This window comes from Bicyclus anynana, chromosome 27, assembly GCF_947172395.1.
Source record: "Bicyclus anynana chromosome 27, ilBicAnyn1.1, whole genome shotgun sequence".
Lineage (NCBI taxonomy): Eukaryota > Metazoa > Arthropoda > Insecta > Lepidoptera > Nymphalidae > Bicyclus > Bicyclus anynana.
In genome coordinates this window covers 58,025-346,382 of record NC_069109.1, presented here as the reverse complement: position 1 = coordinate 346,382, position 288,358 = coordinate 58,025, and the positions used below count along the sequence as shown (strand labels likewise).

Here is a 288,358-nt window from a genome sequence, read left to right as displayed (position 1 = left end):
TTTCAAATGAAACGTTACTCCATCTTTTACTAAATTACAAGTTTTTGGCCGTTTTTTATGCCATTCAACTACACAAACCGGCATTTTTAGGGAGCTCTTTACACGACGAAAACGATTACAACAATGAAACATCGATTCTATAGCAACAGTTTTTATAAACGCGTTAGATCATAGATTTTTGATCTCTGCCAAAGGGGTAACGGTTAGCGAGGCAGGCCCTGTTATTTAAATGGTCTAAGGGTTGTGGTCAAGGCCTGACTTAAACAGAATAAATTAAATTAGAAATTAGTTATGGAATTAGAAATTAGTTATTAGAAGATTAGCTATGGAAGAGCGGAGCCTTCTAATACAGAAGTAGTTTTACTACTCCTAAAAGAAGGTTCCAAACTCGCACTAATTTATGTAAATTTAGAAAGTGAAATAAACGATTTTATTTATTTATTTATTTAAAATTAAAAAAAAACCACCTCCCCCAGTCTCAGACCAGTTATAGAAGGACCTGTATCGCACTCATAGTCACGAACAAAATTGTCTGTCATTTTCTGAAGAAAATGAGCTTAGATTTGGTATATATCTTATACTGAATTAGAAGTTTTTGTCCATTTTTATGCCATTGAACTACACAAACCGGCATTTTTCGGGAGCTCTTTACACGACGAAAACGATTACAACAATGAAACATCGATTCTATAGCAATAGTTTTTATAAACGCGTTACATCATTGATTCTTGATCTTTGACAGATGGGTACTTACGTTTTGGGGCAGCTAGGGGGTTGAGAATGCAAACGCGAATGATTTTATACTTATTTATTAAGAAATTTTGCAATATTATAATTATTACAAAATGAAATTATAACTAACTATAACTAAATAATGAATCGCGATCGGAGATCGATCTGAATTCATAAATTATAACTAAGATCGGCAATCGATCTGTTACATTCTATAAGTAAAACCTACACCTAACCTATACCTAAATGACTACCGATCGACGATCGACCCAGTAACGATGATCCTCCTTATCAACCCATATTCGGCTCACTGCTGAGCTCGAGTCTCCTCTCAGAATGAGAGGGGTTAGGCCAATAGTCCACCACGCTGGCCCAATGCGGATTGGCAGACTTCACTCACGCAGAGAATTAAGAAATTCTCTGGTATGCAGGTTTCCTTACGATGTTTTCCTTCACCGTTTGAGACACGTGATATTTAATTTCTTAAAATGCACACAACTGAAAAGTTGGAGGTGCATGCCCCGGACCGGATTCGAACCCACACCCTCCGAAATCGGAGGCAGAGGTCATCCACTGGGCTGTCACGGATCTCGGTAATGATGATCGCTAGCTCTTAACTTTAGAGCAAATCACGGTTGACGTCAGTCAATGTAGGCCGATGCTGATCTTGCGCCTCGTGCAGATGGTACCATGTGCGAGGTTTATAGGCCAACTCTTACATGGCAGCTTCTGGGTTATAGCTGGACGTAACACGGTTAGCGAGGCAGGTCCTGTTATTTAAATGGTCTAAGGGTTGTGGTCTGACTTAAACATAATAAATTAAAAAAAAACGACCTCCCCCAGTGCAAGAGGAGTTTCTCTAGCGCGCGTTCGTACGCGACGCACTACCAGCGCGTGCACCTCGGCGTCAAGCTGCGGCAGAACAAGCCGCGCACTCTGAAGCGGGCCGGCGAGAGCGTCGTGTGCGAGATATGCGGCAAGAAGTGCATCGTGAGTAGATGATTTTCAAAAAACGGTGTCAGTACGGACCCCAAGAGATTCAAAATCTTCTTTGTGTTGACAGTTACAACCCATATAGATAAAAAGTTATCATCAATACAAATTAATCATGCCCAATCACATGGTAGCTGTTAAGGAGTAACCTTAACTGTTAGTCTCATCATCAGACCCCTAATTACAGTCAGAACACATCTAGATGTAAAGTTCTCATCAATACAAATTAATCAAGCCCAAACACAAGGTAGCTACTGAAAACCGTTGAGGAGTTCCCTTTGCTGTCCTTCGTCTCCATCACCAGACCCGAATGACAGTCCCAACATATCTAAATGTAAAGTTCTCATCAATACAAATTAATTAAGCCCAATCACAAGATAGCCACTGAAAACCGTTGAGGGGTTCCCTTTGCTGTCCTTCGTCTCCATCACCAGACCCCTAATGACAGTCACAACATATCTAGATGTAAAGTTCTCATCAATACAATCTGGTTATGCCTCAATGCAATATCGGCCGAATTAGGATGCTGGAACGGCCAAATTAGGTTGCTGGAAAAGCCGAGTTAGAATGCTGGAATGGCGACCTTGTACCGGAAAGCGCATAGTTGTTTGATGGTCCCCTGAGAGATCCACTTAATGCACAGTGTTGACCACCCTCTAGGAGTGTCGGCGGTCTACCTAGAGGGCAGGGGAAGCGAGATATGCGACCAGAAGTGAATCGTGACTAGGTTCCTTAGTTTATTCAGGGCCTAAATCGACTTACGACTTACGTCTTGGTAGACCCCCCACCAGGTGGACTGCCGACACAAAGCGAGTCGCAGACATTCGCTGGCTGCAGGTGGCTCAGTATCGTGATGTTTGGAAGTCCCTAAAAAAGGCCTATGTCCTGCAGTGGACTCCATCGGCTGATGTGATGATGATGATGATGAAATCGACTTAAATCGAGTGACGCTATAAAGAGATTGTTGATATAAACTCGTATACATCACAATGACCTAGCGATTGTGAACCTTAAGTATCTAGTAATAAGGTCCTTACAATGATCAATGCACTGTTTCAGACAAAGGCCACGCTGACGTATCACCAGCGCATACACACCGGAGAGAGACCGTTCCAGTGCACCGAGTGTCCCAAGAAGTTCAGCGTCTTCCAGAGGCTGCAGGTAAGTCTCACCTGATGGTAAGTGATGATGCAATCTAAGATGCGAATTTGATCAGGGGCCCATCAGCTGACAAAAGTGGGGGTCCGGGTACTCGAAATACGGCACCGCGAATCGAGAGCCTTCAAGTATTGGTCGGATCGGTAGCCAATGATAGACTTACGGTCAAAAGGTCGAGAGTTGGTCTCGGTTGGTTGACCCTAGCTGGCGGGCTATATGTAGTGTAATGTGTCGAGTGTAAGTAGAAAATTTGTGAGTATCTGTGTTTCACCCGCCCAGGGTCCGCTGCAGATTTTAACTCGACACGTGCAATCACCACTAATGTCAATTGTCCCAACTAATTATCACAACGGCTCATAGCTCTCCGACAAGGTTCACGAATCACACTACAAATTAGACTTCTTCGAGCGACCCTTGTTAGGAGTTAAAAAGTTACCAAAACGTTAAATCGATTTAGCGTTCCTGTACGATGTCGTGTAGAAATCACAAGGGGTGTAGATTTCATGGTCCTCCTAACAAGTATGTAAATAGTCAGCGGTTTAAATAAACGATTTACGAAAATAATGTTTATCCTACTCCATTTATTTTAGTTTTTTTTCTTAAATTTATCAAAATGTTTACCGTTGTATTACTTTTGAAATAGATCCACCTGCGCACGCACACTGGCGAGAGCCCGTACCAGTGTAAGCACTGCCCCAAGGCCTTCAAACACAAGGCGGCACTCAACAGGCACGACCGGGTAAGAGCATCAATCACCACCACCACCACCACCACCACCACCATCTAGTATCAAAGTACTCGTCAAGACGAATCAAATGAGCTAAAACTAGACGGGTTTGCGTTGTTTAATTACGGAGTTCCTATGGCTACCTTCCAATTCCATCATCAGACCCTCGTTACTATCTAATATCAAAGTACTCGTCAAGACGAATCAAATGAGCTCAAACTCGATGGAGTTGCGCCGTTTAATGACGGAGTTCCTATGGCTACCTTCCAGCTCCATCATCAGACCCTGGTTATTATCTAATATCAAAGTACTCGTCAAGACGAATCAAATGAGCTAAAACTCGATAGAGTTGCGTCGTTTAATTACGGAGTTCTTATGGCCACCTTCCAGCTCCATCATCAGACCCTGGTTCCATCTTCTATCAAAGTACTCGTCAAGACGAATCAAATGAGCTTTAACTAGATGGGTTTTCGTTGTTTAATTACGGAGTTCCTATGGCTACCTTCCAGCTCCATCATCAGATTCTGATTACCACTTAATATCAAAGTACTCGTCAAGACGAATCAAATGAGCTAAAACTAGATGGGTTTGAGTCGTTTAATTACGGAGTTCTTATGACCACCTTCCAGACCCATTATCAGACCCTGGTTACCTCTTAATATCAAAGTAGATGGGTCAGTATCGTTTAAATACGGAGTTCCTATGGTCTATATTTCACAGGACATGTATGGATTTTTTCCGAGTGTCAACTAAGCACAACAAATTATTTTTATTTTAAATTTTTTTTAGTCAATCAGAAGAACGATAATGAACAACTTAGGACCATTTAAAAAAGTGTCAACTAGCCTATTCATTCAGTGTTGTGTGTCGGCAGGTACACACGGGGGCGAAGCCCTACAGCTGCGCGCACTGCGGCAAGGCGTTCTCGCAGTCCAACAGCATGAAGCTGCACGTCAGCACGGTGCACCTCAAGCTGCCGGCGCCCTACCGCGCGCGCCGCGCCAAGCTCGTGTGAACTTACTGTACAGGGTACTCGGGCCAAGCTTGTGTGAACTGTACTATACAGGGTGCTCGGGCCGAGCTTGTGTGAACTGTGTTATACAGGGTGCTCGGGCCGAGCTTGTGTGAACTGTACTGTACAGGGTGCTCGGGCCGAGCTTGTGTGAACTGTGTTATACAGGGTGCTCGGGCCGAGCTTGTGTGAACTGCGTTATACAGGGTGCTCGGGCCAAGCTTGTGTGAACTGCGTTATACAGGGTGCTCGGCCCAAGCTTGTGTGAACTGTGTTATACATATATTATGACCTAGCCAAACTTATTCATTGATAAATATCATGAAGTAGCTTACTAGTGAAGTGCAGAGCCAGTTGCAATATCTCGTCTTACCACTACGATTACGTATTATAAAATGCAAGGATAGATAAAGGCGTGTGTTACATGGATAGTCGGAATTATTTGAATTACTTTGTATGAAAACATTAAAAGTTTTATTTATTAGTTAAAAATATATTATTTATGCAGTTTGGCTCTTATAAGTGGACTCGTCAACACCTTGAAGTTATGGAAAATGCTCCCGAGCACCCTGTATATGCTGTACTGTACTATATACTATATTATGATGAATACAAGTATTATGTATGTACATTGTGTATTATTTACCTTATAGATTTACCAAAAATTCAAAGGACATATCCCAATTTTGTACGGAGGCTGGGCCTTTATTCCGAGTGTCAACTAAGCGGAACAAATTATTTTTATCTTAAAAGAACAAAATATAAGGCTTAAAACATAAAATAAAAAAATATTGGAACCCGCATTTTTTTTAATTAAGAGAAGAAAAGAAGAAAGATTTTTATTTGGCAAACACAAACAAAGGTATAAAAAAAGTATAAATACAATAAAAAATATTATAATTACGGTAAATTTTGTGAGTGCACCTATCCGAACTAGTTAAAATGCACACAACTGAAAAGTTAGTGGTGCATGTCCCGGACCGGATTCGAACCCACGCCTTCCGGAATCGGAGGCAGAGGTCATATCCACTGGGCTAGTTACATAGCAGTCAGCCTTTGATACACCTCTATATGTATATCGGTAAGAAATCGTATCTTAGAATTTGGAGTATTTGTTCTGTTTGCTCGTATGAGTTTTTTTAGTTAAAGGACAGTTAATGACTGTCAGAGGTTCTTCAAAATTGGATATATCATCATACACAGCGTAGCGGTGCTGTGGCGGCATCGTACACGAGCGCTAAGGCTTTGCACCAGTGTGGGTTCTTATGTGCTTTGTTAATGAATTTTTTTGTATACATTTATAATTACATATCTCGCAAGAATAAGGCTTTTCTCCAGTATGGGTTCTAATGTGACTTAATAATGCACTTTTTTGTGCACATTTATAATTGCATATCTCAAGAATAAGGCTTTTCTCCAGTGTGAGTTCTTAAGTGATCTACTAAATGAGATTTCGTTGTAGCTTTATAATTGCATACCTCGCAAGAATAAGGCTTTTCTCCAGTGTGGGTTCTAATGTGACATAATAATGAACTTTTTTGAGTACATTTATAAAAGCATATTTCTTAAGAATAAGGCTTTTCACCAGTATGTCTTCTATTATGTATTTTCAAGCCACTTTTACGTGCACATTTATAATTGCAAATCTCACAAGAATAAGGCTTTTCTCCAGTGTGAGTTCTTAAGTGATCTACTAAATGAGATTTCGTTGTAGCTTTATAATTGCATACCTCGCAAGAATAAGGTTTTTCTCCAGTGTGGGTTCTAATGTGACATAATAATGAACTTTTTTGAGTACATTTATAAAAGCATATTTCACAAGAATAAGGCTTTTCACCAGTATGTCTTCTATTATGTATTTTCAAGCCACTTTTACGTGCACATTTATAATTGCATATCTCACAAGAATAAGGCTTTTCACCAGTGTGGGTTCTTTTATGTGATAGTAACCAACTTTTACGTGCACATTTAAAATTGCATATTTCACAACAATAAGGCTTTTTATCAGTGTGGGTTCTTAATTTATGTTGATGTTTACTTTGTTTGTGTTTTAATAAAGCACTTTTTTGTGCACATTTATAAGAGCATATGTCACAAGAATAAGGCTTTTCATCAGTGTGGATTCGTTTGTGCATTAATAATGAACTTTTTTGTGCACATTTATACAAGCATATTTCACAAGAATAAGGCTTTTCACCAGTATGTATTCTTTTATGTATTTTCAAGTCACTTTTTTGTGCACATTTATAATTGCACAGCTCACAGGGATAAGGTTTTTCACCAGTGTGGGTTCTTAAGTGACGAACTAAATTATGTTTCGCTACAGCTTTATAATTGCATATCTCGCAAGAATAAGGCTTTTCTCCAGTGTGAGTTCTTAAGTGATCTACTAAATGAGATTTCATTGTAGCTTTATAATTGCATACCTCGCAAGAATAAGGCTTTTCTCCAGTGTGGGTTCTAGTGTGAATTAATAATGAACTTTTATGTGTACATTTATAATTACATATCTCACAAGAATAAGGCTTTTCACCAGTGTGGATTTGTTTGTGCATTAATAATGAACTTTTTTGTGCACATTTATAAAAGCATATTTCACAAGAATAAGGCTTTTCACCAGTGTGGATTCGTTTATGTATTTTCAAGTCACTTTTTTGTGCACATTTATAATTGCACACCTCACAGGAATAAGGCTTTTCACCTGTGTGGGTTCTTAAGTGACGAACTAAATGATGTTTCACTACACCTTTATAATGGCATATCTTACACGAATAAGGCTTTTCACCAGTATGGGTTCTTATATGTATTACTAATTTACTTTTTGCTGCACATTTATAGTTGCATGTTTCACAACAATAAAGTTTCGCGCCAGTGTGAGTTTTCACACGTGGATTGTCATGTAGTACAGGTTTCTTAGGTATCTTGAAAATATCATATAACTGTACTACACAATTTGTATATCTATTTATATCTGTGTATATTTTGGTGCCGCTCTGAGATGGTTTGTTGTCCAGTCCGCCAATGTTAGTCTCGAGGATTTGTTCGCTTTTCTGGGTCACACCTGCTTCTTCAGTGGCCTGCACTTTGGTATCGTTGTTTGCCGCAAGTCTCGCGGACAGTGGAGCGACTGAAACAATACATTCTCCTTATAATTGACTCCGACAGACTTTGCGACAGCTCTACTCCTACTATCTGTGCGCCTGAACGTCGCTCCCGCAATATTTACCAATAATACTGAATAATCGTGCAAACATTATACAGTTACACAACACGTAACAGTACATTACTGTCGAGGCCGGAAATAAAGCTAATTATTGTAAATGTAATAGGACGACGCGCTAGCTGATATTTTGTACTCTTAAAATATATATTTCACCTGATGTTTGTATGATGTACAGTACTTGTAAGTAAGTAACTTTATACTGAATAATTCAAGATTAGGGTCATTTGAAAAATGTATAACTCAGAAATATCTATACTAATAATACAAAGAGGTAATATTGGCAGACTTCACACACGCAGAGAATGGGGATGATGACTAGGTTTGAATATATTGATTTTTATGATACATTCGGGTAAATAGGGTCAATGTTAACTAATTTATACCTAAAAGCAAAGATTGTCTGGATATTTGCAAAATAAATAAGATTATAAAATTTCAAAATCTATTAAATTGAAAATTCATACAATTTTAGCTTCTTGAAAGCCCATATAAAGCTAATGATCAGCGAGCCAATGGCGTCACTAAATTGTGCCATTTTGTATGGGGCGTTTTTCAAGGATTCCCGGCAGCTCCGCAAATCTGACCCTTTAAATCCCTGTAGCTCCGAAAGTAATGATCGCAGATACCCTGTTACTTTTACAAAATTGCTTTACTATTAGTATACTCTTAATTTATATACAATTTAAAAAACCGTCATCATCCCTATTATGAAAATTCTTAGGTATGCAGGTTTCCTCACGATGTTTTTCCTTCACCGTTTTGAGACACGTGATATTTAATTTCTTAAAATGCACACAACTGAAAAAGTTAGAGTACAGCTTTGTCGGTAGGGTGGTAACTAGCCACGGCCAAAACCTCCCACCAGATAACATTTATTTAATTTATAGATTTTTTATGCATTTTTTAAAGTCCAATCAGCAACCGCATGAAATCATTTTATTACTTTATGCAAAATGCTTGAAAAAGCAAACAAACCAACTTGTGCATTGAATGTACAAAAGTGAAGTCAATACCTGCTGTTACCGTTGTAGCTTCATCTAGTAGCTCAGACTTCAACTGTATGATCATGTCAGAGTACTCATCATCAGATGCACAGTCACTGTTGGAATTGTCTCTCTGATTGTCATCTTCATGTACCAACTCCAAGTTATCAGCACTGGACATGGAGTCAGGACTGTTTTGATTCTTCACCACAACTGCAACATCTCCCACTACAGATTCCTCTGCTGCTGTCTGTTCCTCTCCATCAGTGTGATCTATGTACAAGTCACAGTGATCAGCTGCTAATGTGGTTTGTGTCAAATTAAACTTCAATTGTTTTGTAGCATGGCTCATCAATTGTTTATGTAGTAAAGTAATCTGAAACAAGGTCAATGTTTACTCTCCAACAGAAGGCTCATATAGGGAAGGTAACGAGATGTATGTCAGGATTAAAAGTGAAAGAAATCAGTAAGTTGTCAGTACTAAGTACTCACAAACTCATGTTGTTCAACTAAGTCAGTCATCAGTGTATGGGATCTCAAGCACAAGTCTCTAAATGTACTGAAGTTAATCAATCTCTGAGCACACAGCACACAGAGTGTTTGCTTCAGGTTCCCTCCGCCACACAACTGAAACAAATGTTTACAATTTGTTATTTATTGACACTCTATTGAGATCTGGGAAACTGTTCTCTTCTCTTCTCAGAAAATGTGAAATATAAAAGAAAAAAGCAGCGTTTTGTAAAAACATTAAATACATTTACTGGGTACTTGTAAGTTTAAAGTTAACATATTAAAAAAATTACTTTACTGGTAATTAAAGTTACATTTGAACTCAACACAATATCTCATATCACTTTACAGTTTTACAATAGTACAATGAAGTTGTCAACTCACAGACAGTCCAGTTAGCTGTTCATATGCCTCCTCCAACTTGTGTTTACTCATTAGAGACAGCTTGCTGTCAGTGTCCAGGCATATCATGCACACCTGTGAATATACCAACAGTTACTTCTACATTACTGCTGTAAGAATGTCTTAGTCCTTCCTTGATCTAAACACAAATAAAAACATACTAAACTGACCTGCACTGTTGAAGGAATAGCATGAGAGTGAATCTGCCTCACACTACTCATTGTTTCATAAAAGTCGTCCTCTATAAAGTGCTGGGAGCAGACCACAGCAGGGTCGGGCAGGTGGTGGTCTTGTGTGCCGAGGGCTCTGAGCCAAGCAGTACGGAGATTTCCTTCACTGGGTAATCTGGAAATGAGCATTCATGATATACACAACTATGTATAACTATAGCATGCCTTCTTTATTATTTATGTTTATGCAAAAAACTGAGACAAAAATTCAACGCCAGGCACCCAGTACACAGTGCGTGAGAAAAGTAATTTGAGGTTAGCTTGTGGATTTTCGTTTTTCGTGGATCGTCAGGAAAAGTCGAAAGGAAAAGTCACAAAGAGTTGTGAAGTTGGCTGTTACTCTGCCTGTGGCCGAAATTCATTCGATAAATAATTCTACTCACCCATGAAAAGTAATTCCATTGTCATTGTCTGAAGTATTTTCACAGAAAGGCACGCAGCAATGCATTTTTGGTGTAGTTTTTCGTCTTGAATACAATAGTCCTCAACTGACACGGGTCTTTGGTCACACTATATTTATAAACTATAAGTTTATGTAAGATACAAGACTTTCTAAATTGATTTCAATTTTCACAAAGTTTATTATTCTATGAAAATCCTCACTGCAAGTTAACTTTTTTACAAAGTTTTATTTCTGTATTTCTGAAAATCCTCACTGCCACAGATTAATCATTATGATCATTATCAATATCATATAGCGATCAAAGATTACAAATAGCGATCTACGACAGCCCGCACATCTACAGCAAGTAAATCGTCGCAACTAATAAAAAATAAATTAGACGCCGATCGTATCAGAGTAGGGATTCACATTCGATTAGGGTAGTGGCACCAAAAGTAAACGTTTAAGCGTTTTAGTCAATTTTGAATGCATAAAAAAAAATATTTCATGACAATGACGTTTATTGAGTTTACTAATTATTTCCATATATAAAATAATTTTATCTTTTATATACTAGCCTATAATCCCTATGATTATTAACCGAAAAAGCTAATAAAAAGTACAAATTTAGTTTTTATCTGCTTACAAGTTAAAAAATAATACCATGAAAAATTTTTGATGGCCTTCGTGGCGCAGACGTATGTGCGACGGATTCACAAGACGAAGATCCTGGCCTACAAGGCCTGGTCCTGGTTTACAAGGCCAAATCGTAATTGGTCCCGGTCTGGTGTGGGGTAGTGGGTCTGGTTGGGTTTCGGTCGTAGCTAGTTACCACCCTACCGGCAAAGACATACCGCCAAGCGATTAGCAGCGAAGCGGTTTAGCAGTTTAGCCGTGAAATGGTAATAAACAAAATTCACGCGATTGAAGTCGCGGTCTTCCGCTAGTTTATTCTAATATACTTCTGATCTCAGATTTGGGTATTTAATTCAAAAGTTGAACAGCGTAAGTTTTTTATACTAAAATGAAACCTAAAAAAACAAAGAATAACACTATAGTCATCTATACAACTTTTGGTAATTAAATAATTTTATAAATGTATTTTAATTAATTTTAGCGGTTTTGTTGTGGTTTCTCAAAACAAAATTATAAATATAAAAACCATTAGTTGAACGCCATTTAGTAGCCATTAGATCTAACTTGCAATATTGAATCCATTACTTGATCCATTACTTGAACAATAAAAATATACAAAAGAAAAAAAAAAGTACCTACAGGTTATGAAAATAATCAAAACCACATATATCAAGATTGTATTTGACGGCCGCGTGGCGCAGTGGGTAGTGACCCTGGTTTCTACATCCACGGCCGTGGGTTCGATTCCCACAACTGGAAAATATTCGTGTGACGAACATGGGTTTTTTCCAGTGTCTGTCTATTTATACATTGTATAAGTATTTATATGTAGTATATAAATGTATATGAATATTATAATATCAACTATCTTAGTACCCATAACACAAGCTGCTCTGTATGCTTACTTTGGGGCTAGATAGTGATGTGTATTGTTTAAGTATATTTATATTTATTGTATTGAAGTAATATTACCTACGTTTATCTATTGGGGTCCGGTCAACTTTTGATACCACTACCTATATACAAATTAAAAAGTTGCGCAACTTAGTTGTAAGCGTTGGAAACTTGGGCCTAATTGTCTAACGCAAACGATTGAATTTGACAGTTGAAATCGTACGTTTTTACTTGTCAAACGGCTATTTCGGATTGTGTAAGCCAATGGAAAGCCATCGGTTGGGCATAGTTAGTTCATTACGATTAGATCGTTATTTTTATACGAAGAGTGAATGATTTGTTAAGATTTGACAGTTATTTGCGATTGTCTTCGAATTGTGTAAAGTTTTATGTTCATGGCTTATGTCAAAAACTTACGATGGGTCTTGAGTCACCTTTGATCGTAAAACGGACAAATTGTGGATGTCCAAAATTCCAAAATAATAATTTATATTTTGTTAAATATCTAAAATTAATATTTTTTTCCATTCTAAATCTCTCAATTCAGTCTCCCCGTCCACAGTTAGCATTTTTAGGACGAAACTTTGCGAAGTGTTTTGTTTGTAAACAATGAACTCTGTTAAAAAGAGTAATAAATAATATATTCTTTGCAATGAACCTATAAAGTCAAAACAATGAAGTTAATTGAGTGCTATTAATCGATTTATATAGGATGCTGAGACTTGGACTCTGAGAGAAAGTGAGAAAAAGAATATACACGCTCTAGAAATATGTTGAAGAAGAATGCTTGAATATCCTGGACACAGTCTCACTCCTCCAAGAACTGGGGATCAAACAGCATCTTTCTTCCAGCATCCAATGTCTTCTTACACACACTTTCTTTGGACGTACCAGAGAAAGAGACGATAAGTCCATAGAGCGACATAAACTCAATACCTACGATATTTAATACCATACCATGTTTTAGATTTCTGCGACATCTTGCATGTTGTTGTATCCAGTGTGTTGGGATATGTGTTCCAGGGCTTATGTGTGTGGTTTAGTTAAGTTTGCTGGTTATTAAGCAAAAAGGAATCGAATTTCATTTTTAAAATTATGATTATGGCGAACGAACTCTTTCGTCATCGCTCATAGGTACATTTACATTTTCCATTGGTGCATGCCCACCCTAGCTATCCTAGGATTCTGAGCTACCGAATAGGAATAGGAAATAATAGTAGATAAGCCAATGGGTGGGAGTAGAATAGGATAGGAATAGGGAATGAGTCAAAGCGAAGCTTGTCTGTCTGCTATATTATCTTAGTACACAAACTACACTTACATTGAGACTAAATGTTGATGTGTGTATTTTATAATATGCTCAATATTAACAATTTTGCTTTACAGGATATTTGGAATATGCCCTATAACTGCAGACTCCAATATTGCAAAAAGCACCTGCAATACAGTGGAATAACATATTGGTGTGCTGAAGAAAAGATGGCAAAGGCTTTTAGCTGATAGGACATTGTACTGATGACCCTGTTATCTGGTCAAATCATAAATGTGTGTTTATTATCAAAATATTTGCATAGATTGTGAAATGCTGATGATATTTGATTTGGTCTTTGATATTTGAAAATAAAAGAATACTTACTTCGCTGAGTTTGTTTTTTGTAGTCTTTTCCAAAACTAAAGCTTCTAGTTTAACATTTTACTATTAATATTTTTTTTTACCATTACAATAATTAAATAAATTATTCAAAAAAGTGTAGTTGTAAAAAATACATTTATAATACCTGTGTATGTTCACCCCCTGCAGTTTCACCCACATAATTCCTGTTCCCGTGGGAAGGAATACATGGCCTATAATACTCAAATGTGGATTTTTATTGGTAAAATAATCTTCAACATTGGTTCAGTAGGTCCAGTGTTTACCCCTACAATCTCACAAACTGTATCTTTTTATTACAGTATCTTGACTACTAGTATTCTAAGAATTATGAAAATGACACCTCTGAGGGTGAAATAGGGGTTGGAAGTTTATAAAAAAAAGATTTTTTAAGTTTATTTATTATAATAATAATAAATACAGTAAACATAGACTTTCAGTTAGACATTTTTTAAACCCTGAAACCACAAAGATTAAAAATAATCAACTATATACTTCTCATCCAAACAGTCAGCCTGTACAGTACTTGCAGACACTGTTTTGATGATTAGTATATTTTCTTAAATCAGAAAAACGAGTCATCATCATGGATCAGTCATCAATCATGGATTCAGCCCTGCCCACTGTACTTGACAACATATTGGCCATACTTAAATGTTAAAGCATGTTTATTTTTAAATATGTTTTACCGTAAATAAATTATTACAGATGCTATCTTTCTAACAGCTAGCAGGATAGGTACAATGAAGTTACACACTAAATAATCAAATTTATTTTATAATTAACAAAAATGAGTAAGAATATAGATGGATGGCTGACATAGACAGCTCCTGGGATTACACACACACACACACCACATAATTCTTAAGCTGGCTCAGCTAGTCAGTCTTGTTGTCAAAGCACTCATCTTCATGTCTCTGAGTCAATATCAGTGGTTCATCATAATGGTCTGTTCATAATAATCAATTTAGTCTGAAATTAAAAAAAAAAATTAATCTTACATACCAAAAGTTAGATAGAATCTTTGCGAGGAAAACATTAGCAGTGGTGTCCTGGGTTTGATCCCTGGCTGGGCCGATTGAGGTTTTCTCAATTGGTCTAGGTCTGGCTGGTGGGAGGCTTCGGCCAGTTACCACCTTACTGGCAAAGACCTACCACTAAACGATTTAGCATTCCGGTACAATGCCATGTAGAAACCAAAAGGGGTGTGGATTGTCTTACTACTCCTAACAAGTTAGCCCGTTACCATCATAGATTACATCATCACTTACCATCAGGTGAGATTGTAGTCAAGGGCTAACTTGTAAAGAATAAAAAAAAAACCTGCTCCAATGTGGATTGGTAGTTATGATGTTAATATACCACTATCAGATGTTAATGATAATTAATGTTCCGAAGGTCCTGTGTTTGATCCCCGGCTGGACCAATTGAGACTTACGGCCAAGCAATTTAGCATTCCGGTGTGATGACGTGTAGCAACTGAAAGGGTTGTGGATTTTCAGTTTAAATTGTAAAGAATAAAAAATAAAATATAACAGTAACATTTTGCTTTGCAGGATTTTGAATGGTATATCTAAATGCCTAGATAAACTAACTCTGCGAACCCATTGTAATTATGACACTGTTGTTGGCTGGTGAAGGAATAAAACACCCTAAAGAGCTAGAGAACTGTTCAAATCCTTTAATAATAAGTCTGTTTGTGAAGTCACTAATCACACACTTAGGTAAACCTATGTATATTAGTGCCGATTCATACGAGACTTAGAGATTAACACTGGGATAAAAATAACATGCGGACTTTTCTAAGAGACAGAGGAAATGCCCACTCTCTCCTTTTGCGCAGCCCGGATGTGCTAAATACTTCCAAACAAAGAAATTACTGCTATAACTAGTGCAGGGACATGTAGTAGACAAGCAGCGCGATCACTTATTAATCGGGCATTGTTGATTGTTCTTCAGTTGGCTAACTGTAAGTTAACCACTTGTAGTTACGCTAACCACCTTAGCCCTGCCTTGCCTGAGTTAAGGGTTGTTTTAATGAGAAACTTCTTAAGAAATGGACATCGACAAAATTAGATAGAGGTAGTTTTTCTTTTTTGTTTACTTTTATATTTTTGATTAACAATAACACAAACGAAGTAAACTTTGCTCCTAAGATCACTATAATTTAGTAAAACTTTGCTCAATTTCTAAATTCTCTTTAAAACCTGAAAAATAAAAATTTTGTTTTGTTTATAAAATTTAAATTTCTAATCCACAGGTTATTAATATGCTATGTTTCACCACAGACTAATAGGATACCCCGTTATTTTGACACTAGCCTACACAGACAACAGAGAGATTACCAAATAGTCCAAATAGCCCTTGGTTAAATTCGTTAATTGCGTTTTGTTACTTGAGTTGCATGTACCATTTTCTCACGCTATTGTCTTCAATAGTAGATATTTGTCGTGAAATTTAATGCTTCTTTAATGTTTTAAACAAAAGACATAAAACTTTGTTAAAATATATGCATTATTATGGAGTTTGACTTAAATTTGATAATATTATTAACGATAGTTTCACTATCGTTTTGCATAAACAATACGCAATCTTCATGAATGATTTCAGTTCATCGTTCACCATCCGGTCTTCATATAATGAACTAAATTAGACAATACCAATGTAAAGTTACGATTGATCGTTGATCGTAGCCGATCGTATGAACTTTACGATCAATGAAGTCCGTTAGACAATTAGGCCCCTTAGTTGTTCGATAGTCGGCTAACTAAAAATTGCCAGTGAGTGGCCCACCCTAGCCACTCACTGGCAATTTTTAGTAATACTGTGCCCAAAGAGCGGTGTCACTGTCAACACAAACGGCTAAAGTGATCTGTGGGCTAAACTATTTGCTTTGCTGTCATGTCAACCAACTGTCTGTCTTGTCAGTTGAGGATTATTTTAAATTTTAAGTTATCAAAGAGGATTATCCATCTTGCTTGTTTGGATCCCAAGTCACTCCGGAATCCCTGGAAATGAGACTGTTGATTCATGTGCAAAAGCTGCTGTGCTAACTGGCTCCCTTGAACATTTTGAAAATTCTTCACAAGACTTGACTGCCCTGGCAAAAACTTATCTGGATAGATCCTGGGAGTCCTTCTGGAATGAATCAAAATTGGTGAAAGGCAAACATTATTCATCTATCCAGCCAAATATACCAAGACGTCCCTGGTTTTTCTTTCAAAAAATGACTGAGCGTTGGGTTCTAACAACTATTTCCCGTTTGCGTCTTGGTCACTCATGTACACCTGTGCATCTAAACAAGCTCCGGATTAGGGATAACTCTATCTGCGAGTGTGGTTTGGATGAAGGCACTGTCACTCATCTCCTTTTTAACTGTCCCAGACTTCTTCATCCTCTCTATGACGTTCTTCCCCCAAAAGTCCCTCGTCCTTTAAGTGTTAAATGTTTGTTAATGTTTGTGTTTAGTCCATATTGTAGATTTTTATGTAAATATGTAGAATGTAATAAGATCAAATTGTAATATTGTTTATATATTTTGTTTATTAATATATGTTATTTGTGTTGTTTTAGGTTAAGAACTAACAAAATAATATCATTTAATATTAAATATTTAGTAGATTCTCAAAATTAAATTTGTCAGCCTTCACCGAACAATCTCCATCGTGCCTCCTCCATCTACTCGACACTGGCGAGATAAACAGTGCCCAGTTGGCACAAATGAAAGCCATAAAGAAGAATTGAATTGAATTTTAAATTTTAAAACGTGTTCCTTTCCTGTATAGTATAAACTATAAATTGGGATTTGGGAAGATAGTGTTCTGTGAATTGTGATTAATAGATACTTTACAATTACAACTTCGTTTTATCAATTTATCAATTCGTGACGAAAAAACGAATTCGTTTAAACTATATCAATTCGTGACGAAAAACCGAAAAACCATCAAAAATGCATTGCTGTGTGCCTTTCTGTGAAAATTCTTCAGACAATGACAATGGAATTACTTTTCATGGGTGAGTAGAATTATTTATCGAATGAATTTCCGCCACAGGCAGAGTAACAGCCAACTTCACAACTCTTTGTCAGCCAGACTTTTCCTGACGCAAAATCCACAAGCTAACCTCAAATTACTCTAACTATGACATTGTCTCACGCACTATGTACTGGGTGCCTGGTGTTGAATTTTTGTGCCAGTGTTTTGCATAAACATAAATAATGATTAATAAAGAAGGCATGCTATAGTTATACATAGTTGTGTATATCATGAATGCTCATTTCCAGATTACCCAGTGAAGGAAATCTCCGTACTGCTTGGCTCAGAGCCCTCGGCACACAAGACCACCACCTGCCCGACCCTGCTGTGGTCTGCTCCCAGCACTTTCTAGAGGACGACTTTTATGAAACAAAGAGTAGTGTGAGGCAGATTCACTCTCATGCTATTCCTTCAACAGTGCAGGTCAGTTTAGTATGTTTTTATTTGTGTTTAGATTGAGGAAGGGCTAAGACATTCTTACAGCAGCATTACTCACATGCAATCAGTAATGTAGAAGTAACTGTTGGTAAATTCACAGGTGTGCATGATATGCCTGGACACTGGCAGCAAGCTGTCTCTAATGAGTAAACACAAGTTGGAGGAGGCATATGAACAGCTAACTGGACTGTCTGTGAGTTGACAACTTCATTGTACTATTGTAAAACTGTAAAGTGATATGAGATATTGTGTTGAGTTCAAATGTAACTTTAATTACCAGTAAAGTAATTTTTTTTAATATGTTAACTTTAAACTTACAAGTACCCAGTAAATGTATTTAATGTTTTTACAGAACGCTGCTTTTTTTCTTTTATATTTCACATTTTCTGAGAAGAGAAGAGAACAGTTCCCCAGATCTCAATAGAGTGTCAATAAATAACAAATTGTATACATTTGTTTCAGTTGTGTGGCGGAGGGAACCTGAAGCAAACACTCTGTGTGCTGTGTGCTCAGAGATTGATTAACTTCAGTACATTTAGAGACTTGTGCTTGAGATCCCATACACTGATGACTGACTTAGTTGAACAACATGAGTTTGTGAGTACTTAGTACTGACAACTTACTGATTTCTTTCACTTTTAATCCTGACATACATCTCGTTACCTTCCCTATGTGAACCTTCTGTTGGAGAGTAAACATTGACCTTGTTTCAGATTACTTTACTACATAAACAATTGATGAGCCATGCTACAAAACAATTGAAGTGTAATTTGACACAAACCACATTAGCAGCTGATCACTGTGACTTGTACATAGATCACACTGATGGAGAGGAACAGACAGCAGCAGAGAAATCTGTAGTGGGAGATGTTGCAGTTGTGGTGAAGAATGAAAACAGTCCTGACTCCATGTCCAGTGCTGATAACTTGGAGTTGGTACATGAAGATGACAATCAGAGAGACAATTCCAACAGTGACTGTGCATCTGATGATGAGTACTCTGACATGATCATACAGTTGAAGTCTGAGCTACTAGATGAAGCTACAACAGGAACAGCAGGTATTGACTTCACTTTTGTATATTCAATGCACAAGTTGGTTTGTTTGCTTTTTCAAGCATTTTGCATAAAGTAATTAAATGATTTTATGCTGTCTTAGTTAGTTGAAATATCAGCTAGTTACAATAATTAGCTTTATTTCTGTAGGATACTGTTAGTTGCCGTGTAACTGTATAATGTTTGCACGATTATTCAGTATTATTGGTAAACACTGCGGGAGCGACGTTCAGGCGCACAGATAGTAGGAGTAGAGCTGTCGCAAAGTTGATCGGAGTCAATTATAAGGAGAATGTATTGTTTCAGTAGCTCCACTGTCCACGAGACTTGCGGCAAACAACAATACCAAAGTGCAGGCAACTGAAGAAGCAGGTGTGACCCAGAAAAGTGAACAAATCCTCGAGACTAACATTGGCGGACTGGACAACAAATCATCTCAGAGCGGCACCAAAACATACACAGATATAAATAAATACACAAATTGTGTAGTACAGTTATATGATATTTTTAAGACTCTGAAGAAACCTGTACTAAATGAGAATCCAGGAGGGAAAACACAAAATGGTGTGAAGCCTTATTGTTGTGAGATATGCAATTGTAAATTTGCATATAAACAATCATTTTTAAAACATAAAATAATTCACACTGTGGAAAAACCTTATTCTTGTGAGACTTGCAACTATAAATGTGCAGTTAAAAGATACTTAGTTATACACAAAAGAACCCACACTGGTGAAAAGCCTTATTCTTGTGAGACATGCAACTTTAAATGTGCAAATAAAAACTACTTAGTTAAACACATAAGAATCCACACTGGTGAAAAGCCTTATTGCTGTGAGATATGCGGTTGCAGGTTTTCACAAATAAATCATTTATCAAGTCACATAAGTACCCACACTGGTGTGAAGCCTTATTCTTGTGAGATGTGCACTTATAAATGTGCACGAAAAAGTTCGTTATTAATACACAAAAGAACCCACAGTACAGTGTACACTGGTACAAAGCCTTATTCATGTGATTTATGCAATTATAAATGTGCAATAAAAAGTTATTTGTTAATACATAAAAGAATCCACACTGGTGAAAAGCCTTATTGTTGTCAGATATGCAATTATAAATGTGCACAAAAAACTGATTTAATAATACATAAAAGAACACACACTGGAAAAAAGCCCTATTCTTGTGAGATATGCAATTATAAATGTGCACATAAAAGTAACTTAACTAGACACAGAAGAACCCACACTGGTGAAAAGCCTTATTCTTGTGGTTTATGCAATTATAAATGTGCTACAAAAAGCTATTTGTTAATACATAAAAAAACCCACACTGGTGAAAAACCTTATTCTTGTGATTTATGCAATTATAAATGTGCAAAAAAAAGTTATTTATTAATACATAAAAGAACCCACACTGGTGACAAGCCTTATTGTTGTGAGATATGCGGTTATAAATTTGCTCACAAGAGTTCGTTTACACAACACATAAAAACCCACATTGGTGAAAAGCTTTACTCTTGTGAGATATGCAATTATAATACTGCTCGAAAATCGAATTTATTACGTCACATAAAAACCCACACTGGCAGAAAGCCAATAACATCGATGAAAAAAAAAAATTATTTACAGAAAACAATAATTTCAGGCTGATAAATTATCCAATAGGATAGTTGACTCATATCTAATTTAATATAAACAATATTAATTTGGTGTAGTACATGGAATAAGGGTTCGAGATATATCGATATGAATTAATAAAAGTTACGGTTTTAAAAATCATCATGTTTTTTTTTTAATTTTTCCAAACATTTTTAATTTTAAAACGCTGTCGTCTGTTTTGTGACGTCACAATTCTTAAACGTCAAACAAACTGCTGACTAATACGAGTATTTTTGTCAAACGCTCCGTTTGGTAAAATTTGTTAACATGACGTCACGACACAGTCAAAATACAGACCATCATGACCGACAGCGTTTTTTTTTTTTTTTATTCTTTACAAGTTAGCCCTTGACTACAATCTCACCTGATGGTAAGTGATGATGCAGTCTAAGATGGAAGCGGGCTAACTTGTTAGGAGGAGGATGAAAATCCACACCTTTTTCGGTTTCTGCACAACGTCGTACCTGAACGCTAAACCGCTTGGCGGTACGTCTTTGCCGGTAGGGTGGTAACTAGCCACGGCCGAAGCCTCCCACCAGCCAAACCTGTCAACCTCCACTGAGTTCTCCAAGCTACGCGATATTAGCAAAGTATATTGTGCTGTCTTGGCATAACCAAAAGCCATTAAAATTAAAAAATATATAAAAAAATGAAAAAATTGTAACGTTATTTGATAAAAAAATATATATTTTATTAGATTCCTTGCATTAAATGTGACATTCACTACAAGTTTAGATATAAACTCACATATAAGCAAAATATTTGTAATAAAATTCAACTATTTTACATATTTGTGACGTCATACCTACATACAAACATACTAACAGGGCGAGTTATATAAAAGTTTGTATTAAAAAAAAACAAAATAGTTTTAAATAGTTTAATTTTGTAAATGTACTAAAATTACAACATTTTATATACTAAAAACTTAAACATGTATGTTCGTATGAATCAGATCCTTGAAGTCCTAGTGCTGGAAGACATTTTGTATTTAGTACAGACAACACTATATAAATCGTCAGCACAAAATAAAAAAGCCTAAATTAGTAATACAGAGAGAGACGTGTGGCATTGAAACCCGTTTATTAAAAAACCGTTTCTTAGCAACAGGCAGATAATAACATCATTATCAACTAAACTTCTGCTCATTTTTGAGCACGGGTCTCCTCTCAGAATGAGAGGGGTCTGTTTGGATCTTCCATCTTAGATTGCATTAACACTTACCATAAGATGAGATTGTGGTCAAGGGCTAACTTGTAAATAAAGAAAAAAAAATAGACAATTAGACCTGTGGACTGGTGGACAATGGGGATGATGAATAGATTTCAATATATTGATTTTTAAGAGACATTCGGGTAAATAGGGTCAATATTAACTAATGAATATATATAAAAAAATATAATAAAAACAAAAAACCTGAAGTACAGACAAAGTCATTTTGGACTTGAATACATTTTAGTTAGTAAATTTTACTTCGATGGTTCTAATATAATTGGTATGCTTTTTGATAATTTGTGTTAAAACTATAATATATAATATATATATTTTTGAAATGCTCTTTTTACGACCTGTCATTTGATACCCATATTGTTAGGATAAGGTAAAAAACCCACCCTTTTTAAAATTTATATATTTTGAAAATTCATATAACCTATGTCACTACCACAGTTCTGACGAGCTCAATGACACCTTATATGTCAAAATCCTTGCCAAAGAAATGGACATACATACATACACTCGTAAAACATTACCCTCCTTCTGACGCAGTCGGGTTAATTAATTAATATTGACCTTATTTACATGACAATAAATGAATATATTCCCTGTTCTGTCCATAGTCCAAACTTTATAATTGTCTACCGTATCTATGGTTGAAGCATTAGTCTTTCTAAAATCTTTTTAACAAAAAAATTCAACCGACTTCAAAATCACAAAAATGAACTAAAAAGTGGAAAACTACCTACCTACCTACTACTAGTAGTGCTACCTTCTGATCAATTTGAAGGCGGTTACAAGTACGGCCAATTTAGTTATTTTAATTTTAACACAAAATGACAGAATCGATTTTCGTGAAAATTAAATGGGATCAATCAGGAAGTACTCTTTCAAACATAAGAGAAATTTTCAAATTTGGTAACAAACATTAAAAAAAACGCGTGGAATTGAGATCCTCCTCCATTTTTGAAATCGGTTAATTAATTATTTAGTTCTAAAATAGCACATTATAAGTATATAACAATTATATCATATCTTTACATAAAATTATTGCTCTGTAGGCAGTTGTACGCGTCGCCTCGATTAGCGGTAGAAGCACCCTATAGGTTATAAGCCGTTTCGTAACGTAACGCGTTACGGCGCCACTCTGTCTGGCTTCCCTTTCTCTCACGTATACGACAGCAGGTTTCAGTTATAACTTGTGTTAAGCTTCCTGAGACGCACACGTGTTTTTTTATTTTTACAAATATCGAAAACAGTTTGACATACAAATATGAAAGGTAGGGAGGTAGACATACGCTAAGAACGACGACGGCCTGACTAAAAATCGTTGTGCGAGGAACACAAACATAACGTCAACCACAAATGTATAAGTTCGTAGTTTTTAACCAAAATTTTCGTTTTTTTTTTGTTTTCAAGACTTATTATTTTAAATATTTTACGTTGGTTACTTTTTATATTGTGTACGAACTTTTAAAATGTTACTTGTGTTCATTTTGTATGAAACAACGATCGTTTTCAAAGGCTGATTGATAGATAATAATTACACATTAGTTGCTTTAAACATAAGAAATATGATAAATAAATACTCTACTTTAAAATATATACACGTTTTATTTAAATAACACCCCCCAGTCCCCATTATTACATACCGTAGTCGAAGCGACGAAGGTTGGTGTTAACGTAGTCGATGCGACGAAGGTTGGTGTTAACGTAGTCGATGCGACGAAGGTTGGTGTTAACGTAGTCGAAGCGACGAAGGTTGGTGTTAACGTAGTCGAAGCGACGAAGGTTGGTGTTAACGTAGTCGAAGCGACGAAGGTTGGTGTTAACGTAGTCGATGCGACGAAGGTTGGTGTTAACGTAGTCGATGCGACGAAGGTTGGTGTTAACGTAGTCGAAGCGACGAAGGTTGGTGTTAACGTAGTCGAAGCGACGAAGGTTGGTGTTAACGTAGTCGAAGCGACGAAGGTTGGTGTTAACGTAGTCGAAGCGACGAAGGTTGGTGTTAACGTAGTCGAAGCGACGAAGGTTGGTGTTAACGTAGTCGAAGCGACGAAGGTTGGTGTTAACGTAGTCGAAGCGACGAAGGTTGGTGTTAATGTAGTCGAAGCGACGAAGGTTAATGTTAAGCTCGAAAAATAAGGTAAGTAATCTAGGTTTTTCTTCAGCTAATCGAGGCAACGAGTGTTTTATTATAAACTATATACATCTAGTTTAAAGGCACCATGTAGACTTATAGATACATACAACGATCAGTTCGTGACGTCACTGATATGCGTGAGTCACATATGACTCATTGTCAATGTCAATATATGTAAATTATTTTATTTTATAGAGAAATATGAAGGACTTATACAGGGTGCTCGGGAGTATTTTCCATAACTCTAGGATTATATTCTTTAAGGAAAATTAATTAAAAGTGTTTAAGAAACATGTGTTCTGAAATCAATTTTTTTCGGATAAATAATATTTCTTTTGTAAATAGATCTTAAAATATATCCCATTTATGCATCCTTATAATTATGACGTAGCCAAGTTTTACGTATTTTAAAATGCAAGGATAGATAAAGGCGAGTGTTACATGGATAGTCGGAATTATTTGAATTACTTTGTATGAAAACATATATTTTTTTATTTTTTTAGTTAAAATAATTACCCCCGCCAGATTGACTGACGACATCAAACGAGTCGCAGGTATTCGCTGGCTGCAGGCGGCTCAGTATCGTGACGTTTGAAAGTCCTTACAAAAGGCCTATGTCCTGCAGTGGACTCCATCGGCTGATGTGATGATGATGATGAGTTAAAAAAATATGAGTTATGCAGTTCGGCTCTTATAAGTGGACTCGACAACACCTTGAAGTTATGGAAAACACTTCCGAGCATATACAAGAGATTCCATTTTCGAGGTTTATTTAATCATTTAAGACTATACAACTTTAGTTTTAAGTAAACGAATTTTCTTATCACCATCATTTAAAAAAAAAATCAAAAAAATAAACTAGTAAATTTCAATACAAATAAGTTTATGTATAAATTCGAAATTCGATTAATATAAATCAAACAATCGAGATTCTAGGTATCTTTTTGAAATTCAATACAGCCATTGACTGATTGTCCTTGTGAATCACATATGATACATGAATCATATGTAAATGAATGTCAAAACTCGTGTATCATATGCGATTCACTGTCATAGTCTAGTTGTAATATATGACATGATATAATGCTCCAATATCTTAATGTCAAAGTTTACAAAAATATTTTTGAAAAGGAGACATTTTGAGATTCGCAGTTATGCCTTGTGGACTAGCTTGCAATAACCACATTTTATAAAAGCTGATAGTTTGTCAGCTCTGCGTCTACCATTGATAAGCACAGTACAGTTCGTTTCATGTAGCATGGTGCGGTGACAGTTCGTTTCACTCTTGAAAGTGTGCCGCGATTTAAGATAACAGTTAGTATTATGAGCGTCATACAGGCGACTGTCACCGTACCCATGCTACACTTTAACTATAATAGTCTAAGAGCTTGTGAACTCCAGACATTCGTCATTTTATAAAAGTTGCAAGTTTGTCAGCTCATGCTCCTACCATAAGTAAGGTAGCCAATTATGGAACTTAGACCGTGGTGACTTTGGGAGGTAGCAGGTTTTAAGGATCCAGACCTTCAACGGTCTAAGTATAAAGTGAATTTTTTTCATGATTTCCTCGGCATAATATGAGTAATTGTATTTCCAGTCGCCAGTCACTTAGCTTCGCGGCAACCCTTCGAAAAACACTATTTAATTTAAAACTTAAATGGTCTCTAGCGAAGGTTATAATTTCTTATATTATGCCGATAAAAAGTGTGTGTCGGCTCCGACGCACGAATGGAGTTTACTCTTTCAGATCGACTGTCTAAATAATGTATGTTGTCCCGCAGCATACACTGTGTACGTCTCAATACCTACGCCTGAAAAGTGAAAGGTGCGCAACCGAGGAGCAGCAGGCCAGCGTAAACAGCGTGATTAGGTTGCGCACAAAACGTAAAGCTGTCATTCGTTCATCGAATTTTACTGCCCATATATTTTTCATACCGGGGCTATATATGAAATATCGATTCTTAAGGACTAAACTCCAATATAAACAAAATATACTTCAGTGGTTGAGGGTCTGGATCCTCGAAACCTGCTATCTCCTAAAGCCACCACAGTTCAAACTCGTTGGTTACAGTATTCATTTATAGTAAGCGCATGAGCCGACAAACTTTTAACTTTTATAAAATGACGAAGGTCTAGTTGTCGCTGGCTCTCCGTCTATAAAGTTTGGATGTTGAAAAAAAAAACACTTTATTACTTAAAGCCAAATAAACTCCATAGTTACTCCATCGCATTGGCTGAAAACTCTCAGCTTTGACAAATCGAGGAAGTGTAAATCAAGACGGCAACGCATTATTGACCAATTGACCGTTGACCAAGGTCACGTCAAGTCTAGTCGGTTTGTCAACAATTTTGGGAGAATTATCAACAATTTTTGTGACATTATCAACGATTTTGAGGGTATTGTCAACAATTTTGGGGGAATTGTCCACATTTTTGGGAGGTTTGACAAGATTCCTCGTTTTTGTTAAAACTGCATCCTTCAACCTGTCAAATACCAACGGATCGTCAGCTTTGACATATGTGTTGACAGAGATGTAGGCGCGCAAGTCAGGGTCCAAGTCCTTGCACTTCGAGAGGTCCTCTAGCATCAATATCAAGAGTCTCTCTCTGCCGTGCGCCGCTCTGAACTCCATCTGAGCCCAAACTGACTTCAAAAAGTGTTCAGACAACACTATTATTGTCCTCCTGGAGGTCTCCACTGACTTCGAAATTTGGGAGGGGATGAAATCTCCTATCACCCAATCCCGGTAATGCAGGCAGAGTTTCAGAGGTCTCACACCACTCTCTAGTTTGGGCACCAATGTATCGATGACGTAGGCTTCGTCTTGGTGCGAGAAAGAGATGAACGCATCGTACAATTTGTCGTCTATCTCTTCCTCTACACGCCAGAGACCGATTTTCCGTAAAACTATCCTTATTAAAGTCTTGTATCGATACGCGATCGCAGTCGCCACAGCGATAAAGACGCCTATGAAAGCTATCGTGCATCCAATGATGGTCGAGTCTCGCGCTGTACACAAGCTGTCCGTGTCTAATCCGGATAGCAAAAGATCATTATCGCACGTTAAATTGTAATAATCTCTGACCAAATGGTTGTTTTGTTTCAAAAACTCCAAATTCAATTTATTATTGCACGTACAACCTATTGGGTTATTTGAAAAATGAATGATACAGTTCAGTTTTAATAAATCAATGGGAATCGCGTTCAGGTGATTGTCGGTCAAATCTATTTCTATGGGTTGTGTTATTTTGGGGATTTCGGTCAAATTTAGCGCGGACAAGTCTAGATACTTTACGTGGGGGGGGAGTTTAGTTAAATCAGTGAGTCTCGTTAAACGGAGACGCGTGTTCGGGTTAAAGGTTAAGTTTGCGGGTAGTTCTACACAATTGACATCGGTTCTGTTTCTGGCCGGTCTGTGCTCACAGCTGCAGCCTTCGTTACAGGGGGAGGCTGCACAGGACAGCTGGTCAGGGTGCAAGTCCGCGAGGCGCGTGTGACGCAGTAAGGGTGGGTCCGCACATTCAGCGTTGTTGATTTCTATCCCCTTCGGGAGGGTGTGCCTCAGCTGCATGTCCGCGAAGGGGTAGAGCTCGCAGTCGCAGACGAAGGGGTTGTGGTCGAGCTGGAAGGTGGCGGAGGCGGTGGCGAAGGGCTCGAAGTGCGCGATGCGGTTGTGCGTCAGGTCCACTTTCAGCGTGGTGGACAGGAACTCCATATCAATTCCCTGGAATTGAAATGTTCATCAGAGTGCTTAGTGGCAATGGGGATGACTAGGTCTGAATATGTTGATTTTTGTGATACATTCGTGTAAATAAGGTCAATGTTAACTAATTTATACATAAAAAGCAAAGATTGTCTGGATATTTGCAAAATAAATAAGATTATAATATTGCGGCTGCGGGAGTTCGCGCACCGGTGGCACAAGAGGCAACGTAACTCGGAGCGCAGTAGTGCCAGTGACGAGTCCACGGGGGACGGAGGGAATCTCCTGGATAGTGGAGTTGCTGCCCCAGAAAGGGGCCAAATAAGGGACAAGGACGAAGAATAAAGAATTTGTAGAGAGTCAAGACGCGAATAGCAAGTAGCGGGCGCGCCCTCCCACTGATTCGGTCCGAATGACTGCGAAGTCGGGTGGGTTGCTCACCTTCAGCTCGGTGAGGTGGTTGTGAGCCAGCTGCAGCTGCCGCAGCCGCAGCAAGCCGCGCCAGTCGTCGCACAGCAGCCGCACGCGGTTGTGCCGCAGGTCCAGCCGCACCAGCTCGCGCAGCTCGCGCAGCGGCGAGTGGTACTCGCCCTGCTCCACCGGCACACTGCAATTGGTCATGTCATGAATTTCATGGTGTCTCAATCCCCCCCCTTCCCCTTTTCTTCCACTACGTATTACGTCAAAAGAATTTCATGAACTTTTCAAACTCCTCCCTCGTGTCCTTTTTTGTTACAGCTATCACAAATTACATCACAATCGTTTCATGATTTTTTCATCCCCCCTACACCTTTTCTATGTCACGGCTAACACAACTAATGTCACAATCGTTTCATGATTTTTTCATCCCCCCTACACCTTTTCTATGTCACGGCTAACACAACTAATGTCACAATCGTTTCATGATTTTTTCATCCCCCCTACACCTTTTCTATGTCACGGCTAACACAACTAATGTCACAATCGTTTCATGATTTTTTCATCCCCCCTACACCTTTTCTATGTCACGGCTAACACAACTAATGTCACAATCGTTTCATGATTTTTTCATCCCCCCTACACCTTTTCTATGTCACGGCTAACACAACTAATGTCACAATCGTTTCATGATTTTTTCATCCCCCCTACACCTTTTCTATGTCACGGCTAACACAACTAATGTCACAATCGTTTCATGATTTCATTGCCCCCCCCCCGCTCCAATTTTCTGTTTTGTTTCACATAACAGCACTGACCTGGAGTTGTCGAGCATGTACTGCGCGTGGAGCTCGGTCGACATGAAGTGCTGCGTGTTCACTTGCCGCGAGATGGACAAGTTGTTGCTCGACAGGTCCAGCGTCTGACAACAGGCAGTTGACTCGTGTACTTCATATAAACAATATTAATATCGTGTAGTCCATGGAATAAGGGTTCGAAAAATATCGATATTAGAGATGCGTCGACTAGTCATAGCCGACAAGTCGGTTGCAAAGATGCCGACTAGTCGGCATCTCATGTTAGTTGTTAATTTATCACAAAAATAGAAACAATTTTTTATTAAAGTGCGTTTTTTTCACACACACACACACGTCTGTGTGTATGTGTGCGTGTCTGCTCTAATAATAAGCCGACTAGTCGGCGCATCTCTAATCGATATCAATTAATATAAGTTAACAATTATTATAACATGGTTTAAAAATCATGTATTTTTAAATTTTTCCCAACGCCAAAAATGCTGTCGACCATTTTGTAATATCATGATGTTACTTAATTTCATTAATTATTAACTAGACGCTCCGTTTAATTAAGGTTTCCATGACGTTTTTTAACAATAAAATATATAGTCCATTATGGCCGACAGCGAATTGGCTATTCAAATCGTATTGTCAAATAAATATTCAAAAATTAAACTTTTCATGACAAAAAAATATGATAATTCTTTGTAATCTAGTAGAACGATACTGAGCAATTTATGACCATTTTATAAATTAAATAATCATTTTTCTTGAACAACATTGAATGTTACCAATGCGACGCTTCGTGTCGTACTGACTCGAGAATGTATTCGTTTTTGAATTTTGTATTCGTGACGGGTACGACACCTTCGTGTTCCGTTAGCTCCATCTGCCTATTATTCTCTAATGTGTGTACTAAGTATGCGTTTTCCAGACGATCCCTGCAATTTGACTCCCGTGTACTGCGGCATACTAACCACTGATCCGCTGGGTACTCACCTCTAACCCTCTCACGGGTCGGAATGTCTCCTTGTGGAGGACCTGGATTCTATTCCCGGGCAGGTACAGCTGGCGCAGTGCAGACAAGCCATGGAACACCAACCTGGAGAAGATGTACAACAATTATAAATAAATAATTTCGGGTTCGATCCAGGTCTGGTTGGTGGGTGGCTTCGGCCGTGGCTAGTTACCACCCTACCGACTAAGACGTACCGCCGAGCGATTTAGCGTTCCGGTACGATGTCGTGTAGTACGAAAGGGGTGTGTATTTTCATCCTCCTCCTAACAAGATAGCCCGCTTCCATCTTAGATTGCATCATCACTTACCATCAGGTGAGATTGTAGTCAAGTAACTTATAAAGCATAAAAAATTCTTGGTTCACTACTCCAATACCACTAATTCAATACCTAATAATAAAATAAAAAAATACAGCTGTGGGAATCGAACCCAAAACCCCGGATGCACATTATCTACTGCACCACTCGGTCGCCATATTAAAAAAATACAGTAGGAAATAGTAGTCTGAGACGGATATGACGTCGCTCGATCTCGTGTTGGCTCGTGCCGACGATAGGTGGCGCGACTTGGTTCCGTAAAGAGTGGGGAGTTAGAGAGGGGAAGTAATCGGTGGGCGGGACTTGCAATATGAGGCGCTCATCGTACGGTCGGCTTCAGTATGCTCGTGGCGAGCCGTCCACATTTCTTGTTGTGTAATTCTTGATGGGTTACTTGGGATAGGCGGGGAGAGCGGAAAAGGGAAAGGGGAGTGTTTGTTAACTGACAAAGGAACCATTAACCCTAGACGTTTTAACCCTACACACAACGTTCACAAGTGCGTGACTTCACTCAAGGTCACTCTCTGCCAGTCTAGGGTCTTATTTTGGTTACAGTTTGATTTATTAATTAAGTTGTCCTGACAAATGTTGTGAATCATAACCTTTGTTCGACATTAGTTTTCTTTTTTTTATAATCCACTTCTGAGTCTGCTAAAAATACCTATTAAAATGAAAAAAAAAAACTCACGGATCGAGAGCCTCTAACAAATTGTCCCCCAAATGTAGAACCTTCAACCCTTCCAATCCAGCGAACACCTCCTCATGAAGCACCTTCAATTTGTTTCCCCTCAAATCCAAATTTTCAAGCACTTTGAGCTGGCTCAACACGCCCTTGTGAACAGCTTCCAGCTTGTTCCTGCTCAAATCCAAGGTCTTCAATCTGACGAAGCCCTGGAATATACCCTCGGGTATGGAAGTCAACTGGTTCCCTGACAGATACAGCTCCTGTATATTGGTGGTGTTGAGGAACAGGTCTGCTGGCAAGGTGTGGATGGAACTGGTCTTCAGCTCCAGGTGTTCCAGGGCTGGGAGGTTGGAGAAGAGTCTTGGAGACAGCTGCAGCGTTGCTTTATTCTCGAAGATTAGGACCTGGGGAGTTATTTATTTGTTATCAATCCATATTCGGCTCACTGCTGAGCACGAGTCTCCTCTCAGAACTAAAAAGGTTATGAATGAATGAATGATATGAATGAATGATATGAATGAATGATATTTTATTCATGAAAATGTAGGTTTAATGGTACATTTATAGATTTGAGCCTTTATACATTTTACCATAAGTGGTGTATGAATTATCTTAAATAATTAAATACATTTGAACGAAAAAATAAAACTAAATTAATACAATGTCACAATTACAAAATAATAAGTTACAAAATGTCCATGTCCATAAAATAATCTTGAATGTCATAATAACTTTTTTTTAATAATAAATTATAAATTTTACATTTAAATATTGACCAGGGCTTCTCTTTTAGACTGTTAGGTTAGGTTTTAGACTTCACACACGCAGAGAATTGAGGTAATTCTCAGGTATGCAGGTTTCCTCACGATGTTTTCCTTCACCGTTTGAGACACGTTATATTTAATTGCTTAAAAACTGAAAAGTTGGAGGTGCATGCCCCGGACCGGATTCGAACCCACACCCTCCGGAATCGAAGGCAGAGGTCATATCCACTGGGCTATTTATTCACTTAGTGTAAATTGTGTTAGACGAAAAAGAATAAATACTTTAATGCACAATATAAAACAAACTGAAAATTAAAAAAAGATAATATATATATATATAGATAATAACTAAAACTGAAAATTATGATGCAAAGACGGCCTTATTGCTAGAATTTTTATTTTAATACTTTTGTTTGTATGCTCATAGCTCATCTTTAAGTGTAGATAGAACTCTAGATGATAAAGTGCAGATTTGATGGTATACTCATAGTTAGATTTATATTCACATATTAAAGTGATAACTATAGATGGTTATATTCTGATAGAACTCTAGTAGGAGGATAGAACTCTAGAGTTATACTCACAGATTAAAGTGTAGATAGAATTCTAGATAGAACTCTAGTTTACTCTAGTGGGTTTTGAAGAAGTTTCTTTTGGTATACTCATAGTCTTATATTACTCACATGTGTCAAGTGCTGCAAACCCTGCAGCAGTCCGGCGGGCAGCGTCTGCAGCCGGTTGTCGTACAGGTCCAGGCGCTGCAGGCGCGGCGTGGGCCGGAACAGGCGCTCCGGCAGCGTCTCCAGCTGGTTGGAGTTGAGGCTCAGGTTCACCAGGGAACTGAGACCTGGGCCAGTCATAGACTATCATTAATGTTTCATGCGACTACACGCTAGTGGGAATGCCTACCCTAACCACCCGGCAATTTAATACAAATACAATACAAATACAAATAGCCTTTATTACTGATAATAAGATACATTTCATAATTATTATTAGTATTTTACATTTTTACATTTTTACATTTCATTATACTTATAATTTATAATTTAGCAAAGTAATACCCATAATGTAATTAATACTTATTTCATGCATTAATTTTGATGTTATTAATATTATTTTATATAGTTATTTTATAAATCAATTTATTCTACTCTTCGACATCGGTATCAGAATTATCAATTTGCCTTTTGGCATAGGCCTCCCCTAGGCTTTTCCATGTATCTCTGTTTGCAGCTTTTCTTTGCCATGTTGTTCCAGCTACCTTTCTGAAATCGTCCGTCCCATCTTATTTTTTGTCGTCCTTTCTTCCTTTTTCCATCTCGAGGGTACCAGTCAGTAACGTTTTTTGTCCATTTTTCCTTTTTATTTCTTATCATGTGGCCCACCCAATTCCATTTAAGCTTTTTCACTGTGTAAGTGACGTCTGGCAATTTACTTATATCTAAAAAAAATCCGAGAACCGTGATAGCCCAGTTTTCATTATTCGCGGATTAAAAAATTGCGTCCCAATTCGCGGATCTGACTGACGAAACTGACGTAAAATCTGCAAACTTTAACTTACAAATACCTATTGCCGAAATTGCGAATGGATGGTTTAAGTGTGCAGAAACTGCAGATGCTGTACAGAAGTGAAAGATGTAAAAAAGAAAGAAAGAAAATATGTTTAGTGTCACAAACAGTTCATCCTATCTTAGATATTTTAAGATAGTAAATAACAACATATACTAACTAATATAACATACCATACTTAAAATATGATGTGATGATGATGACGCTCTCATGGCACGACACGTGTCGTGTAACGTGTAAATAATAAAAAGAAATCCTAGGTTCACTGCCCAATTCAATACCTAAATAATAAAATAAAATAAAAAAAATAAAGCTGTGAAAATCGAACCCACAACCCTCAGACAGATATACCGTCACTTGATCTCGTGTTGGCCCGGTGGTGGTGCAGACGCTAGGTGGCGCGACTTGTTTCGTAGAGTGGGGAGTTAGAGAGGGGTAGCGATCGGTTGGCGGGAAAACTTTCGATATAAGGCGCTCGTCGGTCGGCTTCAGTATGCTCATGGCGAGCCTGTGTAATTCTTTATGGGTTATGTGGACGTCAGCTGATATTGATGATGATGCTCTCACTCACCTGCCAGCGCGTCCCCGTGGACGCTGTCGATGCTGTTGCTCCACAGCGCGAGCGACTGCAGCGCGGGCGTGTCGGCGAAGGCGCGCGCCGGCAGCGCCCGCAGCGCGCCCACGGCCAGCTCCAGCGCGCGCAGCCCGCCCAGCGGCGCGCCGGGCCCGCCCAGCACCAGCGCCCCGCGCCGCATGGTGAACCGCCGCAGCGCCGGCAGCAGCGCCAGCGCCGAGTACGGCACCGACGTGCAGTTCTCTCCTGGTGAACGATACATCTAACTCTTAGACCATTCAAAAGAATGGACCTGTTTCGCACCCAAATTCACCAACAAAAAAGTCTGTTGTTTTTTTAAGGGGGACGAGGTACACTCACACATCGAAAACATTTAACACCATTAAGTATATTCTGTGCATACACTACACACAACTATATAATTGACTTGCAATACACACACGCGTAATTTTTACACAGACTAACCAACACATCGCTTAGACTATCCACAGAATATATATATAGAATGTTCGATTACTTGATCGATTTTTTGCTGATCCGTCAAAAGATTCTTTTTAGAAATCGTTTTTATTACAAATTTGATTAAATTATGGTAGAAATACTTACTCCGTCTTTTACTAAACTACAAGTTTTTGGCCGTTTTTTGCCATTCAACTACACAAACCGGCATTTTTTCGGAGCTCTTTACACGACGAAAACGATTACAACAATGAAACATCGATTCTATAGCAACAGTTTTTATAAACGCGTTAGATCATTGATTCTTGATCTTTGACAGAGGGGTAACGGTTTACGAGGCAGGTCCTTTCTTTTTAATGGTCTAAGATCTAACTATATAACAGAAAGGTGAAAGGGATGGATAGTAAACGAAATGCGTATGTTGAGATGGATGTGTGGTGTGACAAGAATAGATAAAATAAGGAATGAGTATATAAGAGGAAGTCTGAAGGTGGCGCCAGTGACAGAAAAATTGAGGAGTAGAAGGTTAGCTTGGTATGGACATGTAATGCGTAGGGAGGCAAGTCATATTACTAGAAAAATATTGAATGTGCAAGTGGAAGGACATAAGAGGAGAGGAAGGCCAAAGAAGAGATGGTTGGATTGTGTGAAAGAGGACATGTGTGTAAAAGGAGTGGAGGATGAGTTGATGATTAATAGAGGCGAATGGGGGGAAAAATGAAAAATAAGGGTAAGTAGATCATCATCTCCTTACCCTTATCCCACTTGAGTGGGGTCGGCGCCACCTTCAGACTTCCTCTTATATACTCATTCCTTATTTTATCTATTCTTGTCACACCACACATCCATCTCAACATACGCATTTCGTTCACATGCATTCGTTTACTATCCGTCCCTTTCACCGCCCAACATTCTGATCCATACAGCACGACAGGTCTTACAACCGTTTTGTATATTTTACCCTTAAGTCTAAGAGGCATTCGCGGGTCACATAGTACACCTGAGACCTGTCGCCATTTCATCCATCCCGCATTCATTCTACGATATTCTACGATACGATAAGTGTAAGTAGATGATGATGATATAACAGCGATTGGTAACATATCACGAAATATCGAAATCATGAAGCTTCCTGCAGCACTGCAGCGGAGGCAGCACTCACCGTCGGTTTTGAAGCTTTCTGCAGCACTGCAGCACAGCAGCAGGCCTGTGCAGTGGAGGCAGCACTCACCGTCGGCGTAGTACAAGCTCAGCCTCTCCACCGCGCGCAGGCCCCGCACGTGCTGCGGGCGCAGCGAGCCGCGCACGTCCTGCAGCCACAGCAGCGCCGCGTCCTGCGCGCCCAGCAGCGCCGCCACGCAGCGCAGCGGCTCGGCCGGCAGCGCGCAGTTGCTGATCTTCAGCATCTTCAGCGTGCCGCCGCCCGGGCGCTGCGGGGCCAGCAGCGGCGCCGCCGCCGCCAGCTCGGCGCACGAGAACGAGCGCTCCTGCAATACATTGAAGTATTCAACACTCGAAGTTGTAGACGAATATCTAATATCCAATAGGGATGATGACAGTTTTTTAAACTGTATATAAATTAAGAGTATACTAATAGCAAAGCAATTTTGTAAAAGTAACAGTGTATCTGCGATCATTACTTTCGGAGCTACAGGGATTTAAAGGGTCAGATTTGCGGCGCTGCCGCGGATCCCTGAAAAATGCTCCATACAAAATGACACGATTGTGACGTCGTTAGCTCGCTGATCGTTAGGTTTGTATGGGCGTTCAAACAAAATTACCAATATCTTTGTTATTTGTGCGTTTATGTTTATAGTTCATTTATTGAAAAATGTCACATTTAATGTAAGAAAGCTAAAACTGTATGAATTTTCATCTAATTATGATAAAATATTTTTGGTAGATTTTGAAATTTTATAATCTTATTTATTTTGCAAATATCCAGTGAATCTTTGCTTTTTATGTATAAATTAGTTAACATTGACCTTATTTACACGAATGTATCATAAAAATAAATATATTCAAACCTAGTCATCATCCCCATTAGGTAGATCCAATTTCGAGAAAGAGGTTGAACTGCTGAAATCAGCTCGGTTGGGCGGCTTTCGGGAAACTCCGCGATATCTTTTCGTCCGAAACTCCTCAGTGACTGATGACAAAAGTCATCGAACAGCGCGTGTCGCCAGTGATGACTCGGAGTATCTCAGCGTGATCGAATCAGAAATGAGCAAACGAATCAGAAGACGAACCAAACTTAGTCTTTGTTTTTTTTATTTAGTCTCTCATTATTCCTGCAATCTGTCGTGAGACATTCAGCGGGATCTTAAATATTTGAATTAAGGCGTGTTTGGTGCGAAATCCAGTGATTTGCCCAAATATAATACTGTAGTATCTATTTCATGACATCTTGTGGTGCTCGGTCTCTTGAGCCTTTTGAAAGTTGTATCAGGTTTCTTCATCATTAGGTTCCTTGCAAGTTGATTTGGATGTTTACGAATACGCTTTTGGTATGTTTTCATTGAGTGTGCAACTTGTGTCTTTATAGTTTTAATTTTTAGTTCACGATGCAGGCGATCATTTTTGATGTACCAAGGAGCATTGGCAATCATGCGCAGCAATTTTGACTGGAACCGTTAGCGGAACCACCGTGAGCTGTGCCAACTGGGTGCATTGTAGGGTATAACTTGTAGTTCGGGATTTTAAAGTAGCTCTTTTGTGTGAAGTGGGTTAACGATACTACGCCATTTGTTTCTAAAAATAGTTTAATTTCTAAAGAGTGGTGTGACAGGCCATTTGGGTTCCATAAAACTATTTTGAGCTGCTCGAATTTTGACACATGACTGTCATTAAATTGGTGAGGAGATTTGTCACGGTGCATAATTGATTCATAATGTGATTGAACATATTTATTAGATTCTTCATATCATTTTGATTATCGGAAGATTCTTGGATATTAGAATAATTTTTCGGTTGAGATTTGTTTTTAAGGATATCTGCATAGCTCGTTTCAGGAATTTGCCGTTGTTGTCTCAGCGTTATAGGATAGATTGGTATTTTAGGCTGTCCTGATTCTGCAGCAGGTATTTTAGGGCGAAGAGGAGGATATTTCTGCTTCTGTAGTTCTTTGTAGACACTGCATCCCTCGTAATTTGCCGGGTGATTTCCACCACATAATACACATTTGACTGAGTCTGATCGTTCTTTGCGTATGCAGTCTTTTGAGGTGTGATTCCCAGCACATTTTATGCACTTGGGCTTGCGGTGACAACATGCTTTGGTATGTCCATAGTTTTGACAGTTGGCACACTGTGGAATGTGGCGCTTACAGTCTTAGCTCAACAAGTCGCGAAGCTGTAAGTGTCAATTTGTGGGGCACATAGTTCGAACAGCAGTACACAGCGAGTGTACTCACATCGTCACAGATGAGCTGCAGCGTAGTAGCGTCGGCGTCGGCGTGCAGCGTGACGCGGCCGGCGCGCAGTGTGCACTCGGCGCGTCGGCCGCCGCTCACGTCGGCCGCGGTGCACCCGTCGGCGGGGTGCGGGTACACCAGCGAGTAGCTGCAGACAGAAGCGACAATGCAGTGTACTCGATGATGAGCTCAGACTAATTAGATAAAGACCTGCCTCGCAAGACATTATTTTTCTGTCAAAGTATTTTCGTACCACCAAGCGATTTAGCGTTCCGGTACAAAAGGGGTGTGGATTTTCATCCTCCTCCTAACAAGTTAGCCCGCTTCCATCTTAGACTGCATCATCACTTACCATCAGGTGAAATTGTAGTCAATGGCTAACTTGTAAAGAATAAAAAAAAAAGTATATGATCAACGATCTTATGCGATTATAAACACTGTCTCTATAGAATCGATGTTTCATAGTTTACAATCGTGTCCGTCGGTTAAAAACCTCCGTAAAAATACCTTCTTGTGTAGTTAAATGGTGTAAAAAAACGAACAAAAACTGCTAGTTTAGTATAAGATATGTATGAAATCTAAGCTCGTTTTCCTTAGAAAATGGCAGAAAATTTTGTGAATTTGGGTGCGATACTAGTCCTTATGTATTTATGAGATGATGAGGCTCAGTTGACGGGGGGTCACAGCTGACGGGGTCACTCACGAGGGGTCGTCGGCGACGGCGGCGACGGCGGCGACGAGCAGCAGCAGTCGGGCGCACATCACGCTTCAGGCGCGCCGCACGCAAGCTGCAACCAATCGAAACATTTAGCTTATTACTAAAATGTAGATATTGTTAGGTTAGAGGGTAATCGAAGAAAAAAATTTCCGTGACTCGTTCGTCTCTTTGTTCTTGTTTTGGATATTCATTCATTACCTAGCCGTCGTAGTGTTCAGTGCTATTTCTTGTATCGTAAATTCAGTGTTCCGTATCTTTTGTGATTATTTTAAGGCTTGTTTATAGGCTAAACTTAGAATAATTACAATAATAGAATAGAAATAGAATAGAATAATTACAATATACAATACAACTACAAAATTAAAATAAATTAAAATTAAAACTAATACCTAAAAATATTTATCAAAATTTGTCGCCCTTGGTAGGGTGCCCATCACGCAGGCAGCATTCCCGCGTTGAATTCCGATTGAAATTCTTTGCGCGAGAAAGCTGCCCGCCCGAGGGTCGCCTGTTGCTTCTCTGAGGCGTTTGCCGATCTCCTTGTGGAGAGTCAGAGCGCTCCTGCCCCACGGGCCTAGTGTCTCGACGCCAAACGGGACGAATTCATATTGGGCGCCGAGACAACTGTATTTAAGAAACTTTAGACGCTCACGCATGTCTGCCGCCGCCCCGCCATGTCTGCCATGACATGGCGGGGCGGCGGTAAGGCAAGGGTAATTTAATTAGGCTTGTTTAATTTTGGTTTCATTTTGATGAATTTGTTAATAAATTGTCCTGATATTAGTTGTGAATTGTGATTTAGTCCTACATGGCTGTTGTTATTATCAAACCCATGACTGAATAATCTAAATATATAAATACTTTAATATTATAAATGTGATAGTCTGTCTGTTACCATTTCACGACACGCCGCTGAACCAATCAAGATGAATTTTGGTATAGCGATAAATTTATGCTACTTTTTGTCCCTAAAATAAAAAGCGAAAGGGGTGAAAAAGGGGCTGAAAGTTTGTATGGTAAACCTTTATTTTTAAAATCACAAATGTGCATAATTAATAAAATAAATATCTAGCAAAATGTGATTTAAGAATTTTTATAAATTCAACCCCTAAAGTGTGAAAAGGGATTAAACCTTGACTAAGATATAAAAATCATTTTCAAGTTATCTATATCTATTTCTATACTTATAATGAAACTGGTCGAATTCGCAATTTTAAATTTTACTTATACCATTTGTAACAACAAACGTTAGCGTGGCATAGAGTACTACTAGCGCCATCTAGAATCTATACTTATAATACGAATTATGTACATTTTGTACATTAAAGATATTTTAAAAAATTTTGTTTGGGGATATATAATCGATACTGAAGCTAAAAATATTTTTTTTCGCTTTTTTGTCTGTCTGTCTGTCCGTGTTTTTTTGTTATTCGAGCATAACGCTGAAACTACTCAACGAATTCAAATGAAACTTGGCACTGTTTAAGACCATAATACGGAGAAGGTTATAGGATACCTTTTATTGCGAAAATAAAATAAGAAGGGGGTGAAATAGGGGTCGAAAGTTTACATTTATTTCCATAGTATATATAGTATTAAGTATAGTGTAGTAGTACCTAGTAGTAGTAAGTATATAAACAAAGACGAGTGTAGCAACATGATCTCTAGATCTCTTTATATAGGTATGTATTGATGGATTATTTTTATAAATACCATACAAGTGACGCGGGGTTTTTTTTAATTACAGCAATTATTGAACTCTTTCACAGCTCGCACGTGGTCAAAGTTCCCGCTGATAATTACTGGCTGAATCACAATATTATTATCAATTTACTGCGTACAATATTAAATCTGTAACTAATATTATAAAGCTAAAGAGTTTCGTTTGTTTATTTCTATATACGCATTTATTTATTACTAGCTGACGCCGCGTGGTTTCATCCCCGTGGTTCCTGTTTCCGTAGGAATACGGGGATAATATATAGCCTATAGCCTTCCTCGATTAATGGGCTATCTAACACTGAAAGAATTTTTCAAATCGGACCAGTAGTTCCTGAGATTAGCGCGTTCAATCAAACAAACAAACAAACAAACTCTTCTGCTTTATAATATTAGTATAGATTTATTATTTAGTTATTAGTTTGTTTATTTCATTATTATTTTGTTTATTTCTATATTCGTATTTATTTATTAGTTCGTATTTAGTTATTATTTATTATTCCTTTATTCGTATTCGACAGCATAGCAGTTTGAAATAATATACAAAATTTTGTAAGTAACTAGCGGACGCCCGCGACTTCGTCCGCGTGAAAATCGATGTAAACTTTCAACTACCTACCCCTACCCCTACCCTACGTTGAAATTTATCCTGATTTTTGTGCTATAAACCTCACAGAGCCTGAGACCTTTCCAACGAATGCAAAACCGTGGAAATCGGTTCGTGCGTTCTGGAGTTATAGCGTCAGGAAGGAAAACCCGACTTATTTTTATATAGTAGATTAGTATAAGTTGTATATCAAAATTAGAATGTTATAAAATATGTTGCGAGTAGGTTGCCTCAAAAAATCCTGGTCAAACTATCATTAATGATAGTTAACGATATATACTCATATTAAAACTGTAACAAATTCTATACATTTTAGATATTCGGAAAATTTTCTTGGAGGGCATTATATAGCTAAATGCTATTTGGCTGCTGAGTGGTCGTATATGCATGATATCATGCATTTAGCGACAAACACACGATCAGTTTCGGATGTCCTGTCACTTGTTGGATAGTGTATGGTCAGCTTAAGCGCTCTACCCACTGGTACAACATTAATGTCAGTGATAACAGAGAGATAACACGCAAATAAAACATTTACACGCTGCAGTGCCTGACGTGGTTAGACCTGCGTCATACAAGCCGCGTGTAGCCGTCACACGCTGCATGAGAGGCGTGGGAATTGGGCGGAGACGTGTTACTATTACTCGTGCTGCCGTGTATCGTGCCACTCGTCCTGCCCACCGCTACATATTATGTCTCTGGATCTAATGAACAGATTTTAAAAATTCTTTTACCTACAGAAAGCGACGTTATTTGCGAGTGTCACATTCAGAGTGGCGTCCACTTCATACATGCACTGCCCACCCAAGAACTCATCTCGAACCTGGATTGGAGATGATTCTTTCCATTTTGTACGTACAGCGCCTACCCTAATTAAAGACGTAGTGCACGCCACTGATCCTACTAATATTATATTATTGTTTGGATGTTTGTTACTCTTTAACGCCGCTACTACTGAAGCGATTTGGCTGAAATTTGGAAAGAAAATAGATTTTACTCTGGATTAACACATAGGCTACTTTTCATCCCGAAAAAATCCATGGTTTTCGCGGGATTTATGAAAAACTTCCACGCGGACGAAGTCGCGGGCCTCCGCTAGTATCCCCATGGGAACGGGAACTACGCGAATGAAGCGTGCCGTCTGCTTGTTTATAAAATGGCGAAGGTGTGACCTACACAGTCCCTCGGTTTACAGCGGAAACTGAAATGATTTAACCGCGCAGTTAAACTTAACTATACAGTTAAATTTCCTGCGGGAAACACGACAAAGTTTATATATAGGATATCACGTATACCATTGCGAACGTTGAAACTGTTGCATAATCATATTCAGCTCACTGTTGAGCTCGAGTCTCCTCTCAGAAAGAGAGCGGTTAGGCCAATAGTCCACCAAGCTGGCCCAATGCGAATTGGCAGACTTCACACACGCAGAGAATTAAGAAAATTCTCTGGTATGCAGGTTTTCTCACGATGTTTTTCCTTCACAGTTTGAGACACGTGATATTTAATTTCTTAAAATGCACACAACTGTAACGTTGGCGGTGCATGCCCCGGACCGGATTCGAACCCACACCGTCAGGAATCGGAGGCAGAGGTCATATCCACTGGGCTATCACGGCTCACGATACGCTCAGCGGAGTTTGTAGGCACGTAACATGTCTATACTGTAGGATGTCGTTGGTCAAATGTGTTATCTCGTTTGGGCACAGTTTTAATTAATTAGAGTGCGATTGAAAGTCGAGTTTCCTGTTCAAATTTATTAGAATAGAAGGAAAATTTAATCGTAATATATTTAACAAATGAAAAAAAGTGTGTGTCAGCTCCGACGAATGGAGTTTACTCTGTCAGATCGACTGTCTAAATAGTGTATGTTGCCTTGCAGCATACACAATGTACGTTTCAATACCTACGCCTGAAAAGTGAAAGGTGCGCAACCGAGGTGCAGCAGGCAGCGCACGGTGAAAGGTGCGCAGAACAGGTTGCGCACAAAGCGTAACGCTGTCATTCGTTCATTGAACGAAAATTTTACTGCCCATAAGGATTAAACTAAAAAATATATAATTACACGTATAAATGATTTTTTTATAAATGTTTTTTGCTCCATAATTAAAAGTATTTAAGGTTGCAAAAAAAAGTATGAATAAACTCAAAACTACTTTGAAAAAATTTAACGATTTGAAAAATTCTTTAACTACAGAAAGGGAAGTCGATTGAGGTTTTACTTATTGGTCTGGCTGGTGGGAGGCTTCGGCCGTGGCTAGTTACCAACCTATCTGCCAAGTGATCTAGCGTTCCGGTACGATGCCGTGTAGAAACCGAAAGGGGTGTAGATTTTCATCCTCCTAACAAGTTAGCCCGCTTCCATATTAGATTGCATCATCACTTACCATCAGGTGAGATTGTAGTCAGGCTAACTTGTAAAGAATAAAAAATACTAATATTATAAAGTACTTGAAGTTTGTGGTATTGTAGGAGTAATATCTGAATCAACTAAAAAATCAAAAGTAGCGATATTTATGAGTGTATAAATAGGCCATTTTATTTCCACATTGTTACGGGAACGGGAACTACGCAGGTAAAACCAGAAGGTCCTGTTATAGTTTACAGTTTTCCTTCTATTTTTACACTAGTCTGAGGAGGTGTATAAACGACATTGGCCATTAAGATAAACTCAATTATCGCGCGACCCGCCGCAGGTCCAAACACTCAAAATTCCCAAATTGCCATGTTTTGACAATAATATAACAAATAAAAAAAAAATCTACGCCTCTACAAAGTAGGTATACACCCCGGCAAGTAATCATCATCTGCGTAGCTCTCAGACCAATTATTGTATAGGACCTGCCTCGCTAGACGTTACTTTTCTGTCAAAGTGATCAACGGTCTAATGCGATTTTAAAAACAGTGTCTATAGAATCGATGTTAAATAGTTGTAATCGTGTTCGTCGGTTAAAGAGCTCCGTAAAAACACCTTTTTGTGTAATTGAATTGTGAAAGAAAACGGACAAAAACTTCTAGTTTAGTATAAGATGTATACAAAATCTAAGCTCGTTTTCCTCAGAAAATGACAGACAATTTTGTTCGTGACTATGAGTGCGATACAGGTCCTTCTATAATTGGTCTGAGGCGATAGGTAAGTTTACATTTACACGAACAACAGCTGCTACCGACGACTGCAGTCGGCGTCTCGGCGGCAGTCGACGGCGACTCGGCGGCAGTTAGACTCTCGCCTCGTATATTTTCTACAGTAATATATAATATCAATTTAAGTAAGTGCGACCACTCTTACCGTTGAGCTATTGAGCCTTGTAATAGTAATTAATTTAAAAAAAAAATGCAAAAATTAACAAAAGTATGCCAGACCACCCTAAAACAGTAGGTGTTAAACAAATTACATTTTAGGCATGTTACACTTTTCCTCATAAAATGGTCTATGTTTGGACAAACTTATCAACACTAACATAAAAACAGGAAAATTTTCAAATTTTGACTTCCTCTACAATTTAAATTTTATTTCCTACAAATGAATAATGATAGTCACGAGTCAGCTAACAAGTTTTACTATTATATTTTACGTCACTGCGACTTCGTCCGCATGGAATATATTGTTTCACAAATCCCTCGGGAACCATGGATTTTTCCGGGATAAAAAGATAGCCTTGTAGTAATCCAGAGTGAAAAAAAAAAACTAGTATTTCTTTTCTTTTTTATTCTTTACAAGTTAGCCCTTGACTACAATTTCACCTGATGGTAAGTGACAATGCTATCTAAGATAATCAGAGTGCTAAATCGCTTGGTGGTAAGTCTTTGTCGGTAGGGTGGTAACTAGCCACGGCCAAAACATCCCACCAGCCAGACCTGGACCAATTAATTAAACCTCAATCGGTCCAGCCGGGGATCAAACTCAGGACCTCACTCTTGTAAGTCCACTGTGCACACCACTGTGCCATCCATCATTCCATACAAACTTTCGACTTTATAATATTAGTAGGATAGGATTTTTAATAATCATAGTCTAGGAGTCAGTGAATATTTACAATCATTTTGAAGTGATAACTTAACGCATTACAAGTGAAGTTGGCACGTATGACTCTTGCACTTTGATAGAGAGAACTTCAAAATGGTCGTTAATTTCATTAAATGTCATCAACCATTTCATTTCGATTACTTAGGTATTTATATGAATAGGGAGTGCCCATTCCCGGCCCAGGCTTACGCTAACCACCCAGCAATTAACTAATAGCTTCGTCCTGTTTGGCGTCGAGACACTAGGCCCGTGGGGCAGGAGCGCTCAGACTCTCCACAAGGAGATCAGCAAATGCCTCAGAGAGGCAACAGGCAACCCTCGGGCGGGCAGCTTTCTCGCGCAAAGAATTTCAATCGCAATTCAACGCGGGAATGCTGCCTGCGTGATGGGCACCCTACCAAGGGTGGCATATTTTGATAAGTATTTTTAGGTATTAGTTTTAATTTTAATTTATTATAATTTTATAGTTGTAGTTATAATGATATTTCCTTATATTTTTATAATAAGTTTAGCTATCTAGTCTATTTAAGTATTATCTTCATGAATATAACTAATAGCTAAAAAAATCTGGATAATACTACTTTAATAATTAAAGCATTACTTGATCAAAAAAGTTTGCTACAACATTTTACGACAGTCCTAAATCATCTTTAATTTGTCCACAACAGGGACAAGCTAAGATTGTTGACCACACAGCCTGAGTTTTACGATATTTTTTGAGACTTATGATTGGTTTATTTTAATTATAATACAGCTTCAATTGTTACTTCGCAGCCATGGTACACCAGCAAACCTTTTGCCCTAGAAGAGTAATATAAAAAATTTATTTTTCTTCAAGAAACATACTTTTATTAAGCCAATGATTCAACTAGATCCTTATTTATAAATCATTATCATCTTCCCTGGATAGATAGAAGTATACAAAAATCCATTTATATTTTATAACATGGTTAAATGCTCTGTATGAAATCAGGCACAGAGCAAGTTCTTGTCTTAGGCAACTTTTTAATCAGATGAACTACGCGATAGAAGTTACTTTATGTTTTTACTAATTTGCTTATGGGTAAGACAAAAACCATACAAGTTATTCAATTTTTAGAGGTATTGCTATAATAAATTAAACTACTAATTTACGTTTAGAAGTCGCAAGAGCAGAAGTCTAATGTAAACATACCTTTACAAGAAATCATAACATCTATAGCGATTTTGACATTCCAGGAATTAGTCGATACGACTCATCACTCAAAGTCGCACTTCAAAAAACACCCAAAAACAACTCCGAAACACTGCTATATCGCACTAAAGTCAACTTTAAATACAAAACTAAAGTTTAATTAATACGATTTTAACGAAAACAATATCGAATCCACTGACACGCACCCAACTCTTTCGAAGGCAGATTTAAAACTGGTTTTGACTTTTGACATTGACATACGAGTGTTGCTAGATGCAGTTGTGGTTTTCCCTAAAATAAAAATCTCTCTCAAGTATACCTATACATTTTAATGATTTAACAATTATCAATTTTAACGGATCGCATCGGTTATGTAGATATATAACCGGGATCAATACATTAATATTTAGATCAGACACTTCTAAATCACTTCTGCGATTTTAACACGTAAAGTAAGCTTTCCTTTGTTTTTAATTACAACTTAGAAAGTTATATTTTTAACAGATCATCTTTAAAATGGGAACAGGTAAAAATTAAAATATCCAGTATCAAGTTATTTGCAGCCACAATACTCGAATATTCATTAAAACAACACGAGCACCCTCATCCAAAAAAATATAAAAATATTCAAACCTATCAAGTTGTTTTCAAGTTGTAGCGTACAAGGAGTAGTGACATTATGAAAAACAACTGATTTTCATAATGTTTTTATTTATTATCATGTAAGAACACTAATAAAAATTAAACACGATTTGAAATTTGAAAAAATGTAATGTGTAATTTTGAAGTAAGTTCATCATTAATAATATCTAAAATAAAACATAATATTATTTATTTACATACCTGTGGTGTTGATATCTGGGAGATGCTGAGCAGTGAGATTTAGAGGGAGCCTGGATAGCTACACAATACAATAATTTGAGCTCTAAAATTTATATTTAAATATAATCATTGGTAGATACTGAATAGTTATTCTTTGCGAAAACAACTGTTTATTTAGTAGTAACTTATCACTGTTTATTACAAAGTTTCGTTAAGTAAAGTTGCTTATTTTCAACTTGCAATATAATATATATACAATATACAAAGTTTTCCATTCAAATGTCGTTAAATACAAATTACATTAGATATTTAAATATAAAATATGGGATGAAATTTTTCCCACAACATGGGGAGAATTTCACCACGTGACAGACAGCTGGGAATTCGCAAGGCGCAATGTTTCGTAGTAAACAATGAAGCCACGGTCAACAACGCGGATCTAGCGAGCGGTGCGGAGCATGTCGCCGTCCCGCTCGCACCCGCACGGGATGCGCGCGCGCCGTGACGTCACCGACCGCCATCTTTGATTTACTGGACATTTCGTAGTATGGCGTACGTATGGTATGGTAATGAATGGCTATTAATCTGTGGTTTTTCTACTCTAATACTATGAACGATTAAAGAGTAATAAAAGTTATTAGCGTATTGAAACCCAGGGGGCCTTTTACTGTATACTTTGTACAGATGAGAGCTTAAAACTTTGTACGTAGCGGTTTTTGAGATTTCTTGCTAAGTGACCAGTCGCTTAAAAGTGTAGGTATTGGTTATATTTAGTTATGAGATTACCCACCCTATTCTTTGGTGTAAACCTAACAGACAAGACAAACAGACAAACAGTGTTTGCACGTTAAAATTTCCAAGTGACAGCGAACCCCTACTAACTAATGGGAACCAACACTGCGCTTTCCGGTGCGGGATCACCATTCCAGCACCTTAGGACCCCAATGTCGATCAGCTGTTCGAATTATGTGGCCTCCCCAATGCCACTTCACTCGCTGAGCTATGTCAGTGACCAGCGCCGGCCCGAAGTAAATTTTAAAATGGAGCGGGATCCAATTAAGGCGCCTCTCTTGTTTGCTCCTAATAATATACAGATATCTATACCAAATTATGAGGGTAAAATAAGAATGGAACGCGAAGATCTTGATCATACTCTGGGGTGACCAATTGAAAATCAGGCGCAGTACCGTTTACCGTTAGGATTATCATTTAGGCGCTCTCGATTTGGCGCCTGGAGCGACTGCTCCGCTCGCCGTATGGACGGGCCGGCCCTGTCAGTGACTTTAGATCATCTCCGGATCTCCTCATTCCTGATTCGATCACGCAGAGAAACTCCGAGCTTAGCTCGCTCCATCCCGCTGAGTGACATTGAAGCTTCCTGTAAAATGGCTAGACCTACATGATGCAAAGTTTTATTAGAAGGATCTAAGACCTGGTGATCTAAAACCACATGACGTAATTCTGGACCAAGGAGGTTTTTTGGGTCAGTAATGTTATTTAGACTTAAAATAAATCTGTAGAGAGGTTAATTCTGTACATGAAATATAGAGGGTGGCCGAGGAGTTGATGTTCAAAGTTAATATTTGGATGCCTTGTAACGAGGAGTATCCGAATCACCCCCACAACCGCGCGCGTTTGCTAGTTATAGATAACTAGCAAACACCCGCGAGTTTGTCCGGCCTTAGACCTCTTCAATACGGCCCTATCACAAAATCCGTTTTAAGATGATACTTACTAACTACAAACTACCTAATGTTATCGCCGTTTAGTGTTGAAAATAGTAGTTTGTGACGGATATTACAACGCTCGATCTCGTGTTGGCTTCAGTGTGCTCGTGGCGTTCGAACCGTCCACATCTCTTGTTGTGTAATTCTTTATGTGTTACTTGGGATAGGCGGGGAGAGTGACTTGAGTGGAAAAGGGGAGTGTTTGTATACAGTCAAAGGATCCTTTAACCCTACACACATCGTTCGCAAGTACGTGACTTCACTCAAGGTCATTCTCTGCCATTCTAGGGTCTTATTTTGGTTACAGTTTGATTTGTTAATTAAGTTGTCCTGACAAGTGTTGTGAATCATAACCTTTGTTCTACATAAGTTTTCTTATATTTGTAATCACCTTTTGAGTCCTATAATACTCCCGACCAAATTTCAACTTTATACATCAAGCGATTTTCGAGATTTCGTGATGCGACCTTTCGCATTTATATATTAAGATTTCAAAGTGTACGGAACCGCCGGTGTGAGAGTACGACTCGCACTTGGCCGGTTGACATACCTATAATATATGTACATAATTATGTATGTCTGTGGTTTAGGTACTAAGAACATGTCTTGGGTCAGTAATTAAGAATTTGTTGGGTTTATTTTATCGTTTTTAGTAATAATTAATTAATGTAATGATTGCAAATAATGTTTTGTCAGACAGTAATAATAATTATTGTATATCCTTTGACCTCCGTGGCGCAGTGGTATGCGCAAGACTTACAAGACGGAGGTCCTGGGTACGATCCCCGGCTGGACCGTTTGAGGTTTTCTTAATTGGTCCAGGTCTGGCTGAGGCTTTGGCTAGTTACCACCCTACCGACAAAGACGTACCGCCAAGTGATTTAGCGTTCGTCGCGACGTCGTGTAGAAACTGAAAGGGGTGTGGATTTCATCCTCCTCCTAACAAGTTAGCCCGCTTCCATCTTAGATTGCATCATCACTTACCATCAAGTGAGATTGTGGTCAAGGGCTAACTTGTAAAGAATAAAAAGAGATCATATGGTCTGGGATTCAATTCCTTGGTCGGGCTTTACAGGGTTTAGTTTTCTTCCAATTCTAATTATTTCATAAATTCATCAGTTCACCTGGTTGATCAATACTGCGTTATCTAGTGCGGTGTCCTCATTCCATCACCTCGGGACCCCAACATCCATCGGCTCTTCGAACTGTGTGCCGACATCAAGCGAGTCGCAGACATTCGCTGGCTGCAGGTGGCTCAGTATCGTGATGTTTGAAAGTCACTACAAAAGGCCTATGTCCTGCAGTGGACTCCATCGGCTGATGTGATGACATTCAATTCATATTCAAACATATTTTGTCTCATCACTATCTATACTTATAATAAATCTGTAGAGAGGTCAATTCTGTACATGAAATATATTTCCAAAATAACTATCAGGGGGTGATTAGTGATCGATACTGATGCCAAAAATGCAATCAGTAAAATTTTTGTCTGTCTGTCTGTCTGTCTGTCTGTCTGTCTGTCTGTCTGTCTGTCTGTCTGTATGTTCTTTATAGAAACAAAAACTACTGGACGGATTTTAACGAAACTTGGTACAATTATTCTACATACTCCTGGGCAGGTTATAGTATACTTTTCATTACGCTACGATCAATAGGAGCAGAGCAGTGAAGAGAAATGTTGAGAAAACGGGAGAAGTTACTCAATTTTTTAAGCTTCCGTCGCGTGTAGAGCCTTAAAGGTTAAAGCTACATAGAAATCATGTATGACGGAAATGTTTTCCTTAAAATTATCTATAAAAACACTACAGCATATATAAGTCTATCTTTAATGGTTGACTCACAATAACACGTGTAACTCCCGATAGCTTAGCAGTTCGTAGCTTTCTAATTATATTTGTTTACTCTTATGTTTATAACACTCATCACACATCCCTAATAAGAAAGTTAACATTATTACCTATTTAATAAAAAAAGAATCATAAAAATCGGTAAAGAAACACCAAAGTTATACATGAAATACGCTAAGCCATCGTGCGTGAATACTAATTCATGCTTTAAGGACTTTAAGGATTATTTTTGTGTAATGGTTGCTGCGCTCGACGCGACTCGCGGTGGGAGGAATAAATAAAGAAGTGCAGCCTTAATGAGTAGGGTAGGGGTAGGGCAGGGGTAGGGTAGGGTAGGGGTAGGGGTAGGGTAGGGGTAGGGGTAGGGTAGGGGTAGGGTAGGGGTAGGGTAGGGGTAGGGTAGGGGTAGGGTAGTGGTAGGGTAGGGGTAGGGTTGGGATATGGTAGGGTAGGGGAAGGGTAGAGGTAGGTTAGGGTAGGGTAGCATAGGGGTAGTTGAAAGTTTACAACGACTTTCACGCGGACGAAGTCGCGGGCGTCCGCTAGTAAACAATATATTCATTGACTACAATGACAAACAACTGGCATAACCTTAAAACAGCACAGTTTAACAGCCTTGTACGCCAGTTCGAAGTTATATCGCCAAGTCGATCACGACCTGTTAGAAACACAATTTCTGAGCGGCCAGACTTTTGTCCATCTGTCTGTTGTCAATACAATTTTATTTCGGCACTCAAGTTGCTTAAACCCCAAACTCAGGTCTACCGTCCGAAATCCCATGAAGTTATCAAAAATCAAACTTCTAAGTTTACGTGAAAATAGATACAGCCGTTTATTTAGCAAAAAAATGTATAAATCACTTAATAAATTAAGTAAACAAATAAAAAACCCGACTGCATAAAGTATAAAAAAACTGAAAAGAAAAAAACAAGCTCAGTCCAGAAGTGTAGAAAGCAATTAGAAAATACTAATAAATAACGTTTTTCTAATTGTAGTTTTTTTTAAACATGGCCATGATATACCATTTTAGAATCCTCACAAAAAGTTCTTGAATTTGATACCCATATTGCAATATTAGAAAAAAAAAAATTTTCACCTCGAGTCTATAGCGTCTCACAGTCGTCTTGTTATTTTTTTTTAGTTTAATCTATCTAAGAACACTTGGGTTATTGAGATAGATCTAACGATATCCTAATTACGTAAATCCGTTCAGTGGTTTGGAAGATATGAGGTAATAAATAATATTACATACATACATACAAGATACGCGCGAAAAACATACATTCTTGCAGTCGGGTAAAAATATGGAAAATCGAATCCAAGACCTCGAGCCAACATCGCAAATGTCAAGGAACTCAATAAGTATTTAGGTATTAAAGTGGAAATACCTAATAGTGTTGCAATTCACCTTACGTAAGGACGGTGACCACTTCCCGTGAAAGGGAATGTTTTGATAATGTAACCGAATGACGACCTCTTGTACTAGCGGTCGCCCGCGACTTCGTCTGCATAGAATTCAGTTTTCCACAAATCCCGGATGAAAAGTAACCTAGATGTGTTGAAATATAATACAAAACACTTTTTAAAAATTTATAAAAAAATTCATTTGAGTGCCCAAGCAACCGGTCAGGGCTCCAGAGTGAGGAACCTCCTCACAATACGCGCCGTCTCAAGAATCACTGCCTTCTGTATCCGACTCTTGATCCAACAGTTAAGCGAAAGCTTCTTAAGGTGTTGGTCGAAGCTTTTCGCTGTAAGACCATTGACTGAAACAACTATCGGAACAATAATAGTTGATTCAACATATTATTAGACTAGAGAAACCCCTAGGTTTCATCCGCGATTCCCGAATGAATTATGTTACTGATTGATAATGTAGCTTCCCATTGGTAAAAGAATTTAAAAAATCGGTCCAGAAGTTCCGGAGTATTCAAGAAATAAAAATTAAAATCTTACTGCTTCATAACATTAATTTTAAGATACTAGGTAACAATGGTGTTTTACCCTCTAAATTCCCGTTCCCGAGGATATACGGGTATAAAATATAGACCATATTACTCGCTAACAATGTAGCTTTTCATTAGTGAAAGAATTTTTCAAATCGGTCCTGTAATTTTAGAGCCTATTCAATGCAAACAAACAAATTTTTCATCTTTATAATCGACTAACTGATGCCGCGCGGCTTCACCCGCGTGGTTTCCGTTCGCCTAAGAATACGGGGATAATATATAGCCTATAGCCTTCCTCGATAAATTGGCTATCTAACACTGAAAGAATTTTTCAAATCGGACCAAGATTAGCGCGTTCAACTAAACAAACAAACAAACTCTTCAGCTTTATAATATGAGTATAGATTTAAAATTCTAAAGACTTTGTATTGCTTTTGTATATATGCTTCTTTTATAAATAGTTAGGTAGGTACATATGTGAGTAAATACTAAATTTAAATGCTTCGAGAGATTAGCACGTTCAAACAAACAAACTCTTCAGCTTAATAATATTAAGTATAGATATAGATGGATAAAAGTTACAAACCCATTCACAACGGTTTAAATTAAAAACCAAATTCCTCTCGAAGCTGATCCTAAAGCACTCAGATTCTGTACATTATACAACCCACCCCCACATCAATATTTCAACCCCTAATGTCTGGGCGTGGTCTGAACACGCCTCACACAAGCCACACCCTCTGGAAACCCACCCCTACTTTAGTTGGTGGTTGTGTTCGACAAAGGGTAGATGTGCTAGTAATTTGTGAGAATTTTTGGTGTTTTGTGTAAAGGACCATTTTCATAATTCGGTAAGTTGAAAAAAAAAACTTTACAGTGCTTTTGTGAGCTTCTTTTATAAATCATTTACACACTCGTAAAGAGCCAATACAAAATTCAAAGACTTTAGTGCGTTTTCATAATTCTTCATTTGTTGTATTTGGTAAGTCAGTTGAATTTACTATTAAATCCTTTATGAGTGTTTTGTGCTAAGTGTTTTTCAAAATTAGGTAAGTCATTTAATCATATAATATTAACTAACTAGTTGATATCGCGGTTTCACCCGCGTGGTTCCCGTTCCCGTAAGAGTACAGGGATAATTTATAGCCTTCCTCGATAAATGGGCTATCTAACAGTGAAAGAATTTTTCAAATCGGACCAGTAGTTCCTGAGATTAGCGCGTTCAACCAAACAAACAAACTCTTCAGCTTTATAATATTAGTATAGATTTAAAATTCTAAAGACTTTGTATCGCTTTTGTTATGTATTTAGGCTTCTTTTATAAATAGGTAGGTACATATAGGAGTAAATACAAAATTCAAATACTTTCGTGTTTTTGTGTAAATGGGTTTTTATCTAAGGTATTAGGTATTAGTAATGTACTCGTAAGTCAGTAAACGAAAATCCAAAAATTCAACAATCATGAGTAGTAGTATGTAGTATTTTTTTCCTCGTGTCTTATATCGGAAGTGAAACACTCCGTTATCAGTTAGAGGAAAAATATATTTGTTTGGTGTCTGTACTTTTTGATAAGAACGTTGAAGTTGTTTCGTGGACTTCTTTCATTGAAATTCCTCAACAACTTGGATTTTACATTGTACCTACTCTCATCATTATATCATTAACAACCCATATTTGACTCACTGTTGAGCACGAGTCTCCTCTCACAACGAGAGGGGTTAGGCTAGTAGTTCACCACGCAGGCCCAATGCGGATTGGCAGACTTCACACACGTAGAGAATTAAGAAAAATTCTCTGGTGTGCAGGTTTCCTCACGATGTTTTCCTTCACCGTTTGAGACACGTGATATTTAATTTCTTAAATTGCACAAAACTGAAAAGTTGGATTTGCATGCCCCGGACAAGATTCCAAACCGACGTCCTCAGAATCGAAGGCAGAGGATATATCCACTGGGCTATGACGGCTTACTGTAATGAAATAACCTGACGTTTCAAAAGTGCTTGTAAACAAAGCTTACTTGAAGCTGACTGATACTAATAATATATTTATATATTAACTGACTGATACTAATAATATATTTATATATTAACTGACTGATACTAATAATATATTTATATATTAACTGACTGATACTAATAATATATTTATATATTAACTGACTGATACTAATAATATATTTATATGTTAACTGACTGATACTAATAATATATTTATATATTAACTGACTGATACTAATAATATATTTATATATTAACTGACTGATACTAATAATATATTTATATATTAACTGACTGATACTAATAATATATTTATATGTTAATAATACTCAGGAGATGTTATAGTGCATAACTTAGACCATATGGTCTAAGGTGCATAAGTGTGTGCGCTCAATGGAGAGGAATGATGACAGTTTTTTAAATTGTATATAAATTAAGAGTATGCTAATAGTAAAGCAATTTTGTAAAAGTAACAGGGTATCTGCGATCATTACTTTCGGAGCTACAGGGATTTAAAGGGTCAGATTTGCGGCGCTGTCGCGGATCCTTGATGAACGCCCCATACAAAATGGTACGAACTTATGACGTCGTAGGTACGTAATGATCGTTACATTTGTATGGGCGTTTAAACAAAATTACTAATATTTTTGTTATTGTGCGTTTATGTTTATAGTTCATTTATTGAAAAATGTAACATTTAATGTAAAGAAGCTAAAACTGTATGAACTTTCATCTAATTACGATAAAAGATTTTTAACAGATTTTGAAATTTTATAATCTTATTTATTTTGCAAATATCCAGTCAATCTTTGCTTTTTATGTATAAATTAGTTAACATTGACCTTATTTACCCGAATGTATCATAAAAATCAATATATTCAAACCTAGTCATCATCCCCATTCTTTACTTACTTTTCGCGGCGATTTTTTAGACACGTAACTTATCTATCTGATAGTAATAATTGTCGCTCCAAATAAAAGAATTTCCAGCCATACTTAGGCATTGATCTCGACATCGTTTAGGTAATTCCTTATCTGTGGGTTTTTTCCGCCATTCAAACATCTCGTTATGTAAATGAGGACCACTCACCAACTGGAGAACTACTAGACATTATGGAGCTAATCATACAATTGCCTACAGAAGTACCGCGGTTTCACCCGTGCAAATTACGTTCCCGTGGGAATCTATACTGATATTATAAAACTGAAGAGTTTGTTTGTTTGCTTGAACGCGTAATCACAGGAACTAGGTACTGGTCCGATTTGAAAAATTCTTTCAGTGTTAGATAGCCCATTTATCGAGGAAGGCTATAGGCTATTATCTATCGACGACTATCTATCTATCTATCTATTATCACGCTAAGACAAATAGGTGCGGGGCACCAATGAAGAATGTTTCAAAATCGGGGGATTTTTGTCTATTGAGAGCTTACGCTACGTGCGCTGTATCCAGAGTAAAATCTATTTCCTTTCTACATTTAGGTAGGAAGGAATACTTAATAGTTTCATTTTCAAACAAACAAAGCGAATAGTACTTGTAGAGCTTACTGTGCCGTGGGAGACTAACATTCCGAAGGACCACAGTTTTTGAAAGTGAATAAATATTATAACTTAACAAATGAACTAACTAAAAATGGCTATGTAGTTAGTCTGTACGCCGTAGAAGTAGGTGCGAGAGGATTACCAGCAAAATCTCTTTATAACTTGCTTAAAGACCTTGGCCTCTCTAGAAGTGCAGCTATATTAGAACGAGTATCCAAAGCTGCTCTAGTAGGATCTTACCAAATATGTCTAGGCAGGGAGAACAACACGAGCAGAGAAGGGGAGTGTTGATCGATCGTGAACGAATTCCTTAACCCTACATCCTGTAGTCACAAGTCCGGGACTCTGCTCGGAGTTTGTCTCTCTACCACGCGATGGACCCGGCACCTGCACGGTGAATCCATGGAATGCTAAGATATTCGTCTCTCCCATAGGTTAGCCGTTAGCTTTAGGCTATGTATATTCCGATCTGCAGGGTTATTATGTAAGTCGGTGTACAATTCAAATAGTAAGTCACTACATCGTTTTTCATCGTAGTTTGGTAATTGTGATCAACTGACATAGTTGTTTCAACGAAATTATCTTGACTATGTCATTCAACATCACATGGCAGTGGTTTTGTTGTTTTACGATCATCTACCATGATTATTTCAACGAAAATACGTTTTATTATAACAGGTTTTCGTCGAAATAATCTTAATAATCGCTACAGCTACTTCAATGTTACTGCCGCTTTACCTAATTTTTTTTTTATTCTTTTAGTTTTTTTTAGATAGAGTTATCCTGTAAGTGGGGTGTACAATGTAGCATATTATTTTTTAATGCATGTTATGGTTAATTAGTCATAAGTTTTTTGTATACAACGTTGGCTTACGAATAAATAAATTAAAAAATAAAAATTAAATTAAATTAATACACTTAAGTCATTTTCTTGAAAATACAATGTAAGATTAATATACGAAAATACAATGAAAAACGATGTAGTCGCTTATTATTTGAATGGTACACCGACTTACATAATAACCCTGCTGAGTCAATAAGGCAGCTATCACACTAATATTATAAAGGCGAAAGTTTGTGTGTGTATGTTTGTTCCTTCTTTACTCTGCGGCTACTTAAGCGAATAATAAAATAGATTTCACTCTGTATTAACACATAGACTATTTTTCATCCAGGAATAATCCATGGTTCCCGCGGGATTTGTGAAATACTGAATACCACAAGAATGAAGTCGCGGGCGTCCGCTAGTTACTAATATCATCATCACATCAGCCGATGGAGTCTACTGCAGGACATAGGCCTTTTGTAGGCACTTCCAAACATCACGATACTGAGTCACCTGCATCCAGCGAATGTCTGCGACTTGATGTCCACCTGGTGGGGGGTCGACAACACTGCGCTTACTAGTGCGGAGTCGCCATTCCAGCACTTTGGGACCCCAACGTCCATCGACTCTTCGAACTATGTGTCGCCCATTGCCACTTCAGCTTTGCAACTCGTTGAGCTATGTCGGTGACTTCGGTTCTTCTGCGTATCTCCTCATGTCTGATTTGATCACGCAGAGACACTCCTAACATACCTAGCTCGTTCCATCGCCCGCTGTGTGACTCTGAGCCTTCTTATGAGGCCCATAGTTAGCGACCAAGTTACTACTGTGTAGTAACTTGTGTCCCCTTGTATCAAGTCAGTTAACCGAAAGTAGTCACGAACATCAAAGTGTCGCAAAATCAATAAAAATCATCTCCGCTCTTGCCTTGCCATTGACAGGTGTGTACTGGCGCGAGCACACTGTAATCTATACCCTAAAGTGTAAAGAATACGGTTCATTTCAGTTTGGTAAGCCGCCCCGAGGAGAATTACTGACATTGTCAGTTAATATGACACGGTTAACTTGTAGTGTAGGAGACAGTGTAGTATTTTGTGCAGATTACAGGTTTTTCGATTGTATTGTATACTAGCCCCGCGGTTTCACCCGCTTAGTTCCCGTTCATGTGAGAATACGGAAATAAAATATAGCCTGTGATAGTCACAAATAACGTGGCTTTTTTGTGATAAAAGAATCTTCAAAATCGGTTCAGTAGATCCAGAGATTAGCCGATTAGAGAGTTCAGTAGATAAGAGAGCCGTGGTAGCTCAGAGGATATGACCTCTGACTCCGATTCTGGAGGGTGTGGGTTGATTCGAATCCGGGCATACACCTCCAACTTTCAATTGTGTGCATTTTAAGAAATTAAATATCACGTGTCTCAAACGGTGAAGGAAAAAAATCGTAAGGAAACCTGCACTCCTGAGAATTTTCTTAATTCTCTGCGTGTGTGAACTCTGCCAACCTGCATTGGACCAGCGTGGTGGACTATTGTTCTAACCCCTCTCATTCTGAGAGGAGACTCGAGCTCAGCAGTGAGTCGAATATGGGTTGGTAATGATTATGAGATCCAGAGATAAGCCCCAATAAGACCACAACACCACAAATCTTTACAATCTCTTTAAAATATCAGTATAGACACATATGTTTTCTATGGTATATTGGACAGTGGATGATGATGATTACATTAAGAGATACACGGACATCTTTGCGGCAAAAAACACTTATTACTTAGTTGAATTAATATTTTTGTAGAGTTTTAAGGAAAAAACAATTAGTGACAATTTAAATTAACAACTTATAATTTTTTCTACAATACAGTGCCATATCATGACATCAAATTTGACTTGTGACATAAATAGTAATCATAAAACACTGTATCTGACGCCAACAAACATAGACGATGTATATAAAACAATTTTAGGACTAAATATGACGAACTCAACGGGATATGACAACTTAAATACTAGACTTCTAAAACGCTGTGCTGCTTATTTGGCACCGCCACTTATGCATATTATAAATCTATCTTTTGTGGAAGGTGTGTTTCCAGAAAAACTCAAGTTGTCAATTGTAAAGCCAGTATACAAAAAAGACGATAAAAGTGATATAAAAAACTACCGTCCTATAACTCTAATACCTGTACTCTCAAAAGTTTTAGAAAAAATTATGCACAATAAACTATTTAGTTTTATATCACACTGCAACATACTAAAAGATGAGCAATATGGCTTTAGAAAGAATTGCAGTACTACACTAGCCTGCTATAATCTTAACAAAGTTATCACAGAGAACCTTAATGCGAAGGAGTCGGTTGTATGTATCTTTCTAGATATGACCAGAGCATTTGATCTAGTTTGTCATAAAACGCTTCTAGATAAATTGGAAAAGTATGGTATTAGAGGAAAATGTTTACAGTGGTTGGAAAGTTACCTTAGCAATAGAATGCAATGTGTTGAAATTTTAAATACAAATAATTTTCGATGTAATACATACCGATCAAATTTTAAAATTCAAAATCCATATGGTGTTCCTCAAGGCAGTATCCTAGGTCCTTTATTATTTATTTTGTATATAAATGACCTCCCGAATGTCATCAAACACAAATGCATTATGTATGCTGATGATACAACTATTGTCGTTACTGGCAAGGATAGATCAACTATTGAGTTTGAATGTAACGATGCTTTATCAAAAGTTATCCAATGGTTAGACAGAAATAATTTGTCAGTCAACATGCAGAAAACAAAATTTATTCAATATATGCCATATAACAACATATCCTCAAATTTCAAAATTAGTTATAAAGGGTCGTCTATAAATGAAGTAGAAACTACAACTTTCTTGGGGATAATAACTGATAAATATTGCAATTGGAAATCCCACATCGAACAATTATGCGCCAAGTTGGATAGATTTGTATTTGTTCTTAGAAGATTATATCAAACCAACAGTTACAAAACAGCTTTGTTGGCATATAATGGATATGTTTCTTCACTGTTAAGGTATGGAATCATCTTATGGGGAAACTCCGTACTTATAAACACTGTGTTCGTTAAGCAAAAGGCTTGTTTGAGGGCCTTATGTGGCTTGCACACGCTTGACTCATGTAGACCTTTGTTTAAAAGGTTCAATGTTCTCCCTCTGCCTTGTTTGTATATATTAGAAATATTATTACTAGTTAAAAGATATCCTAAATATTTTAAAAGTTACAATGAGTTAAGTGATGTCAGGCGAAGAAGAAAAGATAAGCTAATAATGCCACCAAAAAGGCTTGACATGTTCGCTAAGAGTGTACATTGTAGTGCAATTTCAATATATAACAAACTACCAGATATCTATAAGATTGACAATGTAAATAGTTTCAAGAGTAAGGTTTCTAAAATGCTTATGGATAAATGTTTCTATAACTTAAATGAGTATTTAAATTACAAATTTTAATGATATTCTTTTTTTTTTTTTTGACGTATGATAAATATTTTGACATAATTTTAATTGACATGTGTGTTTGACATAATTTTAATTGACATTTTAACATTTCACTGGTAATAATTACTTGACTTTGCACTCAATTTAACAAGGTTTAATAATTTTGACAGTATATATTATGACTATTATTTTATTTTATCTGTCACAGTAGTTTTGAGTTACATTTGTCATAATCATTGAATCTTAAAATGTTAAATTGTATAAGCTATTACATTTTTTTTATTTGTTTGCTTTTAAATTAGGATTATACATAGTCTATTTAAATTTTTCATACACCAAATTATTATGGTAGAGAGTATCAGGGTCTTATTATATTTAAGTAATCTTTGTAAACCTGCTTTCTGATGAATAAATAAATTATTATTATTATTATTATTATTATCAGCTCTTTGACTATAGTCGCAAAATTATTTGCTGTTTTAAAATGAATATCAATCAAATTCGACCTTTATTGCTTACACCACAAGATACACTTTATACAGATAAAGTGACATTTACAAAGATTATGACAAGTTGTTTAACCGCGAACAAACTTTTTTGCGTTTCAACAAGCATTTGTTAAACAAATTTGATCTTTATGCTGTGGATATAAGGAGTATGTGTTTACAGGGCGAACGCAGTTTAAATGTGTAAGTAGAGACAAGCAAATAACATATTTTTGATTCAACACCGCGGGAGATTAAGGATAACCATGATTTTTTATTTTATAGGACAGTCCTTGTTTAATTTAAATTCAAATGTAGCAGATGTCCCGAGGTTTTCCTGTAATTCTTATTCTCTTGGGTAGGTATATAGGGTTAAAATGTCCCGCGTTGCTCGATGTTGCTCACAGTTGTTTATATTTTTAAAATACATGTTTTTTTCGTTAAATTTATATAGTTTGCCCATATATTGATTATTATACCAGTCTTTACTTAATATTCTTATTTGATAAATATCAGTAATTTGAACATTGTGAACAACACGGTTCATTCATTAAATCTGAGTCCAAAATTTCATAGATTGAAAAAGGGTCAATCTCTTTTTGTACATCTATCTACTTGTGGGACCCCAAACGCAGTGAATAGATGAAATCTGAATATCGAAAAAAGATGAAAAATGAGTTTTTTAGAAAATTGCAGTGTGACAATATATCAAATGAAAATAGGGATGATGACAGTTTTTTAAATTGTACATAAATGAAGAGCATGCTAATAGTAAAGCAATGTTGTAAAAGTAACAGGCTATCTGCGATCATTACTTTCGGAGCTACAGGGATTTAAAGGGTCAGATTTGCGGCGCTGACGCGGATCTCTGAAAAACGCCCCATACAAAATGGTACGAACTAATGACGTCGTAGGTACGTAATGATCGTTAGATTTGTATGGGCAGTCAAACAAAATTATTAATATCTTTGTTATTTGTGCGTTTATGTTTATAGTTCACATATTAAAAATGTCTTGTATGAATTTTCACCTAATTACGATAAAATATTTTAATAAGTTTATAATTTTATAATCTTATTTATTTTGCAAATACCCAGACAATCTTTGCTTTTTATGTATAAATTAGTTGACATTGACCTTATTTACCCGAATGTATCATAAAAATCAATATATTCAAACCTAGTCATCATCCCCATTGTATTTTAACTCAACTTCAATTTTCATTGTAACAATGTATCTTGACAATTTTTATATGACTTTTTTAATATATTTTTTTATGATAATCAAACGCTCTGTTTGTAACTCACCTCAGCGGACACGTCCTGTGGCGCGGCGTCGCGTGGTGCGCCTACTCAGGTACACTGATTGAACATTGATGACGCCGACAATTCGATTACTACTTGCGGAGATTAGCCGCGACAGACTGACAGACATGTAGCTACCTACTTTTGATAATAGACAGATGCTTGCCGATTATTTAATAACTAGCTGACACTGCGCGGTTTCACCCGCGTGGTTCCCGTTCCTGTAGGAATATGGGGATAATTTAAAGCCTAAAGCCTTCCTCGATAAATGGGCTATCTAACACTGAAAGAATTTTTCAAATCGGACCAGTAGTCCCTGAGATTAGCGCGTTCAATCAAACAAACAAACAAACTCTTCAGCTTTATAATATTAATATAGATAGATCAGGCGAGACTTGTGCACTGTTCACTTCCATAGATTATAGTAAACCGAAAAATAACACGTTAAATTGTAATCATGTTCAGTTCACAATATATCGACAGATTACCATATCGCGAGTGAGATTATAACTAACGTATTTTACTATTTAACGGTGACATATACGTGACTTTAGAGTATCTAGACATATTTGGAGTGCTGGATTGTAGTCAGTTGGTAGTCATCATTCGTCGTTATCAACCCATATTCGGCTCACTGCTGAGCTCGATTCTCCTCTCAGAATGAGAGGGGTTAGGCCAATAGTCCACCACGCTGACCCAATGTGGATTGGTAGACTTCACACACGCAGAGAATTAGGTAAATTCATAATAATTCAATATGCAGGTTTCCTCACGATGTTTTCCTTCACCGTTTGAGACACATGATATTTAATTTCTTAAAATGCACACAACTGAAAAGTTGGAGGCGCATGCCCCGGACCGGATTCGAACCAACACCCTCCGGAATCGAAGGCAGAGGTCATATCCACTGGGCTATCAATAAAAAATATGTAGTGTATAATAAATGTGACAGTCACCTCGCTACCTGTGACATTGTGACGCCCGTCACGCGCGCGGCGGGCTGGCGGGCGCGGGCATGCAAATGGCGCCCCGCGGCGTCGGCTGATTGATCCCTTGTGCGGCAATCAATTCACAAATTGGATTGAGGTTTTGCGGCGCTCGGCGCACCTGCGTGTTTGTGTTTCATCTTCGCAGCATCCCGGCTCGTTGTCATCATATTGCTTGCGTGAATTTTGAGTTGACTGCTATCGCGATATTATAAACTTTTTAAAAAGATACTCTGGCTATCGGATCAAATGTCAAAAGTCAATATTCATTTATTTCAAATAGGCTTAGTTTACAAGCTCTTTCGAAACGTCAGGTAATAATGTCAGAGAATAAGGGGTTTCACATCAGAAGCGGTTGTCTGCAAAGCACAATTATCGAGTGAAAGTCTGTCAGGTCTAACAATTGCCACTAAGAATGTTACTAATAAACCCTGAGTGGCAGAGAATGACCTTGAGTGAAGTCACGCACTTGTGAACGATGTGTGTAGGGTTAAAGGATCCTTTGACTGTATCCAAACACTCCCCTTTTCCACTCAAGTCACTCCCCGCCTATCCCAAGTAACCCATAAAGAATTACACAACAAGAGATGTGGACGGCTCGAACGCCACGAGCACGCTGAAGCCGTCCGTACCGCAAGTCGTTGCAACGCGGCGATAACATTAGTATACTTTTTTAATTAACCAACGAGGGAAGTAGATTAAATAAATTTAATAAAAAACTTTGAACGGTGTTCGCCGATTCGGTCGCCGCGCTCAAAGCCCGCGATAAAAAGCTACGCAATAGCTTAATAAAGTAAAATGCATATTTTTCACTCCCTTTTCTTTTTATTTAAGGAACGAAAAGTATATGCAGCTCCAAGAATCCATTTATTGCTATACCAAAATTCATCTTTTTTTTTAAATAGATAATCTTATATTCCGTACAATAGAATGACGAATAAAATATTTAAATTAAAACTAAGAATTGTAGTATAGATTGTATATATAGTAAGAATTGTAACAGTATAAATACACACCATCTAAATAAAAATCTAAATTCATCTTGATTAGTTCAGGCGTTTACTAGTGTAAAAAGACTTGATTGTTTGTTTAATGTGAAACTACGCAACTGATTCGATTATTTTTATTGACATTACATAGGCTAGCGCTAGGCAAAAATCATGCTTGACAGTAAGCGATGATGAAGCCTATGGTGGCACGCGCCTAGAAGATGCCTATTCACTCATGACTTGATACCCATATTGTAGGGAAAACGGAAGCTGGAAGGGCATGCCATAATTTCGCAGTGCGGATCAGGAACGAAAAAGCGAAACGCTTCGTTCGTGTCCAGGGGACATCAACTACGTATGGATGCAGACTTCTATTTCTCACAAATTGAAAGCTATATTATCAAGAAGTAACGTAGACTATATTGTAACCCCGTATTTCCACAGGAATAGTTCCCACAGAGCAACCCTTCGCACGTGTATATGTGTTCTGCGCCTTGCGCGAGTGTTTGTCTAATGTATCCGATACGCAAACAGCTCTAATTGCATTACTCATGACTGCTGGTGGCACGGCTTGCGCCGACCAGTGGAAGGTCCCGGGTTCACCGCTCGCTATGATATTTTTAAATGATAAAATGATTAAATGATTTTTAACCGACTTCCAAAAAGGAGAAGGCTGTATGTATGTTTTTTCATGTATGTCCAGCGATAATTCCGTCATTTATGAACCGATTATCAAAATTCTTTTTTTGTTTTGAAGAGTTCGATTCCCATGGTCCCATTTTTTTCATGTCAGGATCTGATGATGGCATCCTGGAGAAATCGAGGGAAACTTTCGAAAATCGTAGAGACGACTAGTGCGTTTGTTAGTGTTTCCATAAGGTATTTTAAACCACTACAATTTTATGAAGGTCTGGAGTTGGTCTGATGATGGAGCCGAAACACAGACGATGGAACTCGTCAACGATTTACAGCAGTTACCTTTTGTTTGGGCTTGATTAGTTTGTATATTATAGACATGTTACGTGCAAAATTACTGCAAAAATTGATTCGAATCAGCTGAGCCAATCATGCACAATTCTGTGTCTACTTACATTATATATTTCATTTTTAGTGTGCTTAAAATTGAAATTTCTCTTGCTGTTCTGTTCTCGTTCATCGTCGTTATTTCTCTCTATACCTTTCCTTTAGGCTTCGCCGTAGTCGGGTGAAAATTATGTGCATCAGCGTGTGTATGTGTGTGTGTAACTTCAATTGAATGTGTATCCATTTTAATATTTCTGTTTATTAAGATAATAAACAGAAATATTAAAATAGATGGCCTGAACTAAATCAGAATTTATTTAATAACATTCAACAGATCTTCAGTTTCATCATAGATAAGCTTTTAAGCATGGAGAGAGCTTCCCCTACGTTAAATGTTGTAGGACAGGGTTCCTCAAAGTACGCGAACCCTAGGGGTTCGCCATTCGACGGCAGGGGGTTCGCGACAAGATTTACGTAACTGATACCGAGTCAGAATTAAGGTTAAAATTGTCCAAAATTACTCCTAACATTGAATCCATTTGCGACAAGAAACAAGCACACCCATCACATTAATATTACAAAGACATTTCTTTTGGTACTTTATGTGTTAACTTTTATTCAAATAATAACCTTATTTTCATCAACAGTCAAATTTTTTTTTCTTTGCCGCCCAAAAAAAAAAAAATTAGCCTGCAGGATTCATTCCATTAGTTCCAGGAGGTTCCATTAGTTAGTAAGGGGTCACTTTTTATAACACACACAAATTTTAACAGGGGTTCGTGGAGCCGAAAGTTTGAGAAACCCTAATCACACATCAAATCTATTTGCACAAGTTATAATAAACTGATATTAGTACTGAATGTTAGTCGATTGGTTCAGTTCAACACCAACAGTAAATCTGTAAGGTCAACAGTCAACAGTCAACACATCTCATACTATACGACCCCCCGGGGGTCTGCGCGGTGCGGGGTGCGGGGTGCATGGGCGGGGCCGGAAGCGGAAGTGCGCTGTTTGTTTTAAACTTTATATTGCGTTCTGAAATGCTTCGATGGTGCCGTGGTTAGTTTATGTTTGGTTCGCTGAGTCCTGGGGTCGAGCCTTGGTCGGGTTGTGGGGTATGGAGAGTTCTTTCTTTAGATAAATTATCATCATTAACCCTACTCCTACTAATATTATAAACCTGAAAGTTTGTATGGATGTTTCGATGTGACAACGTCATAAGAAGGTACTGATGGAATGGTTGCATTTTTCAAAAGAAAAAGTTAGTTTTTCTGAAATACTGTTTAATAATCTTCATAGACCAGAATATACTTTATTTCTTATAAAATAAGTTGGCAACCCGAGATCGAACGAGGGAACGACGCATGACGTCATCTTTTTTCGAGTGTGCAGCCGGCTCCATCGAATTATCACGTCAAAAAAAAGATTGCTTAGAGCGCTTGCCAAGTCTCATCCACAACGAATTTACAGGTTGTACAGTTAGTTGTACATGGCTAGAATTGCTTCGAAAAAAGTACGGGCGTGTTGCATATTTTTTGCTCAACTTGGCGGGATCACTGCCGTGCTCCCAGAGAGATAGACAACAGAGCAGTTCGCAAAGCATATTGTTTATTGAAAGCATTAGTAGGCTGGCTAATGCTCCGCGCCGGGCCTGCCCCCGGGGACTTGCTCGCATTCACTATTCATGCCGCTAACTGTTTGATTTCATTCACTGCTGCTTGTTAAGCTGTCAGAGGTCTCAAGTTCGATGCTTGGTATTACTGAGCCGGGCAGCGTAATGTCAGGAATGTGTATTCAGCAATGAAAATCTTCGTATAATTCCAACAAACTGTATTATCACCAAGAAAGATCGCGCTCGACTGACTACCAGACGACAAAATAATTACCGACTATGACTCAAACAGTTTTACAATTCAAAATGGTTTCTGTATCTTACAACTACTTTTTAATTATACAGTTTTACGTCTTAGTCTAACATTATGAAATTAATATCATTATAATATTTAAATTAGTTATAAAATGTAAATAGTTTAATCTGAGTTTAAATAATAAATGATAAAGCTAAAGATAGAATCTTTAGGTTTAGTCAAATCAGTATCTTATAAACGAAAAACTGTAATCAATGACAATGAAGAATTATTATCAGCAAATAACAGACAATGTTTATAATAACATATAGATAGTTTAGTATATTTATAGTTTGTTAGATGGAACTCGTAGGCCCTCGTAACGTTGGTTCAGTTGAAGGACTGGGATAATTACTCATTTTTGAAGTGAAACATATATTATAGCCGCATTAGACACATTTAAAAAAAAAAAAACTTCCTCAGTGCCTGAAGACAAAAGTCTTCGAACAGTGCGTGTTGCCAGTGATGACCTATGGTTCCGAGACTTGGTCGCTAGCTATGGGCCTCATAAGAAGGCTCAGAGTCACACAGCGGGCGATGGAACGAGCTATGTTAGGAGTATCTCTGCGTGATCGAATCAGAAATGAGGAGATCCGCAGAAGAACCAAAGTCACCGACATAGCTCAACGAGTTGCGAAGCTGAAGTGGCAATGGGCGGGGCACATAGTTCGACGAGCCGATGGACGTTGGGGTCCCAAAGTGCTGGAATGGCGACCCCGCACTAGTAAGCGCATTGTTGGCCGACCCCCCACCAAGTGGACTGACGACATCAAGTCGCAGACATTCGCTGGATGCAGGCGGCTCAGTATCGTGATGTTTGGAAGTGCCTACAAAAGGCCTATGTCCTGCAGTGGACTCCATCGGCTGATGATGATGATGATGATGATGAAGACACTTTTTAGCCGACTTAAAAAAAGACGATGCCAACACATAAAATACACGTATAAAATCATAAAGTTTTTGGGATTTTCAAACAGTTTTCAGTGATTCTTTCAGAAACGGCTTTAATTAATACGTCACTGTGTTGGCACCGCCTTCAAAGTAATCAGAAGGTAGCGCATACGATGTTATTTATCGCTTTTCAGTTTATTTTTGTGATTCTGAAGTCGGTTAAATAAATTTTGTTGTAAAGTTTTTAACCGACTTCAAAAAGGAGGAGGTTCTCAATTCGATTTTCCTCACAACGTTTTTCCTTCACCATTTAAGACACGTGTTTAATCTCTTAAAATGCCCATAACTGAAAAGTTGAAAGAAGCTGCAATGTGTCAATCTATACTATCTATACTAATGCTATAAAGCTGAAGAGTTTGTTTGTTTGTTTGAACGCGCTAATCTCAGGTAGGTACTACTGGTCCGATTTGAAAAATTCTTTCAGTGTTAGGTAGCCTGTTTACATTATCGCCGTATTCCTACGGGAACAGGAACCACGCGGCATAAAACCGCGCAGCGTCAGCTAGTTATAACTATACAAGCGGGAACAGAACCCGCGACCTCGTGGCCGTGCTATCAATCGATACGTAGCGCACCTACGGCCGGTCGCCGCGGGGCGCACATTAGCTAATGATGTTACTGACACACTGAGGCGCCGCGCGCAGGGGTCGCCAGTTCGATCCCGACATTGTCTTATAATGTAATACCAACATATAGATACATAACCAACACTAAGAAATTATTATAAACAAGAAAAAATTGTATTGTTGTATGTAACGAATCAATTAAAAATTACTGGACCGATTTATTTATTTATTTATTTATTTATTTATTTATTTATTTTTAAGAAAAATCAACAGCGTTACCAAGAATACAATTATACAATATTTCCTGTATGATACAGCCAATTACAGATTTTCCATAGTTATAACAATTTATAAAAAACACAATCTGAGAATACATTCAAGAAAAGGAAATAATAAAGAAAAAGAGAGAAAATAAAATCACATTAAAACGTATGTACGAGTGAACGTTGGTATAAGAAATTGTGTGTGTGTGTGTGATTGACTGTGGTGTGAGTGTTGTGTGTGTTTCGTGTGCGTGTGTGTGTGTGTGAAGACAGTGTGTGCTAAGTAATTAACTATTTAGTTTCCGCTAGATGTCGCTTAAAAGTCTTTTTTGAATACCGGAATATGTCAATTTGTGCGTATAGCTTATTGTAGCTATCTGTAACTCTGGTCATTACCGAGTTCTTAGTAAAGACTTTCCTTTTATGTGGCACTTGGAATAACGTCTTTCGGCGGAGTCGAGTAGGAGCTGCTATTAATTTAAGTTTTGATAACAGGTGAGGACTATCAATATGCCCATTTACTATATCATATAACAGTGACATATCAGCAATTTGCCTTCTCTGTCCTAAGGTTTGTAATTTATAATGGCCACAGTTGTCATCGTAATTTAGAGGAACAGTATGTGTACGAAAATTTAAGTGTTTAATAAATTTACGTTGAATTCTCTCTATATCTTCCCTTGGCTTTATATAATATGGTGACCATACACTACTACAGTATTCTAAATTGCTGCGGACATATGCAAAATAAATAGTTTTAAGTGTATTGATATTATGAAAAGGCTTGCAGGTTCTTAATACAAATCCCAGCATAGAGAAAGCTTTAGTGGTGATTACATCAATATGCTCATTGAAAGACATTTTGTCATCTAGTATAACTCCTAAGTCACGCGTTTTATCTACCTTAGAGATTGTCTTTCCATCGATACTGTAATTAAAATTCACTCTATTTTTATTTCTAGTGAAAGTTATATGCTGACATTTACCGATATTGATTTGTATTCTGTTATCTTTATAGTACTGGGAAAGTAGGTTTAGGTCTTGTTGCAACTTTAAACAATCGTTAACATTTTTAATCTCTAAATAAATTTTTGTGTCATCGGCGTACATTAAAAAATTTGAATTAAGAAAGCAACTATAAATGTCATATAAATATAAATTATAAAATAGTGGTCCCAAATGAGAACCCTGTGGAACACCAGACGGGATCTCACAGAAATCAGAACGACTGCCACCAACTACAACGGCCTGTGAGCGGTTAGACAAGTAAGATTTAATCCACCTCAGAAGGTCTCCGTGAATTCCCAAATATTCAAGTTTCTTGAGCAGGATTGTATGATCGACACGATCAAAAGCTTTCTCAAAATCTGTGTAGATCACGTCTACCTGCACGCCCTTATCCATAGAAACTAAAATGTCTTCTGTAAATGACGTTAAGTTTGTTAAAGTTGAACGACCTTTAATAAAACCATGTTGTTCTGTAGGGATCGTATTAATTAAAATAGGATATAATGTGTTATAGATAACTTTTTCTAGCAATTTACCAAATATATTCAAAATTGAAACTGGACGATAATTTTCAACCAGGCTTTTGGTACCCTTTTTATATATCGGCACAATATGAGCTTCTTTCCATTTAGTTGGAAAGTACCCTTCCTTTATTGATCTATTAAAAATTATTAACAAGGGTGAAATAAGAGACTTTCGCGCGGAGTTTATAAAATAAGGCGGTATTTTGTCACTCCCGGAGCTTTTAGAAGTGTCGAGCTTGATGATCAAACCGCTTATGTCATAAGCGTCAACGTGGAGGGACTGAGAGTGTGGAGTAGAAAGGTTAACTGGGGGAATGAGTTTTAAGAGAGGATACTCATTTAGTGGGTGAGAGAACACATTGTAGAAAAACTTATTAAACGCTTCGGCGTGGTCTTTACTGGTAATAGACTCAGCATTTTCATACTTTAATTTTCTAGGTAGATTTGTGGTATTACGCTTAGATTTAATGAAGGACCAGAATTGTTTTGCGTCCTTTTTTAAGCATTCTTCATTAAGTTTAATATATTTAGTGTAACATTCTGATTCTACCGTCTTTTCTCTCTTCCTTAGTCGGGAAAATTCTAGGTAATCTAAAGGATCTTGGTATTTTTTCCAGCGTCTATGAATTTTAGACTTTTCCCGAATAATTTTTATAAGAGACTTATTATACCATTTGGGATATGTGTCATTTTTCTTCGTTATAGTTAAAGGTACGAACATAGAAATACATTTATATAGGTGTTCATAAAACCGATTGACTGCTTCATCCAAAGATCCTTCAGATAGGCATTCTTGCCACGGAATTGCCATGAGATAATTATTTATACTATCATAATTGGCTTTATGAAATTTAAATTTCACCCGAGGTACGGATGGTAAAGTTCTAATAGTCAAAGAAGCTACGTTAATTAATAAAACCGGGTGAAAGTCGTCTTGCTTTAGTAAAGGATAACTTGAAACCGAGATCTCAACAGGAAAGTTCGCAAAAATAAGATCCAAAGTATTGCCGTTAAGATTTTTGAAAAACGAGTGTTGATTTAGACCTTTAAAGTTCAGATACTGTACCAATTCCATGCCTATTTCTCGGAGATTTTGTGGAGCATTACTTGCAATGGAGGAACCTTCATTGGACCACTTTATGAAGGGCATATTAAAATCACCTAAAATCAAAAAATGGTCCTTCTCTATTTTAGTATTTAATTTATGGATTATTAATGAAAAGTCCTCCAGCAAACACGGCTGAATATTTGTGTTGCCAGGAATGTAAGTTGCCAAAATATGAAGTTTACTATTAGTGTGTAAAGAATCAGAGGGGATTGTAATCGCTACTACCTCCAAAGCTCGATTAGGAGAAATTAGGTCAAGAGAAAATGCGTGTAAACTACGTTTGACACATATCATTACTCCACCCCCAGATTTTTTATTGGTAGCTGCGAGGTCCCTATCGTATCTAAATACTTCGTATCTTAAATCGCAGAACTCTCTGTCATGAATACTGGGAATTAACCAAGTCTCTGTAAAAACCAAAACGTCAAAATCGTGGAGTAATATATTCCTCTGTAAATCATTTGTTTTCGTTCGCAAACCACGAACATTCTGATAATAAATTTTTAGTCCCTGATTAGCCATTTTTAATAAGTGTAACAAATAATATTGATATAACTAAAAAAAGTATGATATAGTATAGATATTCCATTAATAACTCACTGTAGAACGAAACCAAATGAACGAAACTAATATGAAAGGACTGAAATTCACAGTAGTTATTATAATTGACTGAGTTATAAGTCAGGATTGGGAAACTTAATGTTTGCATTAACGGGTGGTTACGTATGAAAATGTATGTGTGTGATATGTGAGTGTGAGATGTGAATGTACGTATGAATATGTACGTGTGTGAGATGTGAATTGTGTGACATGTGTGTGAGATAAGTGTATTGTATTTTGATAAGATTAAACATAAAATCATATTAGCTAAATTCGAAGTATAAGCATATATGAAACAGTAGGTTTCTATCAAGAAATCTTCTTTATATCTTCCATTCCACTTATTTGAAAAAAAGGGCAATTGTCATTCTTCCTGACAAATATTTTGCAGTTCTTAATCCAGCAATATTTAAAACCCTTTTGATCGCAAGCTAGACGGGCTGCTTTGTATATTTCCTTATTTTTAAAAGTCAAGTGTTCGCGTATATAAATTTTGATAGCTGGTCCTTCAATTCCTATGTTGCCCGTGTTTAGGCCACGCGTTTTTTTAAATCCAGCTAAAATATTACTTTTGACAGTTGCTGATCGTAACTTGCAAACAATGACTCTAGGGCGTCCATCTAGTTTTTGTCTCGGCTGCACTCTGTGAATGTGATCTATATCAAAAGGTGTGAGTGGTATGTCAATATATTGTGACGTTTGGATAAGAAGGTCTCGGAGATTTTCATTTTTGCATTCAGGGACACCAACAATTTCAATATTGAGGAGTCGATCCATTTGCTGCCGGTCGTCTACTTCCTTTTGCAGTTCTTGTAATTTATTTTTTGTTGATGATAGCTCGTCTTTAATCAGTTCAATTGTTTTAGACGTACCACTTACTGAAGATAAACTGTTCTTGAAATCATCGACCTGGCTAGATGAAAACTGGACGGCGACTTTCAGATCTTCTAAGTCCTTTTCGATGAGTGCCTGTCTACTTTGTAACAAAGTGAGGTTCTGTGAGTTATCCAGTGATTTTACATCAATCAGTTCGTTAAACTCCGATCTCAACCCAGAAGTAACCGACTGTACACTGTTCAACTCCGTCTTTATATACGAGGACAAATTTCCAATTCTCTTTTCCAACTTTCCCAAATCGGCCCTTATATTGCTCTGTTCTTTATTTAAAGAGTTGGTAGTAACGGCAAAATCTTCTTTAATAGATGAGACAACAGTTCGGACTTCATTGCTGATTTGTGACCTAATGTCGCTCATTAAAGTTTCTCTCATTTTGGCGAAACAAGTTGCGAACGATGCATTCAACTTCTGATCCAGTAGTGTGCTAATATTATCAATAGTTACGTGCTGTGAAATATCCCGAGATGTTTGTGATGCATCCATACTTAAGTCTAAAGACATATTCAAAAATTCTGTTTTTGGTGCAGACGACTTGCTTTTTATTGGGGTATCATCTCGAATTTTTTTGCGACGTGTTACAGAAGTACAAGTCGGGCAAATCCAGGACAGAAAGTATTCCTTCGATAATGAATTTTGTTGATCATTCGTAATTCCCAAACAGATGAAATCAAATTTATCTTGGCAGCCCGTGCATTGTACATATGAGCCTTTTTTTAATGGGCCTTTACATAAGCTACACTGCATTGTTTTAAATTAAATTAAATTTTGTAGTAAAGTTGGAAAAAACGTATGGCTGGGTCGGGGCTCGATCTTGGGGTACCGTAAGATTGAACGGCATTCAGTTCGACTGCACGCACCACTAGGCTAGCGGACGATTAGCAATATACTCCAAAAAGCGATCCGTATTGATTTTTCTAATCCACGTTCATCGTCTCGCCGGAAGATGGCGTTAGACGTACTTTGACTTCAAAATTAATCACTTAATTTAAATAGTGACCTTTGAACCGTATGATTCAATGTTTATGATTTATGATTTACCACTCGATATTATTAATAATAGTAGTTTTACACAGTGTTTTTGATATCTGTAATAGTTTTTTTAAAACTTTGAAACACTGTAAAATAATTATCTCCTCGTAAGATGGCGTTATACGTGTATACTATTAATCACTTATTTTCAATTGTAATGTTTGAACTTTGTGTTTAGAATATTTATGATTTAACACTGGATATTATTGATAACAACAGAGAACAGTTTGTTTTTTGCTTTCTCAATTTTATATCACACTAAAATAATGAACTAATATGATTTAACATCTGTCACTTATAACGGTGTTCTTCAGTGCAAAAACCATTTCCAATATTTACGATTGAGCACTTGAAATGAAAACTTCTCACTGTGACTTTTGTTCGTTATCTAATTTTTTTCATGGATTTCACTTTGAATATAATGAACACTATGTTTATACGTTTTAATAAAATTATTTATAAGGAGCACTCGTAAACACGTCTGACTCTTCAGAATGTGGGTAGGGAAATTTAAAAAATTCTTTCAACGCTGGAAAGCTATATTATCAGGGAGTAACATGGGCTATTGTGAGTCCCTGTATTCCAACGGGAATGGCAAATACGCGGGTGAATATAACTATAAAAGTTGCGTGTCTTCATAAAATATAGATCCCGGCAGTTACAGAACTTTAAATTTAAAAATGAACTTATAAACTAACTCGTCCGGAGAAACCTCATAGCTCAGTGGATATGATCTACCTTCGATTCGGAGGTTATAGGTTCAAACCCGGTCGATGCATGTACTTCTAATTCCAATTTTTCAATTGTGTGCGTTTTAAGAAATTAAATATCACGTGTCTCAAACGGTGAAGGAAAACATCGTGAGGAAACCTGCATACCAGAGAATTATCTTAATTCTCTGCGTGTGTTAAGTCTGCCAATCCGCATTGGGCCAGCGTGAACGTTTGGCCTAATACCTCTCATTATGAGAGGAGACTCGAGCTCAGCAGTGAGCCCAATATGAGTTGGTAATGATGATGACTTAGTTAACATTAGTACTTACTAAACATCGTTTTCTGGGATATTTGAAATTGATATTTTATGTCTTAATTTGACAGACAGACAGGCAGACTGAAAGTCAACAATAAATAATTCTATAAAAGTTCTGTACTTTTTCTTTTGATGTGCGTTAGTTCATTTAAATAGTTTTAATATTTTTGTACTTACATACTTTTTTTGAAGTATACTTGAAGTAAAGACTGCCTACTCTATTTAAAAAGAAAAATCAGATGAATATATTAAACTAATTAAATTAATAAATTTAAGCCTCAATAGCTCAACGAGCGGTCGGACTCATCACCGAGGGGTGGTGGTTCGATCCCCGCGCCGTTGGTCTATTGTCGTACCCACTCCTAGCACAGTCTTTGTCGACTAGTTGGAGGGGAATGGGAATATTGGTCACATTTAAAAAAAATATGGCAAATATTCTTAAAAAAAAATATGGCTTTATCAATTTGATGCTTCCACACGTTTTCGAGATAAAGCGTCTTAACTTGACAGACAGACAGACAGTCGGACTTTAAAACATTAAGTGATTCTATAAAAGTTATTTCTTTTGAGGTGCAGACCCTAAAAAGGTGTGAATGTCCCCTGGTGTCCTATTTGTCTTTATGTTATTGTGTACATTCAACCGACCCCCCGCAGTCAGAGGAACAATGGGGTAGTTCGACACAGTGCCGCAGCAATGCTTCCTTGTTAGCGGAGTGAAGTGAAGTCGCATCAACTAATTAGTTTCACACCTCATTCCGATATTACTTCCTGATAGTGACGCAGTCGCGCGACTGTCTTGAGACAAAAAGTCGCCCAATTTTTTTGTCTTTTGACATAAAGCTAAGCGATACTAAAAAGGATTAATTTTAGAAATGAAAAAAGTCTGTGTCAGCTCCGACGCACGAATTGAGTTTACACTTTCAGATCGACTGTCTGAATAGTGTATGTTGCCCCGCAGCATACTCTGTGTACGTCTCAATACTCACGCCTAAAGCCAACCGAGGAGCAGGCCGCGGCGTGCTCGCTGTTGGCGGCAGCGCACGGTGAAAGGTGCGCAGAAAAAACGTAACGCTGTCATTCGTTCTCTTCTTTCTGCCCATATTTATTCCATACCGGGGGCTATGAAATAAATATGGGCAGTGTTTTCGAAAACTTGATTCTTAAGGAGTAAAATCCAAAAATACTTCATTACTTCATTATGCCACACGTTAAAATTATTTTTAGTTTCATCCTCAGATCAATTACCATAGGACCTGCCTCGCTAGATGTTACCTCTCTGTCATACTTAACTTACATAACCTAGTAAAAGGTGATAGTTGCTAGCTAATAGTAGCATATTTGTTATAATTATACCTACACCCCATCATCACTATAAACCCATATTCGGTTCACTGCTGAGCTCCGGTCTACACCCCATAAGATAAGGAATTGGTAGAATACTGACTATCATGCCAGAAATTCTTTCCACCATAACAGAAAATATGTTAAAGTAAAGTAAAGTTTAAATAGTGTTGCAATATGTGATCTAAGAGTTCATGAAAAATTAATTCCTTACTGACTGTCAAATGAAATGAAATCGCATCCAAATCGGTACACCCGTTTGAGTGCTACAATCCCACAAACAGACAGTCATCGACATCAACCTTATAACACTCGTCTTTTTGCGTTAAAGGTTAAAAAGGAACAAGCCGCCCGTTTGCGCCGCCCTCTGTCGATACCGGCGATACAATAGACCATAGACTATAGAGTATTGTGTATCAATACAGATAATTGTTGTGACGTCACCTGCTTGTTGTTGGACGCTTTGTTACACACACTAAGGGTAGGTAGGGGTAACTTACACACATTTAAGGTTCTAGACAACTGCCTCGATGGCGTATAGGTTAGAATAATATACCTAATATATATTATACCCCTCTTTTGCGTCAGGGGTTAAAAAGACTGGACCCCTGTCATTATAAAATTTTAAAATATATCATTAAAAAAATAATTTTTAAAATTGGTTAATAAAGACGAAGTTATGAGGTAATAAACATTAAAAAAAACATACGCGTCAAATTGAGAATTCCTCCTTTTTTTGAAGTCGATTAAAAATTGGTAACAAATATTCAAAAACTAGCGGACGGTCGCGACTTCGTCCGCTTGAAATTTAGTTTTTCACAAACCCCTCGGGAACCATGGATTTTTTTGGGATAAAAAGTAGTCTTTTAATTTACTCTGTAATATATCTCAATACCAAATTTCAGCTAATTCGGTTCAGTAGTCGAGGCGTGAAAGAGTAACAAACATTCATACCATCAATATCATCAGTTTTCGCAAATCTCGGGAAACCATGGATTTTTTTTGGGATAAAAAGTAGCCTATGTGTTAATCCAGAGTAAAATCTACTTCCATTCCAAATTTCAGCCAAATCGCTTCAGTAGTAGCGGCGTTAAAGAATAACAAACATACTTTTGTACCTACTATTTTAATACTTATTATATTGGGGTTTGAGTAAGGTATTTCGTATCCCGGGTAGCGGTTATGGGTGATAAATAATAGTAGGCTCCACTGATAAAACACTTATATTGACTATCAGTTACAACGGTTAGGTAACGACTGGCGACAAACCGCCCGTATCGACTTCGTCATAATTATGAAAATGCTTAAGTAGCATTTTCATTTACAATCTATGTGTGTGTGACCACCACAATACAAACTTTTGCGTTTATAATATTAGTATGAATTGAAAATCTCCCTTTTTAAAATCGTTAAAAATTATTTTTGTTTCAAAATAGTTACCCTCTAAAAGCTTATTTCCAAAACGCATTTAATTAATAATCTATTATTAATACGTAATCCACCCCTGTTGCGCATTCTATACATTTAACCCTTAACATTCCACCCTATCTGTAAACCGGCTAATCGTTCGTACCACTTAATATGCAGTGGTCATTTGCGGGGCGATGTTGACTGGCTCATTTCGCTGCCGATTATGTTCTTTGGTAATTGGTTTCTGTTACACTTGATGGGGAGTGACTGTCTACACTAATTTGATAAAGGGTTTGTTTGTTGTCTAGGGTTTCACCACGATTTGATAACGAATGTAAACACAGAAAGTAGAACACTAAACCTGACGCTTTAGCAATAGAATCAAGGCGGCGAATCCTCATATATGAAGACTAGCGGACGCCCGCGACTTCGTCCGCGTAAATTTCGATGTACCCTACCCCCATCCTACCCCTACCCTCCCCGTACCCTATCCCTTTCCTACCCCTATCCCACCCGTACCCCTATCTCACGCCTATCCTACCCCTACCCTACCACTTCCCTATCCTACCCGTACCTCTACCCTACCACTACCCTACCTCTACCCCTACCCTACCACTACCCCAAACCCGGCTCTAAACCTACCCCTACACTACCCCTACGCTTCCCTACCCGTACCCTACACTACCCCTACGCTTCCCTACCCGTACCCTACCCGTACCCTACCCTACCCTGTAACTTCTCAATCTTAATCCTGCCCTTAGCAAAATCGGTCCAGTCCTTCGAGAGTGGTGGTATGACCAAGAGAAATAAAGACTTCTATGCTAATAATATAAAGAGGTAAAGTTCGTGTGGTTGTAGGAGGTAATAGCTGGATCTACTGGACCGATTTGGAAAATTGTTTTACCAATAGAAAGCTACGTTATTTGCGAGTGTCATAGGCTATGTTTGATCCCCATATTCACACGGAAACGGGAACTACGTAAATGAAAGAGCCGGGCGTTATATAGCGGAATTTCTGCGTCTTTTAGAAATTTTGTATTATCTCCGAAACTATTTAAGTAATTAACATACTGTAAAGGGCAAATCTTATCTCCATAATATCCTTGTGATTATTAAATAATTTATTTTAATAAGGATTAAAGTTTAGTTGTATAAATAATGACGTAAACCTAAGTATATAAAATTAATAATTTTTAAAACACAAAAGGTACTATATCTGCTAATATATAGAAGATAGATATATGGTGTTGCGGACTTTTTTGTAGAACTTTTAAAGATACATAAAGTCTCTATACATTAATTTCAATTTTACACAATAGTTAAGGCAGCGCATGCGAATAAGTATGTTTAAGAGGATTTTCAGTCCGACCTGTATGACAAAAACTGTGATAACTCGGCTAATATATATGATACCAATATAAAATATAGCCTATAGCACTCCCCGATAATGTAGCATTCTACTGGTGAAAGAATTTTTAAGATCGGGCCAGTAGTTCCGAAGATTACCCCATTTAAAAAATGTGACAAACTTACAAACTTACAAACTTTACCTCTTTATAATATTAGTATAGATGTACGCTTATGTGTTTGTTAAGAAAGCCGTGATAGCCCAGTGGATATGACCTCTGTCTTCGATTCCAGAGGGCGTAAGATCGAATCCGGTCCGGGGCATGCACGTTCAACTTTTCAGTTGTGTGCATATTAAGAAATTAAATATCTATATATCGTGAGGAAACCTGCATGCCAGAAAATTTTCTTAATTCTCTGCGTGGTCGACTTCCGTTTCATTTTGAGAGGAGACTCGTGCTCAAAAAGAAGCCGAATATGGGTTGTAATGATGATGAATGATGGGACTTTAATAACGATTACAAAGAGTAAACTGTAGTTTGTACGAAGTACCTACTATAGCACTGTTGCCTTGCAATATGTACTAAAGTATACTCTATATGAGTTCCAATAAAGTTTATTTTCTTTTAATATAAATTAGTTTTTCTCGAAAAAAAACTAAAGATCACTTCTACGACAAATGGATTTTTTCGTCAGACTTTTGCTTTATATCTGTGTTAATAAAAAAATAAGTAGTTGTACTAAATAAACAATTACCTACTCTAAATTATGAAAATTAAATCAATTTAATAATTTAAAGGAGATTTTCACCAATAGATAGAGTGTTTAATTAATTTAAATTAAACTCTATCTATTGGTAAAAACCGAAAGAAAATCGTTTCAATAGTCTATCTCTCAGTTATAGAATCTCGATTTTCACACGAAATTGATGAAAATCAATTTATTATAGTAACACAATTGAGGTGCGTCGCGAGTGAAAGCGGAAATGATCCCGCCCCCGCGCCCGCCGCCGCCTGTCGCGCCGGATATTGCGTGTGCCTACCTACTTGCGGGTTCGACTCCCGGCGGAGGAAATTGGAGGGCACACAGACATTCCGACTTTATAATCTACTTATAAGTGTGATTTGAAGTTAGGCGACATTTCTAGCGCATTCAGAATTCTGTGGTTTTAAGAGATCTTGGGTTAATATTGACAATAACATAACATTGAAAATTTTGAAAACCTCCGAAGGTCATGAAATTATTAATTACACTCTCGATCAAGTCATCAATATTCTCTTTCAGTGCGCTTTCATTTGAGACCCCACTCGAGTATATATGCAGACATTCGGTATTTCTTCCCCACTTTCACCCCCCACGACTTTTAAACGGCTCAACCGATTTTCATCAAACATGTCTAAGAACACTCGCACATAAGTCACCTTTAATCTATTATCTATACTTATAATAAATCTGCGTAGAGAGGTCAATTCTGTACATGAAATATATTTCCAAAATACCTATCAGTTATTAGTGACCGATTCTGATGCCATGTCTGTCTGTATGTTTGTTATAGAAACAAAAACTACTGGACGGATTTTAACGAAACTTGGTACAATAATTCTTCATACTCCTGGGCAGGTTATAGTATACTTTTCATCACGCTACGATCAATAGGAGCAGAGCAGTGAAGGGAAATGTTGGGAAAACGGGAGAAGTTACTCCATTTTTGTGTTCCTTTAAGTTACACACAGACACACAAAGGTGTTAGTGTTGTCTCACTAGCACTACTACATGCAAAGCGCGTGACTGGATAGCCCAGTGGATATGACCTCGGAGGACGTAGGTTCGACGGTCTGGGGCATGCACCTCCAACTTTTCAGTTGTGTGCATTTTAAGAAATTAAATATCACGTGTCTCAAACGGTGAAGGAAATATATTGTGAGGAAACCTGTATACCTAAGAATTTTCTTAATTCTTGGTCCAGGTCTGGCTGGTGGGAAACTTCAGCCGTGGCTAGTTACCACCCCACAAAGACGTACTGTCAAGCGATTTAGCGTTCCGGTACGATGTTTTGTAGAAGCCGAAAGGGGTGTGAATTTTCATTCTCCTCCTAACAAGTTACATTGCATCATCACTTACCAGATAAGATTGTACTACAATTTAGTTATGTTGTAAAGATAAAAAAAAGTACCAGACGATTTTAGTCTCTACCTTCAGTAGTCAAAGTAACACAACAACAAGTCCATTTCTCTGACAGCGCCTGTCCCCCCGTCTCCCGCTGCGCGCTCCCTCCCCACGGCATCAAGTCATTACTTTACATAAAAGATTCCTTTTATCGGCAAATTGCAGGGTTATCAGTGTCGATCGCTTGCTTGTCATATTGACAGATATAATAATGTCTTTATTACAGGATAAATAATTTATGCAGAATTTCTTAAAATAGGTAGTTACTAGCGGACGCCCGCGACTTCATTCTGAAATTCAGTTTTTCACAAATCCCGCGGGAACTATGATTTTTTCGAGAATAAAAGTAGTCTGTATGTTATTCCAGAGTAAAATCTATTTATATTTCAAAAAGGGAATGCCCAGGCCTACCCCAACCATCCGGCAATTAATATTAATAAAATATTAATAAAATATTAATTTAAAAAAAATAAGAAAATATATATACGGTCGAATTGAGAAACCTCCTCCTTTTTTTGAAGTCGGTTAAAAATCAGAAGAAAATACAGAAATCAAGACAAAGTACTGTCAACAAAAAAGATTTTTAATGTTTACTAGGCATTTAACAACATTGGCAGTGTTCGCTATTAAGCTATTGACGATGACGCCTTATTATTGTTATTATTCTGATAATAATCGGTCTTGTAGCGTAAAGCTTCACCAACACCTTGAGACTATCCCTCAACAGTTAGATCAAGTGATTCTTGAGCCGACGCGTATTGTGAGGAGGATCCTCACTCTGGTTGCTAGGGCATTAAACTCCCACTGCGGAAGGGTTGATCTATATCTATACTAATATTATAAAGAGGTAAAGTTTGTAAGTTTGTAAGTTTGTCACATTTTTTAAATGGGGTAATCTTCGGAACTACTGGTCCGATTTTAAAAATTCTTTCACCAGTAGAATGCTACATTATCGGGGAGTGCTATAGGCTATATTTTATATTTGTATCATATATATTAGTCGAGTTATCACAGTTTTTGTCATACAGGTCGGACTGAAAATCCTCTTAAACAGACTTATTCGCATGCGCTGCCTTAACTATTGTGTAAAATTGAAATTAATGTATAGAGACTTTATGTATCTTTAAAAGTTCTACAAAAAAGTCCGCGACACCATATACCTATCTTCTATATATTAGCAGATATAGTACCTTTTGTGTTTTAAAAAATATTAATTTTATATACTTAGGTTTACGTCATTATTTATACAACTAAACTTTAATCCTTATTAAAATAAATTATTTAATAATCACAAGGATATTATGGAGATAAGATTTGCCTTTTACAGTATGTTAATTACTTAAATAGTTTCGGAGATAATACAAAATTTCTAAAAGACGCAGAAATTCCGCTATATGACGCCCGGCGCTTTCATTTACGTAGTTCCCGTTCTCGTGTGAATATGGGGATCAAATATAGCCTATGACACTCGCAAATAACATAGCTTTCTATTGGTAAAACAATTTTCCAAATCGGTCCAGTAGATCCAGAGATTACCTCCTACAACCACACGAACTTTACCTCTTTATATTATTAGCATAGAAGTCTCTATTTCTCTTGGTCATACCACCACTCTCGAAGGACTGGACCGATTTTACTAAGGGTAGGAGTAAGATAGAGAAGTTACAGGGTAGGGTAGGGTACGGTTAGGGAAGCGTAGGGGTAGTGTAGGGGTAGGGTAGGTTTAGGGCCGGGTTTAGGGTAGTGGTAGGGAAGGGGTAGAGGTAGGGTAGTGGTAGGGTAGAGGTACGGGTAGGATAGGGAAGTGGTAAGGTAGGGGTAGGATAGGCGTGAGATAGGGGTACGGGTGGGATAGGGGTAGGATTGGGGTAGGGTGTAGGTAAGGTAGGGGTAGGGTAGGGATAGGTTTGGGGTTTGGGGTAGGGTAGGGGTGGGGGTAGGAGTAGGGTAGGGGTAGGGTAGATGTAGGGATTGAGTAGGGTAGGGTTGGGTTGGGGTAGTGGTAGGGTAGGGGTAGGGTAGGGTAGGGGTAGGGTAGGTTAGGGGTAGGGTAGGGTAGGTTAGGGGTAGGGTAGGGTAGGGGTAGGGTAGGGGTAGGGTAGATGTAGGGATTGAGTAGGGCAGGGTTGGGTTGGGGTAGTGGTAGGGTAGGGGTAGGGTAGGGTAGGGGTAGGGTAGGTTAGGGGTAGGGTAGGGTAGGTTAGGGGTAGGGTAGGGTAGGTTAGGGGTAGGGTAGGGTAGGGGTAGGGTAGTGGTAGGGTAGGGCAGGGGTAGTAGTAAAGTTGACATTGAAATTTACGCGGACGAAGTCGCGGGCGTCCGCTAGTTTTTCTTATAATTTTATTTAGTGTTTTGTATTTTATAAATTTTGTTAAAAATTAAAAACAAGGGAATACAGATAAAATATGATGATGTCGCGTAAACATACAATTACATAACTTTACTGCACAAAACATTATCATCGAGATTTCAAGGAACGTCTGTTTGAGGGTAGCAGTCAAATTCGTTACGATCGCAAAGAAATCGAGTTTCGACGCAAACTACGATATCCGCCGGAAGCCGCGGGACACCGCCGCGCCGCCGGTCGAGGCTTTAGTTTTTGTTGTTTAGCTTTAGATATAGCATAGCTAGCATAGTTGTTAGTGCTGGCTTTCAATATAGAGGTCCTGGATTCCAGAATTTAACATTAGCAACCTTTTCCCCGGTTGGGCGGTTGAGATTTTCTTAATCGGTCCAGGTCTGGCTTGTGGGAGGCTTCGGCCGTGGCTAGTTACACTACCGGCAAAGACGTACCGCCAAGCGTTTTAGCGTTCTGGTACGATGCCGTGTAGAAACCGAAAGGGGTGTTGATTTTCATCCTCTGCCTAAAAAGTTATCCCGCTTCCATCTTAGATTGCATCATCACTTACCAACAGGTGAGATTGTAGTCAAGGGCTAAATTGTAAATAATAAAAAAAAAAACAAATAAGCCTGCAAACTTTTATTGGAATAGTGTGGTGGGTCAAAGCTCCGTATTCTCTGTCCTATATGGATGTTAATATAGGCTGATGATGATGATAATGCAGGTATTAAAAAGCATGAAAGTTTCCTCCCTTAAGCTTATTAACGAGGTCGAGTAAATCCCAAAATCCTCTCATCTGCTCCCCATCAAGGAATGGGGATGATGACTAGGTTTGAATATATTGATTTTTATAATACATTCGGGTAAATAAGGTCAATGTTAACTAATTTATATATAAAAAGCAAAGATTGTCTGGATATTTGCAAAATAAATGAGATTATAAAATTTCAAAATCTATTAAAAATCTTTTATCGTAATTAGATGAAAATTCATACATTTTTAGCTTCCTTACATTAAATGTGACATTTTTTATTAAATGAACTATAAACATAAACGCACAAATAACAAAGATATTAATAATTTTGTTTGTACGCACATACAAATCTAACGATTACATTGCCTACGACGTCATTAGTTCGTGCCATTTTGTATGGGGCGATTTTCAGGGATCCGCGGCGACGCCGCAAATCTGACCCTTTAAATCCCTGTAGCTCCGAAAGTAATGATCGCAGATACCCTGTTACTTTTACAAAATTGCTTTACTATTAGCATACTCTTAATTTATATACAATTTAAAAAACTGTCATCATCCCTATTGTCAAAATTTCAACTTGTTTTGACTCTACAGAGGATGCGGAGTCGACGGCGTGCAGGTGAGACGCGGCGGAGGCGACGCTGAGATGTCGCAGCCTCCCTTCCTGCCGTGGGGGCTGCCCCCGCCTTCCCCGCACGCCTTGCACCACAGGTGACGTACTGACTACACTACACTACACTACACTACACTACACCATCAGACACAGACGGCGTGCCGGTGAGACGCGGCGGAGGCGACGCTGAGATGTCGCAGCCTCCCTTCCTGCCGTGGGGGCTGCCCCCGCCTTCCCCGCACGCCTCGCACCACAGGTGACGTACTGACTACACTACACTACACTACACTACACCATCAGACACAGACGGCGTGCCGGTGAGACGCGGCGGAGGCGACGCTGAGATGTCGCAGCCTCCCTTCCTGCCGTGGGGGCTGCCCCCGCCTTCCCCGCACGCCTCGCACCACAGGTGACGTACTGACTACACTACACTACACTACACTACACCATCAGACACAGACGGCGTGCCGGTGAGACGCGGCGGAGGCGACGCTGAGATGTCGCAGCCTCCCTTCCTGCCGTGGGGGCTGCCCCCGCCTTCCCCGCACGCCTCGCACCACAGGTGACGTACTGACTACACTACACTACACTACACTACACTACACTACACTACACCATCAGACACAGACGGCGTGCCGGTGAGACGCGGCGGAGGCGACGCTGAAATGTCGCAGCCTCCCTTCCTGCCGTGGGGGCTGCCCCCGCCTTCCCCGCACGCCTCGCACCACAGGTGACGTACCAACTACACCATCAGACACATATACAGGTAACATACCTGTAAGGGCCAGGCTTAATAAAAACAGTTTTACTTGTTAAAACGGCTTAAGTTGGGAACGTATATGGTGACGGTTAGGCACTTGGTGTAAAAGTCGTTAATTTTATTTAAAAGACTGTCAAAGTATGACGTATACTGTCACCATATACGCTGCGTTTTTGCCTCTTTATTAACACAGATTAAATAATAAGAATGGTATTTGAGTCGCTAACAATACCATAAACGCAAATGGCATGCCATAGACACTGGCGATGCTTCTAAGATATCTGTCTTCCTCACTGGTCTAGGGCTACTCTCCTTACATCGCAGATGTCATACATACTACAACTATCACAAGACTAGATAAAAGTGCCTTGTTGACTATGGAATCCTAAGCAAACCCTTTAATGGCCCTTGCAAATAGGCTGAAAATGATAGTGAGTCACTAACTCAGACCAATTATTGTGTAGGACCTGCCTCGCGAGACGTTACTTTTCTGTCAAAGTATATGATCAACGATCTAATGCGATTATAAAAACTGTCTCTATAGAATCGATGTTAAATAGTTGTAATCGTGTTCGTCGGTTAAAGAGCTCCGTAAAAACACCTTTTTGTGTAATTGAATTGTGTAATAAACGGGCAAAAATTTCTAGTTTACTATCATATATATACCAAATCTAAGCTCGTTTTCCTCAGATAATGACAGACAATTTTGTTTGTGACTATGAGCGCGATACAGGTCCTTCTATAATTGGTCTGAGGTCACTAATGATGTTTGTGTGTGTCAGGGAGGCTGCACCGCGGCGCGACTCGTACGAGCACCTGCACCCGCAGCACCCGGCGCTGTACTCGCACGCGCGCACGCACGCACCCGACCACACACAGTGAGTACCACCCACCAGTTACAGGCAGGCAAGAAGGCTATGTCGGACTTCAACCGACTAAACCACGGTGTACCGATTCGTCGCCAGATGTCTCAGCCACAGGATCATTCCGAAAGCCATCGCGACCGAGCCAGCGGCTCCTATAATATATGTTTTTCCTTAATGGGACAACAGTGGTGTCAGAGGGGTTTGGGCGAGCTCAGAAGCATCACCTGATGGGGCGCAGCGACTCTCTATGTGTTTCTCCTCTGAGACTCGGACTTCGGTTTAGAGGGCCGTTCTGGCAGGGTGTTTTGGCCTGAGTGTATCAGTCCGGGTCTCTCATAAAGTGGACACTGAAATCGTCATCAAGTCGAGGACATATCTCTGGTAAGTGCCATGTTCTCTGTGTCCATCACCTGCATGGAGGTCATCGTCAATGAGGCAAATGGCGGTCGGTCAAAATACCCTGAAGTCAAGTGACAGTGACAGAAGGGCTGGCTCATTATTTGCGCAAAGGATCAGCCTGGCTGTCCAGCGCGGAAATGCAGCCAGTATTCTTGCCACCATTCCACGTGGACATGATTTGTATAGTTATTAGGATAAGTTAGCTTAAGTTCCTTATTGTATTCTTTCTAAATGACGGTATTAACGAGGTCTCTTGATATTCCGTTGAATTTTTCAAAATTTTACACTTGACCGACTAAATCGCTCAAGACAGAGTTTCTGGGATCCTCTCTGAAACCACTTCAAGTATCACTAAGTCTCTTGTAATGTTCGCAGATGTAAGGGCGAGGCGGAGGAGACACGTGTCGACTACACAGACTACCTGCACAGGTAAAAACAACCAAGTCTAATCAAACTACAAAAAATATAGTTGAGATCACACAAAGCTTTAATTATTTATTAATTAATCTCTGTTATAAAAATATACTCACTGTCAACGACTAAAAACGTCCTCACTCAATTTCTGGATGGACCTTTCAAATTCTGCCTTAAACGATTAATTTTGATCCATCTTAATAGAATGCAAGGGCAGGACCTTAACTCACTGATGATACAATTATGTCAATTCATCATTCTATTCTATTCTAATAAAATGATAAGTTGAGTAATCGGTGAACTTACATAAAATCGGTTCAAAATTAAATTCTGTGGCTAATTCTAATAATATGTAAAGACTAGAAAGTAGTTTAGGTGTAAATGTAACGCAGATGCGGCTACACGAAGTGCGCGGGCGAGACGGATTGCGGCGAGCCGCGCGGCGAAACGCGCGTCGAGCCGCGCGACGAGCCCGTCTCCAGCAGCGTGGAGAGCTGGGGCGACGCACTCGGTGAGTCTGAAGATTAACAAACATAAAATCTTTAAATTCTACACAAAGGAGTCGCAATAATTTTAGTAAATTATTATCATTTATTGTCTACCATATGGGACTAGCACTTAAAACCTGCATTTGAATGTGTACAGTCTGAATTGGTATTGAGGAATGGATTAAAGTCTCATTATAGGTTTCCAAATCATCGAACCCTGCGGAGTAGCATCGCTGTGTGGCGACATTTAGGTGTATTTCATGCTATCTACAATCTAAACACCTTCAAGGCAAGATTGAATTGGCACTTTCTTGGCAAGTGCGTCCTATCCTACTCGAAAATATCATCATTGCTTTTCATAGAACTGTTATTTTCTACCAGTTCCTACCTTACCATACAAATATAGACTGCCAGAAGTAGACACGCGGTTTCACCCGCGTGGTTCCTGTCCCCGTAGGAATACGGGGATTCATTAACAACCCATATTCGGTATGAGCACGAATCTCCTCTCAAGATGACAGGGGTTAGGCCTTAGTCAGTCTACCACGCTGGTCCAATACGAGGATTAAATATAGCCTATAGCACTCGAGGATAGTCTAGCTTCCCAACAGTGAAAGAATTTTTTAAATATCTCGTGTCACAAACGATAAAGGAGGAAACGTGTGGAAACCGCTGAGAATTTTCTTAATTCTCTGCGTGTGTGAAGTCTGCCAATTCGCTTTGAGCCAGCGTAGTAGACTATTGACGTAACCCCTCTCATTCTGAGAGAAGACTCGTGCTCAGCTGTGAGCTGAATATGGGTTGTAATGATGATGATAGACAAAAGTATAGATTATTTGGAATAACCGTTTTGTCGTTTCTGCAGTGAGCAGCTCGCACTGCGGCGAGTCGCGCGCGCGCGCGTCGCCGCCGCCGCATCACGTCTCCACAACACACGGTGAGCGGTACTCCGTATATGGTAATAGTTAGAGGTCTTATGATTAGAGGCTCAGTAGGAGAATATATTAAAGAGCGATTAACCAGAAGGACAGAGTAATTAGTTCAAATACGGGAATACGTTTAATCTTACCCGAGGAGAAACGAAATAGAGGATAATTTATGTCGAAAAAGGGTACGTATCTGAGCTCTAAGGTTTTTCTGGTGGTAGGCTTCTTGTGGCAAACCACCCACCAGCACAGACGTACCGCCAAGCGTTAACGTTCAGGTACGATATCGCGTAGAAACCGTCGGAGGTATGGGTAGAATAAATGTGTCCCTCTCCCAAGTAAGCCTGCTTCCATCTTAGTCTGCAGCGTCACTTAACATCAAGTAAGATAGCAGTCAAATAACTTGTCTGAATAATTTTCAGAGACGAACATCTTAACATGACTCGCTGCTGTAAAGACCACCAAACACAACGGTTTCACCCCGTAACCATTTTTCGGTGTAACGCCATTTCAGCACCTTGAGACCCTAACATTCATCGGCTCTTCGAACTGTCTGCCCTGCCATGTCACATAAGCTTCGCGACTCATTGAGCTATCAGTGATTTTGGTTTTCCCGCAGATCACCTCATTTCTGATAGTAAATATCATGTAGATATGTTCCATCGCCCGCTGAGTGACTCTGAACCATGCATAGAACGACTTTCGCATAAATATTACAATGGAGGAACATGGATCAGATGCTTGCTCTCTAGACAAGTAATTCCTGGTTGTGTTATGGTGCAGGCAGCGGCGGGCGTCGCGGTGCGCTGCAGTTGTGGCAGTTCCTGGTGTCTCTGCTGGCGGAGGGCGCGCGCTGTGTGGCGTGGACCGGCCGGGGACTGGAGTTCAAACTGCACGAGCCAGAGGAGGTAGGCTGAGAGGGTTCAGTAGATAGAGCAACCTGGGAAACTCTGTCAAAACTGTGACAGAGAGAGAGGCGAGCAGTCAGTTTGGCACCCTCGTAAATTTATTTTTAAGTTTCGCAAGTACCTACTTGTAAACCAAGCTTAATTGAAATAAATTAATATTGATTATTGACTATTGACATTGTGACAAATAGTTACATTACTGCTCTGCTCTGACAATAAAGGAGACCAGTCCTAGATCAGCCTATGCTATTTATGCAATAGCTTAGGGCATTCAGTTTGGGGGATACCAAAGACGATTGAGAAAAATAACGAGCACCCGAAACCCGAAAAATAAAGCATTTTCAAAATCCACGCATTTTAAATTGACGTTGACTTTCGGTTCAGTCAGGATCTTAAAAAGGTGATGATTGCTTAGTACAACAAGTTACCTTAACAAGTTCTTTTACCAATAGAAAGCCACGTATAATATCTAATCCCCGTATTCCCATGATCCATGACACGGGAAAAACCCACCACCCCCCAGGCAGATTTCACAGTCATTCAGGCCGAATTTTGGGAGGGCAAGCCTGGTATTTACTCTTCGTCTTTCCTACGCCAGGAGGGAGAGAGATTTCCTTTGTCGGGAGTCAAAAACGCGTTCTTGACTCTTTTCCCGTCATTCTTGTTCCATTCCACGCACTCTCCTCCTTGTTACGTCAATAAACGTCGATTTCCCTTCGTCCACCAATGTGCTTTGAGTCACGTCGACTTTTATACCACTGGAAAGCAACGTGCGTTTGCTAGAAAACATAACTGTTGCAGGTGGCGAGACGCTGGGGCGCGCAGAAGAACCGTCCCGCCATGAACTACGACAAGCTGTCCCGCTCGCTGCGCTACTACTACGAGAAGGGGATCATGCAGAAGGTTGCTGGTGAGTAGTAGCTGTAACCCCCCCTTCTGAACAACAGCAAGATACCTCAACACACTTGTCCCAAAACACTTAAAGCTACAAGAGCTCAGTGGCAAAGGGGTCGGAATCATCACCGAGGGGTGGTAGTCCGATCTCCACACGCTGGATTATTGTCGAACTATCATCGTCCTAATGCAGACTAGTTGAAGAGGAATTGGAATGATGGTCCTTACCTACCTTACCTTATTAGCCTATAGACGTCTACTGCTGGACATAGGCCTCTTGCATGGACCTCCAAGCACAGCGGTCTCGAGCCACCAGCATCTTGCGGCTCGCTGCAACCCGCTTGATATCTCTACCGAGTGGAGCCATTCTAGCACCTTGGGACCCTAATGTCCATTGGCTCTTCGAACTATGTGACCTGCCACTTCAGCTTCGCGACTCGCTGAGCTGTGACTATGGTTTGCGGACTTTGGTCTCCTCATTCCTGATCTGATTTCGCTCCGTCGCTGAGTGACATTGAGCCTTCTAATAATGGAACAATGGTCATATGATGATAACTTTTGTTTGTATGCAGGCGAGCGCTACGTGTACAAGTTCGTGTGCGACCCCGAGGCGCTGTTCAGCATGGGGCGCGCGCCCCCCCCGGCGCCCTACGACGTGCTGTCGCTATACGCGCCCTACCCCGCGGCCCCCGCGCCCCCCGCGCCCGACTACCGCCGCTACTACCCGCACGCGCACTACGACGCCTGACCCACTCACACCATTACACTCATCATCATCATCAGCCGACACGTTCATCACTATACTAGTGTCGTATCCAGCTAGAAAGTACCAGGGCATCATCTCTCAGTAAAAACTCTCACGTATCATGTCACGATTCGCTAAGAATTACCAGAATCATCATCATAAGTCGATGTACATAGCTGAAAACCGGCTTTTCTTGAGGACTTCCAAACGACACGGTTTTGAGCCATCAGCATCCACAATAAGTAAGAAAGTACTAGGGTAGCATGCCTGAGTAAGAATTTACATAACATATGTCACAATCAGCTCAATAGTAAACATCATCAGTACGACGCCTGACTTACAATCAACAACTAACTCATCATCATCATCAGCCGATGGACTTTCGAACACGGTTTACAGCCGCGTCCAGTTGGTAGTACCAGGGTATCATATCTCAGTAGGAACTCTTACGTATCATGAGTCACAACTAGCTAAGAATTACCAGAATCATCATCAACTAGCTAAGAATTATCAGAATCATCAGAACGAACAACTGTCACACGTATAGGCAATGATATTAGAGACGAATTTACAAATTTGCCGCCAGTAGGCAGCAGGCTATTGATTTTTTGCAGCCCCTACTGAACTCTGAAATTCGATAGTTATCCTAGTTCGTAATCAATACTCGTGTCAATAAAATTGTAAGTTTTAATATTTTAGTAGGAATAATGCAAAATTGCTGTAAAGAGAAAGTTTTTTTGGTCAAATTTGCCGCCCCCTGAAGTCTCCCGCCCTAGGGTACAGTCTACTTAGCCTATAAATCCACCTCTGAATGATACACAATAATCCATGACAGGACAAGCGATCAAGATAATTTTTTTGGTATAATGGTAAATGGGATCTTGGAGCAAAACATAGGATACTTTTTGACCCTAAAATAAAAACAGAAGCGGATGAAATAGGGGTTGAAAGTTTGTATGGAAAGTTTAATTTTTTGAGTTTTAAAATTTTGTTCACAAATCATAAAACAATACGTAATATAGAGTGATTCAGGAATTTTTAAAATTTAACGCCTAATGTGGTGAAATGGGTGTTGACTCCCAAAATAATCAAATCTCAATCGGATAATTCGTCGTCAAGGGTTAACTTAAAACAACTTAAACTAGGCTAAGCTAAATAGTAATATAATTAAAATGTAACACAATGTGCAATACTAGTATGTAAGATTGACATGAAGGTAATTTTAAGAAATTCTGTGAATAAATACTTAATAAACATTTTTTTCTGTCAAAATACTTTAATCCGCAGAAGTGTGGTGATTTTTTTTCTATTCCTAAATCCTTTTACAGCAGTTTTTGTTTTTCGAGGCTATGTTTATATTTATGTTTCTTTCTTTTTCTTTGACCATAATACGACACGATCACACGAGAGAAGAAAAGTAACCCAACCATTTTGGTCCCAGACCTTCAGAAAAAAGAAATAACGAAAAATCCTTTAAATCTACCTATAATAAATACACAGGGTGCTCAGGAGTATTTCCCATAACTCTAGGGTTATATTCTTTATGAGAAATTAATTAAAAATGTCTAAGAAACATCTTCTATCATATATTTTCGGAGTAAAAAATATTTCTTTTGTGAATTGATTTTAAATAGTGTCTCCTATATCGCATCCTTATACTATGACGTAGCCAAACTTTTCCATTGATAAATATCATGAAGTAGCTTACTAGCGAAGTGCAGAGCCAGTTGCAATATCTCGTCGATATCGACAGTCTTACTACGATTACGTATTTTAAAATACAAAGATAGATAAAGCCGTGTGTTACATGGATAGTCGGAGTTATTTGAACTACTTTGTATGAAAACATAAAGTTTTTTTTTTAGTTAAAAAAATATAAGTTACGCAGTTTGGCTCCTATCAGTGGACTCGTCAACACGAAGTTATGGGAAATACTCCCGCACCCTGTACATTATAAAGGTAAAGTTTGTGGTGTTATCTCTGTATCTATGAATTCAATATTATTAACCGACTTCCAAAAAGGAGGAGGTTCTACGTTCGTTTGAAGGCGGTGCCAATCCAGTGACATGTTTTAATTAAAGCCGTTTCTGAAAGAACCACAGAAATTGTGTAATTTAAACGGCTTGAATTAAAACATCACTGGCTTGGCACCGCCTTCAAACTGATCAGAAGGTAGCACATAGGTAAGATGTTATTTTTTGCTTTTTAGTTTAGGTTAATTTTTGAGTTGGAAGTCGGTTGAATTTTTTTTGTTAAAATTTTTTTAGATTTAGACAGTTCACAATTCATACATGAGTCGGTAAAATGAAACATCAAAACATATTAATTCAAATATGTATTAATATGTTCACAATATCATACTATTATAACAAATATCCACGTGTTACAAAACTCATTGGTACAACACTAGTCAAACCCACAGATGCTACATCACACAATGTGCGGAGACTGAACTAGAGCTTGCAATGGTTAGACATACCACATTGTATGAAGACTAAGTTAGTCCGCGCGTGCTTGTACTATAGTATGATAGGAAACGGGGGCGTAGCTAGCACTGTATCAGCCGGACTACAGGATATTATAATGGGGATGATGACTAGGTTTGAATATATTGATTTTTATGATACATTCGGGTAAATAAGGTCAATGTTACCTAATTTATATATAAAAAGCAAAGATTGTCTGGATAATTGCAAAATAAATAAGATTATAAAATTTCAAAATCTATTAAATCGTAATTAGATAAATTAGATAAAAATTCATACAATTTTAGCTTCCTTACATTAAATGTCACATTTTTCAATAAATGAACTATAAAGATAAACGCACAAATAACAAAGATATTAGTAATTTTGTTTGAACGCCCATACAAACCTAACGATCAGCGAGCAAACTACGTCACTAAATCGTGCCATTTTGTATGGAGCGTTTTTCAGGGATCCGCGGCAGCGCCGCAAATCCGACCCTTTAAATCCCTGTAGCTCCGAAAGTAATGATCGCAGATACCCTGTTACTTTTACAAAATTGCTTTACTATTAGCGTACTCTTAATTTATATACAATTTAAAAAACTGTCATCATCCCTATTACAGTAGAACCCGTTTAGTACGATTTCGCAGGGAGCCAACTAAACACGCGTCTTAGACGGGAAATCGTATTAAACGGGATATGGGTGGGGTAATAGTGTGTTTAGTGAAAAATATAACGACTAATACACATACATACATAGTTATAATAATTAGTGTATTTGGTGTAAAGACTACCTAATGATGCTACTTAAAGTAATCGCTTATTCTGGTACGACAAAAAGATTTTGATGCATTAGCAATTAAGAAATTTTCAATTAAATTTTACTTTTGCAGTGCGTCTTCAAAATTTTCAATTTTGAATCGCATCATTTCAAGGGTCGTTTGCTGTCAGGGTGTTTCAGTTCTTTAAGATATCATGTATTAATCTTGTCCTGCAACCTTGTTTATGGACTTTTATGATGTCCTGATCTATCTGTTGTAATTCATTTAAAGATATATGAATTAAACGCGTGTAATATCTACATATTACACGCGTTTAATTCCAAATGTATGCGTATTAAACGGGATGACGAATCGTATTAAGCGTTAGGAAATGTATGAAAATATGTCTCAATTTGTAGGGACTGGCGTAAAATGACGTATAACCGGGAAATCGTTTTAAGCGTGATTGTTTTAACCGGGTTCTACTGTATTTAAAGCAATAATTAGTACACTGTAATCCACAATCGCATTGATTCTGGTGATTCCCGGAAAAAAGAACATAAAAAACTGCTTCGATTTTCACTACAGAAATGAGAAAAGTTAAAAAAAAATAATTTCTTTTTTCCCCCGGGGTAAGCGTGAGACCACAAATTGTATAAACAATACGTAACGTACTTACCAATGGTAGGAGCATGAAGTGACAAAATTACAGCTTTTATAAAATGAGGTAGATCTAGCTGCTGCAAGCTCTCAGTCTATATTTGTTATACTAGCTGACACCCCGCGGTTTTACCCGCGTAGTTCCCGTTCACGTGAGATATCTTACAAAAAATACGTTTGTTTTCTTTCTAGTAAAACTATTATGAACAGTTTAAGCCATAACCCATTTAAAAAAAGTGTCAACTAACCTATTACCACCAATTCAAATTCCATCATCGATCATTACCAATAGAAAGCTACATTATTCGCTAGTAACACACGCTATATTTTATCCCCATATTCCGACGGGATGAACTACGCAGATGAAACCGTGGGGCCCAGCTAGTTATTCATATAAAAGCTTGTACTTTTTTTGAAATATATTTTTATACATAATTTTAAAATAAAAATTATAAATTTACAAATTGCATAAAAACTGAAATACAAATGAAAACATTACAATACAATGTTTATTGTCCTAAATTACATTCAGTCAAATATCGCACGAGTTGCCTAATTTTTTTTTGAATCTGTATTATCCTCGGGTCCCAGAACAAGGTATTTATTCATGACCACACTGCATGGTTCATCTCGATCATAGTTTATACCAAGTGTTTGTAATACGGTCAATAAATATGTAGTTCTTGTTCCCTGGACTATAATTTTCTTTCTTAGGAAAATACAATATCAAAAACAGTTTCTGAAAATTTAAAAAGAAAAAATATTTATTACCTATTATAGTATGGCCCAAACTCCGAGTCAGCTCTGAGCGGGACTGTTCACCATCATCACCATCATCAAAAGCCCATATTCGGCTCACTGTTGAGCACGAGTCTCTTCTCAAAATAAGAGGGGTTCGGTTAGTCCACCACGCTGGCCCATGCGGATTGGCAGACTTTACACACGCAGAGAAATAAGAAAATTCTCTGGTATGCAGGTTTCCTCACGATGTTTTCCTTCACCGTTTGAGACACGTGATATTTAATTTCTTAAAATGTACACAACTGAAAGGTTGGAGATGCATGCCTCGGACCGGATTCGAACCTACGCCCTCCGTATCGAAGGCAGAGGTCATATCCACTGGACTATCACGTATCATATTATACTTCTTTGAATCGTCTTTGCTTCAGAGCAAACTAGAAGTTGACGCAAACTTTTTAAAGTTTTAGTTATATTTAACCAAGTTGACAACTCAAAATATTTAAAGGCTTCAAAAATGGCGAAGGTTTTTACGTTAAAAAAACAGTAATTTTTACCTGATTATGAAGACATTTTTTTGATAAGTACAGACTTCGAAAAATTATTTAATGTAATAACGAATTTTTTAGTGAAACTTTCCGATAATTACCTATTTTACCTTCCAGTACAGGAGGAAGGTAACGCAGGTAATACGTATTAAAAGAATTGTTTTATTTTTTTTATCAAAACAAAGCGTGTTTAGTAACTTTGTACATTAAGTTACACAGATTTTTTTTTTAATTTCAATAGTGTTTTGTGTATTTTATTAACAGTGTTAAAAATTTAATATAAATTAGGGAAAATGATAAAATATTATTAATACCACATTTTTTTTAATATTTGGCGAATAGCAAAAAAATCTTATCATAATTTGTACAAAAGGAAAGGACTATTTAGACTATGAGTTGTCAGCTTGGTCAAGGATTTTTATTAAAAAATAAAAATAAACCTATTTCTATTAACTATTTAATATGTACATCTGAGATAAACAGTAAAAATATAACACAATATACTAATATACTATATTCGATAAAACAATCATAATAAAATAAAAAGTCAATGATAAAAATTATTGCGAAACTATTTTTATATAAAAATGTGGCGATATTATATATAATTAAGCTCACTAATCAATTCATTGCACAAATTCATGACACGGTGATTCTATACATCTAACAATTAAATATTTTATCTATCTACGTTATTAAATAACATAAACGTGTATAATTTAACGTCAAACGACTTGGAAAATATAAATTAGGTAATTGTTACCGATGGTAATATCTTTTTGATGGAATATTTAATCAAATATTGAACGAAAATAATTTTATAAATTAATACACAACACATCAGATGAAATATTTCATATTTCAGTAATATATTACCTCAGTAATACATACATACATAATACATTATGTAATTTTAATATTGCTTATTTTACCCGTAGATTATCGAAGTGCATTAACTGTAAAAATAATGTAACATACAAAATGGTATTTTGAGCGTACTATTTTAATAACAAAAAACTTTTTTATGAAATACTGGCGCCGTTTAAAAAATTATTAAAATTACCTTACGAGATGTGTCTCAAAAACACACATAAAATTCTTAACAAAATAACATTTTCACTGTACACATAACTCTGTAAACATTCAATAAAAACAAATATAAAGTGACAGGTAAATTTGGTAATCAATGATTACCAATACAAGTCCATAGCACAACGAGAAATATATTCACTATGCAAATATCTTTACATAATACAGAATATACGGTTAAGCTGATGTGGTTATTGACGGAGTACGCCTGACTTATTTAACCTCCATACGGGGTACTTAGTTATGAGCTATTAGTTAGTTATAGTTTATTTCATGTAAACCAATCTCTTTAAACAATTTGGCGCATAAGCTCCGATAATAATCACCATTGAGTTTAGCCGTTTTTCTATTTTGTTCTCACCGTGAACTTCGATTCAAGTTAATTCGAATGTGCGCTAGTCTAACTTTAATTGAAGTCTTTCTTAACTATAAGCATAGTAGCTCACTGCGACTCAGTGCGACGGCTGATTGGCATTTTCTGTATACTTTAGGCCCAGCATGCGACAAAGACATATCTCGGTATGAGAAAAAGGTATATAGAATATACCAATAGCGGAGAAGTTGAAATATCGCTGTCTCTTTCGTCCACGCAACGATAGAGACAGCGATATTTATTGATTTGCAATTTTTAACATTAACATTACCAACTGGTTTTCTCATCTCGAGATATGTCGTGTTGCGCATTTAAGGCGGACTCTACTCTCGGATCAGCGACTGACGCTAGGAGACGTATAATGGTTATTTGATTTTTGTTAATACTATTAGTCATATTTTGTAAATAAGGCAAGTAATCCCCTCAAATCAGTTAGAAAGAGCGTTTTAAAAATTTTAATGACTATTGATGACCTCTCAGTGTACAGTCCGACTTCTTAAGCCGTAGAGCTATTCAGATATGCAAAATGAAAATACACATACTTGACAATACGAGACTTAAGCCGCTAAAGTAATATATCAAACATTTAACAAGAATAAATTATTGCTTTTCCTCTGTGCTCAAAACGTCAATCAGCATTTCATTTCATAATAACGAGATAGGAATCATACCGATCGGCATATATATGCTTTGCAACTGACTATAATTGTCAAAGGACATTGCCCAAATTATAATAATTTGCCCATTAACTACCATATTTTAATGAACACTTGAGAATATTTATAAAATAAATGAATTCTTAGAAGTGTCCGTTATTTTTATTTGCTGTTCCATATAGTTTTATTTATTATATTATTTACAATCATACAGTCCACTTTAACCTTTGTATGACTATTTGTACGATTTTATGGCATTCCGGAACATCGTACGTTAAGATGCGCAACGCAAAATTTTTGGGATTAGCGGGACGTATTGACGCAGCGGCAGGGCACAGCCTGCGCGCGCCCCTCTCATACCCGCAGTCACCTCACGATTCTTGACTTTATGTATTGCCTACAAAGCTAAACTCACAGTTTATTTTTGAGACGTCATAAAGTTTGCATCGGACTGTACTCGTATTAAACTGACAGGTAATTTCGATAATCTCTGAGTACCCGACACATATCTCTTTTATGACTGTATTTCTTAAGTCTTTATATGTACGCGGAGCACTGACCTCTGGTGTCCCATTGTAATTATGTACCTGACAGGTAAGTTTGGTAATCACTGATTACCCAACAATCATCTTTTATGACTGTTGATTCCTTAGACCTTTATTTGTACGTTGAGCACAATTTTTTTTAGATTGATTTGTTGCCCCATTGTATGTATTAAACTGACAGGTAACTTTGGTAATCATTAATTAGCTACACCATTTTTTTTATGACTGTAGATACCTTAAATGTTTATATGTACGCTGAGCAATGCCCTTTGTTGCCGCATTGTATGCATCAAACTGACGGGTATTTTTGGTAATCAAACATTACCCAACACCTCACGTGGTGAGTGTGAGTGATATATCTCTGAGCGCAGTCTTGATAGCGTCGTACGTGGCGAACGAGATGCCGACCGCGATGGGCCCCTTCACCCAGTTCATACTCAGCCCTTTGAAGAACCCGCGCCAGCCCTCGGCTCTGTAAGAAATAAACACGGATATTTTAATTTATTATTTTACCATTACAAGTAAAACCTCTCTATAACTTGCTTAAAGACCTCTGTCGAACTGCAACAAGGTCTATACGTCTATACGTTGGTACGGACATCCAAAGATGCTCTAGTAGACTCTTACCAAATTTGGCTAAGCAATTAGAACAGCACGAGCGGAGTGTTAATCGATTGTCAAGGTCACAAGTCCAGGACTCTGCTCAGAATTTTTCTCTCTACCTTCATGGTGGAGAGAAAAATTCCGAGCAGAGTCATGCTGAGACATTCGTATAGTCTCTCTTGTTTAAAAATAATATTAGCTTTATCGTTAGAATAAGACCAATATTCCCATCAAAATAATCTGTTCCAATTATTTGTTAAAGACTGTGTCAGGTGCAGGTACGACAGTAATAGAGCGGCCGAGGATCGAACTCCCACCAACCATCATGAGTATGTATAAGACATCATACTGAAGATGAAACTAATTACCTATTACCTAACTTACCATTATTAGTAGACAGGTAATATTATCACATTAATATTATAAAGTCGAAATTTTGTGTAAATGTGTAAGTATGTTTGTTCCTCTGTTACGCTGCGGCTACTGAAGCTATTTGGCTGAAATTTGGAATAGAAATAGATTTTACTTTGGATTAACACATAGGCTACTTTTCATCCCGAAAAATCCATGGTTCTCGCGAGATTTGTGAAAAACGGAATTCCACGCGGGCGAAGTCGCAGGCGTCTGTTAGTTATCTATATTACCTGTTATAGTGGTCAGTTAATATTAATTATGTAATAGTTATTACCTACGTTACCTTTATTAGTAGACAGGTAATATTATTACCTAAGTTGCCTATTAGTAGTAGATAGATCATTACCATTGTCAGTATTTTAAGTATACTAATGAGTCAGGCTACTTTATAGGAGTGGGGATGTGAGAGTCATACCCACCACGCTGCCTCAATAAGGGCGGGCTAGACAGGTACTCACCGGTACACCGTGCGCAGGGTGTCAGCGATGGTCGGGTAGGGGTAGGTCTGGTCGGGGCGGCGGCGCGCGGTCTGCATGCGGCGCCGCACGATGTCCAGCGGGTAGGACGCGCTCTGCGCCAGCGCGCCCGCCGCACCGCCCAGCACCACATTGGTCATGCCGCGCGGACTCGCGCCCGTATACTCTGTCACACCAACGAATTATTTAAACCATTGATTCCCAGTGGTCCAGGTGACCCAAACGTCTGCGTTGGCGTGACAAGAAAATGGGGGTTTACAATTCTCAGGGGGTCCACGAAACTTTATCTAAATTCACAGTGGTTTCATACCGATTGGAGAGTTTTGTAAATGAAATAAGACAATTGACTACTTTCTTGTGCTGTGAGTAAATGTCAAAAAAGTAAAGTTGGATGGATTGACATTTCAATGGGAGGGTATACCGCTTCGTAACGTAACGCGTTACGGCGCCGCTTTGTCTGGCTTCCTTTTCTCTCCGGAGAGGCACACTTTTTTTTTTTCTTGGGTACTGTTATGACATCCAAACAATTTATTAACTAACCAATCAACTCTAACTTTTTTTGAATTAATAACTGTTAATTCTTGGTTGGACGGGTGTCAATCTGCCATTTCCATGACGCGTGGCCGTCTTCGCAGACCTCCCTTCCGAACCGTCAAATTACAAATAGTTAAACTTGACGTTTCAAAAGTGCTTGTAAAACTAAGTTTACTTCAAATAAATGAATTTTGAATGTTGACCTTGAGGTCGTCTAACAAGTTGTCAAATATGTCAGGGTAATCGCAACTCACCGAGGTACCAGTGCTTGAGCGAGTCGTAGGTGAAGAACGAGACGCCGGCGTAGGGGATCACTCCCAGCACTGTCGCGGGGTAGCCGCTGCAAACCAGAACAACTTGTATCAGTGCAGCTCCTCGGGACAGCCTCTGAGCTATCCTGAGTTATACCCTTCTATCCTGAGTTATCCCCTGCTATTCTGAGTTATCCCCCTGATATCCTAAGTTATCCCCCGCTATCCTGAGTTATCCCCTGCTATCCTGAGTTATCCCCCTGCTATCCTGAGTTATCCCCTGCTCTCCTAAGTTATCCCCTGCTATCCTGAATTATTCCCTGCTATCCTGAGTTATCTCTCTGCTATTTGAATTATCCCCCTGCTCTCCTAAGTTATCCCCTGCTATCCTGAGTTATCCCTCTGCTATTTGAGTTGTCCCCCTGCTCTCCTAAGTTATCCCCTGCTATCCTGAGTTACGTCCAGCGGTACGTGTGGGGTCGCACTCACCGGTACAGCGTGACGAACCCCTCCTCCCTCAGCACCCTGGTGAACACCGCGCGCAGCGAGCGGTAGTCGGCGACGGCCATGCGCGCGCGCGCCAGGTCCAGCGGTACGGGGGGGGTCGCACTCACCGGTACAGCGTGACGAACCCCTCCTCCCTCAGCACCCTGGTGAACACCGCGCGCAGCGAGCGGTAGTCGGCGACGGCCATGCGCGCGCGCGCCAGGTCCAGCGGTACGGGGGGGGTCGCACTCACCGGTACAGCGTGACGAACCCCTCCTCCCTCAGCACCCTGGTGAACACCGCGCGCAGCGAGCGGTAGTCGGCGACGGCCATGCGCGCGCGCGCCAGGTCCAGCGGTACGGGGGGGGTCGCACTCACCGGTACAGCGTGACGAACCCCTCCTCCCTCAGCACCCTGGTGAACACCGCGCGCAGCGAGCGGTAGTCGGCGACGGCCATGCGCGCGCGCGCCAGGTCCAGCGGGTACGTGGCGCTCTGTGACGTCACGCCCGCCAGCGACCCCGCCAGCAGCAGGCGCAGCGGCGCCTCCCTGACACACGACAATGAGCTTTATTGAACTACAACGACAAAGTTAAGCGCGTGTGTATTCTGGATAACTAACTAACCTTTGCCGCGGTAGTGGACGATAAAATTGTGGTTGTGATAGCTAGCAGAGGATCGCTGTGGCCTGCAGACGGGTGAACACATTGAAATACACAATTCTCGACCTACTCTAGACACATTACACACTTGCTCGCCCGTCAGCCGGGGCCAACCAACCCAGGTCAACTCATACCACTTCGACCGTCAGCTGGGGCCAACCAACCCAGGTCAACTCATACCACTTCGACCGTCAGCCGGGGCCAACCAACCCAGGTCAACTCATACCACTTCGACCGTCAGCCGGGGCCAACCAACTTAGGTCAATTCGCACCACTTCGACCGTCAGCTGGGGCCAACCAACTTAGGTCAACTCGCACCACTCCGACCGTCAGCTGGGGCCAACCAACCTAGGTTAACTCGCACCACTTCGACCGTCAGCCGGGGCCAACCAACCTAGGTCAACTCGCACCACTTCGACCGTCAGCCGGGGCCAACCAACCTAGGTCAACTCGCACCACTTCGACCGTCAGCCGGGGCCAACCAACCTAGGTCAACTCGCACCACTTCGACCGTCAGCCGGGGCCAACCAACCTAGGTCAACTCGCACCACTTCGACCGTCAGCCGGGGCCAACCAACCTAGGTCAACTCGCAACACTTCAACCGAAGTATTCATTGCCTATCTAACCAATTGTTTGAATGCTTTCGTTTCGCGGTGCGCCCGGTTTCCCACTGGACCAGTTGATGGGTTCCTGATAAATTCGCGTGGGAACCGGAGCTTTGCCCACACACATGGAGACTGAAGCTATTTCCATAAAAGCCATGTATATTATGTATATATAATCGACCACTCACTGCGCGGTCTGCGGCGTGTCGACCGCCAGCACCCGCTTCCACTGCTCGTGCGCCGTGAACTGGATGGCGGCGTAGGGTATGATGCGCGCCATGGTGGCGCTGTTGCCGCGCCACAGCGCCACCATGCCCTCCGTGCGCGCGCTGTGCGCGATGAACCGCACCGCCGCGCGCCATGAGTACGGGGTCTCACTGTGACACAGACAAACACACAGTTCATGGCTAATGGTCGTAGCATAACCATAAAAGTTTCCGATTAGCATTGCAAAGTTTTCGATTCCAGTGCGACTTTTCAAACAAAGGGATGATTGGATGATTGAGGAGGCAGAGCACGTTTTAGGTAAGCGCGTTTCGCTGTCTTTTACTCTTCATTCCATCACAACGGAAGAGATAGCATGGACAGTTACTCCCTTTCGATATGAAGTTGAAAGACCGGTAAACAAAATGATCGCCATAACTCTTGGTGCGAAAATATGATATAGTTTGAAGAGAACTCAACAAAAAAGGCATCACCAGACGCCAGGAAATAAATACAAATTGGAGTACAGACAGGAGGGTTTATACTCTTTAAGTGCGAGACTACGGCATTTGTTATTGAAACAAATTAATAGCATTATCTATTTTGGTTGCTTTACATTTCACTATATTTTTCAATCTATTTAGGGGAAGGGTTAAGGCAGCCTTTCCAGGCAGATTTGAAAAATCCAAGCGCTATCAAAATCCTACGTTATTCCTGATAAAAAACGTCTAAATTTTATCCCCGTATTCCCACGGGAACGAAAACTACGCGGGTGGCACCGCGAGGTGTCAGCGAGTGTCTTGTTGCTGCTGTAGTATACTCACGAGATCTGGAAGGTGATCTTGGTGCGGTCGAGCGGGGCGATGGCAGTCTTGGCGAGGGCTCCGGCCGCGGCACCGGACAGCAGCGAGGTGACCACCAGCGCGCCGCCCGACAGCTGCTTGCTCTTCACCGCCTCGCCTGCGTGACGGTGACACAATTGGTAACTAAATTTCTGTACTTTATTTTGTTCATAAATGTTCTTATCCTGAAATGACTCATAAAGAAAATATCGTCAAAACACTGGGTTCAGACGGCATTTTTCAGCAAAGTGGCGCTGCAAATTCCAGATAGCAAAATGAATGAAATGAGCACCTCAACTGTACCCATTTTCAAAACTCCCGGATAACTGTCGAGACACAACTACCAGATGATTGTACTAGGTCCGTTCCTGCTGTTGTCACACAAGACATTTGTTTTTTGCAAATAACTGTTTATTTTTAATCAGCTTGTGAGACAAAAATAAATATTTATTCAATTATTAATTGAATGAAACAATTGTGCAAATAAAAAATTGCTTTGAAGGAAAAATATTAATAACATAAACGTACAAACAATATAACTACGTCTCAGAAAAGATTAAAAATTAATAGATTGGGACCCTGCGAAAGACATCCTCCTCCTCATGCTACGAAGGACAAGTATATAATTATTACGCTAAAGAAGTTGCGGACGTCCGCATATCTCTTGTGTTTAAGTATATTATCTATACTAATATTATAAAAAGGAAAGATTTGATTGTTTGTTTGTTTGTGTTGAAACGGCTCCAAAACTACTGAACCGATTTGAAAAATTCTTTCACTGTTGGGAAGCTACACTGTCCCCGGATGCTATAGGCTATATGTTATCCGGGACAGTACTCGTGTACAAACCATGGTGAGCATGTCTCTCCTCTCTCAGCAGCGGCACGCGCGCCTCGCCCACCGCCATGTTACGGGCAGCTCACATGGCGCTCTGCAACAACAACAAACAATACATCGTCATCATCATCATCATCATCGTCATCAGCCTCAGACCAATTCACCAAAAATATTGTTGGTTAATTTTTTTTTTCCGGTTTAGCTATCTATAATTTTATAAAGCTGACTTTGTTTGTTTGAACACACTAATCTCAGGTCCGATTTGAAAAATTCTTTTAGTGTTAGATAGCCCATTTATCGAGGAAGGCTATAGGCTATATATTATCACGCTAAGACCAATAGGAGCGGGGCACCAATGAAGAATGTTACAGTTTGTGGTAGAATTTTTCCTATTGAGAGCTTACGCTGCGTAAACGGTTAAAGTTTCGTAAAAATCATGTATCACAGAATTGTTCACCTTTCTAAAAGTTCTAAAAAAAGTCCGCGATAGTTCCGGCGGAATTGGTAAAAAACTGAAGTCCACGCGGACGAAGTCGAGAGCGTCCGCTAGTGTACTTTAGATAAAGTACTTGATATCACATTAAAATTAGGTAAGACAAAAGTTTATGTGTGTGTAATTGTGTATGTTTGGTCCTCCTTTACTGGCTGGCTACTGAAACGATTTGACTGAAATTTGGATAGATTTCACTCTGGATTAACACAACATAGTAAATTTTTATTCCAAAAAATCCAAGGTTCCAGTGGGATTTATAGAAAACAGAGTTTCACGCGAAGAGAGTCGCGTCCGCTAGCCTGTAGAGTATAAACAAAAACGACACGCTAAAGTTGCACCACAATCGGATCAGTCACTCAGAGAGCAGAGGGCAAACACACAAAGAGACAAATGTTTATTCATAGATTACAGATAACAAGATAATAAACAAAGCGACCGACTCAACGGTCAACGACCGTCACAGTAAACAATTAGCGACCTGATACCTGTTTGACTTTGCAAGACTTTACGTTAGATGTGCCGCATACGAGCCGCCCCGCGCAACCAAGTCAATCTAAATATTGGATAGAAGCAGGCGCTACTTTGCGGAAGTTCATCATGAATCTATGCTCTATACTAATATTATAAAGAGGAAAACTTTGTTTTGTATGTTTGTTTGTTTGTAATGAATAGGCTCAAAAACTACTGGACCGATTTTGGGAGTGGGTTAGGGTAGGTAGGAATAGGGTAGGAGTAGGGTAGGGGTAGTTGAAAGTTTACATCGAGTTTCACGCGGACGAAGTCGCGGGCGTCCGCTAGTATATAATAATTTATTCATTTTGCTATTATCCGCGAAAAGCTGACGAACCCAGGCGACAACGTCACCCAGGTCCAAGTCAATCTACACTTATAATAAATGTACATGTAAATATGTGCATTTTAAGAAGTTAAATATCACGAGTCTCCAACGTTGAAGCTAAACATGGTGAGGAATACAGAGAATGCATACAGAGAATTGTCTTAATTCTGCGTGTGTGAAGTCTGGCAATCCGCATTGGGCCAGCGTGGTGGACTATTGGCCTAACCCCTCTTCTGAACGGAAACTCGAACTCAGCAGTGAGCCGAATATGGGTTGATAATGATGATGGTGACTTGATTGATAATAAAACGGTAGCAGGTCCAATTCAGTACATTGAAGATATGTATATAAAACAGTCGAAAATACAAATAGAAGGGGGCGAAATAGGGGTTGAAAGTGTACATTGATTTCTATCGTCCCTCGCCACTACTGAATATTAGTAGTAATACTGGCAGTGGACAGTGGCTCGTGTGCGCCGAGCTTTATACCTAACATGTATATTATTAGCCAAGGTCATCAACATTACCTTATTTACATAAAATATAATGCAATAACAATACATCATAAAATAACTTGTAAAACAATGTAAAAGATGTAATTAAATATATTTCTTCTATAATTGATATCATTGTTACCCTACTACAAGGAAGAAGTGTTATGTTTTTCACATGTATGTTGTTCTAGCGGACGCCCGCGACTTCGTCCGCGTGGAATTAAATTTTTCACAAATCCCGCGGGAACCGTGGATTTTTCCGGGATGAAAAGTAGCCTATGTGTTAACCCAGAGTAAAATCTATTTCCATACCAAATTTCAGCTAAATAGCTTACACACAAACTTTCGCCTTTACTTTATTTATTGTCATGTGAAGTGTGATAATGTATTTTTAGCAGAAGGCTTCAAAAGTAAAAGGCTTCAAAAGTAAAAACTAAGTTAAACAACAGTTATGATTCACAACACTTGTCAGGACAACTTAATTAACAAATGAAACTGTAACCAAAACAAACCCTAGAATGGCAGAGACCTTGAGTGGAGTCACGCACTTGTGGACGTTGTGTGTAGGGTTAATTGGTCCTTTGACAGTTAACAAACACTCCCCTTTTCCACTCAAGTCACTCTCCCCGCCTATCCCAGGGAAATTGACGGCTCGAAAGCTACGAGCATACTGAAGCCGGCCGTAGGACGAGCACCTTATATCGCAAGTCAATCCCGCCAACTGATCGCTACCCCTCTCTAACTCCCTACTCTTTACGGAAACAAGTCGCGCCACCTAGCGTCGGCCAACGAGAAAGAGCCAATACGAGATCCAGTGACGTCATATCCGTCTCAGACTACGATTACCTACAGTATGGAATAAATCAAAAGGATGAATGAAATTAATTGAAAGAATTGATATTGACAGTTAAAATATCATTCTTAGACTATTTTGACAGCACACTACATGGCTACCTTCATTAGATAGGTAAATGGAGCTTAGACTCACCACTCCGCTCCAATGTGGGTTGGTGGGCTTATGAAGATAACATTAAACTTTTTGACAACCACTATCAGACGTTAATAATAATAATAGAGATTGATGACTTAACAAGCTCTCTGAGACTCAGGAGTGTAACACAACTTCCCCACTCTGATATTATATTAAGAACAAAATATTTCTTACAAGAAAGAATAATTTCACCGCTCAGCCTAGGACTCAAACCAACAAATCAATGAGCCTTTTTATCTCTTACCCTTCTCATTCTGAGAGGAGACTCGTGCTCAACAGTGAGCCGAAGATGGTTTGTTAATGATAATGATGAAACATTAGCTCTGTTAACTGAGGAACCATTGTCTGTGTGTCATTTTGTGTAATAAATTTCAAAAGCTAATATTATACTTTAATATTCTAAGGAACTATTGTTTATGGTAATGTGTCTTTTTGTGTGTGTTTAGTGTTTAGTAGTAACAGAATTTCTTGACAGAGCTTGTTTGAGAAAATACCACTGCCATGCTCATTGATTACTAGTAGATGTGCCAGTCTCACCTGCATAGATCACATTCCCATCAGAATATGGGGATGATATGATGGTATATTGACCTATGGCATTCACAAATAATGTGTCTACAAGAATTTCTATTGCTACAAGAATGAAAAATCAGTTTTATAGATTCAGAGATCACCCTGGGGCGTATATAAGGGGACACCTAGAATTAATGGACCTGTGCCCACCCTAGAATGGACCAGTTCCCACCAGGATTTAAAGCTAGGAATTCTATTATGATACTAAGTAATAATAGACTTGAAGTCAGGGGCCAGGTCCACCCTAGGAAATAATCCTAGATATGCCAATGGCCCTACAACCTTACACACACACAAACTCAAACACTTTACCTTTTAATAATTTTAATATTAAGTAAGTAGTCTCAAAAACCCAGCACAGAGGAAAGAGGATGTTGAATAAAGTTCCATTAAAACTTTAATTTCATATGAAAAGTTTTTAATTTTTAAAATTCATCAGATTTTCATTCTCAAAACAGAAGTGGGTGGTGATTATATGTATACTCTTTGCAAAGTGGCAATGTTAGTTTTACAGTTTAAAAAATTATGTAATTTTTTTTTCTAGGCAACAGGCCAAGACTTGAATCTGTTCAACCTAACCACAAACTTCTTATCTTTGTACCTAAAAACTGTTGACTCATTGTTATATTGCTCTAAGATAGCAATGGATTAGGTAATTAAATAACAATTTAAAAGTATATTTAAGATAACACATGCAAATTTTTGGTTATATGAATATATGAATAAATAAAATGCTTAAATTTAACATGTCCTTAGTATGATAATAAATCCATTTAAATATTAAAAGATTGTTTACTTTTTATTAGGAAATATCTAAGATTAGTTTTTAACTGGTAAAAATATATTTACAGCAATTAAAAACATAGATAATAAATTTAACCTCCAGTTTAAAAATAGAATTCATTAAATATTTGTTTTCTTTTAATATGGCACTATGCAAAGGCTCAAAGTCCAAAGTGCATTATTATTATTAACTAACCTTCAAATTGTGTTATAAATATTAGAAACAACGTTTTAATTCTATTTAGAGAACAATAGTTCCATCAACGATAATTGCAGTACTTACTATAATCCATGGGAGTAAGTTCTGGAAGTTAAGCACGCACTATTTTTAACACTAAACCACTTTTGCACTTCGTAAAAAGAAATTTTTAGTGTTCGATTAATCTAAATATGTCACAGTCTAACTTTATGTCTGTTAGAATATTTATTTAGAGGCGGCGTACATTCTCAGACGCAATACGATTCAAAATTCAAATAAGTTCACGGATCGCCAAGTCCATTTTCTATGGAAATTGGAATTACAATAAAAAAATAAAAATGATCAAATGACATTGACGATGACAATGACATATTTTGTAGTTTGACGTTTAACAGCTGATATATTTTTTTTAATCATGTGGCTTTGGAATCTACCTTTTTTGACGTTTTATTACGTTAACTTGGAACCCTCTTTCATATAGGGTTATTGGTCTACGTTTCGCGGCAATTTCAAATTATAGACCTTTATCAAGAATTTGATCAATTTTGACCAACAAAGAAACGTTCAAAGTTGATATTGATACAATTCATTTAATAACATGGAACGCTTGGGTATTCTTTTCATATATTTAGACTTATGAACATTAATCTAGGTGTAGATCAATGCGAAACTGTTTGTGTTGAAACTTGAATTAATTTATAAAACAGAACGTCCATAACCATGATACTGTCTCATCAGCGCGTTACACCACTATGCCACTGTGCATCGTCTACTTAAAACTGCACCGTCGCAGCGACGTTTCAATGATGTTCCATTGCTCCATGCTACGACGGACAGTTTCACTTGTTTCTATCCACCTTGTACCGAATCGTAAATCTATGGTTGAGACCATTCTACTCTATGGTTGAGACTGACTTGACTGGGTGCGTGCATCGTCGCAGCGACGTTTCAACGATGTTCCATTACTACATGCTACGACGGAGTTTCACTCGTTTCTATCCATTGTTGAGACTGACTGGGTGCGTGCGTCGTCCTCTATCACTGGGACTTCGTACGTCATCGCAACGCTTTTTACCGTACAATGGGTTGATCGTTGCAACGCAGCAGAAAGCACTAATGTGGGCTGGAGCAGAAGCTATTATAAAAGCTGATTAACGGTTATTAAATAATTGAAAACCGTCGAACATGCATAAATAGAATCACAAACAAAAACTTCAGGTAAAACAGTCATGGGTTAAAAATAAAACAACTATATAAAAAAAATTAAAAATAATTATTAATAATAAAAACGCACTAGCACTTTTACAATTTAAATACAATACTATAATTTTATAATATAAATTAATAGTTAGTTATATGTCTCATAATAAAATATTAAATTATTTCTTTCAAAAATCCCTAAAACACATGAAAGAAACACTTATGTCAGCTGGACCCATATCATAAAATACAAGCCTTTCCAAAATACAAATTGAATTATATCACATCAAGCAATAAGCTCATTGAAAACAGATAAATAAAGTTAGATGTGTGAAAGATTACAGGCTAACTGGCTTTTAGCTTTTCACGCTTTTAAATTACAGTATTGTACTGTATAAATAGTCTACACAATACAGTACAGTAGTTTCTCGAATTAAATTTATCACTTTTTCCAATTTATCTCTATGGGACAGAAATATTGGTGACCATAGAATGTGTCTAGTCATATTTAATTCTTGAGTATTCTTTAAAATACAAAGGCAAAGCCTAAATAATTATGATAAAGTGCCACAAACTTATTTAGTTCAGTGAGGATGTCGCTGTTGTCGCGCTTTTAGTATCAAGTTTTGTGCACTTCTTATTGCTTTACGCATTATTTATGCAGTTTATAACTACAAAACGAAAAAAACAATACAATTTACTGTAAACAACAGATTAGACAGCAAACTAAACTAAATAAAAATAAAATCAAAATGGCGACCCGAGAATGGATGTGAAGTTAGTTCCTGTTTTAGCCACCAGGTTAGAAGTTAGAAAACGTGGTTCTCTACCCTGTTCAGATTGTTTTTTTTTTATAACTTTACAGCATAAGGATCTAGCATTTTTAAAGTAGACATAGTTTATTGTTTGTTTTTTCATTTTACAACTCAAGTCCTAGTTGTAGTGTAGTGATGATGATGATGCACTCATTATAAGCTAAACATTAAAAATTTGGATTTCTAAATCATAATTAATAAGCAATTATTTAGATTAGACAAATTAAAAAAAAAATTATCAATTGGAATGGATTTGAAAATTGTTTACAATTTTTGATTTGATGAAGAAATGATGATGATGAGACTATTTTTTTTAAATAATTTTCATAAAGAGAACTGCTAAAGGTAAAATGATTTTCAATAATAGAGAACCACCAAAAAAATTAACACAACAAAAAAAATCCTGTATAATGGTTGACAGTGAATGCTATGCCTCTAGGCCAATAAGATGATGGTGATGGATGATGATGATGGATGATGATGAAGATGACGATGGTGATTTTTTTAATACTTTCCATATCTTTCAAATATGACCAAATTTCCCATTCCTCAACTACTAGGAAAACACTGTGTCAGGAGTTGGCACAACAATAGTCCAGTTCTAACCACCACCTCTTGGTGATGAGTCCAACTCCTTTAACGTTGAGCTATTGAGGATTTGAATGATGACGATAGTGATTATGGTTGATGATGATGATGTTAGTCGCTGTCCAGATCAGAGTCACTGTCAGCTCTTCCCCGGACCGCCTTCTTGGCCTGGATGTTCAGAGCCCGCTGCTTCTTGGCTTCAGCCGGAGGAACTGTCAGGTCTCCGGAGTACTCCACCACCTGGGATCTGGAGACAGGAGTACACACGTTACTTTAATTCTGACCAAAGTTCTATAGCATTATTCTCATTTTATTTATTCTTAAAATATCTTTTTAATTTAGTTTGTTTTGTTATTTATACAGGGTGTTGACGGGTGTAAGACCACTTATAGGAGCTGAACTGCATAATTAATTATTTTAACTAAAAAACAAAACTTTTAATGTTTTCATACAAAGTAATTCAAATAATTCCGACTATCCATGTAAACACGCCTTTATCCTACTATAATATTATAAACGCGAAAGTTTGTATGGATGTTTGGATGTTAGTTGTCTTTGACGCCGCTACTACTGAACCGATTTGGCTGAAATTTGGAATGGAAAAAGATTTTACTCAGGATTAACACATAAGCTTATACTTTTTATCCCGAAAAAATTCATGGTTTCCCGAGATTTGCAAAAACTGATGATTTTGATGATATACGCCTCGACTACTGAACCGAATTAGGTGAAATTTGGTATTAAGATATAAGTATAGAATGGTTCCCGAGGGATTTGTGAAAAACTAAATTCCACACGGACGAAGTCGCGGGCGTCCGCTAGCGTAAAACGAAAAAAAAAATGTTTTTTATTCAATGACAAGTTAAGATGATGATGACAGTTATGTACTACACTACATTTTGACGACAGCGACGAGATATAGCAACTGGCACTCCGCACTTCACTAGTAAGCTACTTCATGATGTTTATCAATGAATAAGTTTCGCTACATCATTATTATAAAGATGCGATATAATATTCACCCTTTAAGATCTATTTACAAAAGAAATATTATTTACTCTGAAAATATTCATTTAAGAACACAAGTTCCGTAAACATTTTAAATTAATTTTCTTTAAAGAATATAGCCCTAAGTAATGGGAACTTCTCACGAGCACTTTTTAATTATGTGCATATACAGGTATATGCACATAATTAAAAAGTTACAGGTGCATGTTCGGGCCAGATTCGAACCTACACCCTTAGAAGCGAAGCCACAAGATATTACTATAAGTTATACCTAGCTATCCTCCACTCCAGTATCTCAGTGGTGAAGTCGTCCCGGTTGCCCAGCTCTGTGAAGCCCACGATGAAGTCTGTGGTCTTGTTGCCTTTGATCAGCATGATGGTGGGGATGATCCGCACTTTGAGACGAGCTGGACACGACAATACAATATTATTATTCAACAATTTAATTTAATTTCTTTTTCAGTCCTATGTTACCTACAACGATGAAGGTTCTGTCTCACGGCCTCAGTAGTGCAGTTGTAGGCGCGGTGGATTGGGTTTGATCCCCGACTGGGACAATAGAGTTTTCTTAAATGGTCCAGGTTTGGCTAGAGGCTTCGGCCATAGGTAGTTACCACCCTACCGAAAAAGACGTACCGCCAAGCGATTTAGCATTCCAGTAAGATGCCATGTAGAAACCGAAAGGGGTGTGGATTTCATCTTCCTCCTAACAAGTTAGCCCGTTTCCATCTTAGATTGCATCATCACTTACCATCAGGTGAGATTGTAGTCAAGGGCTAACTTGTAAAGAATAAAAAAAGTGCACTTCTCTGTCCCTTCTCTAACACTTGACTAGAAAGGGGTTGTTTTTATGATATCACCAGAAATTATTCTAATTTTTCACACCTTTTAAACCTTCCCTATACCTCCACAAACATTTGAAGACCAAGATAAGATAAATCTGTTCAATCTCGAGTTTTAGTGAGACTAACGAACAGCAATTCATTTTTATTTATATATAATATATAGATAATGTCAAACGTTACCTGTCAGGAACGGTGCTCGCTCCACATTAAGCTTCACAAATCTCGTCTCCACGTGTCTGGCGGCGAGGATCCTGAGGTGCTTGTCCACTATGCGGCAGCGCGGCGTGTCGTCGCGGTAGAAGTGGCACACCACATTCTCGCTCTTGTTGCATACAGTGAAGAACTCCTTTTCGTCGGACAGCTCCGAGTACTCTCCGTGACCCTGGAGAGATTCAGAAAGTAAAGTATGATCCTAGTAATATTTAGCATCATTGCTCTTTCTCTTGTCTGACGTATTTTTTTTTTTATTGTTTACAAGTTAGCCCTTGACTACAATCACACCTAATGCTAAGTGATAATTCAGTCTAAGATGGAAGCTTCCGGTTTCTACACGACATCGTACCGGAACGCTAAATCGCTTGGCGGTACGTCTTTGTCGGTAGGATGGTAACTAGCCACGGCCGAAGCCTCCCACCAGCCAGACCTGGACCAATTAAGAAAACCTCGAGCGGTCCAGCCGGGGACCGAACCCAGGACCTCCGTCTTGTAAATCCACCGCGCATACCACTGCGCCACGGAGGCCGTCAAAAGTATTTGCCTGTTTTAGTAGGATGGTAACTAGTAGAGTCTGATGCCTAATGTTACAAGTTCCTCAATTACAGGTGGTATTCAAATTATGATATTGTAGAGGGGAGGTATCAGTGTTGGTATAAGAGGGTAATTGATGACTTGAGCTCAGTTGTTTGTTAGGCAGCGTAGACACCGTCACGCTGCCAGTCGCGTATGTAATTTTGTGCAATAATGTTTTATGTTGTAATTATTGATAATGTTTGGTGTTGTAATTATTGTTTATCACAAATTGTTTAGTGTGGGCATAGAGAACATGTCAAACAGGGAAGATAGGTGTCGATGACTTGAGCTCAGTTGTTTGTTAGGCAGCGTAGACACCGTCACGCTGCCAGTCGCGTATGTAATTTTGTGCAATAATGTTTTATGTTGTAATTATTGATAATGTTTGGTGTTGTAATTATTGTTTATCACAAATTGTTTAGTGTGGGCATAGAGAACATGTCAAACAGGGAAGATAGGTGTCGATGACTTGAGCTCAGTTGTTTGTTAGGCAGCGTAGACACCGTCACGCTGCCAGTCGCGTATGTAATTTTGTGCAATAATGTTTTATGTTGTAATTATTGATAATGTTTGGTGTTGTAATTATTGTTTATCACAAATTGTTTAGTGTGGGCATGGAGAACATGTCAAACAGGGAAGGTGAGTGTGGATGCATTCTAAACGGATCGCTTAAACCTACTCTCAAGGTGTTTCCACAAAATAATGGTACAATCACTGTCGCTACTACTTGTAATATCACAGTACCACCAGACCAGAGCCAAGATAGATATTATAACGACAGCAGCCGGTGTACCCACCATGGCGAGCCACTCCTGCTTCTGCTTGGCGCGCTGCTTCATCTCTGCGATGCGCTGCTGCCGGATAGCCTCCAGGTCGCTGTTGTCCAGTGCATCGAGCCTGCAAGTGATAATAATAATAATAATAAAGCCTTTTATTTTTCCTTATACTCTAGTGTTACAATAGTTTTCTTAAATCTAGTGTTAGTACATTTAATGTTTCTATTATTTAGTTTGTTAGTTTTAGCAATACATTGTTTTATTTATTTACTTATTTATTTTACTTTGTAGTATTAATTTAAGTTTGTTTTAAAATTATAAGGATCCCTTATAGGGTATCGACGTCATCAACCCATATTCGGCTCACTGCTGAGCTCGAGTCTCCTCTCAGAATGAGAGGGGTTAGGCCAATAGTCCACCACGCTGGCCCAATGCGGATTGGCAGACTTCACACACGCAGAGAATTAAGATAATTCTCTGGTGTGCAGGTTTCCTCACGATGTTTTCCTTCACCGATTGAGACACGTGATATTTAATTTCTTAAAATGCACACAACTGAAAAGTTGGAGGTGCATGCCCCGGACCGGATTCGAACCCACACCCTCCGGAATCGGAGGCAGAGGTCATATCCACTGGGCTATCACGGCTATATAGGGTATAGGCCTCCCCTTATTTCTGTCTTTTGTCATGAACCTCCACTGTTTTCCAACTAATGTATAAGGTCGTCACACCAACAGGATTTTGGACGCCCTACACTTTGTTTTCCTCCTGGACCTGGCCATATGGTTGTGGAGTGAGTCCATCGTTGATCTGTAGCGATATGGCCAACCTATCTACACTTTAGCTTTTGTGCTCTAAGAAACGAGTAATAAGTAAAATAATTAATGAGTAACAAGTCTGCAAGTAATACACTACTATTATAACGAGGTAAAGTTTCAGATAAGAGATTGTTTATTTATTTACACTTTTATTTGTCCACCAATATAACAGAAACAAAACAAATAGATAGACATATTATACAAAAAGGCACCGTCCTTAGCCCTCCTTAATCTGTACATCACAAAATCCATTTTTAGCAGATATCTACAAACCCCTACTCTCTACCCCTACCTTACCCTACTCTCACCTAGGTAGGGTAAGCTAAGTATACTTTACCCTGCCTTACCCTTACTCTACTACCCACTAACATGGATAACATACTTAAAACAAAATTATAATATATGTTAGTTACAATAGTATCTCATCATTAACAACTCATGCTGGCTTAATGCGGATAGACAGACTTCACACAAATTCTCAGTAAAATCTCATATATGCCGGTTTCCTCACAATGTTTTTCCTTCACAGTTTGAGACACGTGATATTTAGTTTCTTTTTTTTTCAATAGTATATACCATTTGTGAATCTTCATTATCTTCATCATCATCCTCCTTAAGCAAATGTAATGCTTCACAAATGGATTGTCGCTATTTTCCATAAGCGTTTTGTTAATGCTGTTATGAGTACAAAGATGATCAAAGAAGTAAAATGAGAAGGTACCTGTCCAGCTCATTGTCCAGCTGCCGCTCCACCGTCTGTGCCACCTGCTGCAGCACCTGCTCCATGATGACCAGCTCAACACAACTGAAACACCACGCTCATATCATCAGTGAAAGCCTTAGTAACTATTTCAGCATCATATCAGCCGATGGACGTCCACTGCAGGACATAGGCCTTTTGTAGGCACTTCCAAACATCACAATCCTGAGCCGCCTGCATCTAACGAATCTCTGCAACTCGCTTGATGTCATCAGTTCACTTGGTAGGGGGTCCACCAACACTATGACCTACAGTAGTCAAAAATTCTGAGCCCCGAGTTAGGAAGTTGGTGGCGTCACCCCGGTGCCTTGGAGAGCATGTTAAGGCATTGGTCCTGGTCATTATCATTAACAGCAGACAGGCAAGATTTTCGGTATCAACGGTAACGTGGGCGGGCGGGGGCAGGACCTAACCTCGCGCGGGCCTTCCTCCGACCTACTGCGCGTGTAGAGACACCCACAGTAGATTTCCAATTTTCCAAGACGTCATAAAGATTCCAACAAGGGTATAATGTTGAAATGAAATTAACTTATCACCATAATAAAATCGCCAATTGCACTGGAAGACCGTGAAAGTATTCTATTAAGTAGGAGGCCGTCAAAATAGGCTGATAATGATGAATTATAAAATTCGCACTCGCTTTAAATTATTGGTTTAAAATATAAACTCCTTAGTCCTTACTCCTGCATTAGTACCTTTATATTTTTTATAAAATTTAAATCTGGAATGAGGGTCATGTCGATGACCTCATGCGCCTTACACATGTTACTTTATACGTAAAAACCCGCGCACTTACTGTTCACACGATGATGTTAACTGCGTAAACTGATCACGATGATAGTTATTTAGATATTTATAATAATAACTACGAACAAATAAGTATTTTTTTTTTATGAAATTCGCAAAATAAAATCAGCACCGTTGTTGATGTTGACAAATTTTTAACCACAGACCAGACACAGCAAAGAGTAGAGTAAGTATATGACAGATTTTAATAGATACACCACAGACTACGATAAATGAAACAGACCCAAAGAATATATGCTCCAAGAAGAAGTCAAGGAACATACACGTTGGACATAGCAGCGCTACCATTTCCGCAAATTTCTTTATTTTTTGCTCAATTGGTTTCTTCAAATATTTTTAAAGTAAGTAATTGATTTACCTCGATGAAAAAAAACTTAAAATCAAAAATCTCCATTTGACTGACTTTAATTCAAAAATATTTCGTATGCGGAAATAATGTCGCTGCTATGTCCAACGTTTTCGGTCGCTTTTTGTTTGGATTTCTTTCATTCACATCATATATAAAAAGTACTCTGTGATTCACATTCACTCCACTTTTCATCTTCATTTGTCGTCTGTGCTTTTCATTTTCAATTTCAGTCAAAGAGTAAAATAATTTAATTTTAGTTGTGATTTCAGTGAAAAATATCAAAATAGTGAAAAAGTAAATTTATAATTATTAATGTTTTAGCTTAGTTATACAAAGATATGTTTTCTGAATTTAAAATAGTTTATTAAGAAGAAGAAATATTATTAGAAAGATTTTCCACATTAATTATAACTTCATGGATTTTGAATTATTGGTAATAATTTATTTCTTTAATTGTTTATTTACCATTTATTTTAAGATAAGATATCACATGTAATAGAGAAAAATACCTATTGTTTACAAAAGGCAGCCTTATCGCTTATTAACCATCTTTACCAGGCAACTATCTGAATAAAAGGAACTAACATTAAATCAATAAATATGTATCTGGTAATATATAATCATCTGAATGAAACAATAGTAGTCATCTTCCATACAAATGTGAAAAACAACAAATCAGTAATGTTTTAGTAAAAAAAAAATCATTTATTCAGTAATTTTTAGGCATTCAACACAACAGATAGACAAGATAAAAAAGATCGTTTCAACTTATCTTTATGCATTTTTGACCATCACTAATTGTCTGTCATCAGGATTCATGTATCACCAAATTATGATTTATATTGTGGCTAAATAACAAATTCAACAATATACTGAAAATACTAAAACACAATACAACTTTTTTTTTTTCTCTTTCCTTTGTCTATCGGAGATCAGTTTCTCGATCATAATCTGATCAAATGAATCTCAACAGAGTTCCTTTCCATCTCTATGTAGCATGTTTGATATGGCTATGTTTCATTTTGATTAAATAAATATATTATTTCCAGATACTATTAAAAGTTATTATGATAATAGTTAAAGTTAGACATAAATAAATAAATGGAAAAATACTACTTACTATTTTATTTACAGATAGAATCACATAAGAAATTAATAAAAATATGATCAGTCAAGAGTGATCATAGACAAGAAAGACATCTTTTACAACCAAAAAAGAAAGATCATAGACAAAATATTATTTCAAGATGGAAGACCAAGTCAAATCTTCAGGATCACTATTCCTTGTTGTTCCTAAAGTAGAAAGACTTGACGAAGTAGAAATCTCACTTGATACCGACAGAAGCATTCCTACAGAAGAGTCTACTATTACATTAAATAATGAAGTCAATGCTGCAGTGACAGTGGGTGCAACGACTGCAGTGACAGTGGGTGACGTCACACAGAGCCAGCTGTCACCGGTTGAGACGTCAGCTTCCACTCAATATGCCATTGTGTTCATCAAAGTAAGTAGGATATTTATATATTTTTTTATGTACTACTATTACTCATATTACATGTGAAAGTAGGGTACTACTACTTACTATTACTACTACTACTACCACTTACTACTTACTACTATTACTATTCACTACCTCTACTTACTACTACTATTCACTATCACTACCTCTACTTACTACTGCTACTACTACTACTACTTACTACTACTACTACTTACTACTACTACTTACTAATACTACTGCTTACTACTACTACTACTTACTACTATTACTGCTTACTACTACTACTACTACTACTACTACTACTACTTACTGTTACTACTACTTACTACTACTACTACTACTACTACTTCTTAATACTACTGCTTACTACTACTACTACTTACTACTACTACTACTTACTACTATTACTGCTTACTACTACTACTACTACTACTACTTACTATTACTACTACTACTACCACTTACTACTTACTACTTTTACTATTCACTACCTCTACTTACTACTACTATTCACTATCACTACCTCTACTTACTACTGCTACTACTACTACTACTCAGTACTACTACTTACTACAACTACTACTACTACTTACTACTACTACTACTTACTACTACTTACTACAACTTACTAATACTACTTATTACTACTGCTTACTACTACTACTACTTACTACTACTACTACTTACTACTACTACTTACTACTATTACTGCTTACTACTACTACTACTACTACTACTACTACTACTACTACTTACTGTTACTACTACTACTACTTACTACTACTACTACTTACTACTACTACTACTTAATACTACTGCTTACTACTACTACTACTTACTACTATCACTGCTTACTACTACTACTACTACTACTTACTATTACTACTACTACTACTTTTTAATTCTCTCATTTATTTATTACTTCTTTTTTTTTTAAATTTTTAACAATATAAGTATAATAAAATACAAAACATTATTAAAAATTTATAAAAAAAAATTCACCCTCCCGCTGCGGGACATTTGAGTGTCCAAGCAACCGGTGGTCCGGGCTCCAGAGTGAGGAACCTCCTCACAATACGCGCCGTCTCAAGAATCACTGCTTTCTGTATCCGACTCTTGATCCAACAGTTAAGCGGAAGCTTCTTAAGATGTTGGTCGAAGCTTTTCGCTATAAGACCATTGACTGAAACAACTATCGGAACAATAATAGTTCGCACCTGATCCGATAGTCGCTGCGCAGTCACGGTCACTGTTGGCTCAAGAGTCTGAAACATAGACAACATCCTTGACCGGTACGCAGTAAGGTTAGTTCCCCCCTCTGTTGCCCCATAGTACGCACGCATGACGCTCTCATTGAGTGGACGAGACCATCTCATGCGGCGCACTATACCACCGGTAGCGGGAGCACTCACTGGAGCCCGCAGCTCCACTTGCCCCAAGCTCTCCGGTAGTATATCGTCGTCACTCTGCTGCTGGTATTGTTGCTGTTGTTGTTGCCGCCGCCGTGTGGTGACACCCCGATGAGTCCTCCGAACCGGAGTGGGTGTCACATCCCCCGCAGATGTTGGCGGGGTTTTAAATTCCTCCGGCGACGACGGCGATGATGACGACGATTCATAGTTCTTGATTTGTGCGCTCGTTCTGCCGCCTCCACGTCGCATGTTTTATCTTATTTGGGTTCATCGTATTATTCACTTGTGATATTGATGATAATTTATATTTTATTTGAATTATTTATTGTATTTCTTTAAATTATTAAAATTATATTTAGTTGAGTGGAAAAAAACATGTCATTCCCGACGGGTGGCAGGTGTCATTTTTACTACTACTTACTATTACTACTACTACTACTACTACTTACTACTACTACTACTACTTACTATTACTACTACTACTACTACTACTACTAACTACTACTACTTCTTACTACTACTACTACTTACTACTACTACTACTTACTACTACTACTTACTACTGCTACTACTACTTACCCATTTGGCCCAGTGGAGTTAAGTCCTGGATTTGAGTCCAGCTTTCAAAAAATATCTTTGCCCAGTGCAGTGTCATTTTTATTAAATTATATTTAATTTTTATTTTATATTATTAACCGACTTTTAATAAAAGAAGGAGGTTCTCAATTGAACGCGTATGTTTTTTTTAATGTTTGTAACCTCATAACTTCATCATTTATTAACCAATTTTGAAAATACTTTTTTTGGAAAGATTATTCTTCCAGATTGGTCCCATTTCATTTTCATTAAAATTGATTTGTGTTAAAAACAAAATAACTGAAAGTCTTTGAAGTCAGTTAAATTTTTTCATTATTTTTTTTTAAATTATTATTTTATTACTCTAAATGTTGTAAAATATTCTGTCTCAGTATTTTCAAACTGCTTGTTGTTTCTAGCTTGTATTATTTACCTATACCTGCAGGGCTAGCACGGGCAAGGGAGAAATTTATCCACGGGGAGAGGATAAAACGTTTATCCCCCACACTCGTTTTATCCACTCACCGCGCATGGGCACGTCGGTGGATATAATATCCCCGGTGGATAAACGGAGGGAAAGACTTGTCAACCCATTTGTATATATCTTATAAATTGGCATTAGGTATATTAATAGTCCGAAATAAACGTAAATTTGATAATATTTGGTTTTTTTGTGCATATTATTTATCTGTTTTCTGTTGGCATTGTTTTGTTTGGTGATTGTTTTTTGCGGTGGTTTGTAGTAGGTATCTATAGTATCTATCATACTAGCGGACCCGGTCAAGCTTCGTTTTGACATAAGTGCACTTATTCTCTATCCCTACTCTACCCTTCTTTACCTCTACCCCTACCCTACCCCTGCCCTACCCCTACCCTACCCCTACCCTACCCCTGCCCTACCCCTACCCTACCCCTACCCTACCCCACCCCTACCCCACCCCTACCCCAACCCTACCCCACCCCTACCCCGCCCCTAACCCCCCCTCCCCCACCCCTACACCAACCCTACCCCCCACCCCTCCCCCCCCTACCCCACCCCTACACCACCCCTACCCCACCCCCACCCCTACCCCACCCCTACCCCACCCCACCCCTACCCCACCCCTACCCCGCCCCTAACCCCCCACCCCCACCCCTACCCCACCCCTACCTTACCCCTACCCTACCCCATATTGCGAAGCAATTGTTAAAGACCAAAACATGCGAGACATAATTGTTTTTTTAAGTAAAGTTTTATCCCCACATCAACTTCACAGGGATAAATTTATCGCGTTTAAATGTCAAAAGTCCCAAAGTATATCATTTTATCCACTCCATATGCCATAGTCGAGGAAAAGATCTCCACGCGTAATGTCAATCGGGGATTAATTTGTCTTTCCCTTGTGGCCATGCTATGACGGGTGGATTTATATCCTTAGTCAGTGGATATAATGGGTGGATAAAAATTTTATCCCTTGCCCATGCTAGCCCGGCTGTATTTGACATGTATCTCATTTTCCCTATTTCTAATTTTAGCATAATTATATTTTATTTCCCTGTTTCGGTTTCAGTGTGAGCCATGTGAAGAGAAAGTCTCTGAAGACATTGCCCCAGTACCTGGTAAGCGCTGGTATTTCTTTGTTAAAGGTTGAGTTTTTTTTTTATTCTTTACAAGTTGGCCCTTTTTTTAAATAATATTTGCCATATTTTTTAAATATATTCCTGTTCCCCTCCAACTAGTCGGGAAGACTGTATTAGGAGTGGATACAACAGAGTCCAGTGTGGGGATTGAACCAGCACCCTTTCTCGGTGATGAATCCATTATCCATACCATTGATCTATGGAGGCTATTGAGGCTTGCACACATTCATTCATTCTCAATAATTCATATAAATAAGAGTACTGTCTGTCGTCCGTTGAAACGACGCGGCGCTTTAATGTGGCATTTGATCTATATTATCTATAACAATTCTAGCAAACCCGTTCAAGCTTTGCTTTGACTCATTCTCTACCCCTACCCTATTCTACTCCCATCCTACCGCTACCCTACACAGACCCTGCCACTATCCTACCCCTACCCTACCCTATTTCTACCCTATCGCTACCCTGCTTCTACTCTACCCTACTTCTACACGTACCTTACCCCTACCCTACTACTAACTTACCCCTACTTCTACAAGTACCCTACCCCTACACTTACCCTACCATACTCCCGCTAGACGGGAAAAATTAAGACTAATAATTGAACCGACACTATTTACCCGACTGCGTAAGGAGGGTAATGTTTTTGCTATATTTGTCCGTGACCTAGAGATAGCTGGTGAGCTCCAAGCTAGCGATGAATGATGATAGCTGTAACGATAGCGATTGCGATTGCGATAGCGAATTGCGGTAGAGATTGCGATAGCGAACTTCACTTTATTAATTTAAAATAATTAAAAAAAACTTGAGAGGTTCAAGTTTTTTTTAATTACTTTAAATTAGTTATGTTAATTGTTACTATTTTTTTCTTTTCAGACACCTCGTCGAAAGAGTTGCAAATCCCCAAACAGAAGAAAGAATACAAGTGCAATGTTTGTGCAAAATCGTGCAAAAGCAACAGTGCACACATTGTGCACATGCGTACACACACGGGCGAGAGACCGTTCGCCTGCGACACGTGTCCGGCGAAGTTCTCCAGGAAATACAACTACATTGTCCATTCACGCGCACACCGAGGGAGCAAACCGTTCGTTTGCGACACTTGTGCTGAAAAGTTTACCGATAGCGTCAGTTTTTCGAGCCATTTGAAGACGCACAAATCCAAAACGTCCTTTGTTTTCGGCTGCGACTGGTGTGACGCGAAGTTTCCATTCCAAAGTCAACTGACAGCTCACGTCAGAACGCACACGGGCGAAAAGCCGTACGCGTGCGACGTTTGCCATTCCAAATTCAAATTGAAAGGTCAATTGAAGACCCACTTCCGGTCGCATACCGGCGAAACGCCGTATTCTTGTGATTTTTGTGATAATAAATTCAAATATAAAGCCCATTTGACCATACACCACAGAACACACACGGGAGAGAGGCCATTTTCATGTACTGTGTGTCAAGCCAGTTTTATACAGAAATCCAATTTGACTACCCACATGAAAGTGCATACGGGGGAGAAAAATCTCTCTTGTGACATGTGCGAGGCGAAGTTTCGGGAGAAGTGGAATCTGTTGAGGCATTTGAGAATGCACTCCCGGGAGAAGCCATTTTGTTGCGAAATATGCAAAGGTCGGTTCCCACATAAACGCAGTCTGTCGACTCATATGAGGGTACACAACGTCGTCAGGGGTCTGAGAATTACTCGTAAGTCACAGCCAACATATGCTCAAGTACAGAAGATTCACTCCGCAACGCCATTAAAATAAATAGCGACTCTCTCTACGACTCAATTAGGGATGATGACAGTTTTTGAAATTGTATATAAATTAAGAGTATGCTAATAGTAAAGCAATTTTGTAAAAGTAACAGGGTATCTGCGATCATTACTTTCGGAGCTACAGGGATTTAAAGGGTCAGATTTGCGATCCCTGAAAAACGCTCCATACAAAATGGTGTGAATTAATGACGTCGTAGGTACATTATGATCGTTAGATTTGTATGGGCGTTTAAACAAAATTACTAATATCTTTGTTATTTGTGCGTTTATGTGTATAGTTGAACTATTAAAAAATGTCACATTTACTGTAAGGATGGTAAAACTGTATGAATTTTCATCAAATTACGATAAAAAAAAATTAATAGATTTTGAAATTTTATAATCTCATTTATTTTGCAAATATTCAGTCAATCTTTGCTTTTTATGTATAAATTAGTTAACATTGACCTTATTTACCCGAATGTATCATAAAAATCAATATATTCAAACCTAGTCATCATCCCCATTCAGTTCGAACACAATTATTAGCGAACTGTTTTATTTACCTACAGTTTATATTTTTATTACATCTGCTCAAACAACGTGAGGGTTGTCTTCAAATAAAAAATACTTAAAATAAAAAAGTAGTGCGTTCGTCATTAATTGGACTAACAATACATCAACACAACTTTTTACATATTTAACCACATTACGTAATGCAAAAAAGTTTGAAATATTTTACACTGTTTGCCCTATGATAGGTACTCTACGAAGATGTGTCTACAACATACGTAACTAAGTATATTGTATATGAAACTAAACTTCTTTAAGAATAAGTATACTTAATATAAGAATGATTGGTCCTAGCCTAGACTACGAGTATACGGGAAGGTATAAATAACTATACAATACAAATAGGCGTTAAAACATTCCTACTAGTGATGGGCCGAGTACTCGGTTGATACTCGGTACTCGGCGTATTAGTCGGATTTTATGATACTCGTACTCGGCCGAATAACTCGGTCGGTGAATGCCAAGTATATTTTGTTAGTATACTAACAAAGTATAGTTTATCACCTTAGTTAAGAAGAGCAACTGTAGAGTTTCTCGCCCTCTTTTCTCAACAGGAGACTGCGCCTTCCGAGCTGGGTGGTAGTCACTGCAAATAGTCAAAGTCAACCTTTCATAAGTGCTTGTAAACTAAGCCTACTTGATATAAACAATTTTGAATTGAATTAATACTTGTTTACGCGCGCGAAATGGGAATTCGATTGAACCGAGTTACTCGGCCGAGTACTCGGTTGTAAAATAATTGAACCGAGTAAAACTCGGTACTCGTTACTTGCCAAAATTGTTACTCGGAGCATTTCTAATTCCTACCTACCTATACTGTATATAATGTATATAAACTTACATTAATAGGTATATTAATAACTTTATAAACGAAAATTGGTTGGGAGGTAGCTAAGTATCTAACTATACCATAATAATAATAATAATGTATAATAATAATAATAATTTGATGTAGACAAGTGTGCGGTCATCAATGTAGAGCGAGGAAGGATAGTGAGCTCCGAGAATATAGTTATTTCAGAAACTATCATTCTCAGATCACTCCTTGAAGGCGAGACCTATAAATACCTTGGAATGACAGAAGCACTTGGTATTGAGACAGGGAATATGAAACAGGTAGTGAAGGATCGCTTCTTTGGCCGCCTGAAAAAAGTCCTCAAAAGTCTTTTATCAGGCGGTAACAAGGTGCGTGCCTTCAATAGCTGGGTCATGCCCTTACTCATATACACTTTTGGCATTCTAAAGTGGACTCAAACCGAACTGGATTCCCTGGACTGTAAAGTCCGCAAACTGCTGACGTCATACCGGATGCATCACCCCCGTTCATCTGTAATGAGATTGTACATCCCACGCAAGTGTGGAGGACGTGGCTTCTTAAACGCCAAGAACCTCCATAATCGTGAGGTGTGCAATCTCAGAGATCATTTTCTCAAGATGAATGTGAGTATGTTTCAGGATGTCGTTGCAGTGGATAAGGGACTTACCCCGCTATCCCTAGGCAAAGAGAACTGGCGCAAGCCTATAGTAATTAGTAACTCAGATCGTGTGGCAATATGGAAGAGCAAGGAGTTGCATGGACGATTCTACAAGGCCCTTACTGGGCCGGATGTAGATCAAATAACATCTGTATCTTGGTTGCAATTCGGTGACCTCTTTGGGGAAACCGAGGGTTTTGTCTGTGCAATTATGGACGAAGTTATAAAGACGAGAAACTACCGGAAACACATTATGAAAGATGGCACTCTAGACATCTGTCGAGCGTGTCATCGTCCTGGGGAGTCCCTCAGGCATATTGTGTCCGGGTGTTCTCACCTTGCTAACGGCGAATACTTGCACAGACATAATCAAGTAGCCAAGATAATCCACCAACAGCTTGCTCTTCAATATGACCTTATCGATTTTGAGATGCCTTACTATAGGTACGACCCAGCGTCAGTTCTTGAAAATAGCAGTGCATTGCTCTACTGGGACCGAACGATTATCACTGACAGGTATATTGTAGCCAATAGACCTGATATAGTGCTAGTCGATCGGTCAGTGCGTCGTGCAATAATTGTTGATATTACAGTTCCACATGACGATAATCTGGTTAAAGCCGAAAAGGAAAAAGTATCAAAATACTTGGACCTTGCTCACGAGATTACCGCCATGTGGAATGTTGAGTCAACTATTATTGTTCCGATAGTTGTTTCAGTCAATGGTCTTATAGCGAAAAGCTTCGACCAACACCTTAAGAAGCTTTCGCTTAACTGTTGGATCAAGAGTCGGATACAAAAGGCAGTGATTCTTGAGACGGCGTGTATTGTGAGGAGGTTCCTCACTCTGGAGCCCTGACCACCGGTTGCTTGGGCACTCAAATGTCCCGCAGCGGGAGGGTGAATTTTTTTTATAAATTTTTAATAATGTTTTGTATTTTATACTTATATTGTTAAAAATTTAAAAAAAAAGAAGTAATAAATAAATGAGAGAAAAATAATAATGTATTTATTTGCTCTAAACATGGGTTACATTTGTTATAATATTAAATATACAATTAATTATTCGATCCAAACATGTCTTGCCTTTGCGTGCAAAATATTTATGAAATGTGTCAATGGAACAATACAAATAATATATTCTAACTACGTACTTGAACGTTAATAACATACCTAACATAAACAAGAAAACCAAAGTAATTATTCGGTAGATATTATTTAAGTATCTAGTTAAAATATATTTTTTTCATTACCTTCCAACATCCTTCGGAAGTTTGTCTCCGACCCTTATTTAGACAGCCAAATTCACAACAATATTTTTTCCCATTATTTTTTTTCTGGTTGATAATATTATGAGCGACAAACGGGCGAGGCACGTCGAGGCAGCGTGTGCAAAAAATATATTTTTATTTTAAAACATTTTTTTCCATTACCTTCCTACATCCTTTGGAAGTTTGAAAAATTTGAGTCTCCGATCCTTATTATTATTTAGACAGCCAAATGCACAACAATATTTTTTGCCATTATTATTTTTTTTGGTTAGTAATATTACGACGAACGGGCGTGGCACTTAGACCATTAATAATGGTCTAAGGCGAGGCACGTCGCGCAGCGTGTGCAAAAGCGTCCGATCCGAGCGGCGACAGTGACGACACTCGCCTGTTTAAGCATAGATTACATAATACATTGAATATAGGGTATGTTTAAGTCGCCCCAGGGTAACGCGACCATGTACGTTTGCGCTAAAACACGGAGTGCGCCAGCCCTGATTACGTGTTGATGAATAAAAAATTATTATAATGTACTCATTCCTAAAAACAGACTTTTATTTAAAAAACAGCAATACATAATTATGTACCGGAATTAATGGATAAAACGCAAATGGTAGATACATCACCTAACTATATAAAACTAATTTGAATTTAATAGTTTAAAAAAATCCTTAGGGTGACCAAGTTATAATTTTTTTACGGATTTTTCTTACGTACCATTAATTACGGGACACCCTGTATCATACATTTACAAGTCGGTCCAAACCGGAAGTGCCTGTCTGTAATTTCCAAACAAATGTTTTCTCAATCGCTCATCTAAAACACGAATAGTTAAAGATTTTTTGTCTTTCTGTTTGTCCAGGTTAATCTCAAAAGCGGCTGAATTGATTTTAATGAGGCTTTCACTGGAAGAACCAAGAATTTATTTTATCCAGAATTATCAATGGTTCCCGCGAGATGAGGATGACATTAATGAACCGTCGGAGAGTGTAACGGAACCTTCACTCCCCACCACTCAACCCCTCTCCCAGCGCGCAATGCGTGCAGCGGCGCGTCGCGCAGCCGCTTCGAAGTTTGGATCAAAGTTTGGATCGTGCCGCGATGCAAGAACCAGCTCATGACTAAGGGCCCCGTATGGGTTCAAAACTAGTCTGGCATACTCCGACCTAATATCACGTGAGTTTTAGCCGTGTTTCATAATCAATTAATATGAATAACACTCACGATAGTTTAAATTCTAAAATGGTTTAATAGATATTGGTATATTAGCCGTTGTAGCCCAGTGGATATGACCTCTGCCTCCGGTTCCGGAGGGTGTGGGTTCGAATTTCGAAAGTTGTGTGTATTTTAAGAAATTAAATATCACGTGTCTCAAACGGTGAAGGAAAACATCGTGAGGAAACCTGCATACCAGAAAATTTTCTTAATTCTCAGCGTGTGTGAAGTCTGCCAATCCGCATTGGGCCAGCGTGTTGGAAGTGGACTATTGGCCTAACCAGTCTCATTCTGATACTCGAGCTCAGCTGTGAGCATTTGTTTAATCAACAAAGTATTCTTGTATGCTCATGTGTAAAAAGCATAGATTTACGAGTCGGTACAAGTTGATAAAAAGGAGGCGAAAAATTAATACCGGTATATTCTTACTCTGAGGTATCAGAGCTATAGTGTTTCTTTGGTAAGCTCAAAAACGCTGTATGCCATAAAGCCAATAAAAAAAAGATATATTTTATATTTAGTCTGTAATTTGTGACAAAAAATCATCTTCAGTATCTTCATTTGTCGTCTGTGTTCAGTATTTGACGTTTGTGTTTGTGACATTTGACGTTCTATTGAATTGAAGTCTTCATTTGTCGTCTGCTGAATTAGTAGAAACTGTAACAATAAAAATTTTATTTTAATAGTCTCTATTTTTATTAATTAGGAAATTATATCAATTAAATTATAAATTGTTTTAGAATAATAATATTTACGATTAAATGGATGTAACTAAAAAATTGTAGTCCAATAGACACAAATAACAAAGAAACTGTCGATTCGGAAAAACCTTGAGAAACTACTAATAAACTAAAGGTAACTAATAAATAAACATATTTATTTCATTATTATTTAAAATAAATCATACATTGATCGTACGGTTTTCTTTTTTTACTTGTTTCAATATGTTGGAGACCTAATAAGATTATTTCTTCTGCATTCCTGCCAAATGCCAGCATAGTTGTTTTGGTATAGATGAGGACGTGTTTATCAGTTTAATGAGGCTTATGAGGTATGCCTCATTTGCCTCAGGCTTAAACGTGGATGGCGACACTTTAAGGGATAGTATATTGAAGGGTTCACCAATTAGTTTCGGTTGAGGTCCATTTTAAGAAATTAAATTTTGGTTCACACATGTAAAAAAAAATATTTATTAAAAAAATGTAATTACAGAAATTACAAAGATATTTATTTACTTATCAATGAAAAAAGTTTTTTTTTTATTCATAATAGACTTGCAACTAAACAAACAGTATTAAGGAACAATACTTTGCTTTCTAGAGTTCTGCTAATGATGTCTATTAGACGGTGAATCTGTTCTACAGTGCCGTGGTGAGACTCAAACCATATGTGCGCTCTATCTGCTTACTATTCTTTAATCTGTGTATGTATTCATGTACATAATTTACAGATTCACCCAGTTCAGAAGGAAGCAGTAAAACACCCTACAATATAAAGATAAACATAAAAATGGATGAACCACAGCAGAATTCTCCAACAGAATACTTGATCATACCCAAGAAGGAACTTCTAGATGTGGAGGTCACTTATGAGAGAGAAAATGGAGAAATAGACGACTTCATCCAACCCAAAGAGGAACCCGATAGCCTAGATAACTCTGAAACTGAACAAGAGTTAGATCCGTTAATTTCTGTTAAAGTAGAGCCATGTGACTCTGAAGTGCATGTCGTAAAGAATGAAGATGAAGTGACGTCGCCTCAAGATGCTGACTTGTGTCACCGAGTGATGATACATAGTGTAAAAGTGAGTTTATTGCATTAATCATTATCATGAAGGCCCCATGGTGCAGTGGGAGTGTCCCTGCTGTCTTCTTTTTTTTTTTTTCTAGCTCTGTCTGCAGTGGGTTCTAGCTTGCAACTGTAAAATATTTGTATGATGGATGTTTTCCAGTGTCTGGGTGTGTTTATACATTATACAAGTATTTATATGTTGTGTCGCACATCTATATGTATAGCCTCATCACCAAGGAGTGGTGGTTCGATCCCCGCCCCGTTGGTCTATTGTTGTACCATATGTACCATGTTGAATATGGGTTGATAATGATGATGATGATGACATAATTGAAAGGTGCATGTACTGGACTAGATTTAACCAACACCATTTGAATTGAAGACAGAGGTCATATCCATTAGGCTATCATGTCACTATCATTTTAGGAAATTAAATATCAAACTAGAAAATTAAATATCAAATGTCAATACGTATAATCTGATTCCGGAGGGTGTGGGTTCGAATCCGGTCTGGGGCTTTTCAGTTGTGTGCATTTTAAGAAATTAAATATCACGTGTCTCAATCGGTGAAGGAAAACATCGTGAGGAAACCTGCATACCAGAGAATTATCTTAATTCTCTGCGTGTGTGAAGTCTGCCAATCCGCATTGGGCCAGCGTGGTGGACTATTGGCCTTATCCCTCTCATTCTGAGAGGAGACTCGAGCTCAGCAGTGAGCCGAATATGGGTTGATGACGACGAATATGTATAAAGTGTCTCAAACTGTGAAGAAAAAATCGCGAGGGAACCTGCATGCCTGAGATTTTTCTTCAGAACCTTGAGACCCCAATATTTACTGGCTCTTTGAACTTTATGCCCCTCCCATTGCCACTTTAGCTTTGACGACACATTGCACTGTGTTATAGTTTTCCTAGGGTCTTGATAAACTGATAAAGGGACAGAAAGAGGGATATCCAAGTGATTCGATAAGGGTTTAGTTTTTTTTCTTTTGAGGTATAAATACTAAAAATGTGATGCTTCTGTAAATGTACATAATGTATATTGTTTCACAGTCAGAACCTGTCGAAGACATTGAAGCACCTCTCAGCGACCAACCATCTTGTAAGTAATATGTATATTCAATTTCATATTTGTCAGTGAGTCAAAAGCCCTACATTTATTTTGTAAAACATTTGATCTGATTCAGAATTGAGTAAATTATCTCAATAACAACAATTTTAATTTTATTTTGGAAATTTTGAGCTTTTTTTTTAGTTTTTAGAATTTATCTTAGATAGGTCTCTCTCTAACTTGAATCTCTGAATATACTAAACTTAAAACTTTGTAAAATAATTCAACTAACTTTAAAAACTAAAAATGTACATACAGACACTACACACATGGGATCTAACTGAACAGGTCACATGTTAGGTTATGCTCAAATCGATGAAATTTGGAATGAAGATAGACCTGGATTAGCACATTGGTTTTTTTTTTTTTTAAAGAATATTAGCCATATTTTTTATAATATGACTAATATTCCCATTCCCCTCCAACTAGTCGGGAAAGACTGTGCCGGAAGTGGGTACGACAATAGACCAACGGGGTGAGGATTGAACCACCACCCCTCAGTGATGAGGCCAACTGCTCTTACCGTTGAGCTATTGAGGCTTCAAAAAAACTGATTGTAAAGATGGTATGAACTCTTTCACGCAAAACTTACAGTAGCGGGTATGAGCTGACATATAAAAGCGATGACAAATATACAAGAGACCTTTTATCTTGCAGACCCCTCACCGAGCACCCACCAGTCTGCCCGGACCCCGCACACTCAGAAACCGTTCGCCTGCCTCCACTGCGAGACACACTTCCAATACAAGTACAAACTGGAGCGACACATGAGGATCCACTCTGTTGAGAAGCCCTTCGCCTGTGAGCAGTGTCTGTCTAGCTTCAGACATAAGAACAATTTAACAGAACACATGAAGATACATATAGGAGAGAAACCATTCTTCTGTGACGTTTGTGATGCGAAGTTTATAAGGAAATATGATTTAACGGGTCACATGAGATCTCACACTGGGGAACGGCCATTTGTATGTACGCTATGTGATCATACATTCACTTTGAGACACCATTTAACTGATCATATGAAGGTGCATTCAGGTGAAAAGCCGTTTGTATGTCCTATATGTAAAGCTATGTTTGTAAGAAAGTATGATTTGACAATGCACTCGAGATTTCACTCCGGAGACAAGACATATTCGTGTGAACATTGTTCTAAAACATTTGTTCGAAAAACGACTTATAAAGTACACATGAGAAGCCACACTGGCGAGAAACCGTACACCTGTGATATATGCCAGGCGAAGTTTCCCAACAAGCAGAACTTGGGGGGCCACATGAGAACCCACACTGGTGAAAAACCCTTCAACTGTGACATTTGTAACGCAGGGTTCACCCACAAGCAGGGTTTGACCGTACACAAGAGAACCCACACTGGCGAGAAGCCGTTCTCCTGCGAACTGTGCGACGCCAAGTTCACCGTGAAACAGAGTTTGCAAAGCCACATGAGAACCCACACTGATGAACGATCCTTCCACTGCGATCAATGCAAAGCGACGTTCAAACACAGCAAGAGTTTGAGAACTCACAAACGTACGCACAAAAATAAAACAAACCAAAGTGATAATAATACAGACAAAAAGATCTCATGTTTAATATGTCAAGCGGAGTTCAAACAGAAAATAAGTCTAGCGATACACATGAGAGTTCACACTGGTGAGAAGCCCTACCCCTGCGAGTTCTGCAGTGAGAGGTTCTCAACGAAGCAGAGTCTAGCGAGCCACGCGAAGGCACACACGAGCAGCTCGCCGCACCGCTGCGTGTCGTGCTCGGCGCGCTTCAAGCACCGGCACAGTCTGGCTGCTCACGAGCGCACTCACTCGGGCGAGCTGCCGCACGCGTGCGCGGTGTGCGGCGCCAGGTTCGCGCGGCGCTGCAACCTCATGCGACACATGATGACGCACAGCGCGTAGATGTTGACTATTTCTCTTTCTTTCAGCTGGTGGGAGGCTTCGGCCGTGGCTAGTTACCACCCTACCGACAAAGACGTACCGCCAAGCGATTTAGCGTTCCGGTACGATGTCGTGTAGAAACCGAAAGGAGTGTGGATTTTCATCCTCCTCCTAACAAGTTAGCCCGCTTCCATCTTAGATTACATCATCACTTACCATCAGGTGAGATTGTAGTAAAGGACTAACTTGTAAAGAATAAAAAAAAAAAAAAATTTGTTACAACACTGAAATATATGAAAGTTTTGGTTTATTGCCTTAGAGATGTTTATTTGTATTTTTATTAACTACTTTTGTAAATTAATTTTTTATTTCATGCATGCACATCATCTGTTACATGATTCTTTATGGAAATAAAAAGACTATTATTATTTATTTGTTCCATTTTTTCATATTTTAACAATGTTACAACAAAAAATACGAGTATAATACAAAACACTATTAAAAGTTTTTAATAGTATAAAACACTATTAAAAATTTATAAAAAAATTTCAACCCTCCCGCTGCGGGACATTTGAGTGCCCAATTTATTATTATTATAATACAGAAATTTCAGACAATTCTTTGTCTAAAACCGTAGCCGAGTTCACTTGTATCGCTTGTGTCACTTAATGTTCACTTCAATCCGTTTCGAAGTTAACTCAGAACGCTTCCAAATCATTAACGCCTAACCCCTCTCATTCAGACAGGAGACTCGTGCTCAGCAGTGAGCCGAATATGGGTTGATAATGATGAATGATAATAATGAGTAACGCTGACATATATAACAACACAATAAAACAACGTATATGTTACAATAATGTTTATTATTTGTTATATTACAACTTGTTATACAATAATATAATTTAATTACTTCTTCACCGTATGGAATGTTTACAGAGTGCTTGCTGTGTGAGGGCAGTAACTGTATGTCTGTGTGTCATATTTCATCTCAAAAACCTATCCATCTGAATCTATGCGAAGCCTCGATAGCTCAATGGTTATCTAACCCATTACAGTGCAGGTTCGATACCCGCTCGCTGCAACTATTGTAATACTGGTTATATTTCTATGAGCTCTGACAAATATACTTAAAATAAATAAAAAAAAACTAGTTTATTAAAAAAAAAGCACGCACTAATTTTCGTATTCCTGACAGCAAACTCTTTCATTTGATACCCATATCATGGGGGTTGATTTCAAACAGTCAGTCCGCCATCTTGTGGAGGCCGCCATATTGGATTTGTAATGACGTTTCTTAGCTATTGTCATCAGAACTCAGAGCGTGTGCAAAATTTCATCCTAATTAAAGACCGGGAAATGGGTCAAATTAAGATTCCGAGATTTTCTTACATACATATTTACAAGTGAAGCTAATATAAGCGTGTTTAAAATACAGTCGAAGGGAAAAATGTTGTTTTTACCCCCCCGAGGCAACATTTATATAATATTATTTTGTTATATATATGTCGGTCTGTCTGTCTGTGTGTTTATTTGCATCGTAGCTTTCAAACTGATGGACCGATTTCGATGCGGTTTTTTTCACTTGAAAGCCAATAAGTAAACAATTCTCTTTGAATCAGTTCACATGTTGCAACATCGTTCAGACTTTTCTGTTACGTTGGAAATAATTTATGACATAAAAATCGTTATTTCAGTTAATGTCATGACTTTCGGGAGTTTTTCAAAACTTTTTAAATTTTAACTCGATCTGTATTCAATGATTTTCATAACTATTAGACTATCATATTAATTAAGCTTCCTTCCTTATAAGAGAGGGATATATAGAACTTACACCCACCACTCTGCTTCAATGCAAACTAGTGGGTTTAGGGCGATAATTTGTTTGACTCAGATAATTATGATAATAACCAGGTTTAACCAACTTGCCATCAGAAGTGATTGTAGTCAAGGGCTAACTTGTAAAGAAAAAAAAATGGCGGCAGCGCACGGTGAAAGGTGCGCAGAATAGGTGGCGCACAAAAACGTACCGATATCATTCGTTCATCGAATTTTACTGCCTATATTTATTTCATAGAGGAGGCTATATATTAAAAATCGATTCTTAAGTAGAAAAAAAAACCTAATAAGCTGAAAATTTTTACTTTACATCCTCAGCAGGATTCGAACCCAACACCTTATGATTCAAACCCACAAGTCAACCACTGAACCACCGGCAGTTATCTGATCACAATCCAACACATAGATAACAGATAAATAGGTTTTGACACATTACCATTTAGAAATGCATTTATTTGTTTTGTCAATATAACAAATTCAATTAAAATGCATTTTTTGGCAATTCAATAATGTATATAGAATTGTCTATTTAAAAATATATTGTTTAAAAACACAAGGTCATCATTGAGTAAGATTCATTGCGGTTAAAAACCGCATGCGGTTAAACGCCAGTGCGAATGCATGTTTTATGCAATTCAACAAAGGAGATGTCCCAAAACTGCCCCAGGTCAAATGACAAATTCCAAGAGACTCAATAATATAAATGTGCTAAAATTACTTCACAATTTTTATATTGAAAGATATTAAACAGAAATTTGGAAAATAGCGGGGTTTTAAAATCATTTTAATTTTGACATTCTAGTTAGGTATTATGTGAGATGTTATGATATTCAATAACCCCGCTATTTAGGATCAAAAATAAAATTTATAATTAACCAAGACATTACAATCAACCCAAAGGTAAGAGTTTCATTGTGTGCATTAATTTTTTTTGTCTGCAGATAACAATGTATGGAGAGTGGGACATCACCTTTATACAATTGTTTATTAAAAAAAAAGTTTTTATAAAACAAATCTATTAACATACAACAGAGTCAATCGTCATCAGATGACAAATCGTGCGGTTAAAAACCGCATGCGGTTGTGTTGCGTTTTCACGACGTGTGTCAAATAAATTAATTTCTCTTTATATTTCCTTTCAATGCGTTTGAACACTCGCAGTGATAATAATAATTAATAATGATCTATGTACAAAATTTAACATTTTTCAATAACACTCTGTCCTTTGCAACTACTATGCCCAAATTAAAAAAAAAACAACTATATAACTTGTCAACTTCGTTCGTAACACTGCCCCCCGGCGGGGGGCGTGTTGCGATGAATGAAAATCCACGTCACTTCCCCGCGCAGTCTTTCCCCCCGTCACCCGCATATCATGGGAGTGTTATCAACGAATTTGCTTGAAGAGTTTGTTGATGACACACCCATGATATGCGGGCGCCGGGGGGAAAAGAACGCGTTACCCCCTCCCGGCCCCCGCGGACCATAGGTAGTGTTACGAACGAACTTACCAAGCTATAACAAAGTACTTTTTACATCAGTTGTTCTATTCCGGGAAGACAGTCAGCCTTTGAATGTAGCAGTACGTAAGTAGTGTCAGAATAACAGATACGCGTTTTTGAAGAGGCTAGTCGACTCATAGCAAATTTAATATAAATATTATTAATATCGTGTAGTACATGGAATAAGGGTCCCAAATATATCGATATTAATTAATAAAAAAAATGGGACCACCCCGGAATCAAACCCCTTCAAAACAATAAAAGAATTATCAAAATCGGTCTATAATTGACGGAATTATCGCTGGACATACATAAAAAAAAAACATACATACAGCCGAACGTAGAACCTCCTCCTTTTTGGAAGTCGGTTAAAAGGATTCCTTATAAAATTTTCCAAACGTCAAAATCGCTGTCGTCCATTTTGTGACGTCACAATGACACTTGATGTACTAAACGTCAAACTAATTTTTAACTCATATTTTTGTCAAACAAATCAGACGTCAAATAGTGACGTCATGAAACAGTTGAAATATAGACTGTCATGGCCGACAGGCGTTTTGGCTCGTATTGTCAAAAACATATTTAAAAATTGAAATTTTGATTTAATCACATCTCAAAAAAATATGTTAGGCTATATGATATGATAATGAACTATTTAAGAACATTTAAAAAAAAAGTGTCAACTAGCCTATTTTTTTCAGAGATACAGAGACAGACATACGACATAGAAACCCGTTTATAATAACCGTTGCTTAGGCAGATGATAATAATATTTGTTCTCTGTACATTTCTACATTCAAAGTCAAACTGTTTTCCGAAACTAAACAGACTATACAATACTTAAAGTAACTTGTCAAATTTGACATTTTAAAAAACAACTTTTTAGTTATTTAATAACGAAATAAATTATAGGAAAGCCGCATAACTGAGTATATGATACAAGAAAACGTTCATTTAACACATCCATTGGTACGATACAAGGTTTTTTGACCTCGTACTAAAACTTTGTCAGGTCAATTGACCTCGTTCTGCACAGAAAGTTTCAGTACGAGGTCATAAAACCTCGTTCCGTACCAGAGGAAAGAACAGTAAAATCAGTGCAGTTAAATTTCAAAACATTTGACAAAAGCACGTTAATAAAATGAACAAACTTTTGGTCCTTCGAAGCCGGATAATCGTACAGACTGAGTATTTCACTTTTATTTATATCTTGTCATTTAATTAAAAAAGTTATAGTAAGAGAGCCGGCATAATAAATATATATGCTCATCTGTTATTTATTTGGGACTTGAAATAATTGATATAAAATATTCACATTGACACATTGCAAATAGGTTGCCTAGTTAAATCGCACCCGGTGAGTATTAAATGATTACATTTTTTATTAAATTTATATAATATTTTTCCCTCCTTGCCAGATATAAACAGTTAATAAATGTTATTTAAATAAATATACTCATAAGTTAATTAGTTGTCTAATATGTCAAATTAAAGCTATATATATTATGCTTAATTTAACTGTATTAAGTTGCCTTTGATTTAGTTCATAGTTTTCTTATAAAAAAAATACGTCTTAACTAGGCAACCTTGAGACGTGATAGACTTGTATATGATCTGTGCCTTAGATTCAAAGGACGTAGGTTCGAATCCAGTCCGGGGCATGCATTTTAAGAAATTAAATATAACTGTCTCAAACGGTGAAAGAAAACATCGTGAGAACTTTCTTAATTCTCTGCGTGTGTGAAGACTGCCAATCCGCATTTGGTCAGCATGGTGGGCTAAGGCCTCATATTCTTGCTCAACAGTGAGCCGATTATGGGTTGTTAAGAAAACCTTATTGCAATGTGTCACTGTGAGTATTATCTATCATTTATTTCTCATCACTAATAAATAACAGATGAGGGATATATTTCCAATGTTGGCTCTTAGACTATAAGCATATGACATTAATGTAACAGATACATGTTGTATATGTCAGGTTAATGTCAGCATTTCTAACTTGTTTATCAGTTCTTGTGTTATCTTTGGTCCTTCGAAGCCGGATAACCGCAGAGTACATATTCAAGGCATATTGCCAATAGTATGTATTTGGATATGAAGTTGGATGTTTGTTTTTACATCATCGATGCAGAGTTAACAGTTATACGTATTTAATTTGTACAATCAACATTTCGATTGGTTTGTTGTCCGTCAGTGCCGAGTGAACTTTTGGTCCTTCGAGCCGGATAAGCGCACAGAGTGTTGGTGTTCGATGAACGGCAGTGTGTGTGTGTGTGTGTGTGGGCACAGTGTCGGACTCGTGTGTGTGAGATCATCGCTCCGCTTCGTATCGCTTCGCTACGCGTGCTCCGAGCCGCTTCCCCTGGAACACACGTCATGTTTTATTTATTACCATCTTATAAATAGTGTATAAAACCACTTTAATACACTCGATTTAATCAAATCAATATTCATTTATATCAAATAGGCTTAGTTTACAAACTCTTTCGAAACGGTAATAATATTAAACTTAAGATAATGGTGATAATAATCATTCGAAAACTTAAAATGAAAGTTACGAGGGTTCCAAACGCGCCTTGGTCCGAGAACACAATGACATCCTCACGTATCTATATATGTAAAGGCGAAAGGTCACTCATCACAAAATCTCGAAACCACTTGAGCTTTGACCACTTTTTGACGGATGCGCGGTGAATTTACAAGATGGAGGTCCTGGGTTCGATCCCCGGCTGGGCTGATTGAGGTTTTCTTAATTGATCCAAATCTGGTGGGAGGCTTCGGCCGTGGCTAGTTACCACTCTACCGACAAAGACGTACCGCCAAGCGATTTAGCGTTCCGGTACGATGCCGTGTGGAAACCGAAAGGAGTGTGGATTTTCATCCTCCTCCTAACAAGTTAACCTGCCATCTTACCATCTTAGACTGCATCATCACTTACCATCAGGGGAGATTGTAGTCAAGGGCTAACTTGTACAGAAAAATAAAAATAAAATATGTAAAAAACACCTATCTAACGTTTCTGCTTACTGTTTTTTTGCTTTACTTTTCTTTTTTGTAACGTATTTTTAAGTTCTAGTCCAACGGAAAACATAAGAAAATCCTCCACGATACAGATCCATCTAGTGTAGAGACCACAGGCAATCAAATACTTGGTTTTTGTATGTATTTTTGGTTAATAAAGATTTTATTTATTATTTATTTTATTAAAGTGGAAATTAGGCAGTGACGTCGCTACGAAAGTCTTCGTCCTCGTGATCAGACCTACTAGTAATGGTGATGATGATGATGATGATGATGGTGATGAGGAGACTCACCCCTGGCGGTGGGGCGGCGGCGCGTGTCACGCGTACGCCGGGCTGTGCGCGCGACTGCGCGGCTCCGAGCCCGACCTGCCACAACATAACACTCGTGATGACATTGGGCAGAGAGGTAGTTTACAGTTGTTAGAAAATTAATTAAGAAGGTATTTGTATTAACCGATATGCTACATTAGATGTTACAAACAACCTTGTTATAACTGCAGTGTTGCCAATATACATAAATACCACGTAGTATAATGACGAGTAATTCTTAAAACTAAACTAAAATAAATAAATAAATTTAAAAACGTATATCGACATAATTCACAAGTGAAGTTATGTCGATATACGTATAGATAACAGATTGATGTTTGACTATTTGCTTCTTGTTGTTTGTTCCGTTGTAAACTTAGACCATTAAAAGGAATGGACCTGTTTCGCACCCAAATCCACCACAACACAACACCTGTAAGTGTCAGACTAGTGTAGTCTCTAGACTCCGGTCCGGTCTGTGTCCGCTCTGGACAGGCAGTCTAACACTTGTGTCTACAACTGTCAGGGACTAACCTGTAGTCTCTATGTGCGTACAGCGTGTACAGCGGGTAGGGACTGCGCCGCGGGCTCGGGCTGCGGCTGGCGCTGCCCCGCGCGCCCCCGGCGCCCGCCGGACCCGCGCTCAGGGCGCCCAGGGGTCCGACGGGCCCCATGGACGCGACGGGTCCCACCGACCCGCCGGGTGCCCCAGACCCGCTGGAGCCCGGCGCGGCGCAGGCCCGGCGCTCCGCCCCGCCCGCCGTCGACACTGGAGTTACATTTGTAAGTTAGTAACCTCTTGCTCTTTCGTTCAATCTTTCTCACTCTAGCTCTCTCCCACCTCTCACTCCATAGCACTGCGTGATACGACGTTCGCTCTGTCTCACTTTTTCTCTCAATCTTTCTCACTCGCTCGCTCCCTACTCTCACTCCACGGCTAGTCGCTTCATGCTACGTTCGCCCTGTCTTACTCTCTCTCAATCGGTTTCGATCGCTCTCTCTCTCTTTTTCGACACCTCCGTTGCATACCGGCGTGACGTTACATCTGTAAAAATTTTACCCTCATGCGCATAGAATCAGAATTGAGGAGATCCGCAAAAGAATGGCACCGACACAGCTCAGCGAGTCGTGAAGCTGAAGTGGCAATGGGCGGGGCACACAGTTCGAAGAGCCGATGGACGTTGGGGTCCCAAAGTGCTGGCGACCCCGCACCGGCTGGTGGACCGACACTGGTCGCTCGAGACTGTGGCCTACAAGAGGCCTATGTCCAACAGTGGACTCCATCGGCTGATGGTTGAGGGTTACTACAGATGATGATGATGATGATGATGATGATGATGATGATGATGGTGATGATGATGCTGATGATGAGGGTACTCACAGTGCGGGCGCTCGCGGCGGCGCGCGGGGGCGGCGGCGGCGGGGGCGGAGGGGCTGGGCGTGGCGCGACTGCGATGTACCGCGAAGTCTGAGACACACACAAACACACACCAATCAATACCTCGATAGCTCAGTGGTGATCGGAATCATCATCGAGGGGTGCTGGTTCGATCCCCGTCCTCTCCTAACACAGTATTTCCCGACTAGTTACAGGGGAATGTAGGAATATTGGTCATATTTAAAAAATATAGCAAATATTAAAAAACAAAAAAAAACTACACACATAATATCAGTAGGTTCACTCAGAAATAATCATGGTAGTAGTACTTCCCTAGAGAAAGCTCACAATGGTCTACTACTTGTCATAAAGCAGTTACACAGTACCAGGGCAGCATGGCTCAGTGAGAGCTTCTTCCAAATCAAGGATTAGCAAATAAGTACTACAGTGTCATGAGCAGCTAGAAAGTATAGTCGGATGCAATCTTTGTGACGTTTACAAACATCGTGCGTATCTAACAAGATTTTCGGTATCATCGAGTACGTAGGAGCGCGGAGGCAGGGCACCACTGTACGGTACTGTAAATACTACTGTACGCAGTGGCATCTGCGGCTTATTTTTAGTATGTCATACAGATTTCGTTCGACTATACCAGGGCATCATAGTAAACAAAAAGTATTACAGTTGCTTTAGTAGGAACACGTCCCTGAAGCGTAGGTATTAAGCCGATACCCTTCATATAACAACACAATGCGCCAGGGATACCATGTTGGTACTTTAGTAGTATTTCCCCGGAAAAGCTGCGTCATAATAAGCCCTACTACTCGTCATAACCGGCTCCACAGTACCAGGGTCTCATGGCTGAGTGAGAAGAGCTTCACTTAATCGACGATTAGCTAAGCAGTAGTACAGTGTCATAAATAATCAGTTGAAAAAAGTACCAGGAGATCATAACACAGTAAGAGTATTACTGTTAAAAACTGATTATAATTTTATATGTGCAGGTTTATTCTCTTCGGTTTTCGTGCTTCTAGATTCATGTTGTTGTAGAGTTTTTTTATCGTCTGAGTTTTATTTGTGTTGTTATAACAACAACACCTTTAAACCATCGACCTGAGGCGAAGTTGTTAAGTCTCAAGTGCCTACAACCCTTCACAATAGGAACACAATGCGATAGAAATAATAACAACGGTGGTAGTACTTCCCCTGACGCGCTGTCACAAGCTCTACTACTTATCATAACCAAGCACACAGTACCAGGGTCTCATGGCTGAGCGAGAGCTTCACATAAGATGTATGAGCAGCTCCGAAGTACCAGGGCATCATGGCACAGTAAGAGCAGTCGGTCGCTACAACAGTGTCATACGTCACACTCACCGGGCGGCGGCAGCAGGTCGGCCACGTGCGCTGCACCGCGCCGCGCCACTTGCAGCGACGAGTACGCTGCGGGGGAGACATACTTACATTATTAAAAAAAAATGTCAAAGAGAAGAGCTTAGCTTTTAGCGTTTTCTGTTCTATTAAGCCGATAGAGGTGACAACATATGAAATAAAACCATTGTATGACAGTTACATAACTTCACAAAATCTATAGTTATAGTTTACAATGGCTAAAGTGACATATAGTCACACAATGGCTAAAGTGACATATAGTCACTCAATGGCTAAAGTGACATACAATCACACAATGGCTAAAATTACATATAGTCACACAATGGCTAAAGTGACATAGTCACACAATGGCTAAAGTGACATATAGTCACACAATGGCTAAAGTGACATATAGTCACTCAATGGCTAAAGTGACATACAATCACACAATGGCTAAAATTACATATAGTCACACAATGGCTAAAGTGACATAGTCACACAATGGCTAAAGTGATATATAGTCACACAATGGCTAAAGCCATAAAGCTTAAGCCATGTTAGGCAAACCTACAAACTAGAAATAAATTGTGTACGCCCACGACTCTACCGACGTGAAATTCAACCACACACAAATCCCGTAGGAACCATGACTTTACCGGGATGTAGCAGCAGGGTGAGATTGCTTAGGGCATCGATTTTCCTCAATCCGGCACAGCTGACGTGACACACTGTCACACTTTCACTCACCGCGTATGACGGACAGCTCGATGGCGGCGCGCAGCTCGTCGTCGTCGGCGCGCCGCACGCACGACATGCCCGCCGTGCGCGGGAGCCTGCCAGACGTATAGCGCGACACTGTGACATAGTGTCACACTGTCACACTTTCACTCACCGCGTATGACGGACAGCTCGATGGCGGCGCGCAGCTCGTCGTCGTCGGCGCGCCGCACGCACGACATGCCCGCCGCCGCCTCGCGCTGCCGCCCGCCGTGCGCGCGCAGGGCGCGGGAACCTGCCAGACATATAGTGACATATTGTGACATAGTGTCACGCATACGATATATAGCAATATATAGTTTAACTTATTAACATTCATTATTTATGTTATTGTAGAGGGGAGGTATCACTGTTGGTATAAATATTAGGGTAATTGATGACTTGAGCTCAGTTGTTTATGAGGCAGCGTAGACACCGTCACGCTGCCAGTCGCGGTAGTGATTATGTGCAATAACGTTTTGTGTTGTAATTATTGTAATGTGGGCATAGAGAACATATCGGGTAGGGAATGTGAGTGTTGATTCATTCTAAAGAGATCCGTTAAACCTATTCCCAAGGTCACAAGTCCTGGGACCTGCTCGAGGTGTTTCCTCTGCCACAAAATAATGGTACGATCACTGTTTCTGCTACCCGTCACGTCACAATAGTGTCACACTGACATGTAGTGTCACAATGTCAGTGTGACGTACAGTGTCCAAGTGTCACAGTAGCATAATGTAACAAGTTACACAATATAGAATTGATAATGATGATGCAAACTTCGTAACGTTTAGGATATTAGCTGCGGGTGTAGACTTACTATATAAAAGTACACTACAATACAGACGCGTGAGGCGACCAGTGATCGGCAGAGAGGCGCGCGCGGTGTGATGTTGTGTCTCTGCGTCGCCACGTTACCGCGGATACCTAAAGATTTGCATTCACGCACGATGTTCGGAAACGTCATAAAGTTTGCATTGTGCTGTAACAACATCGCAGCGATGTTAACAAGTGTCACATGTCACAAGTGTCACGTGTCGAACGCTCGGTGTGACCACTCACCGGGTCGCGGCGTGTGCGTCGCCCCGTCGCCGAGGTCCAGCTGCAGCACGGCGCCCAGCTCTGTATAGTACACAATACATATTTATTGCAATCTCACAGTACTTGAGTACAAGCTAGAATATCATATTAGTACGTATATACAGGATGCTCCCATTACTATTATTCTAGAGTATTTCCCATAACTCTAGGGTTATTGTTTAACAAAAATTAATTCAAAATTGATATATTTTCTTACGCGTTACTATCTTTCGCTACTTTTGACTGACGATCTTAGGCGTTACTATCTTTCGCTACTTTTGACTGACGATCTTAGGCGTTACTATGTTTCACTACTTTTGACTGACGATCTTAGGCGTTACTATCTTTCGCTACTTTTGACTGACGATCTTAGGCGTTACTATCTTTCGCTACTTTTGACTGACGATCTTAGGCGTTACTATCTTTCGCTACTTTTGACTGACGATCTTAGGCGTTACTATCTTTCGCTACTTTTGACTGACGATCTTAGGCGTTACTATCTTTCGCTACTTTTGACTGACGATCTTAGGCGTTACTATGTTTCACTACTTTTGACTGACGATCTTAGGCGTTACTATCTTTCGCTACTTTTGACTGACGATCTTAGGCGTTACTATCTTTCGCTACTTTTGACTGACGATCTTAGGCGTTACTATCTTTCGCTACTTTTGACTGACGATCTTAGGCGTTACTATCTTTCGCTACTTTTGACTGACGATCTTAGGCGTTACTATCTTTCGCTACTTTTGACTGACGATCTTAGGCGTTACTATGTTTCACTACTTTTGACTGACGATCTTAGGCGTTACTATGTTTCACTACTTTTGACTGACGATCTTAGGCGTTACTATCTTTCGCTACTTTTGACTGACGATCTTAGGCGTTACTATCTTTCGCTACTTTTGACTGACGATCTTAGGCGTTACTATCTTTCGCTACTTTTGACTGACGATCTTAGGCGTTACTATCTTTCGCTACTTTTGACTGACGATCTTAGGCGTTACTATGTTTCACTACTTTTGACTGACGATCTTAGGCGTTACTATCATTCACTACTTTTGACTGACGATCTTACGCGTTACTACACACACACAAGGCGAGGGAACGCACCGGGCGGGCGGTGGTGTGTGCGCGCGTGCGGGTGCGGCGCCAGCGCGTGCGGGTGCGGGTGCGGCGCGTGCGGCTGCGGGTAGTCGCGCGCGGTCAGCAGGTGCGTGTTGGCGTTGGGCGCCATGGCCACGTCGGGCACCGCCGCCGACAGCCGCCCGCCGCGACCGAAGCTGCCGCTGCTGTAACAACAGCCAGTGGTTAGTGTAGTGGTCGATGCGGCTCGTGCTCACCGGTGCCGGCCGCCCGCCGCGCGCGCGCTCTCACTGTGAGAGGAGACTCGTGCTCAGCAGTGAGCCGAGTGTGTGCAGTCGATGCGGCTCGTACTCACCGGTGCGGCGCGTCCTGCGGTCGCTGCGGCAGCTGCCGGCCGCCCGCCGCGCGCGCGCTCTCACTGTGAGAGGAGACTCGTGCTCAGCAGTGAGCCGAGTGTGTGCAGTCGATGCGGCTCGTACTCACCGGTGCGGCGCGTCCTGCGGTCGCTGCGGCAGCTGCCGGCCGCCCGCCGCGCGCGCGCTCTCACTGTGAGAGGAGACTCGTGCTCAGCAGTGAGCCGAGTGTGTGCAGTCGATGCGGCTCGTACTCACCGGTGCGGCGCGTCCTGCGGTCGCTGCGGCAGCTGCCGGCCGCCCGCCGCGCGCGCGCGCTCTCACTGTGAGAGGAGACTCGTGCTCAGCAGTGAGCCGAGTGTGTGCAGTCGATGCGGCTCGTACTCACCGGTGCGGCGCGTCCTGCGGTCGCTGCGGCAGCTGCCGGCCGCCCGCCGCGCGCGCGCTCTCACTGTGAGAGGAGACTCGTGCTCAGCAGTGAGCCGAGTGTGTGCAGTCGATGCGGCTCGTACTCACCGGTGCGGCGCGTCCTGCGGTCGCTGCGGCAGCTGCCGGCCGCCCGCCGCGCGCGCGCTCTCACTGTGAGAGGAGACTCGTGCTCAGCAGTGAGCCGAGTGTGTGCAGTCGATGCGGCTCGTACTCACCGGTGCGGCGCGTCCTGCGGTCGCTGCGGCAGCTGCCGGCCGCCCGCCGCGCGCGCGCTCTCACTGTGAGAGGAGACTCGTGCTCAGCAGTGAGCCGAGTGTGTGCAGTCGATGCGGCTCGTACTCACCGGTGCGGCGCGTCCTGCGGTCGCTGCGGCAGCTGCCGGCCGTCCGCCGCGCGCGCGCTCTCACTGTGAGAGGAGACTCGTGCTCAGCAGTGAGCCGAGTGTGTGCAGTCGATGCGGCTCGTACTCACCGGTGCGGCGCGTCCTGCGGTCGCTGCGGCAGCTGCCGGCCGCCCGCCGCGCGCGCGCTCTCACTGTGAGAGGAGACTCGTGCTCAGCAGTGAGCCGAGTGTGTGCAGTCGATGCGGCTCGTACTCACCGGTGCGGCGCGTCCTGCGGTCGCTGCGGCAGCTGCCGGCCGCCCGCCGCGCGCGCGCTCTCACTGTGAGAGGAGACTCGTGCTCAGCAGTGAGCCGAGTGTGTGCAGTCGATGCGGCTCGTACTCACCGGTGCGGCGCGTCCTGCGGTCGCTGCGGCAGCTGCCGGCCGCCCGCCGCGCGCGCGCTCTCACTGTGAGAGGAGACTCGTGCTCAGCAGTGAGCCGAGTGTGTGCAGTCGATGCGGCTCGTACTCACCGGTGCGGCGCGTCCTGCGGTCGCTGCGGCAGCTGCCGGCCGCCCGCCGCGCGCGCGCTCTCTGCCACACAATACAAGAGTGTTACACTCGATAGCAAGCACAAATGTACCTACGAGTATACTGATATACATAATATAGCTGTTTGTTTGTTTGTTAGAACGCGTCAATCTCAGGAACTAATAGTTTGCATTGAAAAATGTATTTATCCAACTGTCATGCAATGAGGCCTATTGTAGCATGAGAGATTTTTGTGCAATGAGGTGAAGCTAAATTGCACAATAGACAGCACGAGTGCTACAATGGCTAATTACGTGCAGTGGCTTACAATACTGTTTGAAAATTCAAAAATAATTACATTCTCGAGTCAGTACGACACGAAGCGTCGCATCAGTAACTTTCAATATTATACTAAAAACAGTTATAAATACTTAAACCAGTTTACAAAACTAACGAAATGAGATTGCGTATTTTTTATTAGTAATTATTGATTATTATATTAATTTAAGTAATTGTTGAATTATAAAAAAAGTTTGTATATGCGGATGTCAAGGAGACGCGTGACGTTTGGGGGTTTTTTATGGGTTTCACCGGCTTCACCACGCTGCTTGTAAATACTCATTCTGTATGATCTTTATTCTGTGGTCTGAGTTTAATGATGATGATTGCATCACTCACCCATGGAGGCTTGCGTGGAGACACTGCCTGACGCGCAGCGCAGGGAGCCCGAGCCTGACCTGGAGGTACATGTCATTCATTAATTATTATTTAACTTGATTTTCATATTCGGCTCACTACTGAGCACGAGTCTCCTCTCATAATGAGAGGGGTTAGGCCAATACTCCACGCTGGCCCAATGCGGATTGGCAGACTTCACACACGTAGAGAATTGAAAAAATTGTCTGGTATGCAGGTTTTCCTCACGATGTTTTCCTTCACCGTTCGAGACACGTGATATTTAATTTCGTAAAATGCACACAACTCAGAAGTTGGGTTTCATTTGATCATGTGATATTATTTAAACCGCGTGGTACAGTGGGTTCCATTCCCAGAACTGGAATATATTATGTGTTAGCAATTTTAAATATTGGTTTCATTAAATGATACGTCGGTATATTGACGTATCATGACAGGAAATAGACCGTAACTGTAAATAATAAAAGACATTGTCATGATACAAGGTATAAAGCTATCGGTTCCTCATGTGCGAGTCAGTCGTTCCTTTGGTATCGCAGAGGTAACAAGTTCCAAGTAATTGCAGTGAAGTGTAAATACATATATGTCGTACTGATGTATGTAATGTACATAATAGTATTGAAAATCAACAGTGAATTTTATTTCGAAATCCCTCAGGACTTTACATATGTGATGAGCATTGATGTTTTGCAGTGTCTTTGTGTTATCCATACTAATATTATAAATGTGAAAGTGTGTGTGTTATTTATATAATTAAAAATTTATATTGTTGGAATAATAAAACAATAACAAATATAAATATAGGAGTAACATAACAATACCAATATGTCTAATTTCGTAGTTCTCAAATGTAATTCTAGATGGCGTTAGTAGTATGCTACCCCGCGGTACCGTTTGTTGTAATGATTATTACCTTACCTTACCTTATCAGCCGATAGACGTCCACTGCTGGACATAGGCCTCTTGCATGGACCTCCAAGCACAACGATCTCGAGCCGCCAGCATCCAGCGGCTCCCTGCAACCCGCTTAATATCCTCGGTCCACCTAGTGGGGGGTCGCCCAACACTGCGCTTTCCGGTGCGGGGTCGCCATTCCAGCACCTTGGGGCCCCAACGTCCATCGGCTCTTCGAACTATGTGGCCCGCCCATTGCCACTTCAGCTTCGCGACTCGCTGAGCTATGTCAGTGACTTTGGTTCGTCTGCGGATCTCCTCATTCCAGAGAAACTCCAAGCATAGCTCGCTCCATCGCCCGCTGAGTGATTTTGAGCCTTCTAATAAGGCCCATAGTCAGCGACCAAGTCTCGGATCCGTATGTCATCACTGGCAACACGCACTAATCGAAGACTTTCGTCTTCAAGCACTGAGGAATTTCGGACGAAAAGATGTCGCGGAGTTTCCCGAACGCTGCCCAGCCAAGCTGGATTCGGCGATTCACCTCTTTCTCAAAATTGGACCTACCTAACTGGACTGTGAGTCCTAGGTATATATATTCGTCTACAATTTCGAGCGCAGAGTCCTCAACAATAACTGGGTGGAGCGGTACATGAGTATTAGTCATGATCTTCGTCTTGCTCATGTTCATTTTTAGGCCCACACGTTGAGAAACCCTGCTGAGGTTGTTGAGCATGGTACTAAGGTCCTCCAGAGTCTCTGCCATAATGACTACATCATCGGCAAAACGTAGTTGAGTGATGTACTCACCATTGATGTTGATGCCAAATCCGTTCCAGTCCAGAAGCTTAAAGACATCTTCCAATGCAGCGGTAAATAGCTTTGGGGAGATCACATCTCCCTGCCGCACTCCTCGCTGCAGTTGGATTGGCCTCGTAGTCTGATCCTGTAAACGGACTGACATGGTGGCGCTTTCATACAAACACTTCAACGCTTGAATGTACCTGTAGTCGATCCGGCATCTCTGCAAAGACCTCAGCACAGCCCAAGTTTCCACCGAATCGAAGGCTTTCTCATAGTCCACAAACGCTAAGCAAAGTGGCTGGTTATACTCTTCAGTATTCTGTATAACCTGCCGCAGCGTGTGAATGTGGTCTATGGTACTAAAGCCTGCTCGGAAACCGGCTTGTTCGGGGGGCTGGAAGTCGTCAAACCTACGGGCGAGACGATTCGTGATGACTCTCGAAAACAACTTGTAGACATGACTCAACAACGAGATGGGTCTGTAATTCTTCAATAAGGTATTGTCACCTTTTTTGAAGAACAGAACCACCACGCTCCTGTGCCACGCCTTAGGTGTTGTACCCTCGTGAATGACGGAATTGAACAACCGCTGAAGGACCTTAAGTATCGGTTTTCCACCCGCTTTCAGGAGTTCTGCTGTGATTCCGTCATCACCTGGTGCTTTGTTGTTCTTAAGTTGTCTGAGAGCCATACTAATCTCGTATAGGCTGACGTCCGGGATATCTTCGGTATAGTGTCGGCTCAATTTGGCTCTAGGATCTTTGGCCAAATTGTCAACAGGCTTTTGGGTAGAGGTGTATAACTGTCCGTAGAACTTCTCGACCTCACTCAAGATCTCAGGCTTAGAAGAAATGATATTGCCCTGATCGGTCTTCAAACGTGTCAACTGTCTTCGTCCAATAGACAGATCTCTCGCGAACACTTTCGAGCCTCGATTGTTCTTGATTGTATCTTTGATACGCTCGGTATTGAAGCGTCGCAAGTCGCATGTCTGCGATTTAGAGATCTGTCTATTAATCTGACGGTATTTTAACGCGTCTGTTGAAGACTGCAATCTCATTTCTTGTCTTTCCTCCATGAGCTTGAGTGTATGGTCCGAGAACTTGTTAGTTCTTTTTGTACGGTGGGTTTTGAAAAACTTGAACCCGACCGTATGGACAGTTTCCACAAGCCTGTTGTTTAGATCGTCCACATCAACGCAATCTGCTAGGCAATCAAAGCGGTTCTGTAATTCCAGTTGAAAGCTCTCGGGGTTTTGGATTTGGGCAGGAGTAGGTCGGAGCGTAGATTTCACCAGTTTGTACCGTTCCAGCTGTAAGTTGATATTCAACGTGCCTCTTACCATTCGGTGATCACTACCGGTTTTGACCCTGTTGATCACAGAGACATCGTTGAATATATGCCGTCTGGTAGACAAGATGAAATCTATCTCATTTTTCGTAGAACCATCGGGGCTCATCCAGGTCCATTTCCTGTGTGGCGGCTTCTTGAAAAAAGAGTTCATCATGAGGAGTCCCTCCTTTTCCATGAAGTCAGCCAACATTTGGCCCCTGTGGTTCCTTTGCCCATAACCAAATTGCTCCACTCTCAACTCTGAACCGCTTCTCATACCTAGCTTTGCATTGAAATCCCCCATTACAACATTGTAATAGGAGTTTGAGGCATGTATGGCTTTTGAGATATCCTCATACAATACCTCTACCTCCTCATCGGAATGTGTCGAGGTCGGCGCGTAAACCTGTATGATCTTCAACGAATACCGTTTGGTAATTCGAAGAACGAGGAACGCTACCCTGCTCGACACACTCTCGACTCGTACAACATTGTTTACGAGGGACTTGTGGACGATAAACCCGACACCACCCTGGGACTGTTGGTCGCCCTCCCGGTAGTATAACAAGTTGCCGGATTCGAGAATTATCGAGTCCTCCCCCTCTCTTCGGACTTCAGATAACCCTATGATATCCCAGCGCAACTTGCTAACCACTTCTTCCAACTCGATCATCTTTTCGTCGGTCCGTAGAGTGCGTGCGTTAAATGTTGCCAGGTCCAGTCGTCGGGGTTGGCAGCGGAATCTCCCCCGGAGATTCTTGACACCCCTTGCCCCGCCGTTACCACGACCGCTGCCAGAGCCGGGAATAGCGGGGCCACCGGGGACTAGGGGCTGTTTGTTTTTGGATTTGTCCATGAAGATTAATGCCCGTACAATGACCACGCTGGGCATGCGGGTTGGTCATTCGCAGGGCTGATTTTTACGCACCGGTGTCGCTGCTGCCCGACACCGGCCTGTGCCATTTATGAAAATCCAGCCAGTTAGGAATGGTTATACCGCCATTGATCGGTCGCCAGAGCCTCGTCGGTCACTCTGCAGGGTGCACCACGAGCAGGTGAGGTTGGCAGTTGGGGAGGCTGACTGGTACTAGCCTCCCCCTTACACCCCAAATGATTATTATAAGTCAAAATTTAAATTGTGAATAAAGGCTCATACGTTCAGGGTATAATGCTTATCATTTCCCACGGCGAAAAGACGACCCTGTACACAATACATATAATATAACAATAAGAAATAAATGCGTGTCGTCTTCGGTGGCGCCTGGTTACCTGCAGCAGTCGTCGTCGAGGTCGCTGCGCGCGGCGCTGTGCGCGCCCCCCCGCCGCTCCCACTCCTCGCCCTCCCTGGGGGGATACAGAGAAAAGTTTTGATTGTTTGTTTGTTTGTTTGTTTAAACTACTGAAGCGATTTGACAAATTCTTTGACCGTTGGGAAGGTACACTATCCCAGAGTGTATGACAATCAATGTACGGCTCACAGCTGAGCACGAGTATGTTCTCAGATTGATAGGGGTTAGGTCAATAGTCCACCACACTGGCCCAATGCAGATTTTAATGTCAGAAATAAACATAAAATTGTTGCACACCACATTAGATTCCAAAAAAATAGTAATTCTTTTAAGGGAAATTGCATATGTTTTTATATTAATCTACCACATGAAGCTACTGGAATGTCTCTCAAAAAGTTCAAAGTGTTTATTAAACGCAAGCTTTTGGGAAAGGCTTATTATAGTGTTAATGATTATATTAATGATAAAAATGCTTAGTGTTAAACTGTATTATACGACTGTGTGCTTAGTTTTAAATAAGTTTGTAAAATGGTAGTAAACAAAAAAATAAACCTTGGCTGAGTTTGTTGTGGGCTCTTCTCGGATGAAGGCGCGTTCGGAACCCTCGTAACTTTAATTTTAAGTTTTCGACTATTATTACCACCATTAGATTAAATTAAATTATGACATAATCTTGACCTTTCAAAAGTGCTTGTAAACTAAGCCTAATTGAAATAAATGAATTTTGAATTGCCAGACTTTACCCACGAAGAAAATTCTCTGGTATGCAGGTTTCCTCACGATGTTTTCCTTCACTGTTTGAGACACGTGATATTTAATTTCTCAAAATGCACACAACTGAAAAGTTGGAAGTGCATGCCCTAGACCAGACTCAAACATATTTCCTCCAATTCGAAGGCAGAGATGACATCCACTGGGCTATCACGACTCCCTTTCTTATGTAATCAGTGTGTGTTGTCTCCATGAGCCATGTCGCCCTACAGGTGAGTTAGTGAGTGGTGCGTGTGCGTGCGGTGACCACCTGTCGTCGGGCGTGTCGCGCTCGGCGAGCAGCAGCTCGGCGCACGCGTCGGGCAGCGAGCGCTCGCGCACCGCGCGCAGGGCGATCTGTCACAGTAACACTCGTATTATACAAATGAACAGTTTGTTTGTTTGAACGCGCTAATCTCAGGAACTATACTACAGCCTTTCTTGATGAGCACTGTTTACCAACAAATAAATCAGAAATGAGGGTAGAAAACCCACATCATTTCATAACTTATTTATTTTAAATTATGTATGGTTTGTGTATAAATTGTTATATATAACATATTAACCATATCTAATTGTTGTTAGCTTTTTAATCAAATTTATTTTCATTATTTTTAGAACAAGTTAAATATAATTATTACGAGGTGTGAAATTTCCAAGCTATAAGGGCGTCTCTGAAACTCGGACCTCGGCTTAGAGAGCCGTTCTGGAAGGGTGTTTTCACTGAGTAACCCAGAAATTGAGTTAAAACACCCATGTCTGGGTGACGTCAGATATCGGGCATCTCGTCTTAGTATTGTGTGTGTGCACTCCTCTCAGTCGTCAAGGTGGGCGCTCACCTGTCGGCGCACGGTGCGCGGGTCGGCGGCGTGCAGCAGCAGCGCGCGCGCGGCGGGCGGGGAAGCACGCAGCTCGGCCACGCGCGCGCGCAGCGCCGCCAGCACGCGCGCCGACACGCACGCGCGCACGCCCTCCGTGCTCACCGCCTCGCCTGCACACAAGCGACCTTATCACTATGTACTTAGAGCTCACAACTGCTTGTCATTGTAAAGTAGGTAACTTTACGATTTAATTAGTTTAAGTAAGATTTCTTTACACACTTAAATTGACCTTTTCTGGAAAATTACCCTCAGTAGCATATGCAACTATTAATAAGTTTAATGCCTTTGGTACTGAATTAGATGCTAGAGGCCTGAAAATGAATTGGCTGTGAGTACTGAATTGGGTGTTAGTACTGAGTTGGGTGCTATTGCTACTCAGTAGGGTTATTGATATTATACTACTGAGTTGTGTTTAAGTACCGATTTGCATGTTAATATAGCGTTGGGAATCTGTATTCAGTGTAACTGCCGAAGTGGGGACTATTGCTTTTCAGTTGGGTGCTAGTACGAGTTGGATGCTAGTGTTACTTATTTGGATGCTAGTACTGAGTTGGGTGTTGGTACTAAGTGGGGACTATTGTTATTCAGTTGAGTGTTAGCGCTGAATTGAGTTTTTTAGTGCTACTCAGTTGGGTGCTAGGATCAAGTTAATGACAAGTGCTTCTCAGTGCAAATACAGATTTGAGCGATTGTGTTTATCAATTGGATGCAAGTACTAAGTTGGCTGTTATTATTAATAAGTTTCATCATTTATGGCTACAAAGGCCCTGAAGACACTCACTAAAGGTTTACCAAGTCTAATTCTTTTAATCTTTAAAGTCTTTAAGATTTAATTATTGTTTTACACTCACGAATTGTAAGAAAAAAACTTTAATATTTTGTAAATACGATGCACACTGAATCAATTCAAAATTGTCTTGTCACTTTTCACAAAATGTCAATGTCATAAAAGTTTTAGATTAATGTCAGAGTCTTGACAAGCGTCTCCGTAAGTACGCCATCTATTGGCGGTCTAGTGAACTAAACAGGCCCATTGGTTAGTTACAATCTTAAAAATTACGTTAGTAGGTCAACAATTTCCATTTAAGAAAATAAAAATAAATAATAAACTATCTCACCGCACCAAAACAGAAATAAATTTCTGCAGGATCGGCGAGTCAGTCTTGCTTGCTAACATGTTCAAGATCCTATTGGAACTCGCCCGCAGTCTTGCTTGGAAGGATGACTTCCGTTTTCTTTATGTGTAACTGCTTCTCATTTGGATAGTATTTGAGTGGAGTGCTCTTACTGAGTAGGGTGCTATCACTGAGTAGGGTGCTAGTAGTGAGTTAGGTGCTGTCATTGAGTAGGGTGCTATCACTGAGTATGGTGCTATCACTGAGTAGGGTGCTAGTACTGAGTAGGGTGCTATCACTGAGTAGGGTGCTGTCACTGAGTAGGGTGCCAGTACTGAGTAGAGTGTTATCACTGAGTAGGATGCTATTACGGAGTAGGGTGCTATCACTGAGTAGGGTGCTACCACTGAGTAGGGACAGGGTGCAAGCGGCACTCACCGTCGGCGTCGCTGGGCGCGGCGTGCGCGCACTTGGCGGCGGCCACCATGTACAGCGTGTCGGGGATGCGGTGCGCGTACCGCTGGCGACGCGCGCGCGCCAGCTCCGCCTCCGGCACCGCCTGCTCCTCCAGCAGCGCCTGACACACCACACGAATAGTAACTACGACCAGTGCCGTGCACAAGCATGCCGATCAGGGTATGCACTAAGCACACACTGCATTTAAAAGTATTCAGAAAATAACTCTTAGGGTATGCAGTACTTAAATGCATATATGAAGTGCACGCCGCTGACAACGAGTTGTATGTTATTAGATGATTCTAATAGTCTAACAGCTGAATTAGAAACGATCTTCACCCGTCTGTTTACTAGATGAAAATTGTTTTACATCAAATTAAATATGTCAATAAATATAATGCCAATAATAATATAAAGTCAGTCCATGATACGATTATAAAGACGATCGCTCAAACACGCTCCACAATAATTCGCTCCTAACATGTGACCAAAGACATCTGGTGTAGAGAAATAAACAAATTCCAACCAATAGCCGTTCAACCGAAAACGCTGATATATTTTCCATTGCGTTGTGACGAACGAGATGGGATAACTCCACCGCCTTTGGTCGATATTTAGTCTATTGCTCTTCACTTGGTCGTGTGCTAGGTTGTGGTCCTTCGAGCCGGATGATGGCAGCGAGGGTGTATACCTTGATCTCGTCGAGGTAGGGCAGGAAGCAGCGCGGGGAGCGAAAGGCGCCCCGGCCGAGCCACGCGTCCGCCGAGGAGCCCTGCTCCAGGTGGGGCGGCGCCGTGATGATGCCCCGTCGGATGGCCTGCGACACATAAAATATTAATATAATGCTTTGCTATTAACTTAGAGCCAACTTTTTTATGTTTAGTAGACTGGTCCAGCAAAACTCGTAGCATAAATAAAAAATAGCACTTCAACACATTCACTTCGAAATTCATTCGAAGGACCAATTGTTATATAGATGCAACAATTGGTCCTTCGAGCCGCATACCTGCTGCAGCACGTCGCAGTCGGGCGGCAGGTGCTCCAGCCGCAGCAGCGGCACCAGCGCCGCCACCGTCTCGCGCAGCGCCGCGTCGTCATACGACACATCAAACACCGTCACTTGTACAGATGCAACAATCGGTCCTTCGAGCCGCATACCTGCTGCAGCACGTCGCAGTCGGGCGGCAGGTGCTCCAGCCGCAGCAGCGGCACCAGCGCCGCCACCGTCTCGCGCAGCGCCGCGTCCGCCGGCGCCCGACGCCCGCGCGCGCGCGCCGCTCGTCGCGCCGACTGCGTCGTGTGCCACACCACGTTCGGCTCTGCACAACGTAACACTGACATAAACACTCTGACTTGCTAACATTGGAAGGAAGATTGCTTATTGAAAGATTATACACTATTTTTCGTTTTTTGGAACCTGAAGTAAGACAAGAAACAAGTACAAGAAGTATTTATACACATATGTTATTTGATTCGAGTGTAGTGTATATGGCGGTATGTAGGAATGTAAGAACGCAATGACCCACATCTTTCTTTGCGGTGCGTGGTGACTGGGTCGGTGAGCGGGTCGGTGAGTGGGGCAGAGTGTGGGGATGCACCAGTGTCGTGACACACGTGCCGTGTGTGGGAGGGTGCCGGCGGTCGTTACCCGCGGCGTGCGGCGCGCTCGGCCCAGCGCAGCACGCCGCGCAGCGCCTGCGCCTCGCTGGCCTGCAGGAAGGGCGAGGGGGCGCGGGGGGGCGGTGTGTGGGGATGCACCAGTGTCGTGACACACGTGCCGTGTGTGGGAGGGTGCCTGCGGTCGTTACCCGCGGCGTGCGGCGGCTGCGCGGCGCGCTCGGCCCAGCGCAGCACGCCGCGCAGCGCCTGCGCCTCGCTGGCCTGCAGGAAGGGCGAGGCGAGCGCGGCGGCGAGGGGCGCGCGGGGCAGGCGCGCGGCGGCGGCCGAGCTCATGATGGCGGGGAACTCGTCGCGCAGGAACCGCATCGCTTGCCTGACACACGGGACAAATCATTCTACAACTATCGAGAGTGTTATTCATATTAATTTATTTCGTAACACAGTTAAAACTCACGTGATACAACGTCGGAGTATGCCCGATTAGTTTCTAACTTATACGGGGTTCTTAGTTATGAGCTGGTTCTTGAAATGCGGCACGATACAAACTGCGACGCAGCGGCGCGCGCGGCCGCTCGCAGCGCGCTTTAAGAATCGTTAAGTTAAGGTTCGTGAACGTCATCTTGATTGGACCCGTCATCTCGTGAACGAACCGAATTAATAATATTTTGCACCAAGTTTGTTATTTGCAACATCAAATTACTAAGCGCATCCAACCAAGGTCCTGGTAAGGGTTCGAAACTAGTCGGTCATATTTCGACGTTGTATTACGTTACTTAGGGTAGGAATAGGGTAGAGTAGGGGTGGGTAAAGTTAGGATAGGTGTAGGTTAAGGGTAGGGTAGAGTTAAGGTAGGTGTAGGGTAGGGGTAGGGTACAGTTAGGGTTGGGTTAGGGTACAGTTAAGATAAGGGTAGGGTAGGTGCAGGGTAGGGGTAGGATAGGAGTAGGGTAGAAGTATGGTAGAGTTAGGGTGGGGCAGGAAAGAAGTGCACACAAGACAAAGCGAAGCTTGACCGGGTCCGCTAGTCTAACAGTATACAATGTTAGTATAGATCAGTTCAAGGCATTCGACTTTGTTGACCACGCTATATTGTTATCTAAATTAGATAAGTATGGTATACAAGGTATTGCTAACGATTGGTTTAAGAGCTATTTGGGGGAAAGAAGGCAGTGTACAAAACTCCGTAAAATAATAAATGGTGAAAAATTAGATGTCAAATCTACTTTTATCATTAACTCCCCTGGGGTTCCACAAGGAAGTATTTTGGGTCCCGTATTATTCTTAGTATACATCAATGACTTGCCAAATTCTTCTAAACATCCCTGTATATTGTTTGCCGATGACACCACTCTAATTATTAAATGTAAAAACGAAGATACATTTGAGTCTGATATAAATTTTACCTTCAGTGAAGTAATAAAATGGTTGGAAAGAAAAAACTAAAAATTAATATTGACAAGACTAAGTTTTTTTGTATTTAAAACTAATAGGGCCAGAGAAACCCCGATTTCAACACAATACAACAACTTAAACATCGAAGAAGTTAACAATCATTGCACCTGTGCAGCCAGGCGCTGGCGTGCGGCGCGCAGGCCCAGCGCAGCACGCGCGGCAGCGTGTCGGCCGACAGCGCGCGCGCCGCCGCGTCCTCGCAGCCCTGCGCCACTATCGGCATCTCGAGGAACCTGCGCACACACGGCCATCTCACTGTCCACATCTCAGCAATCATCATGATTAACAACCCATATTCGGCTTACTTTTGAGCACGAGTCAAAAAAAAATCGAAAATGTAAAGGCAACTCAGACTAAATAGATAAAGACCTGCCTCGCAAGACATTATTTTTCTATCAAAGTATATGATCAACGACCTTATGCGATTATAAACAGTCTCTATAGAATCGATGTTCCATAGTTTACAATCGCGTCCGTCAGTTAAAAACCTCCGTAAAATACCTTTTTGTGTAGTTAAATGGTGTAAAAAACGAAAAAAAACCTTTAGTTTAGTATAAGATATGTATGAAATCTAAGCTCGTTTTCGTTAGAAAATGGCAGAAAATTTTGTTCGTGAATTTGGGTGCGATACTAGTCCTTACGTATTTAGTCTGAGAAAGGCAACAAGTGGTCCTTCGAGCCAGACAGAACGTACCGCGCGATCTCGTACAGCTGGAAGGCGTCGTCCAACATGGCGGCCGGCGAGCCGCGCGACACGCTGCCGCGCAACTGAAACACGCCGCCGACGGTTTGTGATTGACATTTCAATATGTATTATACTGATTCTTAAATTATACAGTGTAAACTCTATATAACAACACTAAAGGAACTGTACATTTTATAGCGTTATAAAGTTGACTTTATTACAAGCTGGGATGATATAGCAACAAAAGAACATACACAACTTTTCACACTAAGTTTTCACTATATTTAATATTACTTAATTGTTGTCGGTGTTGAGAGTGGGTGTAACGCTATATAGTGTACCATTGTATGGGAGGCAAGCTGAACCAACCAAAGCCATGTGATATCGACGCTTTAGCGAGTTTGTTGTAAAATCGAGGGACGTTACATGAAGTTTACATTCTAATTATTAATTAACTAGCGGACGCCCGCGACTTCGTCCGCGTAAAACTCGATGTAAACTTTCAACTACCCCTACCCTACCTCTACCCTACCCCTAGTCTACTCCTACCCTGCCCCTAACCTACCCTACTCCTACCCTGCCCCTACCTTGCCCCTACCCTACCCTACCCCTTACTGAATTTTTTATAAACCTTACTATAAACTTCACGGAGCCCGAGACCTTTCCAACGAATGCAAAACCGTGGAAATCGGTTCGTGCGTTCTGGAGTTATAGCGTCAGGAAGGAAAACCTGACTTATTTTTAATATAATGGTTTTAACAGATGATCCTTCTAGCTTGGTGATCCACTGACTCCAAAGCAGCGCTGGTATTCGTCTGATCCACTACAGTAGTATGCATTCCTTTAGTTAAGAGCGATAGTTCCAAAGTACGTGCGAGGTGCTCACCGTGCCCGTGCTGCCGGCGCTGGTGCTGGAGGAGGGCGACGACGAGCTCCTGCTGATGAGGGACAGGTCCACCTGCAACACAACACACACATTGACACTGCACACACACGTCTGTGTATTCCAAGAGCGTATGATAGTTAGACTTAGGATACTGAAACTAGAGAAATCGCTCAGCAAATTAAAAAAAAAGCGTGACTTTACTCTTTTAGATCGACTGTCTAAATAGTGTATGTTGTTTCGTAGCATACACTATCTATAAGTCTCAATACTAACGCCTGAAAAGTGAAAGGTGCGCAACCGAGGTGCAGCAGGAATAGCGCACAGTGAAGGTGCGCAGAACAGGTTGCGCACAAAACGTAACGCTGTCATTCGTTTACCGAACGAAAATTTTACTGCCCATATTTTTTTCATAGGGGGGGCTATATATGAAAAAACGATTCTTAACTTCCCCCCGTCGCCCGCATATCACGGGAGTGTCACCAACGAACGTGCTAAGCTACAGTGAAGCAGTACCTGGTCGGTGTAGGCGGCGTGCAGCAGCGCGCGCGCGAAGCGGCGGGGAAGCACCTTCTCGTCCACGAACACCGCGCCCCCCGCGCCGCCCGCGCCCCCGCGCCGCGACATGACGCTCCTGGCACACAACACACTGTCAGTTGACTGGCTTTAATTTTCTGTCATCGAAATTAACGAACCGCCGGAGAGTGTAACGGATGCCTTCTCCCAGCGCGCGTTGCGAGCAGCTGCGCGTCGCGCCGCCGCTTCGCAGTTTGGATCGTGCCGCGTTGCAAGAACCAGCTTGACTGAGATGACTAAGGGCCCCGGGTTCGAAACTAGTCGGGCATACTCCAACATACTCACGTGAGTTTTAGCCGTGTTTCATAATCAATTAATATTTTTTGTAGAATCCTATCACTACAGACATACGGTTCATAATCGCTCGTCCACGTCGAGTTGTTTACCATTTGAGACGAATTCAAGGCGTTGTTTACATTGAATTTCGTGGAATCAACAAACAACAACAAACGTTTCCAGAATGGTCTACACACATTCTGACGTATAAATACGCGTCGGAGCGGACGATCGGGCAGTTGACATTCGGACTTCGGAGCGAAACGGAATAACATCGAAGTGATACAAGCGATACAATAGTGAATTCGGCTACGATTTTGTACGTGTTTTGTACTGGAACACTATCAAAATAAAGTATAACCTTGAGGAAGTTTCAAATATTATCATCCTTTTTTATAAACCATGTAATCAGTACTAATTGCTGTGGACACGACTTCTAATGAGATAGCGTTCCTCAATAATTTGAACAATTTAATCAGTTAAAAAACCATTAAGTAAACCATCGGGCGACTATCACAGCATTTCCGTTAAAATTACCATATCGCGTTGAAAAGACATACTATTACTAATCTTCGTTGTGCTATCTACTTATCTATTGTGAAGAAAACCAACACTCCAGCGACTTTCCCACTGAGAAGACTACGGACCAGGCCTGGCTCCACGGGACACTATTCGATTCAGGTCAGTGTTTGCAGCATAGTCTTTTACGAAAACACAACGAATTGCCTACGTTTGGAAGTGTTTATTGGTACTCGGAGTGGAATAAAGTCTTATACGAGTCATCAGTTTCATTTCAAATCCTCAAACCCTAGTTCATAACAGTATCCATACTAATATTATAAAGCTGAAGAGTTTGTTTGCTTGAATGTGCTAATCTCAGAACCTACTGGTCCGATTTGAAAAATTCTTTCAGTGTTAGACAGCCCAGTTATCGAGGAAGGCTCTAGGCTATATACAATCCCCGTATTGTGACGGGAACGGGAACCACGCGTCAGCAAGTGTACCTGAAGAAGCGCGAGCGCGCGGCGAGCAGCAGGCGGTGGCACGGCAGCTCCAGCGCGCTGCGGAACCCGTACGAGCTCACCGTGGCGCCCTCCGCCCACGACAACCGCGCGTCACACAGCTCGCCTGTGGGCAGTGCCAGTGGTCAGTGGTCAGTGGTCAGTGGTCAGTGGTCACCCAGAGTCACAAGCCTCGGGCACTGCTCGATGTACTCTGTTACTATGTTTTGGTAATGGGGATGATGTCTAGGTTTGAATATATTGATTTTTATGATACATTCGGGTAAATAAGGTCAATGTTAACTAATTTATACATAAAAAGCTAAGATTGTCTGGATATTTGCAAAATAAATAAGATTATGAAATTTCAAAATCTATTATAAATCTTTTATCATAATTAGATGAAAATTCATACAGTTTTACCATCCTTACATTCAATGTGACATTTTTTAATAGCTCAACTATACACATAAACACAGAAATAACAAAGATATTAGTAATTTTGTTAAAACGCCCATACAAATCTTACGATCATTATGTACCTACGACGTCATTAGCTTGTACCATTTTGTATGGGGCGTTTTTCAGGGATCGCAAACCTGACCCTTTAAATCCCTGTAGCTCCGAAAGTAATGATCGCAGATACCCTGTTACTTTTACGTTAAAATTGCTTTACTATTAGTATACTATTAATTTATATATAATTTAAAAAACTGTCATCATCCCTACTATATTGCATAAAGAAATGCCGCGGCGGGCGCACTGACCGGAGTCGAGCAAGTAGCGCAGGTCGCGGTGCAGCGCGTCGGCGCAGAAGCCGAGCGCGTCGGCCAGGCGCCGCAGCCGCGCGCCGTCCACGCGCGACCCCGCGCCGCACGAGCAGCGCCGCACTGCGACACGCGACACGACACTTGGTTATTGGGACACTGACTAATTACATTTAACACTGTTGGAAATAGTAGTCTGAGACGGATATAACGTCGCTCGCTCTCGTGTTAGCTCGTGCCGACGATAGGTCGTACGGTTCAGTATGCTCATGGCTTTCGAGCCGTCCACATTTCTTGTTGTGTAATCCTTTATGGGTTGTTATGGGATAGGCGGGGAGAGTGACTTAGTGAAAAAGGTAAGTGTTAGTTAACAGTGCTGCATGCTCTTTTTATTTAAAGAGTATGTAGCATTATGCTGAGTTGGATCCGTTTACTGGGTTGTGCCACACATCGCAGGATAATGTTAAAGAACAAGTTGTGTTGTGTGTGTGCTAATAAAGCTTTTTTTTTTTTCTTTCAAAAAAACTGTCAAGGGCCTTGACCTTTACCACTGTAACCTTTGTTCGACATTGATTTTCTTATTTTTGTAATCCACTTCTGAGTCTACTAAAAATAATTGAGGGTTCAATTGAGGGGGTTGTTATAAATTTGATGTTTCTGTCTGTCAGTCTATCTGTGGCACCATAGTTGCTGTTGCTGAACAGATGAAGCGATTTTAATTTAGCTTTTTTTTTGTATTAAAGATTTCTTATGTGAGAGTATTCTTAGCCATGTCTGATGAATATTGGATGAACCGTTTAAAAGTTATTAAAGATGATAGTGGGGAAGAATAACTGAATGTCTGCAAATATACTCGAGTGGGGTCTCAAATTAAAGCGCACTGAAAGAGAATTGATTGAGAGTGTTATTGACAACTTCATGTTATTCAGGAGTTTTAACAAAATTTTCAATTTCATTATTTTCTACATTTGTATGATGATCATGCCCCAATTTAGACAGTTTTTTGAGAATTGGAAAATGACTCACTTGTGGAGTTCTCTACACTGATGATGTCCAGGTCGGCCTCCGTGTTCATGCCTCGGTCCCAGCCTGACAACAAAATGACATCATTATTACTGATATTCTACTAAAGAACCACATGCAAAGTAGTTTATTCATCAAAAATACCAACACATATTAAAAAAGACATACAATTAGAAAGAATTTGTTTTGATTTACCCAAGGCGTTGGACCTAGTGCATAATAGACTATTTAAATTATATTAATTTACATACCTATCGTCGTCGTTATCGTCTGCTGGCGGCGGCCCGCAACTTCGTCAGCCCTCTGTAATCTGTTCCTCTCACAAAATCCGATATTTGCAGACGTCTACAGACTACGAGCTACCTCCCAAATTATTTCAATTATTAACCTTTTGCTTTTTAATATTTTAGGTTGGCTAATCTATAAATAATGATGCAGAGTTTAAACCATCTCCTAGTATCGCTCATTCTGGGGTTCTCCAGGGTCCACCTCTTGGACTTACACTTTTCAACATCTTTATCAATGACATTGAGTACACTCACCGGCGCAAGAATCGCAGGTGGCTAAGCGAGGCGCGGCCGAACCCGCGTACAGCGTGAGCAGCACCGCGTCCGCCTCTGCGCGCGACAGCGACCCGCCAGCGCCCTCCAGTGGCACGCGCACACAACTGGAACAACAACAAAACACTTTTAAACACACTACCACAAAACCAAAATCACCTCCTCGAAAACTCCTCCAATAGACAACACTTACAGTGTACAACACAAACACCAAATGTGACATCTATGTGTATCTAAGCGAAGGAATATGAATGAAGCAGATACAACTGCTTCATTCACATCATTCCCACTATTTGATTGATTGACTTACAATCTTACCGATTAATGCTTACCAATATAATTGTTTTTGTTCCCATACCAAGCACATTAGACTTCATTTCTTTGGACTTCTGCCTGCAGGCACGCCATTTCTTTATAAGGAATGGTTTCACTCGAGTAGTACTCATGAGACTATGGGGATAAAATATATGACACTCTCAAATAACGTGGATTTCTAGTGGTAAAATAATTGGGAAATTTCTTTCTTTCAAATTCAGTTTAGTAGATCCAGAGATTACCCCTACAACCGGGGTTTCCGGCGCATTAAAAATCATGGTGATCCTAACCTCAATGGTAATGGTACAGTCGTAGGCAGTCACTCACTTGGGGTACCTCTGCAGCAGGTCGCGGAAGTAGGTGCAGCGCGCCGCCAGGATGACGCGGTGCGCCGGCAGCGCCCAGCCGCCGCCCGCCACCTCCACGTCGCACCACCACCTGTCGGCACCATGGAAACGTAAGATGAGTATTCTATTTGATCAGTAAGCGCATTTTTTATTAAGAAGAACTTCCAATATCAGAGATGTTTTATACAACAGGATCGAACTTCCCATTACTACAACTTGCATTTGATTGCTTATGTGTAAAGCAATGCAAAGAAATCGAAGCGAAGAAGTTGCCGTTTATTCCTAGAGTTAGTTAGTTCCCTTAGTTTTTGCATCCAAATCACGTGATACACACAGTCAAACGCTCTTTCGAAATCCGTGTAGGTATCTATATCGAAGTATGTTGGGATGAAGTGTTTTGTCGTTTATAAGACAGTATTTTGTCACGTCTGGTTTGAGCTTATGAATAAGAACGTGTTACGTCGCTAGTCCGCACATTTGAGACCTACAGGCGAAGATTCAGTCACGCGGTTAACATTATAATGATGGTTGATGGTATCACCGGTCGCGGTAGAGCGCGGCGAGGTCGGCGTGCAGCGCGGGCGCCGGCTCGCGCGCCAGCTCGGCCTGCGTGGCGAGGTCCCGCAGCGCCGCGCCCGCCTCCAGCTCCTCGCACAGCAGGAACACCTCCGCCAGCCGCCACGAGCTCACCACCGAGCGGATGAAGCGCGCGTGCTCGCACCCTGACACACACGCACACGTGACAGACAACATCACCACTGCACAGTAGACACGCTATAGGGTCGTTGACTCATCTTTTAATATAAATAATATTAGTTTCATAAAGTACGAGCCGTGTTAGCCCAGTGGATATGAACTCTGCCTCGGATTCCGGAGGGTGTGAGTTCGAATCCGGTCTCGAGCATGCACCTCCAACTTTTCAGTTGTGTGCATTTTAGGAAATTAAAAATCACGTATCTCAAACGGTGAAGGAAAATATCGTGAGGAAACTTGCACACGCAGAGAATTTTCTTAATTCTCTGCGTGTGTGAAGTCTGCCAATCCGCATTGGGCCAGCGTGGTGGACTATTGGCCTAACCCCTCTGATTCTGAAAGGAGACTCGAGCTTAGCAGTGAGCCGAATATGGGTTGATAACTAACTAACTAAAGTACTTGGGTACTATAAGGGTACAGAATATACCAATTTCAATTAAAAATAACAAAAGATTACTTGAGAAACTCAAGATAAAAATTGCATATTTTATCTATTTTTTCATGTGATATTATAAGGTTCTTTGTGAGGTACAAAACCCTAAAAATGGTCGCGGATATGAAATTATTTTAACCCGGACGAATTCTAGTGTGTCCTTTAGTTTCTCTATAAGACCATTGACTGAAAGTTGAGACTGTAAATAAAAGAAAGTAAAACATTGTTCACCTCGGTCGGGTCGCGAGTCCCGCGGGCGGCGCGCGGCGGCTGCCAGGCGTCGGCGCAGCGTGCCCAGCGCCGCGCCGCCCGCCTTCTTCTTGCGCTCTCTGCAACACACCGGCAATGACTCACCTCCACTCACTAACCTAACCTAACCACTTCAAGGGTTCACTCACTAACCTAACCTAACCTAACCACCTCCACTCACATCAAGGGTCGGCTGAAGGTATGAACTTCAAGGAACTTTCGAATTTTATATTGTATAGGAACTACTATTCTAAACACGTACACTATTCATACACTTTATTCAAGAAGTATTGGTGTTACAAATAAAATACTGGGGTTGTTACATAGATTACGTAAACAGCGCACTCGACACGAGTGCGTCCGCTCGCTATTCAACGTTGTCGACGACTGACTCAGGGTGTAATCAGTCTGTACATTACGACCTTAGTACAAATTGCATATGCCTCCTTGGTACACTATTTGCTCAATAGATGGCGCTTTAAGGCACTTTGACCAGCTGGATTCTGAGGTAATCTTAAGCCAGGTATTAAAAAAAAAATATAACCTTTGTGCGGCTTGTGACATTTTGTTTAATTTTGTAGACGAAACGGTTTTATTTCTTCTGCTTTCTTCATGGTGTTTTTTTGCGTTGATCTTTCCCGACGACTTGGCTTTTTTTTATGGATTTTGGTGACTGTTATAAATCGTTTTGACCTGTGCTTTACTTTGGATTCCGAGAACTCTGTTATATATATCTTATCTTGAGATTTAGTAGAGTTCTGTTTTTATTTTTTCGTGCAGATTTTTTACATTTAATTGGTGTAAGTCAACAAATATATTGTTAAGCGGTACCACTAGAGGTTTTGACGAAGATGACTCTATTCAAAGAGACGGAGTTGTTTATGTTCACAAAAGGTGAAACAATAAATAATTATATGTATCCTATTTGTGTTTTTATTATTTGTATCCGAATTCCTAAATAAAATAATCATAGAATTAAAGAACAGTTAAAACTAATAGGTAAACATTATGTTTATGTCTCTATGGATATAGGTATATATACGTAAATCGACGCTCATTTTATACTTATGGGTATATCTTATAATTTTTGTAGTTCTCTATCTGCTCACATGATGGCGCTAAGCGAAGATGGCATCTGAGGACTCTATACCCTATAATCAATGTACTCTATGGACTGACTCAAAGATTACAGTGTATTATTGGTAATAGATAGGCTACTCTATTTTTTTTCGGAACGCCTGTGATAGCGCCATCTAGTAACTAGCCACGGTATTTTTAGTACAGTACCCATTATTGTTATAAAAATAATAATGCATATTTTTTGTAAAGGAGAGGGATTTTTGATTTTGTAATAGTTGAAGAAACCAATAGAGAAAAACAAAAAAAAAAGACACAGAGAACTCAGGATAATTAGATCGTACCTTTGTTATACACCACTAGGCCAACTTACTGTCTTTCTTAAATAATCCCCTTGCTTTAGAAATACAAACACATTCTTCCTATTACGCGTCATAATTAAAAGGAAAAATAATTCTTTTTTTTCGCTTTTTTTTTCAATCTTTAAAAACATTTTATTACATACACACCTTAAGTCATTGAATTTACTATCCTGGAATCTTAAATCTAGAATGTAGATGGCGCTGCTTCATAAAGATTTCACGTTCTTCTAAGTTCCCATGGCATGGGCTGACTATGGTCTATGAGCGACGCGCGGGCGCCGCGGCTTATAGTGTTGCGAAACGTTTATAGTGATGTGCTATAATTGTTTGCACACACATTTTGAGTCCTATCATTATTTTAAGTACAATGCCTTGGATGCCCTAATGTCTTGGTTTAGCTAGCAAGTTTCTATTAAATGCAATAATGTAAAACACAATTTTGATGCTTCACTAGTATCAAGTTATTGTGATTTGAGTGAAAATGATGATAATGTTGAACACATACCGTATGACGTCCGCCATGGTGGGGGGCGAGGCGGGCAGCCCGCCGTCACAAGCATCGCCCTCCTGCACACAAATATTATATTTAAAAGATAGTGATGGTCAGTGGAAGACATTTGTCTTCTGTGGTCCCTTTGTATCTAGTTTATACGGAGTCTGCTTTCTCAATCATGCAGCACCATTTGGTACGTTCTTTTCTGTTACGATAAATGGACCTTTATAATAATATGGTCTTTTAGTTCTGTGGACTGAAATCCTGAGCTTTTGTAGTTATTACTTCAACCTCGTGTAACTACACCAGCAGAAGCAGCAGCAGAAACAAGAATACCAATATCACTACCACTGTGAAGGCTCACCTGCGGGTGCGAGAGCGCGGCGCCCATGTCGCTCCGGCGCGCGCGCAGGCAGCACAGAAGCCGGCTCATCGGGCGCCCCGCATCACCGCGCCGCCCGCCCGAGCCGCGCCCGCCCTGCCGACAACACAACACCCTTTAATATTAACAGCTCATTCTTAGAGAGTCCTTTTATTTTTTATGGAGTGCTACTAAATTAATAGCTGCAAACCACTTTATTGAGAGAGTTGTTTACCTCATTTAAGTAATTTCTTTTCTATTAGTTTTGAACATAAGTAATGTGTCATCTGCAAACAAAACTATCTCATAAATTATCCTTATCAGGAAAGGCATTAAAGTAAATGAGAAAAACAAATGGTTCTAGTACAGATCCTTGAGGGACGCCATTATATTATTACAGTCAGACAGACTCAGTAAACAACATTCCATTGATTATTTAATGATTTATTTATTTTGCTATCATCTGCGAAAATTCGGCGAACCCATGCGACAACGTCACCCAGGTCCGACAAAATACTCTCTACGTACGTTTCACCCCGAAACCGGAGCATCCTCAGGATATGTTGACTCTACAACGTGCAATTGCAAAGTGTCGTTTTCGACCGAGTCTTCCTCGGTAACCCTCACGGGTCACGGGGTAACAGTGATCGGGGTGTTGGCTCCTCTCTGTGGAGTTCAACGCCGCCTGCAACGACAGGCGGGGCGCTGGGTGGGGCCTATTTAGGTCCGTGGTGTCTAATCCGGGTTCGTCAGATCCGGTGATTCCATTGATACTTACTTTTTACCTGATTATGGCGAAATCAAAAGGAAGGATAGTGATTTTCGCTGTCTATGTATGTATGCATGTATGTTTGTTCCATTATTGGTTGATTACAATTTGTCTTCACAAGATATGTCGTGGCATGCATGTTAGGTTTACAGAGACAGACCAATGTTTCATGTTGCACACAATCAAATGCTTTGCACATTTTAGTCACAAAACATCACAGCCCATTGTGTCACATGACTCCAAAAATATGTTAAACTAACTCAAAATCAACATGAGAGTGTAATTAGTGTGTAAATATTGAAATAACTATACTACAGCCTTTATTGATGAGTACTGTTTACCAACAAAGAAATTAGAAATGAAGGTAGAAAACGCATGTCATTTCATAACTTGTTTATTTTAAACTATGTATGGCTTGCTTATAAAATGTTACATAAAATATATTAACCATATCTAATTGTTCTAAGCTTATTAATCAAATTTATTTTCATTATTTAAGAACAAGTTAATTATAATAATTATTAGGTGTGAAATGACTAGTAATGTATACCCTCATTTTTAATTTGTTTGTTGGTAAACAGTACTCATCAAGAAAGGCTGTAGTATAAGTAACTGAGTTAACATGAGTGATACACACAATGATACAGGTGATCTGAGTTCAACCTCTTCCTTGATTGTTTTTATGTCCAGATACTCGTGCAATTCCGATATCTTGGTGAACCATGGAGCATTTGTGATGGTTTTTTAGAACTTTATTTTGGAATCTTTGTAATATTTCCAGGTTTGAGTTTTTTGCTGTGCCCCATAGCTCAATGCCATAGGTCCATACTGGTTTTATTACTGTTTTGTAATAAAACCAATACTGTCGGTCAGCAGGCAGTTGTGCGGTCGAAGTAAAGTTAAGTTTAATGTTGAAGTTGCAAGTGAAAGGACACAACAACAGAGGAAGGCCAAAGAGATGGCTGGAGTGTGTGAAAGAGGACATGTGTGTAAAGGGAGTGCATGATGAGTTGACGAGTAATAGACAAACGGAGGAGATTGCCTATATAACCACTATTTCACTATATTTTATTGATTCACTATAGGCCAATCAATCACAAACTGCCAAACTTGTATAAAAGGTATAATGGGAATGGAGCACGCAAAGGGGATATGCAAGGCTCAGCATGTGGGTAGACAGGGTCTTCTGGCTCCCTCCACAGGGATGATATTTGATGGTACATTTGAACAATAACTTTTATGACAAAATTGATTAAAACAAGTGTATCTGTTGTTCATAAAATCTTGTGATTGGAGCACCCTTTCCAGAGTGCAGTGGCAGCAGGCAGTCGTCGCGGTGTCCTGCGGTCGTGTCGTACGGTCGTGTCGTCGTGTCGTCGCCGGCGGTCGTGGGGTGGTCGGGAAAGTGACCTATATCGAAAGTGAAATGTTTTTGGGGGCGCGGCTGGCCGTAGCTTGACGTCACTGCGTGCGCATCCGAACCGCACGGGTTGACCCAGATAGGGGCTTGCGACACGGTTTAATACGCTATGTGCGTTGCCCAAATGTCAACAGCGCTCGTCTCGAGTGCTTATTGACCAACGATGGCCTATAAACCGACTTACAACACACTGTACGCGGAGTTATCTACGCAAATTTATGATCAAAAATCACTATGTTTAGACGATTGATAATCGTTTTTAATTCAGTAACATTCATGATTAGATGGTAATTTTGTATAAAACCATACACTCACCGACGATAACAGGCATCACAAGACGAAAATCCAATCGGTTTACACACTATCTACATAAACATTATATTTTAGTACACTATCTCAGTCCGCCATTGTAATTGTCAACTCGTTACTTTTAACTAATCACTACACGTAGCACAGCGGGCTATACTACGCGGAAGCACTATAAATAAAGCTTAGATTAGTTTTAACACAAATAAGTCACCAAATAAAGCTCGTCGGGTTAGAATTATGGATTAAAAACGGGGAACGAGAGCAACCCGTTATGTCTTCCCGTTCGCGATTCTGACACTGCTGCCAACTTGACGGATTAATAAATAAATACTTGTCATGCCAACATGCCAACAAACATTTGGATAATCTTCGATTTTGGACACAGACTACAAACTACTTACAAACATACTAATAGATTCACACGGCTCTGTCATTTGAATAAAAATGCCTATTATTTTACTTGTAAAAATCTAATTTTGGATATAACAAAGAGAGTATGCTTTGGAGCACAAGAATGAAATAAAACTTCTCTTGCTCTCCTTCTCAACGGAAGTTCACCTCACCCGATTACACTTTTCTAGTATATCGTTACATTTAAATCAAGATTTTTCATCATTATTATATTAAGATTACAAAGTAATCAATGCTTTGAAGCTTTTAAAGAAAAACTATATTGTTATTACTTACTTTTGCAACTAATTAAATAATGATGTAACGTGTTCGTATACGTGCTCACAATACGTTTATTTTTGTTTAAACTATTCTTGTGCTTACAACCGTCACTACAACGATACCAAATATCAAATCAATTCGTTATTTTACAGCGTCCATGCATAAGTAGTTCACTTTTTTGACGAAATACGATGGGTGCTTTATATCCACAGATTTATAGATACTTCGTTATAAATATCGGTCTACATAGTTCTTTGGCTGCCATTCTCAGCACGTCCAAACGTCAAGTCACGTAACTAATAACTAATCTGTGGTAAGACTTAAAAAATCATGGTTGAATGTTGAAGTTTTTTGAGGATTTATTTGAATTTTGAATTTTTGGTTTTACTGACTCGGTTTGAACTTGTTTCAATAGAAATTTATTTTTAAACGATTAATTTAATTCTTAGATTAAAATGACGAAGTTTGTGTAAAAAACTTAGTAACAGTGATATGAGAAAATGCCGCGAATCGCGATGTTGTGACAGTTTTTCAGTGAATGATAGTTATTACATTGTTATATTATATTTCCTAAATAAAGTAAGTAATAAAAATTTTAATTTATATTATTTACATACGACATGTTTATATTTTTGACCGTACCCGGCTCATTTCAGTGTTGAATAGGGTAAAGGATGACAATTTCAAATACAACTTTGATCCTTGAAAGCTTGCACCTTGCAGTCTTGACTCTTGAATCTCTGCAAACTTGTTTGTTAAAATCTGTCGATGCCCAGTAGTTTCGGGTTCTATTTGTAACAAACAATCATACCTTACCTCTTTATTTAGATGTATTGCATTATTTTCATTTTGTATTCTTCTATCCTTCTTTATCAACCCATATTTGGCTCACTGCTGAGGTCGAGTCTCCTCCCAGAATGAGAGGGGTTACGCTAATAGTCCACCACGCTGGCCCAATGCAGATTGGTAAATTTCACACACGCAGAGAATTAAGAAAATTCTCACGTATACAGGTTAACTCACAATGTTTTTCCTTCACCGTTTGAGACATGTGATATTTAATGACATACTAAGCAGTTATTTGTTTGGATTATGGTTCAGAGACTGATCTATGATAGACAAAGGAAAGAGTGAAAAACAAATGTGATATTTAATTTCTTAAAATGCACAACTGAAAAGTTGGAGGTGCATGTCCCTGACCGGATGCAAACCTACACCCTCAGGAGTCCGAGGCAGAGGTCATATCACGGCTCTTTTATTCTTCTATACTTCTATATTAATATTATAGAGGGTTTGTAATGTTGAGGGGGTCATACTAGACTGATTTTGAATATTCTTTTAGTAATAGGAAGCCACATTATTAATGAGTGTCATAGGCCATATTTTATCCCCATATTTCTGTGGTAACAGGAACTACGCATGTGAAACTGTAGCGTCTGTTGAACTAATTTTTTTTGTTGCACATAAAATTGTGCAATTAGTTAAAAAGACTGTGAGCAGATGTGTTTTAGGTTTGATGTTGGTATGTCATGAGTGTCCCCCACTAGAGACATTCACATTGTTGTTAACTGGACTATTACACATCCAGCTCCACGATTCTTTTCAGATGTTGGAGATAGTCTGGTATAATGAGCTGAGCTACCAGTGGATTGGGATGGTGTTCCAATCGCTGTGTATAAGTCCTGCTACACTGTTGGACTTCCTCTTATGGATATACCAGCACACTTCTAAACACACACCAATAATAACACCTAAGTAAATAAATATAAATAACTACAGTAATAAATATACATAACTTATATACACAAACTACATATAAACAAGAATACCTAATCATAAATATTACGTGCATATTAACATCATAAATTCGCGCGCATCGAGCCGTCCGCCTAGCTTCTTATCTATAAACCGGTTTTGCGTTGACGTCACAGCGACTCGCCGCGCGCCGACAGCCGTCCGCGCGCCGCACGTTCGAGAGAAGTCAGTCGCTTACCGCCGCTACCTACTTGTGCTCGCGCCATGTGTTTTATAGATTTTACGTATCTTTAAGTTTATATTTGTGTTTCATTAATAAATATCCGAACTGATTGTGTGAACTTATTCACATACCCGCCACACTGGTGACCCCGCTGGAACACGTGAAAATATAGATGGAGAACGACAGCAGTGACACGGATGCCACCGTTAAGTCGGAAGACCGAATTACCACGCGTCGATGCAAGAGGCGTACAAAACCGGTACATACAGCGGAACAAACGTTGAACCATAATATAAAAATAAAGGTTCCACCATTTTGGCCGGACGACCCAGAGTTGTGGTTCGCACAGATTGAAAGCCAGTTTGAGATCGCCGGGGTAACGTCAGAGGATACAAAATTTTTTTATATCGTGAGTAACCTCGACAATGTACATTCAAAAGAGGTAAAAGATCTGATTACCTCCCCCCCGGCGACCAACAAGTACAAAAAATTAAAGGAGGAGCTTATCAAACGGCTTTCGGCCTCCCGCGACAGGAAGATACAACAACTGCTAAAATATGAGGAGTTGGGAAGCCGAAAGCCATCACAATTTTTACGTCACCTCCAGAGCTTGGCTGGCCCCTCTATCCCAGAGGAATTTATTAAAAGCATGTGGTGCAGCAGACTGCCACCAAACATTCAGGCGTTGATCGCTTCACAACCCTCTGGAGCATTAGATAATTTAGCAGACCTAGCCGACAGGGTCTGTGACATCGTCTCGCCGCTTCCCCACGTCAACGCCTGTTCAACTTCTGCAGCCCAAGCCGCCCCAGGTTCCAGTATGGAAGTAATAGACAATAGACAATAGACAATAGCTTTATTACTAAAAGTTACATGCTTATTTAATATACTTAATCCAAAAAATTAAATGCGTAAATCCAAATAATTAATGTGATGGAAGTTGCACTAGTATAAACCGTGCCGCAACTTCCATCGCTCTTCCCTCATTATAGATGATTACAACATTCAAAATTAACAATCTAAAATTAGAGAAAATAAAAATCTTAATAATAAAAAACTAGTTAAATATTAGTAAAAGGAAAAAACTAAATAAACAAATAATAATAACAACGACGAGCGAAGGAAATAAAATAAAATAAAATAAATTAAAATACATGTTAGTTGAGTGTGCCTTAGAAAGTGTATGTGGGTTGATGTGTGTGGGTGTAGCATGTGTAGTGTGTGTTCGTGTGTGTGTGTGTGTGTGTGTGTGTGTATTCGTGTTTACGAATGTGTGATTAATGTGTGTTTGGTTTAGGCCGGTGCTATGGGCAGAGTAAAGATTTACTGTGCTATATTCAAGTGTATTCAAGGGTATTCAAGTGTAATTTATTTCAGTAAGTGGAGAGTTCCGAATTAAATATATATTTAGATAAATGAGTAGTGTATGTTTATTTTTCAACGGTAAGTAACTTTTCAGTATCTTCATATGACAGGTTTAATAAATACGGTATTAAAGTTTTTTTGCAATTCCTTTTATTTAGTGGGTAGACATTTAATACTGCGTTTATTTTGTTATATACGTGAGGACCTTGGAAACAGTAAAATCTTCTTATAAATGACGTTTTTGTAGGAAAAGGAGCCTTCGCCACCGTGTATTTCCTACGTCTGTCCAAATAAGAGGATTTGTATATGAGGTCACAATGCTGTTTTAATGAAATACTCAGTATATATAGTTTTCTCACTGAGAGTACCTCACAGTTTTTATATAGTAGTGAGGTTGGGTACAGAAATGGTCGATAAGTGGAAACCTTGAGTATTGCACGTTGTGCAACTTCAATTTTCATTAATGTAGTTTTGTCTGCACCTCCCCATATAGTTATGCAGTAAGAGATTATGGATTGGCATAAAGTCAGGTATATCCGCTTTAGTATTTTAGGTTCAACTACATGCCTAAGAGTTTTGAAAATATAAATCATTTTAGACAGTCTGCTCCTAAGATTAACAATATGTTTTTTAAAATTTAAATTACAATCAATGGTTATTCCTAAATATTTAATGTGTTCGACTTTTTCTAATATTTTGCAAGATGTACAACTATTAATTGTAGAGTGGGGACATGAATGTGCGGTAATATGGAGGTGATCAGGTAAATTAATCGTTTGTCGCATTGAAAAAGTTATATACTTCGTTTTATCAATGTTTAATGATAGTTTACTGGTTTGCAACCATTTTGTAACAGCATTTAGACCCATTTGTGCTTCTTTAAATACTTCAAGCCAGGAATCTGCAGCAAAAGCAATTGCAGTATCATCTGCATATGAAATGATCATACCCTTGTCTAATTGAAGACGAGTAAGCGCATCTATATATATAAGAAAAAGAGTGGGCCCCAGTATACTGCCTTGAGGTACTCCGTGAGTAACCAACAAGTCACTGCTAACAAAAGAATCTAATTTTACGCGTTGATATCTGTTTGATAAATAATTTTCAAAAAGTTTCAGTTGAAGGCCTCTTATACCAATGCATTCTAACCGATTTAGTAGGAGAGGTATAGACACGGTATCAAAGGCTTTTGCCAGATCTAAAAAGATGCACAAACATTTTTTATCTTTGTCCAGATTTGTCCCTATATAATTGGTCAGCGTGTGTACAGCATCTTCCGTTGATTTCCCGTGCCTAAAGCCAAACTGATTTCTAGATAGAAGATTGTTCTTTTCTACATATTGTGTTAATCTTGTATTTATTATTTTTTCTAAAATTTTTGATAATGCTGGCAAGATGGAGATTGGCCTGTAGTCATTCAAATTACTTTTGTTACCACTTTTAAAAATTGGTCGTAGTTCTGATATTTTTAGTGCTTTTGGGAAAATACCCTTCTGCAGGCAACAGTTAAAAATATATGTTATTGGGGGTATAAGATGATGCTTACAAATTTTTAGTATTTTATTGCTGATACCATCCCATCCCACTGTACATTCGTTTTTCAGGCTCATAATGATACTATTTACTTCATCCATATCTGTATTCATTAGCACAAAAGAACTTAGCCGACTGCCGGAAGCCCCATCCAACTTAGGCGTATCGACATTGTTAAAACTCTCTGCAAGATTTTTACCCACATTTATAAAATAATTATTGATACCATCAACCGATGATTGTGGTGTGCTTTTAATATTTAGTAATTCTTTATTATACCCTTTTTGTTTTGTAGTGTTAATTATATTTTTAAGGACGTTCCATAATCTTCTGTTATCATTTTTGGCCATGCTTACTTGTTCTTTGTCATAGTTTCTCTTAACTTTTTTTAAAATATTATTACAGAAATTTCTGTATCTTTTGTAAGTTAAACAAATGATTTCATTATCTGGACTATGCCTGACTTTTTTGTGCAGATTATCCCTATGCCTTATGCATCTAAGAAGTCCAGGTGTAATCCATGGTTTGATTATTTTCTTACGTCTAGACAGTGTGGCTATTTTCGTATTATTATTAACGGCAGTAGACAGTTTATCTATAAAGTAATCTAACGCAGTGCTTGGATCCTGATTATCGTACACTGGTGTGAAATCTGTATTAAGTATATCTGAGTATATTTTATCTGTATCTATATGTTTAATTGTGGTTGTTGTGTATTGTGCTATAGGATGTTTTAGTTGCATATTTAGAATTACGGGCTTGTGGTCCGTTATTTGGGTTTGGGGTACAATAGTTACAGATGGATTCGTTGTCTTTAGAAATACATGATCAAGACAGGTTCCACTAGCATCTCGTGTTACTAAGTTATGAGCAGGCAGTAATCCATGAAACGCAGTTACATTTAAATATTTTTCTGAATTAGCATCAATTTTATCTGGTATAATATCTATGTTAATATCCCCGATAATCATTATATTTTTATAGTTCGAAATATTTTGAAGTAAGGTATCCAATGATTTTAAAAAGTTATCAATATTCTTAAAAGACGGCGAACGGTAGATAGTAATAATGACAATATTTTTTAATTTTACAACTAGGCAATTAGCATCTTGAAATGGTGGTTCTTCAATGTTGACTTGTATCTTATCTTTAATGTACAATACTATACCATCATTTTGGTTATAGTTATTTTTTGTTGATGCACAATTATAACCATTTATGGATGGAAGAGACAAAGTATTTTTCAGCCAACACTCTGTTAAAATTATTAAGTCTAGGTCTATTTTTAGCCTAGCAAGTAAAACTTCAAAAGAATTCATATTACAATTAATACTTCGTATATTTTGTGTGATAGTTGTAAAATTAAAATCATTCATGGAATTTATATAACGATGGCAATATTTGACATCACACGATATTTGTTTTGAAACAGTCACGTTGTCTATTTCATCAAAAATTTCATTAATGTTATTAATCATTAGAGTTGAAAATTAAGTGTTTTGGTATTTTATGTCGTCGTTTGACTTTATTAAAAATATGAAATATATGTGATTTAGGCCAAAATATCCAGGTAATATATGTAAAAAATGTGTAAAATTGTATTTGTAAAAAATGTGTAAAATTGAATAAAATGTTAATAAGTATATGATATGACAATATAAAAAATAATTGTAAAAGTATGTAAATTAAAGTTGTATACTCGTATGTACCAATAATGAAAATTATAGGGTATTTTAAATGTGTTAAATCTAGTCATGCAGTTAATCTAAGTTTTTCTAAATCCGCCTCCGTACTAATTTTAATCTGTGGAGATTTTTCGTCTTTTCGAAGATACACTATTCCTCGCGATGTCCAGCAAAAAGCGTATTTTTGGTTTTTTTGTAAGTTCCGTGCCATGTAAAAGAGCTTTTGTGCGTTATGAGTCAAAGTCTCTGAGATATATATGGGTTTTTTTGGTCCAGTATAGCTTAGATCAGAGGTATTCAGCTTATCCATTTTGGACTTTGTTTTATTGAAGATTTTGACTTTATTTATTATTTTCTCCTTAATAATGGTATTGGAAAACTCTGTAATGATTGGGTTTGATCCATCCTTTGCATTAATACGGTAGACATCTCGAATATCGGAATCGCTTATATTGATTTTTAAAACTTTTCCAAGATCCTTTATATTATTACAAATATTTTCCTTAGTCTCTCCATTTTTTTTAGGGATGTTACGTATTTCCAATCCCGTAATACGCGACTTTCTCTCATAATTTTCAAGTTTTTCTTCTAGCTGATGGATTGTTAGTTTATCTTTTTTTCGTTGTGATTCCAAAGTCGATATACGGGTCAAAAATTCATCATATTTACTCGACATAGTGTCTACACTCTTTTTTAACTCATCGTTTTGTTCTTTGATGTTAGTTATTGTGTTCTTCAGGTCCTTAAAGAGGCTTTCCTGTTGTCGGGTAAAAGCGATGAACATGTCGTTAATATCTGACGGAGTATATGTATTTGTGCACTCATGTTTGCGTTTTTTGCGTTCAGTTGTACTAAGTCCAAGCATCGGTAAGTCTGGTGCCGAATCTCCGTGTTGTAGTTTACTACCTGTGACGGTGCGTTCAAAGGTTCCGTGCGCGAGCGCAATGTCTGTTAAAGTCGTTTGTTTTAGTGATCGTTGGGGAAGAGGCGAGGCGGGGGCTGACTCACGATCGCTCGACATTATACTTAGCTCTTTGTAAGACTGATTACCAGGAGACCATATAATACTCGTACTATTTGAATCTTACTGTAGAGGTCTCTTAAACTGGTCAGTCATCGAGATTCTGCATACAACGACCGTTTCCGTCCACCTTTCATTGAGCTCTTGATTGATAACGTTTGCATGTAATGCCAGAAGCGTGGTAATACAGTCGTCTCTTTTTTCCAAAGGTGTTTATGACACACATTAAATGCTATCTCTCTTTAACTTCTTTGTGCATGTGTTTATTAGTGACTTACGTGCGAGTGTGGTAAATGGTGATCGGGCTGCTTGAATAACTGCAGCTTCGTTATGCACTCCTTATATATTCACTACTATTAAGCACTGATATTTTATATAAAAAAATATTTTAATATTTAATTATTGTTTCAAATGATACATGAAATGCGTCTATACTCTGTCACGGTCCGAGGGGGAGAGGATGTTAATGTCAAGGGAGATAGCGGAGCTGAAGCAAGCTGTGAAAAATCTGACGATGCAACTAAACAGGCAGGGCAGAAACCCCGAGCGCTACAACAATCGCAGACGTTCCAGGTCCAGGTCTACGAGTAACTATGAAAAATTCCCAACCTGCTGGTACCACTCCAAGTTTGGCGCTAAGGCCACGAAGTGTACCAAACCATGCGACTACGGCAGGTTGGGAAACTCGCAGGGCAGTCGATAATGGCGACAGACGACTGCTCAAAGTCACCGGGTCGCCTATTTGTCACCGACCGCGTCACCAAGAGGAACTTTTTAATAGACACCGGGAGTGATGTTTGTGTTTACCCGAGTAGTGCACTACGCGAATGTCGGAAAACTTCTTTTACATTGTGTGCGGCAAACGGTACGGCTATCGATACTTACGGGTACATTCAATTAACAATAAATATAGGTTTACGCCGCGACTTTCCATGGCGCTTTATAATCGCAGATGTCACAAAGCCTATTATCGGCGTAGACTTTCTTTCCTACTATAAACTAATAGTAGATATAAGTAACCGTAAGCTTATCGATAGCCTAACCAACATTAGTAGTATAACTGGTATTATGTCACCCGACTCGCGCGTAACTAGTGTTAAGATACCGGCTGGCGGAAACAGTAGGTATCATAATATTCTGTTGAAATTCCCCGATATCACCCGCCCCGCCGGTACACCAGGCACAGTTAAACATAACACACAACACTACATCCGCACTACACCCGGTCCTCCTATATCATGCCCCCCTCGTAGGTTAGCTCCTGACAGGTTAAAAATAGCGAAGCAAGAGTTCGATCTGATGCTGAGAAATGGAACAGCGCGTCCCTCCGAGAGCCCCTGGTCATCCGCCCTACATTTAGCCCCGAAGAAAGACAACGGCTGGCGACCATGCGGAGACTACAGGCAGCTCAACGCACGCACTATACCAGATAAGTACCCGATAAAACACATCCATGACTTTGCTCATAGCATATCTGGTTGTACAGTATTTTCCACCATTGATCTTGTCAAAGCCTATAACCAAATCCCAGTTTTCGAACCTGACATCCCTAAGGGAGCTGTCACAACCCCATTTGGCCTCTTCGAGTTCCCATTTATGAACTTTGGACTACGGAACGCAGGCCAAACGTTTCAACGTTTCGTAGATGAGATGACCCGAGGTCTGGATTTTTGTTATTGTTATTTAGACGATTTTTTAGTCTTCTCTAGGGATGCTACGGAGCACGAGCGACATCTCAATGTACTCTTCGAAAGGATGACGAAGTATGGCGTTCTAGTAAACACCTCTAAGTGTGTTTTTGGGGTGTCAGAAGTAGAGTTCTTAGGCTATCATATTTCAGCCACTGGTACTAAGCCACTGGAATCCAAAGTGCAAGCCATCAGGGAATACCCGAAGCCACAGACAGTGAAATCTCTTCGACGTTTTTTAGGTATGCTTAACTTTTATCGGAGGTTCATACCTAATGCCGCGAAAATTCAAGCACCTCTGAACGCTTTATTAACCGGTTCTGTAAAAGCTTCGCACCCAGTAAACCTGACAGGCGAAACTCTCATCGCCTTCGAACAATCAAAGGACAGTTTATGTAATGCTGCCTTATTAGCACACCCTGATTGCGAAGCCAAACTTGCTCTTGTCACAGATGCGTCTGACTTAGCAATAGGTGCCGTGTTACAGCAATATAAAGAGAAAGCCTGGCAACCCTTGGCATTCTTTTCTCGGAAGCTTAGCCCTTCACAACAGAAGTACTCGCCCTATGACCGCGAATTACTTGCTATATATGAAGGAATCAAATACTTCCGACACATGCTTGAGGCCCGCCATTTCATAGTCTATACTGACCATAAACCTTTATGTTATGCATTCCACAATCGGAAGAATAACTGCTCCCCGCGTCAGTATAGACACCTGGATTTAATATCACAATTCACGAGTGACATTCGTCACATATCTGGCAAAGATAACGTTGTTGCAGATACCTTGTCTCGCGTAGATGAAATACAAAATCCAGTTGACCTTGAAGTTCTCGCTAAAGCACAGACTGACGATCCTGAGCTTTTACACCTGATCGATCAATCTTCACTTCGATTAGTTAAAGTAAAGGATCCTGGAAGCGAAGTCGAATTACTTTGCGACACAAGCACCGGCACGCCTAGACCCTTCGTTCCCACGTCCTTACGTAAACAAGTTTTTGACAGTCTTCACGGACTAAGTCATCCAGGCGCGAATGCCACCGCTAAACTCATAGCTCAGCGTTTCGTTTGGCCAGCTGTTAGGAAAGACTCTAGAGAATGGTCACGTACGTGTTTAGCTTGCCAGCGTTCTAAAATCCATCGTCACGTCTCAGCACCTTTAGGTACATTTGATTTACCTAGAGCTAGATTTTCTTTCGTACATATTGATCTTATCGGTGCTTTACCGTATTCAAACGGATATCGTTATTGTCTGACAGCAGTAGACCGTTTTACTAGGTGGTCAGAAGTCATCCCCATTGTAGATATCACGGCTCAAACAGTCGCCAAAGCTCTTCTGTCTGGTTGGATTTCAAGGTTCGGAGTTCCAACAGACATTGTGACAGATCGGGGAGCCCAATTTCAATCAGACTTATTCAAATGCTTGTCCAAAATAGCCGGATTCAAACACCGTCAAACCACGGCTTATCATCCTGCCTGCAATGGCCTAGTGGAAAGGTTTCATCGCCAACTTAAAACAGCAATCACATGCCACGCTGATAGTAACTGGACAGAGACGTTACCACTGGTGCTACTAGGTATACGAAGTGCCTTCAAAGCCGATCTGCAATGTTCGCCGGCAGAACTCGTCTACGGGGAGCCCTTACGACTCCCAGGCGAATTCTTCGAAAACAACGTGAGTACCACAACGGACATTACTGATTTTACAGCAAGGATTCGTTCATTTTGCGAACGATTACAGCCATGTCCTGCTTCACGTCATAATAAAAATAAAATATTTATTTACAAAGATCTAGCTACCTCCAGCCACGTATTCCTTAGAGAAGACGCGTTGAGAAGTACATTCCATCCTGCTTATTCTGGTCCCCATGAAGTAATAGAAAGAGATGACAAAATTTTCAAGATAAGGCTAAAAGGTAAAGAGGTAACAGTTTCAATAGACCGCCTTAAGCCGGCCTATATACTTAACACCGCCACCGACCCCACTCCTGAAACACATCTCCCCACAATTTCCAAACCATCTACCCAAGTTACTCCCAAAGTCACGGACAGTAGTTCGGATACCACACGCGTGACGAGATCCGGCAGACGCGTCCGATTTCCGGATTTTTATCGTCCGTAGCTACGGCCTCTGGAAGGGAGTGATATGGATATACCAGCACACTTCTAAACACACACCAATAATAACACCTAAGTAAATAAATATAAATAACTACAGTAATAAATATACATAACTTATATACACAAACTACATATAAACAAGAATACCTAATCATAAATATTACGTGCATATTAACATCATAAATTCGCGCGCATCGAGCCGTCCGCCTAGCTTCTTATCTATAAACCGGTTTTGCGTTGACGTCACAGCGACTCGCCGCGCGCCGACAGCCGTCCGCGCGCCGCACGTTCGAGAGAAGTCAGTCGCTTACCGCCGCTAATAAAGATATGATACCTACTTGTGCTCGCGCCATGTGTTTTATAGATTTTACGTATCTTTAAGTTTATATTTGTGTTTCATTAATAAATATCCGAACTGATTGTGTGAACTTATTCACATACCCGCCACACTCTTTCACTATTTTGTTACACAGATACTCATGGATCGCTATTTTTAATGAACCATGGTGCATTGCTTGAGTATGTCCTCAGCTCTTTGGATTATTGAAATGCTGGAGTCACAAGCGGAACCCCAGAGCTGTATTCCATATTGCCATATTGGTTTCAATGCAGCTTTGTAGATAAGAAATTTGTTGTCCAGTGATAGTTTCGAGTTTCTCAAAAGCAACCAGTGCAATCCCTTGTACTTCAGTTTTAATTCCTCCTTTTTCGCTTCAATATGTTGTCTCCAGGTCATTTTTTGATCTAGGTGCATACCCAGATATCTAACACAATTAGTGTGGGTTAGTTGATTGTCACCAAGCTTAACTGGAGGACAATCCCCAGTTCTTAATGTGAATGTGATGTGCTGTGATTTTGAGGCACTAGCTTGAATTTTCCATCTGTCCAACCATCTCTGGGTTTTTCAGCTAGTTCTAAAATAAATAAATAATTGAGAGTCTAACTTGTTTATTTACAGTTTCAATGAACTATGGAGGAGGATTCTGAAGACTCCAGGAGCAGTGCACCGATTCCCTCGTCTCCGGGCAGCCCTGACATACTAGCTGGCTACCCTCACCAGCTCTCTGGCACCGACACTCGGGCAGATGACTCAGACGGTACAGTGAGCTACAATGTTGCGACAGAAGACATTGGCTTTGGTGAGTTGATGTGACTTTACCTGTGCTTTTCATTCATCATTAACAATCCATATTTGGCTCACTGTCGAGCACCTTTTTTTTTGAGGTTTAGGCCATAGTCCACCATGCTGGCCCAATGCAGATTCGCAGACTTAATTCATAGAGAATTAAGAAAATTCTCAAGTATACAGGTTTCTTGATTCACTGTTAATGATGAATGATTCATTGTTAATGATGAATGATTCACAATGTTTTTCCTTTACCACTTTTTGTGTTCCTCATTACTGAGGGTTGTGACCTCTATCACACATTCACTAGTAACTTTTCCCACCCTTTTTTTTTTTGTGTTGTGTAAGTGCAGATGGCTCCATGTGGGACCACTACGGCGTCACCGGGGGGTTTGGGCGAGCGCATCGCCTGATTAGATCCGAAGGCTGAACTAAAGATAGAGGACGGAACGACTCTAAGGGCGTCGCCTATAAAACTCGGACCTCGGCTTAGGGGGCCATTCGGGAGGTTGTAAACGTGATCTGAGTGAATCAGTCCAGACGCCCCCGAGATCATGAGTTAGTAAACCCACATCCGGGTGACGTTAGATATCGGGGACCTCGTCTTCGCTGTGTTGCTTGTGATTGTGTTGCCCGGGAAGCATTGTCGGTCGTCATGTCATCGTCTGGATCGTAAAGGACGTTTTTGGGACGCCTCTGCTGTAGTCAGCCTTCCCGCACTATGTCGCGCCATTCGGCTCGGCTATTCGCGACTTGTAGACCTTTGTGTACTTTTGTATCGAGAGTGGTGCCGATTTGGTCTGACCAACGCGTCGGGCTACATCCTCGAGGTCTCTTCCTTTGCACTTTGTCAGTGATAACAAAGTTTCTCTAAGTTATCTCCTTCTCTCCTGGCAATGTGACTGAAGTACTTGAGGATTGTCAGAAACAGAAACCTCTTAAAACACACAGGCACAGTTTGGCCAGTGACCCTGCATCGAACATGATGTTCCAGATGATGACTCCAACAACGCAGGCTCCACGTCGCGGGAGAGCCAGTCCATCTTGAGCTCGTCCCAGGAGTCCAGGAGTTTCCAACCAGTGGTTGACTTTGCGGTAAGATATTTTATTCTACATTTATTTGTTTGTTCTTTATTTTTTATATTTTAACAGACTTAAAAAAAAGAGGAGGTTCTCAATTCGACGCGTAGTTTTTTTTATGTTTGTTACCTCATAACTTCTGGAGAAAGCTCAGCTGGATGGAGTGAATCCAGCGGGAACCTACACCGAGGGACCCACGCACAACGGCCAATCACATGGCTAAGTGCGGAAACGGCCCAGAAGAAAGAAGAAGAAGAAGACCTCATAACTTCGTCATTTCTTAACAGATTTTGAAATTTTTTTTTCTTGTTTGAAAAAGTATAGTTTCAGATTGGTTCCATTTAGTTTTCATAAAAATCGGTTCAGTAATTTTGTGTTAAAATTAAAATAACGTTATTTTCCGTACAATGGCACTACCGTTCACTATGGTAGGACACTAAAAACAGAACCGACTCCAAAATCACAAAAATGAACTAACAAGCGATAAATAACATCGTATGTGCTACCTTCTGATTACTTGAAAGACGCCGCGAGCCTTCTGTATCTGACTCTTGATTCAACAGTTCATTATCGTCATCATTGTCAACCATATTCAGCTCACTGTTGAGCACGAGTCTCAGAATGAGAGGAGTTATACCAATAGTCCGCCACAATCCAAATAACTCATTATTGGCAGACTTTACACACAGAGAATATTAAGACAATTCTCAGGTATGCAGGTTTCCTCATGATGTTTTCCTGCACCGTTTAAGACATGTGATATTTAATTTCTTAAGCTTCAAGCTTGTCGTTATAAGACAATTGACTGAGACGACTATCGGAGCAATAATAGTAGACTCAACATTCCACATGCCGGTATTCTTGTGAGAGAGATGAAATTAAAGTTATAATATACTATGCACAAAAATTAAGGGAGCAGAAAAAAAATCCAAATTTTTGGGGGATTTTCAACAGGCTGTAACTTATACAAAAATGGTCGTACAGCAAAAAAATAAAAAGCAAATTGTAGCTCTAAGTGTTTAGTTTTTAGATCTGAGTTTGAAAATTTTTTTTTTGAAAATATTTTTCGAGTAATCATAAGAAAACCACCGAAAAAAAAATTTTCGAAATTTTTTTGGTTTTTTTTTTAATCTACGGACGTGGAAAAAATTTTTTCGACTCAACCTCCATATGGACCGGATAGCTTGTTTATTCAGATTTAATTTCGTTTTTTTTAAATCTCGATACGAGCATTTCTTGCTGAGATATCGATGTTTGAATGGAAAAAGATCATTTTGTCTTTGATTACCAATATCTCAGCAACCAATGATCGCACAGAAATTTTGAGATTGGTTTCAAAAATTTGAATAAACTCTCTACAAGGATTGGCAATTGAATTTTGAAAAAAAAAATTTTTTCAATCATTACATGAATTTGAAAAAGCATCCAAAAAAGGGCTTTTTGTCGTTTTTTGGAAAATCAAGCGCCCAATCAAAAATATTGCGGAAACCACTGACGTTAAGTGTGCCTTTTACTGTTCAATATACCCACGAAAACCCTACAAAGTTTCAATTCAATCCAGCCAACCGTTTTTTTTTCCCACTTGATCGAATTTTTGAAAAAATTAAAGGAGCAAGAATTTCGCTCTGAAAATGTCATAATTTACGCCTTTGTGCTTGCGCACGTGTATGTGTGTGTTCCACAGTATTTTGTGACTCCAAACTCACTCTCCGAAGATGTATGTGTGTGTGTGTGTGTGTGTAGAAGTGACGAACCACAGGGTCTCAATCTCTGATAAAACCACACACATACACGTGCGCAAGCACAAAAGCGTAAATTATGACATTTTCAGAACGAAATTCTTGCTCCTTTAATTTTTTCAAAAATTCGATCAAGTGGGAAAAAAAAACGGTTGGCTGGATTGAATTGAAACTTTGTAGGGTTTTTGTGGGTATATTGAACAGTAAAAGGCACACTTAACGTCAGTGGTTTCCGCAATATTTTTGATTGGGCGCTTGATTTTCCAAAAAACGACAAAAAGCCCTTTTTTGGATGCTTTTTCAAATTCATGTAATGATTGAAAAAATTTTTTTTTTTCAAAATTCAATTGCCAATCCTTGTAGAGAATTTATTCAAATTTTTGAAACCAACCTCAAAATTTCTGTGCGATCAATGGTTGCTGAGATATTGGTAATCAAAGACAAAATGATCTTTTTCCATTCAAACATCGATATCTCAGCAAGAAATGCTTGTATCGAGATTTAAAAAAAACGAAATTAAATCTGAATAAACAAGCTATCCGGTCCATATGGAGGTTGATTCGAAAAAATTTTTTCCACGTCCGTAGATTAAAAAAAAAACCAAAAAAATTTCGAAAATTTTTTTTTCGGTGATTTTCTTATGATTACTCGAAAAATATTTTCAAAAAAAAATTTTCAAACTCAGATCCAAAAACTAAACACTTAGAGCTACAATTTGCTTTTTATTTTTTTGCTGTACGACCATTTTTGTATAAGTTACAGCCTGTTGAAAATCCCCCAAAAATTTGGATTTTTTTTCTGCTCCCTTAATTTTTGTGCATAGTATAGTTAATATATCTTATATAATAAATTCTCGTCTCACAATGTGATCAATTTCTTCACATACTACTCTGAAACGGGTTGATCGATTTTTATGAAATTTTTTATGCATATTCAGTAAGTCAGAATTGGCTTCTATCTATTTTTCAAACCCCTAAACCCAGGGGGTAGGGGGTAGGTAGGTATAAGGTGGGAATAAAATAGGACAGGGGTAGGAATAAAATAGGAAAGCGAAGCTTGACTGAGTCTGCTTGTGTATATACAGGGTGCTTGGTAGTATTTCCCATAACTTTGGGGTTTTTTTTGCCAAAAATTAATTGAAAATGTTCAAGGAACATGTGTTCTATTAATATATTCGGGGTAAATAACTTTTTTTTCTAAATAGATTGTAAAATGTGTCCCTTATCCTTATAATTATGACGTAGCCAAGTTTTACGTATTTTAAAATGCAAGGGTAGATAAAGGCGTGTGTTACATGGATAGTCAGAATTATTTGAACTACTTTGTATGAACAAATAAAAAGTTTTTATTTTTTAGTTAGAAAAATATTAGTTATGCAGTTTGGCTCCTATCAGTGGACTCATCAACACCTTAAAGTTATGGGAAATACTCCCGAGCACCCTGTATATACAGGGTGATTCGGTCTTTAGTGCGGATATTTTTTTTCGTGGTTCTGTATCATTAATAGAATATAAATCTACAAACAGTTCGATACATTTTATGTAATTTTTTTTTTAATTTATGTCTCTAAAATAACAAAATAATGTACATATTATTACTAAACAAGATATATTCAACTTAAAAGTGATCTGGTGACGTCCTTTAGGTATCAAACGAAAATAAAATAAACTAAATAACTTTAGCTAACGATAATTTTGTTATTTTTGAGTTAAAAAAAAAAAGAAAAAAATACGTGATAATTAAATTTTGTTTATGTACAAAATATAAAAATATCCGCACTAAAAAAAATTTCTTCCTGTATATTGTTAATCTTAATATATAAATGCGAAAAGTCGGTCATCACGAAATCTCTAAAACCGTTTGATGTATAAAGCTGATATTTGGCAGGGAGATATAGTTAATAGGTATAAACTAAGAACGGGTGCTTCGATAGGACCGGATTAAGGAGATCTAAAGCGGACGAAGTCGCGGGTGTCCGCTAGTATATTATGTATTGTAGCAGACTCAGAAGTGATTACAAAAATAAGAAAACTAATATTATATATAAGGTCATGATTCACAACATTTGTCAGGACAATTTAATTAATAAATCGAACTGTAACCACAGTAAGACCCTAGCATGGCAGAGAATTACCTTAGGTGAAGTCACGCACTTGTGGACGTTGTGTGTAGGGTTAAAGGCGCCTTTGACTGTTAACTAACACTCCCCTTTTCCACTCAAGTCACTCTCCCCGCCTATCCCAAGTAACCCATAAAGAATTACACAACAAGAGATGTGGACGGCTCGAACGCCACGAGCACACAGAAGCCGTCCGTACCGCAAGTCGTTGCAACGCGGCGATAACAGTATATATCTGACAACAGGGCAGCGTACACCACAGCGCGAACTCGTCCCAACTCGGCGCCCCCGGCAGCTCCCAGCGCAGCGCCCACGACCACGAGCACGAACGGTCCCCGGACGATGAGTCACAACCCTCCAAAAAGAAGAAACTCAATGACTCCGTACAGGTATTGCACTGTTATTATACTGCATACTAGCTGACGCCGCGCGGTTTCACCCGCGTGGTTCCCGTTCCCGTAGGAATACAAGGATAATATATAATTACAGTTTGATACTAACTTTGGTTTCTCATATTATACATATATCTTGATACAGCAGGTATAGCGACGAATATATGGATGGAGTTGTCGGTAATCCGCGTGTAATTCTTCGCTGCTGATAGATTGAATTTTGAATGGAGATTTTCATTATCTAAAAGTGTCCATTGAGCAGACAACGTGCGGTTGTCATGCTAGCAGTGATATGTGCTTAGACCATTAAAAAGAATGGACCTGTTTCGCACCCAAATTCACCAACAAAAAAGTCTGTCGTTTTTTGAGGGGGATGAGGTAAACTCACACATCGAAAACATTTAACACCATTAAGTATGTCCATATATGTACACACACACACATATAGATATGTACACACAATTATATAATAAAAAAAAACTATATAATTGACTCGCAATACACACACGCGTAATTTTTACACAGCCAACACATCGCTTAGACTATCCACACAATATATATATATATAATGTTCGATTACTTGATCGATTTTTAGCTGTTCCGCCAAAAGAATCGATTCTTTTTAGAAATCGTTTTTTTACAAATTTGATAAAATTATGGTAGAAATACTTACAAATGAAACGTTACTCCATCTTTTATTAAACAACAAGTTTATGCCATTCAACTACACAAACCGGCATTTTAGGGAGCTCTTTACACGACGAAAACGATTACAACAATGAAACATCGATTCTATAGCAACAGTTTTTATAAACGCGTTAGATTATTGATATTTTTTTTTTTTATTCTTGATCTTTGACAGAGGGGTAACGGTTAGCGAGGCAGGTCCTTTCTTCTAATGGTCTAAGGCAATGTGTGATGACTGTGTGAGCAGGAGGAGGGCGAGACGTGCCCCATCTGCCTGGAGGCGTGGGGCACGTGGGGCACGTCGGGCGCGCACCGGCTGGTGGCGCTGTGTGTGATGCCATGCTAGCGGTGCTATGTGTGATGACCGTGTGAGCAGGAGGAGGGCGAGACGTGCCCCATCTGCCTGGAGGCGTGGGGCACGTCGGGCGCGCACCGGCTGGTGGCGCTGCGCTGCGGGCACGTGTTCGGGCAGAGCTGCGTGTCGCGCTGGCTGCGGGCGCGCCGCTGCTGCCCCACGTGCAAGCGCGGGGCTGCGCTGAAGGACTTGCGCCACATCTACGCGCGCCGGCTGGTGGCGGCCGACACGGCGCAGGTCGCGGCGCTGCAGGCGCAGCTGGACCAGCTGCAAGCAGGTACTGTTTGTCTAGCGTGCCTTATACTCAATGACAAATACCGTTTGCAGGGAACCCTAAGCACGCAAACTGCTGTGTAAACATTTTCTGTAAGAACGTTCGCTTCTGTGAACAAAATTATAATTCGCTAGTTTCTTACAACACTTTATTCCACCTTTTTCAATTACAAATCAAATAATAATATCTCTAGTGTTACACTATTTCACCAAAACCACCTCTCTTCACCACACTCCCCAGAATAATCATCTTTTTTCTCCCTTCCTACACTGCTCACGCCACCATCCCCTCCAATCCCTCGTTTTGCCGCCAAACGTTCCTATTGGTCTTACAATGAATGGCGCCTTTTGTAACATCCAATCACATCGGACCTGTCATTTTCATTTCACAGACTACAGATTTTATCCACAGAATAAAAATATAGAGAACAAAGAGTACTTTTTTATAAAAATCATGACACCTTGATGTTAAGTTAAGGCAGTCGTTCCTAACTCGTCTTTACCAACGCTCGTGTTCTAGTTAATTATTATAATACCATACCAGTCCGCTAAGTTAGGGCATTTTAAGTATCTCAAATTTATGTATTATTCAGTGTGTTAATAAACAATAATTTCTAATTTCATCTACTTGGTTTATTTTGGATTCCTGGCAGAGACACGCATTAACCTTCAGTAGCCTATTTAAAAATCAATCATTGGGTACGTAACTAACAACCTACAAATTGGTGACCCCGATTCTATAAATTGTTGACCCCGCTCTGTCAACCTATATAATCACTCTTCGTTTGTTATCGCCGCGTTGGCCGCTTTTAAATTACATGTTTTTAATAAATACTGTAGGCAATAGTAGTCTGTGACGGATATGACGTCGCTCGACCTCGTGTTGGCTTCAGTGTGATCGTGGCGTTCGAGCCGTCCGCATCTTTTGTTGTGTCATTCTTTATGGGTTACTTGGGACAGGCGGGGAGAGTGACTTGAGTGGAAAAGGGGAGTGTTTGTTAACAGTCAAAGGATCCTTTTACCCTACACACATCGTTCACAAGTGCGTGACTCCACTCAAGGTCATTCTCTGCCATTTTAGGGTCTTATTTTGGTTACAGTTTAATTTTTTAATTAAGTTGTCCTGACAAGTGTTGTGAATCATAACCTTTTTTCGACATTAGTTTTCAATAATTGTAATCACTTTTGAGTCCTATAATACGTTGTGAAGGTTCTCTGAGCCACGCACCACAGTACTGTCACACAGGGCATCATTGACTAATTGATATATTGCAAACAGATATTGAGAGTCCGTCAAGCACTTAATTGTGCCAAGTTTCATTTGAATTCATTCAGTAGTTTCAATGTGATACCGGCCAATAAAAAGACTTACAGTCAGACAAAAATTCTTTCCTTTAGTATCGTTTATACAGGCTGCTCTGAAGTATTTCCCATAACTTCAAGGTGTTGACAAGTCCACTTATAGGAACTACTTAACTAATACCGACAAGGTAACAAAGTCATTATTATAAAGGTGCATTTAAGCAAAACATGTGTGTTTAAGGCACGCATGTTTTGCTTAAATAAATATTATTTACCTCGAAAATATTTATTTTAGAACACACGTTGAACATTTTGAATTAATTTTCGTTAAACCCTATAATTGTGCCAAATACTCCCGAGCACCCTGTATAATGCCCTTCTGCAAAAAATTCCAAAATATCTGCAATGTGCAGAAACCCTGTTACAGATTCACAAGTATAGATTGTTTCAGAGAAAATGAAATCCGACATGGAGTTGGAGAAGTGCCGGATAGCGCACCGAGCCTGCATGATGCAGCTGGAGGACCTCAGGAAGTCCTTGCTGAAGAACCAGGTCAGCATCACCATTACATCTTGGAATCCTGTAGGTATAAGGGGATAAAATATAGCCTATATATAGCACTCTTCACCATTATCTAATATAATATTATCACCTGACATTTCGAAAGTGCTCCTTTTGCCTTTTCCGCGCTTGGCCACTAAGGTTTTAAAGTGCTTGTAAACTAAACCCAATTAAAATAAATAAACTTTGACTTGTCAATTTGTTGAATTTGGAGGTTGTCATTGAATAAAATACTATAACGTATAATAATAAGTCAAAAACTTAAAATTAAAGCTACGAAGGTACCAAAACCCAAAGGGTCCGAGAAGATATCATAGTTTAGTCGTATGTACACTTTCCTTCACCAGGTCAAAGAGCAACCAGCCCGAAGATCGTGGAGGTTCGCCCTGGAGAGGAACCTGGAACTGAACCGGGACGGAGGCTGCCGGGTGCTGACGTACAACTGCCGGACCAGCGAGCTGTACGTCTCCCAGCGGAGCACCAACCAGCTGTTCCCCGGCTACGGAGTGCGGAAGGTCAACTGCTATGACTTCAAGTTGGGCCAGTTCTTGTTCCTGCACACCAAGTGCATACGAGACATCACCTACTCCAGGCCGAGGGACCTGCTGCTCTCCGTGGGCTTTGACAACTCGGCTCGGATAGTGGAGCGGGGCATCCTGAGCCACACCATCCAGTGCGGGATGCAACTGTGGAGCTGCTCCTGGGACTATTTGCGGACTAACGAGTTCTATGTTGGAGGTTAGTCTTTATAAATAGATATATTACGACTGTTCACAGACACATCGTTGTCTAGTCCCAAAGTATGACGGACTATTTGAGGACTAATGAGGACTATGTTGGAGGTTAGTCTTTATAAATAGATATATTACGACTGTTCACAGACACATCGTTGTCTAGTCCCAAAGTATGACGGACTATTTGAGGACTAATGAGGACTATGTTGGAGGTTAGTCTTTATAAATAGATATATTACGACTGTTCACAGACACATCGTTGTATAGTCCCAAAGTACGACGGACTATTTAAGGACTAATGAGTTCTATGATGAAGGTTAGTCTTTATAAATAGACTAGCGGACGCCCGCGACTTCGTCCGCGTGAAACTCGATGTAAACTTTCAATTACACCTACCCTACCCCTACCCCTACCCCTTTTTATATTATAAGATATATTATGAATGTACACAGACACATTGTCTAGTCCCAAAGTAAGACGGACTATTTGAGGACTAATGAGTTCTATGATGAAGGTTAGTCTTTATAAATAAACATATTAAAACTGTACACAGACACATTGTTGTTTAGTCCCAAAGTAGGAGGGACTATTTGAGGACTAATGAGTTTTTGGGTGTAATCCCTGGATCTACTGAACCAATTATAAAATATTGTTTATCACATTTACATTGTAAAGTATAATGTTACTTGACATTTTTGTTTGTCTGACTGTCCTCTGTCCATAGATAAACCTATCAAGATGAGCTGTGATTAAAAAAAAAATGTTGAAGCAGTGTTGCGCCATATTCCCTTTCCGTTGATTAAAATTTTATGACAATGATGATTTATATATTTCTTCTTCCAGGAGTGGGCGGTGAGATCCAGCAGTACGACATCCGGAACCCCAGCACCTGTCTGCAGAAGCTGAAGAAGGGCGGCGACTGCTCGCCCACCATCTCGCTGGCCTCCACCGAGCACGGGCTGCTCAGCTGCCAGATCAACTCCAGCTGGCTGTGGCGCCAGGACGCGCGGCAGTGGGCCGCGACCGGCCTGCCGCTCGCCGGGCCCTTCGTGTCCATGGCGTACGACGGCGACAACCACAAGGTGTTGCTGACGTGCCGGGCCGGAGCCACCGAACGCTCTCGGCTCAGTTTGTTCAAAGTGAAAAGTGTGAACAGTGAAGTGGTGGTGGAGTACGAGAAGACTTTCCCGGGGTCCACCCGGACCAACATAATGTGTAGGAGTGCGTTCGTCAAAGCCCCGGGTGCTACCTGGGTAGCGGGGCACTCGGAGAGTGATGCCACGTTGTACCTGCACGGGCTGGATGGCTCCAAGACGGTGAGTCTGCCCGCCTCCGAGCCCACCCTGGACGTGTGCGCCGCTCAGGGGGACCCGAGCGGCGCACAGGGGATGCTACTCGCAGCCGTGTCCGACTCCAGATTGAGGCTGTACAAAGCTTTTCCGGTCCCTTGATGTGTTGTGGTATACAGGCAGTGGCGTGCACAAAGTGTTCAACTAGGGTATGCACCAGTAGCACCCATTTATCGAGGAAGGCTATAGGATATATATTATCCTTGTATTCCTACAGGAACGAGGACCACGCGGGTGAAACCGCGCGGCGTCAGCTAGTACTTTAATAATTATCGAAATCAATATGCTACAACGTTTTACAACATTTTAAATCCATCTTGCTCTTGCAATCTAAGCGAGTGCGTACATGGTTAATCTCAAAAATGAGATTGATCGCCGTGAACGAAAAAAAAACGGTCAGGAGCATAGTTAACTAAAATCACAAAGTCGAACGTACTAGTTAGTTTTGTAATTTTGATGAGTTAGCAATAAACTAATAGTGAATACAATATGATGTGACTTAAAAATCATTAATAGCTAGTTGGTAATTTTCGTGTATATCCACTAAAGTTACTCAAAGTTAATGAATAGTTCAGCCGGCCTCAAATGGCAGTGGCTTTCACAATAAACCTGAGTAATTTTAGATTGTATAGTTAACTAGCTGATGTCGCGCGGTTTCACCCGCGTGGTTCCCATTCCCGTAGGAATACGGGGATAATACTATATACCTATAGCCTTCCTCGATAAATGGGCTATCTAACACTGAAAGAATTTTTCAAGTCAGACCAGTAGTTGTTCGAGCAAACAAACAATCTCTTCTGTTTTATAATATTAGTATATCCCCGGTGCTTACCCTAGGTAGAAATTTGTGCACGCCACAAGTATGGTTAGCTAAGCTCCCGGAGACCCTTCACCATAGAGTGATAGTTGTGAATGTCACGTTACTGCTTTAGTTAATTTGTCAATTACCTCATACAATTAAGATATGTGTTTTGTAATGTGTTTCTTCTCAATCATTTTGTAAATAATTGATTCTCATTTAATTGTATTGTTTATTGGTCATGTCTCCCGGCTGTTGTTATAGAAATAAATAGAAATTGCGAAATAAAAGAATTTGATTTTATTCATTATTTGTTTTATTTAATAGTTAACATTTACGAGGTTACGAGATACTCGCCACCTTTGGACTAGAGCAGTCTGTCAGAGAGCGCACTAATGCCGGTCGCCCTTATGTATTATTTACAAGTTAACCCTTGATTACAGTCTGACCTGATGGTAAGTGATGATGCAGTCTAAGATGGAAGCGGATAAGAAAATCTCAATTGACTCAGCCGGGGATCGAACCCAGGACCTCCGTTTAGTAAATCCACCGCGCGTACCAGTGCGCCACGGAGGCCGTCTGCTTCTGCAGGAACAGCCACAGAATCATTTGTTTACGACTGAGATTGTCCGACGAACGTGTGAGCATCTGTAATGTGTGATCTTATCGACTGTTTATTTCTGAACTTAAGTTTACAAATATCACAAGTGAATGCTTTCCCGGTGTGCCTCCTCATGTGGCCCGTCAAGGTGCTAGACGTCTTGCCTCTGTAGTCACACAGCGTGCAGGCAAACGGCCTCTCTCCAGTGTGTGTCCTAGTGTGAAGGACTAGAGAACTCGTCGTAGAACATTTATAATCACAGTCATTGCACGAATAAGGTTTCTCACCAGTGTGAGTTCTCATGTGGGTTTTCAGAGAACTCGCAGAGATGCATTGATAAGAACAATGATGACAAGAATATGGTTTTTCTCCAGTATGAGTTCTCATGTGTGTTTTCAGTAACGTCGAAGTCGCACTCTTGTAATCGCAGCGTGGGCAAGAATAGGGTTTTTCACCAGTGTGCCTCCTCATGTGGTCTCGTAGACCAGTAGAATTTGCAAATTTGCGTCCGCAGAGGTTACAGGAGAATGGTTTTTCGCCAGTGTGGGTTCTCATGTGTAGAATTATGGAATTCTTGTAAGGCGATTTAAAATTGCAGTGATCGCAGCTCATGTATTTGTCCGCAGTGTGGCTTCTCATGTGCATCTTCACGTTGTGTTTTTCGGTGCTTCTGAATTCACAGTAATCACAGTGGTAACGTTTCTCCCCATTGTGAGATCTTTTGTGTCGAGCGATACCAGAGGATGTAGCGCATTTAAATTGACAGATGTCGCATGAATAAGGCATCTCGCCAGTGTGAGTTCTCATGTGAGCTGTTAGACTGCAAGAACTAGCACATTTGTAGTCGCAGTCTTTGCACGAGTAAGGCTTCTCCCCAGTGTGTTTCCTGGAGTGAGTCTTTAGTGCAGACGAAGTATTACATTTGTAATCACATAGCTTGCAAGAGAATGGCTTCTCTCCAGTGTGAGTTCTTTCGTGGACAGTTAGAGTTCCGCGCTCAGCGAACGGACGCTGGCAATACTTGCATGGAAAGGGTTTCTCTTTCGTGTGTGTTCTCTTGTGTCTGCACAGACCGGATCTGTCGGTAAAGCTTCTATCGCAAACACTGCACTTGAAGGGTCGTTCGCCAGTGTGCGACCTCTTGTGTCTCGATAGACCGTCACTTGTTGTAAATGACCGTTCGCACACGTCACATGAGTACGGTCTCTGTCCAGTGTGGGTCCTCATGTGCCTCTTTAAAGATGGCAGAGAACTCATACTATAATTGCACACGCTGCAAGTGTAAGGTTTCAATTTTGTGTGTGTCAGCATGTGTCTTTTTAACCCTTGCGCTGTAGAGCATCTGTATTCGCACTGCGCGCACGCGAAAGGCTTCTCTCCAGTGTGAGTTCTCATGTGAATTTTCAAAGTCGTCTCGCGAAAGCATTTGTACTTACAATATTGACAGCAAATTGTCTTTTCTCCCCCGTGGTTAGTCTGTATGTGTAACCGCAAAGCATCTTTCACAGAACATCTATATGGACAAGAGTTACAGGCGTATGGTCTCTCTCCAGAATGGGTTCTCATGTGAGCTTTTAAAGGACCCTTTAGAGCACATCTAAAGTTGCAAAGCTTACAGAAATGTGGTTTATCCTCACTGTGGGTAACCATGTGAACTCTCAAGGAAGAATTAGTCGAACATTTGTAATTGCATTCATTACAGGAATAAGGTTTTTCACCAGTGTGAGTTCTCATGTGGAGTCTCATACTGTTACTGGTGGTAGATTTATAATCGCAAAACTTACAGGAATATGGCTTCACACCGTTGTGTACTCTCATGTGGATATTGAGAGCGCTCTTTCTCGAAAACTGCGAGTGACAGAACTCGCACACGAACGCCCTTTCATTGTTGTGAATACGCATGTGCAAATAAAGGCTACTGTTTGTTGAGAACTTGTACTGACAAATCTTGCAAACGTACGGCTTTTCGCCAGTGTGGATCCTCATATGGTTAACTAGACTATATTTGATTGCAGTTTTGTGATCACAATGAGCACAGTGAAATGGTTTCTCGCCAGTGTGAGTTCTCATATGGTTTTTCAATGACGTTTTGTTTTTAAATTTAGAAGGACACGTAATGCACGAGTATTTACTGTCAGTGTGAGTTTTCATGTGGTTATATATACCGGATGAGCTTCCACTTTTAAATTCACATAGTTTACATTGATAACGCTTTTCACCAGTGTGTGTTCTCATGTGGGTAACTACAGCAGATCTGTGTTTGAAGCTTTTTTTGCACAATTGACATGTAAAGTTTCTCTCTTCCGTGTGCACTTTCATGTGAGATTTCAAAGAGGTTGCATTAGTACATTTGTATTCGCAGAGATTGCACGAAAACGGCTTTTCACCAGTGTGAATTCTCATGTGGATAGTCCAACTATATTTATCGTTCACTTTGTAACTGCATACATCACATTTGTATATTTTGTACCCTTTTTTGTTTCTAATGCGTTTTACTTGTGTTTTTTTGTGTTCAACACGTTTCAAAACTGATTTTTTAGAATTACAATCAGTTTGCTTTAGCTTATTTATTGCTGTCAAATTCATCGATTGTAAGTATTTTGTTATATTAATTTTCTCTAACTCAACAACCAGTTCTTTTCTAACTAAATCACTTTGCTGTCTAATATCTAAAGTATCATCGGTAGTTTCTCTACTTAATGCTAAGTTTAATAATTGATTGTCACTATGTACTTCTGCATGTTGAGATGGCTTATGTTCAGATTCATCAACTGACTTGCTTGTTACATCTATTTCAATTTCAACAGATCCCATTCCATTGTTAATGTCTAATTGTACTTTATCATCTTTCACTTCAACAAAAGTAACATCTGTTTTTGGTTGTACTTCATGTGAGCCATTCTCTATTTCATTTTTTGTAGAATCAGTAACTTTTATGTCAATTTCTAGTTTGTCTTCATTTGGCGTTGATTCAGATGGAATCCTTGCTAATTGTACTATAATATTTTCTCTATTCTTTATTTGATCTTCAACAGCAGTTTTTAAGTCTTGTCCTTCTTTGCCCTCATTTGGCTCTGTAAGTGCCATGTTTGTCACAAATGGAATTGCCTCTGGTCGTATTTGCAACCCACTTCTGGTTGTGCAGAAGTCCTCGCGCAGGAAGTGCTGTGAGCAGACTACCGCAGCGTGCGGCACGTGCGACGGTCGCCCCAGTGCGTGAAGCCAGGCTGCACGGATGTCGCGGCTGGAGGGAAGTCTGCAACAAGCATACAAAAGAAAAATGTATACTTTCATTTTAGGTACTTTGTTTTAATTCATCTGATGCAACAGCTTTGAACAATTTATATAAAGTTTTTATTAAAATATATGTGCTACATATGCCAGGCCACATGCTAAGGGACACTACGGCGAAGTGGAGCAGACTGGTGACGGAATGGTACCCTAGAGATGGTAGAAGGAATCGGGGCAAACAGTTCCTTACATGGGAGGATGACTTAAAAGCTCACAGCAGGTCCAAACTGGAGAAGGGTCGCATTAGAGAGAGAGCAGTGGAAGTTGCTGGAGGAGGCCTATGCCGAAAGGCAGACTATGTTAAGAGACAATCTTTAAAAAAAAAATTAAATACAAAATGTAATGTATATAAAAATTGTTTTTTCTTAACACAATAAAAGGCTTATTATTGTTATTATTATGTGCTATATCTTTTTAATATGACCAATATTCCCATTCTCCTCCAACTAGTCGGAAAATGCTATATTAGGAGGGAGTGCATATGATAATAGAAATAGACCAAAGTGTTGGGGATCGAACCACCACCCTTGGGTGATGATTTGATTTTTTTTTTTTTTTTTACAGGAGATCCCATATGTAGGCGCGCTTTAGCCTTCTAACATCTATTGGATGACCGAGGGCAGTAGCAAGTTTATTTTCATGGGTGTTTATGCGATTTTTATAGCACATTGATCTGAGTTCAACCTCTTCTTTTACTGTTTTTATGTCAAGATACTCATGTAGTTCCGATATCTTAGTGAACCATGGAGCATTTGTGATGGTTTTTAAAACTTTATTCTGAAATCTTTGTAATATTTCCAAGTTTGAGTTTTTGGCTGTGCCCCACAGTTCGATGCCGTAGGTCCACACTGGTTTTATTACTGTTTTATAAATGAGCAATTTATTACTGAGTGAGACATGCGAATGCCTTCCCATAAGCCAGTTAACTTTTCTGAAGGTTTGATTTAGTTCATCGCGTTTTTTTACTATATGCGTTCTCCATGTTTGTTTTTTGTCTAGGTGTATCCCAAGATATTTTGCGGTGTCACTGTGAGGGATAATATCAAGTCCCAGTTTAACAGGAGTACATTCGTCCATTCGCAAGGTAAATGTCACATGTGTTGACTTCGTGGAACTAGCTTTGATACGCCATTTAATCATCCATGAATTTATCTTGTTCAGGTGTACTTGTAGAATATTTGAAGCCATATTTGCGTCTTTGTTATTACACAATACAGCTGTATCATCAGCAAATGTAGCGGTGAGTACGCTGTTTGAGATAGGAATATCTGCAGTGTATAATAAATAGAGTGTGGGACCCAAAACGGAACCCTGGGGAACACCTGCTTGAATGTCATGGAAGTTCGAAAACGCGTCATTGATTTTCACTCGAAATATTCTTTGATTGACATATGACTTCAGTAACATGAAGAAGTTGTGTGGGAGGCAATGTTTGGCTTTAAAGAGCATATTTAAATTTTTTTTATTACATTATTCTCTTGCAAAAAGATATCATTATAGGCCACTTGAAAAGTATGTTAAATAGCTGCATATACAGAAAAACGCTTGTAATATGCACAGATTAAAGAATAATAGGCAGATGGAGCGCACGGAACACGATGGTGTCGTAGCAAGTACAAAATTCAAAAACAAATACGTTTTCGAGTCAGTACGACACAAAGCGTCGCAACAGTAATTTTCATTATTATTCAAGATAAATGGCGTCTTATGTTTTTAAATATTTTAATATATAAATGTTCACAAAAACTGACGCCGCGCGGTTCCCGTTCCCGTAGGAATGATATATAGCCTATAGCCTTCCTCGATAAATGGGCTATCTAACACAGAAAGAATTTTTCAAATCGGACCAGTAGTTCCTGAGATTAGCGCGTTCAATCAAACAAACAAACTCTTCAGCTTTATGATATTAGTAGATTATTGATTATTATATGTATTAATTTACGTTATTGTTGTTAGTGTTAAATTTCGAAATACAATTTGTGAAAAAAGATTGTATTTTATGGGTTTCAATGGCTTGTAGACTCATTCTGGATATTCATTATTATGTGGTAATAAGATTCAAAATTCCTCTGAAGTCAAAATTTATTTTCTTGGTAATAGAGTAACAGGCTATGCAAAAAATTGCCTGAGAATGTGATAACTCAAAATCACATTTGTTCTAGAACCATTTTTTTTTTTTCTTTACTGATTACAATATCATCTGATGGTGAGTGATGATGCAACCTAAGATGGAAGTGGGCTAACTTGTTAGGAATAGGATGAAATCAGTCCTTTCGGTTTATATAAATGCAGTAAAAACTCTATTTAACAATACTAAAGGGACTGTACATTTTATGGTGTTATAGAGAGTAGTTGTGAGTTGTGTAGAGCCGTGATAGCCCAGTGGATATGACCGCTGCCACCGATTCTGGGGGGTGTGGGTTCGAATCGGATCCGGGGCATGCACAACCAACTTTTCAGTTGTGTCCATTTTAAGAAATTAAATATCACGTGTCTCAATCGGTGAATGAAAACATCGTGAGGAATCCTGCATACCAGAGAATTATCTAAATTTTCTGTGTGTGTGAAGTCTGCCAATCCGCATTGGGCCAGCGTGGTGGACTATTGGCCTAACCCCTCTCATTCTGAGAGGAGAGTCGAGCTCAGCAGTGAGCCGAATATGGGTTGATGACGAGAGAGTTGTTGTTAAATGGAAAGAAGTGAGTAAAATGTTTTCATCAGCACACAGTGATTCTCTTTAGCTAGCTGTTACAGTTTACAGTATGTTTGTAGCAACTCACAATATGACAACATATTAATTCCATCACTTCTACTTATTAGTCTCTCTACCACGCAATGGACCCGGCACCTACACGGAGAGTCTATGGAATAGTAAGTTATTTGTCTTGTGACATGATTATCTAGGATAATGAAGCAACAAGCATGATCTGTATGGTTTTTACTAATTTTATCAACTGAAAAAGTACTTTTTATTACTTAATTGTCGTTATAAACAGAGATTGTATCATTGTATGGGAGGCAAGCTAAAGTAATCAAAGCCATGTGATGTCGACACTTTAGCGAGTGTGTTTGTTTGTGCACTGTACATTAATCTGGTGGACTTGGTCAAGCTTTGCTTTGACTTATGTGCACTGTTCCCTCCCACTACCCTACCCTACTCCCACCCTAACCTACTAACCAGTAGGGTGGTGCCGAAGCCTCCCACTAGCCAGACTTAGACCAATTAAAATAACTTCAATCGGCCCAACCGGGGGCCGAACCCATGACCTCGGTCTTGTAAATCCGTCGCACACCACTGCGCCACGGAGGCGGTCATATATGCTGTTGCCAATGATCAGCTGTCGGTACTCTGTAACGCGGAGATGCCCACGACAAACAACAAGTAATTGGTTTGCTACGTTTTAACTTAAAACTACTTGATCACTGGTAAAAATTCTTTGACCATAAGAAAGCTACATTTTTACCGAGTAACACAAGTTACATTTTATCCCCGCATACCCACGGGAACGGGAACTACGCGGTTCCAACAGCACGGCGTCTGCTAGCGATGTACAAATATAATAAATAATATAAAACATTACTTGTGAAAGGTTATGCCGAGACATTCTGATTCCTTTCATCATTGGTATTTACACAAAATGGCGCTAAGCACTGCATTTTTAACCAATATTTTATGTGATCGTACTAACTACAAGCGGTATTCGATTAAAATTATTTTCATAATGATAAAGTGATACACAGTGATACAGTTCATGATTTTATTTGGATTCCACCACAGATTGAGAGATATTATGGATCCCACAAAAAAGTAGTAATATAATCTATGCACTTATCTGCACAGTTTTTTTTAAATAATAAGCTTTACGGCTCTGGGTTCTAGCCTTTTTGAGCCCAATCTGCACAGATTAATAGATACTACCACAGAGTACTTTTTTGGATACTACGTATGATTAAAGGACGTACAGACTACTTTAGTATTTTAGTCAGTAGTTTTTGCGCGGTAAATCCAAAAATTGTTCGTACTCAACTAATATTGGAATAACTCAGATTGATACTTGCATTATTATATACAAAGTGATATAGAAGTGTTATCACACATAGTATGCGCATTTTTAGATAAACAATATTATTATAACTATGTTTTTGACAAACTTTTTCAATTCTCAGCCGATTTGAGTGTTTTAAAATAAAATGCAGTAATTGAAAAAATGTTTTATTTTATAATGTTTATGACTATTTATGACATATTATCTTTCTCAATTTATGTAAAACTCATGTTGTGTTGTTTGTTTGTGATGTACTCCTATAATAAACAACAAACTGCACACGGTGTGCAAACATAATCTTTGCACACCGTGTGCAGTTTGATACAACTTGAAGGATTTGATAGGGTAGAGGTAGGGTAGGGTAGGGTAGAGGTAGGGTAGGGTAGGGTAGAGACATAGGCGTCTATGGGGGAACGGAGGGGGGGGGGGCGTGAGCATGCGCTACCTGCCTCTGGAATTGTATTCTTCTTGAAAAAAATCAAGCGAATGCATTATTCCGTGATCGCCACACACATGATAATACTTGCAGTGTATGAAAAAAGATTTGAATTGCCTTAAGTTAGAGATTAAAGTCGTTTATTCTTTACAGCTGGTTGTTATTTTTTTTTGACAAAGAAAGGTTTTCAAAAAAGTCCCATTTATTGTTAGTGATCTTTTGTTTTTCGAAAAATATAACTTTAATAGAGCTCATATACAGTAAACTTTATTTATTTATTTATACTTTATTGCACAAAACAAAAACAATAACAAAGAAAACATAGAAAACAAGTATGTGCAAAGGCGGTCTTATAGCTTAAAGTAATATCTACCAGACAACTTTAGTTAGTATTTAACTTTTTTATTGCAAGGCAACAGTGCATTGATACTAACTGTTGACTATGTGACAGTTATTAATGTTTATTTTCTTACAATACTAACACATATGCGTACGTCTGCATATATGAGCATACGCGGGCCCCCTTGGTCCTTCTATTGCTTAAGCGTTAGCTTTAGCTTTAGCGTTCTGTGGCTGTCGCAAGATTTCATATATGCCACAGTCTTACCGACATGTGTCAATAGTTATCACTGGAGTCAGTTCTACACTCAACATGTCCGAGTCCTGCTCGCGCTTGACTGCCACCGGCACGCTCAGAGCATCGCAGTCATCGTATCCCACTTCTGATGCATCAAACTCCTGTTTGATGGCAATAAACTGCGGCTCGGGCGGGGCTTCGTGAGTACTCATGTGTTGATTCAAGCTGTAGGCATCTGGACATTTAGTGTTACACACATTGCAAATGTATTTCTGATCGGTTTCATCCAAATCGGTTCGGCCTGCACTGTGGGTTCTCATGTGTTTGTTCACTACACTACTGTCCAATTTGGCACGATTCACTGTTTTACTTTTCTTAGGTTTATCGCTGCAATCAGATTTTGTGTGAATCTTCATGTGTCTGTTCAAACGAGCCTTCGCCGCACTTCTATAATCACATATGCTGCATTTGTATGGTTTCTCACCAGTGTGCTTTCTCATGTGTGTGACTAAATTAAACGCTCGGGCACATTTGAACACACACACACTACACTGATAGGGTTTTTCCCCCGTGTGTATCCTCATATGATTGACCAAACTCCCTCTTTGTATACATTTGTAATCGCAGTGTTCACAGCTGAACGGCTTATCAGCAGAATGAGTTCTCATATGATTGGCCAAAGTGTTACTCCTCGTACAAGATAAGTTACATATCTTGCACATGTACGGCTTTTCGCCAGTGTGACTTCTTATGTGTGTGTTGATCTCTGACTTGCGTTTACATTTATATCCGCAGTAAGTGCACGTGTATTTCTTCTCATCGCTGTGCAGAAGCATGTGCACGGTGAGCGCGCTGCGCTGTGCACATGTGTAGTCGCATGTGTCACATTTAAACGGCTTCTCCCCAGAATGAATCCTCATGTGTCCGATCAAATGGCTTCTATACGAACTCTTATAATCACAAATGGTACACACATATGGTCGTTCACCAGTATGGGATCTCATGTGTGTGACGAGAGTGCTGCTCTGTGTACATTTGTATTCACATTCGGTGCAGGAAAACGGCTTTTCCCCAGTGTGGGCTCTCATGTGCACGATGAGATTGTTCTTGAGCGTACACTTGAAGTGGCAGTGCAGGCACGCGAAGGGCTTGGTGCCAGTGTGAGAGTTCATGTGTCGCGCCAGACGAGACTTGCTGAGACATCTGCACATACAGAGATCACATTGTATAGACTTATAAAATGTAGAGATATACAGGGTGCTCGGAAGTATCACACTAATATTATAAAGGCGAAAGTTTGTGTGTGTATGTTTGTTCCTCCTTTACGCTGCGGTTATTGAAGCGATTTGGCTGAAATTTGGAATGAAAATAGATTTTACTCTGGATTACCACATAGGCTATTTTTCATCCCGAAAGTACATGGTTCCCGCGGGATTTGTGAAAAACTGAATTCCACGCGGACGAAGTCGCGGGCGTCCGCTAGTTTCCCATTACTCTAGTTATATATATTCTTTTAGGAAAAATAAATGAAAATGTCTAAGGAAAGTGTGTTCAAAAATGAATCTTAATTAATCTTAAATTGTGTCCCTTATATTGCATCCTTATATTATGACGTAGACATACTTATTAATTGATTAATATCATGAAGCAGCTTACTAATGAAGTGTAAAGTACCAGTTGCAATATCTTATTGATATCGACAGTATAAAATGCAAGGATAGATAAATGCGAGTGTTTCATGGATAGTCGGAATTATTTGAATTACTTTGTATGAAAACATAGAAAGTTTTTTTTTTTAATTAAAATAAAAAATTCTTAAGCAGTTCGGCTTCAATAATTGGACTCGTCAACCTTGGAGTTATGGGAAATACTCTTGAGCACCCTGTATAAACGATTACAGAACGCACGCGGCTTCGTCTGTCCTTATGCTTCCTCCTGTCGCTATAACCATTCTTAGTGGACGTCTACTATCTCTAAAGGTCTTGGCCGGTGGGAGGCTTTGGCTGTGGCTTTAGCGTTTAGGTACGATGTCATGTAGAAAACAAAATTGGTGTGAATTTTCATCGTCCTCCTAACAAGTTATTTTTTCCTTGGTTTTGTTCTATCTTTAATTTGTTAAATTAGTAATAGTTGAAAGAAGCATGTTGTGATTACCTATAAGTAGATTTACAAATAATACCTCTGTTATTTTAGTTCTTGTTAATATATGTATGTGTATTTAATAAAAAAAAAAAAAAGTTAGCCTGCTTCCATCTTAGATTCCATCATCACTCACCATCAGATGAGATTGTAGTTAAGGGCCAACTTGTAAATCCATATTAATATTATATTTTTTTTTTTTTTTCTGTCTGAGTAGGTGCCGATAGCTCCCTGCGGAACCACTACGGCGTCACCGGGGGGGTTGGGCGAGCGCAGAAGCATCGCCTGATGTGACCCGAAGGCTGAAAGAAAGATAGAGGACGGAACGGCTCTCTAAGGGCGTCTCCTATGAGACTCGGACCTCGGCTTAGAAGGCCACTCTGGAGGAGGTAACCGTGACCTGAGTGAATCAGTCCGGACGCCCCCAAGATCGTGAGTTAGAAAACCCACGTCCGGGTGACGTTAGATGTCGGGGACCTCGTCTTCGCCGGCGAAGACGCTGTGTAGCTTGTGATTGTGTTGCCTGGGAAGCATTGTCGGTTGTTATGTCATCGTCTGGATCGTAAAGGACGTTCTTGGGACGCCTCTGCTTGCAGTTAGCGTTTAGGTTGGGAGTGTAATTGCAGGCCTCAACCACTAGTTGGTTGGGATGGATGGCAGCTCTGTCAAAATAGTTTTGAGAGAGCTGTTTCATGTACTTAGCTATTGTCGGTAATTCTAGATCTCTATGGAGGTCATTATTGCGTAAAAACCACGGCGCGCCCGTGATTTGACGCAGAAAACGATTCTGTAGGGTTTGAAGCGGCCTAAGGGTCGCTTTGGGACGGTGGGCGAACACTACACTAGCGTAGGTTAAGATCGGACGGAATTAATATTATAAAGTTGAAGAGTTTGTTTGGTTGATTGAACGCGCTAAATTCAGGAACTACTGGTCCGATTTGAAAAATTCTTTCAGTGTTAGATAGCCCATGTATCGAGGAAGGCTATCGGCTATATATTATCCCCGTATTCCTACGGGAACGAGAACCACGCGGGTGAAACTATGATATCCACCTGTAGTCGCACGCGGAGCAGGCGAAGGGCTTCTCCCCGGTGTGCGTGCGCACGTGCAGGACGAAGTTGCTCCGCTTGGGGCAGCGGTAGCGGCACCGCGGGCACGAGTAGTACTTCTTGCCTGCAATACATCAGCATTAATGACCTCGGCTCACTGTTGAGCACGAGTCTCCTCTCAGAATGAGAGGCCAGACCTTAGTCCACCACGCTCGCTCAAAGCATATTGGCAGACTCTGCACTATTTATATTGTAGGAAATAAGTCTGAGAGTGGCGCGGCTTGTTTTCGTGAACGGTGGGAGTTAGAGAGGGGGAGCGATTCAGTAATCCTTCATGGGTTATTTTGGATAGGTTACTTGTAATCCGAACTGAAAAATTCTTTCAGTGTTAGATAGCCTATTTATCGAGGAAGGCTATAGGATATACATTATCTCCATATTCCTACGGGAACGGGAACCACGCGGGCGAAACCGCGCGACGTCAGTAGTAGTTTTATCTTTACATTCTCACAGGAACAGGAACTATGTGGGTAAAATGGTAGGGCGATACTACAGCCTTTTTTGATGAGTACTGCTTACCAACAAACAAATCTATACTAATATTATAAAGAGGTAAAGTTTGTAAGTTTGTCACATTTTTTAAATGGGGTAATCTTCGGAACTACTGGTCCGATTTTAAAAATTCTTTCTCCAGTAGAATGCTACACTATCGGGGAGTGCTATAGGCTATATTTTATATTGGTATCATATATATTAGCCGAGTTATCACAGTTTTTGTCATACAGGTCGGACCGAAAATCCTCTTAGGCAGACTTATTCGCATGCGCTGCCTTAACCATTGTGTAAAATTGAAATTAATGTATGGAGGCTTTATGTATCTTTAAAAGTTCTACAAAAAAGTCCGCGACACCATATATCTATCTTCTATATATTAGCAGATATAGTACCTTTAGTGTTTTAAAAATTATAAATTTTATATACTTAGGTTTGCGTCATTATTTATGCTACTTAACTTAAATCCTTATCAAAATAAATTATTTAATAATCACAAGGATATTATGGAGATAAGATTTGCCCTTTATAGTATGTTAATTAGTTAAATCGTTTCGGAGATAATACAAAATTTCTAAAAGACGCAGAAATTTCGCTACATGACGCCCCGCGCTTTCAATTACGTAGTTCCCGTTCCTGTGTGAATATGGGAATCAAACATAGCCTATGACACTCGCAAATAACGTAGCTTTCTATTGGTAAAACAATCTTTCAAATCGGTCCAGTAGATCCAAAGATTATAATTTTAGCATAGAAGTCTCTATTTTCCTTTGTCATCGCACCACGTTCATAGGGCTGGACCGATTTTGCTAAGGGTAGGGATAAGGTAGGGAAGGTATAGGTTAGGGTAGGGTAGGGTACAGGTAGGGTAGGGGTTGTGTAAGGGGGGTAGGGGTAAAGGTAGGGTAGGGGTAGGGCAGGGTAGGGGAGTGTATGCCTAGGTTAGGGGTAGGGTAGGGGTAGGGCCTACCCCTATCCTAGGGGTAGGGAAAGGGAAGATTACGGGTAGGGTAGGTTACGGGTAGGGTAGGGGTAGGATACAGTTAGGGTACGGGTAGGGTAGGAGTATGGTAGAGGTAGGAGATCGATACTGAAGCCTATTTTCTATTTTTTGTCTGTCTGTTTGCCTTTTTTTGACCGGGCATCACTCTGAAACTACAGAATTCAAATGATACTTAAGACGATTTGAGACCATAATACGTAGAAGGATAATAGAATACTTTTTGTCGCGAAAACAAAATCAGAAATGGGTGAAGTCCCCTACTTCACCTAGAAAGTTTGTACGGAAAATCCTTAATTTTTCTAGGTACATTTGTAAATGTAAAATGATAAGTGGACTATTTATTAGGTATAAGTTATAAAACTTGCAAAATAGAATGTGAAATAGGGGTTGAAAGTTGACATCGATTTTTACGCGGACGAAGTCGCGGGCGTCCGCTAGTTAAATATAAGGGTAAAAATCACTAGTCATTTCACACCTCATAATAATTATAATTAACTTGTTCTTAGATTATTGAAAATCGATATGATAAATAAGCTCAGAACACTTAGATATGATTTATATATCTAATATATACAATTCTCGTGTCACAGTTTTCGTTGCCATACTCCTCCAAAACGTCTTGACCGATTTTGATGAAATTTTTTGTGCTTATCCAGTATCTATGAGACTAGGCCAACATCTATTTTTTATACCCCTAAGGGTAGGGTAGGGGTAGGGTAGAGGTAGTTGAAAGTTTACATCGAGTTTCACGCAGACGAAGTCGCGAGCGTCCGCTAGTTCATTTCTGATTTCTTTGTTGGTAAACAGTACTCGTCAAGAAAGGCTGTAATGCGAGTATAGTTAATTATAAAACATACCATTGCTTGAGTCGTCATAAGTTTCACACGACTCTATGTAGTTCTCGTCCAGAGTGCAGCCGGCGCTTACAGTTTCCATTTGCTCGGCATGTTCCATACTCACATACAAATTGCTTGCTATGAAAGAGTTTTCTAGTTCTTGATTTTCCATGATTCAGTTCAAATTAATTTATATATTTGCTGTTGACATAATCTTCCTGCTCTCAGCCTACTTCAGCAGTTCCCTGTAGCTGTTACAAGGATTTATTGTTTGTATACAACACCAATGTGCGTTGGCAGGTTGTGTGAGTCATTCCAATACTTTCTACCTATTTGTGCATTTATTTATTTACAAGGTTTTTATGGTAGGGACCATGTACTTGTAGAAAAAGAGTATTTCCTTATACAATACAGATTCATACTGAATCTTAAGGGTAGACAGTGCGCTGTAGCATCTGTGAAGTGCATGCACTGATTCTCATAGATGATCTATTATCATGTTTGGTGTTAGTCATCTCTTCATTGTTGCCACTATCTCGTCATTTGCCACATATAAAATTCACCTGCAATACAGGATGTAAAATTCCATGAAATAGTAGAATACAAAGAACAGAAAAAAGAATAGACTGAGTTGTGTGATAGTTTGTTAGCCAATTATTCAACAATTTTTATGATAATTACTATGTATTTTTTTTTTTAAAAGAAAATTTGCCATATCTTTTTAAATATGACCAATATTACCATTCTCCTCCAACTAATTGGGAAAGAGTGTATTAGGAGTGGGTGTGACAGTAGTCCAATGGGACGAGGATCAAACCACCACTCCTCTGTGTTAAGTTCGACCACTCTTACTGTTGAGCCATTGCATCTATGTATTATTAAGAGTGAATAGGCATCTTCTAGGTAAGCGTGCTCTAACTTAGGCCACATTAATACTTATAGGCTTAATTGTAGTCGAACACAAGCCTATATTGCATAAAAAAAATAATATAATGAGGAATCATGTTTTTAAGCTTTGTGGCAACTTTTCGCTAAAAACATTTAAATATCTATAATAAAGCAAAGTGACCGACGATAGGGCATAAATAAGGTTATACTGCAAAAATATGCTTTAGAGACAGTTGAAGATCTGGAACCTTGGCATCAGCTATCTACCAAAGCCACCATGGTGCCTCCGTCCAAACTACAGAATTGGCTAACACACCTGTCATCATCATTATCAGCCAATGGATGTCCCGCACTGGACATAGGCCTCTTGCATGGACCTCCAAGCTTAATGGTCTCGAGCCGCAAGCATCAAGCGGTTTCCTGCGATCTGCTTGATGTCTTCGGTCCACCTAGTGGGGGGGTCGACCAACAGTCACACACCTACGGTATGAGCAAAAAAGCGATGCCTGTAAGTCTTATTTCAAGACAAGATTATTTTGTTTGATACAAACATAATAAACTACACCTGGCTAACATTTGATACTGTGTTCAATTCAATTCTTCTTTATGGCTTTCATTTGTGCCAACTGGGCACTGTTTATCTCGCCAGTGTCGAGTAGATGGAGGAGGCACGATGGAGATTGTTCGGTGAAGGCTGACAAATTTAATTTTGAGAATCTACTAAATAGTTAATATTAAATGATATTATTTTGTTAGTTCTTAACCTAAAACAACACAAATAACACATATTAATAAACAAAATATATAAACAATATTACAATTTGATCTTATTACATCCTACATATTTACATAAAAATCTACAATATGGACTAAACACAAACATTAACAAACATTTAACACTTAAAGGACGAGGGACTTTTGGGGGAAGAACGTCATAGAGAGGATGAAGAAGTCTGGGACAGTTAAAAAGGAGATGAGTGACAGTGCCTTCATCCAAACCACACTCACAGATAGAGTTATCCCTAATCCGGAGCTTGTTTAGATGCACAGGTGTACATGAGTGACCAAGACGCAAACGGGAAATAGTTGTTAGAACCCAACGTTCAGTCATTTTTTGAAAGAAAAACCAGGGACGTCTTGGTATATTTGGCTGGATAGATGAATAATGTTTGCCTTTCACCAATTTTGATTCATTCCAGAAGGACTCCCAGGATCTATCCAGATAAGTTTTTGCAAGGGCAGTCAAGTCTTGTGAAGAATTTTCAAAATGTTCAAGGGAGCCAGTTAGCACAGCAGCTTTTGCACATGAATCAGCAGTCTCATTTCCAGGGATTCCGGAGTGACTTGGGATCCAAACAAGCAAGATGGATAATCCTCTTTGATAACTTGACAGCAGAGCTTGCCTGATCTTTAAGATAATGTGAAATCTTGATTTGCTTTTGAATGGGTTTTCTTTAATGGACAATAAACAACTTAAAGAGTCTGTAAAAATAACCGTCTGTTGAATGTTATGGGACTGTGCAAACAGGACTGCTTCCAATATAGCAGTGGCTTCTCCTGTGAACACAGAAGACTCGGGAGGACATTTGAATTTCAATATTATCTTATACCTGGGAACCCAGCAGGCAGCACCAACGCATCCATCTGGGGATAACTTTGATGCATCAGTATAAATATGCAGATGATTTGACCAATTTTGATTAATAATGGCTTGAAATTTAATGCTAGTATCTGGGGCTCCTTTAACTAGGCCAAGATCTGTGATGATAGGAGGGTTATATAATAGAGCTTTATATGAGGTGGAAAAAAGTGGGTTACATTGGAATTTTGATATAGGATGAGGGAGGCTATTAAATTTCAAGAAGCTATCTAGCAAATAGGAAGAGGAGTAACGACAGTGGGGAGTGCGGGACAATTGAGTTAATTTGGCCCAAAGAGGATGTGATGATAACTGTAACACTTTGCTAACATACCGGTCACAAAGATATTGGCGACGGATAGATAGAGGAGGATCAACACATTCTACCTGCAAGGCATTAGTGGGGGAAGATTTCATTGCTCCTAGAATAATTCTAAGGCATTTAAATTGAATTTTATTTAATTTTTCGCTACCTGCTTTGTTAAAAGGATCCATAACAAACAAACAGTAATCCATATGACTTCTAACTAGGGCATTGTATAATAATTTAAGTGAATATGGGTGAGCACCCCACCAGACCCCGGCAACTGCCCTTAAAACATTAATGCCCTTTTCACATTTTTTAACCACATATTCACAATGAGCCAATCCGTTCAGTCGATTATCTAAATAAATGCCCAGGAATTTGACATTATCTTTAAGGTTGATTGGTTGATCCTCAATACAAATTTGGAAGTCAGGGAGGGATCTTTTCCGGGTAAATTTCACTGCCTGACATTTGTCTACTGAAAGAGACAGACCATGGTCAGACAGCCACTGGTTTAGATAATACAAAGCAGAATTTAATCGACAGGATACTTCTTCTATACTGCCTGAGCTGTAATAGAGGACTATATCGTCAGCATATTGCAAAATGTTACAAAAACTGTTAACAGACAATTCCAAATCATGAGTATATATGCTATATAGCAGAGGGCTGAGAACAGAGCCTTGAGGAAGACCTTTCCAGACTAGCCGGGGGGGAAGAGAGGAAGACTGGTGTTTAACCAGAATGGATCTGCCAAATAGCAGATTACATATGAGATGTACCATCCTCGGAGGAATACTCAGCTTGAGCAGTTTATGCCTGAGTACCGGAAGAAGGACATTATCATAGGCAGAAGCAATATCAAGGAAGACACCCACTAGGTACTCTCCTTTTGTAAAGGCTAAACGGATGTCTGTTGTCAATATGCTGAGGCTGTCTGTAGTACTCATACCCTTCCGAAATCCAAACTGCGAAGAGGGTAGAATATTTCTGCTTTCCACTATCCACTCCAATCTATTTTTAAGCAGGTGTTCTGTCACCTTAGCTAATGTAGATGACAAAGCTATGGGTCTGTAGGAATTTGAATTTAGAGGATCTTTACCGGGTTTGAGTAAGGGAATGACAATTTGGGATTTCCAGGAATCAGGGATAGAGCCAGATTCAAAACAATTATTAATAATATTAAGAAAATAGGATTTAGCTTTGTCATTTAGATTAGTTAGGAAAGAGTAAGGCACGCCATCTTCCCCTGGTGTTGTATCTTTTAGACCACTGAGAGCCACTTGAAGCTCAGAGAGTGAAAAGGGGGCATCCATTTCATCAGAGGTTGGAGCTGGCGTAGAAGTCAGAAATAAGTCCTCATTGGGGACAGAGGGTGGAGCCAGTTTGTTTGCAAAGTTGTCAAGCCAATCAGAGGGATTATTAGAAGTTCGGTCAACATGGTTAAGGGAACGGCGGAATCTTCTAATATTTGTCCAAACAATAGAGGAAGGAGAACGAGGACTAAGGGATTCACAGAAACCCATCCAGCCTAACTTTTTCTTTTTTGATACAACCCTTTTGGCTTTAGCATCGAGTTTTTGGTAGACTAAAAAATTTCTTAGGGACATACAAGACGAGTATGCCTCCTCTGCAGAGGTTCTTTCCCTAAATAAATCACTGCATTCATCATCCCACCAGGGAGGTGAAAGCATGTGTTTTTTGGGAGGATGTTTTCTTGGGATATGTGAATCAGCCGAACGTTTAAGACAATTTAGAAAAGATTCATAACAAATCAAAGTATTTTCATCCACCTCAAGACTTGGCAGGGAATCAATCGTGCAGTCAACCGATTGGGCATATGCTGCCCAATTGGCTTTTTTAAGTTTATATTTTAAAAGAGGGTCATAGTTGGGGATGGGAAGGGATCTATTATTTAATGAGATTATGATAGGAAAATGGTCACTGCCATGGGTGGACGGCAGCACCCTCCAGTTCATTTGGGAAGCCAGGTTTGAGGAGCAGAGGGAAAGGTCCACTGCAGATTTTGGATTTTGACCAGGATATACTCGACGTGTAGGAGAACCATCATTGAGGATGCAAAGGTTAACATCGTCCAGTATATCTATAAGTAGAGGACCAAACCCATCAGTGGCATGACACCCCCACATAGTGTGGTGAGTGTTGAAGTCACCCATGACTATGACCGGACTGGGAAGAGAAGATAGGATAGATTGGATTTCAGGAAAAACAGAAGAAGAAGGGTGAGGAATATACAGAGACACAAAAGAAATATCTAAAGAACGAACAGCCACAGCATTAAACTGTTGGCTGTGCGGAGGGAGAGGAATTTGGGAATAAGGAAGGGAGTGCCTCAGAAGGATGGCACTACCAGCACAACCGTCATCCCTGTCGTCCCGCAAGCAGGAGAAACCTGGAACCCGAATACGAGAACCTGGAATCAGCCATGTTTCCGAGACGGCAACAATGACAGGTTTGTGCAGATTTATGATGGAAATTAATTCGTGTTTTTTGGAACGTAGGCTTCTACAGTTCCATTGAAGTAGGGTTATTGGGTCCATTATTGAGAATTTTGAAAAGTTGGGATAAGTTATGGGCAACGTTGGGCGGTAGGGGGATTTCGCTACAAGGAGCTATAATATTGACTAAAAATTCTGATAATATTTCTAAAATTCGACCCTGAGAAGGGACATCAACATTATTATTGTTGAGAGCGCAACCATTTGGTTGGGATGAGGAACATTCACCAACAATATTCTGATGAGCTCTTTTGTCATACCCTTTCCCCAGAGGTGCACGGGGTCGAGGGGAGCGGAATATTGTCTGGCGATATGAAGTTGTTGAGGGATGTTGAGATCTGGAGGGAGTCCTAGGGGAAGAGGAAGGCATTTCTTTTGTTACCTCTGCATACGAGGTACGCACAGGGGGGAACTGAGATGCTGCTTCCATGTAAGATATATTATTTTGTGACATTACCAGTTTTATGGACTGCTGACGAGAGAATTCAGGGCAGTCCTTGTCTGTGGCAAAGTGTTTGCCAGAACAATATAAACAAGTAGATTCAGCCTGTGTAACAGGGCATGAATCACCTGAATGGGGTTGAGCACATCTGTAGCATCTCGCTTTGGATCTGCAAGCCAGTTTAATGTGGCCAAACCGACAACAGTTTTGGCACTGTATCGTGGGAAATTTGTACACTTCGACACGGAGAGAGGAGTAGTAGGAGTAGAGTCTTTCAGGGAGCATCTGCCCTCTGAAAGTTACTACAACAGTCTGGGTCGGCACCCATGTGGTTACACCCTCACTGGTGGTTTTCCTATTTAATCTTCTGGCCTTGAGAACGATTCCACAACCAGTAGGGAGCTCAATAGACTCTACAAATTCGTCCATCGTCCATTCTATTGGTACACCTTTAACCAGACCCATCCTGGAAATGTTGTATGTCGGGATAATTGCTTTGTATTTACATAGTGTTAATATTGGGTTAGTCAAAAATGAGTTGGCACTCTGTGCCGAGCAAAATTCAACAATAATTTTGTTACGCCCTACATTTTTAATGCCACCTTTAACAATTGAGTCTATTTTATTTTTGTGCAGAAATTGGCCAAAAGTTATGGCTCTTAAAGAGGCACCAGACGATGGGTCAACTACATCACGTGACACTTGGACAATGAACGGACCTTTGTCATCTAATGAGTATGATTTGGGGCCGTCGGAAAATGATGGGTGAACATATACATTTTGTATGGAAGGAATGGATTGGGAGTCATTGGGTTTTTTGGAGGATGGGACTTCTGCATCCTCTCCGTGTCGTTTACGGGATGGACCCGGGTCTGGGGGCTTTGGAGGCGGATCTATGTCCATCCTTCAATTTTTAAAATTATAGCTACAATAAACTATAATAATTTACCACCACCAAAAGAGTTAGTAATATCTTAAATATCAAATATTTAGACTGTGTAAAAACACAAAAAAGCGCCGAAAAATCACCGAAATCTCACTTACACGTGCGTCAACCAAGGTTACCCGTGAGCGAAAAAAAAAAACTGATACTGTGTTATTTTTTTCTGTTATCAACAAGCCTAACATACAAGAAAACAAACAAAAAAATCATCAGTTTTGTCTTTAAAAAATATCGTAATTCAAGCTGTATACTCAACGATCTTAGCTTGTCCCCGTTGTGGACAAATTTAGGATGAATTAAAAATGTCATAAAACGTTGTAGCAAACTGTATTTGATAAAGTAATGATTTCATTATTATTAAATAGTTTTTTTAGATATAAGTAAACTGCCTGATGGTGAGGGTAGGGTAGGCCAGGGCCGGGGATGGGCATTCCCCTTTTCAATGTCAGAGTATATTAAAGTAAAAATAACAAACCTTTGTTTTGTAAGTCCGTAACAACCAAAGGCATTCACTTATAATATTTCACCAAATAAAGCGACGCACTTATTGCCTGAACGAGCAGCTTGTGTGATAATTTTAGTTATCTAATAAACTTGCAGCGGTTGACAAAGTTGCTATTAATTAACTAATTCTAATTGATTTTTAATTTAATATTTACAAAAAAAAACATTGAATTTTCTTGATTTTTCATTTTCATTTTTCATTTTTTCATCAATAGCACAGACCACAGATTATATATTAATTAACTCTTTGACCACGATTATGCACAGCACAGCACAGATGACATATTAACATCACAGACCACAAATGAAGATTGACATCTAAAGTCACAGACAACATGTAAAAAAAGTACTATGTGGTCACAGACTACGCACAAATCACAGACGGCTAACTGTCACAGACAGCTGACAGAGAGCACTTCTTTATTTTAAAATCCTATAACTACGATTTTACGAATTTAGTTAGATCTATCATGGACGTTACATCCAATATGTATCCAGATTCCAGACATTCCAGAGTCCGGAGCCCTAATGACAGAGTACTTTTTATAAATAAATGGCTATTAATCTGTGCTCATGTTGCTTTTGCTGTTGATTAGTATCCGTGGTAACCAAAGAGTAGATATAATACGTAACGTAGTAGTAATCTGTGGAGTACAGTAAATCTGTGGATTTGATCACAGACGAGCATAGACGAGATTTGATGTTGGTATTCTTTGGTATTGGTAAATGCAATTAATTTACCTTGTATCCAAGGCCGTAAAATAAATTAAAAAAAAAAAAAAAAACAATTAATTTACTCTTTGGGTAAATGTAACAGAAAACGAAATTGAAATTTGAATTTTGAATCAAGAATTTTGCACTTTGCAGTGCTTTTGCATTGTCTTGCAGTCTTGCACCTTGCACTGCAAGCAGTAACTAGTGACGTGCAGTAAACAGAAAACCATAGTATTATTAAACATGCATTTAATTTTCTCAAAGCAAGTTAAAAATCTGCGATGTAAGTATGGTATTATTAAAACATTTCCGAGGTTTGTTTCCTCGGGCTAGTGGTACTTCTTCTGTTTCTTGTTGGTTGACGAAGTCCTAGGTCAGGCTATATAACAGTAATACGGAGCCTTTCTTTACCGTCAGTAAAAATTCTCAGTTCGGAGCTGAGAAGTTGGTTGTGTTACTCTCCCGTGCCTTGCAGAGCACGTCATCATCTTGACCATCATCAGTGGTCATTAAAGAATTGTTATCACCTTCAAGTTGCATTATTTTAATTTATATTTATCTCATAGGTAATGTCTGCTCCAATTTTCATAACTAGAGACGAAATATCTTAGAATTCACCATGTGGATGCCTGGTCCACCATGCAGCAGAGAGAAGAACTCCAAGCAGAGTCCTGGACTTGTGACCGATGGTGTAGGGTTAAAGACGTCCTTGACAGTTAACTAACACTCCCCTTCTCCGCTCGTGTTGTTCTCCCTGCCTAAATAAATTTGTTAAGATCCTACTAGAGCAGCTTTGGGTACACTTTCTATTATAGAACTTACTGCAGATTTGAAAACCTTCATTTTTTAAGTAGGTTAATAATTAAGGACTTTCCATACCAATTAAAATTAAGGACTTTTGATCCCTATTTCCACTTTTATTTAAGGTATAGAAAGTAGTTTTTGCTCTGCTTCAAGATCCCAATTATCAGTGTACCAATATTTGTCTAGAATAAGGCCTAATATTTGGCCACATGCTAAGGGACACAGTGAGGAAGTGGAGCAAATTGGTGACGGAATGGTACCCTAGAGATAGCAGAAGGGCAAACAGTTCCTTTGATGATAGGGAACTGTGCAAATACATAGAGAGCAGTGGAAGGTACTGGAGGAGGCCTATGTCGAAAGGCACACTGTGTTATGAGACATTCTTTAAAAAAAAAAATTTAAAACAAAATGTAATGTTTAAAAAAATTTAAATTTCTTATCACAGAATAAAGAGCTTATTATTATTAATATTTGTCTAATTGGCTCAGCTCAGTTTCGAATCTACATGAAGAGAGCATTAAAATCGGACTCAAAATGAACACAAAGAAGACCAAACTAATGACGAACAGTACTGAGGTCAACATCGGCATTGATAACAACCCATTATTGTATGTGCAAGAATACACATACCTTGGACAAGTTGTTACCTTCAGGGACCAAATGACTAAAGAAATCAGCACGAGAATTGCCGTTGGCTGGAAAAGATATTGGTCCCTGAAGGAGATAATGAAATCCAAGGAACTGAGCATGGTAATTAAGAGGAAGGCCTTCAACACGTGCATCTTGCCATGCCTAACATACGGCTGTGAGACCTGGGCGCTCACCATGGCTCAAAGGGCTAAACTGGCCAGGTGCCAACGATCCATGGAGAGGAGCATGACTGGCCACAAGAAAAAGGATAGGGTAAGAAACACTGACCTTCGAACTAAAACTGGGGTCACCGATGTTTTAACTCGTGTCGACCAGCAAAAGTGGCGATGGACAGGCCACATGCTAAGGGACGCTACGGGGAAGTGGAGCAGACTGGTGACGAAATGGTACCCTAGAGATGGCAGAAGGAATCGGGGCAAACAGTTCCTTAGATGGGAGGATGATTAAAGCTTACAGCAGGACCAAACTGGAGAAGGGTCGCATTAGAGAGAGAGCAGTGGAAGTCGCTGGAAAGGCACACTATGTTAAGAGACATTCTTTAAAAAAATTTAAACAAAATGTAATGTATATAATATTGTAATTTCTTAACATAGAATAAAGGGCTTATTATTATTATTATATAATTGGCTCAGTAGCTTAGCAGTGAAAGGAGGACAGACTTATATTTGCATCAATTTCATGTAGTTTCCGTTACTTTGAAAGTATGGGGATAAAATATAGCCTGTGACACTCAGAAAGCATGTGACCTTCTATTGGTGTAAGAATTGTCATAATTAGTTCAATAAATCCAGATATTACCTACACTTTAGCTTTTTATTTAACATAGCAGATGCTGTGCGGTTTTATAGGAGTATGTGGACAAAATATAATATAGCCTATAGCAATTTTTCAAACAAACAATTAAATCTGTCCTCCTTATAATATTAGTACAGACATTTGTGTGTACAGTTGAATAATATACTAAACATGATTGCGGAACTCTATTGACCAAGATTGACCCACACTGAAGCTGCATGGTCGGTCGAAGCTCCATATCATCATTAAGGTGACAGGCCCTTGTTGTACCCTGTAGTGGGCTGTAGTCAGCACCTGAACTGGTTATGCCACATATTGCAGGGCATTCTATTATTGCTCCACTGTTTGCCTGGACAATTAAGCTATGTAATAATTTATAATTTAAGAATGCATTAAGTGGCATTACTTTAAAAATAAAGATCTTCCTTTCTTTCTTTAAAATACTATGATGATTGCATGCATTCTACTCTCACGCCCGGTACAAAATAAATATATATAAGGCCAAAAGGAAAATAAATAAACTTACTTATATACGCTACATAAATACATATATGCACCGGGCGGAGGATTCACCCCGGCAGGGAGACCAAACGGCCGGGGGTCAGGGCGACAGGTGGAGAAACCGGCGGACTATCCTAGCCGAGTCCAGCAAGACCGCTTTTTGCATCTTGCCTGCGAGCGAACTGCCACGGAACCCCAGCCGCCTCAGATGGTGAGCGAGGCTGACTGGGATCAAACCGTTGGCAGATATGACGATTGGGATGATTTCAGTGGACTCCACATTTATTATGATTGCAGAATAACCACACGTGTAACCCTGGATCAAAATCAAGATGTATGGAGCCACTGAGGCAGACGTCAAAGTAGAAAAAGACAAGCAGTCAATGAAGCAGGAACTGCTGGATGAACAGCACTGGGACGGCCAGGAGATTGTGCCTGCAGCCAAGTTAGCTGACACCAAGCTAAGCGTTGATGCCGCAGATTTGGACAAGCAACTCCTTCTCTTGTTGATGCCCGTTAAATGTGAATCAACTGTAAATGAAGATGAGCAAATAGAGCTGGAAGAGGAGCAATTTGAGCCAGAAGCTGATCAAAAGCTAGACAATGAAGAGTTATCGGAAAGCGAAATTCCTTCAGAAGATGAAAAGTCTTCTGAAGACAAAGATAGTGATGTGAGTTGTATTTGTAAATGATTTTTATCATATTTTTTTTAATTGTTTAAATATTGCAATAAACTCAATTTGCAATGTTTATCAATAAATAAATTAAAAATGAGGGTATAAATTGCTAGTAATTTCAAAAATTATATAACAAAGTTTCAAATATTATAGCTGTTATATTAGAAACTTTGTTATATTAGAACTGTTATATATACAGATACATTAGTTTTTCTTTTATTTAAAAATACCAAATAGTTATGATTTTACAAGCATGCAAAGTTCGCTTAAATATCGACTCCCGCTAACAGTCGCGATATTGTACGTGACGTCATCACACAACATTTGCTCAACTGGCAATTTCGTATTTCCGCTTTACCTACTGCCGAACTATTGATTAGAATTGAAAAATTCTTTCTTGATTTTCAGTGGGAGCCTTCGGTCAGTAAGCCGAGAGTGTGTGCGAGGAGCAACAACAAACGTGGTACGTATCAGCACCGGTATGGTCTGCTATCATCAGAACTGCTCCACATTCTGGAGTGTGCACCAGTTGCTATTTTTTTTTATTCTTTACTTATTAGCCCTTGACACTATAAACTCACTTGATAGGGATGATGCAATCTAAGATGGAAGCGGGCTAACTTGTTAGGAGTTGAAAAAACCACATTTCTTTCGGTTTCTACACGGCATCATACTGGAATGCTAAATCGTTTGGAATGTCTTCACGACTAGGGTGGTAACTAGCCACGGCCGAATCTTCCCACCAGCCAAAAAGTTGAAGTGAAGTCAAAATTAGGTTTATTTTAAGTTGGCTTAGTTTACAAGCACTTTTGAAAGTGAAAGTCAAGGGCTAACTTGTAAAGTATAAAAAAAAATCTTTACTAATATTATAAAGAGGAAAGATTTGTTTGTTTGTTTGCATTAATAGGCTCTGAAACTACCGATGCTAAAACATCTTTTACTGTTGGGAAGCTACACTATCCCCAGCTGCTATCTATATTATTATAAATGCGAAAGTTTGTTGTAAGGCTGAACCGATTAAGATGAATTTTGGTATAATGGTAAATGAAACTTTGGAGCAAAATGTAGGCTACTTTATGACCTTAAAAGTTTACATTGATGTCCACGCAGACGTCTACTAGTAGGCTATATTTTATCCCCTTATTCCTACGGAAACAAGAACTACGCGGGTGAAACTGCGCGGCATCAGTCAGTATTCTGTAAGGGAGAAAATTTGTCGTTTTACTGGCTTGTATAAAACATATAGTGTTTTTTTATAGGTGCACCTCCAGCAAAGCGCACAAAGAACGCACCACCCGCAAAGTCTCACAGCTGCAAAGTTTGCTACAAAGAGTACAAAAGCGAATCATTGCTGAAATCGCACACAAGACTCCACAGTGGGCACAAACCCTACCACTGCCACATGTGCCTCTTCAGCACTGCGCATAAAGGCCGCCTCGCGAGCCACGTGCTGACACACACGGGAGAGAAACCGCACGCCTGCAAACACTGTGGACACAAATGCAGAACGAAAAGCGCTTTGACGAGCCACATGAAAACACACGGGGGAGCCAAACCGTACACGTGTGATGTGTGTAAGAAAAGTTTCACAAAGAAATCATCTTTGATAGTTCACATCCGGTCGCACAGCGGACAGCGACCCCACCGATGTGAACATTGTGACTCAACGTTCACGAGCCACCAACATCTGAACAATCACATCGCAGTACATTTCCCCAAACGCATCTCATGTTCACAGTGCGACTTCAAATGCAGCACCAAGTACACGTTGAAAGTGCATGCGCGGAAACACACGGGCGAGAAACCCTTCTACTGTGAGGTGTGTCACAGTAAATTTGCTTTGCGCACGACTTTGTTAGCGCACATGAGAACTCACACTGGCGAGAAACCCTTCTCTTGCAAGCTGTGCGAGTTCGTGACCGCGCGCAGCGAGAGTTTGGTCAGACACCGGCGTGTACACACGGGGGCGAAACCGCACGCTTGTAAAGAGTGTGGCAACACTTTCTCGAGCAGTTGCCAGCTCAAAACCCACATGAAATGTAAACACAGTGATATGCGACCGTTTAGTTGTACGCAGTGCGATGCGAAGTTCAAATTGAGCACAGGTTTATCGTCGCACATGAAAACACACGCCGGCGTCAAAGCGTTTAAGTGTGACACGTGTGGAAAGACGTTTGTGAGTAAAAAGAACCTCACAGCACACACCAAAACACACACGGGGGAAAAAAACTACGCGTGTAACATATGTGACTTCGCCACAGCGCATGTGGGGCGTTTGAAGTCCCACATAATGGTGCACACGGGAGAGAAGCCGCACGCGTGTGACGTGTGCGACTTTGCGGCGCGGACGAAGGGCGCGTTGACTTTGCACAGCCGGTCGCACACCGGCGACAAACCGTATTGCTGCAAAGTGTGTGATTCAAAATTCGCAACAAGCTGTGAAGTGACGAGTCACATGAGAACTCACACTGGGGTAAAACCGTTCGCGTGCGATGTGTGCAACTTCACCACCGCGCACAGGGGCCGGCTGGTGACGCACTCGTACACACACACGGGGGCGCAGCCCTACCCCTGCGGCCGCTGCAGCAGCAAGTTCAGGGCGAAGCACCAGTTGACTGAGCACATGCGGAAACACACGGGCGAGAAACCCTTCCAGTGTGACGTTTGTTTACAAAAGTTCAGGTTGTCGGAACATTTGAGAAATCACAAGAAGAAACCTTGTACACTGAGTTCCTGAGCCCTCATTCGCACGAGAGTTTTTTAACGGACGTTAAAAAAGCGTTTTTTCATTTTTATACTACATTTTAACATCCGTTAAAAAAAACTCTTGTGCGAATAACAGCTTACTTTAAGAAAGCTCTTGCATTTCATTTATTTTGACGACCTCCGTGGCGCAGTGGTGTGCGCGGTGGATTTATGACGGAGGTCTTGGGTTCGATCCCCGGCTGGGTCGATTGAGGTTTCCTTAATTGGTCCAAGTCTGGCTGGTAGGAGGCTTCGGCCGTGGCTAGTTACCACCCTACCGACAAAGACGTACTGCCAGTCGGTTTAGCGTTCCGGTACGATGTCGTGTATAAACCGAAAGGGGTGTGTATTTTCATCCTCCTCCTAACAAGTAAGCTTATATCTTAGATTGCATCATCACTTACCATCAGGTGAGATTGTAGTCAAAGGCCAATTTGTAAAGAATAAAAAGCGATTTTCAGTATAGGTACTCATTACTTCTTATGTAATAATAAATGAAACGCCCTGCAGTTTCACCTGCGTAGTTCCCGTTCCTGTGAGAATAAAATGGACTATGATTCTCATAAGTAACGTGGCTTTCTATTGGTAAAATATTTTTTAAAGTTGGTTTAGTAAATTCAATTTTTTTTTCATATTTGCCTCATTTTTAAAGGTAACCAACTTATCTAACCAGTCGGTAATAGTATTAGGAGTGGAGAGACAGTAGTAGAATGGGTTTCAAACGACCCCTCCGGGACGAGGACCCCTTTACATTGAACTACTTATGCTTTTGAGATGACCCCCTACAACCTCATTTTACCTCCATATTAGTAAATATATAGATAAGAAGTTCTAATGAAATAAATTAGTTGCATAATATCTACTTGTCTTTTATTTCACCATCATTAATATCATTATAAACCCATATTCCTCGACCCTTATAGCTCGAGTCCCCTCTCAGAATGAGAGGGGTTAGGCCAATTGAGAATTAAAAAAAGAGAATTGAGAAAACTCTCAGACATGCACGTTTCCTCACGATGTTTTCCTTCACGTTTGAGACACGAGACATTTAATTTCTTAGTATGCACATAACTGAAAAGTTGTAGGGCCATGCGACTGGATTTGACCACACCAGGATACCTTAGACTCAGGCAAAGATTATTATTAAGACTCAGGACAACATTACATAAGCATTGGGAAATTGAACATTGTAGTTACATACCTCACAGGATGGCTTATATACCAAATGGCTTTTGTACTTGTACCACCTTGAATTTTAAGAGTATCAAAAGGTGCGCTTGTGGCAAAATCCGACGTAAGGAAGGCGTCTATTACTGATTTACTCTGTCTACAGTCATTTAAATTAATTTCGTTTACAGGTCAAAAAAGCTAGAACTCAAAGCAGTAAAAGTAAAATTTAAAAAACCGTTGTCTTTGTTTTATTTTTGACATTTGAATTTGAATTTTGATTTGACATCTGTGATCTGCAGGGTCATTATGTAACTCGGTGAACGCTTTAAAATCACAGTCACGACAACAAATGACAGCGATTTTTCGTTTTTGCGATCATGTAACACACATCTCCCACCGAAATGACGTCATCTTGGATCGTTCTCTGTCACGGTCACTTGTAGGGATTTATCCAAGTTATAACGCAGTTTTTACGTATCGATAGTCAGTTTAAGCGATTATGTAAGCCTAGTGATCATACAACTGGGTGACACAGAAGTTGTCAAAGTCAATCGCTATAGAAACTAATACCGAGCAGTGTTTTAATAAAGTTTACTTGACGCCTGTGATTCAATAATTACAAATAAAAGTACTTTTAGGATTTTTTTGAATTTTGTACTATACCTTGTATGTAAGGTATTAGTTTGTAAGTCAATAAAATCAGAATTAGAAAAGTTTTTCATGTAAAATATGACGAAAGTTGAGAATATATAGTAGGTACCTACCTACATACTTATTTCATAAAGCAGAATTACAGTTTTAGAGTTAGTTGAAGTGAATTTAATTAATTGTGTTATTTTTGTAGTGTTTACCGACATTGCCATGTACAATACAATGCATGTAGCATTTGTATTGTACGCGGAAACGGAACGAAAAAGATGTCTTTGTCGAGTTCATTGCAAAGCTTTCGTGTCGCGATACCAGCAGGTTTTAGAAGAAATACAAAGTCTTCGAACAACTGCTGTTCGCAATGAATTAGAGATAAGTAAGTTATATGAATGAATGAAGGAATTTTCTTCATTCTCTGCGTTGAGCAAGTGACGTGGACTATGGGCCTAACCCCTCTCATTCTGAGAGGAGACTCGAGCTCAGCAGTGAGCCGAATATGGTATTTTTATATGGTGAGCTTCCATCATAGGATAAGTTGGTTTAAGATTTGGAGTAGGCTTATTCAGTACTAGCAGACACACCATAGTTTGACCGGTGTAGTTCCAGTTCCTGTGGGAATATGGGGTAGCACAGAGTAATACGGGCTATATTTTATATAGCCTATATTACTCTGTGCTGTAGCTTACCAATGGTGAAAGATTTTTTATAATCAGTCCAGTAGTATTTGTGTTAGATTGTAAGAATCAAATAATATTATCTAAAGATCGGTCACTGTCATCCTAAGAACCTAAATTAAACCATTGAATATTATTTACAGGTCTTGGCAGCTTTAAACTTTTATGCCAATGGATCATACAAATGGCTTTGTGATGGCTAAGGCATCTTTTAGCAAATGCCTACATGAAGTCGCTGACGCTCCTGAATACCCCAGCTGTTTAAAAAAAATGTGTTAAGTTCCCTTTGCATTAAACACAAAATCATTATAAATAAGTAAGTATGAAACTAACTTATAGCACAGTATGAAACTAACATAACCTATTCATTATATTTTTAGTTTTTTTTTTTCTAAGACTCAACTAATTTGTGTTCACTACCACACTGAATCTTTCATAGGTTGATTTTGCATAAAAACTTATTTGCAAAATGAGATTGATTATTGATCTGTGATAAATATTACACAGAGTGCTTATTCATATCACAGGATGTTACTGTAAATAGACATATACCCAGGTGCTTAATCTAGATTAACATCTACTTACAGATTTATGAAAAAATTTGGATTGCCCGGGTATTAGGGTGCATTGATTGCACCCATGTGACAATAGTTCGGCCTACAAGCCAAGAGCTACTAGGAGGCTAACAATTAGAATTGAATAAAAGCATGGTACCTCCTTTTATTTAAACATTAACTTATTTATATATTGTCAATTAATATTTCAGATATGTGATGCCAATCTAATAATAACATAGTGGATGCTCAATTTGGTGGTGCATCTTATGACTTGTACATATGGAACCAGTGCAATAAGACCACTTGAGGAAAACCTGCCCAATAGGGACCGCTGTTGGTTGTTAGGTAAGCTGTTGCTTAGGTATAACTGTCAGTTAATGAAACTACAGGATCCAAATATAAATTATATATATAACTGTTACTTTTATGTAGGCAAAATACATAATACATTGCAATACACACTTCAATTCTTTCAGGTGACCAATGTTTGCATGATGACCCCCATCTTGGGAGCTGCTCCTAGATCCCATGAAGATATGCACAACATTGCTGTGTCAGAAATACGGTGGAGCCTTGTAGTTGGGTGCATATTGTAAAATGTTTCCTCACTCCAAAACCATGAACTCTGGTTTCCTAAACCCTCAAGCTATGCAGCCGAAGGAGGAGACTTATCACAGGTCAGTATATTATATAACTACTTTATAAGAACTTGTTGGGCAGTACCATGTATACCTACATTATGATTTATTTTTCTAGGAGAATCACTAATAATTTTGAAGAAGTGAAGAGCTTAACAATGTTTCAACCAACACCTAAAGAAGCTTTCACTTGGCTGTTAGATCAAGGGCTGGATACAGAAAACAGTAATCCTTGTGATGGCAGTATTGTCCAAGGATTCCTCACTCAAAACCATGATAACAAGTTGCTAGAACCCTCAAGCTATGCAGACAAAGGACTGGATATATTTTTTCGTGACCAAGCCTTCTGTATAATTATTTATACTTAAACCATACAAAGCACTATCTAGCCCCAAAGTAGGCATACAGAGTAGCTTGTGTTGTGGGTACTAAGATAGTTGATATTATAATATTCATTTACATTTATATACTACCTATAAATACTTATATAATGTATAAATACACACACACTGGAAAAAACCCATGCTCTTCACACAAATATTTTCCAGGTGTGGGAATCGAACCCATGACCGTGGATGCAGGAGCACTACTTACTGCGCCACGCGTATGTGTTTTTATTTTGAAGCAAATTATTAAAGTTGATAATTCAAATTGTAGTCATGTTTTTAATTAATCTATAATTAATTTTTAATTTACATTTTTCTTAAATATTTACCTATACTTCAGTCTATTTTTGTTAGAGGGGGTACCTATATGTGTAAGTAGGGTCGTTTCTTGATTAAATTAAACTAAAGAATGAAAGATATATATTATAACAAAATTTGTCAACAACAATATATCAAGTCTGAATAAAAAATACCAACACAAGTAAATATATTTTTTATTTTTAAGTAATAGATGTTACACAAATATAGAACTACCTGGCCCTACCTGCTTAACATTAAACAACATTGTTTTTAATCAAATCATTATTTATTTATTTCCTACAATGTGGTAGGTACATGTTTTGTTCTTAAAATTATTGAATTGTATAGATAAACAACTAATGTAGTATTCAATTTTTTCTTTTACAATTACTTAAATAATCATCATCATCATCATCATCATCATCATCATCATCATCATCATTATAAACACATATTCGGCTCACTGCTGAGCTCGAGTCTCCCCCAGTAAGAGGGGTTAGTGCCTACCCGCACTCGGGAGACCCCGCACTGGAAAGCGTGGTTGGTCGGTTGGTTGGATGTTCGCGGCTCAAGGTCGTTGTGCTTGGAGGTCCATGTAAGAGGCCTATGTCCAGCAGTGGACGTCTATCGGCTGATAAGGTAAGGGAAGGCCAATGCCTAACCCCTCTCATTCTGACAGGAGCCGAATATGGGCCAGCATATTTGGATTACATTGGCAGACATCACATATGCAGAGAATTAAGAGAATTCTCTGGTATGCAGGTTTCCTCACGATGTTTTCCTTCACTGTTTGAGACACGTGATATTTAGTTTCTTAAAATGCACACAACTGAAAAGTTGGAGGTGCGTGCCCCGGAACGGGTTCGAACCCACACCCTCCGGAATTGGAGGCAGAGGTCACATTCACTGGGCTATTAGGGATAATAATAATAGTTAAATAATATTTCCTCCTAATAATAGATAATAAAACATATTTTGATGTGCAATTTTACAATAAAATTTTTATCTAATACTATGTAATACTGAAATTAACCAAATGATAATAATCATATTCTTTATATACAGTGATGTCATAATTAACTATATTAAATTAAAATGAAATTATATTTGACAATTTTCTCTCATATGCAATGTCATTATTGATAATAATCTTATAAAAAATCTGTTCATTAAATGTTTGTTTAATTCTTTCTTCATGAATCGTTCATAGAGATGAAGGATTCAGAATCACCAATTTTTTCAAGGTGTTTTGCACCTCAATGGTGACCAGCGACATGGAGACTTCCATAGTCAGTCCCTGGCACTCAAAGTTTAGAGCCCACATCTTCATGTTGATCTGAAATGTAGAAAATATTTTTTTATTACATGAACTACATATGCCCCCGGTTTCTTTAAGTAGATCTCATTCCTGTGGGAATATTGAGATAAGAAATGGCCTATGTATTATATCTTGATTAAGAGTTTATATAAATGACAAATCTAGGGGGGGGTTAATTGATATATTTATACCTCAGGTATATTACTTGGTTCTACAATATATTTCTGTGAGATGGTGATAACAAAAATAATACTTTGTTGTATTTATGTTGAGCTTCTTTTCAGACGAAGAATGTTTGTGATCCTTTAGTTTCAGGTTAATGAATATTGTTATCATAAACAATACATTATTGTAAATGATAACAATATTCATTATATGTGATATTTAACAAATCAAAATGATGATATTTAACAAATCAAAATGTGCAATATTTATTAAGCTGAACATGTACATAATAAAAGAAAATATAAAGTACAAATTATTATTTGAATTAGTAATTATTATCATTAAGAATTACATACACTGGATTAGGTAATACTATTCATTCATTCATGATTAGACCAATAGTCCACCACTCTGACCCAAAGCGGATTAGCAGACTTCACATAAGCAGAGAATTAAGAGAATTATCTGGTATGCAGGTTTCCTCACGATGTTTTCCTTCACCATTTGATACATGTGATATTTAATATCTTAAAATGTACACAACTGAAAAGTTGGAGCTGCATGCCCCGGACTGGATACAAACCCACACCCTCTGGAATCTGAGGCAGAGGTTACATCCACTGGGCTATTGCTGTGCTTATGGACCTATATCCCTGGCAAACCCTCTAGTCTACTCTGCAGCAACTGGGCTTTTATGGGATTAAACTGAGCTCTTTTGTTTTTTGATTTGCCTTATATTTTATCCAGTTTTGTAGGAGATACATATACTTGTAGGATTTAACTTAACTATATATTGTAATTGAAATTTGAATTAATTATTTTAAGTGGCTAGCCTCAATCATCATAAAAAAATTACTAATCAAGGTAGGATTTTATATTTAGCCTTAATGTAACTAAAACAAACACCTACAAATACAAACAATTCTAATACATCTGCATAATGAGACAAAGTTTGATTTTGATTATTTGTCTTGTACTTAATGCTTAGAACTTAAAGGTTACATGGTGCAGGTATAGTTGTGGTTTAAAAAGGCTTGTTAATGCAATATGCTAGTCACAAAACCAAGTATTATGTTAAACTTATAATAGAAAATCATGAATTTCAATTGAATATAATTACTCTCTGATGCTCGACAGTTCCACCTGCATAGTTCTCACTCTCTTGGGACTACAGGGATAAAATATAGCCTATTACACTCGCAAGTTATGTGAGTTTCTATTGGTGAAAAAATTTTCGAAATCGGTTTAGTAGATCCAGAGATTACCCCCTACAATATCAAAAATTTCCTCTCATCCTCTTTAAAATAATAATATAGAATATAGATATGTGATAACTTACACAACGCCACTGGCAGACGCGAACACGGAAGGTTTATTTAGTAGCCTGACTTTCCAAAGGCCCTCCAAAACAACCCATCGCCAAGTTTGATCCAAGCCAAGGCGATCATTGAGTTTCCCGGACATCTTTAGTTGCAAGCGATGAACTTTAATAAACAAAACACTATACAATATACTTTACATATTATCACAACGACCATTAAATTAATCATAGGCAGACGATAAAACTTTGAAGAACTTTCGTGTAGATAATGTTTTATGTAAAGGTGGCCGTTTACTTTGATAAATTAACTATTAACACTAATAAAAATGTATACGATAAAATGATTAATTAATTACTTCTATTGAAAACAAAAAACTAGCAGTAGCAAGTACTTTGATCCAACGAAACCAATTTTTTTATTAATATTTTAATACGGCTTTGTTTACCAACAAAGAAACTATGGCACTTCACTTCACCACAGACAAACAGCAAAATCAAGTATAATGCGTATATGTGCAAAAGTATGCCGCACCCGTAGTAAGTAGTACCGGGAAAGGGTGTATTTTATTTAGTCGCATAATGTCGATAAAATTTTGCGCCTAGAACGATATCACTAGGCATTGTGGCTGTCTTTTGTCTTACATAATCGGAATTGCAAAAACACTCTAGTGTTCAATTTAGCTTTGCGTTACACAGTTAGAAGTGATACGTCGAGATACATAATCAGCCTGCTGTTCGTGTATTGTTTTTATTAGATATTAGATATCCATTAAATAATAAAAAAAAATAGAATTGAAAACAAACTCTAAAAACGTGTGCTGTAAATAAATGATATTTAATAGGTTCTTATTACTATACTTGTGTATACCTACTTACATTACAAGTCCCCGCCCGCGGCTTCGTCCATACTCCACACTAAATTTTGGTTAATTCACAAATACCGCAGGAACCACCCGTAGTCTTTAATTGCTCAGGTACCTCTACTTCCAGTAAAAAGATCATTTGAATTATTATATCTGAATCATCTTCAGAAAATTTCCAGTAATTATTTAAATATTAATAAGTGATTGGTGCTGTGAGATATAACCTCTGCTTCTGATGGTTAGCATAGGTTCAAATCCGGTCCGGGGCATGCACCTCCAACTTTTCAGTTATGTGCATTATAAGAAATTAAATATCACGTGTCTCAAACGGTGAGGAAACCTGCACACCAGAGAATTTTCTTATTTCTCTGCGTGTGTGAAGTCTGCCTATACACATTGGGCTAGCATAGTGGACTGAGGCCTAACCCCACTGATTCTGAGAGGAAACTCGTGTTCAATAGTGAGCCAAATAATGGTTGTCAATGATGATGTATTTAAATGTAAATGTCTACGAGGTACTACTGAATATATTTTAATTTACAGAAAAACTGTAATTCATTAAACCAAGCAATATGGCCTCATTACTCATACCCAAAGACGAACCTCTGCATGATCACGACACAGAGTATTGGAATGGCGAAGAACTTGTTAAACCCAAAGAAGAATTATCCAAAGCCAATCTCTATGTAAATGCTGAAGAGTTGGACAGTACAATGCTCAGTATGTTGGTGCCAGTTGAATATGAATCAACCATAAAAGAGGTTGAACTAGAAGAATATGAGGAAATTGATCAACTGGGGCAATTACATGGTGAAGATGAAGAAGTTGATCAACCAAATGATGATGAGATTGAGCAACAATATACTGATGATGATGAGGCACAGAAAGTAACAGAAGCTTCATCAGAGGGAGATGAAACTGAACCAAAGACCAAAGCCTCGTCAGACGACAAAAGTGACAGTGATGTAAGTATTAAGTTTGGACAGAATTCATAGCTCAGTGGTATGTGCGGTGGATTTAAAAGACTGGCGAAGACCTACCGCCAAGCAATTTAGTGTTTTGGTACAATGTTTAGAAATTGAGAGGTGTGGATTTTCATCCTCTTCTGAACAAGTATAATTATCACTCTTGACTGGATTGTCAAGGATGTCCTTAACTGTACCCCCGTTGATCACAAGTTTGAGGCTTTGCTCAGAGTTCTCTCTGCCATATATTTATTTGGGATAAGAAATAAATTATGAATAATATTCACATTGACAAGTTGCACATAGGTTGCTTAGTTAAATTGTTAGTCCATGGAATGCTAACATATCTTTCCATTTTTTTTCTTTCATTTAATTTTTAGTGGATTATATTTTTATTTTTATTATTAATTGTAATTTAGTTTGTAAGTTTGTGGCACCATTTTGTGGCGAATCATATGTTTCAACATTACATCAAGACATGTTTACTTACAAGAAATTTGATTTGATTTAATTTTACACTTTACTTCCAGTGGGAGCCTCAAAGTAAACACAAACGCTGCAGAGCATCACATGGTAAGTGAGCACAATCAAAGATTAATGATGATTGGTAAAGATACTAGGGAGGCTGTTGGATCAGCTACCATACTGGAAGTCACAATAATGGAAATTGTAATGATTTCTACTGTGGAAAATTATAATAATGTATGTTTTTTTTAAAAGAGCAACTGTTGAGTTTCTTGCCTGCTCTTCTCTGCCAAACTGATGGTAGATTCTTTACAAATAGTCAAATTTGACTTCCAAAAATGCTTGTAATCTAAGCCTACTTGAAATAAATGAATTTTAATATTGATTTCAAGCAAATCATAGCTCCCAGGTTCAATCCCCCACTGGACTATTGTATCACAGAAAAAGTCCAACTGTTCCACTCTAGCGAGGATATCAGTGGCAAATGATGGAATTTAGATGATTGTAAGGCGTCCCAAAGAAAAGAAAATTTATATAATTATAGTTTGATACTAACTTCTCGTATTATACATATGTTGATACAGTAGGTACAGCGACGAATGTATGCTTGCTTGGCGGTAATCCGCTTGTAACTCTTCGCCGCTGACAGATATCCACACTATGCTCTTTAACATTGTTAGTTTACTCTCAAATAAGTAAATTGCTAATTTGCCTTGGAAGCGTGATAGCCCAGTAAATATGATCTCTGCCTCCGATTCCAGAGGATCTGGGTTTGAATCTGGTTCAGAATATGCACCTCCAACTTTTCAGTTGTGTGCATTTTAAGAAATTAAATATCACGTGTCTCAAACGGGGAAGGAAAACATCATGAGGAAACCTGCACACCTGAGAGTTTTCTCAATTCTCTTTTTTTAACTCTCAATTGGCCTAACCCCTCTCATTCTGAGAGGGGACTCGAGCTCAGCAGTGAGCTGAATATGGGTTGATAGCAACGACAACAACGATAACGATAAAGATAAGACCCAGAAAATTAATTAGTATTAAATCAGAAGTCATTCGTTTCAAGTATATAGTTTACAAACACTTTAGAATTGTCAGCTAATGTTATGTTATTAGACATGTGGAGGTAATTTTAAATTAAAGGAGGGTCCATACGCTGTGTCTGAGAACAGCACAACAAACTCAGTCAGGTTTTTTTCTGTTTATCAACATTTAACAACATTTAAGTATCTTACAGGTTCTTCTTCTTTCTTGTCTATGGCACTTTGTACTGATCTTACAAGTTCACTCCATGGTTCTTTGTTAGTGACATTTTGATTTTAGCGTCTTATGATCATAAAATTCAAATGAACGTATTATAGGAGAAAAGTGTAAAATACCAGATGTCAGTATAGGATTTTAAAGCTTCTGGATTGACTCAGGCCTGCTCTGTTGGGAGTTACCAGCCAAACTTAGCAAAGACGTACCTCCGGGCGATCTAGCGTTCCGGTACGATGCCGCGTAGAAACCATGATCTCCTTTCCCTTATCCCACTTAAGTGGGGTCGGAAAAATATGCCAATCTTTTCCATTTGTCTCTATTGCTCATCAACTCAACATCCACTCCCTTTACACACAACCTGTCCTCTTTCACACGCTCCAACCACCTATTCTTTGGCCTTCCTCTCCTCTTATGTCCTTCCATTTGCACATTCAACATTTTTCTAGTAATATGACTTTCCTCCCTACGCATTACATGTCCATACCAAGCTAACCTTCTACTCCTCAATTATTCTGTCACTTGCGCCATCTTCAGACTTCCTCTTATATACATGAGTATAGAAGGTGACTCCAGTATATAGATAAAATAAGGAATAATCTTTATTTTATCTATTCTTGTCACAGCACACATCCATCTCAACATACGCATTTCGTTCACTTGCATTCGTTTACTATCGTATATCTATACCGTATTGTATATTTTAACCTTAAATCTAGGGGCATTTGAGGGTCACATAATACACCTGAGACCTGTCGCCATTCATCCATCCCGCATTCAGTCTACTTTTCACGTCACAGTCTACATTGCTATCGTTTTGATCTCTGAGAAACCCTCAAGAGGGTAGAATATACTTGTAACTTTACCAAGTTAGCCCTCTTCCGTCTAAGACTGCATTGTCACTTACCATCAGATGAGATCACAGTCTTGGGCTAAAATTGGTAACGTAATTATAAGAAATTTAACCGATTTAAAAACATGAGTTCTTGATTTGATATGTATGTCCATGGTGCATGCAATTATAATATTAGTGTGATAATGTAAAATCCTGTCTCTGTTTCAGCTGCACCTTCGAAGAAATACAAAAAAGGCCAAACTAGAGTCCAAAAGGACTACATCAAAAAGAAAAATGACCAAACAGGCGACCAAAAAGATCAAACCAAACGAACTGTCGACAGGGCCAAAAAGTGCACAGTGTGCGACCACGTGTGTGCAGACAAGTCATCTCACACTGAACACATGAAAACACACGGCGACAAACCGCACCGGTGCGACATGTGCCTCTTCCGGACCGCGCACAGGGGCCGCCTCGTGACGCACGTGATGCGCCACACGGGCGACAAGCCGCACGCCTGCCGCCTGTGCGCGTACGCCTGCAGGACGGCGTCGGCGCTGCGGCTGCACCTTCTGACGCATTCCGGCGCCAGGACCCACCAGTGCACCATCTGCGACATGAAGTTTACGAGGAAGTCGACTCTGAAAGCGCACCTTGTTGTACACACGGCGGAGAAACCGTTCCATTGCCCGCAGTGCGAAAAAAGATTTAGAACTAAATACAGTTTGATACAGCACATCGTCGGTGTACACAACTGCGCGAAGGCTTACGAGTGCGCCCTCTGCGATTACAAAACCAACAGGAAGTTTTATCTGAAAATTCACATAAAGACGCACAGCCGCGAGCAGCCCTTCTACTGCGAGATATGCTCGTCGCGGTTTGCGCACAAAGGTACTCTGACGGCTCACATGCGGACGCACACCGGCGAGAAGCCGTTCAAATGTAAGCTGTGCGACTTCCGCACCGCCAGGAGCGACGCGCTGGTGCGGCACCGGCGCGTGCACACGGGGGAGAAACCCTTCGCGTGCCCGACTTGCGGGAAAACATTCGCGAGAACTTGCGGTGTCATAAGTCACATGAAAACACACGATGACTTGAAACCTTTCATATGTGAATATTGCCAAAGAGCATTCAAGTCCAGCGGCGCTCTGAAGCAGCACATGCAGACGCACGGAGACACGAAGCCCTACGAGTGCAAAGTTTGCAAATCTCGGTTTCGAGACAGAAACGTTTTGGTCAACCACTCGAGGAGACATACGGGGGAGAAACCATTTTCGTGCGATTTGTGCGAATTCGCAACCGCCCACAGCGGCAGGCTGACGTCGCATCGTATGCGACACACGGGGGAGAAACCCTTCGCGTGCACCCTGTGTGACCACAGATGTAGAACAAAATCCGCTTTGCAAACTCACGAAAGAAAACACACGGGCGAAAAAAGTCACTGTTGCGTGATTTGTAATTCAAAATTTACCACCAATAGCAGTTTGCGTAACCACTTGAAAACGCACACGGGTGAGAAGCATCTGTCGTGCGACCTGTGCGCGTTCCGCACGGCGCACAAGGGCCGCCTGGTGACGCACGTCATGACGCACACCGGCCAGAAGCCGTTCCGCTGCAGCGAGTGCGCCGCGAGGTTCAGGACGCGACACGCGCTTAAGGAACACTTCAGAAAACACACGGGCGAGAAACCTTTGGAGTGTCGCATTTGTTTTGAAAAGTTCAGGTGTGCGCAAAGTTTGAGAAAACATAAAAAGACACATGAGAATCATTGAGAAGTTGCAAAAAATGACAATGTGACAATCTTTGAGTACAACTTACAAGAGACGTGAGAGTGGCAATCTCTGAGAAGTCACAAGAGACGTGAGAGTGGCAATCTCTGAGAAGTCACAAGAGACGTGAGAGTGGCAATCTTCGAGAAGTCCCAAGAGACGTGAGAGTGGCAATCTTCGAGAAGTCCCAAGAGACGTGAGAGTGGCAATCTTCGAGAAGTCCCAAGAGACGTGAGAGTGGCAATCCTCGAGAAGTCACAAGAGACGTGAGAGTGGCAATCCTCGAGAAGTCACAAGAGACGTGAGAGTGGCAATCTTCGAGAAGTCCCAAGAGACGTGAGAGTGGCAATCTTCGAGAAGTCCCAAGAGACGTGAGAGTGGCAATCCTCGAGAAGTCACAAGAGACGTGAGAGTGGCAATCTTCGAGAAGTCACAAGAGACGTGAGAGTGGCAATCCTCGAGAAGTCACAAGAGACGTGAGAGTGGCAATCTTCGAGAAGTCCCAAGAGACGTGAGAGTGGCAATCTTCGAGAAGTCCCAAGAGACGTGAGAGCGGCAATCTTCGAGAAGTCCCAAGAGACGTGAGAGTGGCAATCTTCGAGAAGTCCCAAGAGACGTGAGAGTGGCAATCTTCGAGAAGTCCCAAGAGACGTGAGAGTGGCAATCCTCGAGAAGTCACAAGAGACGTGAGAGTGGCAATCCTCGAGAAGTCACAAGAGACGTGAGAGTGGCAATCTTCGAGAAGTCCCAAGAGACGTGAGAGTGGCAATCTTCGAGAAGTCCCAAGAGACGTGAGAGTGGCAATCCTCGAGAAGTCCCAAGAGACGTGAGAGTGGCAATCTTCGAGAAGTCACAAGAGACGTGAGAGTGGCAATCCTCGAGAAGTCACAAGAGACGTGAGAGTGGCAATCTTCGAGAAGTCCCAAGAGACGTGAGAGTGGCAATCTTCGAGAAGTCCCAAGAGACGTGAGAGCGGCAATCTTCGAGAAGTCCCAAGAGACGTGAGAGTGGCAATCCTCGAGAAGTCACAAGAGACGTGAGAGTGGCAATCTTCGAGAAGTCCCAAGAGACGTGAGAGTGGCAATCCTCGAGAAGTCACAAGAGACGTGAGAGTGGCAATCATCGAGAAGTCATAAGAGACGTGAGAGTGGCAATCTTCGAGAAATCACAAGAGACGTGAGAGTGGCAATCTTCGAGAAGTCACAAGAGACGTGAGAGTGGCAATCTTCGAGAAGTCACAAGAGACGTGAGAGTGGCAATCTTCGAGAAGTCACAAGAGACGTGAGAGTGGCAATCTTCGAGAAGTCACAAGAGACGTGAGAGTGGCAATCTTCTAGAAGTCACAAGAGACGTGAGAGTGGCAATCTTCGAGAAGTCACAAGAGACGTGAGAGTGGCAATCTTCGAGAAGTCACAAGAGACGTGAGAGTGGCAATCTTCGAGAAGTCACAAGAGACGTGAGAGTGGCAATCTTCGAGAAGTCACAAGAGACGTGAGAGTGGCAATCTTCGAGAAGTCACAAGAGACGTGAGAGTGGCAATCTTCGAGAAGTCACAAGAGACGTGAGAGTGGCAATCTTCGAGAAGTCACAAGAGACGTGAGAGTGGCAATCTTCGAGAAGTCACAAGAGACGTGAGAGTGGCAATCTTCTAGAAGTCACAAGAGACGTGAGAGTGGCAATCTTCGAGAAGTCACAAGAGACGTGAGAGTGGCAATCTTCGAGAAGTCACAAGAGACGTGAGAGTGGCAATCTTCGAGAAGTCACAAGAGACGTGAGAGTGGCAATCTTCGAGAAGTCACAAGAGACGTGAGAGTGGCAATCTTCGAGAAGTCACAAGAGACGTGAGAGTGGCAATCTTCGAGAAGTCACAAGAGACGTGAGAGTGGCAATCTTCGAGAAGTCACAAGAGACGTGAGAGTGGCAATCTTCGAGAAGTCACAAGAGACGTGAGAGTGGCAATCTTCTAGAAGTCACAAGAGACGTGAGAGTGGCAATCTTCGAGAAGTCACAAGAGACGTGAGAGTGGCAATCTTCGAGAAGTCACAAGAGACGTGAGAGTGGCAATCTTCGAGAAGTCACAAGAGACGTGAGAGTGGCAATCTTCGAGAAGTCACAAGAGACGTGAGAGTGGCAATCTTCGAGAAGTCACAAGAGACGTGAGAGTGGCAATCTTCGAGAAGTCACAAGAGACGTGAGAGTGGCAATCTTCGAGAAGTCACAAGAGACGTGAGAGTGGCAATCTTCGAGAAGTCACAAGAGACGTGAGAGTGGCAATCTTCGAGAAGTCACAAGAGACGTGAGAGTGGCAATCTTCGAGAAGTCACAAGAGACGTGAGAGTGGCAATCTTCGAGAAGTCACAAGAGACGTGAGAGTGGCAATCTTCGAGAAGTCACAAGAGACGTGAGAGTGGCAATCTTCGAGAAGTCACAAGAGACGTGAGAGTGGCAATCTTCGAGAAGTCACAAGAGACGTGAGAGTGGCAATCTTCGAGAAGTCACAAGAGACGTGAGAGTGGCAATCTTCGAGAAGTCACAAGAGACGTGAGAGTGGCAATCTTCGAGAAGTCACAAGAGACGTGAGAGTGGCAATCTTCGAGAAGTCACAAGAGACGTGAGAGTGGCAATCTTCGAGAAGTCACAAGAGACGTGAGAGTGGCAATCTTCGAGAAGTCACAAGAGACGTGAGAGTGGCAATCTTCGAGAAGTCACAAGAGACTCAGATTAAGGAACTCATCGATGGTGTAGTAACCTCGACTAAACAAATATAATTTTGACATAAAACAAAACTTATCTTTTTTTGCTTCGTTCCTCTATCTAAAGTATACCTACATAGATATTTTATTTTTGGGAGGTTTGGCTTCAGTACTAGAGCTAAGAATATATACACAATCGAATATGTGAGTGATACAGAAGCGTAAGGGCTCCCACTCACGGGCCACCGACCACAACCACAAAACGCCGTTATCGGCATATTTCCTGTAGTTTCACACATTTTATATGTCCTCGCCGCGTGACGCCGGTGGCCGCCACTATATATCGTTGCTGCTCGCTTCTTGTGGCCCGCACCGGCCACTAGATTATGGTACTATGTGAATGGGTTAAAAAAGTACCAGCCACCGACCACAAGTATCGACCACCGACCACAGGTGGCTGTTGCGTGCTTCAGCTACTTTTGTGGCCCCTTCTTGCTTCTTGTGGCGGCGTTTGTAGTTGTAGTTGGGCCCGTGTGGGGCGACACTTAGCTAAACTATTTCTAAATTATCATCTACAACAGATGACTCGCCCAATTCTCGTTTTCAGTAATACGGGGGTTATAGTTCACGTTGCTCGGTGAAGATGTAACTTTCTAATGGTGATAGAATTTTTAAAATCGGTCTAGTAGTTGTAGAGTTACATCGTAAAACAATGAAAAAAGCAAATCTTACCTCTTTTAAGCTGTCGGTTCTTTGTTGAACATTAATTATTAATATTATCAGCCCGCCGACGGCCTAAGTAACAGTGTGGTGGGTACAAGTTCCATATCGCTTCAATAGCTCAACGGTAAAGCGGTCAGACTCATCACCGAGGGGTTCGATCCCCGCCCGTTGGTGTATTGTTGTACTCACTCCTAGCACAGTCTTTGTCGACTAGTTGGAGGGGAATGGGAGTATTGGTCATAATTAAAAGATATGATAATTATTCGTTTATTAAAAAAAAAAATCGCCTGTCGTATACAAACGCGTCTGTATACACCGTTCAGTGGCTGATGATGATGATGAATGCACTTTTTATTATTTACAAGTTAGCCGTTGACTACAATCTCACCTGATGGTAAGTGATGATGCAATCTAAGATGGAAGCGGACTAATTTGTTAGGAGGATGAAAAACCACACCCCTTTTGGTTTCTACACGACATCGTACCGGAACGCTAAATCGCCTGGCGGTGCGTCTTTGCCGGTAGAGTGGTAACTAGCCACGGCCAAAGCCCACAAGCCAAACCAGGACCAATTATGAAAACCTCAATCTGCCCAGCCGAGGATCGAACCCAGGACCTCCGACTTGTAGATCCCGCGCATATTGCGCCACGAAGGCCGTCAAAATTTTAATTGTAATGAATAAATTTATAAGATATTCTCACATGGCTTGAATTAATACATCACCGGCTTAGCACCGCCTTCATACTGATCAGCAGGTAGGACATATTATGATGTTATTTTTCACTTTTTAGTTTAGTGGGTACGTTTTTCGGTTTTGAAGTCGGTTGTATTTTTTTTATTAAAATTTTTCTTATGTGCGAACGTACATAAAGGGGCGACCGTGACAGGACCTACTGCAATCTACGGATCATCAACATGATCATCGAAATGGTTTAAAAAAAAGCAATTTTACATCTAACATGGTTATTTAAAGTAATGTGACACTAGATTTATTTATTTATTTATTCAGGAAAATGAACTGCTAGCAATACATTAAGTCAAGTACAACAATGTACATTAGATTATGTGAATGCTTAGCTATTGACCTAACTACTAATTATTATTATTGTCACAATATTCATTAAATTCGTCGTATTCAATAATTCTAAAATGTTACAATATTTATAGTATTTACAATATGATATAAAAAAAAATTTTAAGCTAAAGTTAAAAATCGCTACTTAGCGATAAGGCCGCCTTTTGTATGCTGATCTCTTCCTAATTTGTTTTTATTTCACTTGTTTTTGTCTTTGTGGTGTGCAAATAAAGTATATACATATCTATCTATCTATCTATTTAAAGTAACTAATAATTAATTTAGAAGTATACTGTATAACAGTTACAATTAAGGTTAATTGCATATTAAAGGTCAGATGTTTATTAAGAAAAATGTCAATTAATAGATATTCCTAATTAAAACAAAAAAAAAAAACAAAGTCAATTGGTACAATTAATAAATAAATTGTCAATTATTGGTACAATTCAAAATTATAAATGTCAATATATACAATTATATTAGATGGATTTTTTCAATTCAAATAAATATTAATAATTTAACAAAGGTATTTCATTTTTTATTTGTTCATAGTTGTTAAGTTTACGTTTATCTATTCTTTAAACCACTTTTTGGAGTTTAAGTACTCCTAAACTCCAAAAATCAAAATGAAATAGCCTAATACGGCTGACTATTGCTTGAGTCTCCTCTCAGAATGAGAGGGGTTACATCGTGAGCAAACCTGCATACCTGAGAATTTTCTTAATTATCTGCGTGTGTGAAGTCTGCCAATCCGCATTGGGCCAGCGTGGTGGACTATTGACCTAACACCTCTCGTTCTGAGAGGAGACTCGGGCTCAGCAGTGAGCCGAATATGGGTTGATAATGATGATGATGACAAAAGATATGGCAAATATTCTTAAAAAAAAAAATCTAAGACTGAAACGGGTTAACTTGTATAGTAGTTAGGAGTTGTGTCAACTATTCTAGTTGTGTCAACTGTCCGAGTGTATTAGCTCTCGCACACATGCGCTCGCCGCGGTGTCGCTGCAGCTGGTACTTCCTGTGGAAGCCCACGCCGCACGACAGGCACTGGAACGGCTTCTCGTTGCAGTGCGTGCGCGCGTGCGCCGCGCGGTCGCCGGCGCTCGTGCACACGTAGTCGCACGCGTAGCACGCCAGCGACTTGTCGTGCGACCGCACGTGCGCCTCGTACGTCTGGCGCGCGAGCGTGGCGTACCCGCACTCCGCGCAGCGGTGGTACGCGTCGTGACTCCTCAGGTGCTCCGACAGCTGCGATCGCTTCGAGCACTTGAACTTGCAATAGAGACACGCAAGTTTCAACGGGTGTTCTTTTGCGTGTTTTTGCATGTGATCCACCAAATCAGTCGAATCATCAGTCGCGTAGTCACAGTTTTTACACATATGTGGTTTTTTTTCTGTATTTCTTTCTTTCGTGAGACGTTGAAGTGTTTTGATTGGTCAACTTCTCGTTTTCTGGTTCTGTTTTTGTGTGTTTTTTCATGTGATCCAGCAAATTACTTAAATCTTCAGTCACATAATCACAATGTTTACACAAATGTGGTTTTTCTTCGGTGTGTGTTAGATTGTCAGATGTTATAGTCGTTTGAATGGTCAACTTCTCGTGTTTCGGTTCTGTTTTTGTGTGTTTTTGCATGTGAACTACCAAATTGTTTAAATCTTCAGTCACATAATCACAATGTTTACACAAAACTAGTTTTTCTTCTGTGTGTGTTAGATTGTCAGATGTTATAGTCGTTTGATTGGTCAACTTCTCGTGTTTTGGTTCTGTTTTTGTATGTTCTTGCATGTGAACTACCAAATCATTTAAATCTTCTGTCACATAATCACAATGTGTGCACAAATGCGGTTTTTCTTCGGTGTGTGTTAGTTTGTGAGACGTTACATTCTTTTGATTTTTCAACTTCGCTCGTGTTGATGGTTTTTTTGCGTGTTTTTGCATGTGATCTACTAAATCACTCACATCTTCAGTCGCACAATCACAGTTTTTACACAAATGTTTTTTTTCTCCTGTGTTTGTTAGACTGTGGAACGTTAAAGTATTCTGCTTCGTACAGGGGAGAGCCTCTTCGTGCTTTTTTGTGTGTAAAACTATATTGCGTCTGTGCCTAGTTATGTATGCGCAGTGGGCGCACTCGTATGCCTTTTCACCAGTGTGTGTTTGTTCGTGCATCTTCAAACTGCTCAACGTAGAGCAAGTGTATTTGCATTTGTTACACGAGTAAGGCTCCTCGCCGGTGTGGATCCGGATGTGTCTCCACAACGCGGTCATATACCGAAACGTACACTTGCAGTACATACAAGTGAACGGTTTGTTCGTGTTGCCCATGTCGGTGTGAGACTTCATGTGTCTCTCCAGAGCGAACTGATCGTTACCAGTTTTGAACGGACAGAACTTACACTTGTACACATGGGGAGTCACAAGTTTCGTTTTCTGCATGTGTCTGGTCCAGTGTCTCTTCAGCTCGCGCAGAGTCAGCCCCCGGAAGTCGCACAGGTTGCAGGGGAACGATCTCTTGCCCGTGTGAGTGAACATGTGCACTTCCAACGACCGTCTCTTCAGACATCTGTAATTGCACACTTTGCACGTGTAATATTTCAATTTATCTTGACTTTTCCTTTGCTTTGCTTTGACTCTATTCCTCTTCCAGTCGAAGGAGTAGTGTTTGTACACCGGGTCGCTGACGTGTGCGTCCAGGTGCACGCTCAGGCTGTATATGTCGATGCTGCTGAAGTCGCACACGTGGCAGTTGAAGGAGTCCTCGTCCATTGAATGACTCTTGATGTGCGTCGCCAAGTCGTATATGTTCACAGGAATGTATTTACAATGGTTGCAGCGAACCATCTTGAAGCTGTCACTGTAATCGCGATGGGATCTCATGTGGATACATAAATCAATGTCTTGGAATAACTTTTCAGAACAGATGTCACAAGTGTACGTAATGTGTTCGAGAAATTCAAATTGTTCAGGTACAACAACGTCTACGCCCAAATCTATTTCTGTATTACAAGTGAACTCTTCCTTGATTGAAATCTGCCAGTCATTTTGAGTATTTGTATCTAGAGTACTTGTGTTTTGCTCGTCGCTGTCTTGTTCCGCTTCTGACTCATCACATTCTTGTTTAATCATGCCGAGGTAAGACATTGTGGTTTGTCCTCAGTGCACAAGATTTTAAACTAGAGTAAGCTCTATACATACACTTGTATTGAGTCCTCGGGTAGACTTGCGATGAAGAAGTGCACTCTTGTCGTAATTCACGAGTGCTGTAGATGTCGGTGATTATTTGAAACCTGGAATGATACAATTATTTTTTAAGAATATGCAATATCTTTCAAATATGACTAATAATTTAGAAAATCTAGAAGTCCTCAGAAATCTGAGAAGATTACAGAAACCTCATTTTCTTAATTAATATTATAAATTGTATTTTAAATAAGTTTTTGTTTATTTATTACATACTAAAATTACAAATCTTTCATCTTTTTCTTATGGAATTTTTCTTTATGAAAACAGAAAAAGGAAAAGTGAAGATTGATAGGCCTATGTCTAAGGACAAGCTGCTAAGTAATTAGAAATTATCTATACTAATATTACAAAGAGGAAAGATTTGATTGTTTGTTTGTTTGTTTTTCCCGGAAAGAGGAAGTCCTGGCTACAAAAAGTAGACTGGCATAAAACAGTCAACGATCTTTTTCGCCTCGCCATGTTCAATTCAATAGTAAAACCTCTGTTTAAAAAGGGTGAAAAAACAGATATTCAAAACTACAGACCAATTCTAATACTGGTTATATCTAAATATTCGAAAAGATTTTCCATAATAAATTATATAATTATCTTATTAAGTATAAACTCTTGTACCCACAACAATACGGTTTTCGAAAAAATAACTCCACCGTCACGGCTTGTTTCGATTTCATCAAATCTGTTACTGAAGGACTTAATGATAAAAACATCACAGTTGCTTTATTATTAGATATGAGTAAGGCATTTGACTCTGTCTCACATGAAATACTTCTAAGTAAATTATACACTTATGGTATCAGAGGTACGTCATATGATTGGGTAAAGAGTTATCTAACAGATAGGCAACAATATGTTGAAATAACTAGAATCTTGGGTAAACATAAGAAAATATATAAATCGGATCTAAGGACTAACTCTTGCGGTGTACCACAGGGGAGTATACTTGGACCACTTCTATTTCTGTTATATTCTAATGATTTACCAGATTCTGTAAATCATAAATGTATTCAATACGCTGATGACACTACAATTATTATAAAAGCAAATGACCAACAAACAATTGAATTAGAGTCAATTAAAGTACTTCATGACATTACTCACTGGCTTAATTAAGAACCCAAGACTGTGATGGACCTGCCAATGCACAACTTTAAGCAATGTGTTAAAAAACATTTACTTAGTCGAGGTTACTACACTATTGATGAGTTCCTTAACGACAAAGGTGCTTGGAGGCCATTGGATCAGCTTCCACCTTCACACAGGAAATAAAACTATAAGAAATTGTAATTTAATTAATTTAATTGTTATCAAATGTAAATTGTAATACTGTATGACTTTTTCAAAAGAGCAACTGTTGAGTTTCTTGCCGGTATCTTCTCAGCAGAACCTGCCTTCCGAACCGGTGGTAGAATCTTTACAAATAGTCAACTGACGTGTCAAAAGTGCTTGTAAACTGAGCCTACTTGAAATAAATGAATTTTGAATTTGAATTTGACTTAATAACAATAATTGAAATATTAATCTTAAAAAGCCAATTTATAAACTTCAGAATTTACAATAGTAATATTCTTAATAATTGATATTAAGGTTATTACTATTGTAAATTTTAACGGTATTAATATCCAAGAAACGAATACAGCGACTTTCTTAGGTGTCACAATAGACTGTCCTACTGTAACTGGAAACCACACGTAGACAATGTATGCTTAAAGGTGGATAAATTCACATATCTGCTAAAAAGGCTTTGTGCAACGGTTTCAGAAGCAGCAGCCGGTTATATATATTTGCAACGGTTGCAAATATATATAACTACAAAGACTATTTTCAACTAAAATTTTGACTAATTGTAATAATTGACATTTTTAAAAAATTTGACATAATTTTCTCTTATATTGTTTTGTAATTTAGGTATTGTTCCATTGACACATTTTATAAATATTTTGCACGCCTATAGGCAAGACATGTTTGGATCGAATAATTAATTGTATATTTAATTTTATAACAAATGTAATCCATGTTTAAAGCAAATAAATAAATTATTATTATTATTATTAATAATCAAATTTTGTATTCTACTTGCAAAAATATGGTGCTAGTGTGTTGATATGCTGTTAGTAGAATGTAATTTCAATTGGTTCAGTGTGATTGCCTCCAGATTAAGTTAGAAAATTCATAAAGTTAATAAATTTGCTCATTTATCAACTACTTGCTAAAATACTTCAATACTAATATTTACTGAACAACATTCCATAGCTTGGAGAGCATTTGAAGCTGTCTGCCGCTGTCGTTAACATTTCAACTAGATTACATATAAATGTATCATTATCAAGCTATGCCAAAGATTTTGTAATGGAGATATGTAATTAGTGCTTCAAACCTGAGGCAAATAAAAGCCAATAATCTTAATTTCATTGAGTAGCACATAGTAAACAATAATAATAATAATAATAATAATAATTTATTTATTCATCAGAAAGCAGGTTTACAAAGATTAATTAAATATAATAAGACCCTGATACTCTCTACCATAATAATTTGGTGTATGAAAAATTTAAATAGACTATGTATAATCCTAATTTAAAAGCAAACAAATAAAAAAAAGAAAACATATGTAATAGCTTATACAATTTAACATTTTAAGATTCAATGATTATGACAAATTTAACTCAAAACTACTGTGACAGATAAAATAAAATAATAGTCATAATATATACTGTCAAAATTATTAAACCTTGTTAAATTTAGTGCAAAGTCAAGTAATTATTACCAGTGAAATGTTAAAATGTCAATTAAAATTATGTCAAACACACATGTCAATTAAAATTATGTCAAAATATTTATCATACGTCAAAAAAAAAAAAAAAGAATATCATTAAAATTTGTAATTTAAATACTCATTTAAGTTATAGAAACATTTATCCATAAGCATTTTAGAAACCTTACTCTTGAAACTATTTACATTGTCAATCTTATAGATATCTGGTAGTTTGTTATATATTGAAATTGCACTACAATGTACACTCTTAGCGAACATGTCAAGCCTTTTTGGTGGCATTATTAGCTTATCTTTTCTTCTTCGCCTGACATCACTTAACTCATTGTAACTTTTAAAATATTTAGGATATCTTTTAACTAGTAATAATATTTCTAATATATACAAACAAGGCAGAGGGAGAACATTGAACCTTTTAAACAAAGGTCTACATGAGTCAAGCGTGTGCAAGCCACATAAGGCCCTCAAACAAGCCTTTTGCTTAACGAACACAGTGTTTATAAGTACGGAGTTTCCCCATAAGATGATTCCATACCTTAGCAGTGAAGAAACATATCCATTATATGCCAACAAAGCTGTTTTGTAACTGTTGGTTTGATATAATCTTCTAAGAACAAATACAAATCTATCCAACTTGGCGCATAATTGTTCGATGTGGGATTTCCAATTGCAATATTTATCAGTTATTATCCCCAAGAAAGTTGTAGTTTCTACTTCATTTATAGACGACCCTTTATAACTAATTTTGAAATTTGAGGATATGTTGTTATATGGCATATATTGAATAAATTTTGTTTTCTGCATGTTGACTGACAAATTATTTCTGTCTAACCATTGGATAACTTTTGATAAAGCATCGTTACATTCAAACTCAATAGTTGATCTATCCTTGCCAGTAACGACAATAGTTGTATCATCAGCATACATAATGCATTTGTGTTTGATGACATTCGGGAGGTCATTTATATACAAAATAAATAATAAAGGACCTAGGATACTGCCTTGAGGAACACCATATGGATTTTGAATTTTAAAATTTGATCGGTATGTATTACATCGAAAATTATTTGTATTTAAAATTTCAACACATTGCATTCTATTGCTAAGGTAACTTTCCAACCACTGTAAACATTTTCCTCTAATACCATACTTTTCCAATTTATCTAGAAGAGTTTTATGACAAACTAGATCAAATGCTCTGGTCATATCTAGAAAGATACATACAACCGACTCCTTCGCATTAAGGTTCTCTGTGATAACTTTGTTAAGATTATAGCAGGCTAGTGTAGTACTGCAATTCTTTCTAAAGCCATATTGCTCATCTTTTAGTATGTTGCAGTGTGATATAAAACTAAATAGTTTATTGTGCATAATTTTTTCTAAAACTTTTGAGAGTACAGGTATTAGAGTTATAGGACGGTAGTTTTTTATATCACTTTTATCGTCTTTTTTGTATACTGGCTTTACAATTGACAACTTGAGTTTTTCTGGAAACACACCTTCCACAAAAGATAGATTTATAATATGCATAAGTGGCGGTGCCAAATAAGCAGCACAGCGTTTTAGAAGTCTAGTATTTAAGTTGTCATATCCCGTTGAGTTCGTCATATTTAGTCCTAAAATTGTTTTATATACATCGTCTATGTTTGTTGGCGTCAGATACAGTGTTTTATGATTACTATTTATGTCACAAGTCAAATTTTGTTTATAATCAACATCATTAGATTTATTGCTAATGTCCAGAAAGAAGTTATTAAATACTTCTGTAATTATACTTGGGGTGGAATAAGTAATGCCCTGATATTTAACATTACTTATTTCTCTATTCGATATTTTAGATTGAAAACTGTTATTAATTATATCCCAAGACGCTTTGGACTTATTCTTAGATCTCGCTATAAACTTTTTATTAGTAATTGCTTGTGATTTTTCAATACAACTTTTAAGTAGTCGCGAATACTTCTTATACTTTGTTTGATTTATATGTTTATTGTCTGGTGATTGTAAAAATTTCAAATATAGACGACGCTTATTTATACAGCACCTTTTTATACCCTTAGATAGCCATCTGTTTTTAATTTCTTTATTTACAATTTTAACATTAATTTCAGGAAAGCACAGTGCATGAAAAAGAGTCAAAAGTTCGTGTAGTTGGCTAAAAGCTTTGTTTGTCTCATCCTGCTCGTACACCTCCTGAAATGATAACGCTGATATGCATTGCACAAATTTATTAATATTATCTTTTGAAAAATCTCGTTTAGTCTCAAACCAAGTCATTTTGTTACGAGGAGGATGAGAAGTTACCTTACTACATTTGAAAGTTATTGACTGTGCCGTTTCATGGTCTGACAATGCAAGATAATGAATAACTGACTTTATATCCACAATGTTAGATACTATCAGATCAATACAGGACAGTTTTCTAGTGGGCTTTAGAATGTGGTTAGTGAGATTATGGCTAGTCAATATTGATTGTAACCTATCAGAACACTTGTTTTTGACCAACATATTTATATTCCAGTCACCACAAAGGACAAGTGGTTTCTTTGAGTTTGGATTTAGTCTATGTAACAATAGTTCCAATTTTTCATAAAATAAGTTAATATCGGATGTAGGTGTCCTGTATATGCAGACAACAGTGAGATTTATTGATATAATTTTAACAGCACAGTATTCAAAATGAATTTCTATCGGTTTTATAATTTTGTATAGGTCAGAGAGAGTTTTATATTCTAAATGTTTTTTTAACAATATACATGTCCCACCTCGTTTCTGTGTAGATCTAGTAAAATGTGAAGCAACAACATAGTTATTTATTTTCAAGTTTGACTCGGAACCTCGTTTGATAAAAGTTTCGGTTAGGCATATAATGTCAATGCTATTGAGAATTTTGTTCGTGATGAGATATTCTAACGTTATATCAAAATAGTCTACCTTAGCCAATATACCTGCTATGTTTTGGTGAAGTAGTGTGTATACGTTATTCTCGAAAAAACATTGAATTAGTACATTCAGGCTTCGAGATTTTTGGAAAATAATAGGGAATAGTTCCTCTGTCCATTTGTTTAATTTGACATACCGATGGGTTCTGAACTGGGAAACGTTTTTGTGTAGCTAACGAAGATGCATGTTTTTGTTGTCTATTGAAATAATATGGAATAGTACCCTTGTATGACAGTATGTTGGATTGGGGTTTAGCTTTTACCGATTTTAAGCCAGTAATGTAATGTTTACTATAACTTATATAGTCAATTTCGATATTTAACTTATAACTTAGTTGTTTTATATAGTTTTTATTGTAGCAGTCGAAATTTAAAGATATAAATGAGCAATTTGAATAGTTTCTACAGAGCAATTTTATCATATTATTTAGCATGTAGGTATTTAAGTAGGGATTGTGGAAAACGTTTACAATATATACTTTATTATTTCTTAATGTATGCAATATGTTACTTAACTCTGAATACATCTTATACGGACTATTTTCATTGGCACCAATTCCTAAAATTACAATATCCTTGTCATTTAATGTTTTACATAGGTTTACACAGTCAATTAATGTCTGGGTACATGTAGCATTTGGCTTAATTAATCCTTGAATTGAATAGCCGTCATTTCCTGTATGCAATCTCGAATAATACATTTCTGATGATAGTTTACTTAGTTGCTGATCACCAATAATATATATTCCTATTTTTTCTGTACTCGAAGGCAGCTTTGAATTTAGTTCCGTACGACTAGCCGTCGGCGCATGAGAGCTGCGTGCGGTTGGCAAATAATTTAGCTGTTTTTGAGAGTTTAACTGCGCTGATGGCACCAACGAATTTTTCGGTTTCGACTTCGACGATTCACGACCTTGTTTATCTTTGGACATCGGTGATACATTAACTTGTGTCCTGTGATTCAAGTTAGAAGACGTTGAGGGAGAAGGACTTGTTTTATTCTTTCTTTTCGTTGCACTGATTGGCGTGGAGCAATTTAAATCCTTGTTCACCGTGGATCTGTTTATGTTCAGCCTAATTTCATAACTTTTTATAGTTTTTTCAAGGTCATTGTTTTTAAAATTAAGATTCTGTATTTCGGCAACAAACAACAACAAGAACAAGTAATGATATTTAATTTTATAATACCTATATAATATTGTATGCTATGTAGAGCTGTGTGTTCAGGAAGTGTCAGCAGTGTATGTACTTAAATAATATGTAATGTAAGTAAACACAGAATTGTGCATGTGAGCTCTCAGTAGTCGTCCAATTCAGAACACATGTGGTGACATGACTATGACTAAAACCAAACCAAAACTAAATTAATGTATCTACGCTATATATACAACTAAAACTGAACGACTATTTGAATTATCAAAAATCAACTTTAAGTCTCAATAGCTCAACAGTAAATCAGTTGGACCATTGAGTGAGAGGTGGTGCTTCAATCCCTGCCTATTCTATTATCATACCCACTCCTCAGTGGCGTGCACAAGTTTTTTAACTAGGTTATGCACTATAGGTGCAAATTGCTTTCTTTAAAAAAAAAACTCAAAAAATCCATTCATAAATAGAAATACTTGTTTTATTATTGTCAATTTTATAACTAATACCCATGTTAATGTTCTTCGTTAATTGATATACAAATTTTTTTTTTTTTTTTTGTGGTGTTTTTTCTTTGCAATCTGTTATTAAAAACATTCAGCAAATGGTCTGTATGTTGTTGTTGACTTGAAGGGCATCACATCCAGTGACATGAACCCTATGTATTCTTTTCTTTATTAAAGGTCAGCAGGAGCTTTTCTTTTTAGTCTTTTAAATTTGGACTCATTCTTCATTAATTGTGTTGCAAGTATGTTTGGATGGTTATCTAGGCGCTTCTTGTAGCCTTTCATAGAGTGTGTAATTTCTTCTTTTACAGATCTTATTTGTAGGTCCTGGTGCAATTGCTGGTTAGTTACAAACCAGGGTGCGTTTGTAACTATTCTCAGCATCTTGGACTGAAACCTTTGTAGAATTTCTATGTTTGAGTTGGAGGCGGTTCCCCAGAGTTGGATCCCATAAGTCCAGACAGGTTTCAAAATGCACTTGTACAGCAGCAGCCTGTTGTCAAGCGAGAGACCAGACCCTTTCTTGAAAAGCCAGTACATTTTGTTGAGCAGGATGCCTAGAGCTTTACGTTTGGTAAATATGTGCTTTTTCCATGTGAGACGACTATCCAAGTAAAGTCCAAGATATCTGGCTTCTTTTGCTTGTGGAATTTGCACATTGTTTAGCATTACTGCCGGACAAGTGTCATGTCTCATAGTAAAAGTGACCTGTACCGATTTACTCTCATTAGCTTTGATTCTCCAGTATTCTAGCCATTCAGAAATGTTATCTAGGCTGGTTTGAAGCACAAGGCTAGCTTGTACCGGATTCTCATGGACTGCTAGAGCTGCTGTGTCATCAGCGAAAGTACCTATAACCACTCCCTCTGTTAATGGTAAATCTGAAGTAAAAAGCAGATACAAGGTCGGACCAAGGACGCTTCCCTGGGGTACCCCTGCATGTATGTTATGAAGATTTGTTGTGTCTTCTCCTTGCTTGACATAAAAACGCCTATCTGCCAGATATGACCTTAGGAAGATGTAGTAGTTTGTTGGAAGGTTCTTTTTTATTTTACAAAGTAGGCCATCATGCCAGACTGTCAAAGGCTTGGGATATATCCAAAAAGGCTGCACAGCAATACTTCTTATTTTCGTAAGCATTATGTATATTTTCAACCAAGCGATGAACCTGCTCAATGGTACCATGCTTCTGCCGAAAACCAAATTGATGGTTAGGTATTATTTTTGCTTCTGCTATTACAGCATTCAGCCGTTTTAAGAACAGGATTTCCATGACCTTTGACAAAATAGGCAGCAGGCTGATTGGTCTGTATGAGGAGACTTCTTCCCGGGGCTTGCCAGGTTTAGGTATCATTATGATTTGTGCTACTTTCCATTGTGGAGGGAAGAGACCTCTTTTCAATATACAGTTGAATAGCTGTGTCAAGAATAATACTGCTTTTTCAGGTAGTTCATATAGAATTTTGGCCGTAATTAGGTCATATCCTGGAGCCTTTTTTTTATTTAAGTTTTTAATGACCGCAGCAGTCTCCGTTTTCTTAATCTTTTTTATTGGAAGGTCCAGTTGAAAAGGTTCTTTAAGGCATTTAAGAAGTTGAGCATAATCTTTTCTTTCTGGGTTTTGGTTTGGGTTTGGTATGAAAACGTTGTCTAAATGACTCGCAAAGGTTTCTGCTTTCTCTTTGTCAGTTTTTGCCCAGGACCCATCTTGTTTACGTAAAGGTGGTCTAGAGACGGTAGATCTGTCTAAGGTTTTTGTCACTTTCCATAACGAGTAGTCACTATTGGCTGACGCGTCAAGATTGCGCAATTTGTTCTGAGTGTTTTCATTACTCTCTTTGCTCAAGACTTCTTTTAGCCTAGTCGTCAGGTAGTTGAGGTGCTTTTTGTCACCGCGATATCTAGTAGTCTGCCACTGTTTACGTGCCTGCCGTTTCTCAGCTAATAGATCACGAACTGATTTCGAGCAGTCATCCCAATTATAATTTTCTGTCTGTGTCTCTGGAGTACTTTCCCATGCTGCATCTTGAATGCACTTGTTAAAGTGTTCGACTGCCGTCATCATATTGTCATCGCTTCTCAGAGGCAAATTATTATTAATTCTGGATTCAACTAAGTAACGGAATAGTTCCCAGTTGGTTTTTCGGCCATGAAGCCGTAAGGGAGGTTGCAAGCGTACGATTTTCTGAGAAACTTCCACTAGGACAACACTATGATCGGATGAAAGGTCTTGAGTAGATGTGCACTTAAAGCAGCTTGAAGGAATTCCTTTTGTGACACAGAAGTCCACCAAGTCTGGTATTTTTCTTGGGTCAGTGGGCCAATAGGTAGGTGCTCCACATGATACAGTACTGAGATTTAAATCATCTATAGCAATCTGGAGTTGTCTGCCCTTGGGAGTCGTTAAGCGTGAACCCCATCTAGTATTTTTTGAATTATAGTCCCCGCCTGCTATAAATCTGGGTCCTAAAGTTTTGAAGAAACACACGTAATTTTCCCTCTTTACCGCATGTTTTGGTGGGGAATATAAAGCTGTAATAGTTAGATGTCCATGCCAGTCTTCAACAACTATGCTTGTTGCTTGGATTTCTGGTGATTTAAATGGCTCTATCTCATGGTGTCTTATGTTATTCTTTATAATTATAGCAGATCCTCCATGTGCTGTACCATCAGGATGCATTGTTTGATAGAATGAGTAATTTTTAATTTTCAAGTAGTTTTTTGTAGTAAAATGAGTTTCAGATATAAGTAAAATATCAATTTTATTTAGTTTTAAAAATGTCTCTACTTCGAGGACATGGTTTGACAGCCCATTAGCATTCCATAAGGCTAATTTTAGTGTATCGAATGTGACAGTTTGGTCATAATTTCCATTAGCAGGTTGGTCATTGATGTCAATTGTTGCATTAGTTGGGTCATGGTGGTCATCATTACTTTCATGTCCGCATTGATTGTTTGAGCTTGTAGTATTTCCGAATTGCTTTGATTTGGTTGGTTCGTTCGTGTTGGTTTTTTGTCTGACAAAACTTGACTATATAAAGGTTTATTGGGATGGGTCGTTTCAGTTTTTGAGTCCGATTGATTTGCATGATTTGCGTATTGTTTCCTATTCGTCATGGTTCTGTATTGGTGTTTAGCTGGCTGGGGAGGATATTTAACTTTTTGGAGTTCTTTATATACTGAACATCCTTTATAATTAGCTGGATGGTTTCCTTCACAGAGGATGCATTTAACAGAGTCTGACCTCTCTTTACGATGGCAGTTAATCGATGCATGCTCCCCTGCACATTTAATACATTTAGGTTTCCTAAAGCAAAATCGTTTAGTATGTCCATACTGTTGACAGTTACTACATTGTGGGATTTCTCGTTTGGGTCTTGGAGGCTCAATTTTAATTTTACAATGCAATAGGTTTTGTATCTCGTAAATATTTTTATTATTACTTGAGGGTTGTAGCTCTACAAAGAATATTGGTAAAGGTTTTTTGGTGGTTCTTTGTTTGACATTCCAAATATTGGTCACTTTATGTCCATGAGTTTCTAGCTCCTCTTTTATTTCCTCCAGGTCAATGGACGGGTGGAGATGTTTTATAACTGCTTTGAAGCAGCGGTCTTGTCTAGGTTTGTAGGTGTAAAATTCAGTATCTTTTGTTTGTAAACTTTTAACAATTTTTGTATATAATTCTGAACTTTTGGGTTGTATTCGCACCTGTTCATCCCGGAGGACTTTTATTTCATAGTTGCCTTCAGCTATTTCATCAAGCATTTTCGTTAGTGGTTGGATATTACTAACTCTGTCCACATATATGGGTGGTGATTTAGCTGGTTTTGCAGTGGTTTCTTTTTGAGTGGTTTGATCTTCTGTATCTTTATCAAGTTCAGAAAAACTATTTGAGGTTGGTGTGGCTTGACTTAACCAATAGGTGTCAAGTATCTTTTGTTTTTGATTGTTACTGACCTCTGGACTTTCACGATGTCTCTTTCTAAAGGGTACTTCTTTCCATTTCTCATTATTATCAGAGTCCATAGGACTTGGTGATATGTTGTCCAGGTTGCTGGGTGACTGTGTTCTTGATCTGTTAAACAAAGCAGGGTGGAAAACTTGTTGGGTTAATGTTTTGTTTGTTTGTTTATCAGATTGTGAAGGTTGGACGGTTGTTGTTAGAGGGTTGTTGGACCCCTGTTGTCCAATTATTTTGCTGCTGCTGCTGCTGCTGCCATACATGATGCTGATATACAAATAGAACACAAGAATTAGGTAGCAGTATTGTTATTGCAGTAGCATGCACAAGGTGTTTAACTAGGGTATGCACTTCACATACAAATTGTGCAAAATGGAAAATTCCTTCTGCAACACCGGGTTGCAACAAGTCCTCAATGTAGGCATGCATTCTGGACCTGCTGATACGTGTAGGGAATTTATATTTTCTTACAACTTCAGGGTTGTCATTTTCTCACTTACTGTTTTTTTTATTGAGAAAGTAGACAATAAGTAACTTAAGCTAACTTATCCTGATAACTATACAAATCATGCCCATGTGGCAAGAATTCCGCGTTGGACAGCCAGGGGTTTTTAGCACAAACAATGCACCAGCCCTGCTGTCACCAGTGGAGGCAACTAGCCGCAGTGAAATGATTCAGTAATATTATTTGGCACTGCGACTCTACGGCAATAGGAACAAATATGTAAGTCAGAGAGGCATACTTCTTCATTCTGTCTCCCTGATATGACACGGTGCTAATGTGTCAACTTACTGTTAGTTTTTGTCGTTAATTTAGACTGATCGAACGGAAGGTGTAGGCACGCCCGTTCTCGACATACTACTGTTTATAACGACTGTGCAGATTTATTGATTACTTACAAGCATATATTCACAGACATTAATGTTTGAGGACATTCCCTGAGTTTGTAGTGAACATCGGAAAGTTCTGTACGTAACTCCACAGCGTTTTGTTAGCGGTAGCGGTTTCTTCTATAAATTGAATTATGATTGTCAGGAGATAGCTTGCGTCTGCACAATACACGCACAAACCACAGCCCAGGCCCACAAGTCTACAATAAATCTTAAAAAATCACACACTTTTTAAACTGACATTGTTAAAAATAAAAATTTAAAATATAACCTAAAACTAAAACTACTTGCTGATGCTGACAGTGACACTTGACGTTGACAGTTGTCTACTTGTCTCGGAGGTCATTGTGTGAAATCGGTAGATCTGCTCACAAAATCGGTAGATTGGTACCTAAAATCTTCTAAAATCGACCAAAAAATAATAGGGTCGAATTTACATCCGAATTCTTATTTTATATGTAATTCGTCTAAATGTTTAATGACACCCATTGACGATGGTTAGGCATTGAAAGTTACGTAAAAGCGCGCTCTCAGAACACGCTAGTTTGAATTTCATAGTTTTCGACTTTTGAGCTACTTCGACTTAGTACCGGAAAAAATTCGAACTCACCTCAAGCGAAAAGAGTCTTTGAATATGGTTAGGCATTGAAAATTATTTAAAAGCGCGCTCTCAGAACACGCTAGTTTGAATTTCATAATTTTCGACTTTTGAGCTACTTCGACTTAGTACCGGAAAAAATTCGAACTCACCTCAAGCGAAAAGAGTCTTTGAATATGGTTAGGCATTGAAAATTATTTAAAAGCGCGCTCTCAGAACACGCTAGTTTGAATTTCATACTTTTCGACTTTTGAGCTACTTCGACTTAGTACCGGAAAAATTTCGAACTCACCTGAAGCAAAAAGAGTCTTTGAATATGGTTAAGCATTGAAAGTTACGTATAATCGCGCTCTCAGAACACGCCAGTTTGAATTTCATAATTTCCGACTTTTGGGGTACTTCGACTTAGTATCGAAAAAATATCGAACTCACCTGAAGCGAAAAGAGTCTTTGAATATGGTTAAGCATTGAAAGTTACGTATAATCGCGCTCTCAGAACACGCCAGTTTGAATTTCATAATTTCCGACTTTTGGGGTACTTCGACTTAGTATCGAAAAAATATCGAACTCACCTGAAGCGAAAAGAGTCTTTGAATATGGTTAAGCATTGAAAGTTACGTATAATCGCGCTCTCAGAACACGATAGTTTGAATTTCATAATTTTCGACTTTTGAGCTACTTCGACTTAGTACCGGAAAAATTTCGAACTCGCCTCAAGCGAAAAGAGTCTTTGAATATGGTTAGGCATTGAAAGTTACGTAAAAGCGCGCTCTCAGAACACGCTAGTTTGAATTTCATAGTTTTCGACTTTTGAGCTACTTCGACTGAGTACCGGAAAAATTTCGAACTCACCTCAAGCGAAAAGAGTCTTTGAATATGGTTAGGCATTGAAAATTATTTAAAAGCGCGCTCTCAGAACACGCTAGTTTGAATTTCATACTTTTCGACTTTTGAGCTACTTCGACTTAGTACTGGAAAAATTTCGAACTCACCTGAAGCAAAAAGAGTCTTTGAATATGGTTAGGCATTGAAAATTATTTAAAAGCGCGCTCTCAGAACACGCTAGTTTGAATTTCATACTTTTCGACTTTTGAGCTACTTCGACTTAGTACCGGAAAAATTTCGAACTCACCTGAAGCAAAAAGAGTCTTTGAATATGGTTAAGCATTGAAAGTTACGTATAATCGCGCTCTCAGAACACGATAGTTTGAATTTCATAATTTTCGACTTTTGAGCTACTTCAACTTAGTATTGAAAAAATATCGAACTCACCTGAAGCGAAAAGAGTGTTTGTATATGGTTAAGCATTGAAAGTTACGTATAATCGCGCTCTCAGAACACGCTAGTTTGAATTTCATAATTTCCGACTTTTGGGGTACTTCGACTTAGTATCGAAAAAATATCGAACTCACCTGAAGCGAAAAGAGTCTTTGAATATGGTTAAGCATTGAAAGTTACTTATAATCGCGCTCTCAGAACACGCCAGTTTGAATTTCATAATTTCCGACTTTTGAGGTACTTCGACTTAGTATCGAAAAAATATCGAACTCACCTGAAGCGAAAAGAGTCTTTGAATATGGTTAAGCATTGAAAGTTACGTATAATCGCGCTCTCAGAACACGCCAGTTTGAATTTCATAATTTCCGACTTTTGGGGTACTTCGACTTAGTATCGAAAAAATATCGAACTCACCTGAAGCGAAAAGAGTCTTTGAATATGGTTAAGCATTGAAAGTTACGTATAATCGCGCTCTCAGAACACGCCAGTTTGAATTTCATAATTTCCGACTTTTGGGGTACTTCGACTTAGTATCGAAAAAATATCGAACTCACCTGAAGCGAAAAGAGTCTTTGAATATGGTTAAGCATTGAAAGTTACGTATAATCGCGCTCTCAGAACACGCCAGTTTGAATTTCATAATTTCCGACTTTTGAGCTACTTCAACTTAGTATTGAAAAAATATCGAACTCACCTGAAGCGAAAAGAGTGTTTGTATATGGTTAAGCATTGAAAGTTACGTATAATCGCGCTCTCAGAACACGCCAGTTTGAATTTCATAATTTCCGACTTTTGGGGTACTTCGACTTAGTATCGAAAAAATATCGAACTCACCTGAAGCGAAAAGAGTCTTTGAATATGGTTAAGCATTGAAAGTTACTTATAATCGCGCTCTCAGAACACGCCAGTTTGAATTTCATAATTTCCGACTTTTGAGGTACTTCGACTTAGTATCGAAAAAATATCGAACTCACCTGAAGCGAAAAGAGTCTTTGAATATGGTTAAGCATTGAAAGTTACGTATAATCGCGCTCTCAGAACACGCCAGTTTGAATTTCATAATTTCCGACTTTTGGGGTACTTCGACTTAGTATCGAAAAAATATCGAACTCACCTGAAGCGAAAAGAGTCTTTGAATATGGTTAAGCATTGAAAGTTACGTATAATCGCGCTCTCAGAACACGATAGTTTGAATTTCATAATTTGCGACTTTTGAGCTACTTCGACTTAGTACCGGAAAAATTTCGAACTCGCCTCAAGCGAAAAGAGTCTTTGAATATGGTTAGGCATTGAAAGTTACGTAAAAGCGCGCTCTCAGAACACGCTAGTTTGAATTTCATAGTTTTCGACTTTTGAGCTACTTCGACTTAGTACCGGAAAAATTTCGAACTCACCTGAAGCAAAAAGAGTCTTTGAATATGGTTAAGCATTGAAAGTTACGTATAATCGCGCTCTCAGAACACGCCAGTTTGAATTTCATAATTTCCGACTTTTGAGGTAGTTCGACTTAGTATCGAAAAAATATCGAACTCACCTGAAGCGAAAAGAGTCTTTGAATATGGTTAAGCATTGAAAGTTACGTAAAAGCGCGCTCTCAGAACACGCTAGTTTGAATTTCATAGTTTTCGACTTTTGAGCTACTTCGACTTAGTACCGGAAAAATTTCGAAATCACCTGAAGCGAAAAGAGTCTTTGAATATGGTTAAGCATTGAAAGTTACGTATAATCGCGCTCTCAGAACACGCCAGTTTGAATTTCATAATTTGCGACTTTTGGGGTACTTCGACTTAGTATCGAAAAAATATCGAACTCACCTGAAGCGAAAAGAGTGTTTGTATATGGTTAAGCATTGAAAGTTACGTATAATCGCGCTCTCAGAACACGCCAGTTTGAATTTCATAATTTCCGACTTTTGGGGTACTTCGACTTAGTATCGAAAAAATATCGAACTCACCTGAAGCGAAAAGAGTCTTTGAATATGGTTAAGTATTGAAAGTTACGTATAATCGCGCTCTCAGAACACGCTAGTTTGAATTTCATAATTTGCGACTTTTGGGGTACTTCGACTTAGTATCGAAAAAATATCGAACTCACCTGAAGCGAAAAGAGTCTTTGAATATGGTTAAGCATTGAAAGTTACGTATAATCGCGCTCTCAGAACTCGCCAGTTTGAATTTCATAATTTCCGACTTTTGGGGTACTTCGACTTAGTATCGAAAAAATATCGAACTCACCTGAAGCGAAAAGAGTCTTTGAATATGGTTAAGCATTGAAAGTTACGTATAATCGCGCTCTCAGAACACGATAGTTTGAATTTCATAATTTTCGACTTTTGAGCTACTTCGACTTAGTACCGGAAAAATTTCGAACTCGCCTCAAGCGAAAAGAGTCTTTGAATATGGTTAGGCATTGAAAGTTACGTAAAAGCGCGCTCTCAGAACACGCTAGTTTGAATTTCATAGTTTTCGACTTTTGAGCTACTTCGACTTAGTACCGGAAAAAATTCGAACTCACCTGAAGCAAAAAGAGTCTTTGAATATGGTTAAGCATTGAAAGTTACGTATAATCGCGCTCTCAGAACACGATAGTTTGAATTTCATAATTTTCGACTTTTGAGCTACTTCAACTTAGTTTTGAAAAAATATCGAACTCACCTGAAGCGAAAAGAGTCTTTGAATATGGTTAAGCATTGAAAGTTACGTATAATCGCGCTCTCAGAACACGATAGTTTGAATTTCATAATTTTCGACTTTTGAGCTACTTCAACTTAGTATTGAAAAAATATCGAACTCACCTCAAGCGAAAAGAGTCTTTGAATATGGTTAAGCATTGAAAGTTACGTATAATCGCGCTCTCAGAACACGCCAGTTTGAATTTCATAATTTCCGACTTTTGGGGTACTTCGACTTAGTATCGAAAAAATATCGAACTCACCTGAAGCGAAAAGAGTCTTTGAATATGGTTAAGTATTGAAAGTTACGTATAATCGCGCTCTCAGAACACGCTAGTTTGAATTTCATAATTTGCGACTTTTGGGGTACTTCGACTTAGTATCGAAAAAATATCGAACTCACCTGAAGCGAAAAGAGTCTTTGAATATGGTTAAGCATTGAAAGTTACGTATAATCGCGCTCTCAGAACTCGCCAGTTTGAATTTCATAATTTCCGACTTTTGGGTACTTCGACTTAGTATCGAATAAATATCGAACTCACCTGAAGCGAAAAGAGTCTTTGAATATGGTTAAGCATTGAAAGTTACGTATAATCGCGCTCTCAGAACACGATAGTTTGAATTTCATAATTTTCGACTTTTGAGCTACTTCGACTTAGTACCGGAAAAATTTCGAACTCGCCTCAAGCGAAAAGAGTCTTTGAATATGGTTAGGCATTGAAAGTTACGTAAAAGCGCGCTCTCAGAACACGCTAGTTTGAATTTCATAATTTGCGACTTTTGGGGTACTTCGACTTAGTATCGAAAAAATATCGAACTCACCTGAAGCGAAAAGAGTCTTTGAATATGGTTAAGCATTGAAAGTTACGTATAATCGCACTCTCAGAACACGCCAGTTTGAATTTCATAATTTCCGACTTTTGAGCTACTTCAACTTAGTATTGAGAAAATATCGAACTCACCTGAAGCGAAAAGAGTGTTTGTATATGGTTAAGCATTGAAAGTTACGTATAATCGCGCTCTCAGAACACGCCAGTTTGAATTTCATAATTTCCGACTTTTGAGGTACTTCGACTTAGTATCGAAAAAATATCGAACTCACCTGAAGCGAAAAGAGTCTTTGAATATGGTTAAGCATTGAAAGTTACGTATAATCGCGCTCTCAGAACACGCCAGTTTGAATTTCATAATTTCCGACTTTTGGGGTACTTCGACTTAGTATCGAAAAAATATCGAACTCACCTGAAGCGAAAAGAGTCTTTGAATATGGTTAAGCATTGAAAGTTACGTATAATCGCGCTCTCAGAACACGCCAGTTTGAATTTCATAATTTCCGACTTTTGGGGTACTTCGACTTAGTATCGAAAAAATATCGAACTCACCTGAAGCGAAAAGAGTCTTTGAATATGGTTAAGCATTGAAAGTTACGTATAATCGCGCTCTCAGAAAACGATAGTTTGAATTTCATAATTTTCGACTTTTGAGCTACTTCAACTTAGTATTGAAAAAATATCGAACTCACCTGAAGCGAAAAGAGTGTTTGTATATGGTTAAGCATTGAAAGTTACGTATAATCGCGCTCTCAGAACACGCCAGTTTGAATTTCATAATTTCCGACTTTTGGGGTACTTCGACTTAGTATAGAAAAAATATCGAACTCACCTGAAGCGAAAAGAGTCTTTGAATATGGTTAAGCATTGAAAGTTACGTATAATCGCGCTCTCAGAACACGATAGTTTGAATTTCATAATTTTCGACTTTTGAGCTACTTCGACTTAGTACCGGAAAAATTTCGAACTCGCCTCAAGCGAAAAGAGTCTTTGAATATGGTTAGGCATTGAAAGTTACGTAAAAGCGCGCTCTCAGAACACGCTAGTTTGAATTTCATAGTTTTCGACTTTTGAGCTACTTCGACTTAGTACCGGAAAAAATTCGAACTCACCTCAAGCGAAAAGAGTCTTTGAATATGGTTAGGCATTGAAAATTATTTAAAAGCGCGCTCTCAGAACACGCTAGTTTGAATTTCATACTTTTCGACTTTTGAGCTACTTCGACTTAGTACCGGAAAAATTTCGAACTCACCTGAAGCAAAAAGAGTCTTTGAATATGGTTAAGCATTGAAAGTTACGTATAATCGCGCTCTCAGAACACGATAGTTTGAATTTCATAATTTTCGACTTTTGAGCTACTTCAACTTAGTATTGAAAAAATATCGAACTCACCTGAAGCGAAAAGAGTGTTTGTATATGGTTAAGCATTGAAAGTTACGTATAATCGCGCTCTCAGAACACGCCAGTTTGAATTTCATAATTTCCGACTTTTGGGGTACTTCGACTTAGTATCGAAAAAATATCGAACTCACCTGAAGCGAAAAGAGTCTTTGAATATGGTTAAGTATTGAAAGTTACGTATAATCGCGCTCTCAGAACACGCTAGTTTGAATTTCATAATTTGCGACTTTTGGGGTACTTCGACTTAGTATCGAAAAAATATCGAACTCACCTGAAGCGAAAAGAGTCTTTGAATATGGTTAAGCATTGAAAGTTACGTATAATCGCGCTCTCAGAACTCGCCAGTTTGAATTTCATAATTTCCGACTTTTGGGTACTTCGACTTAGTATCGAAAAAATATCGAACTCACCTGAAGCGAAAAGAGTCTTTGAATATGGTTAAGCATTGAAAGTTACGTATAATCGCGCTCTCAGAACACGCCAGTTTGAATTTCATAATTTCCGACTTTTGAGCTACTTCAACTTAGTATTGAAAAAATATCGAACTCACCTGAAGCGAAAAGAGTGTTTGTATATGGTTAAGCATTGAAAGTTACGTATAATCGCGCTCTCAGAACACGCCAGTTTGAATTTCATAATTTCCGACTTTTGAGGTACTTCGACTTAGTATCGAAAAAATATCGAACTCACCTGAAGCGAAAAGAGTCTTTGAATATGGTTAAGCATTGAAAGTTACGTATAATCGCGCTCTCAGAACACGATAGTTTGAATTTCATAATTTTCGACTTTTGAGCTACTTCAACTTAGTTTTGAAAAAATATCGAACTCACCTGAAGCGAAAAGAGTCTTTGAATATGGTTAAGCATTGAAAGTTACGTATAATCGCGCTCTCAGAACACGATAGTTTGAATTTCATAATTTTCGACTTTTGAGCTACTTCAACTTAGTATTGAAAAAATATCGAACTCACCTCAAGCGAAAAGAGTCTTTGAATATGGTTAGGCATTGAAAGTTACGTAAAAGCGCGCTCTCAGAACACGCTAGTTTGAATTTCATAGTTTTCGACTTTTGAGCTACTTCGACTTAGTACCGGAAAAATTTCGAACTCGCCTCAAGCGAAAAGAGTCTTTGAATATGGTTAGGCATTGAAAGTTACGTAAAAGCGCGCTCTCAGAACACGCTAGTTTGAATTTCATAGTTTTCGACTTTTGAGCTACTTCGACTGAGTACCGGAAAAATTTCGAACTCACCTCAAGCGAAAAGAGTCTTTGAATATGGTTAGGCATTGAAAGTTACGTAAAAGCGCGCTCTCAGAACACGCTAGTTTGAATTTCATAGTTTTCGACTTTTGAGCTACTTCGACTTAGTACCGGAAAAATTTCGAACTCACCTGAAGCAAAAAGAGTCTTTGAATATGGTTAAGCATTGAAAGTTACGTATAATCGCGCTCTCAGAACACGCCAGTTTGAATTTCATAATTTCCGACTTTTGAGGTACTTCGACTTAGTATCGAAAAAATATCGAACTCACCTGAAGCGAAAAGAGTCTTTGAATATGGTTAAGCATTGAAAGTTACGTATAATCGCGCTCTCAGAACACGATAGTTTGAATTTCATAATTTTCGACTTTTGAGCTACTTCAACTTAGTTTTGAAAAAATATCGAACTCACCTGAAGCGAAAAGAGTCTTTGAATATGGTTAAGCATTGAAAGTTACGTATAATCGCGCTCTCAGAACACGATAGTTTGAATTTCATAATTTTCGACTTTTGAGCTACTTCAACTTAGTATTGAAAAAATATCGAACTCACCTCAAGCGAAAAGAGTCTTTGAATATGGTTAGGCATTGAAAGTTACGTAAAAGCGCGCTCTCAGAACACGCTAGTTTGAATTTCATAGTTTTCGACTTTTGAGCTACTTCGACTTAGTACCGGAAAAATTTCGAACTCGCCTCAAGCGAAAAGAGTCTTTGAATATGGTTAGGCATTGAAAGTTACGTAAAAGCGCGCTCTCAGAACACGCTAGTTTGAATTTCATAGTTTTCGACTTTTGAGCTACTTCGACTGAGTACCGGAAAAATTTCGAACTCACCTCAAGCGAAAAGAGTCTTTGAATATGGTTAGGCATTGAAAGTTACGTAAAAGCGCGCTCTCAGAACACGCTAGTTTGAATTTCATAGTTTTCGACTTTTGAGCTACTTCGACTTAGTACCGGAAAAATTTCGAACTCACCTGAAGCAAAAAGAGTCTTTGAATATGGTTAAGCATTGAAAGTTACGTATAATCGCGCTCTCAGAACACGCCAGTTTGAATTTCATAATTTCCGACTTTTGAGGTACTTCGACTTAGTATCGAAAAAATATCGAACTCACCTGAAGCGAAAAGAGTCTTTGAATATGGTTAAGCATTGAAAGTTACGTATAATCGCGCTCTCAGAACACGCCAGTTTGAATTTCATAATTTCCGACTTTTGGGGTACTTCGACTTAGTATCGAAAAAATATCGAACTCACCTGAAGCGAAAAGAGTCTTTGAATATGGTTAAGCATTGAAAGTTACGTATAATCGCGCTCTCAGAACACGCCAGTTTGAATTTCATAATTTCCGACTTTTGGGGTACTTCGACTTAGTATCGAAAAAATATCGAACTCACCTGAAGCGAAAAGAGTCTTTGAATATGGTTAAGCATTGAAAGTTACGTATAATCGCGCTCTCAGAACACGATAGTTTGAATTTCATAATTTTCGACTTTTGAGCTACTTCAACTTAGTATTGAAAAAATATCGAACTCACCTGAAGCGAAAAGAGTGTTTGTATATGGTTAAGCATTGAAAGTTACGTATAATCGCGCTCTCAGAACACGCCAGTTTGAATTTCATAATTTCCGACTTTTGGGGTACTTCGACTTAGTATCGAAAAAATATCGAACTCACCTGAAGCGAAAAGAGTCTTTGAATATGGTTAAGCATTGAAAGTTACGTATAATCGCGCTCTCAGAACACGATAGTTTGAATTTCATAATTTTCGACTTTTGAGCTACTTCGACTTAGTACCGGAAAAATTTCGAACTCGCCTCAAGCGAAAAGAGTCTTTGAATATGGTTAGGCATTGAAAGTTACGTAAAAGCGCGCTCTCAGAACACGCTAGTTTGAATTTCATAGTTTTCGACTTTTGAGATACTTCGACTTAGTACCGGAAAAAATTCGAACTCACCTCAAGCGAAAAGAGTCTTTGAATATGGTTAGGCATTGAAAATTATTTAAAAGCGCGCTCTCAGAACACGCTAGTTTGAATTTCATACTTTTCGACTTTTGAGCTACTTCGACTTAGTACCGGAAAAATTTCGAACTCACCTGAAGCAAAAAGAGTCTTTGAATATGGTTAAGCATTGAAAGTTACGTATAATCGCGCTCTCAGAACACGATAGTTTGAATTTCATAATTTCCGACTTTTGAGGTACTTCGACTTAGTATCGAAAAAATATCGAACTCACCTGAAGCGAAAAGAGTCTTTGAATATGGTTAAGCATTGAAAGTTACGTATAATCGCGCTCTCAGAACACGCCAGTTTGAATTTCATAATTTCCGACTTTTGGGGTACTTCGACTTAGTATCGAAAAAATATCGAACTCACCTGAAGCGAAAAGAGTCTTTGAATATGGTTAAGCATTGAAAGTTACGTATAATCGCGCTCTCAGAACACGCCAGTTTGAATTTCATAATTTCCGACTTTTGGGGTACTTCGACTTAGTATCGAAAAAATATCGAACTCACCTGAAGCGAAAAGAGTCTTTGAATATGGTTAAGCATTGAAAGTTACGTATAATCGCGCTCTCAGAACACGATAGTTTGAATTTCATAATTTTCGACTTTTGAGCTACTTCAACTTAGTATTGAAAAAATATCGAACTCACCTGAAGCGAAAAGAGTGTTTGTATATGGTTAAGCATTGAAAGTTACGTATAATCGCGCTCTCAGAACACGCCAGTTTGAATTTCATAATTTCCGACTTTTGGGGTACTTCGACTTAGTATCGAAAAAATATCGAACTCACCTGAAGCGAAAAGAGTCTTTGAATATGGTTAAGCATTGAAAGTTACGTATAATCGCGCTCTCAGAACACGATAGTTTGAATTTCATAATTTTCGACTTTTGAGCTACTTCGACTTAGTACCGGAAAAATTTCGAACTCGCCTCAAGCGAAAAGAGTCTTTGAATATGGTTAGGCATTGAAAGTTACGTAAAAGCGCGCTCTCAGAACACGCTAGTTTGAATTTCATAGTTTTCGACTTTTGAGCTACTTCGACTTAGTACCGGAAAAAATTCGAACTCACCTCAAGCGAAAAGAGTCTTTGAATATGGTTAGGCATTGAAAATTATTTAAAAGCGCGCTCTCAGAACACGCTAGTTTGAATTTCATACTTTTCGACTTTTGAGCTACTTCGACTTAGTACCGGAAAAATTTCGAACTCACCTGAAGCAAAAAGAGTCTTTGAATATGGTTAAGCATTGAAAGTTACGTATAATCGCGCTCTCAGAACACGATAGTTTGAATTTCATAATTTTCGACTTTTGAGCTACTTCAACTTAGTATTGAAAAAATATCGAACTCACCTGAAGCGAAAAGAGTGTTTGTATATGGTTAAGCATTGAAAGTTACGTATAATCGCGCTCTCAGAACACGCCAGTTTGAATTTCATAATTTCCGACTTTTGGGGTACTTCGACTTAGTATCGAAAAAATATCGAACTCACCTGAAGCGAAAAGAGTCTTTGAATATGGTTAAGTATTGAAAGTTACGTATAATCGCGCTCTCAGAACACGCTAGTTTGAATTTCATAATTTGCGACTTTTGGGGTACTTCGACTTAGTATCGAAAAAATATCGAACTCACCTGAAGCGAAAAGAGTCTTTGAATATGGTTAAGCATTGAAAGTTACGTATAATCGCGCTCTCAGAACTCGCCAGTTTGAATTTCATAATTTCCGACTTTTGGGTACTTCGACTTAGTATCGAATAAATATCGAACTCACCTGAAGCGAAAAGAGTCTTTGAATATGGTTAAGCATTGAAAGTTACGTATAATCGCGCTCTCAGAACACGATAGTTTGAATTTCATAATTTTCGACTTTTGAGCTACTTCGACTTAGTACCGGAAAAATTTCGAACTCGCCTCAAGCGAAAAGAGTCTTTGAATATGGTTAGGCATTGAAAGTTACGTAAAAGCGCGCTCTCAGAACACGCTAGTTTGAATTTCATAGTTTTCGACTTTTGAGCTACTTCGACTTAGTACCGGAAAAAATTCGAACTCACCTGAAGCAAAAAGAGTCTTTGAATATGGTTAAGCATTGAAAGTTACGTATAATCGCGCTCTCAGAACACGATAGTTTGAATTTCATAATTTTCGACTTTTGAGCTACTTCAACTTAGTTTTGAAAAAATATCGAACTCACCTGAAGCGAAAAGAGTCTTTGAATATGGTTAAGCATTGAAAGTTACGTATAATCGCGCTCTCAGAACACGATAGTTTGAATTTCATAATTTTCGACTTTTGAGCTACTTCAACTTAGTATTGAAAAAATATCGAACTCACCTCAAGCGAAAAGAGTCTTTGAATATGGTTAGGCATTGAAAGTTACGTAAAAGCGCGCTCTCAGAACACGCTAGTTTGAATTTCATAGTTTTCGACTTTTGAGCTACTTCGACTTAGTACCGGAAAAATTTCGAACTCGCCTCAAGCGAAAAGAGTCTTTGAATATGGTTAGGCATTGAAAGTTACGTAAAAGCGCGCTCTCAGAACACGCTAGTTTGAATTTCATAGTTTTCGACTTTTGAGCTACTTCGACTGAGTACCGGAAAAATTTCGAACTCACCTCAAGCGAAAAGAGTCTTTGAATATGGTTAGGCATTGAAAGTTACGTAAAAGCGCGCTCTCAGAACACGCTAGTTTGAATTTCATAGTTTTCGACTTTTGAGCTACTTCGACTTAGTACCGGAAAAATTTCGAACTCACCTGAAGCAAAAAGAGTCTTTGAATATGGTTAAGCATTGAAAGTTACGTATAATCGCGCTCTCAGAACACGCCAGTTTGAATTTCATAATTTCCGACTTTTGAGGTACTTCGACTTAGTATCGAAAAAATATCGAACTCACCTGAAGCGAAAAGAGTCTTTGAATATGGTTAAGCATTGAAAGTTACGTATAATCGCGCTCTCAGAACACGCCAGTTTGAATTTCATAATTTCCGACTTTTGGGGTACTTCGACTTAGTATCGAAAAAATATCGAACTCACCTGAAGCGAAAAGAGTCTTTGAATATGGTTAAGCATTGAAAGTTACGTATAATCGCGCTCTCAGAACACGCCAGTTTGAATTTCATAATTTCCGACTTTTGGGGTACTTCGACTTAGTATCGAAAAAATATCGAACTCACCTGAAGCGAAAAGAGTCTTTGAATATGGTTAAGCATTGAAAGTTACGTATAATCGCGCTCTCAGAACACGATAGTTTGAATTTCATAATTTTCGACTTTTGAGCTACTTCAACTTAGTATTGAAAAAATATCGAACTCACCTGAAGCGAAAAGAGTGTTTGTATATGGTTAAGCATTGAAAGTTACGTATAATCGCGCTCTCAGAACACGCCAGTTTGAATTTCATAATTTCCGACTTTTGAGGTACTTCGACTTAGTATCGAAAAAATATCGAACTCACCTGAAGCGAAAAGAGTCTTTGAATATGGTTAAGCATTGAAAGTTACGTGTAATCGCGCTCTCAGAACACGTCAGTTTGAATTTCATAATTTCCGACTTTTGGGGTACTTCGACTTAGTATCGAAAAAATATCGAACTCACCTGAAGCGAAAAGAGTCTTTGAATATGGTTAAGCATTGAAAGTTACGTATAATCGCGCTCTCAGAACACGCCAGTTTGAATTTCATAATTTCCGACTTTTGAGGTACTTCGACTTAGTATCGAAAAAATATCGAACTCACCTCAAGCGAAAAGAGTCTTTGAATATGGTTAGGCATTGAAAGTTACGTAAAAGCGCGCTCTCAGAACACGCTAGTTTGAATTTCATAGTTTTCGACTTTTGAGCTACTTCGACTTAGTACCGGAAAAATTTCGAACTCACCTGAAGCAAAAAGAGTCTTTGAATATGGTTAAGCATTGAAAGTTACGTATAATCGCGCTCTCAGAACACGCCAGTTTGAATTTCATAATTTCCGACTTTTGAGGTACTTCGACTTAGTATCGAAAAAATATCGAACTCACCTGAAGCGAAAAGAGTCTTTGAATATGGTTAAGCATTGAAAGTTACGTATAATCGCGCTCTCAGAACACGCCAGTTTGAATTTCATAATTTCCGACTTTTGGGGTACTTCGACTTAGTATCGAAAAAATATCGAACTCACCTGAAGCGAAAAGAGTCTTTGAATATGGTTAAGCATTGAAAGTTACGTATAATCGCGCTCTCAGAACACGCCAGTTTGAATTTCATAATTTCCGACTTTTGGGGTACTTCGACTTAGTATCGAAAAAATATCGAACTCACCTGAAGCGAAAAGAGTCTTTGAATATGGTTAAGCATTGAAAGTTACGTATAATCGCGCTCTCAGAACACGATAGTTTGAATTTCATAATTTTCGACTTTTGAGCTACTTCAACTTAGTATTGAAAAAATATCGAACTCACCTGAAGCGAAAAGAGTGTTTGTATATGGTTAAGCATTGAAAGTTACGTATAATCGCGCTCTCAGAACACGCCAGTTTGAATTTCATAATTTCCGACTTTTGGGGTACTTCGACTTAGTATCGAAAAAATATCGAACTCACCTGAAGCGAAAAGAGTCTTTGAATATGGTTAAGCATTGAAAGTTACGTATAATCGCGCTCTCAGAACACGATAGTTTGAATTTCATAATTTTCGACTTTTGAGCTACTTCGACTTAGTACCGGAAAAATTTCGAACTCGCCTCAAGCGAAAAGAGTCTTTGAATATGGTTAGGCATTGAAAGTTACGTAAAAGCGCGCTCTCAGAACACGCTAGTTTGAATTTCATAGTTTTCGACTTTTGAGCTACTTCGACTTAGTACCGGAAAAAATTCGAACTCACCTGAAGCAAAAAGAGTCTTTGAATATGGTTAAGCATTGAAAGTTACGTATAATCGCGCTCTCAGAACACGATAGTTTGAATTTCATAATTTTCGACTTTTGAGCTACTTCAACTTAGTTTTGAAAAATATCGAACTCACCTGAAGCGAAAAGAGTCTTTGAATATGGTTAAGCATTGAAAGTTACGTATAATCGCGCTCTCAGAACACGATAGTTTGAATTTCATAATTTTCGACTTTTGAGCTACTTCAACTTAGTATGGAAAAAATATCGAACTCACCTCAAGCGAAAAGAGTCTTTGAATATGGTTAGGCATTGAAAGTTACGTAAAAGCGCGCTCTCAGAACACGCTAGTTTGAATTTCATAGTTTTCGACTTTTGAGCTACTTCGACTTAGTACCGGAAAAATTTCGAACTCGCCTCAAGCGAAAAGAGTCTTTGAATATGGTTAGGCATTGAAAGTTACGTAAAAGCGCGCTCTCAGAACACGCTAGTTTGAATTTCATAGTTTTCGACTTTTGAGCTACTTCGACTGAGTACCGGAAAAATTTCGAACTCACCTCAAGCGAAAAGAGTCTTTGAATATGGTTAGGCATTGAAAGTTACGTAAAAGCGCGCTCTCAGAACACGCTAGTTTGAATTTCATAGTTTTCGACTTTTGAGCTACTTCGACTTAGTACCGGAAAAATTTCGAACTCACCTGAAGCAAAAAGAGTCTTTGAATATGGTTAAGCATTGAAAGTTACGTATAATCGCGCTCTCAGAACACGCCAGTTTGAATTTCATAATTTCCGACTTTTGAGGTACTTCGACTTAGTATCGAAAAAATATCGAACTCACCTGAAGCGAAAAGAGTCTTTGAATATGGTTAAGCATTGAAAGTTACGTATAATCGCGCTCTCAGAACACGCCAGTTTGAATTTCATAATTTCCGACTTTTGGGGTACTTCGACTTAGTATCGAAAAAATATCGAACTCACCTGAAGCGAAAAGAGTCTTTGAATATGGTTAAGCATTGAAAGTTACGTATAATCGCGCTCTCAGAACACGCCAGTTTGAATTTCATAATTTCCGACTTTTGGGGTACTTCGACTTAGTATCGAAAAAATATCGAACTCACCTGAAGCGAAAAGAGTCTTTGAATATGGTTAAGCATTGAAAGTTACGTATAATCGCGCTCTCAGAACACGATAGTTTGAATTTCATAATTTTCGACTTTTGAGCTACTTCAACTTAGTATTGAAAAAATATCGAACTCACCTGAAGCGAAAAGAGTGTTTGTATATGGTTAAGCATTGAAAGTTACGTATAATCGCGCTCTCAGAACACGCCAGTTTGAATTTCATAATTTCCGACTTTTGAGGTACTTCGACTTAGTATCGAAAAAATATCGAACTCACCTGAAGCGAAAAGAGTCTTTGAATATGGTTAAGCATTGAAAGTTACGTGTAATCGCGCTCTCAGAACACGTCAGTTTGAATTTCATAATTTCCGACTTTTGGGGTACTTCGACTTAGTATCGAAAAAATATCGAACTCACCTGAAGCGAAAAGAGTCTTTGAATATGGTTAAGCATTGAAAGTTACGTATAATCGCGCTCTCAGAACACGCCAGTTTGAATTTCATAATTTCCGACTTTTGAGGTACTTCGACTTAGTATCGAAAAAATATCGAACTCACCTCAAGCGAAAAGAGTCTTTGAATATGGTTAGGCATTGAAAGTTACGTAAAAGCGCGCTCTCAGAACACGCTAGTTTGAATTTCATAGTTTTCGACTTTTGAGCTACTTCGACTTAGTACCGGAAAAATTTCGAACTCACCTGAAGCAAAAAGAGTCTTTGAATATGGTTAAGCATTGAAAGTTACGTATAATCGCGCTCTCAGAACACGCCAGTTTGAATTTCATAATTTCCGACTTTTGAGGTACTTCGACTTAGTATCGAAAAAATATCGAACTCACCTGAAGCGAAAAGAGTCTTTGAATATGGTTAAGCATTGAAAGTTACGTATAATCGCGCTCTCAGAACACGCCAGTTTGAATTTCATAATTTCCGACTTTTGGGGTACTTCGACTTAGTATCGAAAAAATATCGAACTCACCTGAAGCGAAAAGAGTCTTTGAATATGGTTAAGCATTGAAAGTTACGTATAATCGCGCTCTCAGAACACGCCAGTTTGAATTTCATAATTTCCGACTTTTGGGGTACTTCGACTTAGTATCGAAAAAATATCGAACTCACCTGAAGCGAAAAGAGTCTTTGAATATGGTTAAGCATTGAAAGTTACGTATAATCGCGCTCTCAGAACACGATAGTTTGAATTTCATAATTTTCGACTTTTGAGCTACTTCAACTTAGTATTGAAAAAATATCGAACTCACCTGAAGCGAAAAGAGTGTTTGTATATGGTTAAGCATTGAAAGTTACGTATAATCGCGCTCTCAGAACACGCCAGTTTGAATTTCATAATTTCCGACTTTTGAGGTACTTCGACTTAGTATCGAAAAAATATCGAACTCACCTGAAGCGAAAAGAGTCTTTGAATATGGTTAAGTATTGAAAGTTACGTATAATCGCGCTCTCAGAACACGCTACTTTGAATTTCATAATTTGCGACTTTTGGGGTACTTCGACTTAGTATCGAAAAAATATCGAACTCACCTGAAGCGAAAAGAGTCTTTGAATATGGTTAAGCATTGAAAGTTACGTATAATCGCGCTCTCAGAACTCGCCAGTTTGAATTTCATAATTTCCGACTTTTGGGTACTTCGACTTAGTATCGAAAAAATATCGAACTCACCTGAAGCGAAAAGAGTCTTTGAATATGGTTAAGCATTGAAAGTTACGTATAATCGCGCTCTCAGAACACGATAGTTTGAATTTCATAATTTTCGACTTTTGAGCTACTTCGACTTAGTACCGGAAAAATTTCGAACACGCCTCAAGCGAAAAGAGTCTTTGAATATGGTTAGGCATTGAAAGTTACGTAAAAGCGCGCTCTCAGAACACGCTAGTTTGAATTTCATAGTTTTCGACTTTTGAGCTACTTCGACTTAGTACCGGAAAAAATTCGAACTCACCTGAAGCAAAAAGAGTCTTTGAATATGGTTAAGCATTGAAAGTTACGTATAATCGCGCTCTCAGAACACGATAGTTTGAATTTCATAATTTTCGACTTTTGAGCTACTTCAACTTAGTATTGAAAAAATATCGAACTCACCTGAAGCGAAAAGAGTCTTTGAATATGGTTAAGCATTGAAAGTTACGTATAATCGCGCTCTCAGAACACGATAGTTTGAATTTCATAATTTTCGACTTTTGAGCTACTTCAACTTAGTATTGAAAAAATATCGAACTCACCTGAAGCGAAAAGAGTCTTTGAATATGGTTAAGCATTGAAAGTTACGTATAATCGCGCTCTCAGAACACGCCAGTTTGAATTTCATAATTTCCGACTTTTGGGGTACTTCGACTTAGTATCGAAAAAATATCGAACTCACCTGAAGCGAAAAGAGTCTTTGAATATGGTTAAGCATTGAAAGTTACGTATAATCGCGCTCTCAGAACACGATAGTTTGAATTTCATAGTTTTCGACTTTTGAGCTACTTCGACTTAGTACCGGAAAAAATTCGAACTTACCTCAAGCGAAAAGAGTCTTTGAATATGGTTAGGCATTGAAAATTATTTAAAAGCGCGCTCTCAGAACACGCTAGTTTGAATTTCATACTTTTCGACTTTTGAGCTACTTCGACTTAGTACCGGAAAAATTTCGAACTCACCTGAAGCAAAAAGAGTCTTTGAATATGGTTAAGCATTGAAAGTTACGTATAATCGCGCTCTCAGAACACGCCAGTTTGAATTTCATAATTTCCGACTTTTGAGGTACTTCGACTTAGTATCGAAAAAATATCGAACTCACCTCAAGCGAAAAGAGTCTTTGAATATGGTTAGGCATTGAAAGTTACGTAAAAGCGCGCTCTCAGAACACGCTAGTTTGAATTTCATAGTTTTCGACTTTTGAGCTACTTCGACTTAGTACCGGAAAAATTTCGAAATCACCTGAAGCGAAAAGAGTCTTTGAATATGGTTAAGCATTGAAAGTTACGTATAATCGCGCTCTCAGAACACGCCAGTTTGAATTTCATAATTTGCGACTTTTGGGGTACTTCGACTTAGTATCGAAAAAATATCGAACTCACCTGAAGCGAAAAGAGTGTTTGTATATGGTTAAGCATTGAAAGTTACGTATAATCGCGCTCTCAGAACACGCCAGTTTGAATTTCATAATTTCCGACTTTTGGGGTACTTCGACTTAGTATCGAAAAAATATCGAACTCACCTGAAGCGAAAAGAGTCTTTGAATATGGTTAAGCATTGAAAGTTACGTATAATCGCGCTCTCAGAACACGATAGTTTGAATTTCATAGTTTTCGACTTTTGAGCTACTTCGACTTAGTACCGGAAAAAATTCGAACTTACCTCAAGCGAAAAGAGTCTTTGAATATGGTTAGGCATTGAAAATTATTTAAAAGCGCGCTCTCAGAACACGCTAGTTTGAATTTCATACTTTTCGACTTTTGAGCTACTTCGACTTAGTACCGGAAAAATTTCGAACTCACCTGAAGCAAAAAGAGTCTTTGAATATGGTTAAGCATTGAAAGTTACGTATAATCGCGCTCTCAGAACACGCCAGTTTGAATTTCATAATTTCCGACTTTTGAGGTACTTCGACTTAGTATCGAAAAAATATCGAACTCACCTCAAGCGAAAAGAGTCTTTGAATATGGTTAGGCATTGAAAGTTACGTAAAAGCGCGCTCTCAGAACACGCTAGTTTGAATTTCATAGTTTTCGACTTTTGAGCTACTTCGACTTAGTACCGGAAAAATTTCGAAATCACCTGAAGCGAAAAGAGTCTTTGAATATGGTTAAGCATTGAAAGTTACGTATAATCGCGCTCTCAGAACACGCCAGTTTGAATTTCATAATTTGCGACTTTTGGGGTACTTCGACTTAGTATCGAAAAAATATCGAACTCACCTGAAGCGAAAAGAGTGTTTGTATATGGTTAAGCATTGAAAGTTACGTATAATCGCGCTCTCAGAACACGTCAGTTTGAATTTCATAATTTCCGACTTTTGGGGTACTTCGACTTAGTATCGAAAAAATATCGAACTCACCTGAAGCGAAAAGAGTCTTTGAATATGTTTAGGCATTGAAAATTATTTAAAAGCGCGCTCTCAGAACACGCTAGTTTGAATTTCATACTTTTCGACTTTTGAGCTACTTCGACTTAGTACCGGAAAAATTTCGAACTCACCTGAAGCAAAAAGAGTCTTTGAATATGGTTAAGCATTGAAAGTTACGTATAATCGCGCTCTCAGAACACGCCAGTTTGAATTTCATAATTTCCGACTTTTGAGGTACTTCGACTTAGTATCGAAAAAATATCGAACTCACCTGAAGCGAAAAGAGTCTTTGAATATGGTTAAGCATTGAAAGTTACGTAAAAGCGCGCTCTCAGAACACGCTAGTTTGAATTTCATAGTTTTCGACTTTTGAGCTACTTCGACTTAGTACCGGAAAAAATTCGAACTCACCTCAAGCGAAAAGAGTCTTTGAATATGGTTAGGCATTGAAAATTATTTAAAAGCGCGCTCTCAGAACACGCTAGTTTGAATTTCATACTTTTCGACTTTTGAGCTACTTCGACTTAGTATTGAAAAAATATCGAACTCACCTGAAGCGAAAAGAGTGTTTGTATATGGTTAAGCATTGAAAGTTACGTATAATCGCGCTCTCAGAACACGATAGTTTGAATTTCATAATTTTCGACTTTTGAGCTACTTCAACTTAGTATTGAAAAAATATCGAACTCACCTGAAGCGAAAAGAGTGTTTGTATATGGTTAAGCATTGAAAGTTACGTATAATCGCGCTCTCAGAACACGATAGTTTGAATTTCATAGTTTTCGACTTATGAGCTACTTCGACTTAGTACCGGAAAAAATTCGAACTTACCTCAAGCGAAAAGAGTCTTTGAATATGGTTAGGCATTGAAAATTATTTAAAAGCGCGCTCTCAGAACACGCTAGTTTGAATTTCATACTTTTCGACTTTTGAGCTACTTCGACTTAGTACCGGAAAAATTTCGAACTCACCTGAAGCAATAAGAGTCTTTGAATATGGTTAAGCATTGAAAGTTACGTATAATCGCGCTCTCAGAACACGCCAGTTTGAATTTCATAATTTCCGACTTTTGAGGTACTTCGACTTAGTATCGAAAAAATATCGAACTCACCTCAAGCGAAAAGAGTCTTTGAATATGGTTAGGCATTGAAAGTTACGTAAAAGCGCGCTCTCAGAACACGCTAGTTTGAATTTCATAGTTTTCGACTTTTGAGCTACTTCGACTTAGTACCGGAAAAATTTCGAAATCACCTGAAGCGAAAAGAGTCTTTGAATATGGTTAAGCATTGAAAGTTACGTATAATCGCGCTCTCAGAACACGCCAGTTTGAATTTCATAATTTCCGACTTTTGAGGTACTTCGACTTAGTATCGAAAAAATATCGAACTCACCTGAAGCGAAAAGAGTCTTTGAATATGGTTAAGCATTGAAAGTTACGTATAATCGCGCTCTCAGAACACGCTAGTTTGAATTTCATAATTTGCGACTTTTGGGGTACTTCGACTTAGTATCGAAAAAATATCGAAATCACCTGAAGCGAAAAGAGTCTTTGAATATGGTTAAGCATTGAAAGTTACGTATAATCGCGCTCTCAGAACACGCCAGTTTGAATTTCATAATTTGCGACTTTTGGGGTACTTCGACTTAGTATCGAAAAAATATCGAACTCACCTGAAGCGAAAAGAGTGTTTGTATATGGTTAAGCATTGAAAGTTACGTATAATCGCGCTCTCAGAACACGCCAGTTTGAATTTCATAATTTCCGACTTTTGGGGTACTTCGACTTAGTATCGAAAAAATATCGAACTCACCTGAAGCGAAAAGAGTCTTTGAATATGGTTAAGCATTGAAAGTTACGTATAATCGCGCTCTCAGAACACGATAGTTTGAATTTCATAGTTTTCGACTTTTGAGCTACTTCGACTTAGTACCGGAAAAAATTCGAACTTACCTCAAGCGAAAAGAGTCTTTGAATATGGTTAGGCATTGAAAATTATTTAAAAGCGCGCTCTCAGAACACGCTAGTTTGAATTTCATACTTTTCGACTTTTGAGCTACTTCGACTTAGTACCGGAAAAATTTCGAACTCACCTGAAGCAAAAAGAGTCTTTGAATATGGTTAAGCATTGAAAGTTACGTATAATCGCGCTCTCAGAACACGCCAGTTTGAATTTCATAATTTCCGACTTTTGAGGTACTTCGACTTAGTATCGAAAAAATATCGAACTCACCTCAAGCGAAAAGAGTCTTTGAATATGGTTAGGCATTGAAAGTTACGTAAAAGCGCGCTCTCAGAACACGCTAGTTTGAATTTCATAGTTTTCGACTTTTGAGCTACTTCGACTTAGTACCGGAAAAATTTCGAAATCACCTGAAGCGAAAAGAGTCTTTGAATATGGTTAAGCATTGAAAGTTACGTATAATCGCGCTCTCAGAACACGCCAGTTTGAATTTCATAATTTGCGACTTTTGGGGTACTTCGACTTAGTATCGAAAAAATATCGAACTCACCTGAAGCGAAAAGAGTGTTTGTATATGGTTAAGCATTGAAAGTTACGTATAATCGCGCTCTCAGAACACGCCAGTTTGAATTTCATAATTTCCGACTTTTGGGGTACTTCGACTTAGTATCGAAAAAATATCGAACTCACCTGAAGCGAAAAGAGTCTTTGAATATGGTTAAGCATTGAAAGTTACGTATAATCGCGCTCTCAGAACACGATAGTTTGAATTTCATAGTTTTCGACTTTTGAGCTACTTCGACTTAGTACCGGAAAAAATTCGAACTTACCTCAAGCGAAAAGAGTCTTTGAATATGGTTAGGCATTGAAAATTATTTAAAAGCGCGCTCTCAGAACACGCTAGTTTGAATTTCATACTTTTCGACTTTTGAGCTACTTCGACTTAGTACCGGAAAAATTTCGAACTCACCTGAAGCAAAAAGAGTCTTTGAATATGGTTAAGCATTGAAAGTTACGTATAATCGCGCTCTCAGAACACGCCAGTTTGAATTTCATAATTTCCGACTTTTGAGGTACTTCGACTTAGTATCGAAAAAATATCGAACTCACCTCAAGCGAAAAGAGTCTTTGAATATGGTTAGGCATTGAAAGTTACGTAAAAGCGCGCTCTCAGAACACGCTAGTTTGAATTTCATAGTTTTCGACTTTTGAGCTACTTCGACTTAGTACCGGAAAAATTTCGAAATCACCTGAAGCGAAAAGAGTCTTTGAATATGGTTAAGCATTGAAAGTTACGTATAATCGCGCTCTCAGAACACGCCAGTTTGAATTTCATAATTTGCGACTTTTGGGGTACTTCGACTTAGTATCGAAAAAATATCGAACTCACCTGAAGCGAAAAGAGTGTTTGTATATGGTTAAGCATTGAAAGTTACGTATAATCGCGCTCTCAGAACACGTCAGTTTGAATTTCATAATTTCCGACTTTTGGGGTACTTCGACTTAGTATCGAAAAAATATCGAACTCACCTGAAGCGAAAAGAGTCTTTGAATATGTTTAGGCATTGAAAATTATTTAAAAGCGCGCTCTCAGAACACGCTAGTTTGAATTTCATACTTTTCGACTTTTGAGCTACTTCGACTTAGTACCGGAAAAATTTCGAACTCACCTGAAGCAAAAAGAGTCTTTGAATATGGTTAAGCATTGAAAGTTACGTATAATCGCGCTCTCAGAACACGCCAGTTTGAATTTCATAATTTCCGACTTTTGAGGTACTTCGACTTAGTATCGAAAAAATATCGAACTCACCTGAAGCGAAAAGAGTCTTTGAATATGGTTAAGCATTGAAAGTTACGTAAAAGCGCGCTCTCAGAACACGCTAGTTTGAATTTCATAGTTTTCGACTTTTGAGCTACTTCGACTTAGTACCGGAAAAAATTCGAACTCACCTCAAGCGAAAAGAGTCTTTGAATATGGTTAGGCATTGAAAATTATTTAAAAGCGCGCTCTCAGAACACGCTAGTTTGAATTTCATACTTTTCGACTTTTGAGCTACTTCGACTTAGTATTGAAAAAATATCGAACTCACCTGAAGCGAAAAGAGTGTTTGTATATGGTTAAGCATTGAAAGTTACGTATAATCGCGCTCTCAGAACACGATAGTTTGAATTTCATAATTTTCGACTTTTGAGCTACTTCAACTTAGTATTGAAAAAATATCGAACTCACCTGAAGCGAAAAGAGTGTTTGTATATGGTTAAGCATTGAAAGTTACGTATAATCGCGCTCTCAGAACACGCCAGTTTGAATTTCATAATTTCCGACTTTTGAGGTACTTCGACTTAGTATCGAAAAAATATCGAACTCACCTGAAGCGAAAAGAGTCTTTGAATATGGTTAAGTATTGAAAGTTACGTATAATCGCGCTCTCAGAACACGCTACTTTGAATTTCATAATTTGCGACTTTTGGGGTACTTCGACTTAGTATCGAAAAAATATCGAACTCACCTGAAGCGAAAAGAGTCTTTGAATATGGTTAAGCATTGAAAGTTACGTATAATCGCGCTCTCAGAACTCGCCAGTTTGAATTTCATAATTTCCGACTTTTGGGTACTTCGACTTAGTATCGAAAAAATATCGAACTCACCTGAAGCGAAAAGAGTATTTGAATATGGTTAAGCATTGAAAGTTACGTATAATCGCGCTCTCAGAACACGATAGTTTGAATTTCATAATTTTCGACTTTTGAGCTACTTCGACTTAGTACCGGAAAAATTTCGAACTCGCCTCAAGCGAAAAGAGTCTTTGAATATGGTTAGGCATTGAAAGTTACGTAAAAGCGCGCTCTCAGAACACGCTAGTTTGAATTTCATAGTTTTCGACTTTTGAGCTACTTCGACTGAGTACCGGAAAAATTTCGAACTCACCTCAAGCGAAAAGAGTCTTTGAATATGGTTAGGCATTGAAAGTTACGTAAAAGCGCGCTCTCAGAACACGCTAGTTTGAATTTCATAGTTTTCGACTTTTGAGCTACTTCGACTTAGTACCGGAAAAAATTCGAACTCACCTGAAGCAAAAAGAGTCTTTGAATATGGTTAAGCATTGAAAGTTACGTATAATCGCGCTCTCAGAACACGATAGTTTGAATTTCATAATTTTCGACTTTTGAGCTACTTCAACTTAGTATTGAAAAAATATCGAACTCACCTGAAGCGAAAAGAGTCTTTGAATATGGTTAAGCATTGAAAGTTACGTATAATCGCGCTCTCAGAACACGATAGTTTGAATTTCATAATTTTCGACTTTTGAGCTACTTCAACTTAGTATTGAAAAAATATCGAACTCACCTGAAGCGAAAAGAGTGTTTGTATATGGTTAAGCATTGAAAGTTACGTATAATCGCGCTCTCAGAACACGCCAGTTTGAATTTCATAATTTCCGACTTTTGGGGTACTTCGACTTAGTATCGAAAAAATATCGAACTCACCTGAAGCGAAAAGAGTCTTTGAATATGGTTAAGCATTGAAAGTTCCGTATAATCGCGCTCTCAGAACACGATAGTTTGAATTTCATAGTTTTCGACTTTTGAGCTACTTCGACTTAGTACCGGAAAAAATTCGAACTCACCTCAAGCGAAAAGAGTCTTTGAATATGGTTAGGCATTGAAAATTATTTAAAAGCGCGCTCTCAGAACACGCTAGTTTGAATTTCATACTTTTCGACTTTTGAGCTACTTCGACTTAGTACCGGAAAAATTTCGAACTCACCTGAAGCAAAAAGAGTCTTTGAATATGGTTAAGCATTGAAAGTTACGTATAATCGCGCTCTCAGAACACGCCAGTTTGAATTTCATAATTTCCGACTTTTGAGGTACTTCGACTTAGTATCGAAAAAATATCGAACTCACCTCAAGCGAAAAGAGTCTTTGAATATGGTTAGGCATTGAAAGTTACGTAAAAGCGCGCTCTCAGAACACGCTAGTTTGAATTTCATAGTTTTCGACTTTTGAGCTACTTCGACTTAGTACCGGAAAAATTTCGAAATCACCTGAAGCGAAAAGAGTCTTTGAATATGGTTAAGCATTGAAAGTTACGTATAATCGCGCTCTCAGAACACGCCAGTTTGAATTTCATAATTTGAGACTTTTGAGCTACTTCAACTTAGTATTGAAAAAATATCGAACTCACCTGAAGCGAAAAGAGTGTTTGTATATGGTTAAGCATTGAAAGTTACGTATAATCGCGCTCTCAGAACACGCCAGTTTGAATTTCATAATTTCCGACTTTTGGGGTACTTCGACTTAGTATCGAAAAAATATCGAACTCACCTGAAGCGAAAAGAGTCTTTGAATATGGTTAAGCATTGAAAGTTACGTATAATCGCGCTCTCAGAACACGATAGTTTGAATTTCATAGTTTTCGACTTTTGAGCTACTTCGACTTAGTACCGGAAAAAATTCGAACTCACCTCAAGCGAAAAGAGTCTTTGAATATGGTTAGGCATTGAAAATTATTTAAAAGCGCGCTCTCAGAACACGCTAGTTTGAATTTCATACTTTTCGACTTTTGAGCTACTTCGACTTAGTACCGGAAAAAATTCGAACTCACCTCAAGCGAAAAGAGTCTTTGAATATGGTTAGGCATTGAATTTTATTTAAAAGCGCGCTCTCAGAACACGCCAGTTTGAATTTCATAATTTCCGACTTTTGGGGTACTTCGACTTAGTATCGAAAAAATATCGAACTCACCTGAAGCGAAAAGAGTCTTTGAATATGGTTAAGCATTGAAAGTTACGTATAATCGCGCTCTCAGAACACGCCAGTTTGAATTTCATAATTTCCGACTTTTGGGGTACTTCGACTTAGTATCGAAAAAATATCGAACTCACCTGAAGCGAAAAGAGTCTTTGAATATGGTTAAGCATTGAAAGTTACTTATAATCGCGCTCTCAGAACACGCCAGTTTGAATTTCATAATTTCCGACTTTTGAGGTACTTCGACTTAGTATCGAAAAAATATCGAACTCACCTGAAGCGAAAAGAGTCTTTGAATATGGTTAAGCATTGAAAGTTACGTATAATCGCGCTCTCAGAACACGCCAGTTTGAATTTCATAATTTCCGACTTTTGGGGTACTTCGACTTAGTATCGAAAAAATATCGAACTCACCTGAAGCGAAAAGAGTCTTTGAATATGGTTAAGCATTGAAAGTTACGTATAATCGCGCTCTCAGAACACGCCAGTTTGAATTTCATAATTTCCGACTTTTGAGCTACTTCAACTTAGTATTGGAAAAATATCGAACTCACCTGAAGCGAAAAGAGTGTTTGTATATGGTTAAGCATTGAAAGTTACGTATAATCGCGCTCTCAGAACACGCCAGTTTGAATTTCATAATTTCCGACTTTTGGGGTACTTCGACTTAGTATCGAAAAAATATCGAACTCACCTGAAGCGAAAAGAGTCTTTGAATATGGTTAAGCATTGAAAGTTACTTATAATCGCGCTCTCAGAACACGCCAGTTTGAATTTCATAATTTCCGACTTTTGAGGTACTTCGACTTAGTATCGAAAAAATATCGAACTCACCTGAAGCGAAAAGAGTCTTTGAATATGGTTAAGCATTGAAAGTTACGTATAATCGCGCTCTCAGAACACGCCAGTTTGAATTTCATAATTTCCGACTTTTGGGGTACTTCGACTTAGTATCGAAAAAATATCGAACTCACCTGAAGCGAAAAGAGTCTTTGAATATGGTTAAGCATTGAAAGTTACGTATAATCGCGCTCTCAGAACACGCCAGTTTGAATTTCATAATTTCCGACTTTTGAGCTACTTCAACTTAGTATTGAAAAAATATCGAACTCACCTGAAGCGAAAAGAGTGTTTGTATATGGTTAAGCATTGAAAGTTACGTATAATCGCGCTCTCAGAACACGCCAGTTTGAATTTCATAATTTCCGACTTTTGGGGTACTTCGACTTAGTATCGAAAAAATATCGAACTCACCTGAAGCGAAAAGAGTCTTTGAATATGGTTAAGCATTGAAAGTTACGTATAATCGCGCTCTCAGAACACGATAGTTTGAATTTCATAATTTTCGACTTTTGAGCTACTTCGACTTAGTACCGGAAAAATTTCGAACTCGCCTCAAGCGAAAAGAGTCTTTGAATATGGTTAGGCATTGAAAGTTACGTAAAAGCGCGCTCTCAGAACACGTCAGTTTGAATTTCATAATTTCCGACTTTTGGGGTACTTCGACTTAGTACCGGAAAAAATTCGAACTCACCTCAAGCGAAAAGAGTCTTTGAATATGGTTAGGCATTGAAAATTATTTAAAAGCGCGCTCTCAGAACACGCTAGTTTGAATTTCATACTTTTCGACTTTTGAGCTACTTCGACTTAGTATTGAAAAAATATCGAACTCACCTGAAGCGAAAAGAGTGTTTGTATATGGTTAAGCATTGAAAGTTACGTATAATCGCGCTCTCAGAACACGCCAGTTTGAATTTCATAATTTGCGACTTTTGGGGTACTTCGACTTAGTATCGAAAAAATATCGAACTCACCTGAAGCGAAAAGAGTCTTTGAATATGGTTAAGCATTGAAAGTTACGTATAATCGCGCTCTCAGAACACGCCAGTTTGAATTTCATAATTTCCGACTTTTGAGCTACTTCAACTTAGTATCGAAAAAATATCGAACTCACCTGAAGCGAAAAGAGTGTTTGTATATGGTTAAGCATTGAAAGTTACGTATAATCGCGCTCTCAGAACACGCCAGTTTGAATTTCATAATTTCCGACTTTTGAGCTACTTCAACTTAGTATTGAGAAAATATCGAACTCACCTGAAGCGAAAAGAGTGTTTGTATATGGTTAAGCATTGAAAGTTACGTATAATCGCGCTCTCAGAACACGCCAGTTTGAATTTCATAATTTCCGACTTTTGAGGTACTTCGACTTAGTATCGAAAAAATATCGAACTCACCTGAAGCGAAAAGAGTCTTTGAATATGGTTAAGCATTGAAAGTTACGTATAATCGCGCTCTCAGAACACGCCAGTTTGAATTTCATAATTTCCGACTTTTGGGGTACTTCGACTTAGTATCGAAAAAATATCGAACTCACCTGAAGCGAAAAGAGTCTTTGAATATGGTTAAGCATTGAAAGTTACGTATAATCGCGCTCTCAGAACACGATAGTTTGAATTTCATAATTTTCGACTTTTGAGCTACTTCGACTTAGTACCGGAAAAATTTCGAACTCGCCTCAAGCGAAAAGAGTCTTTGAATATGGTTAGGCATTGAAAGTTACGTAAAAGCGCGCTCTCAGAACACGCTAGTTTGAATTTCATAGTTTTCGACTTTTGAGCTACTTCGACTTAGTACCGGAAAAAATTCGAACTCACCTCAAGCGAAAAGAGTCTTTGAATATGGTTAGGCATTGAAAATTATTTAAAAGCGCGCTCTCAGAACACGCTAGTTTGAATTTCATACTTTTCGACTTTTGAGCTACTTCGACTTAGTACCGGAAAAATTTCGAACTCACCTGAAGCAAA

At 39.1% G+C, this 288,358-nt stretch overlaps 17 protein-coding genes and 4 long non-coding RNA genes across 49 annotated transcripts in view; 10 read left to right on the top strand and 11 right to left on the bottom strand.

Moving 5' to 3' along the window:
• LOC112048804 (zinc finger protein ZFP2) overlaps positions 1-5,251 on the top strand; it is a 15,864-nt gene extending 10,613 nt beyond the window's left edge. Inside the window, exons 10-13 of the mRNA XM_052890146.1 lie at positions 1,576-1,722; positions 2,785-2,886; positions 3,527-3,622; positions 4,485-5,251. Of these exons, the coding sequence (XP_052746106.1) occupies positions 1,576-1,722; positions 2,785-2,886; positions 3,527-3,622; positions 4,485-4,625 (486 nt within the window). The 3' untranslated portion in view covers positions 4,626-5,251. The remainder of the gene's footprint in view (positions 1-1,575; positions 1,723-2,784; positions 2,887-3,526; positions 3,623-4,484) is intronic.
• Positions 5,252-5,413: 162 nt separating this feature from the next.
• On the bottom strand, positions 5,414-10,767 carry LOC112048775 (zinc finger protein 271). Of its 3 annotated transcripts, none has more exons than XM_052890143.1 (6): positions 10,354-10,767; positions 9,902-10,085; positions 9,723-9,815; positions 9,321-9,455; positions 8,859-9,204; positions 5,414-7,749 (listed from the first exon to the last, which is right to left on the bottom strand). In XM_052890143.1, the coding sequence occupies exons 1-6, from the start codon at positions 10,416-10,418 to the stop codon at positions 6,188-6,190; spliced, it is 2,385 nt and encodes a 794-aa protein (XP_052746103.1). In that variant the 5' UTR covers positions 10,419-10,767; the 3' UTR covers positions 5,414-6,187. The 3 variants fall into 3 exon arrangements, with proteins under 3 accessions (XP_052746103.1, XP_052746104.1, XP_052746105.1); XM_052890144.1 differs by having other exon boundaries at positions 9,911-10,085; positions 10,354-10,766; XM_052890145.1 differs by lacking the exon at positions 9,902-10,085 and having other exon boundaries at positions 10,354-10,764.
• A 1,409-nt stretch (positions 10,768-12,176) lies between these two features.
• Positions 12,177-14,208, top strand: LOC128199668 (uncharacterized). Its single transcript, XR_008252241.1, has 2 exons — positions 12,177-13,016; positions 13,269-14,208. It is a non-coding gene; the product is annotated as an uncharacterized LOC128199668 (long non-coding RNA).
• On the bottom strand, positions 13,917-16,409 carry LOC128199669 (uncharacterized). Its single transcript, XR_008252242.1, has 2 exons — positions 15,360-16,409; positions 13,917-14,505 (listed from the first exon to the last, which is right to left on the bottom strand). It is a non-coding gene; the product is annotated as an uncharacterized LOC128199669 (long non-coding RNA).
• Positions 16,410-16,462: 53 nt separating this feature from the next.
• LOC112048805 (zinc finger protein 300) lies at positions 16,463-20,837 on the top strand. 3 transcript variants are annotated; one of them, XM_052890140.1, is made up of 7 exons: positions 16,463-17,426; positions 17,466-17,547; positions 17,816-17,999; positions 18,106-18,198; positions 18,468-18,602; positions 18,719-19,064; positions 19,366-20,837. In XM_052890140.1, exons 2-7 carry the CDS (start codon positions 17,483-17,485, stop codon positions 20,706-20,708), a joined length of 2,166 nt encoding a protein of 721 aa, XP_052746100.1. In that variant the 5' UTR covers positions 16,463-17,426; positions 17,466-17,482; the 3' UTR covers positions 20,709-20,837. The 3 variants fall into 3 exon arrangements, with proteins under 3 accessions (XP_052746100.1, XP_023942238.2, XP_052746101.1); XM_024086470.2 differs by having other exon boundaries at positions 16,463-17,547; positions 17,816-17,990; XM_052890141.1 differs by having other exon boundaries at positions 16,463-17,547; positions 19,369-20,837.
• Positions 20,838-21,567: 730 nt separating this feature from the next.
• Positions 21,568-46,269, bottom strand: LOC112048788 (protein toll). Its single transcript, XM_052890139.1, has 11 exons — positions 46,040-46,269; positions 38,498-38,582; positions 37,795-37,942; positions 35,614-35,869; positions 33,921-34,169; positions 32,461-32,624; positions 31,017-31,417; positions 29,993-30,095; positions 29,015-29,118; positions 28,221-28,386; positions 21,568-27,800 (listed from the first exon to the last, which is right to left on the bottom strand). Exons 2-11 carry the CDS (start codon positions 38,554-38,556, stop codon positions 26,349-26,351), a joined length of 3,102 nt encoding a protein of 1,033 aa, XP_052746099.1. The 5' UTR covers positions 38,557-38,582; positions 46,040-46,269; the 3' UTR covers positions 21,568-26,348.
• A 2,402-nt stretch (positions 46,270-48,671) lies between these two features.
• Positions 48,672-92,535, top strand: LOC112048800 (ETS translocation variant 5-like). 3 transcript variants are annotated; one of them, XM_052890137.1, is made up of 9 exons: positions 48,672-48,837; positions 84,843-85,591; positions 86,404-86,499; positions 87,262-87,315; positions 87,693-87,811; positions 88,654-88,725; positions 89,498-89,622; positions 90,424-90,532; positions 91,089-92,535. In XM_052890137.1, the coding sequence occupies exons 2-9, from the start codon at positions 85,527-85,529 to the stop codon at positions 91,262-91,264; spliced, it is 816 nt and encodes a 271-aa protein (XP_052746097.1). In that variant the 5' UTR covers positions 48,672-48,837; positions 84,843-85,526; the 3' UTR covers positions 91,265-92,535. The 3 variants fall into 3 exon arrangements, with proteins under 3 accessions (XP_052746097.1, XP_023942233.1, XP_052746096.1); XM_024086465.2 differs by lacking the exon at positions 48,672-48,837 and having other exon boundaries at positions 83,662-85,591; XM_052890136.1 differs by lacking the exons at positions 48,672-48,837; positions 84,843-85,591 and having other exon boundaries at positions 86,274-86,499.
• Positions 92,536-96,876: 4,341 nt separating this feature from the next.
• LOC112056041 (mitochondrial coenzyme A transporter SLC25A42) lies at positions 96,877-109,718 on the bottom strand. The gene is made up of 8 exons (XM_052890138.1): positions 109,468-109,718; positions 105,026-105,107; positions 104,159-104,294; positions 103,319-103,507; positions 102,242-102,412; positions 101,381-101,466; positions 100,575-100,758; positions 96,877-99,571 (listed from the first exon to the last, which is right to left on the bottom strand). The coding sequence occupies exons 2-8, from the start codon at positions 105,081-105,083 to the stop codon at positions 99,433-99,435; spliced, it is 963 nt and encodes a 320-aa protein (XP_052746098.1). The 5' UTR covers positions 105,084-105,107; positions 109,468-109,718; the 3' UTR covers positions 96,877-99,432.
• A 921-nt stretch (positions 109,719-110,639) lies between these two features.
• On the bottom strand, positions 110,640-117,955 carry LOC112056049 (thioredoxin domain-containing protein 9). 2 transcript variants are annotated; one of them, XM_024096391.2, is made up of 6 exons: positions 117,779-117,955; positions 116,944-117,027; positions 115,426-115,525; positions 114,020-114,221; positions 113,266-113,401; positions 110,640-112,233 (listed from the first exon to the last, which is right to left on the bottom strand). In XM_024096391.2, the coding sequence occupies exons 2-6, from the start codon at positions 117,006-117,008 to the stop codon at positions 112,098-112,100; spliced, it is 639 nt and encodes a 212-aa protein (XP_023952159.1). In that variant the 5' UTR covers positions 117,009-117,027; positions 117,779-117,955; the 3' UTR covers positions 110,640-112,097. The 2 variants fall into 2 exon arrangements, with proteins under 2 accessions (XP_023952159.1, XP_052746095.1); XM_052890135.1 differs by lacking the exon at positions 117,779-117,955 and adding an exon at positions 117,519-117,646.
• Positions 117,956-118,368: 413 nt separating this feature from the next.
• Positions 118,369-128,861, top strand: LOC112056040 (gastrula zinc finger protein XlCGF57.1). Its single transcript, XM_052890134.1, has 4 exons — positions 118,369-118,571; positions 119,273-119,643; positions 123,179-123,227; positions 124,125-128,861. The coding sequence occupies exons 2-4, from the start codon at positions 119,386-119,388 to the stop codon at positions 125,003-125,005; spliced, it is 1,188 nt and encodes a 395-aa protein (XP_052746094.1). The 5' UTR covers positions 118,369-118,571; positions 119,273-119,385; the 3' UTR covers positions 125,006-128,861.
• Positions 128,862-129,009: 148 nt separating this feature from the next.
• LOC112056042 (zinc finger protein OZF-like) lies at positions 129,010-134,747 on the top strand. Of its 2 annotated transcripts, none has more exons than XM_052890132.1 (4): positions 129,010-129,490; positions 130,980-131,332; positions 132,372-132,420; positions 133,087-134,747. In XM_052890132.1, exons 2-4 carry the CDS (start codon positions 131,039-131,041, stop codon positions 134,334-134,336), a joined length of 1,593 nt encoding a protein of 530 aa, XP_052746092.1. In that variant the 5' UTR covers positions 129,010-129,490; positions 130,980-131,038; the 3' UTR covers positions 134,337-134,747. The 2 variants fall into 2 exon arrangements, with proteins under 2 accessions (XP_052746092.1, XP_023952154.2); XM_024096386.2 differs by lacking the exon at positions 129,010-129,490 and adding an exon at positions 130,125-130,384.
• Positions 134,748-135,159: 412 nt separating this feature from the next.
• On the bottom strand, positions 135,160-172,555 carry LOC112056045 (BTB/POZ domain-containing protein 7). 6 transcript variants are annotated; one of them, XM_052890127.1, is made up of 32 exons: positions 172,243-172,555; positions 169,742-169,855; positions 169,390-169,451; positions 167,428-167,525; positions 166,552-166,732; positions 165,991-166,101; positions 165,331-165,455; positions 164,792-164,854; positions 163,766-163,888; positions 163,002-163,125; positions 161,662-161,779; positions 161,149-161,220; positions 160,272-160,345; positions 159,685-159,832; positions 158,372-158,498; positions 158,314-158,329; positions 157,664-157,824; positions 157,197-157,322; positions 156,488-156,626; positions 154,893-155,044; positions 154,325-154,410; positions 153,284-153,358; positions 148,967-149,025; positions 148,291-148,351; positions 146,646-146,859; positions 145,553-145,612; positions 144,627-144,746; positions 143,741-143,806; positions 142,367-142,453; positions 141,520-141,754; positions 140,968-141,042; positions 135,160-140,015 (listed from the first exon to the last, which is right to left on the bottom strand). In XM_052890127.1, exons 2-31 carry the CDS (start codon positions 169,808-169,810, stop codon positions 140,994-140,996), a joined length of 3,201 nt encoding a protein of 1,066 aa, XP_052746087.1. In that variant the 5' UTR covers positions 169,811-169,855; positions 172,243-172,555; the 3' UTR covers positions 135,160-140,015; positions 140,968-140,993. The 6 variants fall into 6 exon arrangements, 4 of the variants coding, with proteins under 4 accessions (XP_052746087.1, XP_052746085.1, XP_052746086.1 ...); XR_008252224.1 differs by having other exon boundaries at positions 140,919-141,042; positions 158,314-158,498; XR_008252225.1 differs by having other exon boundaries at positions 146,681-146,859; positions 158,314-158,498.
• A 674-nt stretch (positions 172,556-173,229) lies between these two features.
• Positions 173,230-197,125, top strand: LOC112049382 (E3 ubiquitin-protein ligase RFWD3). Of its 2 annotated transcripts, none has more exons than XM_052890130.1 (8): positions 173,230-173,487; positions 185,261-185,441; positions 186,423-186,523; positions 190,612-190,755; positions 191,822-192,077; positions 193,827-193,927; positions 194,284-194,674; positions 195,514-197,125. In XM_052890130.1, the coding sequence occupies exons 2-8, from the start codon at positions 185,273-185,275 to the stop codon at positions 196,119-196,121; spliced, it is 1,770 nt and encodes a 589-aa protein (XP_052746090.1). In that variant the 5' UTR covers positions 173,230-173,487; positions 185,261-185,272; the 3' UTR covers positions 196,122-197,125. The 2 variants fall into 2 exon arrangements, with proteins under 2 accessions (XP_052746090.1, XP_052746091.1); XM_052890131.1 differs by lacking the exon at positions 173,230-173,487 and adding an exon at positions 175,695-175,712.
• On the bottom strand, positions 197,112-204,448 carry LOC112049366 (zinc finger protein 14-like). The gene is made up of 2 exons (XM_024087224.2): positions 204,292-204,448; positions 197,112-200,675 (listed from the first exon to the last, which is right to left on the bottom strand). The coding sequence occupies exon 2, from the start codon at positions 200,504-200,506 to the stop codon at positions 197,432-197,434; it is 3,075 nt and encodes a 1,024-aa protein (XP_023942992.2). The 5' UTR covers positions 200,507-200,675; positions 204,292-204,448; the 3' UTR covers positions 197,112-197,431.
• A 1,000-nt stretch (positions 204,449-205,448) lies between these two features.
• LOC112049368 (gastrula zinc finger protein XlCGF57.1) lies at positions 205,449-218,812 on the bottom strand. Of its 2 annotated transcripts, XM_052890133.1 has the most exons (5): positions 218,563-218,812; positions 212,554-212,686; positions 211,371-211,912; positions 208,962-209,082; positions 205,449-206,972 (listed from the first exon to the last, which is right to left on the bottom strand). In XM_052890133.1, the coding sequence occupies exons 3-5, from the start codon at positions 211,519-211,521 to the stop codon at positions 205,796-205,798; spliced, it is 1,449 nt and encodes a 482-aa protein (XP_052746093.1). In that variant the 5' UTR covers positions 211,522-211,912; positions 212,554-212,686; positions 218,563-218,812; the 3' UTR covers positions 205,449-205,795. The 2 variants fall into 2 exon arrangements, with proteins under 2 accessions (XP_052746093.1, XP_023942993.2); XM_024087225.2 differs by lacking the exon at positions 212,554-212,686.
• Positions 218,813-219,371: 559 nt separating this feature from the next.
• On the top strand, positions 219,372-226,336 carry LOC112049372 (zinc finger protein 260). Its single transcript, XM_024087231.2, has 4 exons — positions 219,372-219,588; positions 222,354-222,727; positions 223,142-223,196; positions 223,993-226,336. The coding sequence occupies exons 2-4, from the start codon at positions 222,389-222,391 to the stop codon at positions 225,468-225,470; spliced, it is 1,872 nt and encodes a 623-aa protein (XP_023942999.2). The 5' UTR covers positions 219,372-219,588; positions 222,354-222,388; the 3' UTR covers positions 225,471-226,336.
• Positions 226,337-226,939: 603 nt separating this feature from the next.
• Positions 226,940-230,037, top strand: LOC112057502 (uncharacterized). 14 transcript variants are annotated; one of them, XR_008252236.1, is made up of 6 exons: positions 226,940-227,276; positions 227,612-227,672; positions 228,114-228,286; positions 228,737-228,872; positions 229,004-229,204; positions 229,284-230,037. It is a non-coding gene; the product is annotated as an uncharacterized LOC112057502 (long non-coding RNA). The 14 variants fall into 14 exon arrangements; XR_008252235.1 differs by lacking the exon at positions 226,940-227,276 and adding an exon at positions 227,300-227,314; XR_008252239.1 differs by lacking the exon at positions 227,612-227,672.
• LOC128199667 (uncharacterized) lies at positions 230,028-232,902 on the bottom strand. The gene is made up of 2 exons (XR_008252240.1): positions 232,674-232,902; positions 230,028-231,187 (listed from the first exon to the last, which is right to left on the bottom strand). It is a non-coding gene; the product is annotated as an uncharacterized LOC128199667 (long non-coding RNA).
• Positions 232,903-232,916: 14 nt separating this feature from the next.
• On the top strand, positions 232,917-240,645 carry LOC112049376 (gastrula zinc finger protein XlCGF57.1). The gene is made up of 4 exons (XM_024087233.2): positions 232,917-233,629; positions 234,062-234,483; positions 235,014-235,056; positions 237,269-240,645. The coding sequence occupies exons 2-4, from the start codon at positions 234,091-234,093 to the stop codon at positions 238,810-238,812; spliced, it is 1,980 nt and encodes a 659-aa protein (XP_023943001.1). The 5' UTR covers positions 232,917-233,629; positions 234,062-234,090; the 3' UTR covers positions 238,813-240,645.
• Positions 240,646-243,209: 2,564 nt separating this feature from the next.
• On the bottom strand, positions 243,210-259,072 carry LOC112049371 (zinc finger protein 569). Its single transcript, XM_024087230.2, has 2 exons — positions 258,774-259,072; positions 243,210-246,592 (listed from the first exon to the last, which is right to left on the bottom strand). The coding sequence occupies exon 2, from the start codon at positions 246,444-246,446 to the stop codon at positions 244,677-244,679; it is 1,770 nt and encodes a 589-aa protein (XP_023942998.2). The 5' UTR covers positions 246,447-246,592; positions 258,774-259,072; the 3' UTR covers positions 243,210-244,676.
• LOC128199653 (zinc finger protein 266-like) lies at positions 244,241-244,630 on the bottom strand. The gene has a single exon (XM_052890031.1). It carries the CDS (start codon positions 244,628-244,630, stop codon positions 244,241-244,243), a length of 390 nt encoding a protein of 129 aa, XP_052745991.1.
• Positions 259,073-288,358: the final 29,286 nt, after the last annotated feature.

Excerpts from the sequence above, each read along its gene's own strand:
- LOC112056049 (XM_024096391.2), bottom strand. The coding sequence starts at position 117,008 with ATGGAGCAGGTGCTGCAGCAGGTGGCACAGACGGTGGAGCGGCAGCTG. Across the intron at positions 113,402-114,019 it reads GCGAGCACCGTTCCTGACAG|CTCGTCTCAAAGTGCGGATC; the intron begins GTAACGTTTGAC and ends TGTCGTGTCCAG. Across the intron at positions 112,234-113,265 it reads CTGGAGTGGAGGATAGCTAG|ATCCCAGGTGGTGGAGTACT; the intron begins GTATAACTTATA and ends TCCTGTCTCCAG.
- LOC112048775 (XM_052890143.1), bottom strand. The coding sequence starts at position 10,418 with ATGCATTGCTGCGTGCCTTTCTGTGAAAATACTTCAGACAATGACAAT. Across the intron at positions 9,205-9,320 it reads TAGTTGAACAACATGAGTTT|ATTACTTTACTACATAAACA; the intron begins GTGAGTACTTAG and ends ACCTTGTTTCAG. Across the intron at positions 7,750-8,858 it reads AGCTACAACGGTAACAGCAG|TCGCTCCACTGTCCGCGAGA; the intron begins GTATTGACTTCA and ends GTATTGTTTCAG.
- LOC112049382 (XM_052890130.1), top strand. The coding sequence starts at position 185,273 with ATGGAGGAGGATTCTGAAGACTCCAGGAGCAGTGCACCGATTCCCTCG. Across the intron at positions 186,524-190,611 it reads AACCAGTGGTTGACTTTGCG|GGCAGCGTACACCACAGCGC; the intron begins GTAAGATATTTT and ends ATCTGACAACAG. Across the intron at positions 192,078-193,826 it reads GCTGGACCAGCTGCAAGCAG|AGAAAATGAAATCCGACATG; the intron begins GTACTGTTTGTC and ends AGATTGTTTCAG.
- LOC112049372 (XM_024087231.2), top strand. The coding sequence starts at position 222,389 with ATGTATGGAGCCACTGAGGCAGACGTCAAAGTAGAAAAAGACAAGCAG. Across the intron at positions 222,728-223,141 it reads CTGAAGACAAAGATAGTGAT|TGGGAGCCTTCGGTCAGTAA; the intron begins GTGAGTTGTATT and ends CTTGATTTTCAG. Across the intron at positions 223,197-223,992 it reads GAGGAGCAACAACAAACGTG|GTGCACCTCCAGCAAAGCGC; the intron begins GTACGTATCAGC and ends GTTTTTTTATAG.
- LOC128199653 (XM_052890031.1), bottom strand. The coding sequence starts at position 244,630 with ATGCAAAAACACGCAAAAGAACACCCGTTGAAACTTGCGTGTCTCTAT.
- LOC112056041 (XM_052890138.1), bottom strand. The coding sequence starts at position 105,083 with ATGGCGGTGGGCGAGGCGCGCGTGCCGCTGCTGAGAGAGGAGAGACAT. Across the intron at positions 104,295-105,025 it reads GGAGAGACATGCTCACCATG|GCGAGGCGGTGAAGAGCAAG; the intron begins GTTTGTACACGA and ends ACCGTCACGCAG. Across the intron at positions 100,759-101,380 it reads GCTCAAGCACTGGTACCTCG|AGTATACGGGCGCGAGTCCG; the intron begins GTGAGTTGCGAT and ends TTGGTGTGACAG.
- LOC112048788 (XM_052890139.1), bottom strand. The coding sequence starts at position 38,556 with ATGTGCGCCCGACTGCTGCTGCTCGTCGCCGCCGTCGCCGCCGTCGCC. Across the intron at positions 34,170-35,613 it reads GAGCTTGTACTACGCCGACG|GAGAGAACTGCACGTCGGTG; the intron begins GTGAGTGCTGCC and ends ATCGTTCACCAG. Across the intron at positions 31,418-32,460 it reads GTTTGCAGCACTTGACACAT|GTCCTAATCTTCGAGAATAA; the intron begins GTGAGTAATATA and ends ATAACTCCCCAG.
- LOC112056042 (XM_052890132.1), top strand. The coding sequence starts at position 131,039 with ATGGATGAACCACAGCAGAATTCTCCAACAGAATACTTGATCATACCC. Across the intron at positions 131,333-132,371 it reads TGATGATACATAGTGTAAAA|TCAGAACCTGTCGAAGACAT; the intron begins GTGAGTTTATTG and ends ATTGTTTCACAG. Across the intron at positions 132,421-133,086 it reads TCTCAGCGACCAACCATCTT|ACCCCTCACCGAGCACCCAC; the intron begins GTAAGTAATATG and ends TTTATCTTGCAG.
- LOC112049366 (XM_024087224.2), bottom strand. The coding sequence starts at position 200,506 with ATGGCACTTACAGAGCCAAATGAGGGCAAAGAAGGACAAGACTTAAAA.
- LOC112048800 (XM_052890136.1), top strand. The coding sequence starts at position 86,315 with ATGACAGACAATTTTGTTTGTGACTATGAGCGCGATACAGGTCCTTCT. Across the intron at positions 88,726-89,497 it reads TCACGTCTCCACAACACACG|GCAGCGGCGGGCGTCGCGGT; the intron begins GTGAGCGGTACT and ends GTTATGGTGCAG. Across the intron at positions 90,533-91,088 it reads GATCATGCAGAAGGTTGCTG|GCGAGCGCTACGTGTACAAG; the intron begins GTGAGTAGTAGC and ends GTTTGTATGCAG.
- LOC112056045 (XM_052890125.1), bottom strand. The coding sequence starts at position 169,810 with ATGAGCCGGCTTCTGTGCTGCCTGCGCGCGCGCCGGAGCGACATGGGC. Across the intron at positions 155,045-156,487 it reads CGCGCCCAGCGACGCCGACG|GCGAGGCGGTGAGCACGGAG; the intron begins GTGAGTGCCGCT and ends GCTTGTGTGCAG. Across the intron at positions 142,454-143,740 it reads CGACCTGCTGCCGCCGCCCG|ACTTCGCGGTACATCGCAGT; the intron begins GTGAGTGTGACG and ends TGTGTGTCTCAG.
- LOC112048805 (XM_052890140.1), top strand. The coding sequence starts at position 17,483 with ATGCATTGCTGTGTGCCTTTCTGTGAAAATTCTTCAGACAATGACAAT. Across the intron at positions 18,000-18,105 it reads CAACAGTGCAGGTCAGTTTA|GTGTGCATGATATGCCTGGA; the intron begins GTATGTTTTTAT and ends GTAAATTCACAG. Across the intron at positions 18,199-18,467 it reads AACAGCTAACTGGACTGTCT|TTGTGTGGCGGAGGGAACCT; the intron begins GTGAGTTGACAA and ends CATTTGTTTCAG.
- LOC112056040 (XM_052890134.1), top strand. The coding sequence starts at position 119,386 with ATGGAAGACCAAGTCAAATCTTCAGGATCACTATTCCTTGTTGTTCCT. Across the intron at positions 119,644-123,178 it reads ATGCCATTGTGTTCATCAAA|TGTGAGCCATGTGAAGAGAA; the intron begins GTAAGTAGGATA and ends TTTCGGTTTCAG. Across the intron at positions 123,228-124,124 it reads AGACATTGCCCCAGTACCTG|ACACCTCGTCGAAAGAGTTG; the intron begins GTAAGCGCTGGT and ends TTTTCTTTTCAG.
- LOC112049376 (XM_024087233.2), top strand. The coding sequence starts at position 234,091 with ATGGCCTCATTACTCATACCCAAAGACGAACCTCTGCATGATCACGAC. Across the intron at positions 234,484-235,013 it reads ACGACAAAAGTGACAGTGAT|TGGGAGCCTCAAAGTAAACA; the intron begins GTAAGTATTAAG and ends CTTTACTTCCAG. Across the intron at positions 235,057-237,268 it reads ACGCTGCAGAGCATCACATG|CTGCACCTTCGAAGAAATAC; the intron begins GTAAGTGAGCAC and ends TCTCTGTTTCAG.
- LOC112049368 (XM_052890133.1), bottom strand. The coding sequence starts at position 211,521 with ATGGAAAATCAAGAACTAGAAAACTCTTTCATAGCAAGCAATTTGTAT. Across the intron at positions 209,083-211,370 it reads TTATGACGACTCAAGCAATG|GCAAGAAGTACTACTCGTGC; the intron begins GTATGTTTTATA and ends GATGTATTGCAG. Across the intron at positions 206,973-208,961 it reads TGCTCCGCGTGCGACTACAG|ATGTCTCAGCAAGTCTCGTC; the intron begins GTGGATATCATA and ends CTGTATGTGCAG.
- LOC112049371 (XM_024087230.2), bottom strand. The coding sequence starts at position 246,446 with ATGTCTTACCTCGGCATGATTAAACAAGAATGTGATGAGTCAGAAGCG.